This window comes from Carassius auratus, unplaced genomic scaffold (assembly GCF_003368295.1).
Source record: "Carassius auratus strain Wakin unplaced genomic scaffold, ASM336829v1 scaf_tig00216614, whole genome shotgun sequence".
NCBI lineage: Eukaryota > Metazoa > Chordata > Actinopteri > Cypriniformes > Cyprinidae > Carassius > Carassius auratus.
The window spans coordinates 1-233,728 of record NW_020528662.1 but is presented as its reverse complement, the minus strand read 5'-3'; the positions used below and the strand labels follow the sequence as shown (position 1 = coordinate 233,728).

The window sequence follows — 233,728 nt, the reverse complement described above, 5'->3', positions numbered from 1 at the left end:
AATGGTTAACAATTACGATACTACAATCAACTTATGTATGACTATTATTATAATAATATAAATAATGCATATTAATGAATGAATAATATTATTATCAATACATTAATTAATAATTAAATTTGATAAAATTAGATTGTAAAACTTCAGACACTAAACCATCATTTGAGTCTAAAATGAAACTGCATTGAGTAAAGCTTTGCCTCTATTTTATGCCCATCTCAAAAGTATATTAACTAACACTTGCCTACTCTGCAGACCTTCAAACACACAAAAGCTATCAGGAAGCTCAACAGCCAATTAGGGAATACCCTTTCACTTCAGCACACTTTAATAAAACACACACACAGAGATTTTATGAGCCAACAGTGTGAACAAAAAATGCAGTGTGAGAACCCATTATTCCTTCAGCATTTCACAATATCAGATAGGCCACGGTTAGCCCAAAATTTTGCATAAGAGACACATGAGGAAATGAAAACGCAGTACCCATAGTGCACTTAATAAAGCAACAAAAGCACTGTGCACAATGCTTACATATCAATCAGTCCTACCAAACCAAGTTCTCAGTGAGATCCAATTGCAAATTTGACTTATATAATTTAAGATTTAATTTATTTGTGGAGAATCAGAGCAGGTCTTTCTTTCTCATTCAATATCTAAATGGGTTCTGGTATGCAGGAGAAGTGTATAAATAGTTATGCAGTTGACCTTTTGGGATGTGATGGGAGCAAACCAGCCCTCAAGTCATTCTACCTACTATCAAGCTCTTTACAAAATAAAACACTCTCTTAATTACTCATAGAATTCTAAATGATCTAATTTGTATCTTCCACTGTATTTCTTAGAAACAAAGCACTGTAGCTGTGCCAAGGAAAACATAAAAGCTCTTTAAAAAAAGGTTCCTCAAAGTTAATGGATTAAAAAGCCTGTAAATTGCCAAATTTGGATGCCAATCAGAAAGCTTGAGCTCCTCAGAAAATACTAATGTGTTAAAAGTGTTTCATCAAATGTGATGCCAGATGTAGATTAAGAAGGCATTACCAATATTATGCTTAGCTGGGCTTTAATTAGACAGAGTGAGAGAATGAAAAAAAAACAAGAAGAAGTGGGGAAGAAGAAATAGGGAAGGCTGGAAGAATCGAGCAAGAGGGAGAGAGAGAAACAGTGGGAGAGCTGCATACTCTACAGTGTGCCAATTTGCTATGACATATTTTCTCTACAGCTCTGGGTTTTGACAGTTATGAAAGCAGCATGATGCATTGCAGGCCAAATTAAAACAGGAGAGTGAAGGAAAACATCTCATTAGATAACTTTCATTTTAGTCAGTTGATTGCATGGAAACGCACAGAAAATCTTATCATCTGAAGTGTCTCTTTAAGCTCAGAGCTCTTCTCAGTTTAAGAAAAATCCCTTTGATATTCTCAGTGGTTTGAGGGATTAGTATTTATAATTGCATGCAAATTGTCAGTTGTGACAAAGGTGAGCATTTGGAAATTGCTCGGTACCACAAACCAGCATGTTTTCATCACCACCAACTATAGATATTCCCTAAAATAAGACCTGTGCCAAACAGCCAAAACACTAGATGGCACAGGAGCTCTAGGAGGGGATGCAAAATGCACTTGAAAGCAGAAGGGAGGGGGTGACCTAACAAATTGCATTACATGTCTGCAGGGATCCGAAAACACAATCTGCACGATAAAGCACAAAGATAATGAACATTGCTTCCCCTTTTCTCATGTTTCTGACAAGTATGGAAAAGGATGAAACATCAAAATCGAAAGTCATGAATTGCTCTGCATGTAACTAAAATCTTGAGCGTTCAGTCAATATCAGGACGTTTAAGCACCCCAGTCAAGCAATTTAGATATGTTGCAATGCATCTAGGCTCATATTTGAACATTTTAGCAAAGCCTTGACAAGCTACTCTCACAAGAAAGATGTTGCATGATGATTATCACACAGTCCTTATTCAAGCACCTGCTTTGTTTGGAGTGTATGTGGATTGAGTTTTAAAATATCCAATCACAGGGAGCTCAATGCTAGTCCACAATAACAGGTAAATACTCTTCCAGCTTCTTTCCTCTTTCTCTCTCCATCTCACTTCTCTCACCTCAGCTTTTCAATCTTCCTTGTGTTTATTTCATTCAACCGGTTTAAACATGCAGCTTCTGGTCTTCAGTGACATGCCCCTCTGTCTCTTAATAAAAGATGGCCAGGGTGGTACAGGTGAGAGCGACTGGGTTTATTTACCTGTGATTGGACCTGCCTGCAGACACAAAGAGCAGTGACATCTTGTTTGTGAGGTCCGAGGGCTAAACTAATTCATCTGTTGGCACGGTGTAGCTGGTAACAATCCCCGGGACCTCGCTCTTCAATCCTACCTGACCTGCTAGGCTGAGGGACTTGGATCTGAAGCAATTTGCAACAGATTCCAAAATGCCTCACATAGAACCGACTGGGGGCTTTATTTTTATTCTCATCCAAGAACGATGAGGCTTACTGCATATCTAAGCCATATTCCACGGTAATTGTCACAATGTGCAATACAGGACACTGTTTTTGAGCTTTAACTCCAAGGGGGAGAGACTGACAGGCAACAATTAAGGGGTTGTTTTTTGGTGATAAAACTAGGTGAGAATGAGTCACATCAAAAAGGTGGTGATTGTGCAAACATTGTTAATGGGAACTAAGTACCAGTAATGTAATTTGTTTTGTGCACTACACAAAATACTGTAAACTTATTTAAGGAGTTTTTATATTTTAATTTTATTTTATTTTATTTATTTCACAGCTGGATGTCTTTAAATGTAGTCAATATTTTGTCATACCATTAATTTCAGAATGATATGAGTGCAAAATGCCTTTTTTGTTTTTATTTCTAGATTTTTCCTTCCTCAGAAAAAAAATGCATGGTTAATATCTTGCAGTGCAATTTTTCCTTATATTTTCAAAATGTATTTTTAATAAAAAATAAAAATAAAAATCAAATGTATCAACATTTAACCACACATGAAAACTGTCCTTGATGTGACCAATAATATTATAAAAAAAAGAGCATTGTAAATATCTTGCAGGATTTTTTCTAATTATATTTTCATCAACATGTTTTTTTTTTTTTAATTCTGTAAAAAAAAAAAAAAAATAATAATAATAATAAAAAAATAAAAATAAATAAATAAATAATAATAATAATAAAGAGCTTTTAATAGGATTTAATTAATGAGATTAACACTCCATTTCAATTTCTAGTTGTAGCTGCAAGTTTAAGAGAGCGGACCACTGGAACCCCTGCAGCCACAGTGCAATAATCAAATATTTGCAGTCTGCTGTAAGTATCCCTTGGAGTTAGAGGACGATCTCAGCAACAGGGATTCCCATGCCAGCCAGATGCAGTTTCCCAGGTCTTATCTGTCAGTGCACGGCAAGCAGCTGGCATGCTTTTCACGAGCGGATTACATGCTTACGGTGCTGTTCGCTCATACTATCATTCCACTTTCCGGGGGACATGCCGACCTTCAAGCGCAGCTCAGAACTTCACCCCTTTTAATTGATGGATGATTTAGAGGGTGTGTGAAAGACTTCTGAAAGACGACGAAGACACAAGATTAAATGCGAAACTACATATGCATTAATCTGAGATTAGAGTTATTAGCCTGGGTAGCATTAGATTGTATAGTGGGGGGAAATCTGAGACAGAGATGGATTCTGCCATTTGCTTATTTCACTTCTCTGTCCAAGGCTAAACTATTGTCTTTATACAAAAAGAAAGAAGAAAAATTGTCAAGAGTGTTGAAATATGAATTATACCTTTTATCCTCACAGTGTAGAATGATCCAAGCTATCTCTGGTAAAGAAAAGGTGTAAAAATATTTTGGATGTGAAAGAAAAACTAATTTCACAGAAAGATTGAATTTTGCAGTTCGGATAAGAAACAGAGTGGTTTTCTGTATGCGTATGTTACAGATAATGTTTGAAAGACAGGTTGTTTCCAGAGGGTTTATTTTTTTATTTGTATTTTTCTTTTTAATTTTTTTGTACATTTAAACATATTATAACCATTAAATGTGCCCTGGACCACAAAACCATTCTTAAGTCGCTTGGATATATTTGTAGCAATTGCAAAAATACATTATGTCAACATTATCGATTCTGAATCTTCGCAAATAGTCTTCTTTTATGTCAAAAATCATAAGAGTATTAAGTAAAGATCATGTTCCATGAAGATAAATATATTTTTTATTTCCTACCATACAGTAAATATATAAAAACTTAATTTTTGATTAGTAATATGCATTGCTAAGAACTTAATTTAGACAGCTTTAAAGACAATTTTCTCGATATTTAAATTCTTTATTCTTGCAACCTCAGATACCAGATTTTCAAGTAGTTGTATTTTAGCCAAATATTCTCCTATCTTAATAAACCATACATCAATAGAAAGATTATTTATTCAGCTTTCATATGGTGTATATATCTACATTTCGTAAAATTGACACTTAAAGGGACACTCCACTATTTAAAAAAAAAAAAAAAAAAAAAAAAAAAGACTCATTTTCCTTAAACAGAATGTGTTTTACCTTTTTTGAATCTATTCAACAAATCTCCAGGTTTGGCGGTAGCACTTTTAGCTTAGCTTAGCATAGATCATTCAATCTGATTAGACCATTAGCATCTCACTCAAAATGACCAAAGAGTTTAGATATTTTCCTTTTTAAAAGTTGGCTCTTCTGTAGTTACATCTTGTAGGTACTAAGACCGACGTAAAAATTTGAAGTTGCGATTTTCTAGGCTGATCTCGCTTTTGAGGGAGATGCTTACAGTCAATAGTAATCAGATTCAATGATCTATGCTAAGTTAAGCTAAGTGCTACCGCTAGACCCGGAGATCGTCTACATGGATTCAAAAACGGTAAAACACAACTGTTTAACTCTAAGGGGAGTTGAAAAAAATTGCCTATTTTCAAAAATAGTGGATTGTTCCTTTAAGACTGGTTTTGTGGTCCAGGGTCACAAATGTTTAAAGAGACACTTGGACATTGTTTTACAGAATAGAAGTCAATGGGTCCAAAAAAGGAAGTCATACAAAAAAAAAAAAAATGTCTCCAAAATTAAACTTCTGTTATCACTTACTCACCTTCAAGTCAAATGGGCCTCATAAACCTCATAAAAAAATAAATAAATAAAAAAATAAAAAAACAGTCATTACAAGTTTGTGGCAAGTTAATGAACAATGAACAAGATAATGGCAAGTAAAAATTACAATTTTTTTGGGGGGGGTGAACTATTCCTTAAAGTAGAACTTGACATGCAAATGAACAGCAACACAATGAAGGAACAACCAGCTGGTTTGCAGACAGTCGTCAACCAACTAGTAAGAATAAGAGACATCAACTACAGTAACCAACCAACAGCAAAGAGACCACGGTGAGCTCCAGAAATGCAGGTCATTCTTTTTAGCACTTTTCCTGTCAACTAAACACATGAATTGCTAAAAAATTCCAAATATTTTCCTCAAAACATTTTAAATTCTACTTGGTATGTCATCAAAATTGATGCACTACCCAGCACACACAGTGCAGCAAGAGGCCAGTATTATTCAAGTGTGTCTGTGTTGCCGGTGTGAGAAGACGGTTCAACAGTGACTGGTCAAAAGATTCATTAAGAAGAGAAGTCACTAAGGTCCGGTTTGTCCTGACCTCTAAAATGAGTAATCAGGGCCAGGAGATGACTTCTCCAGCAGGTTCCTGTCTCAAGCCCTCATTCTGTCACACAAACACAGGTCACCCCGTGTTGACACCATTGTACTGGCTACATTCAGCTCCCTTGGCTTCAGCTGTCAGAGACACTGAGACCCTATAAAATGAATGTCGTAGATGAAGTTTAAACTCAATAAAAACCTTGGAATGATTAAAAACCTACACAATTTAGAACAAAATACATAAATAATAGAAATAGCTTTGGGCCTTTGCAAAGAGAAGTGTAGTTAAGATTTGGAAGGAATCCAGACCTTTTGCTGAACCCAGCATAGTGATATGACACTGATGACTGGACTCATATATAATACAGAACAATAACATGCTGAAAGCATACATACTGTATGCAGCATAGCCAAGGAAAGTATTTTCAAGGTGGACTATGTCAGTAATACAAAGTCAGCTTGTCTATTTACTTTGTTAATACACAATCCTGGTCATATTGAGTTATTCACAATACTACAGTTCAGAGGCAACTATCTATCACGCTGTATTACATAGCAGAAGTAAAATGAGGTTTTAGATGGAATTAAGACTTTAATTGCTGTCCAGCAAGTGCTTTGTTAAATGTGAAGGAAGAACAACAGCAACGACAGATTAATGTGTACAAGCAGAAAGTGAGGATGTGCTAAATGAAGTGTGAAGTTGGAATGATACATCCATCATGGACTCTAACCAATGAAGCCTGCATATGGTTTGAGTTCTACACCAGTGGTTCTTTGAGCAAGAGAACAAGACAAATGGATTGTATTATCAGGTTTTAATTGTCATTACTGCACAATGATTAACCTAGTTGTCAGATGTCCAGTCAGGTATAATTAATTATTAGTATAAGAAATTATTCACCTGTAATATAAACATGATTATCAAATTCCATTGTATTATTGTGCATACTACTCTACTGTAACTATAAAGTGTGATTTGACTGGACCATGGCATAGTTAGGCATATTTTAACATGGAAATAATTTCTTTGAGCATAATGATTAGATGAATGTAATAAAGCCAAGGTCATGGGTTCAATTATCACAATGCAAAATTACTCAATAACTGCTGGATAAAGCAAAGTTTCACACGTGTTTTTTTTGTGGCGACCCTGAATTGCGGTTCTAAAGGTTTAGAGTGTGAAATAATGTTGTTTTAGCAGCAGACAACCAATCATGCTTGCTTAATTAAATAGATGAGCTCATGAGCTCTGTTCAGCAAAATACTGCAAGACAAGGGTCATGTTTTACTGTGTGAGAGAGACAAACGAAATGAACAATGTTAACCTTGGGTTTGCAATACTACAGTGTTAAAGCAGGGTAAAATGAACAGTATAAAAAAATAAAATAAACCGGGTTTAGAATGGTGAAAAGCCTTAAATGAATTTGATAATTTCAGGCATTTATATTTTTGGATGCTTTCATTATATATATTTTTTTTCCAAAGTAGCACACAGTATACAAATAAGACTCTTAATATGGAGACAATTTGAAATAATTTTAGAATCATAATTTGAGATGTTTCAAACTCTCCCTAAACAACCACCATTTGTTCTGAGAATTAATGATGCTGGTGTACTTTCATTATTCAGTATGCACACCCACCATAAATCAGTCTCTCTGCAGCATCTGTAAGTAGGTACAACTAATCAAGCTGAAAAATACCACTGTCATGCTCCAGTAATTGCTTTGTGTCTGTTAGGGATGTTATACTTCAATTTTCATTACAGGGCTCCACTTAGTAACAATGTTTTTACTGAAGAACATTGCTGTTAGGATTGTTTGGATCCAAATATTATTTGGATTAAAATACACCTTTACAGTTTGTATCCTGGCAAAAGCATTATATATATATAAACTCCTAATGGGAGACTGATGTGTCAAAAAAAATTCACAAGCATCCACAAAGAAAGCTGTTCAAAGTCATTCCTCCATCCGACAGGTTCAGAACAGCAACATTTCAGACTTTAAATGCAGCCATATCCACAAATGCTAATTTACTCATGCATCTGGTGTTTGTGTCTAAAACTGACACTGGCATTGTAAGCATCACCAGTTGAGCTACAGAAACACCTTTATTTGCAATAATTATAAATAATAAAAATAAATTATACAATAACTATTAATTCAATAAATAATAAAATGTGCATGTACTGTATAGTGTATACAATAATTATTAATAAAATAAATATATCTTTAAATAAATAAAATAAAAACTAAATACTAATACTAATAATAATAATATTAATAAATTATGCATTTTATTCCGACACTAGCAATGCAAATGTCATGGATTTGATTCCTAGGGAATACATGAACTGTTAAAATGTATTCCTTAATTAAAATATTTGATAAAATATCTGCCAAATAAATAAATGTTAATGGTAAATACTACTACTACTACTACTACTACTACTACTAATGTTAAAAATAATAATAACAACAAAGAGCACTAGGACAGCTCAAAGTCAATAGCTGTCATCAGAGAGCTCAGCATCTGTTCAGTAGTCTTGTTAGGAACAGCATGGTTATTTTGCCATTTAATTTCTAGTTCCACAGGAGGCAAACTGAAAAAAAAAAAAATATATATATTAAATAAATAAATTCTGCAGTTTCCTGATGAGTCACACAACAGCGTCTTTTATGTTGCACAATTTAAATATCAAATTGATCAGCACGAAACAGCACCCTGAACAGTTCATACACAGATGTCTTACTTGAACCTAAAATACTTTTTCTGGATTCCTCCTGGAGTCTCCTGCAGTGAGAGTTGGTTTATGCCGGTTGCTGTCTGATTTCTATGTTCAGTATCTCTCATCTCCCAAACATCAGATCACTGCCTAATGTGTGTCTGTGCTTCATGAGGATGTCTTTGCATTTTGATGGTTTGCATCAAATAAATGTAAAATATGCTAAAAAAAAAAAAGACCAATGATGTCCTGCTCACTGTTGAGCTCATCAATGTCTTTATGCAAGAATAGAATTGGATTATTATGGAGAATAGAACTGAGACTGAATAAGTATTTCTTTCAATAAAGAGTCCTAGCACCAGTCTTAATTCAAGATGTGTCATTATGTGAAGTTATAATTATAAGGTTCTGTTTAATGATATATTTAAAGTCTCCACTGACCTGCTGCATTCCTCCGAAATTAAGTTTCAGTCTATTACACCTCTGATTGATATATATATATATCAAGTGCAAGTGCAAGTGTTATAAAAAACAACAACAACAACGAAAAAACAAAACAAAAAAACATCTAATTTACAAGCAGTACCTTGAACATTTCAAAATACAACTATATATTTGGGGTGCACATAAGTGGGATGCATGTGCGCATGTGCAACCAAAATAAAAAATCCACCGCTCATTTGCATACCGACATTGTTGACAGGTTTTAATGCACAAGATTTAGATAAACTAACTGTAATACTGTTGTCACAGTGCGAGGAGAATGGAATTCAAACATATAGATTTTAATCATATCCAGGGAACAAGGAAAGCATACGTAGCAAGGGTAGACATATACAATTCCTGACCAGGGAGAACAGAACGGGCTAGAACTCAAACGAGGGGCAGACAGAGAATGACTACTAACAAGGAACACCTGCACAAATAAAACTAAATGGGGACATGAACTGAAAGGACCAAAAAAGGGCAAGGAAGGCATATGGGGAGCAAAACACAAACAAAACAAGGACAACTGTATAAGATTTCCACTCAAACTGACAGCATAAATGTAGTCTACGCATAAATCTAGCCGTATTCAGAGCAAAATGAAAAACTGACATTTCATCCGCTGATGCGCTTCACTCGGCAGCGCTAAACCCCAGTAGTGCATGTACTTCAACTCACAAAAATAAACATTTGCTGATTCTGAAAAATATGTAAATTCATGATGATTTTTGAAAAAATATAAAGTTCAAAAGATTTGAAATAAAAATATTTTGTAATTATATAAATGACTTAATGTCACATTAAATAAATTGTATGTGTCCTTGCCCAGTAGAATTATTATTATTATTATTAATAATAATAATAATAATAATAATAATAATAATAATAATAATAATAATAATTATTATTATTATTATTATTATTATTATTTTTATTTATTTATTTATTTATTTATTTATTTTAAAATCTTAACTACCCACAACTTTTGAATGGTATTGAATCATGGTTTCTACACAAAATATTAAGTAGCAATAACTGTCTTCAACATTGATAATATTAAGAAATGCTTCTTGAGCACCAAAACAGCATACTACAATGATTTCTGAAGGATCATATGACACTATAAGGCTGGAGTAATGGCTGCTGAAACTTCAGCTTTGCATCACAGGAATAATAGACATTTTACAATATATTAAAATAGCTTTTTATTTTAAGTTATTTTAAATTGAAACAATATTTCACAAGATAACTATTTTACTGCATTCATGATCAATTAAATGTAGCTTTGTTGCGCATAAGAGACTTATGATAAAAAATTAAAAAAAAAAAAAATCAATTAATCTTACCGACACCAAAGCTCTGAATGGTAGTGTAAGCAAATATAAACTTCATTACTTTATGATTGTCCATAGGAAACTGTAGCTAATAGGGATAGAAACTGGTGAAATAACAGTCCTCTGTATTCCTCCTGAACCAGAGAAGCTCTCAGCGTTACAGCAGAGTATGATGTGTGCAGGCTTTCCACTCATGTCTGGAGCTGGTGTGCGCTGCAGTGTTGTGCCGTGTTGTTGTTGCAGTCAAATTTCCCTCAGTTGATGTGAGAGGAATGTGTTGGTGGTCATGCAGAAAAGCAGCCCAGGGGGTTCAGTCATGGGTCGGTGCACCCTTGAGACATCCAGGACTCTGGCCCTGCTTGATACCAGCCAGGTCTAGATGTCAGATAAAATACATTGGCCTTTCCTAGCCCTTTCCCTATTTCCTGCAACAGTTGCAGTGACCCCAGCTTTATAGAAATCCCTCTAAAATTATGCAAACATGTGCTGAAACTCCCTTTAGCAACAAAGCCCAAAAGTCTGAGACCACTGGAAAATCTGGGATTTTTATTTTACTTTATATATTTATTGATTTATTTACTTTTTAAATGTAAACCTAGAAATAAACAGAAACGCTGTTGTTTAAAGCTATGCATGTATTTACAATTTAATAATTTTCTCTGCATTTCTTCTCTTTACTAATGTTTGCTTTCGAATCTAGTTGTCTAATAAGCCTGGCATTATGTCTTATAAAATTATGACTATTGTTGGCTCTTTAACAAATTGCTCTCTTCCTCTTTTGTACATTGCTTTGGATAACAGTGTCTGCTAAATGCACACACACACACTTGGAGTCCACTTCATTTTAAATGATAGACAATGAACTCCCAGCACTTCCACTGCCGGAAGTTGAGAGTGTTTACAGATTACCAGTCCATTCAAGTGATAAATCAGACTGGAGTGTCTGCTGAGATGAGCCTGATAAGTGAGTATGTGTGTGTCCTCAAAAGTGGGGCAAAGGAATGAGGAATCACAGCATGGAAGATGGCTTGAGGATATATGTGTGCCACAGTTGGGGAGCTCGTTACTGCAGAGACTCACACCTTCTGTACTGAAAGCAGACTAGTGTGTAAGTGTTCCAGTTTAGCAACCGTATAACCCCCTCACCCTCATCTGTTAAACCCACACTGGCACACACTGCCCTCAGCGTTTGCGAGCCTCTTTCTTCCATCCGTTCCTCCCATGAGATGTAATTAACAAAGAAATGACAGTGAAACACACTGCCGATGGGTCTCTCTGTCTCCAGCAAGGCTAAAATGTGTTAATCCCTTTAGCCTGTCATGAGCAACGGAGAAAACCAGCGACTGTGGCAAAATGTGTGACATTTCCCCCCTAAAATTAAGTGAAAATTAGATGCGCAATAATTGTATTGTAAACGAAAGTCTGCAGCATGCTCAGGTAGTTTCTTGTTCCCCCACAACATGAACCCTCTGAAGTCCTCATTAGTCTTTATTAAAATGCATTTCTAATTTAGCCAGACCCATTTCACTAATGCATCTCAATGACAAGGATCATTTTGAAAGATGGCAGCATGGGATACTGGCACTCGTATGTCTGTTTCAACCCTTGGACTAAACTAATATGTGTAAAACACTGATGTAGAGGGACATCATCAATTATTATTATTATATTTTTTTTTTTGTTGTTGCTGTTTTTGGAAAGACATCTCTTATGCTCAACAAAAGCTGTATTCATTTGATCAAAAATATAGTAAAAACAACAATATTCTGAAATATTATTACAATTTACAATACCTTATATTATATTGTAACTTTTATTATTCTGTTTTAATTTATTTTTAAATGAATTTTTTTCCTGTGATGGTAAATTTTCAATTCAATTTTCAGTGTCACATGATCCTTCAGACATCATTATTAATATGCTTATTAGTTGCTCAAACATGTCAAACTGAAAACAGTTTTACTTCTTAACATTTTTGTGGAAATTGAAACCAAAATAATGAACAAAAAATACTCTCAAGCATTATAATTTTGTGGAACTAAATTGACAATTGATCTTCAGTATGACATTAAAATTAATTAATTTTTACAACAGACATTGACACAAAGCCACGTTATTAAGACAATTAAGCAGTTACTTTTTTATACACATACTTGTGCTTCATGCATACACTGACTGTCTAGGTGTTTTTTTTTTTTGTCAACAACTGTCATCTGCACCAATGGTTTACTGAAATCTCAAATGACTTATGTTGCAATAAGAATTGGAGAGAGCCCTTTATTTTCCTAAAGTTGGCAACCACACACAGTTCATCCAGATGGCACACGAGGAAGTGGGATGGATATAACACTTCTATTCCTAGGTTTTCTTTTATCAGAGCACAGTTCAAATCCACATCTCTCCAGCATAAGTGTTGTGTTGCTGGCAGATGGAAGCTGAAGGCTACGTGATCGGATGTACGCTGAGGCAACAGAGTTTGACTGAACACCTAAGGGACTAAAGGCAGGGTAGAAATCTCTCCCTGCACAGAATTAAATTTGGTTTCCTATCCAGGACAAACAAACCTTGCCCTCTAGTAAGTAGCTGTCCTTGACCGTGCCGGCACTGGATGGTGAGAAAATATAAATCGTAAGCCAAGTCTGAGAAGACTGAATGATGTTTACTAAGTAATTCTGCTTTCCTCAAACTGCTCTCTTGATTTCACTGTGTTCAGACTGGCACTTTACTGCCAATTCCTCATTCATCATCAATTCATCTCCACTTATGCAGCTGCTAATTTAGATTGACTTTTCAGTACAAAGAATCGACGACATCATGAAATTTCTGATTAATATGCATCACCCTAACAAACCGTAGAGTGCAAAAATGTCAAATGACAAACAATTAAAGCAGCTAGAGAGAAAATCTGTTTAATGCCTCTGCTTAGCAGCTGATACCTACTTCACACGTCATGAGTGCTCTCCGGGGAGATAATCGATAACAGAATTAACGTATAGCATGGTGGTTTAACAAGATGTTTCCGTGAAAACTTTTTAGATGCTGGCATGTTCACTCCAGCAACCAATTTCAAGTGTCTGCTAGGAAATCTGCTGAGACTGATGGGAAATTATACAATTATACAGTTGAGCCAAAGTTCTGGTCAAAGTTTGACTTTGTACAATTGGTTTCCAAATGTGTTCATGTGTCAAGTCAAAAAGAAAAACAGGAATGGCAAAGATGGATTCTAGGGATTGAGTAAGAATATAGTACTATCACTGATCAAACATTAAAGAGCATTTACCAAACACTCTTGACAGTTGACTTTGTAGAACAATCTGTATAGCAAGAAAGCAAAACACCACACAGATAGGAGACTAGAAAAGAACAAATCTGTGAACAGCTGTAGTCTAAAGTGTATATGGAACTGGAGCCTCATGCATAAAATCACAGTTTGGGTGTCGGAAATGTATTCTGGAGCACATGCAATAAATAAAGAAACAAATCCCATATGTTCTGTTAGAATTGACAAATATATCCCAGTGACATACATTAAATTAAATGTTAATTACATTTTCCAAGTTTAATAGCTGGAGTATCTGGACCTTAAAACTCCCAGCATAGGAGATGCATAATGATGTACGAAGCATGTTATCAAACAAAACATGGAGGAATAAAAAATTCAAATGATGTAGTCTGTAAACTCTGGACCTCAAATACATGTTTTTAGATAAACAAACATTTAACACACGAGGCCTTTGATCTTTATTATGAGCCTTGCATCATATCCAAACCATACTATAACATTCAGTGTAAAAAAAAAAAAAAAACACAACAACAAAAAAAAAAAAAACTTGTACATGACACATATACACAAATAAATAAATAAAATAAATCCTATTAGAATTTATATAGAAGACCTTTTTATACTCCCACTCAAACACATCTCCTACTCTTTTTCCATTCACTTTTATTTATTTATTTTTTTATCTCCAATGTCCGTTTCTTTATTGTCTTGGTTGATCTTCATCAAAGTAGCTAATGAGTTCCATTGGAACTCATTTGAAGTGATGAGTATATTGCAGTAATTTATTATGTGTACTCAGCACGATATTATCCTCCAATGGCTGCTCTGAATGTAGCAACACTACCAAGATCTCAGAATGTCATCTTCATTACCAGGCCTGAATTTCACTCAGCAAGGGTACATTAAACTGATCCAAAGTTACAATAAAGATATTCACAAAAAAAAAAAAAAAAAAAAAAAAAAAAAAAAAAAAATCATGTTTTTATTTCTTTTTTTTCTTTTTACAAAAGTACTAAGCAGCACAAATGTTTGTTTAGCACCAAATAGCATGTTTGAATGATTTATGGCTTCTGAAAATTCAGCTTTGAGAAATAAATAGCGTTTTTAAATACAGTATATTAACATATAAACCTGTTATTTTACATTAGAATATTATTTCACAATATTACACAATATCACCAAAAAATAAACAAATAATAATAATAATAATAATAATAATAATAATAATAATAATAATAATAATACTAATAATAATAATAAATATTGCATATTTTAACTACCGCAAGCTCAGAATTAAAAAAATTGTTACCACAACAATACAAAGTTAATGTATACCCTGAAATGTTTTCGAAGACAAAATACAAAACCATCCACTTAAGGAATAGATGGTAGTGAGTGTCTCATTATATCTCTCCTTCCTCAGCATTAGCTCTCTGGTATCATTAAGCTAATCCGATGCCCATGATAGAAGCAGCTGGGTGGTGTGTGTGCCCCTGCAGTCGGGTGTGGACCAGCACAGTTTGAATTCGTTCGACAGCAAGAAATGGGCTCCTGAGCAGTGATGCATATCATGGCATAGCACACTTCCCTCTTCCTGTCCATTACCTCCCCATGATTTCCTCACATGCTGCCCATCAAACTGAATATTGTATGTGTTCTGCATAATATCCATTACAAAAATAAACATCAGAGGGATGAGCTATACGAGCACGGATGACATAGTGTAGAGATGCAACTAGCTAAAAGCACTGGATCATCTGCAGAAACCCCTAATTTCCAACTTCCTACTTGGGGACAAAGCATGTGAACATCATTTGAAGGAGAACTTCTACTGTAACTTGGAAAATATGCGCAGAGTTCTTGAGAAGCAAAATGCAGAAGTATTTCACATCTTTGCATAACTCTGAATGGAATGCAACATAATTCAGAAACAGTTTCTCCTCAAATATGGGCGCAGATAAGATTTACTGCTTGGTTTGATGCCCCTTGTGTGGTGGAATTGGAGAACGAAATTCATAATTAGAGGAGATTGACAGTTTCCTTTAGGTAATTAGATGTAAACTGATGAAATTCCCAGGTGAAAATGAGAGATAGGAGTGGCAACATGTCCTGCTTGTTGAAACCTGATTATCTTGTGGAGGGTGTAAACAGGGAGAAGTGTCTTCCTTACTTGTTTGTGAATCTGTTTGTCTCTGCGTTGCTGCTTTTAATGTGACCAAACAAGCAATTTTGCTCTAATGGGCTTCTGTATATGACTCAGTAATTGTAGGACTGACAATATGCATCCAATTACTGTCATTATGCTATTAGTAAGTCATGCATTCATCTTGCCATACTTGATTTATTACCCTGTAGTCCTTCCAGTCCTTCCCAAGATTCCTAATGACCCAAATATCCTTTAAAGACATGATTATAACTTAGATTAGGGTTTCAAATAAGCATTATTAGTTCCTCACATGAATCAAACGCATTTTCTAAATGTATCTTTTCAATGCATCATCAACTTTGAGCATGATCATTAAGCTGAAAACATAGGAAACGAAAATAGAAAAATTAGTTCACTTGAAAAAAATAGAAAATACAATCAGTATTTCCAGTAAAAATTGGCGACATATGAAAATCTGACTTTTCCAGGTTTTAAGTGCTTTAACCCTTTGACGCGTATGATCACACCGGTGTGATCAGTCTTGGCTGGTCCCTGTAGCGTACGATCACACCGGTGTGATTAAAACTTTCAGTGCGTCAAGTCATCAACTGCTGAATATAAATCCACTTTCGCGCTTTGACTGGCGCAAAGCCAAATCAGACGCGCTGAGGGCTTGTCATATTATCACACATATTTCGGTATTTTCAACCATTTAATGCTTATTTAAAGTTTCAGACATTTAAATACACATGAGTACCATCAAAAATATATATTTAGAGTTTGTAAAATATACGCTGATGTCTGTGGAACGACAATAATGATCCTTACAGATATAATCTGACGACATGTTTTTATTGATATCATATACAGATTGTGTAGGTAACTACAGTTTACTCTGCTCTTCTCCCAGTTTACCAGAGACTTTTATGTGTTTTCGGGAGAAGAGGATGAATGTGCGTGTTGTAAATCCCACAGCACGGATTCAGCGTGAACTAACACGGCGCTGCACCCATCACCGGGTAAAGATCAACTAACACAGTCGATATAAAAGTGTTTAAGTTACCAAATATATTTACTTACTTCACATATTTCAGAATCGGATTATCAGATATTTCATAATTTAGTTTTGGGAACATTTTGAATAAGACAGGAAAAACTAAATAAAAGCGATCCATGTGTCATATAGATCTATTGTGGCTGTGTTGTGTCACATGACAAGCATGATGTGTCACCATGGAAACAATAAGGCGATACATTCTAAAATAATGGTCGTCTAAAACATCTCACGCCGGGGTCTCAAATAGAACATTTTAAACTCACGTGCGAAAGGGTTAATCAGGTCCCCAGTGCATCTACTAACTAAATTTTTTTTAAAAAGATTGACTTTTGTTAACTTTGTTTTGGTAAGCCTTTTTCTGCAATCATCTGAGAAAACGAGCGCGTCTAATTTTTCTCCCTTGGTGGCATGGCAAAGGGATCTCATTATAATATTAGCCCCCTTAATCTGTAAGTTTATACAAACCCGATTCCAAAAAATGTGGGAGACTGTACAAATATAGAGTAAAAAGGGGAATGGAATAATTAAATTTAAATCTCATAAACTTATATTAAGGGTATACTAAAACTCTATAGTTCAAAAAAGAAGCCATATCTAAACATGATCCAGAAGTGTAGGTGTTTTCTCTGGGCAAAGGGTATAATTTAAAAGGGACTGTGGCAAAGTGGAAAACTGTTCTGTGGTCAGATTAATCAAAATTTGAAGTTCTTTTTGGAAAATTGGGACACCATGTCATCTGGACTAAAGAGGACAAGGACAACTTGAGGACAACGCTCAGTTCAGAAGCCTGCATCTCTTATGGTATAAGGTTGCATGAATGTGTGTGGCATGGGCAGCTTACATATATGGAAAGGAACCATGAATGCTGAAAGGTATTTCCAATTTCTAAAACAACATATGCTCCCATCCAGATGTCGTCTATTTCAGGGAAGACCTTGCATTTTCCAACATGACAATGCTAGACTACATACTGCATCAATTACAACATCATGGCTGCGTAGAAGAAGGATCTGGGTACTGAAATGGTCAGCCTGCAGTCCAGATCTTTCACCCATAGAACACATTTGGCGCATCATAAAGAGGAAGATGCGACAAAGAAGACCTAAGACAGTTGCACAGCTAGAAGCCTGTATTAGACAAGAATGGGACAACATTCCTATTCCTAAACTTGAGCAACTTGTCTCCTCAGTCCCCAGACGTTTGCAGACTGTTATAAAAAGAAGAGGGGATGCCACACAGTGGTAAACATGGCCTTGTCCCAACTTTTTGAGATGCAATGAAATTTAAAATCAGTTCATTTTTCCCTTAAAATGAAACATTTTTTTTTTTTTTTTGTTTAAACATTTGATATGTCATCTATGTTATATTCTGAATAAAATATTGAAATTTGAAACTTCCACATCATTGCATTCTGTTTTTATTCACAATTTGTACAGTGTCCCAACTTTTTTGGAATCAGGTTTGTACCCACGATGCCATCATTTCGATCATAGATCAACTTTGATGAGGGACAATGGTGTACCAGCTCTAATGCCATGGCAAAAGTTTGAGCAAAACATGCTAACTTTTCTGTCTTTGGCTGCACAGATGAGAACAGAACACTATTTAGAGTCCCAGCCTCAGAGGAGACAAGAGAGCAGTGGAATTATTGATTTATTTACTGCATATTGCTGCTTCCAAACAGATCTAAAATAAACATGCATTTCTTTTACCCCAGCAGTTAACCTTCACACACATAACTGACTGTTTTTTTAAATCATGTGTGTTTTTAGTTCTTAGTTTAGTACTCACATGTTTTCTGTCCGTGTGCTTCGGATGTGTGCTCTCAGATAACCGTATATCAGAAGTTTAAACTCTTATGGTTTAAAATGCATGATTTCAGCACTATAAACATGATAATCAGAACCTAAACAGATGTTTTTAGCAGGCAGGCAATGGCATTAGGGAATGCATTTTAACCTTTCACTGTTATCTAAATCAGCTTACAATGCATCCGAGAGACTGTCCCCTAAAGGATCCTAGAGTAAATGGTTTACAGATCACCTCTTTTGGGATTTTCTCGTACAATCTATCAGTTACCAGTCCAAATATTAAGTGACTACTCTATCCCACCACCTAACTACATATGTGGAGCATTAAATGGGTCCTATTATGTTCTTTTACAAAATCTTGATTTTGTTTTGGGGGTGTACTAGAATAGGCTCTCATACTAGATTGTTCGAAAAACATTATTTTTCACATATTTTACACTATTACAACACATCTCTGCCCATTGAACATAAACGACTCAAATAGGTCCTGTATCAAATGAAGGCCCATCTACATCTACTTTAGTGTTGTCAAAAGACCCGGTACTTTGGTACCAACTCGGTACTAAAAAAATGAAAACGTCACAGTACCAGGTATCTTTAAGTACCGGTGGTACCGAGGTCCCGTTCAAACCCGGTTCTTGATGCATACATCGCTATGATTTCCGTGAAGCAGAGAACGCAGACGGAATCTCAAAATCCAGTCATGAAAATTAAAATTAGATTTTAATATGGACAGTCAGGGAATTAGTCAAAGTCAGCATAAATTAATCAAATCAAATCTCCATATGGACGAGTATCTGTAAATGATAAGATGCAAAAAAGAAAAAGTCCTGCATGTTTTGCGTGTCTCTGTGTGAATGAATGAATGGTTTGTTTACTACATTGACTGAGGCGCATGACGCTTGCAGTAATTTCTGCATCTGCCTTCTCAGTGAGGACATAAATACATCAACAAAATCATCAGTTCTGTTCTGGGTCACTTCACAAGAATTTGACCGTTTCATTTGAGGAAAACCAGTGTCAATTTAAAGGTATTCAACTTTATTTTTTAAAGAAATAAATCATACAATATTCTTCCATGTTTTTAAATTTAATAGGAAATCCCCTTTATTTACCAAAAAAAATTTAATGTGTTTAAATTTCATAAATTAAAAGACAAATTAAACTTTGGTGAAACTTGTTTACTGTTTTTCATAATTATATAACGTTTAGAAAAACTTTATACAATTGTAAATAAGTATAAAAATGGCATTGGTTTTATTTTAAGTGATAAAAAGTTTTTTTAACTGGATTTTCACTGGTATCGGTACCGAATACTGAAATTTTGGTAATGTGACAACACTAATCTACTGAAATACGAAACGTGCTGTGATTGGCTAGCTAGGCCAGTGTGTGTTGTGATTGGCAGCACTCAGCACAAGATCAGTAAATGTCATGCCCCTTACCATACCCCTTGATGCACTTTGAAGCCGCAGCGCCACTCGCGGTGGTAGAAAGTACATCCTGGTTGGCCACCTACTGTGGCTGCCGCCTGCCAGCTTCAGTGTAAATATTGCGTCAAAATCAAATCAATGTAAATGCCCTTAAAACCCAGATGATTGTAAATCTAAGTTCTTCTGCCCTGGGAAATCTAGCGTGTCTCCGACACAGTGCAGCTCAACCAGGTCTCGTCCCATTCGTTGATATTTGTGATATCACAATTCCCGGAAAAATATGTTGTTCACTGTAGTTTTTTTAAAAACTGATTTGTGTTAAATAAAATATCTCCTTTTGAATTGGACTTTGAGCTTTGTAACTTTGCAGATCTTTTTTATGCCCAAACAGCAACATTACAGACTAACTAAAGTTAAAAGTGTTAAAGTGAAAGGCATAATAGGACCCCTTTTAGAATTCTGAGGTGGGTATTAATGAGAAGAGCTCCTGAATAGATGCTGGTGTTCATTCCTCAACTGTATTGCACACAGGTCATCTAATCAATGCACAGACAGGCCCAGGGGATGAGAAGAGGAAAGAAAAACATCTCAGGGCAAGGTCAGCATGTTCTTGCCCAGTGGAAAGCCCAGTATCCTGGGCTAGTACAGCACCATGCATGCTGCCCCTGGAGGAGCTGCTGGATATGTAAGTGCTGACCCTTCACTACTGTTCCCAAAGGGACTGGACGTTCCATCCAAAACACAGCATGAACAACCAACTGCTAAAAATTCATTTGTCTCCCTGCTTGTTTTCTCACATACCATCAATTTCTGAAGTTGCTCAAGTCATACATTTCCTCCATGGTCGTGCACTTTCCATATACACGCATGCACACGCACGCACAAACAATCACATATAGTATAATGCTACGTATACGTATCTCGCTAGTGCTTTCTCCTTTGGTACAGATCACACCAGGCTTACTGTTTGAATTGCTATCCAGAGAATGATCCCTAATGGTTCTCTGACAAAAGTAGAGAGCAAAGAAGGTTGAGGAATCCAGAGGAAGATCAATACTCTTGGATAGTGAGTTTTCCTATGGTAAAGGCCAAGTCTTTCTCAGACTCCCGAGGGTCAGATATGAGATGTTTACAAGAACAGAACATCATTGGTATCCCAGCATAAAGGGGGAAAAAAATGCCTTCACTGAACCAAATGTACCTTAACACAGTCAAATTCAGACTAACCTCAATGTGTCAATGCTAAAAAAAGAAAGCAGTTATAAAACATATTCATAAAAAGAGTTAAACAAACAGGGCTGCGGGAAGATGTTTTAGATTGGGGGTGCTGTATGCGTGGTGGTGATGTGTGTGTGTATGTGTGTGCGTGTGTGTGTGTGTCTGGGGGGGTGCTATAGATTCTATTTATACTATGAACCATGAACCAAATAGCTATAGATTCTATTTATACAATGTTAAAATAGCAGTTTGTTCTGCTAATTACTTATTGCAATTATCTGCACCTCAGCATTGTAATACATTATAAACAGTATGCAATAATAACTAATTGAGTGTAAATTATATTTTTTTTATTCAAATTATTTAATGGATAAAAACGGGATACAACATCCCTCCCTACACCTAACCTAACCCTACTAGATACTTTATTTACAAAAATAAATAATTTTCTGATGTGATTTGAAAAGGGTGAAAAAAGCTTGAAAAGGGTGAACAAATTGTGTGACACACAATTTACCATCTGTGCCTCTGAATCTGATTACTGATGATCGTCTTTTTTTAATGTTGACTATCCCAATCTCACGTTGGTGGAGTTAATGTAAATATCATCTGCCAACAAGATGGGCTATTTACTCTTAGTGTAAACAAACACTATGTTTTTTTTTTTGTTTTTGTTTTTTATACCCATCAGTTGGCCAAAAACTTCCTTACACTTCTATGTAAACAAATATTTTGGAGAAAAAAACAACAACTGTATCCGTACATCGTAGTATAAAATTGCTACATAACGTAACATATTTAAATTAACTTTGCCATCATCTAACATTTAATCTTTAAAAAGAGTAGTACATTTAATAATATAATAAATGTTATCTTCAGCAAATCAAATTATAATTATACACCATACTGTAAATAAGGTGTGGGAATCTTTAGGCACTTCACGACCCGATTCGATTCTGATTCTGGGAGTCACGATCCGATTCCAAAACGATTCTTGATCTACTTACCTAATTAATTCTTCCTCTGTGCAAATACATCTTTACAACTTTACATTTGAACCAGAATTGCAGTTTCTATGCTTTTTTATTTATAGTTGAGATCTCTGAATGTCAGTCCTGCCATCTTAAAAATAGGGTTGTGTATCTTCACTGGTTTCATGATTCAGTTCAAATATGATTATCATTATCAACTCAATTTCACATTGCATCACATTCTCAGTTTTCAATATTACTGCAAATGGCTACATTTTCATATAAATTTTATAGCAAATTTAATTTGTGCAAAATTTACTTTTATTATTATTATTATATAAGCAGACCACTTTTTAAAACAATTACTTCTTTAAATTAAGAGTTCTTTAAGTATCCGGAAGTTTACAGACAATAGGTTAGTTATGGGGTTTTCTTTTTTCCTCAACATTGTTGCCATTTGACTGTTATTGATGAGATCGCAGACAGTGGCAGATTTAACAGGCTGCAGTTACACTAATGCTCTGATCGATTTCAATATATCAGATATTCTGTCCTGCTCTGAAAAAAGAACTGATTGTATTTACATTAATTTCATATAAAAGTATTCAGAAATGCAATTGCATTTAACCGCAGCAGCAATCGAGCTTCAGGACAACAAACACAAAGTGCATGTGAAAGTCTGTCAGTGCGTAAGTTTTGTGCATCTAATAGTACTGCATTCCAAATGGCATAAATTAATGCATATCTTAATGTATCTAAAGTAAAACACAGTGGGTCCAAGCACACACTGTCAAACAATGTGCAACTGTAGCACACTCACGTGCCATTTGCGGGGGAAAAAAACAAACTAATATTTCAGAATCGATTTTGAGCTTGTTTTTTTTTCCCCGCAAATGGCATGTGTTGACGAGAGAATCGCGATGCATCTGAGAATCATTTTTTTCACCCACCCTTATTGTGAATTATAATTTTGTGATGCCTAAATTCACTAATAGCAATTAAAATCTCAAATTTTTGTTTGTTTTAATTTTCATTTATGGAAACTAGTATATAATTAAATTTCATTATTAAATTATTTAAATCACTGAAAAATCAAAAACAAAACTATATTTCATGCAACATTTGGAAATTGAATTTCTTGCAAAAAAAAAAAAAAAAAAAAAAAAACATTTCATACACCATATAATAAAATCACTACTAACAATCACTTATCCACAACCAGACTGAAAACCAGATTGTTGTGTTTGCTATTTGGTTGGTGTATCCATAAATGAGAGAGTCCTTTACAATGCTGTGGTATTGAAAATGGTATGTTTCTCCAGTGTGTGGCTTTGTCCCTGGTGTGATATTAATCTTGCATAAAGAAGCACCAAAAATAACATTTCATGTTTGTTGTGTTCAATAGAGTTGAATATTGTGACTGACACAGTGTCAACCTAATGAGCAATTCTCAGATGATATCTTTATAAGACTGAATGTGGGGCACTGCATTAGTTCTCACAAATCCTGCTGAGTAAAATCAGCAATTACAGAGAACAAGATGCACCTATAGCATACAAATAATAAAACAAACAGGCGGTAACCCTCTGAGGTATTAACATAGGAAATAATATGCCAGAAGGTGCACATATTCTGTAACAATGCATTTCAAATAAGCTGTTACACCAGCTCTGATCTTTTTTTTTCTTACTTTTCAAAGATGAAAAGGCAGCGCTGTTATCTCATCTGCCAAACACTGACCTTGACACTCAACCCAACATGGCTATGTTTTGTGTGTGTGTGCGTGTGTGTGTTAAAATAGATTACATTGATCACAATTTAAGGGGAATAAATGGACAAAGTACTGATACAGTTTTAAATCTTTGACAAGTTCTGCAGGTTTTCTGACTGTGAGACTATCAATCCAATTTGTCGGAGGTTTTTTTTCTTCTTTTTTTTCAGTGATCTTATCTTAAAGGTTTATTTCTTGTAAGTGCTTGAGTTTTCTAAAATGTCAAAAAATGCCATTGGTTAATTTTAGCTTCAGTACTATGTTTTTAATTAGCCGCTTTTCCACTGTCTGGCCAGTGCTTTAAACGGACCGGGCAGGGCTAATAGCCTTGGACCTGTAGCACCGAGGCCAAAATTGCACCATGTTTCCACCGTTGGGCCAGAAGCTCCACTGCGTTTCATTAAAACCTGCCCTTAACACGCCTCTCAGGAACAACGTCACACAACCCTATAATTTCACCGCAAGGAGAAGTATCAGAAAACTAATAAGAAATAAGTCACTGGAACTAGCGCGAACACAAAACAAACATGATAAAAGCGGCCGTTTTTTTGCATGCTTTGTTAAAAATTTAAATCCAAAAGCATCAATGTTTTACTAGAATAAGTGATACACTGATCATAATGAAATAAAATATGTTACTAAATAAATACACGATTGTGACAGAGAATAAGAAGCTGACATCTGATTTCTTCAAGCGGTCATATTTACCATGTTTACTATGGTAACGTTAATGCCTAGCGTGCATAGAAATATAAATATTTCTGCCTTTTATGCTGATTTGAGCTCAACTTACTTAAAAAAAAAAAAAGTTGTTAATGCTGGTGTTATAGCTGTTGGTTGATCCACGGCGTTGACGCTCTCCAGACGCAGAGAAACTCCACATTTGTACATAAACACTACTCTAAAACCAGCTGGCCATCTTTGGCCCAAGGTTTTTATTGGGCCAAAATACCCTGGCCGTTATATAAAGGTGAGGCACAATCAAGCAACTGAAGTGACAGTGGAAACGCGACTGGCCCTTGCATGCACTAGCAAGCCCGCTTTTGGCCCAATACTGGAAATGCGGCTATTGACATGTTTGTCATTCTAGAAGTCCACCAAATGGGAAGATTGACTGCCAACTTTCAAACCATGGTGTTCTTTACATAGTTTCAGCCTCCAAAGCATGGCCCACCAACTACTGCAAAAAGCTCACACTGCTGGAATGAACTTTCTGTCAAGCTCTAATTTGACTGGATGACATTATACAACCTTCAGGAGTAAAACCACACAATGTTTTTAGTCAGTCTACTGAAAAGTTTTGTTTACAAGGTACCAGGTTGATAGTAAGAGCCATGAGGCTAATCACAGAATTTGCCAAAATTCACTAGACTAGAGACATCAAATGTTTGAATGATACTCAGACTTTAATTTGAGGAGCTTATTAGGAAGTCAAATACATGCCGTGCAAATGCAAAAGAACGTAAATTATTATTATTTTTTTTACTTAAAGTTATTGATATTTTTAAGAGATTCAAGGCATCCTTTATCATGTACATTAAGTATCTTGAATCAATTTTGTTGCTTTTAAAGGGGGGGTGAAATGCTATTTCATGCATACTGAGTTTTTTACACTGTTAAAGAGTTGGATTCCCATGCTAAACATGGACAAAGTTTCAAAAATTAAGTTGTACGTTTGAAGGAGTATTTCTGTTCCAAAAATACTCCTTCCGGTTTGTCACAAGTTTCGGAAAGTTTTTTTCAAGTATGGCTCTGTGTGACGTTAAATGGAGCGGAATTTCCTTATATGGGTCCTAAGGGCACTACTGCCGGAAGAGCGCGCACTCCCATATAGCAGAGCACTGAGAGCACAACAGACATTCACTGATCAGAGCGAGAGCATCGCGAAATATCACAAAAGAAATGTGTTTTTGGTTTACCCTGCACAAATTACCAAAAAAAAAAAAATAAAATCTGATCAGCAACCGAATACTGATAATGTGGAACCTACTGCCTTTTGCCTTGGTGTGACTTCTCTCGTTTTGCAGACGATGCAAAGGCAGAGTACATTAACTCCAAAATAGGGGTAAAAATCTAGTTTGAGCTTACAATTTTTTTTCTTTTAATGTAGATCATTTTCATTACTAAAACATTTAATCATTAAATTTCCAGTGTCCTACCTATTATTAATTTGGCTGGACAAGTAAAAAACTTTCAAATCATTTTTCTTAGTTTCACACTCTTGCAAGTTAATGTCTTTTGCCTTTGTAAGGAAGCATACTGCAGATATTCACAAACAGAACTGAATATATTGCTTTGTTTTCGGAGTTGTCTGTGAAGTAGACTGCATTTATCATGCTACTTTTGAATAGACAGAAATTCAGTTTCTAAGCACATTTTCTGATATATTTTCCCATTATTTAAATAATTTTGATGTCTTTTCTGGTGGTATAATCTATTTTAGATGAATCTACTTAAAAATGGCATGTTTCTAAGATAACTCTGCTCTATTGTTTGTGTAAAAAATGTTATTTACTTATTTACAGCCAAAACTTTCTGTATCTATAACAAAAGAGTTCCTATTCTGGGAACTGAACCAAGATCATAGGTTTTACCCTATAAACAATTCCATGTAATGGCAATACAGTCATCTTGCAGACATGTCTCCATGGGTTGTTATAGCAATGGTATGCCAAATGTCAGCACAAACCTTCAAGGAGCATACTAGAAGTATGAAGAGCTGGAAATTCATCCTGAGGTGCTCAGCTCACACGGTGCCTCAGATGGTGTATAATGTCCTTTATCTTCACGCTGCATACTGTGCAGTGTAGGGTATAGAATTGGTGCACATGTAGTTCTCAGCATTTGATGACAGCAGTTCTCTTGCCGAAACATCTTTTTATTGTCCTATTCCTACCTGAGATGTGCATGTCATTACAAAAGTGTCATGTCCTGAATGAAAAAAAAACAAAACAAAAACCCCACAAGATTTCAAATCTGACTGAAACAATGCTGAAAATCTGGAATAGTGTTCCATAAAAAAATATTATGATTATTTCTGTTTTGCCTGTTTTGATGTACACTGATTTTTTTATTATAAATAAATACATTTCTAAATAATTATTCTGGTATTTTAGACTTTACAATGTGACATTAAATGTAATAGTACAAGTACTTTCTGAGTGAAAACTGTAAATGATTGAAAATGTAAAAAAAAAAAATAATAATAATAATAAGTAAACTAATTCATTTAAAGTATGAGCAATACAGTTGTGCTGTTCCCATCATTATGATTTCATAATTCCTATTCTATTTACTTTTTTCTATTCACTACGCAGTTTCCTGAGTTTTTGTCCATCGAACAAAAAGTATACAAATCAGATATGCCCTCAGAATTGTGACATATATATATACAGATGTCCACAGCATTGAGTGACAGATGATCAGCTTTTCGTTAAAATGAATATATATTTTGGGGTGTAAAAATAAATTCTCTCAGCTTGCCCTAGAGAGAAAACAGCATGATTTTCACATTTTGTCACATCTAAGTCATGCTAACAATATTCAGAGCCAAACCCCTTGGCTGTTTGAGACATTACAGGCGGTCCAATGCTTACAGCAACACCTGCTGTTCTTGCTGCTTACACAGCAGAAAGCATAGCTACAGCTTGTGGGAAACGTATAGCAAAATGACTGCCTACTTTACTTAATCATCATCCCGAAGTACTCTGTGGAGTGTAATAATAATATGTAAGATGTTATATATCACATCACCTGCTGGACTCTTTACTGCATGTGTTTTCTGTCCCACCCCCAGGCTCTGCACTATTGAACACACAGGGTGAATGAAGAGAGTGAGCGGGCATATATACATTATTTAACAGTCCCTTTCCATAGTCCCTGTGTTCTAATGATTCCAAAGTATATCCATGAGTGTCCTTACCTTCCTTAGGCCCTTGCTGAACTGACACCACACTTTTTTTTGTGTTTGTGTGAGTGTGTGTGGGGGGGTTAATGCATTAATTATGCTATGAAGAGTGATGCACACACACACACACACACAAATCACCTAGAGATCAGAGACAAAATGAAAAAGATTTCACATCTCAAATTATGCTAGTAGTAACCCAATCACAATATCAATAGGATGCTTGGATTTCTCTTTTGAATAATTAGAATAATTGTCAACTATGTATGACAACTCAGGTTATGAACTAATCCTCAACACTTCTACTGAAATGTTGCAAAACTGTACAAAAAAAAATCTAATCCAAAAAGCCATTTAGCTTTATTATAATTGCTGCCTTGCATAGAAGAAATTACTGTTAACAAACAGATCCTCTATGGCAACACTTCCAGGCAAAAAGTGCAGTGTGAGTGGTTGAAACACCACATGTAAAAAAGAATTAACTTTTTCTCAGACAACTACAATTTCAGCTGTTTTTAATTTCTGAAGCGCAACCGCTTTGGCAAACAAATGGCAGATTTAATCTAATTGTGATAATATATGTAGACCACTAACAACTATAAATATGCATTCACTCTAAATTTATAAATCAGTATAAAAAAATGTATCAAACATAAAAATAAACAAAACAAAAAAAAGTGCTTAGCAGATTTAAACTACAGTATATAAAAGGTCCATAAAAGGTATATAAAAGACAACAGATAACCCTGTTTAATCCATAATTATTTTCACTTTTATATGTAAACCCCCCTATGAATCACCACCTTACTTTCAGAAAAAGTTTAAGACAAGACAACAAAATCACAGCACTAGGATTTTGACAAACTGATCAATCAGCGTAAAAGCCTTCAGACTCACTTTAATGTTTACTCGTGCCCTTCAAAGGAAAGCCCAGCAGACTGACTTTCAGCAAGACACTGCAAAATATCTTTCATTGAACAGAGCTTAGAACAGACAAAGACTGACTGATCACGATGTCACAAACAATAAAATGTCACAACAAGACAACAAGACAACACTCTGAACAGCACACAGGGAGACAGGAACCATTGCTAGCATTAGCACCGTTGTGAAGCAACGGGACTAGACTATTTTGATTTTAGCAATGTAGGACTGGCGCAGAGAACATTTAAAATTCAAAACTGCAGCAGAGATGTCAAACATCTCCTCAGTGAATTATGCTGCCTTCTGAATATAAAAGTACACTCTAAATAAATAAATTGAAGATAACTAACACTGGAAATAGTTCAATTGTTCTGTGGGGAGAAAAACATGGCTAATATCTGAGAATGTAAGAGCTTGAGGCCAATAATAATAATAATAAAAATATATTTATGTTATGGATACAACTATACTGTGCTTTTAAATGGATAGTATACTCAAATATGATAATTTTTGATTATCATCATGTTGTTCCAAACTCTTGGCTGTATTTCTTCTTTTAAACCCAAAAGGAGAAACAATGTTTGGGCTGCTTTCCAAAAGAAAGTCAAAGATGACCAGGAAGAATAGAGCTAATAATATTTGTTTATGACATTGATCATAATATGACATGATTTTTGAGCACCACATTAGCATATTAGAATGATTTTTAAAGGATCATTTGACATTAAAGACTGGCTGCTGAAAATGTTACTTTGCCACCAAAGTATTAAATGACACTTTTATTCAATTTATTAAAGGGGTCATAAAATGGAGAATCAAAATGTTTGTGATACTGACACATATGAGAGGTCACTCTATATTAAAAGCATCCTGCAAGTTTCAGATCCCAAAACTAACTTTATTATTTTCTACCCTTTTTTGAAACACCTGGATCTGAAATCAGGAGAATCTTGACATCACAACTGTCCTCAGAGTGCCCCTTTACATGCTTTAGAATATTTTGTAATATTATACAATAATACCAGTAGACTTGCCATGTAGTAATTAGGAGAGTGAAAAACACATTCAGCTAAACATCATTTCTCCTCCAAATATGAAAGTCATATAGTTTTGCAACAACATTAGGGTTAGTAAATAATGAACTATTTTCAGTGAACTATCCCTCTGAGCAAACAAAATACACATCACAGCCTTCAAATATCAGATTTGCATGCATGCAATTTGCATTTTTGCATAACACATAATTAGGTAATCAGCTGAGTCACAGTGACATCAAAGACCCAGCCGGTTTTTCGCAGCTGACTGCTATCTGTCAAAGCAGAGATTGGCAGTGAAAGTGATGGGAGCGCTCTATCACTAGATCTAATGAAATCAGCTGGCACCACCCTGCGCTCTGAAATATGACACCCACTCTTGCCGGGCCATTAACACCAGCTGTGTGTTGGCTGGACTGGAGATGATCAACGCTGTGACACATGCACATCCCACACACACACACAAATGCTCACAGGTATGCAAATGCAGGAGTTATTGGGACGGAGGCACCTAGTCTGCAGGGAATTATGGACTAGAGCAACTGCACTGTAGAATGGGAGGCCATTTTCGATCACATTGTTTTAAATTCCAAGTATAGTTTCTTAATAAATTACAGTTCTACTTGCAATAATCATGTTCTATTCTGACCCCACTATGCTAACAGAGGCTGCAAAAATGGGATGTAGGGGCTGTGTCACCTGAAGCGCAACTTTCCGAACACTAAATGAGGCTGCAGTAACTACAATGAACAGAAGAGGGCAATTTAGCTGCATCCAAGCCCAACATGAAGGTAAGGGAGTTGAGTAACTTTCTTGAGCTTTCATTTCTTCCACTTTTCCCCCCTCTTTCTGCTCAGCGACTAGCGCTCACTGCCAATTGCAGTCCTGTTTTTATTGCTCTGTATAATTAGGACATCCTTTAGATGACTTAAGTCAGACACAAAGATATAAATCCCCTTGTTAATTTGGAAAGAAGAATCAGCGGCGCTCATTATGATTAAATTAGCAGAGATCTGCCGGGTGGCTGAACCTTTCTGGCATGATTGTGATCATGAGCTCCAAACATTGGACTGCACTTTTCCTTTAACCACCATTAGCATTCTGTACCTAATCTCAGATTTATCACTGGTTTAAAAGGTCTCCCTTTAAATAATCAGCTATTTAATCATGATCATAATGCTATATAATTTACACAAATTGTTTTATACAATATTTCAAATATTTTGCACTGTGAAAACACCCTACATTGTAAATCATATTCTGAATTTGAAGGTGTTGGACTGCATTCTGGATTTGATTAAACAACTCATAAACTTGAATGGGTGCATATTTCTTTAAATATGGGACCACAAAATGAGAATGCAGTTTGGAGCTTGCACATTGTTCCTTCAGATGACCTTTAGTGTTGCCATTATACCATACAGCCATGCAAACCAATCACTTGAGCTGGCTGGTGATACCATTAATAGATCCCCTGTAACAGTTGGTAATTATGGGCATTTTTTGGCTTCCTCCACACACAAATAAGTCCAGATGTTGGGAAGCATGTGAAAGATGACCTATCAAGACCATATTACATTTTCCATTTGGATCCAGGTTTCGAGACAGGTTATACGATTTTGTGACTCGGGTCTCAGAGTCAAGACGTTTCTGAATAGCAGCACTGCCATAAATTGTAGATCACAAATAGTTTTTGTTAAAACAAGGTCACAAAGTTGCTGATTGAATTCTAAGAAATTCTGTGAGGCTACGGTGACATTTTACAACTTTCCTGTGTGGTGTCCTATTCAATTCAGCAAGAGTCATCTCACAACCACAGGTCTTATTTCCCAATCCACTTCATGTGTTTGGCATATGATGCGATTGCTTTTTGTGACCGTTCTTTATAAATCCGATGAACTCAAATAGTGGTGCTCGTCTCTGCTATTTAAAGCTGCTGATTTGCTAATCAAGCCAATATTACTTGCCTTTGCAGCTGCATTTGTGATGGTAAATTACATACTTCAAAGTTATTTTTGTCTGCCCTCTTCTTAGTACAGTATTTGTACAACACTTCTTTTATGATGTGAAAGGACTTCAGGAAAACAAAGTTAAAGTTTGACTTCTTTCTCAACATAACAGAAATTTAGCTGTACTCATAGAATTATGTTATAAAAGCCCATTTCCGCTACATCATGCTTTGGTGAATCATAATTATGATATAAATAGTAATATTTATGAGATGAAAAATGAAATGACACGAAAAGTCAAAATTAAGATATAAAAGGTCAAAACTATGATACAAAGTCTTTCATCAATTAGCTGAGTAGCAATGGCTTAAATAAATGATTTGTTTTGTTCAGTCTCTGGCTCTTTAATTTAACCTTTCAATACTGTCTTATTTTACAAATTTTAAGGCATCTTTTTGCCTACAGGAGCAGAGGAATGACAATGGAAATCCATTTTCACAGTGCAATGGTTGAACCAGTGAACTATAGCTCAATGACAGCCAGTCACAGCACTGGATTGTGTTGATAAGACACACTTCAAAGTACTAGTAGCCTTGATGAAAAGTCTTGCACACTTTGCTCATCGCTCTTCATTTAGCACAGCAGATCAGACATCCTGACATAAACACATACAGGATCACACAGGATCACACACACACACACACACACACACACACACACAAAACCTATTCATGTGCAAAGTCCATAATGCATATCCATTTGAAATATATACACACTCAGTAGACCTTTTCTAGATCAGAAACTGCAGTTCTAAATAGTTCATATACTATTAAGAAACTATAAAAAAATATTAATTTATTCCTCCTTTGATCTGATATAAAATAAGAATGTTTTTCCATACCACATTGTGGTGGAGATTAATATTAAAGCTCAAACTATTTGACATCTAATTAAAATAATTGCTGCTAGAATAAATAAATAAATAAATAAATAATGAGTAAATATGTCTTAAATACATTCACACAATTTCTGTATGCACCCAAAGGCAAGTAAAAACCAAACATGACTTGCAGCCAGTTAAAATCTAAAGGAAATGCAAGGTAATTGCTGTGTGATTGTAATAAAAGTTTAGTAAAAGGTGGTGGTAGTGGGGGGGGGGGGGGTCAATATGTGACTGCTGAAATGTCTACCCATTAAGCATAAAATAAATCTCAAAAAAAGAAGAAAAATGTACAATGAAGAATGCTATGTTTTTCTGACAATTTGTGATGTTCGCATTATTAATTTATTATGCAGAGTCATCCTAAGGTTCAGGGAGTCTTTTTAAATGAAAAATTCTTAAAAGTGTGATTTGGAGTGAAGCCCATATGCCATTCGTGGTCTTACAGTCAAAACAAGGCTGGCATTTAAATGCAAGGACAAATCTGTTCTTTGCACGTTTAGAGAAAGATCCAGAAGGCTCTAGATGGCTTTGCTATTCAGTTGAAGGACAATCCAAATGATCTCCGGCCAAAGGTTAGGACCTCTAACTAATGCTCCTTCACCAAACCTCAGTCTACTTCTCTCCGCTCTTCAGGAGCACTAACAAGATCATCGGGGAAATAGCGGATGTCCAAAAAATTAAAAATAAATAAAAAAATCCATGGCTTGGAATAAAATGACTAAAGTTTTCTTATGGGAATGACCTCTAGGCTTTTAAACTCTTCATTCAGAAACTCTGAGCTTTACTTGTGGTTTAAATCTTATCAAATGTCATACTGTCACTGGTCTTTACAGATGAAAAACAGATTTTCCATCAATGTTTTTCTTAAAAAGGCCCAAAAAGTTGACAAATATCAGACTGAGCTGGAATGAGTGGAGATTTAAGATGGTTGGATTCTTTAAGCCTGAAGCTAGACTGATCTCAGCCATGAGATCATCACAAGTCATCGGGCAGATTTATTTTTAGCTTTAGTGTAGCTCTTTGTGCTTTCGTTCCCAGATACGAGCAAAATATTAAGATTGACTGTTGACTGACACACAGAAATATGACTTACAATGTGAGTCCTGAAGCCTAAGGAGCTGAAGAACTGAGGAAAAATATGCCTGCTTTGTGGTTCTCATAAGGGTCCACACTCCACAGCTAGTGACATTTACTGATCTCTCTCCCTCCTTCTCTCATCATTGACCATTTCCTGTCCTTTCTCTATTCTTCTCTCCATAAAAAAATGCTTCTTCATAACTTAACTGAAAACGTGAAGCCTAAAAAATATTATTTATATAAATCTATCCACAAACACAGCTTGGATTTATGGGGTTTTGGGGGCAGCAACTGTCAAGACTCAAACATGCATCACCTGTGCAAGTTCCTGAAGGGTCAACGTGCCAGGAGCATGTACACTAACCTAGAAAACTGGACATGACTAGAATGCCTTTTTTTTTGACACGGAAAAATTTTGGTTTATTCATGAAACATGATCCCAAAATAATCATCTCGGCAAGTATTCTCGTAAAACCCAGTTGATTATGTCTTAAGTGAACTAAAACAGTGGAGAAATAAATCTCATGTGCATCATAATATTGGATCATGCATCTGGTCTTATGAATACCTGCTGTTCCATAGGCGCCACCTGCTGTCAGAGAGTGACATTAGCATCTCATTTGCAGGGGTATTGAAGTAAAGCGTTCTTTAAATAATGTGTAAATTAATAAAATTTTAAAGACCCATTTTTTTTCTTTTGCTTATTTGAGAAATGATTCAGTCTGTCACTCAAAATTATTATGATCTTATTACTTATTATGATCTGAGCCATGAATTGTGTGATCCGTTGCACACCTTTATTCTTGACTCCATTACATTTTTGATTATGCTGATTTTTCAGCATTGAAGTTCATCCAATGTCCTTGTGTGTGTGTGTGTGTGTGTGTGTGTGTGTGTGCGTGTAATTCGGGCTACTTAAATTAATTTTAGACTACAAGGAATTTTGAAATTTTGCAAGCCCTGCAGGCTTACCGTTTTGTATGATAAGCCCAGATTTTTTTTTTTTTGAATGTAATATTCTATCGTCAAATCTGTAACCCCCAATGAAGATATTCAGTGAGTTAAGACATCTGCTTCCCTTTGATTTTAATTGTTTTACAGCAGAGCACCCAGAGCTCATTCATCAAGCTCCTGCAGGCACTGAGCTCCTGCTCTGCAGATGTGCAGCTCCAGGGAGCTCTTCTATGGCATCTCAGGCCAAGAGAGCATCTTTACACCCTTTCAATCTTTTAATTAGCTTGCCGACTCTCTCACCCTCTATGTGTACAGTTCTGGCCATAAATGGACAGACCCCTTGAAAAATCTGTAATAATATTTTTTCTTTTTTTTCGTTAATAGTTGTAATACGTTTTTTTTTTTTATGTTTTTGAAAAATGATCTTATACTTACCAAGGATGTTTTTATTTGATCAAAAATACAGAATATTAAATGCAGTTTATAATAAATAACGGTAATAAATGTAATTTGTTTATCTGATGGCAAAGCTAAATTTCCATCTGCCATCTTTCAGTCACATGATTCTTTAGAAATTATTTGAACATGCTGATTTGCTAATTATTCATTATAATTGATGCTGAATGAATAATAATGGCTCTTATTACTAATGGGTATTACCGTATTTTTCGGACTATAAGTCGCATCAGTCCAAAAATACGTCACGGTGATGAAAAAAACATATATAAGTCGCACTGGACTATAAGTCACATTTATTTAGAACCAAGAACCAAGAGAAAACATTACCGTCTACAGCCGCGAGGGGGCACTCTATGTTGCTCAGTGTAGACTACAGGAGCACTGAGCAGCATAGAGCACCCTCTGGCGGCTGTAGATGGTAAAGTTTTATCTTGGTTCATTTCTCTCAGTTCATGTAAAATTAATTTTGATAAAATAAGTTGCACCTGACTATAAGTCGCAGGAAATACGGTCCGGAATTATAGTCGGGAAAATACGGTAATTTATTATTCATTTTGGTGCTTAATATTTTTTTTAGTAAACTGTGAAACAAGTTTCTGTAAATTATGTATATATTTCACAATATTACTTCACAATATGTACAATACACAATACCGAGTGCTAGAAATTTGTATCAAAACATAAAACCCGTTGTATGCACACATATATTACATAATGCAAAAAAATTGTTTCTCCTCCTTGCACACATCCTGAAACATCCTCAGACAGTGAGTAAGAATCACTTTCTTACACTGGTTTCCTGATCCTTTTCTTCCCTCTCTATGTTTTTCACCCTCAGGCACTAGTGCCCAATGCAGTGGTGGGTCGTCCTTGGCCGTTACCCTCCCACCTCGCTGTCATACAGGGCATGTAATGGTAGAAGGATGAGAGCGAGCGAAAGAGAGAGAACATGTTGGGTTTGCCGAGAGGCAAGAAAGAGCAAACATTATGAATCGTGTAGACAGTGGTTCCCAACCACATTCTTGGAGGCCTGCATGCATGTTTGCCATGTCACCATAATCAAACACCTGATTCAGATCATCAGTTCATTAGTAGATACTCCAAGACATGAATTGGGTGTGTCAGACAAAGGAGAGATGCAAAATGTACAGTGTCTGGGGGCCTCCAAGAACGTGGTTGGGAACCACTGGTGTAGGAGATGGAGGAGGCAGGAACATGGCTGTGGCTGCCCAGTTTTCAGCATAGCTTGTCTGTAAAATCTATATTTCATCTCTTGAATTCAGGATTTTATGATGTTGAGTTGGCCCTGCTATCAATAATGTATTGATCATCAAGTCAAATGTAATAAGATTAGTATTGCTGATCCCCCAAAAGCCATTTTTTCAGGTATATCACAGTGAATCTTACAAGAGTATTAGAGGAGACTCAAATAAAGTTTAAATACCTATTCAACAAAAGCTCTGAGGGAATCAATGTGATCTGTACTGTAACTGTTTAAAGCTTTGTAGCCTTGCTCTCTTTTATTTAAAGTTTCAAAACCAAAGACGCGTTAAAAACATACAAATTTGTTTCTAAATGAGTCTTTTAATCTGCTCTTGAGCAATGCTGCAGTCCAGAGTCTATCTACACTGATAATAAAGAAAGATCCTCTGACATTCTTTCAGTGCGGACACTATACAATATACAGGGAGTGCTTCTATCATTCGAGTGCACAAGAAGGGTATCTAATTCAAAAAAGTGGAAGTCATAATCTAAAGGACTTATTGTTCATTAAAAATGACATTTAGAACTGGATAGATGTTCCAATTTCTGCAATCATTCACAGATGTCAGTTTTGTCTCTTCAAATTCAAAGCAAAATGTATTCTAACACTACACAAACACTCTTTCTCACACACAAGAGGGAAAGAATATATATTATTCCCCTCTTATAAATATATATATAAGCTGTATATCTTAAAAGTTACAAAATAACAATAATAATATAAAAATATAGATCAAAACATACTAAAATTAATATAATAAAATCTAAAATAATAAAAACTCATATAAGTAACACATTTTATACAAGTTATCACATCATTTATTTATTTTAGCTGAGGCAACATTCCAGTATTTTTTTTTTCATTCTGCCAGTGTGTGAATATTCATAAGCTGTGTGGTCGCCTTTTTCCCCCAAACGTTCAAAAATGATTAGGTGGCAAACTTCAGCTCTGGAAGCTTTGTGCTATTTGGGGCAAGGGTACAAGTATGGTTTACCAGCCGAGTCTCCTGAGAGCTCATTACCCATACCCAAAGAGCAGGACCTTTAGCTGAGTCACAGGGGGTATTAAACCCTGCCCTGCGTCTGTTCTCCTCCTCACATCAGTCCACAAGCACCTGCCTAACACTCAGCATCTGCATTCACAGAGTCTGTTTCTGGACTCAAGGGGTCATGATCACAGATTGCCATTCATTTATGGCACCCAAGTGTAAGTGGAATTGAATGATATACATTTTTAAAAGGAAGGGTTTCAAAAAACAATGAATATAAAAAAAAAATAAATAAATAAATAAAAATGCTGGTTTCAGCATTTGCTGCTGCGGTAGTGTTCGTGGTCATGTCAGAGGCTAGCAAAGCAAAGCTAGTTTTTAGGTAGGCAGGAAAACTGATTTAAAGCCATCCGTCAGAAGAGCTAACGTTCTGGTGAAGTGCAAGGTTCTTGGGAAGAAGGCAACATGGCCGATTCAACCAAGGGAAACCATGGTGTTGGAGTTATTAGACTGAAACAGCTGTGAGAGGAGGGCCATTATTTATCTGACTTTATCTAAGACACCAAAACTACCACTGTGAGGAAGGATGACTTGACTGCCCGTTTCAACAAACTATAGGCATTTAAAAAGTTATTACATTTATTTTAGAAAGCGTTGGGCTGCTTGCAAATTGAGAAAAGCCTGAGGTGGTGTAGAATTTGCTTTTATACAGTGCATCTTCACCCAGCACTCATTAACATGCAAATATTATTTACCTTTAACCACTAATATATATATATATATATATATATATATATATATATATATATATATATATATATATATATATATATATTTTTTTTTTTTTTTTATTCTGCTATAAAAGCTGTTACATACATACATCACAACAAACTTAATTATTTACATAATTCACTGTGCAACACAGAAGAAACTAAAGTACATTCAAACAATACTGGACCCCATTTTGACATCTTTCTCAAAATATCTTCTTTTGAGATCCTAAAAAAAAAAAAAAAAAAAAAAAAAAAAAAATGGAAACTCATACTGGTTGGGATCAACTATCTCTTTAAAAGGACTGTGTCTGAATACAGAAGGCTCGCTCTCATTTTTGTATATACTGCCTCAAAGTTCTGTGATTTGTGTTTTTAAAGTACATTGCGTCCACAAGGACTTTTTAACATACAGATGAGATAACGCAGGGATCTTTGATCTTAAACACTTTACCTGAGTGTGGATGACAGAATGAATTATATTTTGAGGTTAAGTTACATTGAGGGCATTGACCGCACCTATGATTACTGGATGGGATAGAAGACAGAAAGTGAATAGATTAGTTCTAAAGATAAATCAGCTATCACAACAAGGTCATGAAGATTAGGAGGGTGCATGAATATAATTCAGTGGAGACATTATGATATTGAGTTGAAGATGTGCCAGTGATAAGGGTCAAGTTATTTCACATTTAGCAAAGTTTATTATGTTATGTTATGTTAATATAAAAAAAAAAAAAAAATTAAATACAGTTTGCTGGCTTCCAGTGTGTAAAGTTTGAAAACTTCTTTGAGTTTGTTATGATGGATGGTTTGGACATGTAGAGTACGTGGTCTTCATTGCCAGTGTAACACTCATAAACAGGAAGTGTAGCTAATTGGCACTTGTCTTTTAAATGACAGCCTAATTAGTGGTTTAAAAATATTTAATAGAATGTTGGTGTGTTAATGTGTGTCTCGTGAAGGTCAAAATGATTTGCAAAATAAATAGGAATATCATAAAGTGTGCATTTTCTTTATTATTATTCATATTAACAAATCCTACAATGGGTGATCCCTTGAGCAACATACTTAACCTCAGCAGGTAACCTCTACTTAACCTCTAAGGTACTACCCAATGTTGCTTTGCATAAATTTTCAGCTAAATGATAAATTAGTGCAACACTAATGCACGATATTTCCCCCGCTGAAAAGACATGCATATCTTTTTTTTTTTTCTGTGCTTGTGAGTGTGGCGCTGGTGAGTAAACAAATTTTAAAATAACCAAGTTAGAACTGATGGTTAAGATAATATATGTATATGTATATGTATATATATATATATATATATATATATATATATATATATATATATATATATATATATATATATACACACACACACACACACACACACACACACACACACACAGTATATACTGTATAGTAATTGTTTCTGCATATTACAATACACAATATACTTTAATGCACTTCTCATATGTTTCTCCCAAAACTATTAATAAATAAATAAACACATTAATGAAAAATTATACTGTTAATATGAATAAAGAAAAAATATGCACCTAACATTAAAATGTGAAAATGTACATATTTGTACTTTAAGGGTTTTGAAAAGGTACAACCCCAGTGACAGCTTTTGTACTTTTGTTTCTGAGAGTGAATCATAAAAATATATTTTCACACTGAATCTCTGAATTAATGTAGAAATTACAAAGATAGTATATTTTAAATATGTTTAATTACTATGTGCTCTGAATGAAGGCAAGTATGGGTTAGGATATTATTTAGTATAGGTTTCTGAGCATAAAATGAAGAAATCTATTCATCCAATATTACAATAAAATTTGTGTCATACAGGTGCGTCTCAATAAATTAGAATGTTGTGGAAAAGTTCATTACAGTAATTCAACTCAAATTGTGCAACTTGTGTATTAAATTAAATGCACACAGACGGAAGTAGTCGAAGTCCTTGGTTCTTTTAATTGTGATGATTTTGGCTCACATTTAACAAAACCCCACCAATTCACTACCTCAACAAATTAAAATATTTCATAAGACCAATACAAAATAAATAAAAACATTTTAGTGAATTATTGGCCTTCTGGAAAGTATATTCATGTACTGTATATGTACTCAATACTTGGTAGGGGCTCCTTTTGCTCTTATTACTGCCTCAATTCGGCGTGGCATGGAGGTGATCAGTTTGTGGCACTGCAGAGGTGGTATGGAAGCCCAGCTTTCTTTGACAGTGGCCTTCAGATCATCTGCACTGTTTGGTTTCTTGTTTCTAATTTTCCTCTTGACAATACCCCATAGATTGTCTATGGGGTTCAGGTCTGGTGAGTTTGCTGGCCAGGTAAGCACACCAACGTTTAGTGCTTTTAGCAGTGCGGGCAGGTGCCAAATCCTGCTGGAAAATTAAATCAGCATCTACAAAAAGCTGGTCAGCAGAAAGAAGCATGAACTTCTCCAAAATTTATTGGTAAAGGGGTGCAGTGACTTTGGTTTTCAAAAAAACACAATGGACCAACACCAGCAGATGACATTGCACCCCAAATCATCACAGACTGTTTAAACTTAACACTGGACTTCAAGCAACTTGGGCTATGAGCTTCTCCACCCTTTCTCCAGACTCTAGGACATTGGTTTCCAAATGATATACAAAACTTGCTATCATCTGAAAAGAGGATTTTGGACCGCCGGGCAACAGTCCAGTTCTTCTTTCCCTTAGCCCAGGTAAGACACCTCTGACATTGTCTGTGGTTCAGCAAATTCCTTGACACATCTGTGTGTGGTGGCTCTTGATGCCTTGACCCCAGCCTCAGTCCATTCCTTATGAAGTTCATTCAAATTCTTGAATCGATTGTGCTTGACAATCCTCAGAAGGCTGTGGTTCTCTGGGTTGGTTGTGTATCTTTTTCTTCCACATGTTTTCCTTCCACTCAACTTTCTGTTAACATGCACAGCACTATGTGAACAGCCAGTTTTTGTTGTTGTTGTTTTTTGGCAATTAATCTTTGTGGCTCATTGTAAAGGGTGTCAATGATTGTCTTCTGGACAACTGTCAGACCAGCAGTTCTCCCCAGGATTGTGTAGCATATTGAACCAAACTGAGAGACAATTTAGAAGGCTCAGGAAACCTTTCCAGGTGTTTTGAGTTGATTAGCTGATTGGCATGTCACCATATTCTAATTTGTTGAGGTAGTGAATTGGTGGGTTTTTGTTAAATGAGAGCCAAAATCATCACAATTAAAATAACCAAAGACTTAAACTACTTCATTATGTGTGCACTGAATTTATTTAATACAAAAGTTTCACAATTTGAGTTGAATTACTGAAATAAATGTATTTTCCCACAACATTCTAATTTAATGACATGCACCTGTAATCTTTAACATTTAATAGGATTACACTTTTACAGAGCATAAAAATATTATAACTTTTAATTTAAGTAAACATCTTCACATAAACCCATTATTATTACAAAAATAATATTTTTACTTTCAGCGATGGAAATTGCTATGTTAAGTGCTTGAAATAATTTCAATGCATTAAACAAACAAAACATTATACACACAAACACACACACACACACACACACACACACAAGTTATATATGACAGTGTTAAAATAAACACTTTAATTAATGTATATGGCAAATCTCACATTATTTGGTTTTGGAAGAATTTATTGAAAAATCTCCTCTTCTGGGTGATCGTTTGACCGGACAAATTTGATTAAATATGTTGGTCTTTCCAGCAGGATTAATACTGCTGCCACATGGCCATTAGCACAAAATGCTTTTAGCAGAACATGGTGTACTCACAGACACCCCAAATATAGATTTTCTAAACCCAACAAAAGCCACTTCCACAAATGAGTGTTGGATTATCAAACTGCAGAGCACCCACAGCTTTCATTTTGCTTTCATTTGCCTTGCAATCGCTTTTACCGTAAGTTCTCTTTCAAAAAGGGAACTCAGTCTGTGTCTTCAAGAGGGAAATGTGGAATGCCTACGGATGACCTGTGTCTGAAACATGAGTCTAAGCATGAAAATGAACAGGGCTCAATCCGAAATTGCCCCATATACCCTCATTCACTGTTCCCTATATTAGTCCCCTAATACAGTTCACTTAAAGCATTATATGAAAATTAGTGAATTTGCATGCTTTTGCATAGTTTGTGCTTGCTGTTTAATAATCATTAGAAACTGGCAGCTCTAGTAGTACAAAGGATTTATCTGGAACTATGTCATGGAACTTGCGTATAAACACTAATTAAACAATTTAATAATCAATTTACATTGAATTTATACCTGTATTGTATGACACCGTACCATGGACAAACATTTGTAAAATGAAAATATGGATGAATGAATCTGCTGCGGATGCCATCTTCTGGTGAGATACAGTAATTAATTCGCACAGTGCATTATGGGTTTTCTCTAGTTATTGAGCATACAAAAGTTGGACACTCGTTATTGCTGTACATAGTGGGACTGAATGAGCACATTAAATAATGTCCACTAAGGTTTTGGACACTACTAAAAATGGCTGTACCCTCATATAGTGGACTATTTAAGAGTATGGGGTGATTTAAGACACAGGGCTTGACATTGGTAGGTGGCAGCCTTTGCCAGTGAGCCTCCTTACAAGATATCTTGAGCATGGGGCGTTGTTGGCTCTCCTCTCGATTTGAAGAGTCCTCCACTCTTGGAGCTCGGCTAGGCAGTAGAGTAGTATGTTAAGTTATGGGCTCTCTGGGATCCTCCTTGGCTACTGACCTTAGTGTGGAGTGTTGCTAGCCCACCTCTCATTAAAGATCTCATGTATTTTGCCCTCCATTCTGCAGAGTTTCGTGGGCCAGTTAGCTCTGAGTGTTAGGCTCTCTGTGAGCCTCCTTGGATGCTGCCCTGAATAAGAACATATAGGCTTCCTCTCCCCGTTGAGACCCCCACTGTTGAGAGGCTCAAGTCTATGATCGCATTGCTGGTGCAGGGGTGAGGACCTCTATGAGTCTTTGACTTAGCTCAGCCAATAAGGCTCTCATCCCTTCAGCATGCAGTGTGGGTATAAAGTTCCACATAGTGCTCTCTAGGAGACTTGGCGCAAGTTCCCTTTCGAAAAGGAAATGTCTCCGTTTTCACATGTAACCACCCTTAGGATATGGAATAACAGACTGCATCCCTTTGCCATTCTTTAGGCATTTCTGCATACATCTCCTTCAGACAAAAAAGTGGATGATATATTTCACAGATTTATTTTTCATTTATATTCTTGTCTTGGCCACACCAGTTGTGATGTCATAGGCTGCTGCCTGCCAATGTCAAGTTCATTTCCGTGTTTAGCCTCATGCTTCAGACACCGGTTATATCAGAAGCATTTCCCATAGTGCCCTCTAGGGGACAAAGCGTCTTGTTCCCTAACGTCTGGGAACCATGGTTACATGTATAACATGAGACATTATAATTGAATACAGAAGAGTACAGACTAAGCCTTGTCGTATAACCTTGGTGCCTATTTCTAAAAGAAGAGCTTGCTTGGATCACAAAGCACTTAATTCATGTTCACGGCACTGCTATTTCATGAATGCCTAAGGATGCATTGTTAATAAACTAACCATAAGCAGAGAAACCCAAACCATCCTTGGCTGAATCACTCTATGGACTATCTAGCCCATCTCTAGTGATTCTTTATCTGTTAATGTCACACTTTTGTTTTCTTTCCAAATAAGTTCCATCCTAACTGACCTTGTTCATACTGTATATATGGGCTCAGCTGAGTGGAGCTGAAGCATAAAAACTAGGTGAGCCTGCCCAGGAGCCTTCCAAGTACGGAGCAGCGCTGGCCTGCATTCAGCTTTAGCCAGTCAGCCATCTCACATCTGCCCTTGCCTCCTTTTATTGGCTGAACAGATGTGACCAACCTCCCGAGGGCTGTGTTGAGTTTTACTTCCTCAGCTCCTGTCAACATCCTTTCCCAAATGGACTTTATATTATGACAAAACCAAACCTTGGGCGCCATGGGTTAAACTTCTATCTGCATGTCTAGACAATTATTTCTTTTTTTAAATCGATGCCTTATTATTATTTATTTAGACCTGTATAAATATTAAATTAACATTTACAAAACATCTGCATAATTTCTGGACAGATAAAATAGTTTAGCTTTGTTTATCTCCTCAGAAACTGTCAAGGTTTATCTACTCATAAAATAAAGTAAAACGGTGCACCCTAAAGCATAAAAACAATGGTTCTCATTTACTAACCATGGGTAAAACCAGTGCATCTTCATACAGAAAAAAATGATTTATAAGTCACATCTGTCCTATTTTTAGGATAATACTAACAACTTGAATTACTTAAAATAATAATACAAAGAATTTAGGAAATATTGTATGGTTACTTTTTTTTCTACTGCTGCTAGTGCTACTACTACAACTACTACTACTATTGCATAAACAAGCAGCCTTTGCACAAGTCAAATTATTATTAATAGTATTATTATTATAAATTAAATAAGCAGTTTTAAAATAAGTCTTATTATTTACAAAACAAACAAACATACATCTGTGCACAGTATGCAACTTTTATGCGCTTTTTAGTGAACAAGATCCAATAACCAGCAAATTTAATCTTTTAAATTCATATATTTATACAGCTTACCTTTGCTGATGTCCTGATACTCCAACCACAGCTGCCGTTGGACTTGCTTGTTGGGATACCATATGGTACAGGATTCCTCAAAGCCATACGCTGCCTCCTGGATAAAATGGTTGCCAAACTCTTTTAAAATGGACACAAAGTCACTACGCAGGGTGGCCCCATCCAGTGAATGAACTGCTGAACTGAAGGCTGAAGAAGAATGTGATGTGTGAATTTAGATGTGTGAGAGGTTTTAGAGTATTGCATCAAACTTCAATTTCATCTCAATCAAAAACAGAAGCTGCATTATAGATCAAACAAAAGAGAAAATTTAAAATTATGTGGATCTATGAGAATTACAAAGCTTTATTATTGCATGCTGGTTTTCAGTGCAGCTACAATACGCATGAAGGATTCAAAACTTTATTGTCAAAGATTTATTACTGTCTTTACTTTCCATATTCAACCCAGTTCCACATACTGCAGTACACATAACAAAGCAAAGAGTGAAAACATGATTTGTCAGTGCTCTGTGTGACATGTTATCTGGGGAAACAAAGGAAGGATAAACAACAAGGTCTCACAAAGCTTTTGAGTGGGCTGATGTCTGAGATTTTAAAAACGTTTTATCTTTCTTTTTTCTAACAGAATATCCATAATAAAACTTAAATGTAAACTTTTAGTCACATAATTTAAATTTCCCTGCAGTACTTTAGAATATAAATTACTTGTTTACATGCACTGAAGACCTCTGAAACTTTTGTCAGACAACATAATTCAATTTGTTTGCATGTTAACAAAACATTGTTCATTTAATAAAAACATTTAATCTGTACCAGCTTTACCACACTATAAAGCTTTTGAACAGTAAGATTTTCTTTTTTAAGAATTCTCTTATGCTCATCAAGCCTGCATTTATTTGATCCAAAATACAGCAAAAGCTGCAATATTGTGAAATATTTTTACTATTTAAAATAACTTTTTTCATACATTTGTAAAATATATTTTGAAATGTTATTTATTCCCTTCTATTTTAAAGATGAATTTTTTGAATCATTTTTCCAGTCACATGATGCTTCAGAAACTATAACTTTTTCAATTTTTTTTGATGAATAGAGAGTTTAGAAGAACAGCTTTTATCCTAAATATATATTTGTAACATTATAAATGTCTTTATCATCACTTCAATTTAAAGCATCCTTGCTAAATAAAAGTATTAAATTCTATCAAGAAAAACATTCTGTCGGCCCCTTAAGTGTGTCGGCCCACCGGGAAAATGCCTGGTATGCCTGATTAGCAATCCAGCCTTGGGTACATGATCAGAAGTATGGTATCATATTTCAAAACAACGTTTTTATAACTTGCACAAACAGGAAAAAAAGTTATTATTAATAATAATTAATAATCAATGAATAATAATAATAATAATAATAATAATTTCACATTATTCCACTTCCTTTGTGTTTGGGTTTGCAAATTGACCTCCAGTGAGTAAATAAAAATAAAATAAAAAATAAAATCTGAAATGAAAATGTAAAAACTCTTTTAAGTAATGTGAAAAAAAATAATAATTTAATGGTAATGGGATTTTTTTTTTTTTTTTTTGAAGAAAACAAATATAAATAAAGTAATGTTTTGATAGCACCGCTGAGTTTACAAAGACATCAACCTACAGGTGGCTTAGTTATAGTTGTCTCTGAATATTAAGTTGGGATAGTACAAAAAGGTATAAACTTCATCTTTAAATCCCCCAGTTTTAAACAGTCTGAGATCAACAGAGCACTGAGAACTGCCTCCTTCACATCAGGCAGCTATATTTGTTGGTATTGAGTTTTTGCTTCACTACCCACCAGCACAACTGACCGTCACAGTGTGGGCTCTTCAGTGAGCTCATTCCAGACAATCAGACCAAATGTGACCCTGGACCACAAAACCAGTCTTACTTGTAAGTCGCTGGGGTATATTTGTAGCAATAGTCAAAAAACAAAAATCAACAATAACAACATTGTATAGGTCAAAACTATAATTTTTTAATTCATGCCAAAAATCATTAGGATGTTAAATAAAGAAAATGTTCCATGAATATATTTATTCAATTTCTTATAAATCATTTTCAAATAGTTGTATCTGGGCCAAATTTTGTCATATCCTAACAAACAACACATCAATGAATGACTATTAGCAGCTTTCAGATGATGTATTAATCTCAATTTCAGAAATCTGACCCTTATGACTGGTTTTGTGGTCAAAAGGGTGACAAATAAGGTACTGCTGGCCTGAAACATCTTCCTAACCGCCGTATATGCTGTACTCTTAGTGAAACATATTTGTTGTAAATACTTGCTCAATACATCCATGTTAACGGAAGGAAATTGAGTGTTTTACCTTGGGAGAGGGTCCACTGATTGAGCTTTACATGGTACATAATGGACCGCAGCTTCCAGTGCTGAACCAATGGGTAACCAGTGACCTCACTGTAGTTTACCATACCTAAATAAACAGAAGATGAGAAAATTTCACAATTAATTACAAAGACAACATGATTAAGCATAAAATATTTAAGTAAATAATAATAATAATAATACATCAAACTTGTATAGCGCTTTTTTGGACACTCAAAGACGCTTCACATGGGGAAACAAAATAAAACAAAACAAAACAAAACAACAAGGGTTTAGGGAAAAGCTAGTTTGAACAGGTGGGTTTTGAGTACTGATTTGAAGTTTGGCAGTGAGTCCGAGTTTCTGATGGATGTAGGGAGTGAGTTCCAGAGGGTGGGGGCAGTGATAGCGAAGGCTCGATCCCCCAAAGTCCGTCGGTTAGTGCGGACGATCAGAGCAAGGCGGTTTGTGCCAGCTGAACGGAGGTGGCGGGTGGGTTGGTGCTGTTCCAGGAGCTCAGTGAGGTAGAGTGGGGCCAGGTTATGGAGGGACTTATAGGTGAGGAGAAGGAGCTTATATTGAATGCGATAGTGAACAGGTAGCCAATGGAGCTGACGGAGAACGGGGGTGATGTGTTCTCTTGACCGGGTGTGGGTTAGGAGGCGGGCAGCTGAGTTTTGGATGTATTGCAGTTTTTGTAGTTGATTGGTAGGAAGTCCGTATAGAAGGCTATTGCAATAGTCAAGTCTTGAAGTTATGAATGCATGAATGAGAATTTCAGCTGTTGCCAAGGTAAGGGAGGGGCGAAAGCGGGCAATATTGCGGAGGTGGAAAAAGGATAGTTTAGTGATATGGTTGATGTGTGTTCGGTATGAGAGGGTGGGGTCCATTATGATGCCAAGGTTTCGGACAGAGAGGGAGGGGTGACAATATGTCCGTCGATAAGGAGAGTAAAGTTCTGAATAGAGGAGAGGAGAGATTTTGGACCCGTGATAAGGAGTTCTGTTTTACTGCTGTTGAGTTTAAGAAAATTATTGTCCATCCAGGCTTTAATGTCAGAAATGCAATCGGTGATGGTAGAGAGAATAGCCGGGGAGATGGATTTGGTGGAAAAGTAGATTTGGGTATCATCTGCGTAGCAGTGAAAATGGAGTCCATGGTTGCGGATGATCTGACCGAGGGGAAGCATGTAGATGGTGAAGAGGAGGGGGCCGAGAACGGAACCTTGGGGGACGCCATGGGTGACAGGGGAGGTGTGGGAGTTGCAGTTATTAACAGAGACAAAATGGTGACGATCAGAGAGGTAAGATGTGAGCCAGCGAAGTGCTGTACCAGAGATGCCAATAGATTGAAGACGATGGAGAAGGACAGTATGGTCAATAGTGTCAAATGCAGCGGAGAGGTCGAGGAGAAGGAGGATGGATATGAAACCAAAGTCGGCAGCAATGAGGAGATCATTTGTGACTTTAAGAAGGGCTGTTTCTGTGCTGTGGTGTGGACGGAATCCGGATTGAAATGTTTCGAAGAGTTGAGAGGAGTGGAGATATTGATGGAGTTGTGTGTTTACGGCGCGTTCCAGGATTTTTGAAAGTAACGGAATATTGGAGATGGGTCTGAAGTTATCCAGATTGTCAGGGTTGAGGCCAGGTTTTTTCAGGAGGGGTGTGATGGATGCAAGTTTTAGCGGGGATGGAACAGATCCAGACGTAAGGGAAGTGTTGATGATGATGGTGATGAGAGGAATAAGGGTTTCTTGACAGCTTTTGAAGAGAGGAGAAGGGATCGGGTCAAGCTGGCAGTTTGAGAATTTCATGGTCGAAAGGAGTTTGGAGGTGTCAGAGGGAGACAGTGGAGAGAAAGAGGAAAAGCTGTGGTGTGTGAGCGGAGGGAGTTGATATTCAGAAGGAGGAGAAGCGGAGGAAGTGGAAGCTAGTGAACAGTGTATTGTATGGATTTTGGTATGGTAGGATGACAGAAAGTTATTGCATTTGTCTATAGTGAATGTGGAGGTTATATTGTCCTTGGGTTTGGTCAGTTTTGCAAATGTGGAGAATAATGTGCGGGGGTTAGAAGAATTTGAGTGAATGAGTTGTGAGTAGAAATTGGACCGGGCAGTTTTGAGAGCAGAATTGTATGTGGTTATGGCGTGTTTGTAGGCTTGTGCATGGACAGTGAGACCGGATTTTTTATGGATCCTTTCAAGTTGTCTTTTTTGTCTTTTGAGAATGTGAAGATCTGGGGTGTACCAAGGAGCAGAGGTGGAGAAGGAGACTGAGGCAGTTTTAAGAGGGGCTATTTGATTGAGGCAGGTGGAGAGTGTGTGGTTGTAGAAATTGACTAGATCAGAGGCAATCGGATCGGAGGGAAGTGAAGAAGTAGAGATGGCATGGGATATGGATGAGTTGAGAGAGATGGGACTAATAGATTTCAGGTTTCGAAATGTAATTGTTCTTGTGTGTTTGATGGTAGGAGAGGGGGTAATGACATCCAAGGTGATGGCCAGATGATCAGAAATTGTGAGGTCAGTCAATGAAAGGTTATGTATAGTGAGGGAGGGTGTGGAACAGACCAGGTCCAAGATATGTCCATGATTATGTGTGGGTGAGGTGACATGCTGGGTAAGGTTGAGGCAGTTTAAAATGTCCAAAAAGTCAGATGTGAATTTTGCTGTCGGAGAGTCGATATGAATGTTGAAGTCACCAATGAGGAGAACGGACGGAGAAATGGAAGACAGCTGAGTTACGAAGTCTGTGAAATCAGAAAGAAATGATGGACAAAATTTGGGAGGGCGGTAGATGACTGCAGCAGTGAGTGATTGGGAACCAGGAAGTCTGAAAGCCAAGTGTTCAAATGAGGATACAGCCGGGATGGGGATGGGGCGGATGGAGATATCGCTGCGGTGAATAACTGCGATGCCACCACCTCGCCGGTCCAGACGAGGGTTGTCAATGAAGGAGTATCCAGGTGGGGTGGTCTGATTTAATGCAAAATAATCCATAGGTTTATGCCAGGTTTCGGTAAGACAGAGAAAATCCAGTTTATTGTCAGTAATGAATTCACAGAGGAGCAGGCTTTTATTGTTGAGTGATCTTGTATTGAATAGCGCTGTCTTAAGAGGCTTTTGTTTTGAAATCCAAATGGCGGAAGTTGAGACGGGCAGGAGGTTAGATGAAGTCGCGTGAAGAGTGCGCGGATGACGTATGCGGATGTTGTTGTTGCGCCAGTTTCCAGGCTGGAGTGAACTTCGGCCGGACCAGAAAGATGGAATACTGTTTTCGGCACTGAAGTAGTAGTGAAGATTACGACGGGAGCCTCGGTGGATATAAGGGCGACGACGAAGAAGACAGTGTTGTTGCAGAGTAGAGATGATGTCCAGTGAAGGAGGTGCGCGGTGGTTAAATCTGAGAAGCTGCAAGGACGTGTATCGAAGTGCCATGGTCAGAGCCGTAGATGACAGAAAGGCCAGCAGGAAAGTCATAAACAGTAGTAGCCGCATAGCTGACAGGCTGCTCCGGAGTGCAGGCCGGCCAGTAACCGGGCTGTAATCCACTGCTCGAGCAGAAAATAGCGGGGATGGGCCGAAGGCAACCCCGGGGGCTAGCTTGTTGATGGTCACAGCAGAATCACAACGTGACGGGCAGCAGATGCGGCGACCAGGCAAAGACACAATCCAGATCTTGAGGTAGGAACAGATACCACCGGTACTAAACAAAGTCAGTAGGTAAAACCGTTTTTGTTACAAACAAACTTTTTCGTCCGGAGTGAGAAGCGGCAGCCAAAACGCGCCAATGTCCTCTCAGCGTCCGGACGTGACCTAAAAAGACTGAAATTGTATTTTCTTGTAAAATGTACTCCATTAAATTTATTTAAAATATTCATCAATATTTTTGGCCCATTTCCCTGGAAGAGAAAGATTGTAAATCTTATATTACTTCATTTCTTTAAATTTTTCTTGGCTTTTTAAGAGCATGCTAGCATACAGATAATCTCAAAGGTAACACATGTGGACTAAAAGCAAACTAACTTTAATTATGATTACACTGGGTCTTTAAAAATAAATCTAAGTTTATGAAACTAACAGGTTCTGCTTTGTGCCTAAGGTGGATCCCTTACTGACAATCCCAGTATTAAATGATTTTTGGAATAATGTTTGCTAATCCTAACCTTGCTGAATTGGGTACATTCTCTGCTCTTCATTAGCACATGACTGCATTGCTGCAAAATGCACCCTGATCTGCTATTGCTCCAAAATCACAGAATGTGGATTACACAAAATGAAATGAGAGACAATAAACAAAGTCAATTCCAAAATGAGTCCTGGAAATGAAAGCACTGACTTGAAACAAAAAAAATAATAATACAATATTTCTGATATGTTTCTACACATTGACAATAAATTACAATTAAAAGTACAAAAAATTGTTTTTTTTGTGTCAGAAGATAACAGTGTTTTATAGAAAATTCTTGCCTTAGAGGATTATTATTAATAGAAGACGCAGAGTAGCTCAGCAGATTTGTGTGAAAGAAATCCATTGCAGCATTTTTCCATTTATCATTCCAACTCTCTTTAACATATGAGCTGTCGCTTTTTTACCCACTGTTACCCTATGAGCTAAAATCTCACATATCACCATATGTTGAGCTGGCTGCGTAATCAATCATCTCGTCTCCTACAGCGACTATCAGCCATGCCTTGCCATCTAGGGAATACACATCCATGTTTCAATTTAACCCCGCCTTAATTCATGGCAAATCTGGTTGATCACACAAATTTAAAGCATATCCCATATGCAACATGCTGGCTAGGCATTAGCGCATATTGCTTTCTAAACTTGACCTGACATGTCTTAAAACTAAACCCATTCTATTCTGTCTGTAAAAAAATAATTCCTCTTGACATTATCATGAATCACTTAAGACCAGCTCTAACATACCAATGACTGATTTGCAGAAATAATAAATTCATAACATCTGTAAGCTGTTGATAGGAGGAATACCATTATAAACAGAACACAGGTGCAAGAGACAAGAGCACTATATCAACAGCTCAAAGCATTTTGTCTTATTAAGCAGGACATTCTCAGACTGTTAATGAGAAAGACAGACAGTGAGTGTGTTTACAAGTACATGCTGATACACTCAATAACCAGACAATGTGTAAGGTCATATTAACATCTTAAACTGTTCTTTTATCAGAGACTTACATGGTTAAAGCAAAACCCAATTGGCATACATTTTTGCCTTTTTTCATGAGCCAGGCAAAGTAAAAAAAAAAAAAAAAAAAAACTATACTAATCTATTAGCATTATGCTAATCAATATTTACATTTGTATAAAAAATTTAAATTTAAATTTGTATAAAAAAGTAGTAACAGTAATGACGTTTACATTGTTAAAAAAATATACTACTACTTCTAATAATAATTTTAAAATTTAAATAAAAAAATAAAAATCCCAAAAACAGTAAAAAGTTTGGAATAATTAACTTTTTTTTTTTTTTTTTTTTTTTTTATGCTCACCAAGGCTGTATTTATTTGACCGAAAACATAGTAAAACCAGTAATATTCTAATGTATTCCTGTGATTACAAAGATCATTCGTGATCATTCAGAAATCATTCTAACATGCTGATTTGATGCTCAGTATATATATATATATATATATATATATATATATATATATATATATATATATATATATATATATATATATATATATATATACACACACACACTTTTATTCAGCAAGGATGCATTAAATTGGTCAAAAGTGACAGTAAAGTTCTAAACATTATATATTAATGATTTGAGTTATCCAGCTTCTTTTTCCTAGTTATTAGTATTTTGTACATGTGAACACACTCTAACACAATTGAACAAAGAGTCCAATTCGTTTGAAGCACAACACCTCCAAATCCATACGCTCCCGCGCTCTCTGGGGCAGACGGCTTTCTGACACAAGCACAAATGTGATGAATAAGCTTCTTAATGTGCTGCTTTTGCACTATCCTCACCTTGTGCAGTTCCCACTTAAAACCATCTAAAAGAGAACACGCATGTGCCCCTGTAGAGTGCGGTGGTGTGAGTGCGGTGCACGTCAGAGTTTGGATAAATAATAACAAGTGCCCCTCTTTTCTTTTTACTTTACTAAATCCCTCTGCTTCAGAGGGCCATGTCTCCTTTTTACCCCTTTGGTGCCTAGCTCTCATTGTCTGACAGAATGATTAATATGACAGAACTTCACATCACAAACACAAGTTCAGAGGTTGCAGTCATCTTTGCCTTTCTGCCGCATGCCTTCGGGTGGTGGCATCATTAGCAAGGAATGATCAAGCATGCAGGCAAACAATCAAGGCCCACACTACTATTTAAATCTGAAAGTGAGCACAAAAAAATAAAAATAAAAATAAATAATAAATAAAGAACAATCCTTAAATAAACATACATCCTTATGCATCAGTTAGCAAGGTCTTGAATGTACACACACATAAATGTACACATTGTCAGACATATATCAAAATGACAAGACGAGAGAAAATCTAAATATGAAATGGCACACACTCTATGCATTGAACAGTCGGGACGACAGCCCATAACTCATGAAGGTTAAAATTTTGTTTAAACAACCAGTGGTAGTAGACATCGTATGACTCCACATTAAAGGTGCCATAGAATGCAAAAATCACTTTTATAATGTGTTTGAACACAGTTGTGTGGATGCAGTGTGTGAAAACAACCAGCCTATAATTGTAAAAAATCAACTCACTCATTGTTTTATAATTCCAAAAAATCATAAACAGTCTCTCTACACAAACGGTTCCAGACTATAAGTCCCGCCCATTTTGACACTGTCTGCCCTATTAGCATATACACAGCCCTGAGTGAGAGGCTGCGGTCCACCATTACTGTTCTCTTGCTGTAGCCAGTAAAAGTGTTGTGTGTTGGAATGCACCAACAGACATAGGAGTCTCGATAGACCACTGAGGACACTGGTTAAATTTTATTTTCGAAGGAAATGTAAAAAAAAAAAAAAAAAATCCTATACTTTGTGCTAACATATTACACCAGACTGTCTCACAAATGAGGGTCAGTTCAGTACTGGAGTTAGAGGGATAGATACCAATGCTTCGTGCACAAACGTCCAGACTCCAGACAAAGCAAGCATCACGTATTTTGAGATAAAACTTTGCATACATACTCTGGGGACATTATAGAATAATTTAAAATATTGTATCAATGCATTCTATGGCACCTTTAACAGCTGCACCCTGAGTTCACTCTTGGACGAGTGAAGGAATGGGTGACTACAGCAGAAATAATTTAACATTGGAATGTACTTCAGATCACAGCAGGCTTATCTGATAGAGGGCAAATGGTGAAAATGTGAAATCGACTCTAACTCAGCACACTGATAAGAAAAATGGGGTTAAAAAAAAATGGGAAAAGTTTCATGTGGTAACATAAAAAAATGTATTTTACTATGGTGTTTAATTAAGTTAAAACAGAAGTGAATCAACCGCATAAATTAAGTCACATGTAAAGTATTTTTTAAACGTATAACGCTGTAAAAAAAAAATAATAATAATAATACAAATAAAAAAAAAAAAATCTGCACTACAAGTATCAAAACTGTACATTATACCAAAACAATATCATTTTTACACAATAGCGAGAGTGGAGTGTTGGAGTTTTTTAAATGGGTTCACAGCCAGACATACACACATGCCAAAACATGGAATAAAAAAATCAACAACAGTTTCCATCAACCAATATATCTTTAAACAATTTAAACTTTCAGAAAACCTAAACATTTTGCCAAAAAAAAAAAAAAAAAAAAAACTGTGCACAACACTATTACAGTTAGAATTAATTGCTTACACTGTAGTTGTCTCTGCAGGATAGGACACAGTATTTTAAACTGAACTTGAATACTTGACCTTTAACACCTGTGTGTAAACAAATGTATTATCCAGTTAAGGCAACTCATTAAACCAGTCATCTGAGAAACTGGCAGAACTTCTTTTAGAACTTTCTTTCAAATTAATTAGATATCAGATTTTCGGCAGCTCAAACACACATGTAAAATGAAATGACAGTTTACAGGCTGTGTTCTTGTGTGCTGTCAGTGATGCTGCGAGGTGTAAATATGTGAAAACACAAGTATATTCTAATGTTTCTGGTTATTAAAGTTTCTTAGTGACATTTAAGCGTCATATTTTGCCTGACTGACATTTACATCCCTACAAATTAGCATAAATGAATGATGCATTACCTTTGAGTGCATCCTGTAATAGAATAAAAAAATCATGCTTGCAAATTAACACCGTAAACAATTTGGCCAAAAGGACACTATCCGTCAAGAGGATCTATCTGTTCCTAATATAGACGTTCGAGGAGAAGCGGACACTTCTTAACAGATCAAGGTGACACACTTTCCCTCTCAGCCACACCGAGGGACCTCTCTATCAGAATCTCCAGACATCAGAGCAGATAGCTGCCTCTGTGCTTTACTGGTCAATGGGCCATATGCTGCCATTCTAATTGAGAGGGAGTTTGGGAGAGGGACTTTGTGCTCCAGAATCCAGAATGAATCACTGCCATTCTGACTGATTTCAGTGATCAACAAGGGTTCGCCAAACCAGCAAGAGCACAGGGAGAATGGATGTTGACACCACCACTGCTGTCAGTTTCCTTAACTAGACATGAACATGCACATAAGTCTCTTTCATTCAACTCATCACCCCACAACTTCCAGATCCCAGTCGATGTCAAAATTGGGATGTTTGCATCGACCACAGGCATCTGAAGGGCAACCCGTGAAGGATCCCGGGCCCATGCTGTGGCACACAATGTATTAATTATCACATTTAATGTTGGCGGCTAATTAATTGATGTTTATATCAGAAAATGGCTCCAGCAATTCTATGCAATTAATCAGTGTCAAAGAATAAATTACTGTAAACCCCAAATGTGATTACCATTGAGGACTGTGCCCAAAACTGAATTTTAATGGGGTTTCCTTTTTCTTTCTCTCTGTGTATGCCACATCAAAATCTTTTTAAGTTTTGAACTGAAATTATGAATTTATTCCGCACTGTTGTCAAAATATATATGAGTGAATATAGTAGAACAACAGAAGTTGTTGAGATGATGGATGAAATGTAATGTCTATATACTCTTAATTCCATCCACATAAATTGGCAAAACTTATAAATTAGGAGATGCAATTAGCAGCAGAAAGGTTTAAGCTACTACATTCTGCAAAATGTTCACGCACAACTGGATTCCAGTTTGCACAATTATAAAATAAAATATCAGTGACGTTTGTGAACTGCTCAACTCAGTTTGTAACACAAGCTGGTGTAAAACAAGGGACAACACTATCACACTGCCTTAGTAACTGTGTTCGGGCATGTAAGGTTAAGAACAAATAAAAATATGAAAAACAATTTCAATTATAGCGGAACAAGCAAAGCTATTTTTATCCTTCAATTCATTTTGAACTGAACTGAACAATTAGAGGAGGGTTTAATTTTCTTGGCATTCGACAAGTGCAGCGTTACGGTAGACAGAAATTCCACATTTGTATATTAATAAGTGACAGATGCAGCAGACTAAACAAACTGCAAAAGCACAACATGCTGTCTCTGAAAAGCATGAACCATAAATAAACAAAGATGACAAGGAAATGTGATGTATTCTGATATCATATATATATATCAATTAAACATGAACTTCACAAATCATCCATAGGCTCTGTAATACATCTTCTGGTTGCACTTTATTTTACAGTATGTGTACTTACATGCACTTATAGTATACTTACAGTGTATTTATTTAAGAAAGTTCTGGTAATACAAGGTAACTACAGAGGGTAGGGGTAGGTTTAGGGGTAGGTTCAGGGTTAGTACCTAGTTATTACATAGTTATTGCAATTACTAGAATAAGTACATAGTATGTAAATCGGGAACAGGACTGTAAAATAAAGTGCTACCCATCTTATTGAGAATTAAACATCCAAAATGCAGGACAAATGCACGAATGCAACTTAAGTCATATGTTTCCAATAAACTGAGAAAACAAATGGATAGACTCATTAAAGTTGCACAAAATGGAATTATGAGTGGTCCGAGCCTCTCAGTATTTTACAGATGTTTTATATTCTATGGAAGTAATGTATGGTAGATATTAAGAACTGAAACGGGTTTCAATGTTCACCTGGGAGCAAGTACTGGGAAAATAACAACAACTTCATAATACAAACACAGAGATGACATACATGTTAATAAAACAAAAACACAAGCCATGATGGTACTATAAATAAGACTATTGAGTGGCTACGTTAATGTATAAAAAGATTGTTTTGCTGATGCCACAGGCTGCCTTGGGAAATGACTGGAAAGGATCCCCTGGAACTGTGACCTCCTCTTCCAATTCCAATTACTGACAGGTCTAATAAAGTATAGATAGCATGTGAAGTTTCCAATGTGAAGAAAACATCCTAAAGGAGCACCTGTCATAACAAGAATAAACATGAACTGTGTTCTGTATTCTGAGACTGCAACAAACTAATCCTCAAGTGGAAAGTCATTAGAGTTAAAAGTCATTAAGGTTTTATTATTAGTAGTAGTATTTTATTTAAACTAGGATTAATTTTGTATTGTGGTTTTTGGGAAAAATCACAGACTTTATAGCAATTAAGCTAATAAACTCCTGGGTCGACATGCTAATTTGTTTGATGTACTGTAAGTTTGCTTCTCATTTAAAGAAGTCTGAATCGTTATTTATAAAAAATCTGCTTTCTGCTCAAAATCCAGATGTGGTCGGATCAAAGAGCCTTTTGGGACAATACCCTTAAAGTGGCAATTTCAAGAAGCATAAAAAATTATCCGCGGGTTATTTTGAGATAAAACTTTGCACACACACTATGGGAACACCAGAGAACAATTTTAAATATTGTTTCAAAGCATTTGTATTTGTATTTCTTCTTCCCCCGTCTCTCTTGGCTTTTGTGGACCCTTATGCCTGTTTCACACTGCAAGCGTGAGTGGTGTAAGCACCGTGCATTTTTTTCAGTGTGCATTCACACCGGCAGCAGGAGCAGCACGTGAGCGTCAAGCAGGAGTGTGACGTGAGCAGCAGTAAAGCGGGGGTTTTGGCACCGAGTCTATTTTTGATGCGCTGCTGATGCTCAATTAGATAGAGTGACAGCACACTTTTGATGGACAAAATAAACACGAACACAAAACATGCTAAAAAATGCACATAATAAGTATGTATGATGTATGTCATGCATGAAAATTAAGAATCAAAAATATGTATTGAAGATTTACCCATTTTAACTTCTTTAATTGCCATATAGGATATTATAAATTTAAATATTTTATCAAACACAACAAACAATTCATTTTGCTCAGGATCTTAAAATGACAATGGAGAATATGAATAAGAATTTCATTATTCTTACATTATTGACAGCTTCAGTAAATATTGTACATGTGTGCACTTACGACTGACGTGACTCAAACTCTTCCAGTGTGAATACTCTGGTGCATTTGCAGCTCATGCTCCGCTTATGCTTGCAGTGTGAAACAGGCGTTACATACAAATGTGGCAATTGACCTATGCATGCCTATTTGATCTTGAACTTAAATTTAAATCTTAATGCAAGGAAGCAAAATTAAAATAATAAAAAAATCGGACAGACAGATAGATAGACAGACAGAGCAAGAAACAGCAATAGCAGCACATTGGATTAAACTAATTTATTTTATGTAGAATTACTTAAATTGTTTCCTCATAAAATATACTCCAATAATGTTTTTTTTTTTTTTAAGTGTGTATAATTACTTTGTATATTAACAAAATAATAGCACCTCATTTCCCACAAAGCATGCATTGCTCTTGTATTTAATTGTTATTAATTATTTTGAATTACAATTCAATAAATTCTTCTTCTTGACATTCCAATTCAAATTCCAACTCATGAATTGAAAGGAAGCCAACTCTTCAACTCAGAATTGTGCACAACCTTGTAAACCACTACAGATATACTAGAGATGAAAGATAACAGATTAAAAATAGCAAGCACACAAAGTAATAAATCACAGACAAAGACACAGACAAAGTTTTACAATTCACACCAAGGTCACCTATCAACTGACAACACCACCTGCTAGACAGCAAAACTGTCCATGTCAGAACTCAAGCAGAAATAACACACAGCCAAGTAATAATAGCACGGTAGATACTCATCGGCTCCACTTCTTTCTGTGCAGCAACTATGAAACCTAGACTGAAACTGCAAGGTGGTATCTGCATACATGAGCGGTGATGAAAGAAGATCCAAACATGAAACAGGAAGTCTCCTGCTCATCGATCCTGCCAGGCCATTCTTTGGGATTACAGGAACTCCCACTGCAGAGCATCCACAAAAGCCTAACTTGATTGGATACATCCGATTAAATCTGCAACTTGTCACTTCCGTGCCGTCTTCAAGAGCTGCTTTCGGGAGATTGCCCAAGCACAGCTAATTCTTAAGAAACAGTGAGAAATCCATGTGTCAGCCATTTCACTCTCTTTGCAGCCTCCTTTGGGTTTGATGATCAGTGGCATCTATTCAGCCTCCACTCACCACCCGGTACCTGCCCAGCAGGCTATGTATTTTGAAGTAATTTCTTCTAGTATTTTCATTTCAGTTGCCATGAAATCGGGCTGACAGGCAAATTGTATGTCACAAAGACAAGCAGTGCCATTTCTAGGCATAGCTGAAGGGGCACCAGCTGACGGGGCTCCAGTGAGTGCTCATACTGGAACTACATCGCTACATTTTAGCAGGGTTGTGATAAAGAGTGGCATGGTCACACTTAAATATGACTCCCGCCTCCACTGGTTCCCCCAACATCACTGGGCTAGAGTATTGTTGCATGCAAAGTTTGCATTTGGTGTGCTCATCAATGCCATTAGATCAATGGGCTCTGTCAGTGCTTTGGCAAGACAAGTATTTTATATATTTTTTACATTTTTTGCCATGCAATAAAGTTCAAAGGCCGATTTAAAATATGTATATAATATATATATATATATATATATATATATATATATATATATATATATATATATATTAGTGCTGTCAATCGATTAAAAAAAATTAACTAATTAATCGCACAATTTTTTTAAATTAATCGCGATTAATCGCAATTAAAAGACTGAAACTTTTTGGATATGTAAATGTAAAATGTAAATATTTAATGTAAACTCAAGACAAAGAAACTATTTAAATTCAAAATATGATTGTTTATTGGAATTTTTGTTTAACTTGTAACACAGATTTTCTCATGTAAACAACATACCTGCAATAAACCATCAATATCCTCCAAATTAACTGTTGGCTTGAAAGCCATATTTATTACAGAAATAAAAACACAGGCATGTAAGTACCATTTGAATTTCAAAACAATCAATGCCAATAAAAAACAAAAATGATTTCCATGTTGAATTCTAAGTGGACTGCAAAAAAAATTCCAAAGTATAGTCATTGCCAGTGCTTTAAGTGGGCCAGTATGCACCAGTACTCAGTACCGCCACTTCCAAATATAGCTCTTGAGCGTACCGCCACCTCTCCGTGCGCCCAGAACGTGCTTGTAGCGTACCGGTACGCTCATTTGGACATCTGTTTTAATAGAGGTTTTAATCTTTTACCTGCACTGCCGATTTTCAGAGCGCCCTTCACAATGCAAGCTTCCTAATTCATCCCACCCAGCAGAAACTACATTACCCATTCACCCTTAAGTTATACAAGTGAATAGCGCATGTGTCGCTTTTCCCACTGTTAAGTGTCAACAACTCAACGTGGCCGGAGAAGGTGTGTGAAACTCGTTGTGAGTTATACTAAAGCAAAATCTTGAGTATTTATTGTCTGATAAACATTAAAAACTGTCTGCGGAGGTTGAGTCGTCCTGCAGCCCCCGCTGGCTGTTCATTGGCTGCAGCATCTTTTTTCTAAGTTCTAAAAAATACCGTAGACGGCAAGGCACAAATTTAGATATTAATTTATCTAATTAATCTATAGCCTATGCACAAAGACAATATGATCTTTTTGTCCCCTTTTTGTTTTAAAGCTTGATGAAGAGAGAGAGCGCAAGTTGCTGCAGCTGAGGAGGACAGTGATGCACGCGTACAGGAGTGATTGACAGTTCGCGGCACTGTGTACAAAAAATACTCCGCTACACAATTATTTCGTTATTTTCGTTTAAGCTTATTAACGTTAGCGTTACAGAAAGGTCTGATTTACGCACTGTTACAGTCATTGTTTTTTTTTTTTAAACAATGACATTTGAGTTCATGATTTTAATGTTGCTGTTTCTTGTGGCAGACTGAATGAACAGTAATGTTTTTTGTGGCAGACTGAAGAGTAATCCGGCAGAGTTTTATACTGAAACTTTCCGTCTAAAAGTCCTTCCTTGGTCTTATCCATATTTCTTTGCACGTTGAACACACATAGGCCACAACTGGAAATAAAAAAACTGCAACCGCGTTAATTGCGTTATTTTTTTTTAACGCGTTAAATATTTCAAATTAATCGAATGCGTTAACGCGCTAATTTTGACAGCACTAATATATATATATATATATATATATATATATATATATATATATAATCAGCCCTGATCAGTGGTATCTATTCATCCTCCGTTCACCACCCAGTGCTGTAGGCTGTAACACCTATGTTATTCATGTATTCATGCATCATGTAATGTGTGTTTTGAAGTCATTTCTTCTAGTATTTTCCGATTGCCACGAAACCGTGCTGGCATGTGCATGCCTTTGCATGAAACCCCAGGCGAATTGTATGTCACAAAGACAAGCATTGCTTAACCCGGACACCCCCACCCTCAAAGAATCCCTATCTGTGGCCGTGAATGTGAGTCACCACGTGCATCAGGAGGCAGAGATGATTTCCCTCCTTTCTTCCAGCAGGAAATCTGCTTGGTGCCAATGTGCTTTCTACCTGCATTCCAATTAATTCAAGATGTATTTGCCTTTCAAAGCTTCTCGGCCTTCTTCCTTTCCCATTGGAATAATTGATGGAGTCCTCTGGTCCTATGATGAATGACTTCCAGCCCAGAGATGAATAGAAAGATGAATGCATTGCCCTGAGAGTGTTGGGAGGAACGACTCCGGGAGTGCTGACATAGTGACAAATACACTGACCGTTGCACCAACTTGCCCAAATCAGCAAGGGAGGGTGGCAGAGGCCTGACAACTTCAAAGAACGCTCGGGTATGTGCCACTTGCCCGTACCATACCCAATTACTTGAGCTAGTAGCTAATTTAACCTCAGGTGAGTTTCAGAACTGACAGCTTGAGACAGTCAAGGGAAAAACACAGTGATGATGTATTAAGGGCATGGGCGAGAAACAAAAGCTTATCTTAAAACAGCAGCTTAAACATTTTTTATCCTACTTCTTAAATGCTGCCTAAAAGAATTTTGCAACAAGGTTACAAGCAGCAACAAGAAGGAAAATTCATTTAAAACTTTACCGTTACTTAAAAGGACAATAATCCAAACAAAACAAGGAAAAATGAATCCTGTAATTTTCCCTGCAAATCAAATTGATTATGGTTGAAAGTTTGGGGTCGACAGCATGTTTTCATGCTTTTGAAAGAAGTCTATTATGCTCTCCTTTTGTTTAATCAAAAATAAAAACATTAAAATATTATTAAAATTTAAAACAACTGTTTTCTGTTCAATATACTTTAAAATGTGATTTAGTCCTGTGATGGTAAAGCTGGTGTTGTGTATCAGCCAATCAGAAACATCCATTTACATGCTCAAGACAACTGTCATTAGTAGATCAAAGGGATAATTCACCCCAAAATTTACATAATATAATCCTTTATTCACCCATCTCAAACCTGTATGACTTAAAAAAGAAAAAAAAAGAAAAAAAAAGTCACACAGGTTTGAAACGACATGTATCTTATTTTATGTTTCTGTTTAATTCCCTTTTTCTATACATTTAAATTGACCATGATGACCTCTAAAATAATCTTGTAACACAAATAGCTTGACTTGAATCAAAGTGTTCTGCTGGTGAAAGGACAGAAGAAGTGCATGCCAAAGAGCTTTCAATGCATGCAATTACAAGTCAGAATAGCGTACATGTGTCTAATATGACTAATGAGTCATGTATTATGCATAATTTGCAGTTCCCGCAATAGAGAAGCTTGGCAAGTATCAGGTGCAGAAGTGATAAGTCTGAAGGGCTGGAGAGCTCCGCACTGAACCACCTGCCTCATATGCCTCCCTCCCAGGCCTGCAGCACATCACACTGCAATAGATAAATAACCTCTGTCTTCACAGCCAAGGCCTTAAGCATGACTGACAGAGGATGACTCTTCAAGATTACCCATTTTAATCTTTCCGCAAGTATCCAATATGACCTCTCATAAATCTCATCTGATGCCATGACTATTATGTCTGAAGACCAGCAATGTCAACCATTGTTTCATTGAGCGAATGCACCTGCACTCCCCAGAAGCTCAAGCAATATTACAGACCCACACCAGACCATTTCATACACTTATGACCTTTAGACTGGATTACAAATTGGAGTTGAATGGTGGTTAGGGAATCAAGTTAGCCATAATAAAACTGCTGTAAAATGTGATAAATGTCAACTTTTCCTTCTCTAAATTTAGCACTGGGCAAAACTAGCAGTCCAACAACTGGGGCTGGCAATTGTGTGAAGTGTTCGTTTGCTACAATTAATAATAATAATAATAATAATAATAATAATAATAAATAAATAAAAATATTTAGTAATGCACTGCTAATAATAATAATAATAATAATAATAAACTTAATTGTTGCAAAATAACATACCAAAACTTTACATGAGAAGGCCATTTGTGTGAGGTATTAAGGCTTATTTTTTGTGTACAATCATACACCTCACTAATTTACATTTTTATCTTAATTTACATTAAAATAATTTACAAATAAAATAAAATAAATCAATATAAATACAATAAATTCTAATAAACATTGACTTATGAAGTCTCATCTGTGCATGTCTATTCAGTGCTTTACTGTCTTTGAAAATTGTATATTAATTTGTGTTTTATATATATATATATATATATATATATATATATATATATGTGTGTGTGTGTGTGTGTGTGTGTATGTAACACACACACACACACACATACACACATATTGAGTTAATTGATTGATACCCTGGTAGCAACTCCAGATTATATGCATCCTAAGTAAAAAATTCAGACTAGATTTTTTAGCAATGCATAAAGTCTGTTCAAGGACTTATGACAAAATACACATGAAAAGATGCAATATATAAAGAAACACAAAGATATGCAAATTACATAACATGCTGTAGCTGGCAATAGCTGCCGGACCAAGAAAACAAACAAGCACAGAAGATTTAGATTTTGTTTGGCTTTTCCTGCTGTTTATTTTACACCAGACCTTAAGGACTGTAATCCTTCATTCTTTGGCAGTATGATATGGGTGGCCGAAGCCAGAGGGGAAAAGAATGATGAAAGACGCCGCATTCTGAAGCCTCATTTGACGGTACAGAATTTCCATGCTCTCCCCTTTTCTTTCTCATTAACAGGAGCATAAAAGTTTATATAGGGTAAGGGGCTGCCACACAGAATACCTGTACCACGGTAAACTCTAGAGGGGAGTCAGATTGGTCAGCTAATGAGTCCTGACAGAGGCAGCAGCATCCAGAAGCTCCTGAAAAATGATTTAGTGAATACCCTCTGTTTTCTGCCTCTTCATCATCCACATGATTTGGCAGGAGATAATGTGAACCAGTCGAATGATTGTGAGTTTTAAGGAAATTTATAGCATATTAGAACAAACACAAACACTGAAAATGGATGTGGACCGACATGACCTGAAATACTTCGCTTTGAATATTATTTCCTTCTTAAAAAACAATTAAATAATCCCGAGAGTACTAGAGGCTGTACTGTATTATGATGTGCAACTATATGTGCTGTGCACTGAAGACAGGACCTGAACTGTTATATACCATATTTTTCAGACTAAAGTCGCACCTGAGTATAAGTCGCATCAGTCCAAAAATAGGTCATGATGAGGAAAAAAAAACATATATAAGTCGCACTGGACTATTAGTCGCATTTATTTAGAACCAAACATTCTAAATCGTCTTAAACATTACCGTCTACAGCCACGAGAGGGCGCTCTATGTCTTCAGTGTAGATTACAGGAGCATCGAGCACCCTCTCGTGGCTGTAGACGGTAATGTTTTCTCTTGGTTCATGTCAAATTAATTTTGATGAATAAGTCGCAGCCAAACTATGAAAAAAAGTGTGACTTATAGTCCGGAAAATACGGTATATAACAGTTCAGGTCCTGGCTTCAGTGCACAGCATCTTTTTTTTATTATAAAAATGTCCATACGTTAAAAAAAAAAAAAAAAATCATATTTGTCTTATTCAAAGGGGCACACTTACTTTCACTTTTGTTAATATTTTCACAAAGTTTTTATTCTTTTTGGTCTTCTATTGAAATATACACAGTATGACTCAGTACTCTGAGCCAACAGAAGACAACGCCAAGCCCTTCTAAGCATGAGTCATTAACTGACAAGATAAAGCCTTTTAGCCTGCTATTTCATGAGGTGGCCTCAGTGAAGCAGTTATAATATTTATCATAAGATATTGTCACTCATCTTATGTAACACTGCTAGCGCTAACACAATCAAACAGCACTGCTCCTCAAATGACTAAAGTAACAGATTACACAATTCATCAATTTGAACTGTTTTTAAACCTTGTAATACAGATCTGTGTGATCTGATCTGATCAGATCTGAGGGAGTGGGAGTGTGTGTGTGTGTGTGTATAATCTAGACCTATATACATACACACACACACACACACACACACACACACACACACACACACACACACACACACACACACATTTATCTAGCCACTGAGACACTCAGTGATTGATCAGGAAGTTCTTACCAGTCAGGTACTCTGGATCAGGCACTGGGTCAGACAGCTCCTCATGACATTGGGCTTCATTCGGCACAGATGCAACCACCATGCCATCCGGGAGCTGCTGCTCGATGCCACGGGCAAAGTTCTTCTGCCTAGACAGCAGAAGATAAAGGAGACAATCTACTTAAAGCACAGTCTCATGTTCACCTGTCAATCACACAAATCCTACATTTCTGGCATATCATTGTAGCAAAATCTACAGAAAAAAACATATGAAAATGCCTTTCTTCATTGATCATTTAGCATTATTGTTTAAATGGATTTCATTTTATTGATCAAATTGCCATGAAACACCACCTTTTTTGCGATTAGCGAGTCATTTAAATAAAAATGTATATAAACAGTGTACAAAATATGTTGCTATATTAGCAAAGGCTTAAAGTGTTTGAATGTTAAGTGCACTAATCGCAAATAGCTTTAGATGCTATTTCCACAGTGAAAATAGTATTTTCTTTGCACTACGTGTAAATGTTGTTAGATTCAATTTATGTAATTATACTTAATACAAATAGTGGCAAACACTGTTTTCACCTCAGCATATTAATGTATATTGAATAACAGTATGCCTCATATTCAATGTATATGATTTTATTTATTAAAATCATAAATTGCTGGCTAATTGGGAACTTGAGGTAGATTTGAACTCATGCAAGTCACTATTTGCACTTAGTGGAAATAGACATTCTATTTATTTGTTACTATTTGATTTGGATAGAATATGATTACAAAGCAAGGAGTGAAAGTGTAAGTGGATAGGATACATTTAAAATGGTATTAAGAGATTATTTTCCATAATGTGGCATACATATCATGGGGAAGCATTAAAAGAAGGTAGAGGAGCTCAAAGAGAAAAAGAAAAAGCAAACTGAAAAAAGCAGTGCACAAAAGACTGACTATATATCTAAATTAGATCTGACGAAGTACTATAGTCTTGAGGAAAGTAAAGTTTGACTTTAAACAAGGAAAAAGGAAAGATAGGTTAAACTACATATAGTTTAGTTTCAGAGTGATGTGACTAATAATAAGTGTCCATTGGAGAGAAGGACTGATGGAAGGGGATAAACTGACACAACAGCGAAAAACGCAAATATGCACAAACTCTGCATTCTGCATAGAAGATCTGACTCAATATCTCTCAATGTATCTTAAGTTAGATCAAGGTTAAAGTATTCTGGGACCGAGTGTATACATGTATAGAAACTGAACAATGCGATATAAAAAAATGTCAAAGAAAAGCATGAATAAAAGGAGAATAGGAAAATATAGAATAAACTCTTTCCTTTTCAAAGCAAAATAAGCACCTAGAAGGCACACAAGGGAAATACATAGAATGCAACAAAATGCTAGAATGATGCCTACAAGATCATCTAGCAAATGAGCGAGCATTCAGAAAATTGTAACAGGCAACGTTATACAGTCTAAATCTTTCTTCAAGCATTACTGTCATATCTAATTTATAAAATGGACTTGGATGAAAGAATTATATTATCTTGGAATAAACAGAGCACTGTATAAATAATTGGGCTTAAACGGGGGAGGAAAAAAAAAGCCAGAGGCTTGCAATATGTGCTTCATCTTAATATGAGAATGAAAAGTGGCTGAAGTGGAACCGACTGTCATTTATATTCGACATATAGTTATATACGTGGAGGTCTACAGTGCTAAATACCCCCGCTTTCTGGATGACTCAAAATGTTGAGCTAATTATAAAGAAAACAGCCATTTACTTGGCTAAATAATAGTAATATCTGCTATTCTTTGTAACAGAGAACATTACAAATCATATTCATTGTAGGTTTTCCAGGGCAAATTAAACCTCAAAAAACTGTTTCCAAATACGACCTTTTGGGTGTGCTGGAAGGTTCAGTGAATCACATTCTACCGAAATTCTTTTGAGCACCAGGGGGAATTTCCTCCTCACATCTAATAGAAATGTAAAAAAGTTGTTTCTCTTGTCAAACTTGAAGCTCACGGTTCAATGGATACTTGCATATTGAAATATTAAAAGCTCTGCATTGCTTGTCAAAGTCATATCTGATAAAAGGTTCATTTCCCCACAGAGCTGGTCCAGCTAAATAGAAATGTGCAATAAATTAAGGAGCCAATAAATTAAATAAAAATGATGCATATTGCTCTAAAGTTTATATATATATATATATTTTTTTTTTTTTTTTTTTTACAGGGCAACAATTGCTGCTTATAACCCCTGTGAATTAAAACAGAATTTTGGTGCATAGCAATAACATCAACAACAATAAAGCAATATAAAATTTAAATGCATTACAAAAAGAAACTATTAAACAGATAAACTTGCATGTTGTCTAATGCTTTTAATGCTTGTTACTTTTCCCAAGTAATCTAAAATCTAAAAATATAGACTGCATACAGAAAAGTCTCCTGAGAAAAACCTCAGTCGCGACGTGACTTCATTAATCATGTGCACAGACAAAGAACGGACATACAAGAGGGAGATTTCAGCAATAACATCTAGCAGTAAGGTAATTATAGACAACATGCAAGTTTTATAAGATGCTCTAGGCATCACAGTTGGGATTATCTATCAAATGAGAAAAAAAAAAAAAATTCAAAATGGACAATAGAAAAATTTCAAATGTAAAACTAGGTGAACTGCTTTTGTCCAGCAACAGATTATAATAGAGTATAATACTGATAGAAGACGTCTTTAAAAAACACCTGGGAAATGGAACATTTTAATAAGTAAACTGTGTGAAGTTGATATCCCATTTCAGGCAAGATAATGAGATATCCAGTTATAAATTAAAGTAATTAAGAGATGATTTCACACATAATTAATCATAATATGTGGGCTGAAAAAAATAAAACTAAAAATACTTGCTCAAATTTCACACATTCTAGATTAAGGCAGAATTGTGCAATTTCTGTGCCACTAAACAGAACTGTCTGTCCAAACACTCCCGACCTGCTGCTGGTCAGTCAAACAGATGGTGAAGATGCTTAAACAGAAAAGAAAAAAATAAATAAATCATAATAATTCTACATACATAAATTATTTTGTTTTACATTAAAGTTGTCCTAATATCACATCATACTGAATACCTGAAATAAACATTCCATTTATAAGAGAAAATTATAATTCTAATTGAAAGCAACAAGAACATTAAAAAAGAGAGACATTTGAAAATAGCTCAGACTTCAGGCTTTTAAAAATAATCAGACTGTTCACAGCCTGTGTGTGATGTTTTAATTTAGTGCTGGGAGAAAGGTAGTACTTTGAGTTTCTTGCTGTGGATAGAAACACCCAACTGGGAGATTTTAAGAGAGGTAGTCCTGATCACGACTCTGCAAAGTCTTAATGAGAACAAAGGCCACTGAAAAATTCATTAAACCCAGCTCAAAACACACTGGGAAGGAATGGAAGTGAAACTGGTTAAGGCTGGAACCCAGAGGAGAGGGAAAGCAATTAGGAAAGGGCACATGTTTTTAAGTGGAAAGTCTCATGATGTTAAGACAGAAATCTAAATAAAATCCTGCCTGGCAATGCACACAAGATATGGAGGAGGAAGTAGGCATGTGTATTTTGAATGATCTCTAAAAGCCTGTATATAGTACTGTATATTTAATTAAGGTGTCAATAAAATGTTTGCATAATTTACTTAATTTTCTTAATTTCTTTGCACTCTGGTCTACAAACACTATGGTACACAGATACGGGCTGCTGCTCAACAAGCTAGAGAGTTTGGCAGCAATGCCATAGGAAGTTAATGGTGTCCTCAGATAGAGGAGCAGGCCATTTTGAAAGCCCTGTACTGCAGCGAGGGTGTGCAGCTGGATGTTTCCTTTCTCTGTAATGTAACTTTTATGAAGAAATGTAGAGGGCAGTCATGAAACCGGGAACATAGAGGACAGATATGAAATAACAAACACCCTAGAAATGTCACAGCAAGTATTCAATCCATCCACCCAGCTACGAACAGTAAATACTTTTACAAGCAGTAAGCTTTTAGAATGATTTTAAACTTAAAACAGCAAGCTAAAATCCAGGTTTGTTTTGACAAACTTTACCTGTCATCTTAATTTGTACTTTTCCAATAACACCGAATGGAGGTGCTTAAAATTTAAAGCTGAGAATACTAAAAGAATGTTCACACATGTAGCAAGTTTCTCTTATTATTAGACAGACAGAAAGAGAGAATATACAGATACATTTGTGTGGCAATCATAAAATTGGCACAAAAATAGCACTAATGTATTTTTGTAAATGGCACTGTAACATGTCAATTACTGCTTTGGGGAGGTGCCGATTTGGCTTGCAACATGCCAGATGCTACATTTCAAAAGACTACGTATAATTAAAATGATGAGCATGGACATGCAGTTGGCTTCCAGATACGCAGTACCAAACTAGGATGAATTAAAAGCTAAATTATGCTGACAACTGACAAGCACAACATACTGGTATTTTGAGATTGAACTGACTGAAATCAACAAATTCTTTCACTGTCATAATATCTGTGTGTTTAACAGATATGGAGGTATGCATTAGCATTAAATAAGGAAACATGGGGGAGAAAAATATTCAAATACAAGCTAGAAGACAGCGGAAGGTAAAAAAAAGAGGTTTTATTTTTGGGAAGGTGTTAATATTGTCTCTGTCTGTGCTCCAAACAATACTGGACCTGACTGACTTTCATCGTTTCAAAAAAACACTGATCAAAAAAAAAACACTGAAATATGAGTAAATAATAATATAATATTTATGATTGCATGAAGTGTGCTTTATACCAAACTGAGACTTTTGCCAAAATACTAAATATAACTGAATTGATAATCAGAATTTTCAATATGATCTCAAATGGTTTACCTCAAACACTTCCATGTTTAGATAAGCTGGACTTTAGAAAAGCAAGCTCAATAAATCTGTCCTCTATGTTCCCAGTTTCATGACTGTCCTCTACATTTTTTTTTTTTTTTTACTTTACAATTACTTTACATTCAAGTTACTTTACAGAGAAAGGAAACATCCAGCTGCACACCATCGCTGCAATGCAGGACTTTCAAAATGGCATGCTCATCTATCTGAGAACACCATAAACCTTAAAAAAAATGTAATAATAATCAAACAGGAGCTAATACATGCATTGTCTTTTGGGCAGGTTGTCACAGGAAATATGTTGCACCTCACATTCACGATTAAACAGCATGAAAATGTAACCATGCCTTTCAGATATGAGTCAGATTGTAAAAGCAGCTGCTGTGTGACAACCCAGAATTTTGGGCAGTAATTTTTGGTGAAGTGCCAAAGGAAACACACGGCCTTGTGTAAGTTTAAAACAGAATAATGAACAACTTCAAATCCTCTGGATGAGTTTTATCTGGCAGTTGTTGTTTTTTTTTTTTTTTTAATCTGGCAAAATATATGTTTGTTTAATTCCTCCTGAATTTATTGAGTGTACACTGCATGCAGTTGATGTAATACGATTATATAATATATATAAATTATTTGCAATGTTACATCTCACATTTTCTTTGACAGACGACCCTGGGTGAATTAAAGATTTTGCATGTAATATTTTTGTACAAAAAAATAAATTAAAAAAAAAAAAAAATAATAATAATGTTTTGGCATGTTTAATAATGTAATAATGTTTTTTACTATTCAAAATTTAGGATCGGAAATATTTGTTTTTCTAATGTTTTTGAAAGAAGCCTCGTGTTCACCAAGGTTGCATTTATTTGATCAAAAAAGCAGTAACAGCAGAAATAATGTGAAATATTATTACAACCTAAAAAACAGTTTTCTGTTTTTAATGTATTTTGAAATGTAATTTATTCCTGCAAAGTTAATGCTGAATTTAGGGTCTTAAAACATTTCTTTGTATAATCACAGTCTAAAACAGTTGTACACCTTAATATTTTTTGTGGAAACAATGATACATTTCAGTTTCATTGATGAGTATTTATTTGAAAGTTTATTTAAGTTTTTCGTAAAATTGTAAATGCCTTTACTGTCACTTTTGACCAACTGAATGTTTCCAAGATGAATAAATGTATTAATCACTTAAAACAACTGAAAAAATAAATAATAATAATAATAACGTACTGAACTCAAACTTAATTCATAATCAGGAAATCACACCAGATGGTAGAAGTCTGCTTAATTCCCCATATCGGAAAAATTCACAACCAACTTGTGTGCAAATTGTGTTAAGGTGTTCAGCTCATGTTATGTGTGTATTGTGCAATTTTAACAGATTTGATATTTTCTTTAGTAAATCAGGACCTAAAACAACAGAAACACTGCATACAAATAAATGGAAATATTACTGAATACTATTTATTCGTATTGAATTATCCAAACAACAGTGAATTCATCAAAAAAAAAAAAAAAATCATTCCTTGCCGCTGCTCCTCCCGAGCACCACAAGTTCGACTCTTTCCTCAGGTCTGAAATTTATTGTCGTAACCCTGCAATACTTTACAAAGGATTAATGAGCTTGCCGTGTCCTCCTTTTGTTCAACTTAAGATCTAGTAGCTTTAGCTAGCCAAATTAAGCCCTATTAAACCAAACTTGCTTATGGTCATCTTTAATTTGCTCCTCGCCATTCCACATAATTAGAGCTCACATTAGTGCCTCTCAAAAGGTGGAGGGAACTGCACAGAGAGTAAATCCTGAAGCATGGTCAGTGGTGCTGTTCAAAGGCTGTCTAAACCCAGTGTCTCTCCGGGTGCCTACAGATGAGATCAGAGCTTTTGAGATTTGGCTTCTTGATAATATTAACTCTCCTCCCACCATTTCTCCATCAGTCAGGCCTCCCACCTCCCATACCGCACCAATCAAATCATGTGGAGTAAACAGAACTGCTGCAGGATCCTGCATCTGTAAGTGTCCGTGTTCAATTTCAGGGCAGTCAATGACTTTGCATGGTGACCTTTAGGTTGAACAAAGTGCTCTTTTAATTACGGGAATCTTCAAAGTGTCTTTGTGCAACTAGATAGAAATTCTGCTGTACATGAATTGCGCTTTTATTAAATTGGGCAAAGGAACTTCTGATTTTACCACATTTCACATTATCAGCACAATATTGCTATTAAAAATGGATGGAAATAAGTCATCTTTGACCCTTAGCACTGGTAAAATCAAGCACATAGTACATGTTCACCTGAAGGAAGCCTTAAGGATCTGTCCTGATGTAATCTCTTTGGTGTGGTTATTGTAGCCGTAGAAGAGGTCCCCGAACACAGTCTGGTTGGCCGGGATGTCAACTGTGTCCCCGCAGTCCACTCCCTCGGTGCAGACTTCTGACAGCGGCTGACATGACCGACCGTCTGCTCCTCTCTTATAATCTTCAATACATCTAGAAACAATGCAACGAGGAAAAGATATGAGCTAAAGGAAGAGAAGAAAGAAGAGCAGATGTCTGCCAAAGTAAGATAATGCTTGCCTCTATCAGTCAAATGTTCAGATACGACAAATGATTCCTTATGATACGTTTCTTTATTTATCATTTTAGAATAATAGTAAAGTCTTGAAAGACTATTAAATCATTCAAGTGATGATGTGGGAATTGTGCAATGACCAACAAATGATGCACCATTGTTTTGTTTAAAAGTAGAAAAACAATAAAAGAAGAAATAAAAATGAGATCATGTTTATTTATGCCGTTTATATGTACTATATTGGACACTACATTTAAAGAATTCTTGTAATCAGTTCTCAACTGAAATCCGACATAAAAATTGAACAAAAATACTTTTTAAATGAGCAAATATATCTTTAAACATGTAACCATGAATAGGGAACCGTTAAAATGCACACTGTAATGTGAATCTAACATGATTTTGATCATGAAGTTATAAAACTTAAATAAAAATAAAGTAAATAAAACGTAAAATCATAAGAATGTTTTCCTAACTACTTAAGTATTTCTATATTAGAATTTCACATTTTATTCAATGTATTACTTTCCATTTACTTAATTACTTTTGAAATGTACTAGTAATTCCTGAGTAATAATAGTTTCATTGCCAATATATTGATTTATTTATTGTTGTTAATGTATTGCAATTGCAATTAAATGAAAAGACTTTGTTTATCACATTACACAAAATATTATGTAAGGCATCAATGTGTACATTATGAATGCATTAGCACTTAAAGCATTAGGAATTCCTAGTGTGTTATTTGTCCCATACATTAGGTCTATTGTTATTATTTTTATTTTTTTTATTTTTTTTATTGCTTAATGAAACCGAGAAATGTATCAGTTCGCCATTCAAAACTACCTAGCGCCACAGGAAATGATCTCACAGCAAAGCATCTGTCATGAACTTAAGATTGGCAATTATTTTTATTTACTGCTAAACAGTTTCATTCTAATAGTGTGACAGCTCACAGGAGTCATTTATATTTCTGGGACTTATAAAACTAAGCTGTCACATCTGCTCTGTAAAAAAGAGGTGGTGTCGGGGCATAAAAGCTCTGTCTCACTTCTCTTGGTAACACACTACTGTTTTACAGGAAACTGTCATCAGCGTAGATGACACTTATTCTCGTGGTTGCACATCCATAACACTATTTAAGTGGCTTCTGATCGCCTGTCACAATTATGCACATTTGCCAACTTTAGTCGAAGAGACATGACTATAACAGTGAATGATCTCAGAGACTCTGCATAGGTCAGGAAAAATGTTGTGTTAGCAGAAAAGAAGATGGCTATTTATTCTGCATTTTTTTAAAGATAGAAAAACGTAAACCTTTTATTCAGCGAAGATGCATAGAATGTCTCAAAAGTGATAGATAAATAAATTAAATATTTCCATTTCAAATAAATGCAGTTCTTTTGATCTGTCTATTAATTAAAGAATCCTGAAAAAAAAGTATCACAATTCTACAAAACTTTTAAGCAGAACAACTGTTTTAAACATTGATAATAACAGGAAATGTTTTTGGAGAAGCACATCTGCATATTAATAATTATTTACGAATAATCATTTGTAACACTGAAGACTACAGTAATGGCAGCTGAAAATGAATCTTTCCCATCTCAAGAATAAATTAAGTTTTAAAATATCTAAAAAAAGAGAAAAGTTGTTTGAAACCAAAATATTTTACAATACAACTGATTTTACTGTATTTATTTTATTTATTATTTACTGTATTTACTTAAGGCTTGCTGCTGAACCATCTGTTGTATGCTCTGTTGCAAAATTGAAATAAATTGAAAGTGATTAGGCGAGTGCGGAACCCTCACTAGAATATGATGTGTTGATTGATGTATGCACCCAAGACTAAAACTGAGCACAGCGAACATTATTACCTTGGTCAGTGAAAGAGAATAATAATATTAATAATAATAATACAAACTTTATTTTATTTTATTTTATTTTATCATTTCTTTTTTTTGTGTTGATAATATTAGCATGTTTCAACAAGTTCAGATTTGCCAGTTTGTAATTTGAAGTTAATGATGAGTTGAAGTTAACCCTCAATTTAAAGAAACATGACGTGACATAAAGAAATGTGGGAACATAAAAAGTTTGGCAATTCACACACAGACACAAACTTCCACCACAGACTAAAAAAGTAAAAGTAAAGTAAAAATGTAGAAAGAAAAAAAAAGTTACTGTAAGGTGCCGTGAACTGCATGAATAATCAGTTGAACTAACCATAATGCACATACTGTGCAGGATATTATTCAAAAGAAAATAGCAGGTAGCAAAGACTTTTTTTTTTTTTTTTTTTTTTAGCATGACTGTGTTCATGAAAAAAAAGCCTAAAGCCTAAAGGGGCTTAACAAATATCTATTTATCATACAGTCTTTATGTGTATATAAAGTTTAGAATCTCACCCGCAGAACATCAGGATGTTGTAGAGAGTAGGGTCCTCCTCAAGAGGTGCCAGCTGCTGAAGGCACAGCTGTTCACAGCCCCCATTAAAGCCATCAGAGCAGTCAATGCCAATGTGGTGGTCATAGCAACCGGTGCCATCCTTCATTGGGCTCAAACCAGGAGGACACTGAGGAAAACATTTTTTAATAATTAAAAATTACTATTACGCATTCTCTGATCTTTCATAATATCCCTTTATCTTAGGTATGTGGCAATTTCAGCATACATGACTGTATCACAGCCATAAGCAATAATAAATAAGCTGCTTCTGAGTTGCCATGTGTTGTATGATTGTATTTATGTGTGTAACATAAAATTGCTTAACACTGAAGTCACTCGACCTTCCCAACTTCATGGTTGTTTTTCTCTGTCTTTTCCCCAAGCTAGCGATGCCAAGTTCACACAATGTTTTCTGTCAGTTATTGGCTTCAAGGGGGATTTGACAGGTTGATTTTTACCTGCCTGGAAAATGGGATAAAATGTGCCTTCCCAACTTAAGTTATAAGCTTTATATCATCTTTCTTGCGGCAGATAACCTACAGTGGATTCAAGATGCTTACATGAAATAGCCTGCAACAGTTGAGAAAGATTTTCCTGCAAAAGAACTGCTTCCTAGGAAGGCATGTTTTAGAATGGCAGAGCAAAACAATTTAATTTCTCCAGTTTTTTTTGGTTAGAGTGAAACTTTTACAAAGATTAGTCTTTCTGAAAATCATTAGAATGAGTTGTTGAAACGGCATAATTTTCAACACAGTGGGCATTGATTTAATAATTAAGCAACTTTTATAGTAAAATGCATTAAGGGAGAGTAAAATTGTATAGCTCCTTAACAAAATGAAACTAAATACTTTTTTCCCCCTATCTTATAATTAAATTGTTAATACATTTGGGCTATTAATACAATTGGTTCTTGAGGGGGTAAAAAGGAAATGACAAATAAGTCCATCACAACATGAGATAAACCTTGCCATTCCGCTTTCTTCAGTGGCAGGTTGGGTGTAAAACACACATTTTCTGACCGCCAACTTTTCATTTGACCTCATTCGTATTAGGGATCAAAGCCCAGATGCTGGTAATGCATCTTAGTAGCACATCTTGTCCCTGGATGCATCTGTATTGATTATGTCAGTTAGCTACAGCTGACAAGACACCTGATTTATTACCAGAAATGTAGAGAGCGCAGGGCAGAGAGTCTCTTAACTCATCTGTGGCAGAATCCTTAAATCACAAAGTCCCAGTTTGATCAGCTGAACAGAGGACATTATAGAGGAAAGGGGAGGGTTGTTAAACAGAAAGCAAATTTTTCACATCATTTACCATCCTCATTTGGGATTATGACAGACCATTAAAGGTGCGCTACGCAAGATTTTTTTAAATAAAAATGAATAATTATTGATTAGTTTTTACATTCAATTTCAATGTATTACTTTACATTTATGTATGTATTTATTTATTTATATTTAATTTTTGCTTCTAGGCAAAACAGTAAAGTAAAAAACAAAAACAAAGCAATGCCACAAATCTTGACAATTTTTTTTTACACATTTCTAAATAGTTTTTTTTTTTCTTTCTGCACTCTTTTTTGTGGGCTAAAATGTGAAATGCCTCAGTGCCAACTGAGGTCAAATACATATTTACAGTAATTGATTCGGCCTTCTGTTCCAGTTTTTTCTTTGTGACCATAGATTTTAAAAGAATGGATGAGTCAAAGCATTAGTGTGAGGAAATGGACTATTTATTATAATTATTTAAAATGCACTGCTCAGAATTGAAGAGAATGAGTTTCCAAGGAAAACGTACATGAAAATGGCTTGAATATAGCTAGTCCAAAGCACAAAAAAAAAAAAAAAAAACACAACAACATTTGTTCTGGAATGCCCTTGCATCCATCTCGCAGTGAATAATGCAATTCCTAGTTCAATGTTATTACAGTCTTCTATCTGAGCCCAAAGCATCCTTGATTGAAAAGCACTTTGCAGCACAGAGGACATGGTGAAACAGTTAATGTTGCCAGAGAAGTCATGAAGGTTTTAAATTCAAGATAAACTGAAAAAGCCCTGAACTACTGAGCCCTTTAATCTCATTTCCAAATGGGGATCTAGTCCCACAGCTTTCCGAAGCTTAAGAGAATTGCCTATGCGATTTTGTCATATAGAAACAAATCCCTTTCAGACTGTCGGATATGCTATGCAAATCTAAAAATTGCAAAAGAGCCAGAAAAGAGGGATAGAACAAAGGAGACAGAACAATTGGCATATGTGTATATCAGCGGTTCTCAATTCAAGTCCTCGCGCCCCCCAGCTCTGCATATTTTGCATGTCTCTCTTTGTTAACACACCTGATTCAGATAATCACCTCATTGGAAGTAAGCTCCGTGCATGAACTGTGTTCCCATTGACATGGTCCCTACACAGTGTTCACTGATCCCTATTCCCTGAGCCGGGGAAATCTGTTGAAGTTTACCTCAATTCGAAACATTCATTCATGGATTTGCGCTGCAAAGTCTTCACACATGGACATGAAGTGTGACATCATATACCTCTGTAAATAAAAACAATTTAAATGTACATCTCGCACACTTCAGTGCACTTTGAATGGAACATATATGTTCACTTCGACCTGGAATCATGGTGGAATATCCAGTGATGTCCACTTCGCAGGGCACATATGTTCAAATAGAACAAATGTCTGAAGCGAAAAGAGAAACATACAATGTACAGAGCAGGGGGGCATGAGGAATGGAATCGAGAACTACTGGCATATATATATATATATATATATATATATATATATATATATATATATATATATATATATATATATATATATATATATTCATGTAATTAAGAGTAAATCCCCCCGAAATGTCATTGTTGCAGAGAAAAACAGCTGTAATATTGTTATAACATGAAACCACAGACATATTGTTAATTTTATATAACACAGAAAGACTTGCATTGCATCTGTAAATCTGAAAACTGCCATGAACAGTTGCTATAGAAACATTAGATCACACACGCACAGCCACACACGCACACACACACACGCTCATGCCTGGCTTAATCCTTGTGGGGACTCTCCATAGGCATAATAGCTTTTATACTGTATAAACCATATATTCTATTGCCCTACCCCAACTGTACACATAAATCTACCCCACACAGAAAACTTTCAGCATTTTTACATTCTTAAAAAAAAACTCATTCTGTATGATTTATAAGCTTGTTTCCTCATGGGGACCTCAGTTTGGGTCCCCACGGTAGCATGAGTCCCCATGAGTCAGTGTGTATTCTAGTTTGAGCGCCCAGCGGGATAGAAAAACACACATTCACTCACACACTTACCCACCCACACACACACACACACACACACACACAGAGGGAGAGAAAGAGAGAGAGAGAGAGAGAAATCAGCATTAACTGGGCTAGATTGTGCCAGTGTGGAAGACTGGCAAGTGCTTTGTTTCTTACCACATAAACCCATGCAGAAAACCACATGGAATCGGATTTAATGACATACTTTAAAACGTCCATTAGAATTTGTTATTGTCAAGTGTTCTTTTCACCCTGATAGTAAAACAACAGATTTCCATTATTATAAACAGTTTTGCACTGCATGCTGACTGTTATAGCAATCAACAAATGAGTGTAATTACAATTTATAATGCTTAAATTGAACAAATTTAAATCAAACCAGTTTTCAGACTGCCACAACTACTGCAACAATTAATTGTACTAGTAACACTACAATAAACAAATTACAAAGTTAACACATTTTTTAGCAAATTAGTGTTGCCTTCCTAATGAGGTTTCTGCAAATAGAATATTTTTCTTCTTATTCACTATGCCAGTGGTCAGCCTGACAGTCTAGTCTGCTACATTAGTATGGCCAAGTATTTCTGTTGGTCTAGACTGTCCTTATATAGCAGATTGTCACAGAGATGGATACAGTCCTTTAAACCCACCTTTTGATCCTGGGAGGAAAAAACTAAATAAAAAATAGAACAGTGGTGTTTCCTCCCTGCTGTGCATCTGGACCACTCATGTTTTGAACTCAGGAGACCTTTGCCAAGTACTGACTAGGAACTCAGAAGTGCTTAACAGCCAGAACATGATAGAAGACAGAACAGCTTTTGGGGAGATTGTGAGCAGGCTATCAAAGAGAGATGGAATGCATCAGTAAGAAATGGAAAACTCTACCTCCAGTGGATGACCTCAACTTATACATGCTCTCAGCAGGCAGGCTTGGAACGTGTCTGTGGGTTTCTGTTTTCTTTGCTTGAAAGTTTGTAAACCATTTAGAGTCTTCTATATTTCTGCATAAATATAACCCAAAAGATCATCACATTTTCTCACAATTCCTAAAAGTTAACAAAGAGAACCCAATCAAACAAATGAGATGAAAATCCACCAAGACGAGAGAACAAAAACCACTCCAAAAATAAGACGTGTAATAGTCTGAGCGGATGCAAAAGTCCCCAGGGTAACTTCTAAGCAAGAAAAAGCCCTTCTCACATTGGCTAATGTTAATGTTCCTGAGTCCATCTTCAGGAGAACACTAAACAACCACAGTGTGCATGGCAGAGTTGCAAGGAGAAAACCACAGCTCTCCAAAAAAATAAAAAATTTCTGCCCGCCTGCAGTTTGCCAAAGATCATGTGAACAAGCCAGAGGGCTATCAGAAAAAAAATGTTTTGTGGACAGATGAGACCAAAATAGAACTTTTTGATTTAAATGATAAGCATTATGTTTGGAGAAATTAAAAAACATTGCATTCCAGCATAAGAACCTTATCCTATCTGTGAAACATGGTGGTGGTAGTATCATGGTTTGGGCCTGTTCTGCTCTATATGGCCCAGGGTGGATTGCCATTATTGATGAAACAATGAATTCTGAATTAGACCAGCAAATTACAAAGGAAAACGTCAGGACATGTGTCCAAAAACTGAATCTCAAGATAAACTAGGAAATGCAACAAGTCGTTCTACCAAAGAATGGAGAAAGAAGAACAAAGTTAATGTTTTAAGATGGCGGAGCCAAAGATGGGACCTTAATCCAATAGGAAATGTTGTGGAAGGATCTGAAGAAAGCAGGTGATAGGAGTAAACCCACCAACATCACAAAGTTCTAATAATATAATAATAATCCATCCCTCCATTCTCCAGGTTGTTTAATTTAAAACACAGAGCCGTTGCTCACTGACAAGCTGTGCATGTGATTTATCGTGCAGCCCTTATATTATAAATACATATTCAAAATATTTGGTGAGAAACAAATAATCATATGGTAGTTTTAAAAATGTTATTATTATTGTTATTATTATTATTATTATTATTATTATTATTATTATTAATGAAGAGTTTGACATTAAATCGAGCATAGAGCATATATGTTGAAATTCATTGCCATTTTATACACTACTAACACATACAATCACATAATTCATTACATACTGTACCAGCATCTGCCAGCATCATCAAAAAGTCTGTTCAACATGACCGGCTGGCTCGCTCAGATCTAAAGAGGAGCACATTTGTTTTTCATGCGGACGGCTGGATGGACGGTGGGCACCCCTCTGTGTCCCACAAAAGCACTCAACGCCTAGTGTGCTGGAGGGAAAGGAACTAATTAATCACATCATCATTTAGTGATTATCAGAGTGTTTCCAAACTAGCGCACTGTTCCTCTTCCCAGGAGTGCCACACATCAGCTAGACAGAGCAGATCGGAATGAGCCCGCTCACGCAGACTGCGATATTAAAACACAGATGCAGCAGTGGCACTGCCGTCCTCAGACAAGGTGTTAATTGATTGGGAGGGGGGGCTCTCTGGGGGGCCCGTAGCGAGCACTTATGATTGGACAGATTGAAGCATCATTTTTATAGCTTTAGTAATCTGTTAATTACAAAACATCAAGCTACCGGCTCAACAGAAGGGTTTGTTATGATTAAAAAGAACAGGATGAATTTAGAGATGCGAAAAATACTGGGAAGGCCATAACATCTGTTTCATTATCAGCAGGTTCGGTGCTGTCTGTCAAGCTTTACCTGAAGGAAATATCAATGCTTGCAAGGTAGCAAAAGAATATATGAAAATAAATGCAAGACATAAGTGATCAATTAATTTCAATTCAGTATGCAAATGCATGTGAGAAACAAGGCACAGCAGAATTTTGTGCTGCAATGACCTCATCTTACAGTCATTTCCTGACTCCTCCCACTCATCCTTTCTTGTCAGTCTACACTGACCTATGAATACCTCCCCAAATTATGTTTTGGTTTTAATTCATGCTTGCAAATACTATTAGAAAACATGCTAATGTAATTCTTTTGATTTTGCAGTTACATCGCTGTGGGGGCATAAATTTGTCTTTATTTACTTTAGGCTCTCATGAGTATAACAAGACAGAATCAACAGAATCTCATTAAATTACAGTGTAATGTTTAAAATAATCTACAAATATGATTGGAGGGTCATTTTATTCTTGCATTAAAACAACAACAACAAAGAACTAAGATATTTCCGAATACATTTGCATAAGATCTCTATTTATTAAGTCAAAATAAAATCTAAATTGATATGCGCACCATTTGCACATAAAAACATGCATATGCAATATGCAATAAGCATGACAGCCATTGTATTCAGAAAATCCAACCAATGCAAATATTTCTCAAATGAAACAACACTATGGACAGGAACAGGAACAGTTATCTAATAAGGCTCATGTTGGAGACGTACCTGCATAAACCCTGATTCGCATGTTCATAAACATGAGCAGGAGATCGTGAATGAAGTGAGTGTCAGAAAGATGGATGAGTCACAGCACTTTTCATAAACCCTGGCTGAAACAATCCTCCCATCAGCAGTGTCAGCCAAACACACTAATCATGGTACATGCCAGAGTGAGAAATCAAACACTTTAAGCGTACCTCAACCAGATGGTGAGTGAAATCAGAGCTCCTGGCTCATTTCATGGCTGCTTAACAGCCACAAGTGAGAACAAGAGAGTGAGTGTGATGTAAAAGAAAAAGAAATGGAAGAAACAAACATGATTTTTCATGGTAAGTGAAATCAACTCTTCGGGCAGACAAGGAAGGCCTAACTTATAAAAGTAGATGCTTTTTATAGAAGTGGAGTACAAAAGAGTGTTCTTTCTTCAAATTTGCATAAACTTTGTAAAGTTTATGACGATACAGGTTGTTAGATCGAGAAGAAATTGCTTTTTTATCTCTTTTTTTGAGTCTATAACAATGTAAACAAGTAAATAGAGAAGTCTGTATCAAACAAGAGATCACAAGACAGCTGGAAGAGGTAAAAAAAATAGATGGATTCCAAAGGGTGACAAACATGCAATAAAAAATGAAATAAAACTGGAGCTTTCAGATTAATATATATGTATATGAGATTTCTACCATTGGAGCAATTGTAGTATGAATAGAAAAATATTAATATATGGACTTCTAAAGACCTTTTGTAATGTTTATTACATGTCTATTTTGGGGGCTTTGTTCATCTTGTATTTATATATGCGATTAATTTAATCAACATAATATCATTCATTTGATTTTTTTTTTTTTTTTACAGCCCCAAAACAATAAGACAGGCAATGACAACTCACCACACAGCCAGTGGAGTCCAGTTTGCGATCAGAGATGCAACGGAAATTTCGGCTGCAGCCTCCATTGTCTTTTGAACAGTCGCGCACTGGGCCGAAAGAGTCGAGCAGCACTTCCAGACTGTCGAAGGATGAAGAAATCATCAGCTCCTCCCTAATGAACAATGACGCATACAAAACTCAGTTAGTCATGGCAGGTCAATATTGCAAATGACCTCTAGCATCTTTAGTCATTATTAGGACGATGCAGTCTGCTTGATTACTATAATATATTTACTTTATCCAAAACAAATTACATAAATATATCAATAACCCAATATCAAAGAGGAAAGTAATGTGAAGTTAAAAATGAATATTGTGTTTTCCCTTAGCTACTATAAATCCAGCTAAAGGGAAAAGCTTTCCAAAGCAGCAAAAGTAAGCAACAGCACTGATAGCTAAACCTTGAACAGATGAACTCCATTGCTCTGACCTTGGTTTAAGCTGTGCTGGAAAATTGTATTGGGTGATATTTATTTTTTTTCTGTTCTGAATCACTTGAAACATCCAAATATTTATCATTACTATGAAATATGAATGGGCAGTGGTGAAGATAAAGGAGCAAACCAGTGACCTTTTATTGTCATATATATTTTAAGAGTGTGAAATCACCAGGCTGCGGGAGAAGGGGAGTGCTGTGATAAATGGACTCACAGTAGTTCTGCTACTGTGATTTCGGTTTCAAGACAGAAATACTGCCTTTACGTTCCAAGTTTTGTTTTTCTGTTATGAAGTGGAAGATTATTATTTTCTAAAAGCCAAGCGAAGACATGGTCTGTCAGTGTTGAATAAAATATGCCAATCAAATAAGTGCATGACTTAATATAAAAAAGCGAGACAGAGAAAAAAGCAATTAGAGGCTAAACTTTCAGATCGTGCATTCTGGAATGTCCTGAAACCTTAAACTGGTAATAAGAATTATACGGTGGAAGAAGTGGAAAAACTCAGAGTTTGCACGCCAAGTTTGGTGCACACAGGAGAGCTGTGCAAACACCAAACCGAGCTCTTCTTCGTTTCCTCCCATGCCTGAACGAACTAATACACCTCGCCAGTTTAAACATACAAGCACAAAAAGACATTAAAAGCTTAATTCAGCACCCATGCGCTGTGCTGTCTCTTCTTGCTCTTCAAACAACAAACACATACAAAATTGTCACCTTGAAAGTATCCTCGAAGAAGTGGTCAGTTATGTCTTAAGTGAAAGTAAACAGTTGTGAAAGAAATGGAATGTGTATCATATTGGACGTATTCTCTTAAAGTGACCGTGCCTAATTTACTAGCTGCTGTCAGTTGTCTTAATGTTAATCCAAGAAATGCAATGGGAGAAAACCACTCACTGCTCTTCACAGAATTACTTTGTAGAATTTCTTTAAATTTATATTCAATTTATACAGTAAAGACTATGCAATGCTATTTACATTCGATTATTCAGTTTCTGTACCTGGACACCTACAAACTTGAAAAAAACTTAAACATTGTTTAATTTGTATGTGTTTATTTGTGCTATTTACACAATTTCAAACAGGGCCCATCGGTAAAACCTGCACCAGAGCCCTGCAAACCCCATCTACGGCCCTGTACACCAATTGGTCTGCTTCAAGTCAAACACACAGCTGCTGCTGACACCTTATGACAATAGATTTATACTTCAAATTAAGTAGTGTCTGTCATCAATGACAGTAGCTCTTTGGAGAAGGTTTGAAAATGCCCTTCATTTTGTTTGCACTAATAAATGCTGCTGCCTGCCATTGCAATCACCAATAAAATGTTCCTTTTTTTTTTCCTCGCAAATATTCTTCAAATATTGTGAATTTTGAGGCTGTATTACCCACCCCTACTGAACCACTCACCTTCAGTTTCCACTCTCACCAGTCAACAGCAAAATACTAGGAGTATAAGAGAAGGGAGACCTTTTAAAGCCGTGATGTAATGGTCGTTGGGGGAAGATGTTATCGTAATAAGGCAGAATATATAATGACTCCCGTTCCACGGTAATGAGGGCACTTTGAACAAATTGAGACAAATCTACCTCTGCGAACAAAGCATCTCAATTGGCAGGGCTTAGAACAGAAAGTCTGTGGAAGCTCTAATTAGTAGCTTAACTCCCAATACAAAGCAAGCATTTTCAGACTAGACACTGCAAAAGTGCAGCCTGTTCTTTTCAACACCAGCAAGAAGTAATTAAAATGAACCTTCACTTAAGATTCTAATAAAGAAGGCCATCCAACTAATAGAAGAGTCATTCTGTGACAAACGTGATACATAATACTTTTTAAACAAAATCTAAGACACTAATCTGTCATTATCTCTGATACTGTTCTAAAGCCTACATTGTAACTGAAGATGTTGCACTCAGCTTTGCATAATAATAATAATAATACATTTCGCTTTTGTACAACAGCTCAATAATAATAAAAAAAAGTTATTCTTCAGAAAGAATCAGTTGATGCGCATTACTTCAACTGTACATTAGTCTGTCAGTTGTATCATTGTACATTACATTGTACATTTTAATAAATATATTTTAATCTATGAGACACAATGAAACTTCCGAACTTTAACTTTATTGTATTTTTGTTTTAGACATTTTCAATTTCAAACGATATTTGGCAGGCCCCCTATGATCTTGCTTGCTACGATTGTGGGCCCCTGGTGAACAATCCTGCTGTAACAAATGCAATGACGTTCCAAACATCTCCTTTATAGACCAATACAGAGCCTATACTGTATTCTCTCTAAACTGATTGTTCTGTGCAGTTCCAAGATTGCTTTTCCCTGGATCAGACTATGCTGCTGGGAGTAGAAGTGGTGTACTGGTTCACTTGCACAACAGTAGTGAAATGTGTTTTCTGTGCTTGAAATGAACAAATATTTACTGTGCGATGTACAAAGTCGACAGCTATGGTGATTTTCCAAACAAGCAGGCTCTGACTAGTGCAGAGAATTGTGGTCCACAGACATTCAAATAATCATAAAAACATGTTATTATGCTAATATTTAATTCTCAAAGGAATAATTACAGCTTTAACAGTGTCCAAAGATGATCAGTGCAAGTAATGGCACTTAAATGTATAATTTCCCTATGCCAAGTCAATAAATTCTAGACTAAATTCCAACCAGTGAGCCAGCCAAATTTTGTAATAGCTCATATTAACTTTGTTGGAGTTAAAAATGTGTGTGTGCAGGTGTTTTTTTTTTTTTTTTTTACACTTCAGTATGTTTAATGGTACCCCTATAGGTTTTTAATACTACGACTCAATTAAAGAGCCCTTAAATGGCATAGTTCACCTAGACAATATAATTTCATCATTTACTTTCATAACTTTATCTCATGTTACAATGTTAGACATGTAGGGACACTTCTTGTGTATCATGCAGAAGAAATGTATGCCATTTTCATATTTGGGTGTATTGGCCTTTTAAAGATCAGGCAGTAAATTATCTTTTTGACGAATGTTTATTAACATGATGTGGGTTACTTCAAAATATTCCAGTGCTCTGAAAAACACTTGGAATTGAGGCAATGTTCAGCAAGCCCAGGGCCAAGGGACCACATGGCCTGCCAAATTCTGTACGATGGACCCTGTGAAGCTAGACACTCTGCAGGAGATCAGTAGGACACACTTAGACCTTTCAAAGGAATAAAAACTAATACTTTCCTCCACATATATATTGGTATTTATGCATGTAGCTAAGTAACACCTCCATGAACATGTCTTCAAAAACAAATATGATGAAAGACAATAACAGCTAAAAGAACAAAAAATGGAAACAAACAAGTTATGGTTGTACAGTACTGTATGTAAGTGAGTGTGTTCTATATGGTTTAGGAGGACACAAATGTGTGTATTGACATAGGTACTACAATGAAACATGGTTTATGAGGACACTTCCTATTTCCCCATAAACCAAAAGGCTTTAAAAAAAATAGTAACAAAAAATAAAACATACTAAATGGTGTTTTATGAAATAAAAAAAAAATAATAATAATTGCAAGTAGTTGCAAGTAGCATGCTGTATAGGTAATTTCCAAATGTATTATTTATGATGAACAAAACCATATCTATAATTGAATTTCTAAAAGTAACTTCATGTTACTGCCTTTAAGGCCCTGATCACTGAAATGTTTAAAAGTTCCTTTAAGCAGCAGCTATCGTGATAATTTAGTGTGAGATTAATCAACAGATTAATCAATTTTATGATAAAAACAAATTAATCAAATCAGTATGTGCCCTTTGGCAATGCATTCAAAGCCCCTCTGAGGTCTGGATAAATGTCAAGCCACATCTATTTTGAGCCTTTGCAAAAAATAAAAATAAATAAATAAATACAAATCCTTTGCTAGTAAATCATCCTCATTTGACAACTCACAAGAGGTGTCATTCAAGCAATAATGTCAGGTATAGTGACATTAGTATAGTAATGTCAGGTATAGTGGCTAAATTAAATCAATAGATTATACGCTATTATATTCAGCAGAGAAATCTCAAAAGGATTTCTGAAGAAAGACATGGTTAGGATGAAATAACTGACACAACTGGATCTTGAAACCAGTGTTTTAGAGACTTATTTAACTCACAAAGCCTTTAAATGTATCCACATAATGGCTTTAGTAAAAGACACTGAACACACAGAAGCTATTTATAAGTCTGGAACCATAGACACGTTGCTGTACTTTTCCGTAATTATCTAGTCAACTTAAAGACACCCAATATATCCAAGATAAGTAATCTTTAATTTGTCAAGCTCAGTTGCCTTTGAGGATTTTCCATAGTGTTAAGAATTTCTTTTTTCTGGTCTTTTTTTTTTTTTTTTTTTTTTAAAGTTTAGTCAAACTTTATATATAGTGAAGTGTTTTCTATCACGTGCATGTAATGCCTGTCAGAAACCTACATTTTATAATTATCTTTGACAGTTCCTTGTGAAATATGGCATTAATGAATAATAAAAAAAGGAAAATGCATAAGGTTCAACTTTAATTAAAGCATTGATTTTGGTCAATTGCATCCAAAAAGGAACCCTTTGCTAGGCTCTGCCCACCATGGTTACTGTTACTCTCTCAAATAAGCTTTAAGGCACATCCCATATAAAAAAACAAAAACAAAAAAAAACAGATTTACATAAACAGTGCAGTTTTAAAAGAGGTTAAAAAAATGTAATTAATATTGTGACAATGCAGTTTTTCTTTAAATACATTGTCAAATTGCACAGTGAAAATGATTCCTAATGTTTATACAACATAAATATACAGTATGTATAAAATGTATATATGTGGTAGCAACAGAATTAACTCTTCAGCCCTATTTTGACCTGAAGCAAATGCAGGTGTTGTTATGATGTTATGCTTGTTCAATTAGGAATGGAAGCTAACAGATCCACAGCATGCCCTTCTTAAGATTTATTTAAAGATCTGGGAAAATTATAAACTTCTATAAAATGCAGTTTAAAACTTTCACCCTGGACATTCAAAATATTTACATAAATAAATAAATAAATAAATAAATAAATAAATGTAAAAAAATATATATATATATATATATATATATATATATATTGCAAGTTAAAATAGTGGATGGCAACAGTTGGGTACATACAGGTAACATTTTTTTAAACCAGAACTTTGTGAGGGATCCATTATCATACATTAATCTGACAACTGGAAGGCTGCTAAAGGATTGGTCCAAACGGTTTTAAAATAAGTCCTAGTTTTTTTGTTTTGTTTTTTTTTTGTTTTGCCTTTTCAGGCAGACTATCCACTAATGCATCTCAGTATGTCATGGTGTTCAGCTATTCTTCTTTGAAACATGCTTGAAACAAGATTGAAAATGTCATCTCCTACCTGACATCCACTGCGTCCTCCATGACAGTCATATCTGTCTTGCACTTAGCAGAGGGGTTGATGGCCAGCTCAGCTGGAGGAATGACAAAGCTTTTGCTAAGTGGCAGCCACATGCCTTCTCCAAGAGTGTATGTGAATCTGCAACACAAAAAGGTAAACTGAATATTTGAGGAACAAAATAAAAATAAATGTTCCATCATTCAGCCTGTTTCAGTCTGCTACACTGTGAGACAAGAAAATTGGCATTTGGTTGACAGTACTTGTACAATTAAAAATTTTTTTTTTTAAATGTCCATGAGTGAAACTGAAATGCTGGGAAGGAATATAACAACAGTGATGTCTTGGGTAACAATGAATGACACATTTTCACATTTAAAAAGAGACATGTTAGTGTTCATAATCGCTGAGTGATTTCTGACCAGAAAAGCAATTCCATATATCCTCGTGAGAGACTCCCACATGTATGTAAATACTTTTATGCATTTGGTTTATTGTATCCGCCTCTGCACAGTTAAGCAAGGATTTAACAAATAATGTATTTTCTAACTGATCCATCTGAAGGTTCAAACTGATTTAAAAAAAAAAAAAAAGCTTTTTCACTTCTGCTCTTCTCTTCTGCAAAATCAAATATAACTGCATTTTCTGTTTGACCCTCACTCTGGAACAGTAGCACATTTTATAACTGGAGTCATACTGGAATGCTTATCTGACCTTGAAAACTCCCCCCACCCCCTGGTTTTAGACGTCCAGGCAGATAAGATCAACTTGTGGGTGGATGTCCATAGAGGACTACAAAAACAAAGCAAATGAGCATTGTAAAATAATGCCTAGAACAGAAGGTCCAAAGAGTTTGTAGGAATAATCGAAAACTGGCAGATCTACAAGCTAGCTCTGTTTAACTGCACTTAATTTCAGTTAGTTTCATAACACATCAATAAATGCAGTCCTGTCCAGTACTGACTTGTATAAAAATGGACGTTTGGACAAAGGAACCATAGAACAGACAACACTTTAAATACTAAACTAAAGGAGGGTAATAGACAAGACACACCTGAATCAAATGATAACAATCAAACAAGGGAGAAACTGGGACCCTGTTTACACACGCACATGGTTATTTTTAAAAACTAAGACATTTCCCTTCATTTGCGCCCTTCGTTTACACGCAAATGGAGAATGTGCCTCTGAAACCAATTCTGAACCAATTCTGATTGACTTACGTGGGCTTGAGCTTCTCGTTACACCGCCACCAACAGGTTTGGCTTGCTCTTGATGGCATATATACATGGGTATGTCTAAATTAACACTTTTCGGAAAACTGACATGTGCGCACAATGTTATTTTTGAAACCAGAGAGGTTGAAATGTCCGTTTATGAAAATAGCCGCCCACGTGTAAACATAGCCTGGGTGACATGAAAGACATTGGGAGCAAAACACACAGACAGACAATCTATAGTCCTGACAAAATGAGTATGAGCAAAACATTTTTTGTTTTGTTTTGTGCTTGTTTTTTATGTGAAAAATAGCCAGGATGCACTTGATGCAGTCACTCACTGATCCATTCATTCATTTACTTTTTTTCCCAGTAACTCAACTATCATTTTATTCCTACATCCATGCATTTCAAAAAGGCAGCATGCATATGAGCTAAACAATCACCTCAGTAATTCTATTTGCATAAGATGCATTATGCAAACAAAAGACCATCTGATTACATTATTGGAAGCATTTTTATTTTTCCAGCATGTGAAGATGTGATTTAAACCTACACTGTTAAAATAAAATGCCATTTTATCATTAGTCTCACACAGCCAACAAAATCAGTGAATCGTGTTGAATCTACATTAAAACGCTTGCTAGACTGTCAATATTCATCCAAATGTTGTCCAAACTAGGATAACTGAGGCAAACTGTTTTATAATTAACAATGTTGCTTTTTGGTAAGGGTTTATGAGGACCCTGTATGAATTATGGCATGAATAAATTATGCAGTTAATGTTATAGGAATATTGTTTTACTGTTTCCTGACATTATTACTGCTGTTGTTGTTATGCACACTTTCATTCAAAAGTTTAGGATCAATAAGATTTTGTATGCTTTTAAAATAAGTAATTTATGCTCACCAAGGCTGCATTTATTAAAAAATAAAAATAAATAACCCTCAGCTATAACCTTCAGATTACCCTTCTCTTGTGTACTATAAATGGAACTCTCCATCTGCTGCTGTTTAATACAGTGCAATGAATTTATTTTCTTGATTACAGTTAAGTCTATTAAACTTGCATCTTTTCCTGTGTGTTTGAATAAATAAACCACTACCAACGTCCTAATTTATTTATTTTCTTAAAGTAGTTTCAAATGCAGGTTCTTCAATTAGAGTTGTGCTCTCACTGTGCTCTCAATGTTATCAATATTAAAATATGTAGAGAAATTATACTATGTTCATCTCTAAATTAGAACATCTAGAATAAAAAATATATTATGCATATTAAAATAAATGTGTTATTTTTCAGGAAAGATGGCATATTTTCATAAAAAGAGGAACTTCTCTTCAAATTAATTCCTATTAACACACGTTACATGAGATGTATTAAATACCCCATGTACTAGTGGATAGCATTTAACATTAACATTTAGTCATTTAGCAGACGCTTTTATCCAAAGCAACTTCCAATGAGTATTATTAGTATTAATATTAGTATTCGAAGAACAAAACAAAACACGCACACACTAACAAGCGCAAAACACTCACAGGATAGACAAGCAACTTTGAACAATTGCATTAATGACAACATTATTAATGATTAAAGATAACAAGAGCATTGTGACTTCTAAGAAAAATGCAATAGCAAATATGGGTTTAATGCATAAATTTTGCACTACTGGAAAATTCAAATGCAATTGCATCTGATTTCTGACCACAATATGCTGTAATACACAGTAAGCTTGTTTTTCAGTTGCGCTCATCAGTCTGGATTTCTCTACATGAATCTCATTACACCTAGGTAGTGTGTGCCTCATCAGCTGTAACCACAAGCTCATTTATGTCAATATATCATCCATCATCAGCTACCGTTTACATTAAATCCAATTAAACCTGGATCATTTCATGTGCACAGCGTTTTTTTTTTTTTTTTTTTTTTTCTTTCTTGTAAAATATGCTGTTAAAGGTAAACTGATCTATTAAAGTAATAGATTACTGTCAAATTTTGGAGGCAGAAATTTCAGTACAATCAATACTCACATGTTTCATAATTTCCTTGAAAGCTCAAAAAATATATCTGAACACCACAAATTTGCTGAAACCTAACCCAAGCGTTTTTTAATATGCAGATTCAAGAAAAAGGGGGAGTGACATGAAGTATTGCATATCTGAATATTGTTGCCTGATAGTGTGAAACGGCTTCAGTTGAGTTTTGCAGAAAATGTTTGTAAATGGATTATCTAACAAAATGCTGAGGCAGGGATAAAACTCCCTCCTCACATGTGGAAGTTCAAAGGAAAAAAAACATCTATCAAAAAAGTAAGGGTACCTTTTAAAATATCTCAGCACACTGACTCAATAACAAACAAAGATGGAACCTCAGAACAGGATGGAAAGAAATAACTATGAAAAGCAGTTCTCAACATATTGATGTGGGTACCATAGTTTGCACTGGATGTTTACAGACACAGTAACGCATGATTAAAATCTAAAAGGTTCTTAATTTCTATTTTTGAATTGTCTGCAGACTGGAAAGCAAATCAGATTAGAGAGTGTAAAAAAAAAATTCTCCAAATTAAAAAACACAGACGGTTAACATCTCTCCAACATCTCTCCGTCTCTCACTATTGAACTTTATAGTTCCACTTTTAAAAATCAGTCGCATTATTTCTGATATTGAAAGCTATATATATATATATATATATATATATATATATATATATATATATATATATATATATATATATATATATATATATATATATGAATAAGCGAAGCATTCAAAATAGATTATGGACTTTCCTATTCATCCATGGCACAGATCAATGATGTATGAAAAAAAGATCTGTGAAATTGAAAAAAAAAAAATCTTTCATTCAAGTCATCTCAAACATTCATGTCTGTGCAGGTTTGTTTGGAAATAAAACATTTAATTGTTCCAATGAAATGTATTTGTTTGGGGGCCCAAAGCCAAGGGATATGAGATTTTACACCTTTTGAGGTTATAACACAGATTCCAATTACAAGATGCCCTCCCGTGTTGTTTTCAAATGAGAAAGAAACTGGTTCTTAAGATTTGTCATATAAATAGCTTATGATTTTTGCAGATGAATTAGATTTGAACAATCAAAGGGCTTCAAAATGTCATGGATGAGATCTATGAATAATTCAGAACATGAAGATTATGCATGGCAACTGAAGGTAACCATATGTTGCTACAATTGGATTAGCACTGCTAAATATTCCAAAACATACACCTCACAGATTGAAACATAAAGCAGTGCACTGATTAGTCTTGAGTCTCCAGTTACACTCAGAGGTAAACATCATCTAAATCCCCGCCTTTGTACATGGATGATTTTTTTTTTTTTATTCACGAAGAATCACATTCAGTGGGCATGTATTAAAAGTAATTACAGCATTTTTCTATTTTCATGGTTTTTCTGAACTGTGAATAGAGCTCTTTGAAGTTGAATAAAGACATGTGAGCTTAGCCAAAATGACAAAATAAGTGTACTCTATTTCACAAGCTACTCTGTCTCAACAGAAACCTATTACATTCTTGTCAGCACCTTTTTTTATTTTTTTTTTCAAAGCATATTTTCTGTAGTCATATAAAAAAGAATGTTCTATTTATTTAGTAACTGGTCCCATTTTATGTATATATTTTTCATCGCACTACTTCTAATATTCCTAATATTTTCAATATGTTTACTCCCCATTTTAAACCTGGTCATAAGCTTTATTGTACAAATAAAGTGATAATTTTTCTTACCTAAAAATGCGATCAGATGGCTGCTCTCCCATCACCAAGTCAAAACCACGTTGGAAAATTGTGTAGGGCCATGGGCTGCAAAACAGAAAGGGCAGAAAATCAAAAAAAAAAAAATATATATATATAATAATAATGAACACCTTACAAACTGTACGTCACACTATAGACTCTTCATTCATTGTTAAACAGCTCCAGTCTTCACTAAAGCCATGTGACCTTTGAGATGACTTTATGATGAAAACATAACCATCTTATAAAAGGGAGTTCCTTTGTGAACTCGCATCAGACCAATTATGTCCCCAATATGAATATCACAGAAACTCCTCCAGCAGATGTTGTTTGTAAAAACTGTGACCCGACAGTAGCATCTCCGTTAGTCAGTGTCATACAGACGTGAGCGTGACTTCAAGTGTGTGTTTATCCAAAGCTCTATGTGAACTGATGGAGATTCAGGGAGGCAGCTGTGGGGACAGAGTCTGTCACTGCAGTATAAGAGAAAATACAAGAAGCTGATGCCTCTCTAAATAAGTACTAACAGCAAAAGAGCAGTCACAGCCTGGTTAGACCACTTCACACCACAGATCACCTACTGCTGTTTATCCATCAACATCTGTCCTGCAGAATTCACAATCCACCAAAAGAGAACCCAAAGCAGGAGCATTCTGAGAATCTATTACACAGAAAGGTTAAAATATATATATTTTTTAAATTTCAGTTTCTACTACAACATCTACATTTTGTGTCAGTATCACACAGCAAATCATGGGGTCAGTTATATAGCCACTATGTAAGACAACCTTAAATAAATGCTACTTCTGCAATTTATTCAACATGATGTTTGATAGTATAATTCACTTTGACAAGGTAAAGCATAAGTTATTATTTTGGGGGTGAAATATTCCCTTAATATACTGTGAAAAATAGGGAATAAGTAGCTATATATGAACATTTGCAGGAAAGTGTTTAGGAAAGATCTTGGCACCTTGAAACTTTAAAAAGCAATGGACTTTCTTTCTCCACCACTAAGTGTTAGAGTCAATAAAAAACTGTTCACACCTTCACAGTAAGCACATTCAGCACTATTCCACTCCCTTAAGGCAATCTTCCTGATTGTTATAATTTGATTTCTAATTATCGGATCCATCTCGCCAACTATCATCACTTCTATCTCTCTCCTAAATTAAAATGCCAAGGATTTCCTCACCTCCAATTCTTAATCAAACCAGAGCGACAGCCTCAAACCCAGATGAGCATGTGAAAATCTCCTCAGGGAGGGTCTAATTAACTTCAAACATCTTAAATACAAGTTTAGGGACTCCTAACATTTAAGTGTTTTGACTATATCTAGACACCCTTTTATTTTGTGCCATTCTCTAGTAGTATTTGTGCTTCAACTATCGGTTGACTTAAGAAGCAGCAGCTTAGTTAAGTGCACTGACAATTTTACCTCAGATTAAAGATACCATCTGTTCAGATGCAGTTAAAAATATATTAAATCTTCCGCTAAAATATGAAGGTAACAACACAAGTTTTGAAACTAAAAGAATTTCAGCAGAATTTCAAAATAGTTATTTCTCTTTGATCATTTTAGCAGCAGCACTTGGATACGAGGCATGCAAGACACATACTTTCTTAAGCATGTAACGCAATATACTGAAATGTAAATCACTGTCACGCAAATCTAAAATGACCCAGAGCTTCACTGTGCTAATCTCTTTTCCAATTCCAGAGCAAAAGCATCATGCAAAAAAGCTAATTAATTCAAACAAGCCAATTTTATTTCCCTACAGTGCATAACACCTGGCTGGCTATCGGCACTGGATACATTTTTACTACAGATAAGAAGCATGGCCAACTTCAAGGTGACAGATCCATGTTTGTATGGTATGGTACTCACCCCTGATTTGGGCCCCATTCATTGCGAATACATAGATGCTTATGAACAGGGTCCTTCATGTAGCCATCGAAACAGAGACATTCTCCTGCAAGCAGACAAAGTACATCATCACTGATAATGAGAGAAAAGCATTATTAGTATCATACAGCTGTGCTGAGCAGTGATTGACATGTGTCCCTGCAGGAAATCAGTTAGGATGGTACCAGCTTTCTGCCAAAACACTATTGTTACTATGTAAAATCATCATACATTACTTAAGGACTACCTTCAGATGCTGCAAATAACTTTTCAAAAAAAGAAAAGAAAAAAAGATGTGTCTAACTGTGCTGTTTTTAATTAGTTTTTCTTATACGTAAAAGTGCTAGATGGAGTCTCACTTTTTTCCAGCAACTTGCTGACTCCTTGTCAATTAAAGAACTGAAGAAAGACGTTTATTTAACTTTAAAAAATGTGCCTAGAGACACTTCGGATTTTTCTTCATTCTATTGTGATCAATCTAGTTTTAATCCAACATCTAGTTTTTAAATGTAGAGAAATACCTTTCATGAAGCTTTCAGAATAGTTCTTATTTTCATTTTTATGACAATTGTGGCTAATATTCTCTCTATAATAATTTAGTTTTATTTAAACAACAGTTACGGTAGCAGTCACTTTTCTTTTTTCCTCAAAAAAAAAAAAAAAAAAAAAAATGCAGTTACCATTGTCATTTTTGGTGAAGGGATTTTATTGAATCACATCCCTAGAAAGTAAATAATAAAATCTATTTTGCATTTTTATTCATTTTTGAGAACATTCACAACCCCAGATGTTTTATTAATAATTGATCATACTACATTATACTGTGTCCAGACAGTTTTGATTGTTTTAGGCTATTTCAAGGTCATTTAAATGCAGGAACTAATGTTTCCTGAACTACTGACTTGTTTACTTTTAGTCCATTTTCACCAGTTTAACCCATTCAGACTAATGTGTGAAGCAGCTGTGAACATGACATACTGATTTTACCCAACTATGGAGTTGCATGACTTCTCCTGTACTTTGCAATTACCTCCTTACATTGTCACCATACCCCGATCTGTAGTCTAATCATCTCTCTGTGTAACAGATATTCATTCACCCCCTTCAGGGTCAAGTGAAAATGACCTCATTGTCATGTTAATGTTAATGTGGTGATTCTCCAGATGTGCAGTGCTATAAATGGGTGCTGTTGTGTGTGTGTGTTGAAGCATATATGCAGGCACAGCAGATTCCCTGTGTCAGCCCTCTTCAGTACTTATCCTTGTCTTATACTTTATCATTTATAGCCTACTATTGATTAAGCATTGTGCATTTCTTGGGGGGTATTCTCTTGGGTATAGTTGCAAATGTTGCTAATTAGGAACCCAATAAAAAGTGAAAACACTAAATAAATAAATAAAATCAAATAAAATCAATTTAAGCCATTAAAATTTTATGTGGACTTACTCCAATGTTCAAACATTTATTTCCTGGGGTGTGACATGGCAGAAAGAGATTTGCAGTATTAATAAGCATAAAATAAGTCAAAGCTCGTCAAACAATAACATGCCAAAATCACTTAATACCTTGAAATTGTACGAAGGTGCAAAATAAGTTTCTTGCAGTGTTACGTGCTGTACTCCATCTGAACTGTACAAATCTTTCTAATTGTATTACAGTTAATTAATGTGCATGCTGATTCCAAAACCTCAAATGATGATATATATATATATATATATATATATATATATATATATATATATATATATATATATATATATATTACCAGAATTAATAATTTCAACACATTTTTACCAGTCAATTTAACATCAACCTATCATGAGATAAAGGTGAACAAGGTGCAGTAGGGATGTGCGGGTCGTCTCATAACCCGCGGGTCGGGTCGCGGCAGGTTACGAAATTGGCACTTAATTTGCGGGGTGGCGGATTACTAAAAACTAAATTTTTCAAAATCCATTTATGTTGCGTGGAATTTAATGGTGGAAATGTTTATTCTTTCACAAGATTCTTTGATTTTCAGTTCGTTCACCAAAATGATTCGTTCACTGATTTGTTCAGTGAGCATTTCTTCATATCACACAAATACACCACAGCAGGTGGCACAAAAAAAAAGTGTCTTGTGTTATGTCTTAAGTCAACCAACGTATTTACTTGTGACAAAAAACTGATTTGGCTTTATTAAAGTGTGTATGATTTACATTTCAGCATGTAACAACCAAAACTAATTATTTCAACAACTTTGTCCAATTTATCGAATACTAACTGACCTATTATGTGAAAAGGCAAACAAGGTATAATATGTTGGATTTTAGTGCTGACTTCTCCAGTTTATATATTTGTGTGTGTGTGTGCTCTTGTTTTTGTGACATATCAGGACACAACTCTGTATAATGAAATGGGAATGACACATGTATTACAAGGAGAGGGTGACTTATGAGGACATAACCCATGTCCCCATTTTTCAAAACGCTTATAAATCATAGAGAATGCGTTTTTTTTTTTTTTTTTGAGAAAGTAAAAAATGCACAAAGTTTCCTGTGAGGGTTAGGGTTGGTGTAGGGATATAGAATATATAGTTTGTACAGTATAAAAACCATTACATCTATGGGATGTCCCCACTTTTCACAAAAACAAACATTGTGTGTGTGTGTGTGTGTAAAAAAAATCACTACTATTGGATTTAGACAGAGAAAGTGACTATGTAGAATTACTTATTAATGAAGTTTTTAAGTCCCAAATAATTCATCTGTTTCCGTGACCACTGAGAGTGTATGTAGGGTATCTATTATTCAGTCAAATTAATGAAATGAAAGTGCAAGGATCAGGTAGCCCGAGACACAACATTGCGTGTTCTTGTTTAATAAATGTCCACTAAAGTCTGATGGGAATGAGGGAAGTGAAAAGGGTCTCCCAGAGGCTTGTTATCAGTCCGATTCTCATCTCGGCTTTTACACATCCTCTGCGCCTCTGATACACAATCTTTTTTAAAGTGCACACAGCTCCAGTTATTGTCACTCCACATCCTAGCTTTCATCAGTATCTCCCTCTCCTGTTTTATTGAGACAGTCTTACAGTTTTCCGTGAATATCCTCCAACCACGTAGTCTATCCCCCCATCCCCCACACACCGACAGCACAATGCAATTATTGAACCGTGGCAGAACCAAGGTCTCATCCTTTTAGATTTCATTTGGAGGAAAGCAAGGCGAGTTCCCAACGGTCCAACTTTGATTCATTTAGTGTTGGAAGATTCACTTTTCAAAGGCCAGTAGAGCTTCTCTTTTGAATTATGGATGCAAACAGGAGGAACTTGTCGACAAATGATAACAATGTTGGACTGATTCCTGCTGCAGATTACTGGGAAAATAGCTATAATGTGAATTTATTGCTATTCATTTTGATGTTACTGTGTGTCTGTTGACTATGTTTTGCCTGACTGGAACAACTATAAAAATGGAAAAGATCAATATCAGCTAACAATTTTGCAGTCTTTTGTGGTAAAATGCAGATTCATGATGCATACAGAAAACAATTCCGCCCACTGCCTGAGATTATTCATCAATATTCTAATAAATTTCATAGGTATAGTGTGTACTGACATTTAAAAAATAATAAGATTAAACCGAACAAAAAGCAATTGGAAAATGGTGTTAATTAAGCTAAGGACCTCCAAATATGACGACAAGGCCTTCCTATACTGCAAAGGCTGCTATCTGTTTTATATTATCATTGAACTACAACTATAATTAAAGATATAATTAAAATGTCTGGAAAATACTTACTTTGCATTTATTTGATGCATGTATTGATTTTTCTACCTAATAGGTTAATACTGTATGTACTGCATAAATATGGTGATAAAAGGAAAACTGCCCACATACTGTATTAGAGTAAGTCCATGACATTAGCTTTATATAGTGAAATGTAACAGCTAAATACATTTGAAATTATTCGAAAGTGAAGACAAAGTGAAACCTGACAACTTTGCATTCAAACTGCTAAAATCTTAGATGGTATAAGTTCATCTGGAGTGTTAACATACAACTGAACTAGGGCTGTAGCTATTGAATATTTTAATCGAGTATTCTACCAAAAATTCCATCGATAAATCGAGTAATCGGATAAAATGTGTTTTTGCTTAATTAAAGTGCAATATTAATTATGAAAGAGAAAATAAGACTCCTGGGTCTCTTAAAATGAACAACTAAGTTTCCCTTTTTAGAATTTGTTTTATTTTATTTTATAAATGCATAGAATGCAATGCATACATCAAAAATAAACATTTAATTATTTTATACCTAAAAAAAAAAAATGTTTGATTTATATATATATATATATATATATATATATATATATATATTTTTTTTTTTTTTTTGAAGTAGGCTATGCACATTCTGCTGAACAATAGTCTTAAACCGGACTTAATTTTGATGGGTTGACCGACTTACCTTTGCATTTCTGTGTATGTGATATGATGCTAGTTTTACTCAAATAAAACGGTCAAATGCTCATGAAGTGACTCTCAGAACAGTTCTGGAGATGTTGTTCATGTGTTCACGTCCTTATTTAGTGAGACAGCAGACGCTGAAATCACCGCGAGCATCACGCGCACTTCAGTGTGTTTGATAAAGGAAGACGCGCTTCTGCTCCATTCATTAACAGTGACACGCAGAACATGCAGGATTCATATTTAAATAGACTGTAAATTCCGTTTTTATGACTGGATTATATATATTTATATTTTTGATATATCTTGTAATGGACACATGCCACGACGTTCTCTTTACATTTGCCTGCGTCCTCAAATCAAAACACTGCTGACTCCGTGCATTATGTGATTTTGGACACAGCGCTTGTGTCTCCTGCCGCTTTGTAGGTGACGTAAACGCTTTGTGTCACATTAAAAAAATCATTGCGAAAGAACCTGACGTGAGATTTAAAATAAATTAAAAGAGGCTTCGAGGCAGAGAAATTTGCCTCGATCATTTTTTGTAATCGAGTTAACTCGAGGAATCGTTTCAGCCCTAAACTCAACATTTTTGAATAAATGTCATCTAGAATATTAATGCATTCCTGGCTCAGAATATCCTGAAGTTAAGGCATTCCATTTAATCTGTGCTTTGCCTAATTTACGTCCCAACAAAGGAAGAAAAAAAATTCTAATCCAGGTCACTCAAGCTGTATAAGCCCAAGTTTTACATTACAAAGATTCATTGCCAAGAATTATTGTCCTCACAGCTCTTGCTCAATTAAGCTTTCATTACTTAATACTGTTCACTCAAGAGAGACACCTTCAGAGAAATCTGCAAATGAACAGACAGATGAATCAGAGCTAAGCCTCTCTCTCTTGTCCCTTCTGCTCTTTAAAGGAAGCTGTATTACAACTGCAGTTTGGTGAACACATTGATTTTACACAGTGAAGGGGATGGGCATTCATTCACTAGGGCGAAAGGGTGGGGAAAAAATATTTTATGATTAATAGGCAAAGACACAGACTAATGAATTCAAGGCAAAAATAAATAAATAAATAAATAAATCTCCAATGTGCAGATTGACAGTTCACTCAAAAATGAAACTCTCATGTCAAGTTAAACCAGTATGACTTACTTTCTTAAATGGATCATAAAATAAGAATGTGAAGAATGTTCAGTGGGGTCCAAAACAACATTATTGGACTGATTTTCATTATATGGACAACATTTTTTTCCAACACTAAGACATTTTACAAAATATCTTCTCTTGAATTTCACAAAAAGGGGAAAGTTTAGAAGACATGAAGGTGACTTTAGTGATGATTTTGAAATGACTTTTCAGATTCTCAGATGAACTATCCTAAGTATGTCCCTCAGAGTGTGTGTTGCTCCTGGTGTCAGACTTTCTACATGAGCTGTGTGAAGTACATAATCATGTCAGGGTGGTGTTGTACCTGTATCTGGGTCACATTGGTGCTCACAGGGGTCCAAGAGACGGCGACCACATAGATCATTGACCCAGGGGCCACTGGCATTCTGCTGGTAGTACAGCAGCACTTGGGCTGGGTTCAGCCAATCAGATGCGTCCAACTGGCTGCCCTGAAGCAGAACGAATCTAGAGCCTAAAAAGAGAAGAATCAGAGACGACATCTGTTAAAAGTTCAATTAAATAAATTTGTGGACTCTATTAATGAACTCTGAAATGACCACAGTAACATAAACAGCCATTTTTTTTGTTGGAACCATAAACTGGAAGCTACAAATAGACTCCTTATGTAACTGTGGTACAAAAATGTTGAGATTCATTCACTGATTGGCTAAAGTGACTGTTTCAACAAGTTTTTATCTTTTTGTGTGTTATATGTGAGTCACTGATTCATTTATTCAACAGATTCTTAAATGGAAACCTCTCTAATTGTTTGTTATATGATTTGTGTGTCAAATCAACAGTACCACCACTCCCTATACACAGAGTACACAGTCTGCGTAGGGCACCAACTTCCAGAGGGATGTGTGCTGATGCGTCCCATCCACGCTTGTGACCGCTCACACCTCATGCTTGCGGCTGAATGTTCATAATTAATGGATGGAAATCTATGCCGGGTACAGGACATAAGCAATCCGGCACATAGAAAAGAAAACTAAACAAAGTAAAAAAAACGTTCAAGAGTCTCACATTTAGGGACCGTCTCTAAAGTTACATGCGATATTGGCATACACTTGTCTAATGTCAGTAGCATTTGAGGAGAATGACTTACAGTCATAAAAACAGCTGTAATTGTTCATGTAGTTGTCGGCTATAATGCACAATTGAATTGAATGTTTGATATTTATTACAATAAACTGTAAATCATATGTTATTATGATACTTTTTCACATGGGCTCAAACGCAAATTTGAAGCTCAATAGTATTTGAGGAGAAAGACTTGCAGTCATAAAACAATTGTAATGTGTTAATTTAGGTGTCAGCTACAATGCACATCTTATACTGTACATATAAGGTGAATACTTTATATACAATACTGTATATTTTTGATATATATATTAAAATAAATTATAAATCATTTAGGTAAAAACAAGGCCCGTTTATCACTTTCAGGCACATTCCTGTGGAAGTTGCTGGTGTTACACTTACAGGACAATCAAATCCTTGTTTAGGATACTGACCAAACATTTAATTCAAATATTCACTTAATCTTTCATTTTTGGCTACCTTTTTGCTATAGATGACACAGCCTTTATAAATTATTCAACAAAAAAACATGCATATCACAACCCTTACAAAAAGAAACCATGGTTTTATCATAGTAAAACTGCTTAATTTCCTTTTGCGTGATTTCTGAATGCTTGAGACTATAAAATAAAAATGTCAAGAGCTACAATTGTAATTTGTAAATAATACAATTTATTCATGTACTTATTTATTTGATTAAAGTTCTATTTTCACCCCTATAGTAGGTGTTTTTTTCATCATCATATTTGAGGAAGGGGGGCACAGCCATACAATCCTGCTTAGGGCACCAATTTGGCCAGCAGTGGCCCTGTACCTAAGAGACTCAAGAAAGTTGTGTTTAAGCAACATGATTGTTTTTCCCTCATAACTGTTATGAATAAAACGGTTTTAGACTTTTTAAAGAAAAGCAAAATCCTTATAGCTGAAATTCTATGCATTATATACATTTTTCTATGTTTATTATTTCATGCACAGCTGTAAGATAGAAAAGTACAGATAAAACATCTGAACTGAAAGTGTGATGTTTTCTGAATTTTCCCTCTAAATATTTCCAAACCATGAAAGCCATATAGAACGGAATTTATTCTGCAAAGATCAAGTTTTATCAGATCTGCTTTGACATCAAGTTTTACCCTGTAATACTGTTAGACAGTTATAGACACATCTTTAATCTGATTTGTCCAATTCAAAGGCGAACTGTGAATCATTCAAGTCTTCTCTTTTCAGATTTCTTCCACTTAGACATCTATGGGAATGTTAATCTACCCTAAAGCACCAGACCCCATAGAAAAGTGTGCTGCATGAAAGACAAAATGACAGATGAGCAAAGCCAGTCACAATCCATCATATCGTCTAAACTATAGAACTGACAGCTAAAATGCCAAAGAGCTGAAAGAGAGAGAATGGAAGAGCAAGAGAAAATAGAGAGGGTAAGAGAGAGAGAGGCCTGTAGTCTTGGACTGCAGGTGCAACATTGAAATTCAATAAGCTCATCCAACACAAACACAACTTAGGTCCAACGCACAAACAGATGACCCTTGCGGAAAGCAGGAGTGCATTTTTAGGGATTAACTAACAAAAAGGAGTACTACTAACTTAAATAAACTTAAAAAAGTTTTTATAGCGTGACAACAGCTCTGTTGTTTTCAAAATAAAGTTGCTTTTTCCAGTCACTAACTACTTTTTTTTCCAACAAATAGCAGCTTGACAAAATGCTGCTGTACATCACAGTTCCCTTTCAAGGGAACTTCGAATGCCTCGTCGTGACCCGTGTCTGAAGCATACATTGAAAAACACCAACAACACGTTGGCTGGTGACAGCCCATGACGTCACTACTGGTGCGACTACAGTATAAAAGGTGCCATGAGAACATGTCATCCACTTCTTTGTCTTCACTGACTGTTCAATCAGGTCCACTTCCGTCAAGTATATTTATGACAATTATAATTGCATACAGTTAGTGTTGGCGGTATGGTTATGTTCTGGGCAACACTCCACACGCCTGTCCATGCAGCCATGCTTGGACAGGGTGGGGAGAGCAGCAAGACAAACCCCCCTGGGGTACAGAACAGAACCATTATAAGCATATATAATTACAATTCACAATTACATGAGTTGTAAACAAAATGTGATAGAGAATGCTTCCAATGAAGACACTGTAAAGAAAGAACAAGTTAGATTGGATTACAGGTTCAGTTGGTGGAGTTGGGGTTGGAGGAGGGAGTTAATTGCACGCAGCAATGCGATGGAAGAGACACTGAATAATGGGAATTTAAATAGACCGCAGGTGATAGGTGTCAAGACTGGATTGGTACACGTCAGGAACAGCTGACTGTCAGCTGATGCAAGCGTGACTAACATGACCTGACTGAACGAACGCGATGCTCAATTTTTGTCTGAAGCATACATTTTGAATGTGGTAAGAGTGATCTTTATTACATCATCATGGTGAGCACTAGTAAAACGTTTAGAAGATGTGTGCATCTGTGTCGTCATTATTTGACACCTGATAACACACGCAATCTCTGCATTTTTTGTTTCGGTGAAGAGCACGCAACGTCCTTGAGGGGGCAATTTGCATGCATTGTGACCGTTTTCCAATGAAAAAGCTCAGTTTTCATTTGTCTCTCTTTTCAATGAAAGAGGGGCAGCCATCTGCCTCCAACATTTCAGGACCCACCGCTGCTGAGCTATGTAAGACTAGTCCTTTGTCCGTAAGGGGTAATGTCATGGACAGCTGTCAAACTCCCAGGGGAACTCCTAGGGGAACTCCTATGGAAATGGTAGGGTTGGTACTTAGTGCTCATTATGGTTCTGGCCTGCACTCCCCTCAGCATGATGTATACTATTCCCTATAGTGAGCCCTAGAGGATGCAGTTCGAAGTTCCCTTGAAAGGGAATATCTCAGGTTATGTAACCATGGTTCCCTGAGTAGGGAACGAGACACCACGTCCTCTAGCTTCTTGCCATGCTTTGGACACAAGCTTCAGACAAAGAAGTGGATGACATGTTCTCCTGGTGCCTATACTATAGTCGCACCTGTAGTGACGTCATGGGCTGTTGCCGGCCAATGAGTTGTTGGTGTCTTTCAATGCATGCTTTAGACATGGATTACGACGAGACGTTTCCCCATAGCAACCCCTACAGGACGCAGTGTCTCGTTCCCTACTCAGGGAACCATGGTTACATACGTAACCTGAGACGTTTTCTCATCACACACACACAGCCAAGCAGGCTAAGGAATTTATCAATCAATAGTCTTTTCTCCCATTCAAAATCTTAGTTGAATTAGTCTGTTCGGATTCAGTGATTCACATACTGATTTTCAAAGATTCATTTTGATTCGAGTCTCTGTGCATTTACTTTTGAAGCAACATTTTTATTTAAACTCTAGTTTTAGTGAACATGTTTCATGTATTTTGTTAGATTGTTTATAGTTGTATTTTACCTAAAAAAAAAATATTAATTGTAGGGTTAAAGGTTGTTTGAATAAGTACAATTATTTTGTTTTATTCAAAAGATAGATACACTATCATTAAAATACATTCATTTTAAAAAGAGAGAACATTTTCATACAAAAAAAAAAAAAAAAAACACTGCTTACACTGCTTAAAGGAGTTCCCATATTATTTAACGTAAACTAACTTGACTTATAGCCCCATTAATAGAGGAAATGTTTATCATCAGTAACAATGTCTCCACAATGGTTTAAAATATATTTGATTATTTTAACAATTCTTATTTAATACATTAACTTACAACATAAAAAAAAAAAAACATTAAATATCAGATCAACTTAGTGCAGAATCGAATTTGTGTTGCTGATCGCAATCACTTCAAGGATCAGATAAATTTCCAAGTGCATAATGAAAAGATGAGTTTTTGTGTCATTCTAATGGTTTAGAGAGAAATAAAATCAAATGTGCCTTTTGCTCCAGTGCCTTGTTGCACCCTATAATCTAATATTTTTATATCTTCAATTATATTGCATCCTTTAATGTATTTTTTATAGTATCTTTCATAATAAAATAATCTCACATTAGCTAATATGCTAAAGCTAGCAGCAACACCAAATGAGGTCAAATTGTCTGAAAATCTTCTGTGTCAAAATTAAAAAAATAAACGTTAGTCTTTCATTTGAGACTCTTTAAAAATTAATTCTCTAGATGGTACATAGTGTACAGTGCAAGAACATGGTGTATAGCCCAGTACATGATTTGAAATTCAACTAGAGGCTATGCATTCGCTTCCGATTGTTCTTTGATGCTTTCAGCACACATCTGTTTGGCTTTTCACTAGAGACACAGCGAAAGTCGGCATGGCATTTGCTTTAATACAGTAGAAATTGTGAGGGATAGACGGGGGGGCCGAGGAATCCTGCTGCTCAGGGGCCAGACGGGAAGCAGAGCAGGTGGTGAGATTACCGTCTGCAATGAGGTGCTCTGGAACGTGGAGTATGACTCTGACGTTGATGCTACAGGAAAGGTGAGACGCGCAGACCAGGCCGATCAGACAACTCACCACGCTGATCAAAGTCAGGGTGGTCTTGTTGATAGGGCTCCGTGGGGAACCTAGGGAAAAAAGAAAGAGAAAGCAATAAAAGAGAGATGCTATAAGACTGGAAAGTTCACATTGTTTATGTGTACCTTGGAAAGGCACAAGGGAAGCAGTTAAAAAACAGCCCACATCAGGGTTGGTGGTCCATGAAAGGAGCACTGGATCAAACCAGCCAGCCAAACTCTGGGAGCAGCGGCAGCTTTGGCACAAATAGAGCAGCAGATAGATAATGCTTTACCTTTTGAAGCCTGTTGTTTTTATTCTAAATACTGCAAATGGCAAATCTGAAAAAGAGTTGTTTTTGACCATGTCTTTTGTAATACAGCCATACTGGTTTGGTGTAGTGCTGCCCTGTACATCTGTTACATGTAAAATGAAGGCACAAGACACTGTACTATATCAACATACAAGATGACATAAACACATCCATTCACAATGTATGAGGACACAACATTATGATCAGTCTGGTTATCTACAGTAGCTCATTAACACAAGTGACGTTTAAAACTCTGTTAATAACATCTCAGGATAAACATGGACAATAGCATGCAGCAACAGGAAACAGAAACAAAATACATATGAGAGGAAATTAGATGATACATACAGTATATGATGACAAAAGTCCAACAACGACAACAACATATTTAACTGATTATATACAGCATATGAAAACTGAGTTGCAAATGACATCCGTGTGATTGCTTAGCATTGCAGCACGTCAACTACAAAAGAACAATATTAAAGCTTAGATACTTAAAATATCATCTTCTTAGATAAGGATGTTATCTGAAACCATAAGGCTGACTTTTGAAGAAATGAAAGACACGTGATCAAAAGAAAATGGAAAGCATTGATTCAAACATTTGCATGCATCTGCCAGAAATACATATACAAATGCCTACGAAAGACTGTGGGCAGATCTTGAAATCTAAAAACTGCTTTATGTTTTTTATGTTATTGAGTATTCATCAGTCATGCACTGACTTATACTGTAGGTGAAACATACTGGACTTGGTCCTCTACTGAGGACCACATTTTCAAAGACTAATTAAAGCAAAACGATTTTAAAATTATTCATTTTAGATAACAATATAATCAGATTTTTTGTACCCTGGCCTGCATCCTTTCTGTAAGTATTACGAAAGCTCAAATTTTTCAACTATAAAGAGATAAATGACAGCATTTAGTATTTAGGTAGGGGTTAGAAGCGTAAGTATGTATATGTTTATATCAATATAGCACTTAAAATAAAAGTAATATTATACTTTTATTTTGAATCATTACTACTTATATTATTATAAAATAGAGATCTATAAATTATAAAAATATTTTTATAATAAGTGCAAACATGTCTATCAAAATCATCAAACTGTTCTCACCCAATCATAAGTTTCCTGCAGCAATCTAGGGAAAAAATGTGACAAGCCATGTCTATTATTAACTTAAGTCCAATTAAAGGTGTTGTTGCTACAGCTGACTAGTAGTGTTTTTGACAAGTACAGGGTTTAAGCGTTTGTTAATTAGAGGGAGAAAGTATTAAAGCAAAGTGATTGTCTGTTAGTTGCCTTTCAAGTGGCAGCTCCTCAAGAGTTTAGGGAGCTTTGCATTCAGTCTGGACTCTTCAGAACACAATGCAGCGCTCCTCAGGGGACAATATAAGAGTTTTAGGCAGACTCTAGCCATTAGTGTCTGACAGTACTGTCCAACCGGTTTGTCACTCGCTCTCTTAGCGCTTAACATACAGACATTTACCGTGCTTAATGTTGAATAGTGGTCTACAGATAAAGCTGCTAAGCTTAAAGTGCTTAAATACTTGTAAGCGTTCATTTAGTCATCATTTGTTTCAGAGAAGGTCCATGTAGTCTTCAAAGAGGCTCTGAAGAATTCACTTAACAAACTCAAAAATTGCTCAGGGACCCTCAGTCCACTTTGGAGGACAGTAAAAATAAATAAATAAATAAATAAGTTAAGCATTTATGCTTTCCTGCAAGTTGTTTTAACACCGTGTTCAACTGCAATGGCAAACCAATGGCAAATCTCACTCGTAACGACATGCCTCAATCGGTGAGATAGTTGAAAGGCAAGCCATTTCACAACTAACACTTTGCTTGGTTTCTGAACAAAGTGTGACACGAACACCAAATGGCCACAATCAGGCGGTGCAGGTTGAAACCATGCGTTGGTGTGGAAGTCCTCCTTACCCCCAGAGCCCCACGCGGTGTTGACGTTACCGTTTCTCATACCTCGACTGCGACGGCGGCTGCGGTTTGGGTCAGTGTAGAAGGTCAGCTGCGGCTCACTGTCCGCCTCCGTCCCAGAGTCCCCATCCGGGTTCAGGAAAGTTGAACCCGCTGTAGAATTCACATAAAAATCATCCATCAACCAATTCATCAAACCAAACTGAAAATGTGTAGGCCCACTATAAAGGTTTTAGACAAACCTACAAGTCAATCTGTATGAAAAATAATAACCTTAAACAGTGTAGACAGAAATTAAGCTAATCCCCAAAATAAAAACCATCAACATTAATTACTGATTATCCAATAAAATATTAGATTATTTAAAAGTCTCTTAAAAATAAATAAATAATGATTTTACCTAAGACATACAAGAACATTTCCAAACACAATGTCATTTCGAGGTTTTGAAATTAAACAAATGTGACAGCAGATTTTTTTTTTGTGTGTGTTTGTTTGTGTGAGTATGTAATTACCAATCCATTTGTTTACTTAAATAGCATTATTGATTAATACAGAAAGTAATTATAAAGAGCTACAAACAACATATTCATTAGAAATATCAAATTGGAAAGCAATTTGAGTCTTGTAATGAGGGGAAATGTTACAGATAATGCAGCAAAACCACAGCAAAAAATGTGTGCTATTTAAGTTTTAATTGCTAAGGCATTATACATTATAGTTCAAAATCAAAAATTTGGGGACAGTAAGAAATTTTACTGAAAAAAAGTAACTTATGCTCACCAATAATTTTTTATGTACTATTTATTAATTGTATTGTTATTATTATGGATAAAAAAAAATGCTAAATAAAAGTAGCACTTTCTTGAAAGAAAAAAAAATAATAATTATATATATATATATATATAACAATATATAACAATAGTCCATGTAAAGAAATGTTAGATATGAATCAAAATTTGTTTATATACAAAAATGGGAATTAAATGATGCAATGAATGACAGACAATCATAATTCAAAATACAACAGGGGGAAATATTTACATAATATTATAAATATAATACTGTTTTGACACAAAAAAATCTTATACTGTAAAAAGGTTTACAATGCACTTAAATAAATTATATATAAAACACATTAGAAACCGTATAATAACAATGTGACATACAGAGAATAAGCCAGTACCCATACAGTAACTGTCGTTCTGTGAGATGTGATTCTCCTCTCAGAAGAGTATTGGGTAAATATAAGTAAAGAACAGGAGGTAAGGAGTGTGACAGAGATAACAAATGCACACTTCCTTGGGCTCTTTTTTCGCTGTGCACAAAAGACACAATTTACGCATCAGAGCAAGACAAATGCTTTCATTATGCAGCGCGTGAAGAAGAGATGCATGAGCGCACTGACCCGTAGATTAGACCGACTCGTGATGATGAGAAATAATGTTTGAGTTACTCCATATTCACACAACAGTGTGGCTATCCATTAGAAACATCTTCTCTGGTACAGAAGTGAATCAAACAATTATAATTTATACATGAGCCATCTGTATGGAATGAACCAAACAATGCTTATTTTTACAATATCATTTCATGCCGCCACAAACAACACATGAAATATTCAAAGCTGTGATGCAAACAAGACACAGGCGGGTCATGAGAACAGCAGGAGTTGTTTGGCCCTACAGTGAAATCAAAAGTCTTAAAAGAGCACAGCTCTGAAAGTAATTATTATTATTTTAGCACATCACCGCATTACAGTGATATTGAATAACAAATCAAATGTTTCATAAATGAAAGTGTAACGATGGATGAAAAAATAACAAAAACTATTTGAAAAGCCACTTGTCCTCAAAATGTCTTCTTAAAACATCTACGCTGTCAAAATTATTTTACAGTAAACATTTTTGGAATTACGGAGTTTATTTATATGCGCTGTGCTTTTGCAACCCTATTTAGAAAAAATTATTATGAAAATAAGGTAACATTATGCTTATATAATTATAAATATTCTTATTTTTTACTGATAACTGTTACCACGATCAAAATAAAAAAATGTGTTTACACTAAAGAAACACTAATGGTCACCAAGTGATAAAACATTGTTAAATAGTATTACAGTCTAAAATAACTGTTTTCTATTTAAATATATTTTAAAATGTTATTTATTCCAATGAATAAAAATAATAATTTCTTTCTTTATTGTGAAATCAATTTTTTATTTTATTTATTTATTTATTTATTCATTCAACTCTTTTTTTCATTCAAATCAACTTTTTTTTTTACACTAAAACTTTTAAATACTAGACAACTGTTTTCAAGCTTCGTTGTTCCAAAATTTGACTGCCAATATAGATATTTTTATATTTAAATGCATTTAGTGCCTGGTTAAACTGAAAGCTGGATTAATAGACTGGATTAATAGGCTTTTGTGCTTAAATACCATGCAACAGTTTACTGAATTCGACCCTTTTGTTTTGAAATGCCTTAAGAGCACAACAGTAAAAATGGCTTGATTATACAATAAAAAATCTAACAAAAAGCTGATGAAACACCTGGCATTTAAGACTTCAAACGCTAACAACCATTTCGAAATGACACACGCCAGCATACCAATGCGTCTTCGTAACAAATGAGAACAAAAGAAGCACCTTCAAAGGAATTAGCCGTAAACCTCGCAGAGCAGGTGAGGATTGTGCGCTAGCCTCCACAATTAGGCAGGGGCCAAAGGTGCAAAGACCCATGGAGGGGAATAAAAGATGAGCTTGTTTAAATATTCAACACAGAGCACCAACAGCTTCTCGGCATGCAGTGCAGGTGCACATGCCTCCTACAACAAAAAAGTTATTTTGTACAGACAATCAGGGTGGTAGAACTCAATCATTTGCAAGGTCTTGGAATCAGTTACAACAGAATGATGAGTAAAGGTGAAGTACGAACACCTATGCTTATACCGTTGACCTAGAGATAGCAGAAAAACGTCAAATGCAGAGAGCAACAGTTTTAATTTGTCTAATGAGAAATGAGGGTTATAAATAGATGAGGTGACATAGGTAGGTGTGACTGAGAAAAAAAGGAAAAAAGAAGAAGAACTTGAGAGAATCTGTGCACTCACACACGTTCTCCTCCAGGGATGTGAACGGGTGTCTAAATATTGCTTTCATGTTCATGGATTGCTCTGATACAAGGTTCATTAGAGAAAAGACAGACAAGAGGAACCTTCTCAAAGGGAACAGACATTTTGTCTGAATCACACAATAAATAATCAAAATAATAATTCAAACAGGGCAATATCAGTATGAATATGAAAAGCTATGGAAATCTGGAGTTGCTATTTTGGAGTTGTCAGAAAGAACTTTAGGAGGCCAATAACCCAAAGTCAGATTCAAACCCTTAGAGACAAAATCATGCATGGTGGAATTAGTGGATTGGCAATATACAATCCGCCTACATATATAACGATTAAAAAAGTTGAGATATTTAGAAGATTATTTTTTTCATAATAGTCTGTACACCCACAACTCTATGGCATTGTTAAAAGAAAAAGAAAAAAGAAGTCTCAGTTAACAATACTGCTATTACTTAAAGAGCAACTATACACAGAAGCAGACAGTATGTTTTGTTGTGTTGACAGATATGCCATTCTTGATTTTTGAAGGAAATTAATAATTTTAATCAGCAAAGATGCATTAAATTGATAAACAGTGAGATAGGGACATTGATAATGTTACAAAAACTCTCACTCTATCTCTCTTTTTTTTTTTTTTTTTTTTTTTTTTACATTGAAGAATCTTAAATAAAAAATGCAACACAGTTTCTACAAAAATATTGGTAAAACTTTATTTTAAAGGACCCAATTTGAACTATTAATGATTTGCTTATTAGCATGCATACAGTATTACTAGTATATTGGCTGTTTAATAGTACTTATAAAGCACATATTAATCCCTTATTCTGCATGACCATATTTTAGAACCCCTTAATCCACCCTATACCTAAATTTAACAACTACCTTATTAAATATTATGAATATTTATTATTTAATATAATTATTATTATACTATTATTATTGTGTTCCTGTAGCTCAACTGGTAGAGCACTGCGCTAGCAAGCAAGCAAGCGCAAGGTTGGGGGTTCGATTCCCCCGGGAACACATGATATGTAAAAATTGATAGCCTGAATGCACTGTAAGTCGCTTTGGATAAAAGTGTCTGCTAAATGCATGAATTTAATTTAATTTAAATATTAATAAGCAGCAAATTGGGAGTTTGTTAAGGAAAACATCTTAGTGATATACGTGTTCCCTATTCCAAAATACATATAATATATATATATATATGCACACACATTTCTGTAAAGCTTTTTAATGAGGCAAAAATTCCTGACTGCACCTTTAAATTTTTATATTCATATGCAGTAAATGCACAATCCAAGTGCATTGGGTATTAAAAAATGCTGGTCTGAAGGTCAGAGAGAGACCGTACGTCTGCTGGACTGAGGTAATGAAGTATTACAGCATGAGCAGAGAGTCAAGGAAAACGCTTCACTGGACATCTGCTATTAGTGGTCAATATAAATGTAAGAGAAAGGAATTTGAATTTTATAGTAGATATCTATAGGCATGTTTCCCTAAAAACCAACACCAACAACCAATATCAAAAGCACATCATGAAAGCATATGAACACCTCATCAAATTATAGTTTTTGGTGGACTGATCAAACCAGCAATAAGATAGCAAAGAGAGTGGAAGACAAATATTTGTGTGTTGTTATGATTACAGGGATAGACCTGGTTGGAATGAGATATGTGTAGATAGAAGGGGATATTCAGCTCAGGTGTAATGGCTCAGATTTATCACAGTTCGGTCTTTATTATGGTTCTGTGGTCACGGTTTATGTGCAGTTGGATTAATGCCAATAACCACAAAAATTTAAATGTGTGTGTCTCTGTGTATGATGTCCAAACATGTAATACAATTCTAAGGCTTGGGTGCAATGCAATTTTTTTTTTTAAGAAATGAATAATTTTGTTCTTCAAGAATGTCTGAAAATGCAAAAGTGACAGTACAGATATTTATATTAAAAAACAATCTATTTCAAATAAATGCTGCGTGCTCTGTAGGTTTTCATCAAAGATATTTCACTATATTACAGAATTTGGTTTACTGGTCCTTTTTGATTGTTTTACTGTATTTTTACAAAAATGGTAGTGTAATTGCAATAAAGATTGCTGCAATTATGTGTAATATAAGTGACTTGAATTATATAAAGGCTAAGCTAGCAGGCTAATCAGCTAGTTTAGTACACTGAAATTAAAGACATGACATAAAAGAACAGAACAACAACAACATACCGAACCGTGGATGGCAAACCGGTTACAGGAATAGTTTCACCCCTGATACCCAGACTCACCGTGCATTTTGCTGGACAGACGCTTGCGCTGGTTGGTGGAGGTGTTGTGTGGGAGGAGCGTGTTTTGCTGGTGGTTGCTGTTGACAGGACTGGTAGCTATGATGTTATCCTTGTACTTGCTCATTAGGGACAGTTTCGTACTATCGTTTCCTGATGGAAAAAGGTTACAATTAGGAATAAAGAGAGGCAGACAGATGATTGGCAAATAACAGTCCACCAAGGACATGTGGAGACAATTTTATGTAAACGCATTTCATTCAGAGGGGCAACACTAAGTGGTCTATGTGAAGTATTTTCAGGGTTATGTTAACTAAGAGCCTTCACAGCCCAGTGATTCAGGATATGACATTCCGTCATTCACCATTATGCAATATCGCCATCCCCTGTAGTTAGTATGCCCCTTCATAATGAGTAAATTGCACAACAAAGACAACTGGCACTGCAGGGTTTTTATTGTATTAGGCAAATTACTGTGACAGCATTGCATCGCTCCTTTCCTGAAAAGCTTTTTAGGGGTCTTTATAATGGGCTACTCTTCAAGGCAAACATCAACATCATTTCACATTTGATAAGGGCCGGCCATTACAAATTCTGTGTGTCCAATATACAAGGCCAATCTGGCACAGACTCAGGTCTGGTTATGTGACTTGCCTCTATTCTTGACTATAGCAGAGCCTAAATGGGTGCCATGGGTGCTGTTAGCCCACGGCCAAATAAGCAGTTTTGCTTAGCAGGAATATATAGCGTTATTACTTTGATATTATTCTGGGAAAAATGGCTTTAGCTAGCTAAATAAATGAATATATCATGTTGCTTTCCTCTCTGCAGCTGTTTTGATATAGGCTTTATCCAATTTTTAGAGCTCGCATTTAACCCAGGCTTTTTCACTCGCAGCCACATATCGAAAAGGCGAGCTCTGCTGCTGACTCCTGAGCTCTCGAGGTGAAATAAATATTTTCAGGGCCGGCAATGTGCAAATGATGAGCTTAGCACATGCAATTTAAATCTCACAGGTTTGTGGAAATAAAAACAGATTTGGTGTCACGTTGTGCATAAATCAACGCACATGACACATTGAAAAAAAAAAAAAAAAAAAAATATATATATATATATATATATATATATATATATTTTTTTTTTATAGCTATTATTTCATTATATTAATATTTAAATGAAATGTAGAAAGTACTTCAACATGCTTTGATCATATTCATTCGCTTTTTCATTCAGGGCCTGGTTACCAAGTACCAAGAAATTAGGCACTAAATCAAAACACTGAATTAGGAGTCTGAATTAATTAAGTGAATGATTAAAGAATGCTATTAAATGATTAAGGTTACTGTCTGAGGCTTTATTGACAATTTTAAAGTCCAAATAAGTTTGGCATGTTTAAAAGGGTATGTCGCTCAAAAACTTTTCTTCATCTCATGTCATTCCAAAGTTGTATGGCTTTCTTACATCCATATAACACAGCAAAAGGATGATCTTTGCTGGTTGTTCTTTTACATGCAATTACAACAATCGGACACTGAAGTATTCAAGAGGATATAAAAGCACCATAAGAGTTATTATGAAAGTGGTTTATATACTTGTGTGATATATTCCAAGTCCTCTGAAGCCATAGCATTGTGTGAGAAAAAACTTGAAAGATAATTTCCTATGATGTTATTGAAAATCATGACATCCATTTGGCATGTCCACAAGTAATTTCAGTGAATCGGGTGATCCAGTTTACTAAACCATGAATGCTCATGTGAATGATTTATTAAAGCATATTGAGATTTTCTAATGAGATATGATGAATAACTAAATCAATAACTTTATTCAGTATGTAACAATAAAGACATGCATAATGTTACAAAATATTTCTATTTCAGATAAATGCTATTCTTTTGAACTTTCTATAAAATAAAATAAAAACATCTATCATGGTTTCCACAAACATATTGATCAGCACAGATGTTTAAAAAATGTTTATTAATGTTTCTTGAGCAATCAGCATATAAGAATGACTCATGTGACACTGAAGACTGGAATAAAAGCTGCTGAAAATGCAGCTTTTTCTTCACAAAAATAAGTATAATAATTAAAATCAAAAGTATTATAATTATATAATTATTATATATTAACAATATTATTTTTTATTATAAATAATAAAAAAGAAAAAAGGTATATATATATATATATATATATATATATATATATAATTATTTTAAATAATAATATTTTACAGTATAAATGCTTCACTGCATTTTTGACCAAATAAAGACTCAAAAATAAATAAAACATCTTTCAAACACTAGTGTGTCATCTAATGAAATATAATCAATCTGAATAAATCACTGGTGAAGATTTACCTCACTGGTGAATGAATTTACATTGAAAACAACAGCCAGTGCATAATCACACATTTGAAACAACATTATGGTGAGAAAATATATTACAGTTTATTGTGTTATTATTATTATTACTATAATAATTAATTAATTTATTTATTTATTTTTTGGTGAATTATCCTTTTGTGCTGTGGACTCACATACCTGGAGTGAGATCCATGCCAGCTTTGTCATTGCACCCTTGAAGTGAGTCCAGCGTACGTGTCACCTGACTGGTGTAGTCCTCACCCCCATTCATGCACTCCCGCTGCAGGTGGTGGCGTAGGTCTGTAATGTCATATTCATACCCATCCAGGATCGGAGTCTCACGGATGCTGAGGGTGCCACTTGAATTGTGACCCTGCCCCCGCGAATTTCTCAAACTTTCCCGGGCCTGTCCACCCATCAGCACAGAGGGGATGTAGTGAATCTCATTGGCTGCTTCAGCACTAGCGCTCTTTTGAGGCTGAGGTACACGCCGACGTTTACACCAGCGTCTACGAGTGTACAGGATCAACACCAAGCACAGGATGGACAACAGAAGAGCAATCATACCACCCTACAGAGACAGAGAAAATGGGAGGGAGGATGGAAAATGGAAGAGAGGTACATTTATAAAGAGAATAATAAGATACTCCACTAACATTTTTGGTACAAAAAGATAAGTTTAAGTAAACAGAGGATTGAAGAAGAACATTGTGCATTTGCCCAGATTACTCCATTCAATTAAATACTGCTCAAATTATTCTATCCAAAACGATATATGAGGATTGATAATGTGTGTAAATCTGATTCAGGTGTAGAGTGCTGCAGGGTTGATGAATTATTATTTATTTTTTTAATGCCAAAACCCAGAAATTAGTTCATATTTTAGCACTTCCAACTTCATCGTCCTGAAGTCAATGGGTTTTTTGAATAATTAAATGCCTGGTTGTTAGGTCTGTGGTTAACAAGCTCAGTATATTTTCTTGTTTTATTCTATGACATAAAATACATCAGTAATACCCCCTTGTGTGTTTTTTTTTTTTTAAAGCTTTTACTTGATAAGGGTAGGTGGCTAAATGGCACTAAAGAGGTTGTCAGGATCAATAAATGTCATCACACTGAATCGGTAAATACATCTACTCACCAGAACGCTTTTACAGCCTCATTGTGTTTATAATAATGTTATTTAGAAACTATTTTAACTCAAACTTTTAGGGAATTTTCTGTGTAATTTTCTTTCTTTTTTTTTTTTTTGGAAGCTTAGTGATTGTGACAATCTAGTCATGCAACCATGGTGCAGTGGTGTAAATTATTTGAGAAAACTAGTTACTGTATACATTTTTGAACAAGTATATAAAATACGCTTTATTCCTCTACATTTGAGATGATTAATGAAATTACTTGTTACATTTCACATGGTGCCTAACTTTTTCTGCAAAAGAAGCAATATCACCATCTACAGAACGTCTTGCCCTTACTCACCCAAACTTTTCAACAAGGCTACTGTACACAAATTAGCAGGAATGTGACTCGCAGGTTTTTCATATATGGGATGAGGACATGGCTGAGACCTTTTTGAAGGATATTGGTTTCATTAAGTTTTGTAGACTTATGTTGATTAAGCATACATTCAGTATGAGTAAAATACTTAAGTACTGTTCAAATCGGATACTCGAAGACTTTAACTCCAGTTGTATTGGAATTGGTGGCTTGTAACTTGTAATGGAATATTTTTTGCTGTAACATATCTACTGTACTTTTACTCACATATGGTTTTAGGGTACGCTTTAAACTTCTGCCGTTGAATAATTCCTTTATAGCCTAACGATAGTTTTTTTTTTTACTACTGACAATCACATTTAGTTTTCAAAATTATGAAAAGATTTTCATGTGTTTCCATTTCTGCAATAATCTAAAAGCCGATTGAAAAACCTTTGGGTTTTTGTCAAGGGAACCAGCTTTGGGTTTGGCCTACAAAATAAGTCAAGAATACTGACTCAAACACCGGAGACATTATGTCTCTAATATTCAAACTGAAGACCCAAGTTGCAGTATGTTCCTTCCGCTGTGCCTCTAAGGAACAACAACACAAACAAAAAAGATTATATTCAAGAATACCATTGAAACGAACTTGAAGTAAATATGCAATGCAATGTCTACATCTAATAATTTAGTTCAGTATAATTACATTTTACTTGGAATTTGTATATTTACAAAGATTCTTTGAGTAAATATCAAAGGTATGATGCGGGTGTTCCCATCACACACTGGGACATGAATAATTAATACGGTTGACATTTTCACTGTATTTGAGTTGTAATGACACTGTTTTATGGCTGTTTTTATTGTTAAGTTTAGTAACTTGCTGTTTTCTAACATCTGGGGTTTCTTCTTTCTGCTCAAAATGACCCATTCCTACTCAAACACTATACACTTGATGGATTTACTTAGATGTCTCTGAGTAAACCATGTTTTGTTTTTTTCTTCAGAGCAAATTTTTTTGAATAAAGTTTACAAACAATGATTGAGTAAGATGTACTGTAGTATTTCAGAGTAAACTTTAAATAATTCAGTAGAAATTACTCAACAAACTGTAATTTGCCAAGTTAAGTGTACTTATTCTCTTTCATAATTTTACATAACTTAAGTAAATTTGACTAAAATTCATGCTTAAATTTACTTAAAGACATTTGTGTGCAAAAACTTGCAAAAGAAAAATTAAGCAAATTTTACTTTTTTTTCAATTATTAATTTTACATATTTCACATGTAAAAAAATAAATAAATAAATTATCATGTCAATGTCAGAAATTAGTTGCATGTTAACTATTAGTATTTCAGTTAATTTTGTATGGAGCCAAAAGAGTATCAATAAAGATAAATGCACACACTACATTCACATATGCACACATAGGATTCATACATGCACACACATAATCCATAAATACACACACAGGATACACAAATGTGCACAAAATTCACAAATGCACACACAAAATTTAAAAAGCACAGAAGATTCACAAATGCATACAAAATTCAGAAATGCACACAAAATTCAGAAATACACACACAATTCAGAAATGCAAACAACATTTACAAATGCACTCAAGATTCACAAATGCACAGGACATGATTCAGAAATGTATTTCTGATGCACACACACGTATCTTGATTTACAAACTGCTTGCGTTCTGTGAACTTCACTGCATTTGTGTGTGAATTTTGAGACTCCCTTGACTTGGCTCCACACACAAATGTCTTTATTTAAACAGGGAATGATCTGCAACCAATCAGATATCTCCCTTGTTTTAGCCAATCACAAGAATGCACCCCACGTGGGGGATTGTTTACTTATAAGCCAATCAGCAAACGACTCACTTTCTCAGCGAACAACTCACTTTCCTCACGCAGCGAAGTTGAGCGAACGATTCACTCTCCTCAGCGAATGACTCACTTTCCTCACGCAGCGAAGTTGAGCGATGGATTCACTTTCCTCAGCGAACGACTCACTTTCCTCTCGCAGCGGACCATTGACTCTCTCTTCATGTAGGGACCGAATATTATAATTAAAGTGACTTCTATATTGCATCCAAAATAATATTTAGATATATTTAAATATTCAAAAAGGTGTAACATTTTTTTTTTACTTACATTAAAATATTTCAAATTTATGAATCCATAGTTAACATTTTTTTCTGCAGTCACAGGACTATATGTATTGAGACATTTTTTAATTTATATTTTGTAAAAAATAATAAAAAATAAACCTGAATTGTAATCTAAACATCTGTATCTTCATACAATTTCATAAATAAGTAGGCTATAATATGCCCAGGCATATCGGCTCTGTGAACGCGTTCATGTGATTGGCTTATAAGTAAACAATCCCCCACGTGGAGTGCGTTCATTTCTGAATTTTGTATGCATTTGTGAATCTTCTGTGCTTTTTAAATGTTGTGTGTGCATTTGTGAATTTTGTGCACATTTGTGTATCCTGTGTGTGTATTTATGGATTATGTGTGTGCATGTATGAATCCTATGTGTGCATATGTGAATGTAGTGTGTGCATTTGTAAATTTTGTGCGCATTTGTGTATCCTGTGTGTGTATTTATGAATCATGTGTGTGCATGTATGAATCCTGTGTGTTCATATGTGAATGTAGTGTGTGCATTTATCTTTATTGAGACTCTTTTGGCTCCATAATTTTGCTGTACCACAAAAACTGAGCCCAAATTGAAAGAACTTTAGAAAGAACTGGAACTGCAATAAACTTTTAGTCACTGATTACAAATTCTCAGCACTTTCAAAGGTATTACATCAGCTTTCTGGTAGTGCAGATATGTAAATGGCCAATTAAAGAAAAAAAAAAAGTCATTATGACTTCAAAGTGATATGCAATGTGGAGTACTAGTTGTCTGTGCATTTTACAAATGTGACAATGATTATAACTAATTGGGGGGTAAACAAGTTCCTCTTTAGTTGCTACAAGACAGTGTGATTATAATCTACATGTGCTGCTAAAGACTGCTGGATAAAAACCGTACCAAGATTGCGGTCACATACAAACAACAGACCTTATAGATAATTTGTTTTGTCTAATTTGATTTACTTTGGGTCCATCACTTCGAATTAGCCAGACAAGCAAAATGTAACTTCACTGTGGAGCAAATTATGAAAGGCTGCATGTTACAGATGGTTTAAAATTAGACCAGATGGGATATCTCTTTATAAAGGGGGAACTATTAAGACCAAATAAAACATCACAGTCTAGCAGCACGCGGAGACCTAATCGAATTAGCCAACGGATACAAGTGATGCTTTTATGGGTTTGTCACATTCTTTAGCAACTTTAAGCAGATGTCTTGTAAATCATCAGTTTCAAAAACTGATTATATTTTGGAGCATTTAGTCATTTTTCTTGGCAAAAATAAAATAATAATAACAATAATAATCATAAAATATATATAAGTAGCATGGTGCCAAGTGAAATACAGTTTGTTCATTCAAATGAACTTAGATTAATACAGAATGTGGTTGTAAACATAACACAATGTAGTAGAATTTCTTTCTTTTTTTAATAATTTATATCTGTTTGAAATTATATTATTAATGAATAATTTAAAAAGTGTCAGTTGTTTAAAATAATTGTATGCCTTTGATGTAGTTTACTAAACTGAACATTCTGCAAAACTATCTGACGAAAAGGCACAATTTTGTCAAGAGTATTGAAGAAAAACTATGCAGAGGATGATGGTTCTGCATTTCTTCATGATAAATCACCTCCTGCTCCGCTGGTAAAATCAATGCAAAATGTGCGTCACAATCTTTTGTTTAAGAATCTCATTGACTTTTCATCCCTCTGAAAGTAGGAGGATGATAAATAATTGTGATTTCTTTAGACATAAGTTCTGTTTTCCTTGTTTATTTCTGCATGAGCGTGTGTTTTGTGAAACCAAGGGACCCGGCCAATATTAATGACTGGGTCATTGTAGGACAGTTTTGCAGATGGGACTTGCAGAATAAATGAGAAGGGCAAGAGGAAATGTCCTTTCCGTTCAAGGGTGAATGTGGCCATAAAACAAGGTATTATCAAGCACTTAAACTCGTAAGTGCGTGTAGTGAAGAAGAACCCACAGGGATAAAAAAGGGATTTACTAAACTGGTCAAGACTCCCATGTTTTATATGTCTTGTTTATTACACTTCCTCCATTAAATGCTATCTGGTGCCAATTTCCTCCAACTTTGACATCCATGTACAAGCATGGACAGTATCCAGAGCAAAAATAAATAAATAAAAAAGAATAAAAAAAAGTATTTGTATATTCCCTGCTTCTATTTGTGTTTCTTTTTTTCTTCTTTGTAAAATATGTCTACATATACTTTTCTTCAGTTTATATAGTTGAAATTAGTATTATTAGTTTTACAAATCTTATTTTTATTGACTTTAAAAATAAGAAATGTTGCCATGGCAACTAGCTGAAGATTCTCTCTCTCTCAAAAAAAAATTGGTTGAAAAACTGAAATTGGTTTTAATGGTTTTAGTTTTAGTTAATGTAAATAGCCCTGGTGTATATACATTAAGCCATTTTAAAGTTTTAATTTAGACAGCAATAATACTAATAATAATGATAATTAATTGACTGACAGACCTAATAATATAATATAATTTAATATAATATAATATAATATAATATACAAATATTAGTGCACATATGATTAAACCATGATCATCATCATCCTTCCTTCATTGCATCACTGAAGTGAAGACCACCAAGTGCACTCTCAGGGGGTTGTGCATTTAAGAGGATGCATATGTTGTACTCAGTAAGTCCATATTCATAGACTTTTCATCTTAATGTCCATGTAAACTGCATTAAAAATCCAGATCTTGGCGAGTTTCGAGCTGCAGTGTAACCTGAAATAACTATTCCAGGAGCGTCATCCTCGTGATTCATCTTTCACCACTTTTAACATTGAACATTTCTTGCCCTTCTTGCCAGCTATTTTAGCCATTGGTTATATTCATGCAGCCTAGGGCCCTTGGGAAGAAGCTCAACGGAAAGATATATCACTTTCCTCTTATGGCTGCTAACAGGGCAGAAACTCAAATCTCCAGCAGGCCTGTTTTATAAAAATGGAGTTGAGATTTCAGGATGTTTACATCTTTGCATCCTGGTCTTGCTTTGCAGGTGCATATAAAGATGCACAGTTGGGATGGGACTGGGAAAACAAGAGCATTTAATGTCTGAAACTATTTCAGAAAGGTCAGCATGTTGGGTCTTAGTGCAGCTGTTGAGTTCAGGAAGCAACTTTTTCAAAATGCCTACTGTCAATTCTGTCTAGGTAAATAAATCAGCAATGAAGTAGCGTGTGTTTCCTTTTACATACCTTCAGCTCACAGGGTGTTTGTCAAGTAACTATTTTATTGGGAGTTAGCCAATGCGAACAAAATTGATTTCTGCTTTGTTGCTTTAGCTCTTCTTCATATCCAATTCCATATCCACCTTAATGACACCCCGCCAGTTTCCTCAGAAACACAATCTTCGAATATTCCCAGAAGAGAGGGAAATTATACATACATACTTAAGATTGAAAAAAAAAAAGAAAATAAACTGTTTATGCTGTTATGTGGTATTTTATGGAAGATGGGGGAGTAGGGAACAAAGAAAAACTTTAATCACATCGTAAATTCTGGATTTATTAGCTCAGACCAACCCACACACACACACACACACAACTGTCTGAGAAATTAATCTAAGTGCCAGGTTATTGCCGCAGCGACAAGGGAAGAAAACCAAAATAATCAACATTAATCCAAGAGGTCACTTAGGGTGTGTTTTTGCTGAAAATTACATGTGAAATGACAGATGAAGTAATATTGTAGGATTGCTTGATGAAATAACACAGGAAGCTGAGAATCTTTAAGGATGCATTAGTTGAATCAATACTGTAATTATGTTAGCCTCATATATCTTTTAACCACCATTCAATAGATGGCATCTATGGCTTATCAACACACTGAGAGTGAATGCAAGTTCACCTCAATAAGATGCAGACTGTCTTTGTTTTTACAAGTACACAAAGACACGTCACACCAAAAAAAAAAAAAAAAAAAGAATGAATGAATGAATGTCAATAAATAGATACAAAATAACAAACCATAAGGAATAACTTTTCGAACTTGTAAATAAAACAAATATTAATGGAGTCTTAAATAGAATTTAATTATTCAAATTTTTGTATCGAGGTTCATATTAAATAATGGCAATATTAAAAAATATAGCATAAAAATGCAATGACGGTTGTATTTATGTCTTAAAGGGACAGATAATAAACAAAACATACTATATAAAAACCATGATATTAACAGTTTATTCTCCTAAAAACAGAATTCTACTTATACAGTACTTACACAATAACTGCACTGTCACACACACACACACACACACACACACACACACACACACACACACACACACACATATATATATATATATATATATATATATATATATATATATATATATATATATATATATATATACACACACACTCTGTATATTTTTTTTCTTCCCCTAGCTCTATAAGACAAATAAAATATAAATTAAAAAAGTAAATAAATAAATAATATTGTGCTAAATTCAGGACAAAAGACCATCTGCTTCTGTTGCCAATTTGAGGATGGCTGTCAGGTGCTGTGATATAAATGCAATGAGAACTGTGTTGCAGGAGCTGCCCGTCTTTTCACCCAGCATGTGTAAATCACTGCAAGGGCATGGCACAGCTAAGCTAGCCATCCGCAGAGAGATAAACCACTGGGGAACAAGCTTCAGGCTGGCAAATGGGAGAAACTGGGGTCAGGAGCAGCCTATGGATGTTCAGGCTTGCTGAGTAGTGCAAATTGCTGCTTGTAAAATGGCTAGCTGAATGGAGGGGGAGGTGTACCTCAAAAAAGCTCCCTGTTGAGAATACCTCAGAGAACATATTAGTACGAAGTGGCTGCAGAAAAAGGTGGAAAAATTGCTCACTAAATAGCAGTCCCTCAAGTGGCAGTGGAATGCAGTATTTGATTGTAGGTGGGATCTGGTGACTGGTTCATTTGTGGAGACCCCCCTGTTGACTCAATTGCTTGTCTATTACAGAAGCCCTATGACAGTAGCAGGGAAAAGCCAGGTTGCTCTTCGACAGCATGGGTAAGCAAGCCACTGCTGTTTTCAATAGGTTACACATTACCCCCTAACGAGAAGAAAAATAAGCTGAAATGGAAAAGAAAAAAAACATTTTCAATTTACAGCATGGCCTTTGTGATAGCAGCTGGAGATATGATACAGAGAATAAATGACCAAATAAAAGAAGAGAAAATGCCTCATCAAAGTCAAAATGAAAGCACAGCTGGGCTTTCATCAAGGCACATTTGATGAGTGCTTATCTATCCACAAACCCTCAAAAAAATCACAGTGAGACAGCAAGCCTGGCGCTGAACGACCACCGCGCACCACTGAGCTGAGCAAAAGCCCCAGCTGGCCTGAAGACCGCCACGTATGGCTCACAATAGACATGGACGGGTGACAGGTGTCTACACTGGCGGCTCACTCTCTTTGGGACTGGCATCATTGCCAAGCATTCAAGAAAGTGACATGATTTTAGGGGGTACAAGGTTTAGAAGCTTGCCCTCCGGCCGAGACAAGTCAGAGCCAGAAGGGGATGCGGCGTAGGTACCATCTGTCGCAGAGGCTGTCTGTCACACCACCAATAAAAAAAAAACTCCCACTCTTCCCCCACCTTGCAATAACACAGTTTGAGCGCTAAAGGCTAAGAAGCATAAAATGGCAAAATCAGATGGGTTAGATGTGTGCAAAATGTTTTGGGAAAGAAATTTAAGTCAATTTTTATTTATTTTTTTTATTATTTTTTTTTGTGGTAAATTTAAAAACCTTCAATTTGGTTTGTTTCAAGACTCAAGGTCATCTGATAATTTCACAAGCCATGTACAGCAATGCAGCTACCACCTGTTTTGCTCAGATTTTAAAATAGAAATGATCAATCGCTTTTCTGCCTTAGAACTACACCTTGAGAAAACACAATATCAGAGGGCAATAGAAGCAAATGGTTGACTTTTTAAAAAAATAACTAGGCAAAGATCTCTGTCTGAAAATGTTCAAGTGCAACTCAGTCACAAGCTGTAACACATCTAAAATATTCACTGAAAATTAATTTGGTCAACAAACGTTTATGAGCTTCTTCATCATTTCACCCTACACAACCTTAATGGGGGTGGTGTCTCAATCGTGCAGTGATCACACAATAAATCTTGTGGGTACATCTGTACTCTAAATAATTAAGTCATTAATAACTGCCACCCAATCTTTCAGCTGTTTACAGTTCATGGACATCAAAATACAATATATTTCTCCTTAAAAATGGTGCTGTCCTTAATAATACAAGCATAATGCCCTGAGAAGAGAAAACTGTTTGGATCCCATTGCCTTCCTCAATTAGGTTAAATCATCTGGCTTCCTGTGTCTTGCCCTTAGAATACTAATAAATATCTTTGATGGGATATCAACGTCAGAGTCTGTGTTTGAGATAGGCGGCATGCAATATTCTTCAGCTTTTGAGGGATCAAGCAGAGTTCGTTCAATAGAGGAGGTTTCCCGGAACTCAGAGGAATCATATTCCGACAGGGATCTGTCAGTAATCAGTGGCTTTGCACAGAGAATCAGCTAACCATACAAAACAGCTACCTTACTGCTCTGATGTGCAATTACAGGATTTGAAATTCAAGCAGCAAAGGAAATCCAGCAAAGCCTGGAGCCGCCATATGTTCCTTTTACTTTATATAGAAATAATGAGCCATTTGTGCATTTCCTATTAAAACATTTGCATACCAAACACTTGACTTGAATTCTGACTTGAACAGCCCATTCATCCAACCTGTGTTCAGAACTCTCCATTCATCTGAGCTACACAGCTAGTCACCGCTAACTCTGCCCCCATACAAACCCCACTGCTGTTCAGCATGACAATTTACAAATATGGATTTTCCACTAATTATACTGAGTGTGCTTAAAAGCTTTTAAAATTATTATGCCCTGAAGAGTCTTCGCTCCAATTGTTGTGAGGGTAACTTCTTCTGGGGAATTCAGTAGCATAATGATCTGAGAGAGGAGAACAATGAGGTGTAACCACTAATTGACTGAATCTGAACAAATGCTATCTTCCTTTCTTTTCTCACATGCAACTCAAACTTTTCTTATCTACATAATGCTTTCTCTCCTGGCTCAGTCAAATCTTACAGAACTGCAGATTTTGGAAATTATGGAAGCTTGTTTCTGCCACTGAGTAAAAAATAAAACAGTAATTAACTTCTTATCTCATAGTTCTGTCAATTTCTAGAGTTTGCATCCCACAGTTCAGTTCAGTTAAGTTCTGTTTTTTAATTGCATGATGCAAACTAACAATCGTGACTTTCAATGTCAGAATTGTGTGATATAAACTTGCAAATGTTTTACAGTTATAAGAAATAAACAGGAAAGACAGGCAGAATTCTGAGTTTATATCTCACAATTCAAAACCAAAAGTTAGTATACTTGGTTACCATGGAGACAGCAGCGCCAGGAAAGCAAATTCATATGAAGAATTATGATAGATGTGATGTGTGAAAAAAAAAAAAAAAAAAATCCTGAACAAACTTTGTTTTTGTTGTGTGTCTCCAATCAGTCTGTGATTTCCTCAAATTACGCAAAAGTGTGATATTACTATTTAATTGTCAGTATTTAGGATAGAAAAAATACTAACTATGAAATTAGCCTTTCAAAGACAATGGAGACTGACGTATTAATCCAAAATACTTAAATGTCATTTTCATCACAAAACAAAAGTGAGAGTTTGATTTAAATTGTTTTGGCCCCACAATTCACAGGGCCAAAAGTGTCCAGTTGAAGCAACACCTTTACCCATATCTGGAAGTTAAATGTTTTTGGAATTCATTTTGTTCAAATATAAGGTAGGATTTGATTTTCCTTATTTTACATTTTTAATAAATCAGAATAATTAGTGCAGAAAACATCAAATACTCAGAAATACTTGCATACCATGACAGAGATGTGCAGGATACGCAGCTCCTCCACGGCGGAATCACTAGCGGGGTAAGACGTGGCGGCCGGGCCAGGCAGGTTCTGACTGCCGTCCTGATGGTGGATGTGGAAGAGCAAAGTACCATTTTCCAACCACTGCTGCCTCCAGCGCACCAATGGGATGTCTTCAGAGTTCCCAGAGATCTCTGCAAATATAAACGAACGAAAATCAGGTTCAGTAAATATTTTGTGTTGCACAGTGGCACAAAAATGGGGTATGCAGTACAGTATATGCAGTTCATAGGGGCACTATTTTGCCGAAATCTTTCTGTGAAAATCATTTTAATTTTTATTCATTTATAAATAATCATAACATGTTAAACATAATTTAATGTTTATTATTATTATTATTATTATTATTATTATTATTATTATTATTATTATTATTTAATCATTGTTTAGCATTTAATGAGTTCAAAAATGTATTTACATATCAATACATATCAATGCATATCAATATCAAACTTCCAACACATTGCTGTAACACGGTCACATGACCAAAATGAACAGAGGGGAGAAACGTTCTGGGGCGGAGAAAAGAAAAGACAAAGGGGAAAAGAAAACAATGCATTAAACTGAGGACAGCAATGTACAAGTGAATTAAGAGAGATTGGTACACTTACCCTATAATTTATTTTCATTGTAAGTCATTCAACAGGCAACAAAGATGATTAAGTGATAAGTGTAAAGTGATTAACATTAATATCAGTTCATTTCTGGAGTATCTTTGTAGCTCTTACTACTTCATTCTTCACTACAAAACAATGCTGAAATTTGACAAAAAGTGATTACAAATGTTTTTTTTTTTTTATAATGTTTAATGTTATCATTTTATATAACTATATATACAAATATGAATAACTTTGTATCCCTATTATTTACTTGTCATTTATACATATACTATACTATATTTGTTTGTATCCTTCCATGCACAAGCTAGTTATTAGGCTTTTATTCAGAGATTTACAGACATTTTTCTGTGAGGGTTAGTGTTAGGGGCACCCACACTGATCTTGCATACCCCTGGTGTTGCATTGAGAAGTGTGTGATGGTTTGCAGGATAAATCAGAAATGCTCCTGTCATGCAATTATACGCAGTATACTGTGACTATACATTATTCATATCAATACAGACATTTTAGGAACAGCAAAGCAATGCCTACAACATTCAAACTTCACTTTAGAAATAAACATGAAACAGCCTTCATTCTGGTTAATGGATGAAAAGACAGATGACTTCAGCTTGTCAGAACAAATACACATCAATAGGAATAGTGCTACTCTACGTCACATTAACCAATGATTTAGGCGGAGAAATTATATATAGGCTTTTCTTTTACTCACAGCTCAAAGCAAACTGAACTTATGTTCTTGAAATTGCATTTAGTCTGTTTAATAAGTAAGGTCAGATGATTTGGATAAGCCTTTGACAATGAGTAATGTGTCATTTTATAGCTTATTGAACTATATGGGTGGGGTCATACACTGAATACGTGTTTAGAATCCTTTATGTCCTTTATGTCCTTTTTTCTTTTTGTTTTTGTTTTGGTTGTTCTTATGCACTGATGTGATGCTGAAAGAAATGAAAAACAAAGCTTTTGACCTGTGCTGGCTATTATACATTAGTAATATTTTACACAAAGGGGAGGCAGACATCCCCTTTCAAAATGGTGCTTGCAGACTGCAGAACGAGGAGAACCCCTGACCCACTTTATGAGTTGTATATGCACAGGCACAAGCCAAAGTGACTCTGCACTTCATCACTAGACGTCATACACAGTCTCAAGGGTCCGGTGTGGTAAGGCACTTTTATTAATGAAACAACACGCATGACACAACAAACAAAAGACTAATATAGGAATAAATTCCTGCTGTTTGCTGGTTTCTTTAATCATGAGAAATTGTGCCCCTGTGGATCTTTAGAAAATAAACTCTCTTAAAAAACACTTACAAGTTCTTAATACTTTATTTCTCTAATAAAATGTTTTTTTTTTTTTTTTTTTTTTCATGAACACTTCCAGAACAACGTCATGTTATTTCCACAACTATGTATTTCGTTTAATAGCATTCTGTGATGGACACAATTTCTTTTGTTTTGTTAGGTCTAATTTCATTATAGTATTTGGCGTATCCTATTAAAACAGGTTTCCAATTTCCAAAAGGCTTCCAATACAATTCAACAGCCATACGTCAAAAAGATAAAGCTGTGATCTTTGACAATTTTTTTTTTTTTTTTTTTTTTTTAATTCAGCTGCTGGGACGAAAAGTAAAAAAAATAAAAAAAATAAAAGTTTTCTTCATTTCTACATTCAGCAGGATGCGCTTTTGATTTGAAATCACTTTAATTTGACATTAAATTATTACTTTTATATTTATTTTATTTATTTACTTTTTTGCTGGAAATTATTATTTCATAAAAATTTGCATAAACAATACAAAATCAAGAATCCAATAGATACTTTGAGAGAGGCGGGGCATAGAGGACCTCCAATAATGTTGAGCATTTGAAAAATAATGTCAACATATTCTGTTACACCAAATACACCAAATAATGATCTTTCAACATCATATGACCCCTTTAAATGTAATTAAATGTATTTTTTAAAAAAATATAAGTTTTTGTTCAACAAAAGAAAAGGAAAATAATAATAGGGGTTATTAATTTTGGCTAAATTATCTTTTTAATTATGATGTCAAATTACCCATCCATCCTGAGCTGCCCTCTTTTCTCTAATTGTTGTTTGTTCTGCTTAATTTAGTTTTGTATGTACTTTAGTAATGCCACCCATGGATTAATTCATTTTTGTCATGCAGTCCAAAACGTGAGTCAACTTTTATAGGGAGCCAGACTTTGGAACTGCCTTCACAATCTGAAGGCTGATTGTATGAATTCTCTTTTAAATGCATATTGGGTAATAGTTACCTCGAAATGCCTGTTTGAATGCAGGAAAGCACAAACCAAAGGGAGAGATAGAAGAGAAGAGAGGGCAGAGGTAAAAAGCTAGTACTATTCATCTCACATCCTGATGCAGTGTTAGAACCTGCCCTCCCCTCTCTTTCACTGTGTCCGTGCTTACAGAGAGCCACAGACTCAAATATACAATCTGGCCTTTGGCTAAATACAGCCTTTTACAAAGGCTGCCTCTGAGGAAGAACCTTTCCAGAACTGGCCAGGGTGTTTGGCATAATCTAAATATTCATAATGCAGACAGAACAAAGGCTAACATCTCAGAAAGCAGAGAGTGGTGGCCTGCCATTATGTGGGATTCATATTTTGATTTAAGAATGATTATCTTTAAACAATTTTAAAATAAACTTTTTGTTTTGCTATTAAATAGATGCATAAAGGTAGGATGACTAAGGTTATAATCAGCTTTTGTTCTCCACAGATCGAGGCATTAGTCTTATGGCCATATAATGCATGCAAGGGATTATAATAAGCAATTATTGTCACTGCATCATTCAGTTTGGACTTTGCTTTCCCTTTGCACCATTTCCATTCCCTGAGTTAATTGGGTCATTCTGTTCCGGTGTGTGTCATTTATTTAGTCTCTAATTGGTCTAATTCATGTTAGATTCACAGATGTGTTCTGCACACTGCACAACAGCGCCTACACTTGCTCCACCATCTGAAAAGAGCAAGTCTCCCTCCACCCATCCTCACCACATTCTACAGAGGAACCATAGAGAGCATGCTGATCAGCTGCATAACTGTCTGGTACAGAAACTGTAGTGCAGTAGACAGCAAGACACTCCAGCGGACAATGAACACAGCTGCAAAGATCATCGGTGCCCTTCTCCACTCCATCCTGGACATTTTCCTCACACGATGCTCCAGCAAAGCAAACAGTATCATGGAGGACCCCACTCATTCCTCCCCCAGTCTTTTCCAGATCCTACCATCAGGAAGACGGTACTGGAGCATCAGAGCCCCCTCCACCAGACTGCTCAACAGCTTTTTTCCTCAGACTATGAGAGCCTGAACTCAAATCACCCCAGCCTTCTCTGAAACCCCCCACAAGCCCCCTACCTCCTAAAACATAAACCGTGTCACCTCCTCCACCCCACAAACACCCGCAATTCAAATCATTATTTTTTTATGCAATTCTCCTCTATGCACACTAGACACTTTTCACACACACTGCTGTATGTACATAATCCCACAAAGACTCCATAATATGTCTTTACATGCTCATGCACTACAAATCATCTTGCACTGTTCCCCAGCCAGCTGCTTGACTTACGATGTTTCTCTTTGCACATGTACAGTATTACGTGGAGTCTATAGTCTATATATTTTTATTTTTCAGTCTATGTATGAGTAGGTTAATTGTGTATAGGTATAGTATTATGTGAAGCATTCACATAGTCTGTTTTTTTTTGCTTATTATATATTTATATAGTATATTTATATTCAAATCTGTCAGTAGGTTTGTTGTGTTTTACTTCATTGTTATATGTCTATATTCATGTAGCACCTGTAAGGCACGACATTTCGTTCAACTGTATGTCCACACATGTAGCTGAATGACAATAAAGCTCAACTTGAACTTGAACTTGAACTTATCACAGCATTAGAGAAACAAGAATCATGAGCGAGGAACATGACCACTCAACTCATGAGATGTTTTGTTCAGGGTAGATCATAGTTTACATTCACAAGCCTGTTCCAAGGTCTGTTTCCTCTGATAGTGCAATTTTCCCCCCTGAATAAGAATTCAGGGCTAAGCAATCAGTCAAAGTCAGTTTTATTTTGCAAACCTATGCAACACCCTGAACATTAAGCGCAATGGCTAGTAAATAGTAATTTGTTAATGATTCAAAGCCATGTTTAATATTTCATGTTGGACAATTAGCCTTAAGCACAACGTACAAAATGTGTTCCTTCAAGATCTTGTATTTATGTGTGTATATACAGTGTATATATATATATATATATATATATATATATATATATATATATATATATATATATATATATATATATATATATACACACACATACACACACACACACACACACGCACACACATACACACATACACACATACACACACACACACACATATATATATATAAAATCATTCACACCCATATATATATATAGGCCTCTACATTATCAAAACATACATGTCATATATGTATCTTCTGCAGTTGAAAACTTTACAGTAAAACCAATTTTTAAATTGTTAGTAATATATTAAGATGAAAACTTAGATTGCAGTAACTTAGGTTCATTTATTTATCCATGAATATTTTTTTGCAAAATATGTTAAAATGTATCAAATATGATACATTAAGCTTTTGAGGAATGTTTATTTGTACATTTCTCAATCATAATTGTATTGGATTCCATTATATTTTCTGGCACCACAATAAATCCTAGTGCTCTGATTATAAAACCACATCAGGTCAGATGCAACTGACATAATAATACTATGCTATACACCTCAAGGTAAATTGAAGCACAACTTTAAAGTGACCTGATTTGATATTGTAGCAGACCAAATACAATAAAACGACTCAATGAATCAATCTTCACAGAATGAACTACTTTTGGTCCAAATAAATCTGGTTTATGTGAAATAAATTGGGATTTACTTTCTATCAGGGGTTATTCTAGGGGGCTTTACACCAGATTAATTCTACAATAGGTTGTTCTGAAACTTGCAGACCAAACAAATATTATTTTTTTTTAAATAAACCATCCATATAAAATCAATTTGTTTGTTTGTTTGTTTGTTTGTTTGTTTTTTAACCTGGTGTACTCTTTTCAATTTTCTGTAACCTTTATGATTTTTTATTTTTTATTTTTAATGATTGAATGATATGATTCCTTTGACAACAGTACAATGTACAGTATGTCATATGCAATATATCATAAGTCACAACTGACAGCGTTGACTGTTCATTTTACATCATTAATCATGTCACCTTCTGATGTCCTTGTTTGCATACAAAAATGAAATGGTATTACTAAAACCAAGCAAGCAATGTTTTACATTCATGTAATGGAAAAGTTAATATATATAAAAATACCTGCGCACAAACATACACACACACGTTTGTTTTTGTGAAAAGTGCGGACATCCCATAGGCGCAATGGTTTTTATTCTGTACAAACTGTATATTATATGGCCCTACACCAAACCTACACCTAACCCTAACCCTCAGAGGAAACATTGTGCATTTTTACTTTCTCAAAAAAACTCATTCTGTATGATTTATAAGCGTTTTGAAAAATGAGGACATGGGTTATGTGCTCATACGTCACCCTCTCCTTGTAATACCTGTGTCATACCCATGCTATTATACAGAGTTGTGTCCTGATATGTCACAAAAATAAGAGCACACACACACACACACACACATACGCATACAGGTGCTTCTCAAATTAGAATGCCCTGAAAAAGTTCATTTATTTCAGTAATTCAGCACAAATTGTGAAAATTGTGTACTAGATAAATTTCAGTGCACACAGACTGAAGTAGTTTAAGTCTTTTGTTCTTTTCATTGTAATGATTTAGGTTCATGTTTAACAAAAACCCACCAAATTACAATCTCAACAAATTAGAATACTTCATAAAACCAATAAAAAAATGTTTAGTGAATTGTTGGCCTTCTGGAAAGTATGTTCATTTACTGTACATGTACTCAATACTTGGTAGGGGCTCCTTTTGGTTTAATTACTGCCTCAATTTGGCGTGGCATGGAGGTGATCAATTTGTGGCACTGCTGAGGTGGTATGGAAGCCCAGGTTTCTTTAACAGTGGCCTTCAGCTCATCTGCATTGTTTGGTTTCTTGTTTCTCATTTTCCTCTTGACAATACAGGTCTGGTGAGTTTGCTGGCCAGTCAAGCACACCAACACCATGGTCATTTAACCAACTTGGTGCTTTTAGCAGTGCGGGCAGGTGCCAAATCCTGCTGGAAAATGAAATCAGCATCTTCAAAAAGCTGGTCAGCAGAAAGAAGCATGAAGTGCTCCAAAATGTATTGGTAAATGGGTGCAGTGACTTTGGTTTAAAAAAAAAAAAAAACACAATAGACCTACAATAGCAGATGACATTGTACCCCAAACTATCACAGACTGTGGAAACGTAGGTCATTGGGCTAGAGTTTCTCCACCCTTCCTCCAGACTCTAGGACCTTGGTGTCCAAATGAAATACAAAACTTGCTCTCATCTGAAAAGACGACTTTGGACCACTGGGCAACAGTCCAGTTCTTCTTCTCCTTAGCCAGGTAAGACGCCTGAGGAGAGGCTTAACTAGAGGAATACGACAACTGTATCCAAATTCCTTGACACATATGTGTGTGGTAGCTTTTGATGCCTTGACTCCAGCCGCAGTCTATTCCTTGTGAAGTTCACTCAAATTCTTGATATCGATGCTTGACAATCCTCATAAGGCTGCGGTTCTCTAGGTTGGTTGTGCATCATTTTCTTAAAAACTTTTTTCCTTCCACTCAACTTTCTGTTAACATGCTTGTATACAGCACTCTGAACTGCCAGCTTCTTTGGCAATGTATGTTTGTGGCTCCTTCTAAAGGGTGTCAATGATTGTCTTCTGGACAACTTTCAGATCAGCAGTCTTCGCCATGATTGTATAGACTAATAAAACAAACTGAGAGACCATTTTGATGGTTCAGGAAACCTTTGCAGGTGTTTTGAGTTGATTTGCTGATTGACATGTCACCATATTCTAATTTGTTGAGATTGAATTGGTGGGTTTTTGGCTTTTGTGAGCCAAATCATAATTAAAAGAACCAAATACTTAAACTACTTCAGTATGTGTGCAATGAATTTATTTAATACACAAGTTTCACAATTTGAGTTTAATTACTGAAATAAATTAACTTTTTCACAACATTCTAATTTGTTGTTAATCACAATTAATCACATTGTTATGCACAAAACTAACAATGCATTCAAAAGTAGTGTGTTAAAACTAGCAGTGTATTAGACTGCGTGGGTGCCTTAAAAAGTGATTTGAGTTCATAAATGAAATCAACAACTGTAGAGTCACTACAACGACTGCTAGATTCATACACTCTATAAATAAGCACCACCAACTAACCAATGTCACCTGCAACTTTGAGAGCTGAATAATGCACAAAACAGGGATGAAAACACATACACACTTGAGAATCCACTGAGCATAGAATCCTTCACTTTTAATGTTGGCACTATACTTGAGCCTCTTAATGCATTACAGTTGACATGGGAAATGAGTGGAAAATGACTAGATATAAAACCATACACAATATAGTGTGGTTAGGTCACATGCTGTGGCTTTAATTAAATGTGAAATTTGATTTTGTCTAAGATTCTCTATAGCATAAACCATCAACTTTTCAAATATTTGACTCTCTTAAATCATGTCATATTGTCCTAATCTGTCATAATACAGTTCAATTATGAAAATCCATTGTAAAAAAATATGAAATATTAAATGTAAAATTATGAAAATATACTGATAATAACAAGTGAAATAATATAACTATATATGTATAAATAGAAAATACTCTGCACCATTTTCTATCACACCGTAATTTTGTCAATTTAAGCAAGAAGAATGAAAATATTACTTATTAATTGTGTGTATTTAGGAAGCATAAAATGGTAGAAGGTAGCTGTGGAACTAGCCATAGCAAAACAAACCAGGCAATTTAAAAATAAAATTATTATTTATTTAATTTCTAACATTATTAGAAGACAATACTCTTTTAAAACACATTTAAACATTTTCAGGGTAAAAGGTGGCCAACACACGAATGCCTTGGATATTAATAACAAAACCTACATGCACACCCACTAAAAAACAACAACAAGTCAAACAGGAAAGAATCAAAAGGCCAACGTGAAGCAGTGCATTTTCAGCAAATATGCACCAAATATTTAACATGACAGAGTAAAACGAAACTGTTTTAAATCACAAGTAAGGTGACAATTGCAGTTCAATGAGGCTCATCAGCTAGGCACAACCCTGCTATTGCACTACAGCACAGAGCTCCGTTACTGAGTCTTATCACAAATATTCAGGGGGAGCCACAATAGAACTATCACTAGTCTCAGCCTCGGTGGGATGTCGGTGCAGTGTCTGAAAATTTAGGCAACTGCACGTAGGTTCTTTCCATTGATCACCTACACCGAGAGACTAATCTGGGGACACCGCTTTAAACTCTGAGCTCTGCCGAAAAAGCTGAGTTTTTCAGCAAGATATTTATAAATATAACCACATGCATGACAAAGACACCTCTGCCTCCCTAAAACCAGCAGGAGGCAAACAAAGCAAGTCCCTCAGCAATCACTCTCCATTTGCGACACAGCGGGAGGATTTCAAAAGACATTTTCAGGGCAGTCAGGCTGAAGCATGGGCATGCCAGTGTTGATCACAGACACTTAACTGGAATACATATGCATTAATGCTATCAATAACACTTTGTTCAAATTAGTGGCTAATAACATACATGTCCAGATTTCAGGCATGAGCTTGCTTTTTTTTTTTTTTTTTTTTTTTTTGCATATCATGCCTTCCCGAGTTCCTTAGACTTTTTGAAATGAACATTTTGTATATGCATATACTGTACCACAAAGAGGTGTTGCTGTTAGAGCATAAACCATGTCTGCAAAGTTACGATGCTCAAAGTTCAATGCAAAGGGAGATATTTTAAATTAAAGAAATCACTGTTTAAGGACTACAAAAATAGGCTGGTAGGGACTACAACCAGCTTCTTCCTTGGTTTGTGACATCACAAACCAGATTCCTGCCCCCGGGGAACCTGCAACTATCCGTAATGGTAAGGGGACACAATCCTTGCCATGGCATCCCCTGCACAACACATTTCATCACCAAGGCTGGTCAACTATGACTGATTACGGTGAGGGTTACAGGGCAAAGTCTTAAGCTGTATGCACCCAGAGTTCCCTCACTGGCAGACAGCTCCCCTAAGCTACACCTAAGGCCAGTATGATGTCAAAGCAGGTGCTGATGTGGTAGAAGACAAGAACAAAGGGTTTCTAAAAAAGAATGCACTTTTAAAAAAGGGGAGGGAGGTCTTTGCATTAGTCTATTTATGGTGTTGGACCAAGCCAACGGGGCTTTGGGGACTGGTGGGTTAAAAGAAGCAAGGACCTGCTAATGGAAGTGCTAAAACTGAAACACAGATGAGGACACGTATCTCTTTGCCATTCAACCTCTCATCACGCTACAGATAGAGAAATCAACGTGGTGTGACCGTAATGTTGCACAAATTCTAATACAACTTGTTTTAAGGTTCATTTGAGGCAAACAATAAGCTGTAGCAGAAAAAAAAGGCTCTGTGATGCTCCTCAGTGGGTAACAGAGGAGTATTTTAAAAATACAGACACAGCTTGAAGTGCTTTACTTCTCTACTAAGGCCATAACAGATACCTTCAGCTAATGGCGATGAATAAATTGTATGATTATTGCATAGCATATCCACTAAAACAAAATCATGCATTTTATTCGCTTCCGCAATTTCCACGGTGTGAAAACAATACCAAAGGCACCTGCTCAAAGTCAGTGATCCAAAGAAGGACACTTCATAAAAGAAGACGACTGGTGATCTCTTTTTTTAAGACATTCTTGGCTTAGGGAGAAAATTGGAGGTAATTTTCCTAAATTGATCCAGCAGAAGAAACAAGTGAATCATTACATTCTCGTTTGGCAGACACTGATAGACAGTCACTAGGGAAAAAAGAACAACATGTTTTGTTCCTTTATCATATCTGTAGGTTTTTGATCACTTTGGCATCAAAAGAATAGTACCTGGAAAAAAGCAGAAGGTAGGGAAACATCCTCAAATTAATACAGACAATTTGTGAGCGGCAGTCATCTTAGAGTGCATAAGTAACATAAGTAAAGTTTTAAAGGACGCTGGCATTTGTCTAGCATCTGTATACAGTAGCTAATAAAATGTGAGGGTTTGCTAAAACACATGAAATTATTTATGAGACTTTCTGTTCTTTAGTTCAAAAGAAAGTTTCTTTGCAAATCCAAAAATACTCCAAATTATGCCTTGAAATTAGCAGATAATTGCAAATGAACGAGCAATTGACATGACATCCCAGACTGAAGAGCACTGCATGTCTTGTTACTTGGAAACATTTATATTAATTCTGATCTTCCCTTCACTTCCTTCTCATCCTCTTAAATCCAATTATTCTAGAATTGTTTTTTAAGTTTTTGTTGTTTTTGTTCTGAACTATATCTCTGTAACGAGGAGTCAGTGGCATTCGAATCCATGTGCAGCATTTATTAAACAGAATGGTCAGACAGTCAGAGATCAGGAATGGCATCAGGTGTGCCAGGGATAACCAGAATCATAACCAGAAACAAGCAGAGATCGGGACAGGCAGCAGAGAATCAGAGTTGGAATACACAGTCCAAAAGCGGCAAACACAGGAATACCAAACACAGGGAAAAACACTCGGAAATTTCAGAATGGCTAAAGAATTCACAGCGAGTGAGAGTGATGGTGCTGCTTTTATGTGTGTGTAAATGAGGTGCAGGTGTGGCAAGGAAATGGGCTGATGAATGAGGTGCAGGTGTGGGAAGGTGATTGTGATGCAGTGACTCGTAGGGAATGAAGTTTGGGTGTGGTGCAACAGTATGAGAGGTGCTAGTGTCCAAGTGACATCTGGTGGTTGATGGGTGGAATGGTCCTGAGTGGAGTGCACTCTACTGAAGTTCATGGGCACTCCATCGAATGATCGTGACAATATCATTGTCTTCCTCTTTAGAACTATGATGTGTCTAATTGTGATGCTCGATATTCACCAGTTCTTACATATGGGCACGCATTTGTATCAGTGTTTTTATTTATTTATTTATCTTTTTACTAAAAAGTACTCAAAGGAGCAAATGTAACTGCCCCCCAAAAATGTGTGTTTGTCATATGTCAAGTTTTTATGATCCTTCAGAAATAATTTGAATCGAAGCATTTATATATATATATATATATATATATATATATATATATATATATATATATATGTATGTATTAGGGCTGGGACAACGCATCGAGGTCATCGATGACGTCAATGACACCGACGCAAAAAATACATTGACTCAAAATATGCGCATCGATACGTCGACCTGTTTTTATTTCTCTAAAAAACTCTCTAAAGCAACGTTTACCTTATGTGCGCTGAATATACGCGATGGCCGGATCAACATTCTGTCCAACGTTATATAACCAATCCAGGGGGTTTTCTGCATTGTTTTTTTTTTTTTTGGCGGCTGTCAAAGCCTTATTTGATGGGTGAGTGATGTAGAATAGAATGACTGCTGCCTGACAGGACGCGTACGAGAGAGATCCCCGGCAGCTCACGCACTCACAGTCTTCAAACTACATGAGCGCTGTCTTGCTCTCTCTCTCTCTCTCTCTCTCTCTCTCTCTCTCTCCCTCGTGCATATTAACCAAAATCAGTAGACACGATAGAAAAAGGAGCATTCAGAGATTTTTTTTTTCTCCATAGCCCCTTTCACACTGCACGTCAGACCCGCAATATTCCCGTAACATTGCCTGGTCGCCTTCTGTGTGAAAGCAACCACGTCCCGGAATTGATTACCGAATCGAACCCGGGTCGAGGACATAGTAACATTGCGGTAATCGATCCGGAACGAGCGCTGTGTGAACAAAAGCCAGATCTAATTCCGTATCGAAGTGATGACGCGCGTTATCGCGCGACTCTTTTACCGGCTGTTTTGAAGGAAGATCAACATTCGCGACGAAAACATATGTGCAAGCTGTAATGAAGCAGAGATCAGTTAGTTCCTCACTTTCCGCGCTGAAGCAGAGATCGTTTGCTTGCTTCAGTTAAAGTATAACGTGCCAAGTGTTGTCGACTGGTACATTACACGTCACGCGCTGATGTCACGTGTCGTTACGGGATCTTCACGAGTTGTGTGTGAAAGCATGCACATATACCGGGTCATCACTGGCAGTGTGAAAGTGCCAAATCTAGCGACCAGGGAACAATTACAGGAACACTTTACCCCTGTATTTGCCGGAATGGCAGTGTGAAAGGGGCTCATGACAGGCTGTTGGCTCCCACTGTAATTTTTTTTTTTTTTTTTTGGAAAATCACTCTCTGTATTAGCTTAAAGCCCTCAATTTTACATTGGTTACTGTATTCTTTCAATTGCTCTAAACAAGTATTTTGGGTGACCTTTTTTATTGAATGCTAGACATCAAGTTATTGTTATTTTCATCTGAAAGAATAACTTTTTTTCAGTAAGCTAGGCCCTATATGTTCTGTAAGCTTGTTTCAGTCAATTTTTTTTTTATTTATTTTAGGTTCTTTGATGAAAAATAAGTTTAAAAGAACATCTTTTTGTTTAAATTGATTTGACTGTTTTTACTGTGATTTTACTAACAGTCTTCATAATTGTTGCATTCTTGGTTAAATCAACAGTAGTGTATAAGTCAATATAATTTTAATATATAGGTTATTCCACTGTCAAAAGCTAATATACTGTGACGATCATGTGTTGGGAAAAACACAAGGAGAGGGTGGATCCAATTGCAAGTATGGTTTATTGCACAAAAAGGGAAATACAAAATAAACAGTCTTGGGAGACCAACAAAACAAAACAGGGAACCGGATGTAACGGGAAAAACGAGAAGGTACGGGGAAGTCTCAGGAGACGAGAAACATCGACACACATAGGGTAAGGACTCCATACAGACAACAGAGAAGGACAGCTATATATATGGAGACTAATGACAAAGGATTGTCAGCACCTGTGCGATTTGAGGGAGGTGGAGCGACGGCGGACTAGGGGGAGGAACGGAGGGACAGAAAACAGGGACAGGAGAACCAGATAGAATGGACAGACAGAGACAAACAACCAGGTGGAATGGAGAGACAAAGACAGGACAACCAGGTAAAATGGAAAAACAAAGATGGAACAACCAGGTGAAATGGAAAGGCAGAAGCAGGAGAGGTGGAACACAAAACAAGGAGTCCAGGAGGGTGGTGGAACGGCGGAGGATAAAGGGGAGGGATGTAGGGCAAGGTCCAAAGAAGGAGATACACAGAAAAACAAAAGAAAACAAAAACACAAAAACAAGGGTCCTTGGAGGACATCAAGTCCCCCGTGCGGAGCAGAGGACCATCACCACCATGTGGTCACAGCAGAAACGCCCCCCCAGGGCGGAGCGGAAGACCACCACATCCTCTTGGTCGAGGCCAGAGTCCCCCAGGGCGGAGCGGAAGACCACCAAGTCCTCGTGGCCAGACCCCCGAGAGGATGAAGATCCCCGGTGACTTGACTCAGTCTTTGAAAATCCCCGATGACTTGACTCAGTCCTTGAAGATCACTGGTGACTAAACTTGACTCTGAAAGTTCAGCAGTAACTAGCCTTGTCTCTGGAAATTCCATGGTGGCTAATCCGGACTCTGGCAGTTCAAAGGTGACTAACCCTGACTCAGGAAGGTCGATGGTGACTAACCCTGACTCTGGAGGGTCCACGAGCACCTGACTCGACTCTGAAGGGTCAACGGGAACCTGACTAGACTCTGGAAGGTCGATAGAAATCTTACTTGATTCAGGAGGAACAACTGGAACATGACTCGACTCTGGATGGTCAACAGGAACTAGCCCTGACTCTGGAGGGTCAACGGTAACTAACCCTGACTCTGCAAGGTCGACGGTGACTAACCCTGACTCTGGAGGGTCCATGAACACCTGACTCGACTCTAGAGGGTCAACCGGGAACTGACTCAACTCTGGACAGTCAATGGGCACCTGACTTGACTTTGGACTGCCTGTGGAGACGTGAGACGCCTCTGCTTTGGGCACCACCTCTGGAACGGCCTCGGGCACCGCCTCGGTCACCGCATCGGGAACGGCCTCGGTCACCGCTTTGGCATCCGGAACAGCAGCGGGCACCGCCTCGGCCTCCAGAACAGCAGCGGGCACCGCCTCGGCCTCCGGAACAGCAGCGGGCACCGCCTCGGCCTCCGGAACAGCAGCGGGCACCTCCTCGGGAACGGCCTCGGGCACCGCCTTGGCCTCCGGAACAGCATCGGGCACCACCTTGGCCTCCGGAAAAGCATCGGGGACCGCCTCGGGAAAAGGAGCGACCTGCTCAAGCACCGCCTCGGGGACGGCAGCGGCCCGCTCGGGAACGTCCTCCTTGACGGCAGCGGCCCATTCGGGAATGTCCTCCTGGACTGCAGCGGCCCACTCGGGAACGTCCTCGACGGCAGCGGCCCGCTCGGGAACATCCTCCTTGACGGCAGCGGCCCGCTCAGGAACGTCAGGAACAGCTCTCGGGGTATACTGGGGAAATGGCGGCCCCCAACCGAATCCCGGGTCGACGGGAGCCCACAGTGGAGATCGCTGCCGGACCTCCTCTCGACCGCTTGCTCTGGAGCGACCTCCCCTGGTCCCCCGGAACACCACTAGGCGAGAGCCCTCAAAACCATTTCTCTACCGCTTGCTGGCTGGGGAGGAAATGGTAGTAGACATACTGCTGGATCCTTGTGGATGGAGTCCTTCTGTGACGATCGTGTGTTGGGAAAAAACACAAGGAGAGGGTGGATCCAATTACAAGTATGGTTTATTGCACAAAAAGGCAAATACAAAATAAACAGTCTTGGGAGACCAACAAAACAAAACAGGGAACCGGATGAAACGGGAACTCGGAAAAACGAGAAGGTACGGGGAAGTCTCGGGAGACGAGAAACATCGACACACATAGGGTAAGGACTCCATACAGACAACAGAGAAGGACAGCTATATATATGGAGACTAATGACAAAGGATTGTCAGCACCTATGCGATTTAATTGGAGTGCAATTATTGTGAAGACAGGACCAGACTAGATGAATTAAAGTTCCTATGGTGAAGTCCCTAAGGAGAAGTGAGCTCACTAGGGAACACCCAGGAAAACAGAGACTGACAGCATGACATATACTAGCTAATAACTAATATGGCATAATTTGCTTATTTTATGCTAAACATAACATTCTTAATCCTGACCATTGCCATGTGTTGACCAATCATAAACCACTGGCATAGTATCTCATGGAAATTCTCACACAGTGATTGAAAAATATTAGCTTGACATTTACAAACTAGTGCTCTTGACAAACAGCCAAAGTGATGTCCATGACTCTACAGAACACAATACAGGCAAACAGACTTTCTCAGCTAATCAGTGTATGCATAAGTCACATGTCAAATAGAGGAGATAGAAAAAAAAACAGATCTAGTGCTCTTGTTTATGTCTACATGACAACCATTGTAGATTTCTTTTTCTTGGTCTAATTACATAAAGCCACTCTGAATGTTTCAAACTTCACAACACATTACAGAAACAGTATACATACATTCCCTAACACCAAAATATAGTGTTGTTTGACAGTTAAGCTGCAAACTTCTGCTGTAAGCAGCTTTAACCATTAGAGTAAGTGATAGCTCAAACAAATGCCACTTTCCATAAATCAATTTCCTATGTAATAAAAACTGTTAAGTTTTACCCTATGTGGCAAATAATCAAATTACCTTTAGTTCCCCAGGTAATCAGGGCTTGCATTTTCACAACTTTAAACAACACAGTCTAGCAGATTGGATGGACTTGATTAATAACAACTGGAAAACTTGATTAATCATACTTCATTAAATCACAACTTCATCTTTCAAAACCAAGCGCAAGAGCTCACTCTAATTCATATCCATCTTTCTCAAACTTACACTCAGGATATTGTCTTTATATTACAGAATAAATGGATGGTGTGCACAACAGAGTTGTGTTTGCCTCTGCACATACATAATCAAGATATGAAATAATATAAAGAAATTGCTTTAGATTTAATGAAAACAGAAGAACTGAACAGAACATTTTATTCAGGACATATTTGGCAGGTGAAGCAATCAGCAAAAGAATAATAATAATAAATAAAATGGCCTGGTGTTAACAAAGCACTCCAAGGACACTGTTTACACTGTTGAACGAGCCAAGCAAACAAACTCTCCACAGAAATATCACAGACAAGTGATGCTTCAATTCAGAATCCACAATGTACTCTAAAATCTGTCCTTCATGTTAATTTCTGTCTGGGGTGCTAGGTGGCCTAGAAGTATGGCAATCCATTGTAACTCAGTAGAAGAGTATGTTAAGTTAAGAAGTACCGCATTGCTAATTGCATAAGAGCTCATCCAGGGGTAATTATAATAAACATTCCTCAGATTAAATATTAGCCCACCTAATGTTGTTTACTGCAAACAGTGGGTTCTCTCCAAAAAGTTAAAGCAAGTTCCTCATGAGCACAGTTCGACATCAGCTACCTCATTAACCAAGATTTCTGTGGCACTTCGGAAAAGCACTTCCAGAAAAGTCTTCTGGTTCATCCACCATCTGAATCTAGCTGACGGCTTGTTTAATTATGAGACTCTATATGCCTTCAGGGTCAGTTCCTCATCAGAAGTGCACATATAGATTGCAACGCCATTACTGTCACAACCATCTTCAAACGAAATGTAATAAACCACCAATGATTTTCATTTCAGGTCTTGGGCAACCTCTTTTCTATGATAGCATCCCTCATAAGCCTTAAAAACCCCAACTGTGGCATTACTCATGAAACACTCCCTCAAGATGTTAAATACATACAGAAATATAAAAAGACATGCAAGGTAAAATGTATTAATAGATGAAATGCCTTAATGTATAATTGTATATACTATATTGGTTATGTTCAGAATGGAGTATGAAATGGAGCAGAGTCCTCCGTATGAAAAGGTGGATCTCAAAATCATACAGTCATTGTTAGAAAGGGATAAAATACACAAAAGATGCTAGAAAACCAAAGAATGTGTGGGACCTGGAGGATTTTTCTGAAGAACAGCAAGTAGTGTGACTTTTTAGGACAAACAAGGGACTCATGGACAACTAATAGCATAAAAATAAATAGATTCATGGATCATCCAGGTAACAAAACAGTATTAAGAATCAAGTTCAACTTTTATTTCATCTTGTGGACTACATGTAAACGTCTTTTATGTGAAATATCTAATTCAGGTCAGTATTTAATAAAAAAAATACTTCAAATACTTGTATGTAAGTGTATGTAAATTGTTTACCATCTATCTGTATAATGTTGTATATATTATACACTGTATGATATTGACACATAATACTGTATAATAAATACAATAGTATTTATTACATGGCTCAGTGGAATACTTGATGGTCTGATTGGTCAGTTGCGACATTCGGGGGTGCGTTATCCATCAATAACAACCAGTAAAAGCTGATAACACAGGCTAATTTGGGTAACTGAAGTAAGCGCTGTACTCTTGCTAGGAACATTCTCTCTTCGTGGTAGCTTTGTGTTTGGTTAGCTAATAAAATGTTTAAACTCAATTCAATGTTATGTGTACAATTATTTAATTTGCTCTCTCATTTCATACAAATGCAGCTATGCCATTTTGCAACGTTTGTTTTGTACACTGTAAAGGATTTATAAGATAACTTAACAAACTGGTAAGATTTGAAACATTAAAAAATAAAAAATTAAACAGCTGCTCACTGCTTTTCTTCACTTTTCCTACATTTCTATTCATCAAAGAATTGAATGACTGAATTAATGGCTGCCGAAAAAATACATCTTTAAAAATATATATATAAATTAGAATAGAAAAACGTTATTTTTAAGTAATATTTCACAATATTAATACTTTTACTGCATTTTTGATCAAATAAGTGCAACCTTGCAGTTGCAGGTATTTTTTATTTATTTATTTTTTTTTTTTTGCATTTTAATACATTCTTGTGTAAAAGCATCTAAACTTTTGTCAGTCCTAAAGTACTGTATTATATACCGCATTGGAGGTGAGATGTATGAACTCTGTTCTCTCCCACACACAGAGCAGTGACAAGTCAATTCCTATTGCTTTACCTAGCGGGACTCCCTCTTCCCAAGACTGCAGCGGTGTTCCTAATATATGCAAATAATACGGAATGGCAGCACTGAGCCCTAAGTGCTACTGTAACCGACTCAATTAACCTAATATTTACTGGCTCTGCTCAGCAGAGGTGCCCGCACACATCTTGTCTTCGAATTTCCAGGCAAATATTTTTAGCAAGAGCTAATGAAACAATTATGTAAGTGGGCAATTAAAAAACAAAGAACATTGGAACAGTCTGATAGTGCAAAAGCAAGATGACATGCACTTAGCACTACAGCCCCCCATGGAGAAATGTGTTAAAAGACCATGAGCACATTTACAACGTCAGCTTTCCACGGACAAAGAGGATTAACATTTGATGCAAGTACATTATTGTATATAAAATGCTACAAATTAATTAGTCCTGCTATTTTTATAAGCTGAATTAAAAAGGAATCACATTAAAAGGAAAACACAAATAATAGAGAGAGAACAAGAGAGAATGAACAGCAGATCTGTAGGGACCAATGAATCATTGTCAATGGAAAGCCTAGCATGTGGTATTTGCACAATGAAAAAAATTAAATAAAAAATAGCTGAGTCCAATTGCTTTATTAGCTGTATTATTATTAGACACTAAACTATGTATATTTATGTATATTCTTAAAAAAAAGCGTTTTTTCTTAAGTAGACTATTTAGTAACCTAAATCTGTAAAAGCTTCAATAACGCACATCCAGTGAACACGTTCTCAATAAGATTTGATACAATTCACTTCATTTGTCATAACTATAATAAGCAAGGAAATTGAAAAAGTGTTATTTTTACATAAGTAATTTTACATGGGGAAAGACCTTATGTGACACCGAGGCTCTTCACTGAACTTCAATGCTTCTGAAACTAGACTATCCTTCTTTTATTTAATAATTTATAATATTGCAGAAAATAGCGTGCCCACTGTGCATGACCAATTAGTCCTGATGGCTAAAACTCTGTGGAAGTCAGAAACCATTTCATTGTTATAGCCTAAAATATATCTCCCTCAGTGAAGCAGTGGTAGTAATTAAAGCACAACAGCGACACAATTTATAAGGTATCCGCTTTTTTGACTATGTAGTATGTTTTGTGTCAATCATGATTAATCTTTAGCTTACTGCATTAACATATTTTATGTTTGAACCAGGTATATGCACATATTGACTGCTGCTGATAATTCAGCGAATAATCAATTATCATCAAATTCATATTTAAAGTCTGATGTGATGAACTGCATAAATTATATGGGTAAATGTCTCTATTTCTGAAGCAATAACTTTAGGATCTCTCATTTTGATGAAGTAGCATGTGCTCAAGATTTAAGTAATTAATTTTGTCTAATAAGGGATCCAGATGTGAAGATAAGATCATCTTCTTTCCTCTTTTTATTAATGTAGTTCTGTGCCCAAGGACTCCTGAATGGCCTAATGGTAAATAGAGGGGATTTCTTTCACAAAAATAAAATTAATGATGACTTCCTAAAAATATCTGGAAAGAATCAGGACTGTTTTAATCCACATACATCGTTTGGCTTGCTGAAGCCTCATGTTCAGAAATCTTCAAGTCATTAACCTTGAGATCTTTGAAAAACATACTACTACTACAAGGCTTCTGAGAAGTGCGATGAATGATTCAGTATTGAATTTCAAAATCATGCACAAAAGCAGAGTGAAGACTGTCTGAATCACAAAATTACCGTGCTATGGAGGCCTACCATACATGTCTGCAGGATCCACTAACCACTTTTTAGAAACTTTATATAGAGATTTTCAGGGACACCATGGAGGCCTATGGTGTCCCTGAAAATCTCTATATAAAGTTTCTAAAAAGTGGTTAGTGGATCCTGCAGACATGTATGGTTTCTTGTAAGTTAAAAGTAATCTTAGCCAAACACAAACAAACCTGCAATTAAGTTAGGTAATTTAGAAGAAGCATTTGGACTGAGTGATATAGACTAATTATTGTTACTTGGATAATTTGTTAAAAATTGTAAAATGGATGCACCTGGAAAACACAGAGAGCAACCTGCTGAGATGGGAGAATCAATGGGACCTTTATGAAATTGCCCGAGACTATTCAATTATTATTTTTTTTAAGATGTTCAGTTGCTTTCTCAATAAAAATAAATAAATAAATAAAATCATGTCGCACACCTTTATAATTAAATGACTGTAATCACATTTAAAATTTGAGAACAATGAAAATAACCAGAAGTTGCCAGAACTTTACATTTAATAAATAGTGCTTATTAAAATAAATAAATAAATAAATCTGGCAAAAGTTGACAGAATTTTTCTTAAAAAAATAAATGCCATGTTTGAGACTTTATATGTGGCCTCCGTGTCCAAATACTTAATGTACAGTGCGGAAAATATTTATTTGATCCCCCACTGATTTTGTAAGTTTGCCCGCTTACAAAGAATGAAGGGTCTGTATTTTTATTTTGGTAGGTTTATTTTTTACGGACAGAGACAGAATATCAACCAAAAAATCCAGGAAAAAACACATTATATAAATGTTAGAAATGTATTTGCATTTCAGTGATTGAAATAAGTACTCGATCCCCTACCAACCAACAAGAATTCTGGCTCCCACAGATTGGTTATGTGCCCATGTGGAACACAGATTAGTCCTGCCACTTTAAGAAGTTACTCCTAATGTCAGCTCGTTAGGTGTATAAGACACCTGTCCACACAATCTGTATCTTTCATTCCAACCTCTCCCACCACCATGGGAAACACCACAGAGCTGTCAAAATATGTCAGAGACAAGACTGTAGATCTGCACAAGGCTGGAATAAGGTACAAGACCATCAGCAAGAAGCTTGGTGAGACGGAGACAACTGTTGGTGAGATAATTCCGAAATGGAAGAAATACAAAACAACCATAAATCAGCCTCGGTCTGGAGCTCCGAGCAAAGTCTTGCCTTATGGGGTAAGGATGATCATGAGAAAGGTGAGGGAACAGCCCCAAACTAAACAGGAGGAGCTTGTTAATGATCTTAATGGGACTACAGTCACCAAGCAAAACACCGGTAACACACTACGCCCAAATGGAATGAAATCCTGCAGCACCCGCAAGGTCCCCCTGCTCAATAAGACACATTTACAGGCCGTCCTGGGATGTGTGCAAACCTGGTGAACAAATACAAAACACATCTTTCCTCTGTGCTTGTACTAAATCATGTTCTGCTTGGGGATCATATACTTTTTTCACTCACTGAAATCCAAATCCATTTCTAACCTTTTATAACACATTTTATTTCTGGAATTTTTGGTTGATATTCAGTCTCTATATGTTAAAATAAACCTACCATAAAATTACAGACCCTTCATTTCTTTGTAAGGGGGCAAAGTTACAAAATCAGCAGGGGATCAAATAAATATTTTTTCCCACTGTACTTTCAAATGTTTGGTATATTGCTACTGTTATTTTACTGCATCTGTATTTACTGTCCTACATGTCCCAAAGCCTTGTATCTCTCTTCTGCAGACTAATGATACCTTGCAGAGAAAAAATAAAAAAGAAAAAACATTTCACTGTCAGCATGTTGTGCACGTGGAACTTAAATCTTTTAACTTTGAACAGCATCAATACAGAGGCTGATTCATATTATTCACATTACAATTGTGGCCTCAATCAAAGAAGGCTTTATAAAAAAAAAAAAAAAAACTAAAGATAGAAAAGCTATATTTGAAGGTTTTTATACTGTGCTTTTAAAAAAAAAAAAAAAAAAAAAAAAAAAAAACCTTTGTGGGGATTTTCAAAGTTCTATTTAAAATACTTGTATTTAATATTATAAAACAGTGATATAAAATGGCTTGATGAGAACAGCTCAAACCCAGGCATCACTTGCTGTTCTCATAAAGCTCTCACGACCTTGCCAAACCTTTTCACACAGTTCGTGTACATCAGACTCTCTGGAGCTTTTCCAGAGAAGAATGAATCTTAGATGAAGGACATGTAGAGAATGCAAATGTTCTGTCTGTGTTTCTCCTAAACTTCAATTTCCTAGCTTCAGTTATGTAGACAGGTTGTCTGTCTTCCCCCTCAGAGCTGCTTGATGACATCTGTCGCCACATATGGCGGCCAGAAACAGTGTTTGTTTTAAAATCTAATGATAAGCATGACAGTGGGATCTATTTTGTGGAGAAATGATAATGGTATTGCTGGTCATATTTTAAGAAAACGTTTTATACTGTTAGAGTGCACGTTGCATGTTACGGTGGGGAAAATGCAAGAATGATGAAAAAAGGTTTCAAGTGCCAAAGATGGCAGCCAGGATAAAATTGTTGAAGGAAAATAATCTATGTTTATGGAAAGGGGGAAGCACTTTTATGTGATAGGGGCTATTTTCTCGAACGCGGAACAGTCATCTAAAATGATTGCTTTACAGTGATGATAAACACTGACTTTTGCGAGGTGTAAGTCTTTGGCATATTTCCTGTTGCACTAGCGCTAGGGTCTGAGTGCTGTAATGGCTTCATCTACACAGAAATATGACTGTATATTTAACCTTCTGGCATACTATGATCTCCTGCAAAGGTGTATTTCAAGGATATTAGGGTATGCTTGCATAGTTTTTATGACACCTACTACCTCCATTTGGTTTGATAAACGCTATCCGGGGCTTATTTGATCAGAAAAGGGAAATTTGATCAGCAAAAATAAGTAGATCCAATTGTTATTGGACATGCTGCTGTTTAGACACCTTAAATGGATGGAATAATCTCAAAGCCCCGATCATATTACGGTCACACTTTATTTTAGGGTCCAATTCTCACTATTAACTAACCATTAACTATGACTTTTGCCTCAATTAACTCCTTATTTGCTGCTTATTAATAGTTTATAAGGTAGTTGTTAAGTTTAGGGTATTGGGTAGGATTATGGATGTCTGGATGCATTTTATGTACTTTATAAGCACTAATAAACAGCCAATTTGTTAATAATAGACATGCTAATAAGCAACTAGTTAATAGTGTGAATTGGACCCTATACTAAAGTGTTACCCATATTACTTACACCAGATTGAAGACTTTCTACTTTTTCTCCTCTAAACAGAAACAATATCTACAGTACAAAAATGCTATTGAGAATCAAGGTTGTCACATTATCAAGATTTTAGTCAATACCACGGTGCATACACCTTTGAAATTTCCCAAGGTCAATAGATCAACAATGATTTAAAGAACTACATGTGATATACACAAAATAAGTTTATAACAAATATAATATGTTATAGTAGTATGAATAAACAGATAATAATATACAAAACATATGATATAATGAAACATATGCAATATACATATTTGTAAGAACATTCTTTCCCATAGCTGTCAGTGGAGAAAGAGGTTTTGGTTTTAGATGATTAAAAAAAAGTTAATATTCTAGTGAACACATTCCTCATTTTAAAATATAAATATTAATATAAATATTAACCAATTAAATTAAAACCCTCAAGTCTTTCTTAATTAAATCAAATGTGCATCAAGAAGATATTATTTACAAACACACACACACACACACACACACACACACACACAAACAGTATGCCTTTAGTAAACCAAACTTAAAATAAACAACTTGATATATCAAATAATCTCACGGATGTAAACATAGATCTCATCCGCATCTGTGTCATGGAATATCCCATATCACACCAAAAAAAAAAAAAAAAAAAAAAAATTCTAAAGGATGCAAGCCATTTATTATTGCTCACAGTGGCTGGCCACGAGTTTCAAGATGCAACTTAATAAAATACTTCCCCTGACACTTGTGCTTTAGAAGATAGTTTTGAGACCCTCTATCTTTGACATGGCAAAGCCACCGTCAGCCAATAATAAACACCTAGAAAAAAAAAAAAATGAAGTGTTGGTAAATTCGCAATCTATTGCGTCTAGGGTCTGTCCGTCAACCAGTGCTGGAGACAGAAAACAAACTCAAATGAATGGATGTGTACAGCATAAGTGACCATTTCTGAGGGAAGCCTCCTGAAAAACGTAAAGATTCATTTTGTTTTCTAATATTATATCTGCCCCCCCAAAAAAAGTCTGAAACTCTTGCTCAAGCTTTTTTCTCAAATGTGGCCTGTTTGGATATCGGCCAAGGTGAACCGTAGACACTCTATGTAGCTGGCAAGTCTATTTATCATTCAGCTCGGACAGAAAATTGGTCAGATTTGGCCCACATTGAGCTCATTGCTATCACAAAAAGATTCAGCCTTTTGTCCTTTTTTTATTTCTAGTTTATTAAAACTGTAATATTTATCGTTATTGTAATAGTTATTGTTCTTGGTGTCGACAGGCTTTCACTGTACATTAAAAACTGAAAAGGTCTGTACATAGATTATGTCACAGTAAGATCAATAAAATGCATTTACAAAATAGATGGTGAATTTTCATTTCATGCCACCTTTAATAACTGCTCTATAAGTAAATAAGAAAATAATGCTCATAGGCTTAGATCATCCTCAAAAGCAGCAGATCAAGGCCTTAACAAAGGGCTTTGTATCATGAAGTAAAGATGTCAATGCATTGTGCCTACAGGCAATACACAGACTGACTGCATGTGTTGTAAATCTGCATGATGAGGTCATGCCAAAAAAAGCTCTTAAGCCTTAAAATTCCCTTAAGCTTTGGAAAATGTGTAATGTTTCGTAAAAACCAGACTCTGGAACCCAGATCCCCTTTAAATCACATTATGACACAGAACAAGAGGGAAGATATATATATTTTTTGTTTTCTTTAGTTCTCTCATCACTGTTTGAAGCTGAAAGCTAGCTGGCCGTAACAGGCAGCTTGTAACAGTGTCCAAACTGTCAGAGGCGAGGTGTTTTAATTATAAGGTTTAGGGGTTAAAAACGCAAGGCTGGGTGTCACTGCCACAGTCGATACAGTTCAAGCTTTCTTCTGGCAATTAGCCAACCCGCTGGATTGACAGAGTATCTCAGCCTCACCTGGCAGTTCTTTCCACTGAAGTTAACATGTCAGTCTCTCCTTCCCTGCTAATAACAGATGCTCACTCTTCACTGTGCAATGTCAGGCCCATTCAGTTAACCTCTGTTCAGAGGGGGGTTTAAAGACAGATTTTTCAATGTTATTAAGACCTTTTGGTGTTGTTTACTTTGAGAAGACAGAGACCGGCCTGTCAGTGGCTCATTGCTTTTTCAAGTTAACACTAGTTACATTTCAATACATTTCCAAGAGATCATAAACACATCCTCTATTTTATGTATACATTTAAACACTTCGAACCGAAGATCTACAGAAAGATTTAAAGCAGGTGAGCAGTTGGGGGTTCGGTGCCTTGCTCAAGGGCACCTCAGTCGTGGTATTGAGGGTGGAGAGAGCACTGTACATGCACTCCCCTCTCCTACAATTCCTGCCGGCCCGAGACTCTCTAACCATTAGGCCACGACTTCCCCTCGAATGGATGGGAAACATGGAAACTCCAAAGACGCTTTAAAATGTTGTGCATTTTAATTAACAGAGTAGCATTATAACACAGCTTTCAAATGTATCTAGAATAATAAAACAGCGCTGCTTTTTGTCCCCACACACGCACAACCGGAAGGCTTTCAGCCTCACCCTTCTACATTCTACTACATTAAAAAATCATTAAATCATCCATGAACATGATTTCTGCCCGAGGCCCATCGGATTGCACCAGCTGTGGTGGGGATGAAGACGACAACTCCCATGAGTCCACACTCAGTCAAAGCGTCATCAAACTATGTTACCTGGTCTTTATTTTGAATATGCTCCCTCTAGCATCGAAAAACTATATATTGTGCCTTTAAAATTAACTTCTTGTTAATTGAACTGTTTACCAAATCAGTATCATATTTGCAATCGTGCTGGTATTTGGAGAAAAACGTCATAATATATATATATATATATATATATATATATATATATATATATATATATATATATATATATATATATATATATATATATATATATTGCACATCCCCTACTAACACTCCACAAAGAATCGTAAACTTCCCCTCCAAAGATTTAAGGCTGATGATACACTGGGAAACTTTTTGACCAATGCTGCCGGGCAACTTTGCCCTATGTTTCCGTCAACGGGTAACCAGGGGAGTTACAGGGCCCACGGCAGATCTTAAGTGTCCAGATAGAAATTAGTTACCCATCTTCAATGGGAAAGTGCCAAAGTAACATTGCTAATAAAAAACAAAGTGGCCCAGCAAAATTACTCAATAAGTTGCCGTGTCTCATCAGCCTAAGTCACTATTGGCTCGCTGAGCACCTGTAGGTCTGAGCTTCACAGAAGTTAAAAGGCCTCACATCCGTGACCCATCTCACACTTCACATCTTCTGCTCTGGTCCAACCGATACCCACGGGACCTCACCCACACCAGCTTCTCAGATGAGAGAGAACACCACCCGAACACCACCAAGTCAGAATAACATCTTTGGAGTCAGTCACTCTTCAACCCGGAAGAACGTAATTGCAATTCCATTGCTATCGAACCTTCAAACCGACTTTCACCCGAGAATACATCCAGATGCTCATTCAATGTCCAAGGGAATGCAAGTATTGTACATTTAACTAAAGGAAACATAGGTTTAGTATAAGCTGTAGACCCTGATGTAAAACAATGCTGAGGTTCTGTGCAAATGGTTAACTGACTACTTTTTAATAGCTTCATGCCCTGAATGGTTTCATTCAATCAGTCTCATTTGCCCTTCCCCCTATGTACTGTATGTGTGATTGTGTGTTTGTTTAGACTAGTAATGTGTTTAATGAATAAAACTTTTGTGCATAGATTACACAAGTTTCTGATTCCAAGTTCCAAAAAGGCAGCATACAAGAATCATAGAAGATAGTATAGAAGTAACATGAACTTCTTTTCTGAAGCCATGTAATAGCTCTGTGTGAAGAACAGACTGAAAATAATGGGTTGCAAATCTTGCTTGACATACATTGTAGAAAAAGTAGGAGTTTGGACATTTTCCTTTTGTGCTCAGTGGAAGAAAGAAAGTCATATGGGTTTCTGAAAGATATGTGGGTAAGTAAAGGATACCAGACTTACAATTTTTTGTTGAACCATTCCTTTAAAATAATAATGTGGAGAAAAAATAGGTGTAGGAAGCAGTAGAATTCATAATTAACCTTGATTTTGTGCTTCTTAGCTGACAAATTATATAATGAAATTATTAAAATAGTGTCAATTGTCAAGGGAGTTTAGTAAGTAGTATTTTCTTTCACTGACAATCACTGAGCAAGTTTCCTATAAACAAGTGCAAGGTAATGAAAGTAAGCATCTTTTTTTGTTCCAGTTCTCAGACTACCTCCCAAGGGACCACACTCTTTCAAACAAAGATGCTGAATCATTGCCAAACAGGCATCCAATACTTTGTCAATTATAAAATCCTTAAAGATTTGCAATAATCAAATGATCATATCCACACCCCTCTGCTCTGACATATTATCCTCTGTGTTGCAACCAGCTGTGAAAAATATGTCTTCTAAATAAACGTGATCTAATTATAGACATTACTGTAGAGGCCTTGGGTGCTTAACAAATCTACACACAGTTATACCATGCACAGCAGTGAGTCAACAGCTCAGCCATGCAGATGGGAAGAAAGAAAGGATGCTATTATTAAATATTCCTTACACAAACAAAAGACAGAATTGAGCTGGGAGTGGGTCTACTCTTTCAAACAAAAGTATATCTCATGAACGAAATGAAAAACAATGACCTGACCTTCAAGAGCACTCGCTCACCTCACATGGTCCAACCCTCTTTCTGACAGACAGTGGCAGCAATTCTCCAAGGGCATGTTACCATCTCACTCTGACCTAGGGCAAAACTCTTGTCAACCATTTTGGGAGTCTATTTGCTCACTGCAGACTAGTGAAGGCTAGCTGGCAAAGAAAGAATGTTGGAAATGATACATAAAAACGTGGTTTTATCATTTGGTTTTAGGTAACAGAAATGCAATGTGACAGCAGACTTCTGGAATGACCACACCTATTACAAAAAATATATATATTTTACCCGCATTGTGCTCCATTAAAAGTCTTTGAGCGTGCCCTATGTTATGTGGTTACGCTCAGATATCTAGTTATCACATTTATTCAACACAATCATTGTAATGTGCTGCTATAAGGCATTTGATGTGAATGTAGACTGTGTACTAGGCTTTCTGAATTCTCCCCTGAATACCTGGAAGCACATTTATTACCCAATACAGCTGTACCCTAGTAAAATATTTCACCTTGCAATTCCATTATATTTATGTACAGTACAATCACTATTTAAGTGCATAGAGGTGTTTTTGGGACACCATTGCTAATATGACCATGGACAATGGCAGGAAGTTGGGGGAGAGAAAGAGGAAAATAGAATCACAGCATATCAAGAGAGAACTATTCTGACAACACAATTTATAAAATTAATATTTTTGACTCTTTTTTTTAACAAGATTGAAATTTCTTTAATGATTCTGAAAGAAGTCTCTTATGCTCAACAGAGCTGCGTTCATTTTAATTCGGTGAGATATTATCATATAATAAATGCATTATTTTCTATCTTAATAATTTTTGAATAAAAAGCTTTTTAAAAGCATTTATTTGAAATATAAATGTATTTTAAAATAGAAATTTAATTTATTGTCACTTTATGATCAATTTACACCATCCTAGATGAATAAAAGTATTAATTTATTAAAAATAAAAAAATAAAACTTGATTGACTACAAACTTTTGAACAGTACTAGTGTACATATGCTCTAAAATTCATTCATAAAAAATATAGCACATTCATAAAAAAATACATACATACATAAATGTATCCTATATTAAATTTATTTTTCCATTGCTAATTTGTTTTTGTTTTTCTCTGAGGGTGTTATTTCCCCCGCCCACATATACTCTTGAGTCAACAAGTAAATCATGGTGCTAGGCGAAGTCAAAGGTTCAGTTCTCAGGGAACATCCACACTAGCAAAATGTCTACCTTGAATGGGGTGCAAATCAATATGGATAAAGGCGTCTGCCAAATGCATAAATGTGTCCTGAAAAGATCAAGGATTTCTGAGATACACTGTAGCCTATACAATCTTTGAAATGTATCTTCAAAACAACATTCTTCTTAGGCCATAAATCAAAAAGGTTTATTTATTTATTTTTTTGGAGGTGAGGTAAAGCTAACTCAGCCCAACAGGCTTCAACACAACACACACAGTTTCCCACTCTTTTCCAGTAATCATATTCAAGGACTTCAAGGACTTTTCCAGGACATTTTAATTTTTTTCAAATTTTCCATGTGATTTCCAGGACTGGAAAATTTGTCATCTATTTCCCAGGGTTTCCAGGACTCGTTGGAAGTCTTTTGTGGCTGTAAATCATGTGGCTGTGAATGACCTCACTGTAACATTGTGTTCCTGAAAAGCCCATTACCTTGCACCACAAGCCCCTCTATTCTATATCTGCTCCTGTCTTGATCAGACAAGTATGCAGTCTGTGTCATCTTATTAGCCTGGGCTCTCCATAAGTTGCAGCACAGAGCAGTGGCAACAAAAAGTGAACCCTATACAGAATGTTTCTTTGCTATACAAACGGAAAAGAGATGGAAATGGAAGCAGGAATAGTGCAGCATTTGGAAAGATTACAGGGTACAGGATCACTCTGCTGGAAGTATTAAATGAACACATTTAAGGGTGTTCTCTTTGAAAGTGATTGAGGAGACACCCTGTTCTTGGTTTTCGGCATTAAATAGGGTCACTCCCACACTGCCAAGAGCCAATGTCACTCAAAAGTTCTTACCAAGCTCTTGCTCGCACACTTTTCAATTAAAGATGTCTCATCATGTATAGCAGTTGAAATGTTCTATCAAAAATATGATGTATAGCTGTACTTTTCCAAGTGTCCATATATAACATATTGTGTGAAGTTTCTCATCAAACCACTGATGAGAACCACTGTGTGTGTGTGTGTGTTTGTGTATTTATGTGTTTGTGTGTCTGTGTGTGTGTGTATGAGAGACAGAGGTAGAGAGAGAGCATATATGCATATATTTGATTATTGCCTCGCTCTCTTATTTGAAGGAAATAAGACAGACTGTTCATTAGTAAGCTTTTATTCTAAGTTTATGCAAATGAGCTAACATAAGCCTATTCTTCTTGATTATCTCCTTGAAAGCTGGAAAGTTTGCATAGATTTTGACTTTAATGGCATTTCATGCATTCTTCAAAGCTGTGTGAACAGGGAAAGGATGTCAAGGTTGCCAAGCAAAGATTGTGGCAAATTGACATGATGATGAACTGTGGCTTGTAAAGGAAAAAAAAAAAACGCACACTCAGCTCAAGTACCCAGTGAGTGGAGGTGGGAAGTGTCCATTAGACATCCCCCTTACAATGTGTGGGTCACTTTCCTTTTCTTCCACACTCTGTAAAACATGTTTCACAGCAAATCCACCCCTGACATTTAAGATCTATACAAGCAGATGTTTGGCTATGCTGTTTGATGATTTACAGAGTTCTAAAGTAACACAAGTAAAGCATGGACTTGTATTCTAGCATGTGTTTTAGACTACTATTAGTGTGAATTAAGGCAGAAAAACTGATAATAAGAGGGATTCTACTTCTAATGGTTTATGACAAATGACCATATCTTTCTCAAACACTGTAAAATGTAATTTGTTGACCTGAAAAAAAAAAATGCAAACGATTGCCATTTAAAACTACATTACCATTATTATTATTATGTTTGTTTCTTTGTTTGTTTTTAAGAAATTAACACTTGTATAACTGTAGCAAGGATTCATTAGTGACAGCATAGACATTCATAATGTTACAAAAAAATTTTTTTCAAATAAATGCTTTCTATTCATCAAAGAATGATGGGAAATCACATTTACTATTAAATAGTACAACATAATGAATTCAACACTGATAATAAGAACTGTTACTTAAATGTAAAATAAGCATATAAGAATGATTTCTGTAGGATAATGTGACACTGAAGAACGGAGTAATGGCTGCAAAAAAAATCACCTTTACCATCACAGTAAATAATAAATAACTTTTTATAATATTTTGATAGAAAACTGTTTTTTTTTAATTATAATAAAATTCCCAATATTACAGTTATACAGTTATATATATATATATATACAATTATTATTTATTATTATTAAATAATTGCATTCTCTGTGAACATGAAAACCTTATCTCAAAAACATTTTAAAAATCTTATCAACCCACAAACTTTTGAATGATAGTGTACATAAAAATACACTAAAACACACTCATTGGGTTTAAGTTCATAATGTAGTTTACTCAAAAAGGGTCAAAAACGAGACTAAACTTGTGTAATTAAAAAAAAAAAAAAAAGTATTTCGCTGAAAATGAAAAGTCCTCCCGGAAATTAAAATTCTATCATAATTTATTCAGCCTTGAATGTTTCTTCTGTGGAACACAAAAAAAAAATTCTATTTTCTGCAGTTAATTAATTTAGCTCAAAAATATATAATACAGCACAAGGTAATTAGGACTTGACTGAGTCAATCATTCAACTGATTGAACTGATCCCCCAAATACATCATAGTGAACATAAATCTGAGCTTTTGTAAAATACTGACATTCACATGTAGAGAAATGACTTGAATTCCAAAGTGTTCAAATTCGCCAGAGGAAAACTAATCACTCTAAACATGACTTCACACAAAACAAATTTAGCCAACAACAATACAGTCAAAAGAATTAAACTCTATACTCATTCATAATATTAACCATCATACACCCATATATACCATGCTTTATGCATAAATCATTCACAAATGATTTTTTTCACCGGCTAATTTCCCACAACAATTTAATATCACTCTCAAATAAACAATGGTCTCCCAATAGGTATAGATTAAAGAAAATATACTGCATTTGATTTAAAAACCCTTTAAACCTTTTCAAGAATCAAGGAAACAAATAAAAACAGAGGATTGTAAACAGATCGAACAAACTCCTGATCCTGACAAGACAGGGAATTAATTTGTTAGCCTTTTCAGACAGGCTTTTTTAAACTTCTAGTTGGCTAACATAAGTTATGTTGGATCTGCTAGAGATTTTAGAAACACAAGGGCTTTGACATTGAACTTAAAACAGTCCATCAAGATTCACCTAGACACCTCATTTTATTGAACAAAATGAAAGACTCACAATGAAAATCTCCTTGGAAAAAGCTTTAGAAGTGTACTTTTTCATACAATAATGTCAAATGTGTCTGAGCTGTGGTCCAGCTCATGCATGCTCACTGTGTGATGTCGCAGCGTTGTCTATATGTCTTATACATTAATACTATAAAACATCATGCTAGAAAGTAGAATCTTTCAGAAATTACAACTACAAGTGTGAGCAATTTAATTGACTATGTGCTTAATATGCAAGCTAGTATGAATGCAAGTGTTTGAATTGCTTGAGGGTGTCAAATCATTAGCTACCCTCAAGCTACGCTGCACATTACTGCTGAAAGGGTGCATCTATATACCTGCTAAAACTATTTAATTTAAAGTGAAACCTGTGCAGAATGATAATAATTTTAGCCTCAGGTACTAAACAAGTCATTATGAACAATAAAAGTTATATATAAGTAAATGTCACAGCCATAAACAGTAAATAAAATGAATCAAAAACAAAAGTAACAAGAGTCCTGAGGACCAGTTAAACCTCTCAACATCTGTTATTACATTGCTGAAAAAGTTTTAAAGCTTAAAAGCACGTCTATTTTTTCTTTGTACAAATAACTCTCTACAGGTAGCAACACATGGTGTCTCATCAATTTTGCCAGCAGCCTGTTAATGCAACTGCACTTTCCTTCAAATAAAGTTTGCAGAAGTCAAGCTCCCTCTGTTTGCTTGTCCTGTGCATGGCCCCGCCGACAACACGCGAGCGTGCATAAATATCAGTTCCTCTGGGAATACCTCAAGGTTTGCTTTGCTTTCTTATACAAAGACACGCTAAACACTGTCACCCTTTGGAAAATTCAACATGGCAAAAAAAAAAACACTAAGTGACAGATCAAAATTCATCACCATATCTCCTGGATATTATTATTTAAAAGGATGTAATTAAAAGTCATTGTGAGCGAGTTTCTCTTAAAATCCACAGTATGTGTTGTTCCACATAATCTGAGCCTGTAGTTTGTGTCGCTGAGGCAAACTGAATGGACTCAAAGGCTAAAAGACATTTAGAATCGGATACAGTATATCAAGAACTTTGCTGGAAAGCAAAACTCGACCTCATCCATTTGCTTGATTTAAGATGTTTCTACTTGAATTTCTGTATTTGAATTTGTTAAATCAATCACTTATTGTCAAATACACAACAAGGAATTCCAAGTAATTACATTTTTCCAATTTGTTAAGATTCAGTCAAAACAAATGCATATCCTATGACAACTATAATTGCACTGTGCAAAGACATGGGAGCTGTTTGTTAGAAACAAAAATTTACATATATTGACTGCGATAGAGATGAGACTCAAAGTCAGCGCTTGCGACTGTAAACTAAAAGAGAATTTGCATTTGATTATATCCAGATGTAGTTGGGTAGAACTGCTGTTCCTCCAGAAGAGGAAGCATAATGTCACCACTCTTCAAGGCATCCTTCAAGCACCAGCTCCTGTTACCATGGAAACCGTTCATTGCCACCATCTCCCTGTGCTGTCTCTCAGAACCTTTCTGACAAACACACAGTAAAGCTCACCTCTAAATCCTGGATTTCACTCAGAGAGAGAGAGAGTTGAAACATGGATCATTACATCTTATTGTATTTGCTTTATTTCTGTGCACTCTATAAAAAAAAACATATAAAAGTGGCCAGACAACTTAATCAGTTATAATCTCCTATTAGATTTGTGTGTGTGTGTGTGTGTGTGTGTATCAAAACCTTAAAAAATTATAATATAACTATATACATTACAGTTGAAAAGTTTGTGGTTTATCACAAATCAGCTGCAGCCATGAATTCATTTTTAATCCATTATGCCCTACTTCGCAATACTACAACTAAACAGAAGCCAGCTAAAGAAAATTAACAAACAAACATTTCTATCAAGATAGGTATTCAAATTACAGTATGTCTGCAGGTTTTAAAACAAACCTATGGACTGTCTACACTCATTGAACTCTCAACTCTCAACAAAGCCTGTTCTATCTTTGACACTTAGCAGATAATCAAATAAAGAAATGTGTGAAAGCCAAAAATTAAAGCCAATCTAAAACTAAAACGTTCATTTTAGAGATTCTCCCTTTTGGGTGGGCATCGTCCACACTCGCACACCTATCGTCTGCCCCTGGAATTAATTAAAAGCAATATAAGTCTTTTGTGTGTTCTCATATATCTACCTCAAGTAAATGTGTGTGTGCGAGTAAGAGTGTGTGTGTGTTTGTGAATGCATTTGTAGACTGTACCAATTACCCTAATGTATCCAATTAAAAATAGCTTGCTCAAAGACCAGTGGCGGCTATGTTAAGACTCCATATATAATCAGGAAACAAGATCACAGAGTGAAGGGAGGGACGTGCAAACACCTTAGGCAACATTTATAACACTAACTTGAAATTACTCCCCATGATCATTCCAATCAATCTTATGCAAACAAAGAGCAATAGTGGGAGGCAGAGGCTAAAGGAACAGAGGAGATGATCTAGCAAGAATGAGATTTATGAAGTAAGGTAAGGTGCAGTGTGTCTGAAAGAAATTAAAAAGCACTGAGTCTAATGTTAATTATTAAAGCTAAAGGGACGGCAGAAGGAATCTATTATAGTTTGCAAAAAGGTTTCCACTGATCAGAAACAAATCACCCTAGAAAGTTTTGATCATACTGAAAATAGCTTATTTCTCTGAATATGTCTTATTCATTTCTATTTCTATGTATCCTGGGCTCAATATGTTAGAATGTGAATGTTGACTTTGGCCAATATATAACTGAAAAGATGAAAGGGAAATTGAAACTGGTATTAAACATTAAATCCAATATAATCACAACAAAAAGTTCCAATAAAGTAAAAAAAATAAAATAAAAAAAATAAAAAAAAAAACAGTTTAAATACACTTAAACTTATGTATTTGTTTGTATATTTTGCCAAGGGATTTATATCCCGTGGTAACTAGGATTTACACAAGCTCCAGTCTGGATCCAGAACACCTGAGAAGAGATGATGCTGACCCCTCAGAGGACCCCAGATGATGCTAACCCTGAATCAACAAACAGAACTAACAAATATTGCTACAAGTGTGACTGCATCATATAATAATTGCTGTTAATAATGTTCATTGTCTGGCTGACTGTTAATTAATGTCTTGTATTAATTTTTCTGAAAAATCCTGTCTTACGTGCACAAACTGACAGTCACCACTTATAAGCTACTACTAAATATTGTAGAAACGTAATTTTCTGTAAAGTTGCTTTGTAAAGATTTGTATTGTAAAAAGGGCTATACAAATAAACTTGAATTGAATTGAACTGAATTACACAATTCTTTTTTGGCCTTTTTAAAGGCCAGCCGGTTTCTGCAGAGCACGCACATGCTTTTTATGAGTGTTTTATGTATTCCAAAGTGCTGAGCTTGAATTATATGCGTATTAAAATCCTGATTACTAAGAACATCGTGCTATGAAAAATGCAGTCACATCTGAACATTGTTAACAAACTGAAATCCTGGTTAGCTCTGCATGCTCACATTGTTTTTAGACTCTAAGGATTCAAGTTATAAATATGCAGGTCTTCATGCATTCAATTATGTACATATGCGGATCAAACCATTCTGTTCCCAGGTGTAAGTTTTTAAAAATCTGCTAGTATATTTAAGCATAAATTAAACCATGAAGTAATCATATATGACATACAATAAATAGTGTAACTGGGTTATGTATTATGTATGTATATTCTTATTTTTATGTATATTTGTACAGGCAGTGTTTGTGTTTTTCTCAAGAAAAAAAAAAAGCTAAAATAAAAAGCTTACATCACCTTTAAGGTCACAATTAAGAGAAGACTCTAAAAAGATTTGCTTTTTCACCATGTTACCTTCCTGTTTAACATCTCTTGCCAGACATGCCTAAAGTTAGATACAAAATGACATATTTGACAATGCTACAGCAGTGTGAAAATAAACAGTCAACCCCAACACATCTTCTATGACAGAAACAAATGCTTCACAACATATATCTGATTGGCTGTCCATGACTTATACAACTGTCCACTCCTAATCTGCTTCTTTTTTGGGAGTGTGAGACATGCATGTTGTGTCCAGCACCACGGACAGCAGCCAGTGGGCCACCTCATACAAACTAGCTGCTTGTGACAAATTTTCACAGTATTCAGCTTTTGAAAATATATTTAAACAAATTAAAATCAAATACTTGGAGTTCTGGTTGTCTGGTTATCTTTCAGGGAATTAAATCAAAGCACACGTTTATTTTGTTGTGGTTGTTTGCTCGGTCTATTCTTGAGTTCAAAACAGGTGAAGCTGTGGCAGAAAGTTCACATAAGTTCTCACAAGACTGTAACCCAGTGACCACTTTGTCTCAATGGAATCACATCTGTATATGTCACATATTCATCATAAAAACATCTGTCTGTACTACCCTGCCAAACGAGCATCATGCTTCCTGTAGCTTAAATAACACACATCTGCAGCTTATGACTATTGTTCCGAGAAACCCCAAAAAAATAAAACAAGAACTCACCTAAATGAGTTTCTGGACAAGGCCTGCCATTGATGTTTATATTAATAATCACAATAGCTATCACAATCAAGCATACAATTTTATTTAATATGAAGCTAAACTGATGATAAATAACAACACTCACCCAATACGAAGTACGGAAGCTCGGTATTTTCCAAATCGTCAACGACGACTATCTCGCCCGGAAAATCGTTCCTGACTGAGAATAGCAGCTTGGGCTCGGAGGCCGACGGGCTGTGCATGATACTTATGTCGTTCTCTCGCAAAAACGGCAAAGCGGATACCGTAACGCTTTTCATTTTGCACTCCATGTCTTGAGACTGATCTTCTTCGCCGTTCAGACATTTGACATCAGCAGGACTGAAGATGACAATCCAGAGAACGCCGATAAGCAGACCGGAGTGTGGTAGTAGCATCTTGCCGGTGACTGCAGCTGTTGTCAGGTTGCAGCAGTCGGTAGGCGGCAAACTGGGAGCTGGAGGAAGAAGAGGACCGGGAATGCGCTGGCAATAAGCTAATCGAGCTATTGCGTGGAAATAAACAAAAAAGGCAGGGTTAAAGACTCAGATATTTTCCTTCCCGCGGCTGAATATTCTTGTTGTCATCATAACACGACTCGGCTTAGTGATGACAGCGAGAGAGGCGGAACAGCGCAGCATCGGAGCCCGTTATTGGGCTTCTCCACCTCAAGCCATTTAAAATGATTTTTCTTGTTGCAGTGGGTAACCATTAGCAAGAGCTAAATGTAGTAGTACTGTAAATTGTTTAAAACTTACCATGGTTTTCCATAAGTACTACTTTATAAATTTAAATGTGTTTATATCATGAATGTAACTGTCGTAAAGTGGCCTACACACTCTTTTTCTTCTTTTGTTCTGTTTTAGAACTTTTCATGGCAGAAAACTTTAGTTTGCATATATATATATATATATATATATATATATATATATATATATATATATATATATATATATCATCTGATAAACAAAACAAATTAACATACATTACAAAAATGTATTAATTAATTTGCTAAAATATGTAAAAATATGTAATATACTTGTTTGGCATTGGCTGATTTTAGAGAGGTTTTTATATATTTTTAGCTGGTCAGATCATGTTAAACCAGCTTAGCCCACCATAAACCTTAAACTTAAGCTGTTTTAAGTGTGTGTGTGTGAGCTAAACCTGACAAAATCAGCAAAGACCTCCCTTTGGGGACATCCTCATTTCTAAATCTGGTCTAAAAAATAAAGTAACTAACGATTTATTTTTTATTAGAAAATGTATTGTAAAATTACAGAACGTTTTCTCTTTCTGTTGGTGTTGGGCAATAGAATATATATCATTATATCATTAACCCTATGGAATGTTCTCATTCAGATAACTAAACATGTGTGTGTGTGTGTGTGTGTGTGTGTGTGTGTGTGTGTGTGTGTGTGTGTGTGTGTGTGTGTGTGTGTGTGTGTGTGTGTGCTCTTGTTTTTGTGACATATCAGGACACAACTCTGTATAATGACATGGGTATGACACAGGTATTACAAGGAGAGGGTGACTTATGAGGGCATGTCCTCATTTTTCAAAACGCTTCTATCCATACAGAATGAGTTTTTCTTTGAGAAAGTAAAAATGCACAAAGTTGGGCATATATATATATATATATATATATATATATATATATATATATATATATATATATATATATATATATATATATATATATATATATATATATATATATATATATATATATACTGTAGCAGCAAACATTCAGAATATACTGTATGTATAACTAGCTGAAACTGATACTTTTTTCTGTAGTTTTTTATTTATCATAAGCTGTCAAGATTTCTTACTTTTATTTTGTTTTATCTTATTTATTTATTTATTTTAATTTACTTTTTTACACTGAAAATAAATGCAAGATATGAGGGTTACTAGAAGCCTCCCAGTTAGTTCAGTGACCAGTGTGGAAATAAGTCGAGAAGCCAAGTGCATCTTTCCAAGCAAACAGCAGCTGCAAGCTCAGGGAAGAAAAAAGAAAGAAATGGTGGAAAGAAAGAAGCAGTGCAGTCTGTCCCAAAGAATGATCTCCTTGTGTAATCTTGAGCTTATTCCAACACCGAAGCAAGGCTTTAGCAAAGTGTGAAGCACTTTTGTGATGAAAGGGCACAGTACTCATTTCAGCTTTGACCTGCTCAATAATTGAACTTTGAGGGCGGTGGGGGGAGAGAAGGGTATCGACACACTCGTGGTCCTGTTGCTGTGATATCCTGTTCTCTTTTAGGGTTCTTTCTGCAGAACTCCTTAAGGTATTACTGCTTGTGGTTTACACATCCAAAGGCGATATAATGACTTGGGCATAGTGAACTGTCAAAATAGTATAATCACATAAGTCTGCTGAGGATTTGTCTTTGTCGCTCTCTTTATTACACTATAAAAAGATAGATTATATTATTTAATTAGTTATTATTATTATTATTATCATTATTATTTTTATGCAAGCATTATTATTATTTCTATTGTTAATCTAATGGCAAAATATGCAGCCTCTCAGTTTGTTCAGATTAAATGTATAAATTATGCTAGTTACCAATTTAAGATAAAAACAAAAAACTGGAGCTCTATCATCTCAGCATGTTCTGAGGAATCTAACCAGACTTGACACACATATTGTCCCTTTATCAGAATCAGTGGCAAAGCCAGAAGGCAAATGTGTACACAAATAAATAGAATACCTCTGTAAGCAGAATTACCATTACAAAAAAAAGTCTATTATCAACACACAGCTTTATGTATAAACATAAAACAACACATACAGTGAAATGGCCTTTGCAGTCCAATTAAAATTAAATCTGAGCAAGCAGCTCTTTCGTAAATTTAAATAATTCCTAAACTGCACAAGGAATTGGCAACCAAGATATTTTCAGGACACTTTTTATAATGCTAGTTGTTCAGTCAATCACACTGAAAAGCAATCTCAAACTGCATATGGTGTGGTTTCTGATAGTGTCAGAAAAGGTACTGTAAAAGTCATGTTCATATTGAAGGGAAGATACCACATTATACCATTATATCACTGGAGACCAGTGCTGAGGAACATGAAAAAAAAAAAAAACTATTTCCTGTACAACAGGATACCATGAAAGAAGCCTTCAAAAGATAACAGCCTTTTTGTGACATGAGAAATGATATGATATGCATTGGCAGCTTCTGTGTTATGCATTTGTTTCCATTTGAAGCGGCATTGGCCTTTGTGATAGCCATGGCAACCACATGCAAGTCAGTTGTCAGATTTAGAAAAGGAAATCCACATACAATATCTCCATGTTTTCTGTAAGGCTTAACAGCAGGCTGTAGCATATTGTTCTTATGCTTAATAACATGTCCCTGCATTTTTAAAGCGGTGTGAAGCAGGGTTTAGGCATGCAGTAAGCTTCTTTTCTAAGAAAAATCATACTCGGCAGCATAATGCCACCTCTGATATAACAGCACACCTTTTCCACATTTATACAGATTTCTTAAAAAATGCCAATACAAGCTTCTCATAGGTTATCGAGGTACATGCATGCTCTCCCACATTCTCAAATTTCTGTAAAATGTTTACAAGAAAAGAAACTTGGAAATGGGTTTATGCCAAGCAATTAGAATAAGAATTAGAATTCATAAACGTGTACATGCCTTTTCTCAATTACTACTACAAAATGTTTCCAACTGAGTTCAATAGCACACAAAATTATCTTTAGACAGTATGACTGCACTTTATGAGGACAGACAATAGTTCTGAGAAATAGCACTTGATAAAAGGTTATGCTCAAGTACTGCTGGGAAATTAAAGATCCCCTATTTGGTTGGATTTAGGAATCTCTTAATAATTCCCAAATTTGAAAATCATTATTATATAATAAGAATTTTTTAGATAGACTAACAGCCTTTAAATTATACATGTATGTTCTGTGAAAGGTCTTCTTTATACTAAATTTCTTCTAAAATATATTCTGGTAGCACTTTATATTACAATCCTGTTCCTCATGTACATACTATGTACTTATTATAGTAATTTAAATAACTATGTAATAACTAGGTACTAACCCTGAACCTACCCTCAAACCGAACTCTACCCCATGTAGTTACCTTTTATTCCCAGAACTTTCGTAGATAAATACACTGTAAGTACACTATAAGTACATGTAAGTACACGTACTGTAAAATAAAGTGCAACCAATATTCTATTACAGTCACGTACTCTATAAGGCAGGTAATGTATTTATTGGTAGGTGTCCTTTCAGCAATATTTAAGCATTAATACAGGCCAGATGTTTGAACAAATGAGAGACTAATGAGAGACAAATGAGAGACTACGTACAAGGTGTTACCCCTTTACCAATTAGCTGGAGAAAAACACAAAGCTCTGCACAAGATTTTGCTGAGACAGCACAAACACAAGAAACCAAAGAAGGGTTGCAAAATTCAGGAGGCAAAGATCTGAAATTGCTTTTCCAGAATTGACGAGTTCTAAGAAATGAAAAAATCTATTTATATTTTTTTTTATATGTCGAAATAGTTTATATTAATTTCATTTGAATTTAGTTATGTAATTACATCCAATTAAATTATTTACTATATAAAATGCAATCTGTTTTTTGTGAGTGACATTACATTTGGCTGTTTGACTGTGACTTTAAATTCACAATATGGGTTTGTCAAAAATACTCAACTTCAGATTTTTTTTCTTCATATCAGACCATTGTCTGTACATTTTAACACACAAACACTTATACTACAGTTTTTGCAACAACATTACTTCCATGTGAAAATAAATGATGAGAATGAATGCATGAATGAATGAATGAGCTAGCAAGCAAGCTTGAAGAACGGTCAGTTAAAAATTTGTTTATGTTAATATTCAGTCATATATATATTGAGGCTATTATTCTGTAGGGTTTTGTGGGTTAAATGTCCATTTTTCCTTCCACTCACCCATTTGTATACAGTGCCAGTCTGTTAAGTCAGTCATGATATGCACACAGAACACTTGGAAATGTAAGACTGGGAAATAAATATATGAATAATGTGAGATGTCTAGTCACGGTCATGAATTGCAAGCAGACAGACCTTTCTGACTTCAGATCTAATGCACAGTGTGGGCAATTCTGACATTTTGCATGCTAGCATAAAATAGATCATTCTAAAGTCTAGTATTATTAAATTCAAAATGATTATGAAGAAAATATCATTTTCAGGCTCATATGTTTGTGAACAACAACAATAATGAATATTTGTTCATAGGTTAACAAGAAATTTCAAATTGGATTTATTCCCTATGAGTCAAGGCAATGGTCCTGACATCTGCTGATTGCTTTCATTCAGGTTTTCTGTAGATTGGAGTTATGACATTAGCACAATTAGATTAATCCATATTCATCTAGCGAATTTTCAACCAACATCATTTATCTCACGAATCCTTGAAGTAATGCTCAAGCCAAACAGGTCCTGATAAAAGAGAAACACAGAAAGAGAGAAAAGAAATCAGGAGTTCTTGTGTCCAGACTGATTGTGGTCATTTGCCAAACTTCTCTACTGAGATTGTCCCCTCTGAGTGTTTTTTATATGTCAACGTCACAAGACAAATAGCGATGGGGAGTATCTGCCCCCTCACCCCCAAAGATGAATCACCCTCATTGTCCAGTTTTTCAGTCTCCAAGCATATCCTGGGCCATGATCTCACTGGCAAACGCTGCCATGGACTGACCTTCTACTCAAGGTAATGATTACCCCCTTGAGCATGCAGCAGCTGGCAATGTAATGCATTGTTGGCACGTAAAAGTGATGCTGCAAGAAGCAGAAGGAGAACGGGAGACTCATGTACCCCAGAGTTTGACCATCTGTGGCCTATTGGTCGTCATTAAGGTTTCTAATTTGGGACGACTTGGGAATAAACCAAACCAGGGCTGAAAATGTCATTACCTGACTCCTGGTGAGGTGTCCTCCCATATTTACATATTTATACACCTTAACTGTCTTTGCCTCACTGCCATGACATTGAAGGTGTGAAAAATCCAGGTCCATTAAAGTGACAATATAACCCTGCATGCTGAGATGGACCATTACACTTCAAATAGAAGGGAGTAAAAGCAGAGAATATTATTGTGACTGTTGTTTTGAAGGCCTGGTCACGTTCAACGATCTCTTAATTGCAGCTTTGTTCAAATTGTCAGATGGTGGTGCCTGAAACTGCCACTCAGAAATGGCTTTTTATATCTTCTACTGACCTGTCAAGTAAAGTTTTAAAATACATGTCAAATGCTTTCTGTTAATTAGCATATTCAAAAGATTTTTGAAAATTTTATTTTCAGTAAGAAATTTGTTTTAATATCATGCAAAGTAGCTATTAATACTATAGATATATAATAAATATAACTATACGTTTGGGTTCAGAAATATTTTTTGTTTTTAAAAGAAACTGCAGATTTCTGCAATACGTAAATCACTTTTGACATACTTGTCCCTGATAAATGACACCTAATTGTAAGGTAGAAGCTTTCATTTCCCAAAAAAAAAAAAAAAAAAATAATCAATTTCCACAAAAATTGTGCTGTCAATATTGAGTATAACAAGATTAATAATCACAACATTTAAATTAAAGTAAGAAGTGAAGCAATGCTTTTGTGTAAAAATAAAAATATCAATTTTTTAAAAACTTTATAAACCATAATCTCTAGCTTCCGATAAATGTCGTATGCATGTTCACAAGAGAGTGGCGTTCCAGTGGATGACGTTGGATGTAGGCATATAGCGTTTAAGCACCAGTGAGAATATGCTATTAAATTGGTGAGAACCAATTTTTAGTAGTAGTAGCCCTTTATTGTCACAAAAGCACATAATCACCATAAACACACGACTTTGCAACTGGGGACGGAAATTGGGGGGACGAGGTAATCCAGTACAGACAGCAGCTGTCCTAACCTGCAGCTAAAAAGCGCTGGACACAGATCCGCTTGCCAAACTGGCAGTACAAAGCGGCGAAGGCGAGTGATGGGAGTAGGGAGGTGAGTGCATATCTGTATATTCATTAATAGTGAATATGTGTTCCCCTAATCTATTGTGTTACAAAGCAGCCTGACTGAGCATGAGAGAAATCTTTCAAAAACATAAAACAACCCCAAACCTTTAAATGGTTCTCAAAAATATTTTATGAACTGTATATAAATATCACAAATTCACAGATCAATATTATCCAGTGACAAAAACTGAATTACCTAACCTCAGTTGTTCCTATGAAATGAATCTCATGAATGTTTATGTTGATGAGCATAGCCAAATGTGCTTAAAATGCTGAAATTGCTTACCCTGAATGCTTACCCTATAACTGTCAATAGACTAGCACACTTCAACACTTTAGTTTTAACTTTGCTGTCTTTTCTTTAGACTGAGAGTTGTGCCGCTGCACAAGAGTGGCAAGGTTTACAAAGCAAATAGAAATGCAATGCTTCAGGCACAAACAGAAACCTATGCTTATTTTTTATCACGTCCAGGCAGAGACAAATGATATGCAGAAAATGTTCCAGTTGGAAGCAGGGAAAAGCTCAGTCAGTTGGCATGGATACGATTAGTTGTCAACCATACATAATGTAAGCACTGGTCAAAATAAACTGGACTGGTAACTATCTAGTGTGCAGTGTGAAACATGCTCATGCCACGCTAAATTTTAAGCATGCATCGTTTTATAACGTTTGTATATGACACGAAAAGTTAGATTAATTCTCAAAATACTGATTTTATCTCACAATATAACTGTGCTTAATGTATGTACTGGACTGTAACAATTTTACCTTTTATCTCACAGTTATTATTATTATTATTATTTAACTCTGGGGCAGAAATAGGCTTCTATTCAAATGCATGGCTTTTGTTCTGTGGAGACACAATACTCTGCTTTTGCAGGGAATACTATACATTTATATCTCTCCACATCCCAAGTTTTACATCTGCTGAAGCTTTGGAAAAGCCTTTAAACTGTTACTGCGCGATAAAATAAAATTTCCTGTAGAAAATTATGTCATGTCTTCTTCAGTTGCACTGACATCAAACTGTTTCCACATCAGTATGAGATGTACAAGTTTTAGCATTTTCTTCAGTATTCCCAGGATATCTGGAACTAACAGGGCACTAGGCTGACAAGAAGTGACTTTTGGCTTTATTGTATGAAAAACAAGATACATCTCCCTTAAGATACTAGAGACTTTGTCAGTATGAATTCAGTTTGCCAGGAGTCACAACACATTTGTAGCAGACAAATTTGGCTAAAGCATTGGGAGAAAAGCATTTTCGCTTTCATTAGCCACCCTGTCCCTCCAGGGCTCACAGAGCCTGGTCTATCCTCCCTCCCCCCTCTAAAACTCTCTCTCTCTCTCTCTCTCTCTCTCTCTCTCTCATCCTCTCCCTTTCTTCTTCCCTGTCACATTGCTGCCTGCTGCGGTTCAGCCAATCAGAGATAAGGGGTGTGGCCTCTAGTCTCAGTTGGACAGAGCTTGTTGAAAAGACAGAGATGCTTTCCTGAAAGACTTGGAGTAGCTCTCCTCAGCACGAGGCACACCGTTTTGTGGTTTGGCAGTTAGTGATGACTACAGCACGGGCAGCTCAAGTCTAGCTCTAGCAATCTGGCAAATACAAACTAAAAATCTACCAGAAAGAGAGAGAGAGACAGGTGGCAGGTGCAGATTTTCTGCATGGAAGAGAAGCTGAATAATGCAAATGAGTTGAAAGGAGAGAACAGTTTCATATGGATTTATCTGTCTGATTGTAATCTGATGTGATCCTACTTGTTTTGGAAGATCGCACATTGTTTAAGAGGATCCAAATTGATTCCGTCTTGCTTGGACAAAGATTTAATTTCTGGGACTTTGCATTCTAAAAGAACTGGTTTTAAAGTTTCTAAATCCAGTTTTTAAATCTTCAATCAAGAAAAAGCTAACTAATGGCAATTTGATACATTTAAATTGCATCCAAAAAGGTGCAATTAGCGCACTCTCTTCGGGGCATCAATACAATGCCTGGATTACCCTTTTTATAGTCTTGTGAACCTGCGTGAAATCACCACGGAGGAGGTACGGCGGGGGTGCTGAGCGGCTGGGAGCTGCATTCCTCCACTTGCGACCGAACTGAAAATCCAACATCCTGACTACCGCCACTAACCGATCGGATACAAACGCAGTAGCGACAGGAGTGGAACCACCCTTCACGATCTGGGTGAGTACTCTGTCACAGTTCACTGGACACTCAATCTATACTGTGTTAAACCACTTCACCGTACTCATCTTAGTGTTAGAATCATCTCCTGACATAAAAGTTATAGCTTTTATGTGGTCTTATATTTGGTAACTGGTTTTTCCCATTTGATTATGGATAGCTGCAGTGTGAGTCAACAATGCCGACTTAACACAAGAAGTAGGTTAACTTTGTTCTGGATCCCAAAAAAAAAGGATACAGTTGGTTGCTTTAATTTAGATGTAAACATTAGCTCTATTTGACTTTGATCGACTTACTTTGGTTTTAATTAAAGGATGTATGCAGTTAATTCAGAGAATTTCAGAATGCCAATTGTATATGTGATGATGAGTATAAATATGCTATAAATATTGCCGTCTTGACTAGTGTAGACAGTTCTACAGGGCATTTCTACTACCTCATTAGACCGGAATTAATTTCATCCCACAATGCTTTTTTGAACCACTGTAAATCTAGAGCTTGCCCCAAGAGTTTCCAGTGCCTTGCACAGTGACAATAACCCAGAGGGGTGCTCTCAAAACAAGTAAGAAGTCCTTAACTCCCTTTCCAAACTTTCTCTTCACTTTGAAGATTTTGAGCATAAAAAAAAAAACGTGAACAGACAGCAGCAGAGAGCTAAAACAAAACCGCCCCACAGCGTCAGTGACTCACAGGATGGCTTCCTCACAGTTTGGTTTGGACGTCTGCCTGGAATCCCTAAGGAACCCGGCGAAGAACCAAATTCTTTGTATTTTACACTAGACCAAGGGGTTAAAGCTGGACTGCATTGTCTTACATGTGTACATTAATCCTCTTTTCTCACGTTGGCAGTGGCAGAGCAGAAGCACGCTGACATTTCCACTGTTTTAGGAGAATATTCAATGCCCCTTTCTGTTAAAATACAAAGCAGCTTGCTTTTTAATCTGTTGCAGAAATATTTAAGCTGGCCATGGTCTCTCTCTCCCCCTCAATCCTTCGTTCACTCTCACTTTCTCACTGTCTTAACAGTAGGTTTTAATACAATTTATTTTGGAAAAGCTGATTCCTGGTGTGGTTTTGCTGTGGCTAAACAACAATCCCACCAGGCCATCTTTCTATGGGAAGAATAGCATTTTAATCCACATATTCACCAGTGCCAGTGATTGTATTGTATATTGAATATTTCGTCAAAACAAGCAATCAGAAAACAATAGGCCACCTCCATTCAACAAAAAATTAACTGTTTGGAGACAAGCATATAGGATGACAGCACTTATGCAGCACTTTTCATGCTTAATGTTGCCTATAGAGGGAGCAATTCTCTTGTAACAAGCAACCTGCAACCACACATCCAACAGAATGGCTAGAGAGAATGCAAAAAGAGGAGATGACCACTCTATTATCAGTTACAATATTGATTTGTTATTGGAGAGGTCTATCCATTCAGTCTGACATCCAAACATGATACATTTTCACTGATACTGTCAAGGGAGATTTCATCTATGTGAGGTGAGCAGAAGATGCTGAATATTTCTTCATCTGCAACATGCAGGCCTAAGTTATTGGGATGCAAGTCCATGACGTTTCCCCAGTGGACATTCTCTCCTGCTTACCAAGAAGCCCTCTGAGGTTTTTGATGTGCTAAAGTGGAGGAAGAACACAAAACTCCATTTCCAGTCCCGGAGGGGACGCTGATGTGTGCTGTGTGTGCATATGTGCCGTCACCGCTCTGTGAAGTTATAAAAGAAATATTGATCTGCCCAAGCAATATTTACTATCTCAGAGGAAAAACAGATGTAAAGTGGATTCAAAATATACTGTGTATGTTCACTGAAATGGAAATATAAAAATATAGCAGTAGTCTGAGGCTTTATCACTAAGAAAAGACACTTCACAAAGGCAGAACTGGATGTAAAGGTACATTGTGCGTGCACACACACACACACACACACACACACACACATATAGAAAGTAGTTTCGCTTTCACAACAATATATACAGTCTTGTTCAAAATAATAGCAGTACAATGTGACTAACCAGAATAATCAAGGTTTTTAGTATATTTTTTATTGCTACGTGGCAAACAAGTTACCAGTAGGTTCAGTAGATTGTCAGAAAACAAACAAGACCCAGCATTCATGATATGCACGCTCTTAAGGCTGTGCAATTGGGCAATTAGTTGAAAGGGGTGTGTTCAAAAAAATAGCAGTGTCTACCTTTGACTGTACAAACTCAAAACTATTTTGTACAAACATTTTTTTTTCTGGGATTTAGCAATCCTGTGAATCACTAAACTAATATTTAGTTGTATGACCACAGTTTTTTAAAACTGCTTGACATCTGTGTGGCATGGAGTCAACCAACTTGTGGCACCTCTCAGCTGTTATTCCACTCCATGATTCTTTAACAACATTCCACAATTCATTCACATTTCTTGGTTTTGCTTCAGAAACAGCATTTTTGATATCACCCCACAAGTTCTCAATTGGATTAAGGTCTGGAGATTGGGCTGGCCACTCCATAACATTAATTTTGTTGGTTTGGAACCAAGACTTTGCCCATTTACTAGTGTGTTTTGGGTCATTGTCTTGTTGAAACAACCATTTCAAGGGCATGTCCTCTTCAGCATAGGGCAACATGACCTCTTCAAGTATTTTAACATATGCAAACTGATCCATGATCCCTGGTATGCGATAAATAGGCCCAACACCATAGTAGGAGAAACATGCCCATATCATGATGCTTGCACCTCCATGCTTCACTGTCTTCACTGTGTACTGTGGCTTGAATTCAGAGTTTGGGGGTCCTCTCACAAACTGCCTGTGGCCCTTGGACCCAAAAAGAACAATTTTACTCTCATCAGTCCACAAAATGTTCCTCCATTTCTCTTTAGGCCAGTTGATGTGTTCTTTGGCAAATTGTAACCTCTTCTGCACATGCCTTTTTTTTTAACAGAGGGACTTTGCGGGGGATTCTTGAAAATAGATTAGCTTCACACAGACGTCTTCTAACTGTCACAGTACTTACAGGTAACTCCAGACTGTCTTTGATCATCCTGGAGGTGATCATTGGCTGAGCCTTTGCCATTCTGGTTATTCTTCTATCCATTTTGATGGTTGTCTTCCGTTTTCTTCCGCGTCTCTGGTTTTGCTCTCCATTTTAAGGCATTGGAGATCATTTTAGCTGAACAGCCTATCATTTTTTGCACCTCTTTATAGGTTTTCCCCTCTCTAATCAACTTTTTAATCAAAGTACGCTGTTCTTCTGAACAATGTCTTGAACGACCCATTTTCCTCAGCTTTCAAATGCATGTTCAACAAGTGTTGGCTTCATCCTTAAATAGGGGCCACCTGATTCAAACCTGTTTCTTCACAAAATTGATGACCTCAGTGATTGAATGCCACACTGCTATTTTTTTGAACACACCCCTTTCAACTAATTCAACCAATTGCCCAATTGCACAGCCTTAAGAGCGTGCATATCATGAATGCTGGGTCTCATTTGTTTTCTGAGAATCTACTGAACCTACTGGTAACTTGTTTGCCACATAGCAATAAAAAATATACTAAAAACCTTGATTATTCTGGTTAGTCACATTGTACTGCTATTATTTTGAACAAGTATATATATATATATATATATATATATATATATATATATATATATATATATATATATATATATATACACACACACACGTGGGGCTTGGCAGGGTTGCAGCAGACTAAAATTAAACCTTCCAGTTTATCTGTAAAGCCACTTGCCATTTTTCAGTATGTGCCAGCTTAAAAGGGTCAAATGATGGAATTAAAATGTGTCCTTTCTCTTTGGAGTGTTACAAGCTCTTTGTGCATAAAAAAGATCTATAAAGTTGCAAAGACTGAAATCTCAAATCCACAGAGATTCATTCTAAATGGCATATCCCCATCAAAATGTGTGTTCTGCGCATGTTCTATTCGCAAGGAATCTTGGTCTTTTGAGTCTTTGGATACAGGAAGAAGAATCGGAAATGACGCATATTGCGTATTACGTCCAGACGCTAACCGTGCGTCGCTGTTTACATCGGGATATTGGCGACTGATTATACATTCCATGTATACAGGAGTAACTCTCTCTGCTCACGCATGTAAACGGGTTATCCCGAATGTTTCAGAAACCCAAATAGTGACCTTAACCCGACCATAACCCGAATTTTAACAGCATGTAAACGTAGTCAATGTTCCGGAACAGTTCAACACAAATATTCAGATCTGTGCTGCACATGTTATGGAGGATTGAGGACTGTTTCCTGAAACGGTAGCCTACAGGACGTCTGTGGCACAAAGGCTGTTTCTATAAAATTGGGCAGTTCCAACTTTGCAAGGACAGTCTGGTACTTCTGACTCACAGCCTGTAAGTATGTTTTGCATATGTAAAAAACTTGCCACTAAGAATTTTAAATGTGAGTTTTGAGCAGTGTAGAGTACTGCTTGTTGTTTGTTGTTTCTCCGATCACAAATGCAGATTTGGTTTTATGTTTACGCAGCACAATACACAACACAACACATTAAAAGACAGTATATGTCATTATAATCAGTAATTATGTCCCCACTGGATGCAACAAATGCCTCATTTGTAATGGGTTTTATTGGTTTTGTCTCATCATGGTGGGAGACAGCATCACAGTTTGGTAAGGGCTGTAACATTTCCATTACACGCTTGAGGCATTCGGCCAATCACTATGCACTAGATAGCTGGCCAATCAGCGTATACTGTTTTAGAAGGATGAGCTTTGTAAAAATTGTCATGTTTCAGAAAGGCGGGAAATAGAGGACCAACAATAATGTACATTATATGGAAAATAATGTGATTTTATTTAACCTTAAACTGCATAAACACATTGCAATACACCAAATACACAAAATAATGTTCTTTTTTTCATATGACCCCTTTAACAATACGTTTTCTCTGCTTTTTTCCAAATAGAATTTTTTTTTTTTTTCTTTTTTTTTTTTTTTTGTGCAAACAACTCGTTGAAATCTGCTGCTGAAAAACAAATTGAGAAAAATTAAGACCTTAAGTTGACTGCACTCACACACACATACATACACAAATAGAGATGGGCAAAGTAGAGAACACTAAAGCTTTATGTGAGGTGTACTGCAATTAGCAGATAATCATTTGGGAAATATTCTGGCATGAAAAAATTTAATATTCATACAAGTGCATAATGAAAATGAATTCTGGTGTCTGGTTATCTTGCTCATCACTTCAGTTGCTATCAACTCTGAAAGTGTAATTTGCTTGGCTCATTAGCATGCATAATTACATGCAAAATTCTAAATAACCAAGAAACACCCTAATAAATTCTATAGCCTGAGCTCCTTTGAACTTACTTGTGTGTGTCATGTAGAGATTGTGAATGTCAATCGAAATTCATGGTGCAGAACTGTGAGGAGGATCAAGCTAATTTTTATGCAAAACTCAAGTGAATAAATTGCAATGGAAAAAAGGCATGATATAAAAATTGTTAATATCTTTATCATAATGCCTAAAAGCAAGATGAAAGGATATAAGAAAAAACATAAAAATACATACATATACATACATACATACATACATACAGTATACATACTGTATACTCACTAATAAAAAGATAAGGCAGACACACAAACAGATACATAGTTAGTGTTAAAAAGATATAACTAAAGTCTTTAACTTTTATACTGTGTTCACCATAACTAAAAGTTAGCTCCAGGCCTTAAGCTTATTCTCATTAGTGTCCAGGATGAGTAAATTAAGTCTTTCATGTTGGTTATAATATGGTGTAATAAGTCACTCGTTAGATAAGCTCCAGTAGTTTTCAAATCTAATTTTAAAGGGGATCCCAGGTCCACTCCTTTAATAGAAGGGACATTTAATTTAAATGAATTGGGTAATTCCCTGCCCAGACCAAACTAAAGGCAGTATGATAAAAGAGCATATATTTACAGATATGAAGCTGAGCTGCTTTGATAATAGGGATTCTGATTAATCTCTTTTAGATGAATAATTCACAGTTATGGTAGTCACAGTAGTAGTAGTAGTAGTATCAGTAAAATAAAGCAATTATTATTATTTATTTTTTTAAGATGCAGACTGATTCTTATATTTTCACATTTTTTTTTGTTTTACTTTAAAAGAAATACTTTAAAATACTTTAAATGTCCTTCCGTTTGGATTTGATGGGGTGATTTCACTGCCTGTTAAGCCATCCACGGCATATCCTGTTATGTGGTATGCACAGCCACATTCCCGAGTTAATGGTGAATTTCACCATGACGTGAGGCATCAAAATGGGAATACTCCCTGCCAGCTGGTCAAGGGGCCAAAGGGAAATGATTTATTTGACAAAGAGTCAAAGATCAAAGGCAATGACTAACCAGGAAGCACCAATCTCCTACTGCAGCCGATCGCAGAAGGAGCCTCCGCCAATCAGCCATAGCAGCAGGACCTCTTCTCTAAGTTTTAATTGGTTGCTGTGTGCCGACTGGCCTTCACAGACGTCAAGCTGGAGGACATTACTTGTGGAGGCAGGGTCAGCTATCACATTGCCTTAGATGTTCTCACTGCAAAAACATTCTGTAGTAAAGAGTAATGGGACAATAGAGACAAAACTTCATAATCAGGCTGTCTCATCAGGTTATCTATTTCCAGTTTATTAACTGCTATAGGTAATTGACAAAAGAATAACAAAGTGCAGTATGCATCTACACTACAAACCAGTGTGTTTGTGATTACGATAATAAATTAAAATATGATAACAAATATAACAGACCTGTCTGCGATTGGAAAAACTGAGACAGAAGAACCATTGTATTACACACCACAAGCCTGTCATTGCCTGTACCCCAATCCCCTGGTCTCTGGAAGGCAAGATGGATGGTTACAGTTATGGCCAACTCTCCTGGCATTTCACTCTGCCTCCCCTGACCTTTCCTAGCAGCAATGTGATGCACATAACCTATCGATCAACTCCTGACCACTGTCTCTCTGAGGACAAGTTCTGTACCGGTGTGTTACTGTATTTATGATCACTCAAATCTGCAAATATGAGGATCAATGGTAGATTCATGACCAACCTTTGTTATGACAAATTATTGGAATTATATAAGTATATATATGCTTTGAAATATAACGGTTAGTTGAGACTGATGCTTGGGAATTAGTAGACACCTCAGACAGACAATTAGTAGTACACACTGTGCTGAAAGACTCATTAGCGGCTTACATGAAGTTCATTACTGGCTTTACTTTATGTTGTTTACTGTATGCATTTCACAAGAATCAACCAGAAGAACAGATAAAGTGTTCTGTCTTGCCCCCTTTGTCTTTTTATCTCTTGTATGCACTAAACGCAGATTAGCTACCTCGTTTTTGACTGAACATATAGGCTAAGTTTCTCATTTTGTTTTTGTGGTTTTATTTTTGAAAAGGGTAGACATGACAGCTACATTATGGTCTATTGTATTCAATTTATGTTAAATAACAAAGAGGAGAAAAAGATGAAATGTCACGTTATGCATATTTGATACAACACATTTTTATTTTGCCTCATTTATATTCATAGTTGCCTCAAATGGCTTCTCTAAAAAAAAAAGGTGATGAATTACTTTTTAATTAATTTGAGTATGAAAAAGATTGCAAAAAATATGTGTCAAATTGTATTTCACAATGGTATTAAGATCTTAAAGCAACATGTTAGTAGGTATTGATAATTACTAAACACTAAAGTGATTAACAAATAAAATAGCATTAAAATAAAATAAAATGTATAATAACAACTTGCACTTTTAGTGTGTCTAAAATGCTGCAGCAGAAATGACCCCTTCCATATCTACATTTGGTCAATCTAATTGAGTCACACCTTTACACTGAAAATTCTGACATTATCTACTCATCCGCATTTCGCTCAACACTCATATGACCTTTTTCCCCGAGAAAGATTAAAGGAGTTATACAAGAATGTCAAAACTGCATTTTTGAATACAATGAAGGTGCACATTGATCACTGACTGCCAAGTGACAAATTGTAATTTTACTTGGTTTACAAATATTATATACAACACACACACTACACCCCTGATAGAAAAGGCTGGCACTGGCCATTTAATGTCGCTATAAAAGTCGGAATTGTTAAACCCATATACTTTCTACATGCATATTTCATTTAATCTGGCACTGCATGCTGTGCTGTAATCAATGAAGGTAATCTTTATTGACACTGGATTGAGTTTAGCACTGCTGTGCTCCTCTACGGTGACCTTTTGAAGGACTTAACGAGACTAAGATGTTTCTTGCCACTTTATTTGCTCAATGTGTTGACAGCAAAAATGAGAGACAACCTATTCGTTCCATCCCTGAGAACCGCTTTGCATTTTCTTTCTTTACTTCATGGTCTCTGACCCTCAATAGTTCTTGGTGCTAAAGTCTAAGTTTACTTAGTGCTTTTGAGATGGTTATCAGAATTTCCCTCTCATCCTCAGCACTTCTCATCTAACCAATGAGATTAGAAGAAGGCAGGTATGAAAAACCTCTACTGATTAGATGTCCTTTAGTCCTGACGTCTGCCATCTCTCCATCCATTCAATTCTGTAACTGTTGTTGACACCCCAGCCTACATTTGAAATCTGTATGAGGGCCCAAGGGTTTGAGGATCCTTATCTGAACACAATCCAATTACCTAACTCCATCTATTCCGGTATGTGCCTGAAGTTTTCAAAGATAAGAACAATGGTCTGCTAAAAGAGTCTTTTTGTCATGTATTAATAAAATACATATATACATTCAGTACATATTTGGGATCATTAAAAAATAATAATTCTGCAAGGATGCATTGATCAAAAGTGACACATATAACATATATTGTTACAAAAGATTTATATTTTAATAAAATTCTGTTCTTTTGAACTTTCTATTAATTAAAGAGTCCTGAAAACATTGTATCATGGTTTCCACAAAAAAAGTTTAAGCAAAAACTGTTTTCAATATTGATAATAACAATTTTAAAAAAATACTGAAAAGCAAATAGGCATATTTGAATGATTTCTGAAGGATTGTGATGTGGAACTGGAGTAATGACTGCTAAAAATCCTAAATTTCCCTCACAGGCAGAAAAAGGGATTGTAGGGGTTTTAAACATAGGGCTCCTGTCTTTTTTTCCATTTCTCATGCAGACGGTCACAATGTAGTGGCCTTTGTGAGGATTGACTCTTCTTGAGGAAGTCCTAATCTTTTTTTTTTCATGTTTATTTCATCTGTGGGGCTCATAAGAATGTGCGCTGTCTTCACATCTCCACCATTCCGCCAATGTAGCGCTTGGGCAAAGGACTCACTGTTCCTATCCCCAGATACCTGCAGGCTTAAAACAGCCTCAGTAGGATTAAGCTGAACGTGAGCAAGATTAAACGGCTCTTGCAACTGTCTTCTCACTCATCTTATTGGAATTCACATGGCTCTCTGCATGGTCCAGACTACTTTCATGGACCAGGAGCTTTGCAAAAGGCTGCCGTCTGGCTCTCTTATGGATGTAGTAAGGGGATAGCTCAAGATGTCACATAAAGATCCATATACAAAAGAAGTCAATAGTTTGGAGACACTTTACATAATTTATGAGTTGCACGATATTACAAAGCTTTTGGAAAAACGGAGTGAAACTAAAAGTTGCATATGGTATCATAGACTGTTTCTCTATACTTACAATAATGATGCATTTATTCCATAGACACCTCAAAACACAAAAGGTGTACTCAATATCTGCATGCAGTGGAGATGTATGACAACGCTGTGTGAAATTTTAATCACAGTCTTTGGAAAGGTCACACAATTATGTAAGATAAGCGAAGAGAAAGGTCAGAAAGAATTTACTTTTACCTTCAGATCATACTAAGAATACTTATGACATAGCTTCTTAAAGATTTCTTTGTATGAGAGTGAGACAGAGAGAACATGACAGAGAGGATCTAATGCGGGGACTGCTTAGCACAAAGTATGCTAATGAGAGAAGAGTTCAAGTGGGTCAAGGCAAATGTGTCCTAACGGGGCTCTCAGACATATCACCACTGATGGTTTAAGTATAACACATATATGTTGAAATAAAAGGTAGCAAAGGTACAGTTAGAGACGAGTGTGAAGTTGAGATAAAAGGTTATAGAATAGGGAAGACTGCAACACTGAACTTACTGACTCTGAACAAACACTATTCAATCCCTCTTAACGCACTCTCATCGCTCTAACCTCTCTCTCATGCAAATGGACACTCCATCAGCTGTGTTTCCTGTGAGGCTCATGAGCAGCAAGCAGGGTGAGCCCTCTTGTCCTCAATTCTGTTTGAAATGGAAATCACTTTGTGAAAAATTAAATTAATAAATGCACCCGTCGCTGCATCAGATATTGCATCAATTCCTTAGCTGGTTTTTATCTGTATTTCCTATTTGACACTTAAGAGAAACTATAGTTTTTTTTCCTTTTTCTTTCACCACAGGAACAGTATGGTAGCACAAACACCACTGAGATTTTTTTGTTTATCTGATTTAAAGGAATACCTCCTTTTAGAACCAGTCTTATGGTGTATAAAAATAGCCTACATACTCTTCATAGACTATGCTATAGTTGCGTTGTCCCAAAAGTCCAATTGACAATTGTGTATTAGCTGTCAGTAGGTCAAATACTGATTGAGGTGCGGCGGGATGATGCAGAGATCCAATATTGAGGTATAGACTTCTCCATTGCTCCAGGGCACACTGTCAGCAGCATTATTCTCCTCCTTCCTCGTGCACTTTAGTCGATTCCCTCACCCTGACTGCTGAATATGCTCTTCCACCGCTCATAATTAAAGACCCCAAGTTCAATATACCATTAACCAGGTACAAATTCACTCACTGGTCACAAAGTCTCTTGCAGCAATTTGCTAAACTAGGTGGCGTAGCGATTTGCATGCTTGTCTTATTGGCCATTATTGGATTTTTGTGCAATTTTAAAAACAATTTTTTTAATTCAATTAAATGGGCACTGGTAAAGCAATGGCATATATTTTAATTGAATTAGAAATAACACAGAATAATAATAAATAACTATTAAATGTAATGGTCCATAATAATAATACATAGCGTTGCATGGTATTTTGCAAACTTTCTGATACTATTACTATGATATGGCCACTGTATTTTTTCAAAAGAGGAACTTGAATACTTTGAAAAATAGAGGGGGCAAGAAATAGGAGAAATACACTCATACAGGGGGTCTGGATTTCATTTGTGTTCAGCTCAACCAGTTAGCATCTGCTAGCCTTGGCTTAGCTCACTCTTTGGCAGGCAGTCTGTCAGAACTATGCAAGGCCCCCATGGCACACTGGGCAGAGATGATAAAATGTGTGTTAGAGCCAGTCAGTCCATCAAGTGTAAACGGAAATGCACTTAAGAGGGTGTCAACAGAGTTTCTAAGTGTTCTCTCAACACAAAACAAGACCAAATGTATGCAAATTTAAAAAAAAATAAATAAATAAACACATTTACCTATATTATACCACAAGATTCACTAGTAATTAAATTTTAACAGCATGAAATAAATCCCTGCTTGCTACAAAGATTTCTAATATAGGGTGATCCATAAATGCATCCAGAGTTAATGTTTTATTCATATCCTGTTGGAATGAAAACATATACGATAAATAAATCTGAATTCCTAAATCATTTGAAAACCTTGGAAAAAATGTTGCAGCATAACAAACCAGAATACCGAATACTCTCACATTATGGTACCACTACTTCATAGTGCAAGTCAGGAACTATTTCAGTCAGTTGGGCTGTGTCAGCAAGACTGAAATTGGTCCCTAATGGCTTGCCTATATTAGGGTAAATGCCCACCTCAACTACGTGCCAAAATCAACTACCATGGGCCCTTGGCACCACATTGCTCTGGAATGTTCCAGATGGAAAGTCCAACATTTTCCTCCATTCACAACAGAATGTCTAGTTTGATTGTTTCCCTGTGCAACTTGACATTTCATCTATATTTGCTTGAATGCTGTGAAGCATTCCGTCTTGAAACCACAAAGAAAATAGCACTACATTTTCACAGATGCAATGACAAGTGAACACCACAAAAATGTTTTCTTTCTTATTCTCTTGCTTTGAAATGTGAATGGAGTACATACAGTATACTGTACATATATCAGATTTCATATATATATATATATATATATATGTATGTGTGTGTGTGTGTGTGTGTGTGTCTGTTTCAGTAGTATGGATACGTTTTGACTTTTAAAGCCGTTAATGGTTGCCCATGGGGGCAGAGGGTAAAATGACTTATAATGTATGGAGGCATGAAAGCCAGCTGCCAATATGCAAAATGGGTTGGATATCATTATCTTTTAAGGACTAGTGATGTGAGAACTGCCAGTGTGAGCTGGGAAATGGTCCATCATTCAGCTAAGTGCTCTTCCACCTCCTCAAACATCATTGCATGCTGGTTTCGCCTTTGCATGCAGGGACCTCTTCACTGTTTTGGAACAACACGCAAACAGAGAGTACAGAAACAAAGCTCTGATGAGTGTACCGCCTGTCTGGAGAATTAAATATTCGGAAGGATGCATGGAAAATAACATCCACCAACTGGTGGGTGTAATTGAGAGTTAGCTGATCAGCAAACTGGAGGAGCAAACACTAAAAGACACAACACTATAAACACGACAAACTACATACCACACATTTAGATACACACAGAGGAATAGTGCATTACATTTTTTTTAATTCTGTTATTACTTTCTCACTTTCCATTCAAAACCCATATGCTATCTTTGTTCTACTGAACATGAAAAGAGAAGTTTCACCCTGGTTTTCCTTAGAACAACAGTGTTCACATCTGTCAGGCTCCAAAAAGAACAAAAAAGGAGTGATCCCATGTGACTAGTGTATTAATAATATTGTAGTTTGTGTGATTAACAGACTGAAATCGCTATCATTTGAATTCAGGACTTGAAATACAGTACACAAGTAGTATACACTACTTTAATGGCGCTGTTTTGCTTTCTTGACATGGTAGCTATGGAATAATGTTTTATGAAAAACCAAAGCATGAAGATTCTCTTTCTGTATTTTAGGAAAAATGAAATAACAGCATGTGGAATGATATGATGATGAGTATATGATGACAGAATTATTGCATCAATTATTGTGCATCACCAGTTTGGACTGATGAAAGGTTTTTTAGTGTTTCAGTCTGTGGATCCTGTAGACCAAGCTACACACTGGCAGCAGTCCCTTTGGACTGATGCACTATAACAATGTGTGTGTATTGATCCAACATTCTAATGTTGCAGTTAAAAGGTTTCTCTGCCTGTGAATTGTGAGCTAAAATACATCTTGGTCACATGATTGGAATCAGAAAAGGTGCAAACCCCAAACATCTATACACACTGCATGTGTACACGCAGTGTAACACATGTTGTGAATAAAGCCACATGTATTCACAGCCCAGCCAGTACTTTACATTGGTTTTCCATAGGTGTCAACTGTTTAAAAGAACAGTCTAGGTTCAATATAAATTAGCTTAATTGAAAGGACTTGTTGCATAATGATGACTACAACAAAAGCTAACTTTGATCTTTTCTTTAAAACAAGCAAGACTCTGTGTTACTGTGAGGCACTTACAAGAAAGGGACAAAACCATGAACATTAAAATACTCACTGTTTCATTAGTATAGCCACAAGGCAAAAACATTATTTGTGTTAACATAATTTGAGTTTATATGCAATTTTAAAACATAATGCCTTAAACCCAGAATGAAACACAATCACACACACACACACACACACACACACACACACACACACACACACACACACACACACACACTTATTCATTTATAACTTTTTTGTTATAAATATTGCCAATTGAGATTAACTTGTATTAATTAAACATTGGGTATTCCTTTAAAACCCATTTCAGCGACCAAAAGTGAGAACCTGAAGCCCTAATTTGTTACCCACATACATTAGCCTGCATGTCCACATTAATGGATTACGGTTGATCTACAGTGCGTTCCTGTTTCCTGATCTACAGTCACCAATATCTGTCACGGATTGAAATCTGTGTTAGCAGTTAAAGTGCTGTTCCATGATGCATGCTTCACAGCTCCTCTGGTCATTAATGTCCATTGACCCTGATGGAACGATCCCCATGCAACAAAAAAAGCATTTATCCATAAACCTTCTGAAAGCCGAAAGTGCTACGCCCTCCACTCATTACAGAGCGAGAAGCCAAATAACCACTTTATTCCACTGGTCAGTGTAACGATTTTTCTATGCCAGCACAATTGTTGTTTTATGCTCCAGGATAGCTAGCCAAATGCATACACATGGTCTACTAGATAAAACCGATGTAGATTAAATTCGCCCTTCCAGACTTGCAAATGTATTCACTCATGCTATAACTGCACTCTGCACATTAACTGATGATATCTGAGATGCAAAGTGCTGTTGATAAACCGACCTCTCTTTGATGCTTTTGCCGTTAACCCTGGCATACCTGCGAGGGAGATGGAAGTACAGCATCGTCTAGTCCTCATAAATATCAGTAGACACAACCTCCAGAGGAATTGACTTTCTGCTGCCAGTTTTCCCTTGCGGTTATATAGTGATTTCACTGGAAAGAATGGGTGGAGAGTGGATGCTGTGCTTAGAGTGATCAAAACTGACCCGTTTAATCATTCTGATCCATCTAGGCCTGTCAATCATCTTCTCTGACTTTCATACTTTTGACTTATGCAGTGCGCCTACGGTGCACCCTGTGCTTGGATGTGTGAGAAATGAGATCTGTGGTGATAGAACTTATGATGACAGTGGCTTTAGGCTGCTTTATGGAAACATACCAAAGAACTGGCACAGAAAAGAGTTCAGGTCGCCTTACTTAATACGTAAGACGGACTTTGTGAAGCTCTGCCAAATTTTTATATTCCCACAGCATTGCCGATGATAGTTTGCTCGATAGAAGTATTTCAACCCTGCAGCAGCTGTGCCAACAAATGATCTCAGAATTACATTCAGTGATTTACTCCGAGATGTACCTTGGCAAACTGACTTCTTGGTCTCAGATGGACCGCCCACAGGCCAGTCATCGACCATCTGATGCATAATGACACAAAAATGGAAAGCGTTGACTAAAAGTGTCAGTTACACTCTGAGAAAAACAACTCCTAATTTTAGCTAGTTAAACTACAGTCAAATCTTTAAAACAGTACTTAACTAGAGATTTTAAAACCGGAGTGTATGCAGTAAAACTAATAATAGTAGGCAGAAAAAAAAGTGTTTAACAATAGAATTTGCTTTGCTTTTAGTAATGTTATAATTTTGGGAACAACATAATCAGTATTTAGTATTATTTATATTCTGTCGTATTTATAGATTATATTAATTAACCTGATTTATTTTTATAATGGTATTTATTAATGTTAATATGAGCTTTTATTTGTACATTTTCATTTGAATTTATTTGAATTTTAGTTTAATAATTTAATAGTCTTTTTATATATTTCTTAAATATTTATATGCAGCTTTAATTTATTTTTATTCCAGCTTTAGGTTAAGTAATTTATTAATGCAACTTAAAATTATTGTTCTTCAGTTAGTTGGCCAGGCAAGATTTTCATCTAATATTTTAATTTTATTAATAATTTAATTACATTTCAAACATTATAAATGGGTCTTTAAATTATTTAGCTGTCACTACATTTTAGGAAGTTGATTCCCACACAAGGTATCAAAAAGTTTGAAAAGCAGGATATTATTAATTAGCCAGAATAAAAAGCAATCTGGACCAGATTTTTTCGCTGATGAAAGTTTAGTTGTGTGACACTAACTGCCTCTTAACTTGTTGCATTGCCTGATAAGCAAGGTAACAGATGTAGTCAGCACAGCTGCTCCTACCACCTCGGGCCAATGGAATAGAGCCTCATAGACTAATAACATCAGCTCTTATTAAAGCTCCAAATGTAAATTCACATTTGACACCATACATATCCTGAAGGATTAACACGGCAGAATAAATCTAGAAGTGTGACACAAACTTCAAAACACATATATCAAGAGACAACTTGGCAAGTGATCAGATGCTTTCTGAATTACTTTACTGTACACAAACTGTAGATTCTGTCTATCACTGACTATTTAGCAGCAGTGATTCAAAGAAAGGGATTTTGATAACAGAAAAAACTACATAAGATGTTTAAAATCCTTAAATTAAATACATTTATTAGACTTATAGCTTACATTTGAATATCCCCAGATTCTGAATTGTGACACAAAAAGAGTTTGTATAACAAAAACCTTTTATTCTTGCCCAGTTGATGTCTTAGGTTATTATTATGCGCACAAGGAAGTTTAGACAATAAGACTTGATATTACAGAACTGGCAGGGGAGAGTTGTCTATTGTTTCCTCCAGATGACTGATTCATCAACTGTTTCTCACTTTCATCTCTGAGCAATGTTGGAACTTTGCATTTCAGCAATTCTAATGTATCTGCCTCCTTAGGATAAATTGTTGTTGCAGTCCTCATTTGCAAGTCGCTTTGGATAAAAGTGTCCTCTAAATGTATAAATGCATATATAAATGATTGATGGCTCACAAGTTTCAATCCAAACGCTGGAATCAAACCCCACTGGTCCGAGCTAATGCATCACTGCCAAGAACCAGAACGGCATTGTGAATTCAGATTTAATTCAGTTATGTTTCTAAAAAATATTTACATAAACGCAATCACATTCGAAGTTCAAAAGAATAGTATTAATTCAAAAATCTAAATCCATTATAAATGTCTTTATTACTTTTGATCTAGTTAATTCACTATTGCTAAATAAAAGATTTTCTTTTTAATTTAATAACTATATTTTATTCTATTTCAATTAATTAAAACCACTTTTTTGACAAAATAATTTATACTAACGTATTGCAGTTTTAAAATATCATCATACTTTACTAATAATTTAACTATTTCAAAAAAAAATAATAATTACAGCTAAGCAACACTTGGAGAGTTGGGTTCGGATAACATATAATTCAAATCCACTAACCCTCTAAAATATTTCACAGATTGGTAAACAACATAATATATGAGCTATTACCGATGTATAATTTATAGTCAAATTAAGAGCAGACTGTATGGCGAGCGGTAATTGTGTGTACAAGTAGCATGCTGAACAAACCTGGGATACCAATTTCCTTCATAATTGATTTTAAATTATAATTGCAAAAAATGGTTTGGTTTAATAAAATGCCATGGCTTCTAGTTCAAATAGAAATGCAGAACTGTTTTATTACACATTGGTATATTTTGAGAGTAACCAAGTTTCTAAAAAGCACATCTGTACATTCACATTAGCGACCATTCTATAAACTGTAGTGACTTTGGTTTTTAGCCCTTGGTGATTCTAATTAAATCAGTGAAAGCCCAATAAACAGGGTCATGGGTCAAATTCTATCCAGAACAATCTTTAGGGGAGGTTTTTATCTGCTGTTGGAGGGTAATGGACCTCTTACAGCTCTGTGGTAGATTTATTGACTATCTAAAGACCCCGATGCCCCTGATCAGTCTCTGCACACTACATCTGTCTTCACTCATTATCACACATGCATATGGAGCTATGCAATCACCCTCTGCCTGCCAAAGTCCATTATCCACAAACAAAGTACTCTGGCTCAATCACAAGCGAGATAACAGACAATTCACATATACACACATGATCAATGACATACGTAAGGGATAAGCTGTACGCAGGGCGTGCGCACACACTTGAATGTAGTGTATATTGTTGTGTGTCTGCGTGTGTGTATGTGTGTCAACCCTTATGAAAGGAAAATATATTTACCAATATATTTCTTAAAATATATTGTGGTATATTATAATATATTATTTTCCCTTTTTATTTTCTAATATTTAATATATTTGAATACATTTAATAATATATTGATGATACATATATTATATAATATATTGCAAAATATACAAACGATTGCCGCTTTTAATATATTGCAATATATTGCAAAAATATAAATATATATAAGAATACATGCCTAATATATTACATGATATTTTCCAATATATTGCAATATATTTTTGTTTCATAAGGGAACAGCACAGCTGAAGTTCAGAAGGTGTGCTTGTATTACCGTTTCACATCGATCCCTTCTCTTTCCTTTCATCCTTTCCTCTTTCCATCTCCTCTTCCTACATCGGGTTCAAATGCTACAGAGACCTTTCAAACAAAAAGCAGCATTCTGCATAGCAGAAAAGTGCTGTTTTCAGCTATTCAAGTATATAACAATACACTGAAATTAAAATTATAATGCTTAAATTGAGAGAAACAAGTACACCAATGTTATGACAGTCTCTACCCGAAGACATGACTCCGTTTTAGCAGTGCTTATTTAAATGTGCAAAGCTTTCTAACACATTAGGTTAAATTATGGCTGTGTTATCTGGGTGTGATAAACCAACCTGAATGTTCCCATAACTTGATAAAAAAAGAGGATCCATTTGGAAAGTGTTAAGATACTAATTACATTTGTTACAATTAATAAACCGCTTCAATTTTCTGGTTGGCTGGACACAATTTAGTATTCCTCCATCGGCAGAGGCACTGCTGTGAATTTATGATTACAGTATGTGGAAGATACTTTTGCTTAAATTAAGAATATGAGAACACATCCTCCGGAAAGAACAATGATCTCTGAAAAATGTAACAATTTTCATACCATTGCGATGCATTGTATGATAGAAAATTGTGAGAATTGTATTATCTGCAACAGCAGGGTCCAAAAACATGAGACCACTCGTACATTTATTTATTTATTTGTTTGTTTGTTTACATTTTTAAATAAAATAAAATAAATAAATAAATAATGTAAATTTGAGTGACGTGACAAACTCTCAACTTTTCTTTTTACAGCATAGACCAAAATGTAAACAAAAGAACATTTTAATGTAAAATTAAGAACAATTTCAGATTTAAAACTATTTTTAATTTATTTAACAAATAAGCAAATATCTGATCTTTCTTTTGTTTAAACAGAAGGTTTAAATAAAGTACAATAAACTTTTTGCTCTTAATTTACAATAGATGTTATCAGTTTCTTTTAGGTAACTTTTTTTTCAGTGTAAAGGACTGTTTGCACCAAGGACAATAACTATGATGTTAAAGATTTTAAGTAAAAAAAAAAAAAAAAAAATGTATCAGAGTCCTTGCCACTACGATAATGATAACAGCACAGAGGAACAATATCATTGGAATCACTTTCACAGCTATTTCTTTTCCAGCCGATGATTGATAAAAACATTTAGAGCCAATCAGAATCCATATTGTTTTGAAGAGCTTGAGCATTTAAAGCTGCAGATGACCAAACTGCAGTGTGTGCTTATAATAAACAGAATGTTATCCTGCATTGGTGTGGATGATGATATAATTACCATCATGGTTATCTTTACAGTTATAATTTTTGGTGTGAATAGTCCTTATCTCTTTACATTTTATTTACAGGTTTGAATCAGATTTTAAAGATTTTTCATTGTTGTACCAGTCTTTTGGATCCAACAGTATATTATAGAAAAAGGTTTGGAGCATGTTACGTTGTTCATGTTTCCCATATAATTGACACAGTTGCCATGGTTTCGTGTTCAAATTAGATGAGTTTTGGCATCCAAAATATTGTGACATAAATTGTGTGCCTGCCTTTACAATACAATGAACCTGCTTTTCAGTTAACAGCTAATTTTTCTCCTCCAGGAGGAAGTTTATAATCGCTATTTTTTCAGGAAACATCCAACATAGGCACAAATCTTAATAAGGCCCAGATAAAACGTTGAGATCACACATTTTTTCATAATGCGGTCACTCCTCAAAACACTTGAGGACCTGTGGTGTATATAATCATGATTCGTGCACTTGTGGTAATTGGTTGCCCATATGAGGTGACCATGGCAACGATGCTGGAATGTGTCCTGTGTGAGTTCTCCTCTGTGTGTTCAGTGTTTCTGAAGCTCATCCTCTCATTAGCAGTGAGAGTGGTTTATAGGTGTGTGGGAGGTCTGTTTGCACAGGGACATGCTTTCCCCTCAATTACAAAATGAGTTTGCACAGGCTCTGGCAAGAAAGTCCTGAAGACTCTGTGAGGACCTGTGCAGGACGTATTTAAGGATGAGGCACGCAGCTAATAGCATCAGCGCAATATGCAGATGTGTTTTTATGGAGCGGTGTTAATCTAATAAGAAGGCAGGGTAATTATCTTTAGTGCGAGTAGGCCTGTGTGTGTTTGTGTGTTTATGAATGGTGCTTTTTTTGAAAGTGTGATGTATAAGCAAGTACACCCACTAGAAGGCTGAAATGTGTTTACAATTATACAACAGCTGGACAGTCTGGCATTAAAGGTATAGTATACCCCCAAAATTTAAATTCTACCATCACTTACTCACCCATTAGTTGTACCAGACCTGTATGAGTTTCTTTCTTCTGTTGAACACAAAGGACAATATTTTGAAGAATGTTGGTAACCAGCTGAGCACAAAAAATGATATTTCGAAGAATGTTGGTAACCATACAGTTGACGTCCGTAGTAAGGGCAGAAAAATTCTAGGCTAATGCCAACTGTTTGGTTACCAGTTTCAAAATATCTTCTTTTGTGTTCAACAGAAGAAAGAGACTCATACAATCTTACATTCACACTTGCACATGAACCAGTTGAGCTCTGGAACCCGAGTCTGGTTTGATAGGTATAGCAAATAAGGCATTGATGAGTCTTAATTATCCATACGTTACAGTACTGTGCCTAATTCTGAAATAAATGCTAGTGATTGTGGCTGTTTGCTTTGACTCCTCGTGTGAATGTTTTCCCTCTGTTGCCATTGGAGAACATCTGCTATTTCACAAACAGTGCAATTTATTAGTTTGCCATAATGCCATAATACGTGCTTTAAAAGAAGCTTACAGAATTTGAAAATTACACAGATGTGTGTAAATGTACATGCATATTAGTGCATGAGTTTGTTTGCTAGACCATCACACACGTGCACACAGAGAGACATATATAACCCTTCTGCAACAAGATATTGTTGAAATTGCTTTCACATTAATGCTCTTTCACGCCCGCATAATTGTTTCACTGATTAACTTGCCATGCTTGCATGTTTTAATTAAACACATTTTCAGGATTTATGCCCTTTCATTTATTTATCTCCCATCTTACAAAATGGTCACCTGGGGACATATTTTCTGGTGGAATTAAATGTGGTTAAATTATTTTCACAGGATGAAATTGCCCATAAACAATCACACATGGAGGTGTGTGGAGCTCGACCTTATTAAAAGTTTCTTGCATGCTTCTTTTTTCTTGCTTTGTCTATGACACTCACATTTTTGCAGGCAGATCAAATGCAGTAAACAAGACAGGTGCAATAACTGTAATGCAATTATTGTTTCATAGGTTTGCTCTCTTTCTTTGAAGAAAAACTAATAGAATAATAATAAAATAGAATAAAAAATACACCCTATGGTCTCACTCTTGAATGAGTAGGTGGTTTGGTCAGACAGCCTAGTATGGTTATTGAAGAAGTAAAACTTATTTTAACTTTTGAAAGGTAGTGTACCTACATAATCATATAATGAATATTTTCCTCTCATATAATAAGGCCTGAAATTCACAGTCCTTTTTTTCACTTTTGCTTTTGGATTTCTATAATGGGGCTGCAGACACAAATAATGGTAAGAGTAAGGCAGGTGGTGGGGATTGCTGAGTACTCGAGTTCAATAGGACAGCCGGCTTTATGGTTATGTCAGTGCACCTGCTTGCTCTGCATGCTCATGCTCAGTAAACTTCCACAGCTGGACGGCACAACATTTCTTGCTTTACTTTGAATAATAGATGAGAACACAGAATACTGGAGACCCAACCTAAATCCCCAACAGGTCTTTCGTGTTCTCAGACTTTCTATAAAATTGAAAATATTGGAGTTTTGAGAGCTTTCTCATGTAAACAGATGTTAAATCAACTTTAAATCAGGAAGAGTTTGGAGCGGCTATGTGAATGATTTCATCTGGGCCTTGTTATATGTAAAGTGTAGAACAGCAGCTGAATTTCTGCCATAATAGGCCTCTATTGGCTTTTTGAGAACCGACTGTTGCGCCACTTTTGGATAACTGCCTTCGATGGCTCAGAGGATGATTCCGTACCTGTGGGATCTAAGTGAAATTGAGTGGTTCTCAACAAGAATCTTGTTTCAATGGTCACACACACATACAGAAAGAGTGTGAATGATAGAACTTAGATTGTTTTGGAAGAAACACACACTATTCTTTAGAATTTGATTAGGAATTATGAGATGCAAGTACATTTTGGTGTAGTTTAGTGTCCATTGTGTTAATGAGTTTTGTTTTGTTTTATTCTTCAGAAATTGAAATGGCTACACCACACAAGAATACTGTAGAATTTACATCTGAATCGGAATGACAAGGAGTTTACTATAATAAAAATTCAAAGTAATTCAACACAAGTAGTGCATCCTGGGAAATTAGTGTTCTACCAATTAACACCTACAGTATATATAGCATTCTATCCGTTTATTCTCTCTGTCTGCAAGACACATAAATCTTTAAATTTTCAAATGAGCCTTTGTCAAGCCAACACTTTAACTCTCACTTTCATGTCATTCTAAACATATAAGCCTTAATTTTTTTCTGTGGAACACAAAATAAGATATTCTGAAGAATGCTGATAACCACAGAAGAAAGAAAGTCATACAGTTTTGGAACAACATGAGGGTGAGTAAATAACGACAGAATTTTTAGGTACTTAATAAGGTTGTTTGAAAGAATGTGCCTGTTAGTCCACTTTGGATGAAAATGCCAAATCAATATCTACTTTAAACACATTTTACACACGTTATTTTCCTGAATATAACTGCCATACACAACAAAGCAACAGCCTCGGCGAGCCTCCGAGATGCTTCATAAAGTACACTACATTAAAACCACAGAAGCTGCAGGTGCGTTATTCTATGAAAATAATGAAGTGTGATGAACAAGCATAGCAGGTTACCAAAATACTAGCAGGTGCACAGCGTGAGTCATAGGCTCTTTTATAAACAATGTTAAGAACGCTGAAAAATTCAGAGCAATTTTGAGAGCAATTATCTTGATATTCAAGAGCAGCTATCCCAAATTTCCTGGAGATTTGTTGTGTTGCCAATATCTAACAAACAAATAATGTACTCATATACAGCTGGAATCTCCACCTGCCAAATAGAAAGAAAGAAAAAATGATCAAGACAGTATTAAAGTTGGCTAATCGTCATTGTGATGGGTGGATGGATGTGTTCTTAAATAAAAGACACAGATTTGTTAGAACATGAGGATGAGTACATTTTCATTTTGGGGTGATCTGTTTATAAGGACAAAATATGAATTAAAATTAGAGCCTCCTTGACCAATTCACTGTTCTCAGGGCCCCTCATAATCACAAAAAGCTGTGGTATCAGCATGTCTTTCTAGGCAGTTCCTAATACCACTACATAATCATTATTTGATCAATTAGATCTAAAGCCTTCAGGTGAACCTTAGGCCCTGCAATGCCGGTTTCCTAAAAAGTGTGCTCTGCAGATCATTTGTATGCAAGTGATGTGGACATGAGATGTGTACTCTGTGTCCCTATATTACCCTATCCTAAATTCTTGATACTCGTAGCTAGTGAGTGGGAAGGGTAAATATAAATACACCTAAATTATGCAAGGTGCGCATGAGAATGCCAGGGCTTAATTCAGTATTTCTTCCATTGTCACCCTGGCATTTCAATGTTTTATGCATTTTATAATTAGGTAGAGGCTCCAGAGGGAATGGAGAGCAATAAGACCGTGTATAGCTGTCTGGGGTGTCACTACTCAGACCCTGGGTTTATTTGAAAGGCAAATTTCAAATGTGAAGCCAGTCAAGGTATTTGAGAATAAAAGGTTGACAATTTCTGTGTCCATCTGCTGTTGCTGCTTAAATGTGACAAACAGCAAGCAATTGGTGTATGTAATGTGACTAGCTGAAAGATGGCTAGTGTCAACAGTGGCAATGACAGCATGTGATGGATGGATGGATGATAGATGACCTCAACTCCAATTTAGTAAACTGACTTTATCAAACAAACCACATTTTCACTTGTATCACCTTCAGTATTTGCACGAAGAGCCTAATTATCAATCACAAATATGTTTTAAAAGTTGCGGTCAAAAATGAGCAAAGCATTCTATGAATTACAAAGGCCTGAACAATTTTTACATGAAACTGTTATTCTAATTTTGACAAATGGCATGGCATTTACCTTTCTCAGGAAGCAGTTAAAACTAGATCTGAGAAAAAATGCATGCCATGATGAATGTGTTCTGTGTGCAAATGTCATTCATCATGTACTGCTCTTATTTGCTTGTACGTTTAATTTAATTTATTAAGGTTTGTCTCTTATATTTGCCTACTTGGTTTAGCATTTGCCATTTTTAACATCTATTTAAAGTAAAATGTGGGCATATTATTAGTATTATTTTATTACAGTATATTGTTCTTCTAATGCATTGTACATTTAAGTGCTAATAAAAATAATTTAAGTGTTAAAAAACTATACATATGTATCTCCTTTAATTAATCAAGGTTATCATAGCATAACCTATTTATTTATTTATTTTATTGACAGTCAACCCTTATATATCTATATATAAAATACTTGTATTTTACCTTACAGAAACAGCAAATGTTGGTCACATACTACAGGACTAAGAAGAAGATAAAAAAAGGCAATGGGATAAATTGTTAGAAAGAACAAAGTAATAAAAATGATTAAATATATAAAACAGACCAAAAAGAGATGCAATAGCACAGAATAAGATATCAAGATGAGGCCATGAGATGATTGCGGAGTATAAAACAAAGGAGATGAGAGGGAAAAAGTGAAGAGTAGAAGAAATATTTTGCTGGAGGAATGGGGATGATTACATTTTGAATATTAAAACTATATGACTGAGTGAGGAAATAAGATGTTCTTTTAGGAAGCAATAGGGGGGAAAAACACGGGGAATCATTTCTGGATGACCTGATGGCTGTTTCTAGTTTAATTAAATGTGCTGAAGAAGGCTATGCTGGGTAAATGGAACTTATTACTGTACATACCATGAGGTCCTAGATATGCTTCAACCCTTTTCTTGCAACACAATTCTTGGATAAACTATAGTATTTTCATGTGTTGTTTTACAAGAAAATACTATTTCAGCCTGTCTACTTCAAAATGTCATGTTACCTTTAATATGTTACTTGCGAATTCTTTGCAATTATTAGTGAAAATCTTTCTATAGCACATTTGTTTTTTTTTTGTTTTTTTTGGTGTACAAATACTACATTTTAACAATGTTAGTACAGTATACAGTAATACTATCCTAAGGTTATTATACTTCTCTAAAACTGATTTTTTTTTTTTTTTTTATCTTTACTTGACATGAAATGAACATTAACTGATATATATAGAAACAGATAATATAAAATAAAATGATTTAAAATATAAATAAAAACCAGTGATACTTAAATAACTCTATTCTTTAGGAAAGATGACAGCTGAAAGCCGTGAATGACTAATCAGAATTGAGTATGCCAGACAGCTGTGTTCGCTATACTTCACTGTGAATACTTTTGATTTGATCCTAAATTAAACACACAAAAGAAAATGTATATGTTAATGCTCATCATCAAAGCCTTACCTTCATCTTCTCTTCTGTGTGTTCAGGTCAAAGGGATTGGCAGAAGAATGCTGGCGCCAGGTGCCCAGGGGCAGGATGGCATTGTGTTGGCAGAGAGCAGCGGGTGTTAGATGGTTCCTCTTGATGCTCCTGTGGCACTGGGCACCTCTGGGCCCACTGAGCTGGTTTCTGGCTTTGGCTGAGCGTCTGGACCAGAAGACCTCACCGTTCTCTTCTATCTCTGGCCGGAGCAGTGGCCAGCTGGACTGGCTCCTGTCTGATAAAGGGCCCTTCCATCGTTGTCCAGAATACACCGAGTTCAAAGAACGCTTCCAACAAGGTTTCTCCACACGCTACAAAATCTACAGGTTTGTGCTGTGATGAATATATTATTAATTGAAAATACTGGATATTCAAAACTGACTTGTAAGCACTTCAACTACTGGTGTACTTATGGTTTCTTGGCTTTCTAGGGCAATAGTGAAGAACATCAGTAGAACAGTTCTGTAGTCTTTTACACTACCATTCAAAAGCTCAAAAGCATCAAAGATTCTTTTGATGTTTTTGAACACTGGAATGTCTTAAGCTCGCCATTTATTTAATAATAAATACAGTAAAAAGTAATATTGTGAAATATTATTATAATTTCAAATATGTGTTTTCTTAAAAATAAGATGCCATTTTATTTCTACAAAGAATTAGTTGCAGGGAAAGTATCTGTGTAAATTGCAGCAGTGCTTAAATCATAAACGTACTCATAATCCAGACAATTTCTGACATGGATTCACATTTTCCACGCATTGTTTTCCATTACTTTGCATGTGGGGTGAGAAAATTATGTAAAACGGTAAAATTGCTCATAGTAATGTTAACTTACAGAATCAATTTGCACTTATTTCCACATATTTTTGTGACCTCTGAACAACAGAAACAAATGAAAAGCTTTAAAAAACTAGAAAAAAAACTTTGTGAATGAAGGGTGTGTGGATTTTGCAGCAACCAGTCGAGCTTTCTGCAGGAAAGTTTGGCCGCAGATTTCGTGCAGACAAACTGACCTTTCATCATTTATGACAGATCATATAAACCACAGTGAGAAGTCCTGACAACAACATAACAGGCGAAAATGAAAAAAATACTTATGTTTCAGTTGTGATGAGGCATGGATCTGTTTAATCTGATGCAGCCCATGATGCATTCAATTGCTCAAAAGTGACGGTAAAGGCATTTTAATTTTACAAAAAAAAAAAAAAAAATATATATATATATGTTATATATGCTTCTTTTGTCCCCCGCTGGTGCATAGCTGACTCTGTCCAACTCTCTCCATTCGCCGAATTCAGAACCCAGCGTGCCTCCTGCAGCTGGGCAGAGAAAGGCCTACAGAACTGTGATGGACTCAGTGAGGGGGAGACAAGCCTCTGCCAGCGTGGTTTGAAAGTCTGTCCAGCAAGCCAAAGTCTGTGTGGGTGTTTGGGTGTAGGCGACTCTTCTGTATGTGCCTCACAGTTCAGAGACAGTGTGTAAACAGCATCTCTGACCTCACACTGCAAAGACGGAACTTCAGCTGGTCACTGCATTCACCTTTTGATATGATAACAGAAAGAGAAACTGGGTTGCACATCACAAGAGGAGAACACCAGCAGGCACTGTACCTTTTACTGCTTTCTTGGGCACAGCTCCCCTCTGGGGGTTAACGTTGCACCAAAGGATCCCCGGCAGAGTGAATTCTATGGTCTTTAGTCATACTGCCAGCTCCGATGGGGATTTTTCAGTTGTGAATGGAGAGATATGTGCACTTGCATTAGTTTTCTTTGTTTCAAGGCTTCAGCAGTTGACATTTACATTCAGAAGTTTTTTTTTTTTTTTATATGGAGGCATCTGTGAACATAATAAAATGAAATACACAATCAAAACAGATTTCTGTTTAAAAGAGATAACTTACACAGATTACACTGCACTCCATGACAGAAAAGTAAAAGTTTTCAGTTACAAATGTCATTGTAGAAATTACTCTTAAATGTTTAAATTATGGTAATACTTGACAATTATGTTTGTTAACATTCGTTCATTGATTCTGTATCATGAACAAACAATAAAAATACAGCATCTTAGGTTCATTTCTAAATACACTAATTAATTTTGTATACATAAAAAAAGTTGTATGAATGACTAATAAAGAATATATATATATATATATATATATATATATATATATATATATATATATATATATATATATATATATTAGGGGTGTAACGGTTCACAAAATTCACGGTTCGGTTCGATACGATACACTGATGTCACGGTTCGGTTCGGTTCGGTTCGATACGTTTTAGATACAGCAAAATGTAAAAACATCTCAACTTTTCAGAATGCCGCAAGCGCACCGCGGGTCATGTGACAAGAACCAACCAATCAGCTTCATCCTTTCCCGTAACAACGTTGAGAGCTCAGCCAAGATGAAGGAACAGCTGATCATAGTTGTATATGGATTGCAATTTTGAAATAAATTCAGTAGCAGAGCTACTGCAAGCGATTTTTAGAGCTGCAAATCCATTTATCCTTCGCTGAAATTTCCGCGTCTCATGGAGAGAGCACGTCATTGTTGCTTAGCAAAGACAGACGCCTCAGGAGAAAGACGCGCTTAGCGTTTTCCACGCGTTTTTAGGCACGATATGTGAACGGCCCCTAAGGCGCTCGCTCACTCAGCACGCGCTGAAGGCTCGTTGCAAAATGTCTAATGCATTTAACAGACCAGAAATATAAGATCCTAAAATAACCAACAGGTCTGGTGTTTGGGTTGGATTCCCTGTAAGCTATAGTGTCTAAATGCTGCAGGGATAGTTTGCTGCGTGCATGTTTCTCCTTTTTTTCGTCTTTTCCCAGATAGTACTGACGCATATATCCCTGTCATGTACCCTGTCATGTTGCAGATGCGACATACCGTTGTTTATTTATCCACCACTCTCTTGCCATCACCATTATAGCTTAAAGGGAATCCAAAGTGCACCCAAACACCAGACCTGTTGGTTATTGGAGGATCTTCTCATTTCTAGTCTGTTAAACGCATTGGCTATTTTGCAACGAGCCTTCAGCGTTTACTGAGTGAGCGAGCGCCTGCTGAGTAGCCTAACATAAACATATAAGATGGTGTTTTTTTCTTATTCGGGAGTGTCAGGGGCGTTGCCTGTTACGTTGTTTGGGTTATTGGGCTACCTTGTTGAACGCATATCATTATATTTCTTTCTCTCTCTTTTTTTTTTTTTTTTCAAATATAATTAATTACTCCAACGAACCGTTCGGTATACATAATGCGTACCGCGTACCGAACCGAAAGCGTCGTACCGAACGGTTCAATACGAATACGCGTATCGTTACACCCCTAATATATATATCAATTTAGCTACTGAATGATGTTAAGTTCATATTGCATGTTATCTAATGTTAACAAATTGAACCTATATTGTTCAGTTACCTCATTTATTCTACAAGCATAATTGTCCAGTATGTGGATTGATGAATATTTGGCTTTTCACGTTACATTGTTTCAATAAATTTTCCATAAACTTTTTTTATTAATTGTTTTCATTATTTTATTTATTATATTTTTTAGTTATCATTTATCTATACATTTTCAGCATTATTTATTTATATGTTAAACCTTTTTTAAGAAGGAAACAAAAATTAAATGAACCTTCAAAAAGATATGGAGTCTGGAATAATACAAGAAATATTTATAATTATGGAAGAACCATGGCACACTATCCTACAGTATGTGGAGCCTGGGGATGATGTAGTAGCTCCCATTGGTGCTATTATCTGTAGACCATCATACCATTGGTGCTGCACAAGGTGACGACAGTGACGACCAGCAGGGAGCCGCTCCGTAGAGATTTAGTAACCTGGTAGCAGTTGGTTTCCAAAGACAACGAGTATCTGCAAAAGAAATCAAACACAAAGACCTGTGTAAGCTATAAACAAAATGTAATTTTAATGTTTTCATGGGAAACACATTATGTTATGCAGGTGACACTGGTCCACAATGTAGAATTAATAAGCCAAATGGATGGAAAACTCAGAGATCCTTGTGTGGAATTATAAGGGGGGAAGCCATACAGGGGCTTGAAAAGAATCGCTTTTGTGTTCTGTTGACTTGATGCAATTTACCACTTCAATCACTCACCAAAGGATATTTCATAAGCATTTGATAAGCATTGTCTGATCTTCCATAGATCGAGTCAAATTTCACTCTTTATGTTGATGTTTGCCAGTGCAAAGTTTTTTGCTGAGCAGTTTCATTTAGTTTTTGCTTTGTGTAGTTCTGTTTTTTGCTGAAAGCATGATTTTGTCATTTCTTATTTGCTTAACTTTGGCAACTAATCCTTCTTTAAAAATCTATAGTTAAAGCTGCTTTCACAATACAATGCAGCCCCTGGTGGGATGGTCTCCTAAGCTTATTTTCTTGATGAAAAAAATAAATAAGAATCAGCATGTGCCAATGTTTTAGTTCACTAAGCAGGAGCCTTTCAAGTTTTGCATGAAACAGAGGGGTATAAAGAGAAATATAAAAAAGAGAGAGCAAAGACAGAATGGGACATTCAGACAGATTGTGACATTTTAAGCTTTTGGCTGAATAGGTGAACAAACTGTTCAGAGTGACTCAATCACCATCTGTTGAAAACGTGGCATCTTTTCATTTCAGGTTTATTTTCGGAAGACAAAAATAATTGAGACAGGCTTTGGATATACTTGTGTAAATCCTGTTTCTGATTTGTTTTATGTCAATAAATCTATCACCAAGTATAAATGCATACCTATTGTAGCCTACTTTAAGACAATATTCTAAAATAGACTGTATATTAGTTGACATTATTTCTGTGAGCTATAATTATAATTATCCTCAAATTGGTTCCACATTCCACAGAACACTGAAAAAGTGAAAACTTACCTGACCCTAAATTACTTTCACTTGTGTGTGTAATCTAGTTGTAGCCAGATTGATTAATTCATATTATTAAATAATATTTCTGATTTAAATAAAACTGGTTAATTGAGATTATAAAACAAGAAACATATTTTAGATGACCTGACAAAACATTTTACAAGAAGAAAAAAAAAAACAGCAGCAATGCAATTTGAAGTGAACAAGAGTGGAAGACTGGACATTTCTGTAAAGGGTTCAGTAAATGTCTCAGTGTCTGCAGTTGAGAAGGGAGGTAATATATCATACTTACAGTACTTTAGTTGACAAGAAGTTCCTGTTTTATTTTATAAATACAAAAGTCCAGATGCACCGGGAACAAATATTTCTCAGAAGCTCTGAGAGCCTGATAGTCTGTCACTCCAATCACATTCATGTCAGTTCTGATCTGATTTCATACTGAGGTAAAGTTTGAAGGTCATTAGAGTGAACATGATGTCCATGGAATTGAATGTCCGGCCACTGCAGGCAAAGAAGTACACACATCTTAAAGGGATACAGCCTTACAAATCACTGAAATATTCTGTGAGGAACACAAAAATGGTTCTTCTGCTGCACTGCTGCAAAAACACCCTTTGGAATCTTTTCAGAAATAAATTAACCGAGAAATACTAATTATGTCACTGACTCACCAATGTTGTTTTAAACCAATATGACTTTCTTTGTTCCATGGAGAAAAAGATGAATCTTTAGTGTAATATCCGGGCAACCCTTCCACAAAATGAAAGTGAATGAGGATTATGGCTATACATTTCTTTTATTTCGAAGACTATAATAAAAGTGATCCATACTGCTCTACAGTATATCCCACTACAGTCTTCTGCGGTCATTAGATAGCTTTGTGTGAGTAACAGGCGATTTAAGTTGTTATTCACTGAAAATCTTGACACTGGCTTGTTCATAATCATTAACTAATCAGTTATTTGAAAACTGAATCAATCATCTGATCCCACTGAAGAACTATCAGTGAGTAACAACTAAAATGTCAGTCTGTTCCTCACAAAAAGCAATTGTACAACTTGACACAAGTTGGAATATAAAGCATGAGCCTCATGAGCTATGTCAAATGATGCTTTTCCCCCACTTTTATCAACTGGAAAACAATCATGAGGATATTATCAGGATAAACTCCACAATCCACAAGGAAAACATCTGGAAAAAGTTTTGGAACAACATGAAGATAAGCAAAAGTTATGACAATTTCCATTTTAGAGTGAACCATCCAACATAATTTCATGGCAATTCAAACTATTTTACATTTTGGTGTTTTAATTTTGTCAACTCATTCATTCATTTTCATATGATCTGTTTATGCCTCACTGAGGGTTTAGAGGTGGATCGTCATGCTTAGTTTTTTAACAATCATTCATTTTCATACTAATTCATATGATTTTGCCACCAATGCACCAAAACAAAATTGGTTACTCAAGATCTGTTCGGAACCTAAAGGCACCAAACTAGAAAAATTGAATTAGAGCATTTAGCACGATGGCTCCTGGTGAGTAATCAAGATTCAAGCTAATTTCAGTGTAAATCAGAGCATCTGCCACTTGACTCTGGAAAAAATTAATAAATAAAATAAATAATAAAAATAAGCCATTGGTGCACAACACAATACTTCATCCCATTAAGATCAATTTATAACAAAAAGGGATAAAAATGATTTTAAAACATCACACTAATGGCTACTTGACAAGTGATGTGTATTTTGTTCTAGAAAATAATTTAAAGTTCTCCTGGAAGAAATGTTTAACTGTCTCAAATTAGCTAAGGAGGGTTGTGAAGCACCTATTACTGTGCTGAGCACAAACACGGCTGCAGAATGCACCGCCAGCACAGGTTCACAGGGGAAAAGAAAGAGACACTAATTGCTATTCAAATTTCCCCTCCTTCATTCAACAAACTCTGCATAGCACTAACCACCATCCACAAGGAATTCTAAAGTAGTAGCAATGACTTTGATATTCAGTCCACCATTGAGCAGAGGACAGAGCATTCATTATATGCATCGGATGAAGGTGTATGTCTGTTTTAATGAGTGAAAAGTTTGAGAGGTGAAGATCTATTTTCATAGAGCGAACCCGCCGTCCTCTGCTTGATTGGCAGGCTAATACAAACGGGCCAGAAGACCCAGTTTCAATCCAGCAGAGCGAGGTGTTGCAGATCAGCAGTTTTCTCTTTCGTGCATGTGTGTGTGTGTGTGTGTGTGTGTGTGTGTGTGTGTGTGTGTGCTGCACAGATGCAGCATGCAAGTTAAAACTCGATGCAGAAACCAGCTGAAAAGATTAAAGTTGCCGCTTACAATTGGCTGGCAGGTATGACAGAGACAACAAATACAAGAAGTTAAGTCGATACCCAGGTGCGGTGGCCCCCTAGTAAGGGAGTATTAAAAAGTTGAGCATTTTGGGTGATGGTGTCCCACTCCACAGCAGAGTTCCAGGTGCTATCATCTGGTGCTAAAGCCCTTTAATTAAGATCATCTATCACCATTAGCTTATGGTCGGACAGCAACTGCTTTCGTTAATTAACTCTTAGAGATTCTCACGAACCATATTAAGCCCAGTAGGCGATTCCTTTGGGTAGCATCTTCACAGAAGCACAAGCTTTGTTCTATGAACATACACGTACTGTAACCCCAGGAAAACATTGGGATTGTTATTGGTTTTATGCAACGCATATTCAGAAGATACAGAGAGTATTTTGAAAGATGTATGTGCAGAAATGATGTCAGAGTTAGAAATGCTGTCAAAAGTTGCATCATGTAAACTCTGTTGTGTTTATGGACCAGAATCGCATTCACCCGCATTACGATGACATGCATCAATATTCAGCACCATGCTAAATTTACGCATGCTTAGCCTTATTTTCTGCTATCAGCATTTTCTTTTGCTCTTGTGCCTTACGCATGCTTTATCCATCTGTCTTTACTCAGTACAACTTATAACATCCAAGAGAAAGATATCACCATCAAATCAGAAGAAGAAAAAAAGAGTAGGAGAAAAGATCACCCCTCTCCTAAAATGAGTTGTAGCTAATCACCTTCTCAGTGGAAGACTAAGCCATTTGACTTTCAACTGTGATCAGCTGTGGTCATTTTGATTGGCTCAACATGAAAAGTTCTTTCCTGGAGCATTTCAATCCTTAGTTGTGCAACTGAATTATTTAACCTCAACACAAAACAATATGTCTGACAATAATCCAATAAAGCTCACTATTCCAATAACAAATTCCTACAGTAAAGCATGGAAGTGGTAATACCCTGTTATGGGGTGTTTCTCTGCGGCAGGGACTGGAGCACTTGTCGTGACAGAAGTGAAAATGGATGGGGCGAAATATCATAAAATTCTTGGAAAATCTGCTGTGGTCTGCCAAAAAGTTTTTTGAGGGGAAGAAGGTTTACCCTCCAACATGACAATGACCCAAAGCACAGAGCAAAACTGACCACACAGTGGTTAGAGGAGAAAAGGGTGAATGTCATTGCATGGCCCAGTCAGAGCCCAGACTTAAAGCCCATTGAAAACCTATGGAATCATTTGAAGACTGCAGTCCACAAACCCTCACCATCAAATTTAACTGAACTTGAGCAGTTCTGCAAAGAAGAGTGGGCAAATATTGCAAAGTCTAGATGTGCAAAGTTAGTAGAAACAGACAGATCCCAACAGACTAAATATGGTAATTAAAGAAAAAGTGGTTCAACAAAATACTGACAAGGGGGTAATCCTTTTTCAAACTCATTGATTCTGTTTATTTATTTATTTTTTTATTTTTTTTTTATTTTTTTATTTTTTGGACATGTTGGTGTTATATATTTCACTTGGATGTTATAAGTTGCACTGAATAATTACAGATGGGTAAAAAAAAACTATGACTTTATTTATTTATTTATTTAAATTATTTAATATGGACATAGCAGTAACATTGGATAGACCAGATGCATTGTTTAAAGTGTTGTGCTAATTTTCAACACCTGTCCACTTTTCTATACCCACTGTAATGGTACTAAAATCCACTATTGCATTAAAGCACTGAACTGTTTTTGTTTTGTCTCGCAGGGAGTTTAGTCACTGGAAAGTGAACAGCTTGGTGACAGAGAAAAGAGACTTCTTCAAAGCCCCACTGCCTTTGGCGCCCGAGTTTTTACGCAACCTCAGGCTTCTGGGAAGAAGGCCGAGCCTTCAGCAGATTCATGAAAATCTGATCAAGAAATATGGCACTCATTTCTTGGTATCAGCCACATTGGGAGGTAAGTCAGAATTTAATGATATCTATGCTAATGGTGAAGAGACTTTGGTAACATATTCTGTAAAACTTTTATGTAGTTTATATATAGTTTCACTAATACAGGTTAATGGATCATCTATTTTTGGTTCAAAATATTTCATCAACCCCCAATATACAATTCATTTAATTGTCTTATAAGAAATGTTGTACTTCATTATATTTTCATTTCCATAAAAATTGTGAGCACAGTAATATAATGAATTAATGTATTATAATGCCTATGTAAAAGTTGCACATTTAAAGAATCTTAAAACACAGTATTGCATATTGTGTCTTAAATCGTGTTTTAATGCATTTTACTCTTTAAATGTATAATCATGACTTTTTATGTAATATAATATCCGCAATTTATATGAACATATTGAGATATACTAAAAGTCATGATAACATATTAAGAATTCTGTGCATTATAGGCTTCAGAAAAAGTTTCCAGAATTACCAACAAAATAAAAATAGAAAATAAAAATGCATAGCTATATTACGATCCATACACTGAGTCTCACATCCTTTTCCCTCTCTGGCACCCACATAATAAGTATGGCAGCCCGTCCCAGTGGTGGATTCAAACCTTTCAATGTGTCTCTAGCAGAATGTTGCATGTTACCAACACTAATTATGATGTCATTTATTGGTGGATGTATAAAGTGAAACTGCAGAACTTCCAAGACAGGGAGACGAATGAAGTGGTAAAGCTACAATGAACGCTGGTAATTAACGACTCAAAGCAAAGGAAATGGGGGAACCGTGCTGTTGCATGCATACTAATCAGACTGAAACGAACAACACCATTCAGGCTCCACACTTACGAGTACAGAAGATGCTCCTTAACCCAGACAAGAATATTTATCCGAATTTCAGGCTTATACTCTGATCGAAGATAGCATTTACTATTAAAAAAAAAAACTAAAGATCTTCAGAATAAACTCACTGTCATTTTGCTGAACATTGTCTTCGGAATGTGATGACTTTATATCTTTTATCTCATGGTTTTGTTCTTTGCTTCCTTCCTAAGGAGAGGAGTCACTCACGATCTTCTTGGACAAACAGAAGCTGAGCAAAAAGTCAGAGGGCAATGGGAATAGCTCCGTGGTCTCCCTGGAAATCTTGCACCAGTTGGCGGCGTCATACTTCACAGATAGAGAGAGCACCCTGCGAAGACTCCACCACCTGCAGATCGCTACATCTGCTATTAAGGTAACAGATGACACAGCTTCTTCCTGTTTGATCCAACCTAGACTCATTTGAGAAAAAAAAGTGTGTTTGTGGACACAATTCTGCAAAATGATATGTTGTTTCTTCTTGCTAAAATGTTCAGTTGGTGGCACTGAAAGCACGTTGGATCTTTCATTTGATTTTACTTTGATATATAAATCTGTTTCTTTTTTTAAGTTTTCCAGATATCTGTTTATTTTCTCTATCCACGCTGATTACTGTTTCTCAATGTGATTTGTACGTACACTTACTGTTCTAGGCATTTGAGATGTTTGATTGTTGCCATGGTAAATCTTCAGCGATTAAGGTCGCAATGCCATTTACATGATGTGTCAAGTGGCTCTCGGTCTAACTCACAGCTGCTGAGTGGGAGTAGAAATGCTGCTTACTGCAACATCATGATTCCTTCAGAGGGAGCTCTGCATAAAATCATGCTGCTGAACCGAGACAAATATCATTGACTTTTAAATCAAGATATGCACCAGCTTGCATACAATTACAGTTTTATTTAAGAAATATTTATTTTGGGTAGGAGTTTTTTTCTCTAACTCTCTCAAACCATATTTCCCACTTGCTAAAAGATGATGATACATTTTATATTCATGTACAACCTTTTTTTATACTATTTAAAGACTGCTTCACATCGTAAGCTAATCACATAAATTTCTTCAATCAATCAATCAATCCAAAGCACAATAATCAATGTCACAAAAGCTGATTATGCAATATTTCTGATGCACTATGTGATCGCACCAATACTGGCTAGTCAAAAGGAAGTATGCCATTTATAAGCTCTGTCAAACACTGTCAAAGCCAAACTTTCTACAAACTGCACTCATTCCTGTGAAAAAAGTTTCAGCCTAAAAAAAAAGTGTGTGAAATGAAAGCAAAATGGCATAGGAACTGGAACCGTGGCTCTGTTGGAAGATAATGACTTTCTCTTTGGGCTGCGATGTGCTTTTCATTAGCCTGAGCTTTTCCTACACAATATCAATGGAGAAGTTCAATTTAAAACGTACGATTTCATTTCAATTTGACCATGGACATAGAGAGGCATCTGCATTTATATGCAGCAAATACACACTTGATGTGAAGCTCTTCGGATCGGGATTACAAAATACATCACGTTATGCAAATTAGCATAGATGTACCATTTTGTAAACATGTTATAAAATATCCTGCTTGAGAAAAGTGTCCATGGCAACTACAAAGGGCAGTTTGTGACAGACAGACCTCGTCAAATCATATGAAATGAAATTATTTTGGTGTACACCTCTGAAGTGCTTTCAGAAAGCCCTCTCGCATCGTTTTAAAGAGCGGTCTGTCCTGCCAGGTGTGTTTGTCAGGAGGGAGCTAATTAGACATTGCGGGGCTATAGGGCCCACCTTTGACTGCTTTCTTCCTACACCCTGTGTGCAAATCAGCCTGATGAATTGGGCACTACAGCAGAAGTGGGTTATAGCGGGCTCATCAATAATGCCATAAGGGACGATCAATTACACCCTCTACTCAGAAACGAAGCGCTGAAGCACACCAGGAAGCAGCTTCTGGGGGACATCACTTTGCCTTCATGCAATCAGACACCACTTAAAACCAAAAATAGCCTGAGATCCCAAGGCAGGTTTAGCGGTCATCAGATTTTGCAAGAACAAACAGTCTTGAAATTAGCTGGTCTTCACGGATCAACAAGACTCTGTTGGCTTAACGGTAACATGTACACTGCCTTGGAGATTCAACATCACCATTTCATAAAGTTTACCATATTCAGATCAGATCTACAACTTGACATGAAGGACTCTCGCCCCTCTCTGTAATATATCCATTTGTCATAATGACATACTATTAACAGTCACCTCTGTGTAGGACACAGATCTCAGAGTTACAGCCAAAGCAATGGCAGAGTACATGAGAAGCATATAATTGTAAAGACCATGTTAAAAAACTGGGTACATGTCATTAAAGGTGACACTTCTTTGAACATGTAAGGATGTCTCACTTGTCCAAAGGGTATTTGAGTGAAAATCACAGAGACTATGACATAACACAGAAGAAACGAGTCACACTTGGTTCTGTCAATCTTTCTAACGTGTGTGTTCTTCCACCAATGCAGAAGGAACTAAAATACTCTGACAGTGTTCCTTGTACAACTATTCAGCAATACCACAATGGTGAACACTAAATCTACAGCTTTAAATAAATGTAGAGACCAATGTAAACAAAACAAAAATTATAATTATAATAATGTGTTATGCACAGTGCAACCAATCGGATTCCAGAACAAATGTCTCTTATGAGCAAGAATCTTTTTTTTTTTTTTTTTTTAAATGCATAAATCAATCTACAATGATTTCTATACGATTGACTATTATGAGTAATTTTTTAATATTGAATTAAAACATGCAATGTGCCCACCATTACCAAACAAATGACTCTTGTGAGCAAGTTCTCATTAGTTAATCAAAAACATACATTGTGACCGATTTACTTTGATTGCCAAACAAACAATTCTCATGAACGGTTTCTTTATATCATTTTTTTTTTAAAGTAAATAGAAAACATACAACACAGCCAGTTCACTACAATTACCAAACAAATAACTTTTATGAGATTTTTTGTCTCTCTTAATATTATTACTATTACTATTATTAACAAACAATTGACTCTTACTGCCAATTCTTAATGAAGCAAAAATAGACAGTGTGACCATTTACTACAATTATTAAACAGTCTTCTTCACTTCTTTTTAGTGAAAATCTAAAACATATAGTTGATGTCAGTTGTTGGATTGATTTTACAAGATTAATTTGGAGTGCCATATAAATGCAGTGGTACCCAATTATAGTGATAATTACAGCATACATAATTAAACAATCATATACAGTACAGTTTTAATCATGATAAAACTAACATGGTATTGACTGCTACTGTACTTTTTTGTAAGAGTGAATCCTATATATTTTTTCTGGCTGAGCGCAGACTGTAAATGAGCACCAGTATTTAAGGATGGGAGCTCAGAACCCTGCACCATTTATGTCAAGAGCCTCCTCGAGATAGCTGGCACTGGTCAAGCGACCTGACTGTGCCGTATAATCAACATCAGCTGTCAAAATCAATGAAGCTCAGAATCGGCACTTAAAATCCTGTCACATGTCATGAACTCTTAAACTGCTTTCAGAGCGCATCTGCAGTCTTTAGCCAACTGTGCCTTCCACAGCGGAGGCAGAGGCAATTTTGACAAATGAGACAACTTGATACGCGGTCCTCTAGCATCTCAATTGACAAAGAATGGGCTGCATTCTGTGGTCTGTGGGAGTTTTCAAGGCCTGTGGATGATGCGAGACATTACAGAAAAGTAGAGGAAAGAACTGTACCGCAGGCATTCATTTCCTTTGTTAAGCCCTTAAGAAAAGCATGCACAGGACGCAGTGGAAACACAGCTCCAGTAAATATAACAACAACTAAACATGACACTCTCTGAGGAGGCAGGGTGGAAAATGTGGGTTTTTTAGTGTTATCCGGTTATTTTGTCAGGTATGATATAATTCCTTGAATAGGTGTCAATATTAAGCGCTGCTGATAAAACACAGTAGGGGAGGAAAAACAGCAGGGTGACAGGTAGGCTTGGTTTGAGATTTGGTTAGGTTTAGCATAGAATTGCTAGCTGTACTTGTTTATTCATTCATACTGTGTATCCTACATACAGACAAGACACTGTGTATACCATAGTTCTCTCCCTATGTATATGGTTTAGCATAGAATTGCTAGCTGTACTTGTTTATTCATTCATACTGTGTATCCTACATACAGACAAGACACTGTGTATACCATAGTTCTCTCCCTATGTATATGATAGTCTAAGTATATGAAAACTGCAATCACTGCAACAACAGGAGCTGTTCATGCTTCAGAAAAATCATTGGAATGATTTCTTCATGAAGAATGCAGGTTTCGTGAAGACTTTTCTATTGATGACTGTCTGGTTTTATGCATAAACAGTAAAACAGCATGGAGTCCTATTAGGATGAGAGCAATTGAGCTGCAGTAAGCAATCATAAATGACAAATGATCTAATGAGATACTGCAGTGGGACGGGGTTCGGAGGAGGGCATATGTGCGACAGTAGTTCATAAATGAATTATAAAAGCGTGCATATATGTGTATGTATTACGATAAATATTGATGACTCTCCATGTTTCAAATGTTAGTTTACATTATAAAGATTTTTTAGAGTGCCCCTATTATGCCATTTTGAATATTGCCTTTCATTTCATTTCGTAGATGTATGTGAAGGTTAACGATCTGCAAAGATGCCGAAAATGCACATTAAATAATTTTTTTTTTTTTTTTTTTTTTTTTACTGTACCACAGCAGTCCAACCCCAATCTTTTTTTTTGTTTTGTTTTCCCGTCATTTTACAGACTACTGCTACTGAAATCTCTGGAAGTTCCATGCAGGATTCACAAAATGTTTAAAATTATTGTTAACAAAACAATATCCATCCATCCAAACCAACAAACAAACAGGGAAAGAGGGGAGCAACAGGCACATTATCAATAATGAACCATTTGAAAGGGAGACAAAAAAAGAGAGAAAAAAAATTACGTTAATTCCTTTACATATTCATGTAAGTTTGATAAATAATAGATGTATATTTTTTCTATTGATGTTCAAAATACAGAACTATGGAAATGGGCGTATCGTTCCGACATGCGCTGTGCTCATTAGACCAATCACAACAGACTCGGGTATCTGACCAATCAGAGTAGAGTAGGCTCACGGAAAGGAGGGTTATGAGAGACTGAATTTTAGAATGGCACTGGATGAAACATTGGAGAATCGTTGGAAAATTTGATAAAATTAAATGCAAATATTGAGAAAACGAAAGCGTTTTTTGACCCTACATGCATGTCAACCTATTGTAGGAGACTCCCAAAACAATATTAGGAACCTTAAAAATAGCAGAATTAGGGCAATTTAAAGATATTGATATGTTTAAATTCACGTGATCATGAATAGTGACATAAGAAAGAGAGTTAATGTGGAAAGAAAACATGCTGTCATTAATCAATGAGAGTGTTGGGCAAGTTACTAAAATGCAGTGTGCTACTGTCTTCAACGCTGCATATATAAACAGCCTGGCAACATATCAGAAACCCAAAAATAATTATTCATCATAACATCTACAGAAGAATATGTAAAATTCAATAGAGAGAGATTGACAAAACAAAAAAATTAAAAAAAGATAAATAGAAGTTACTCATTTGAGAAAAAAAAGAAAAAACCTTGAAATGACATATCCAAACTAATGATTATGGCGTTATGAGGACATGGTTCCAAATCCTTTGCATTTGGATTAGTGTTGGATTAGCTACAGCATTTCATTTTGAGACAAAGACCTGACAATGATGTGTAAAATCACACATTTTGTGACAACTAGTGTCAAAACAAAGGCGGCACCAAGCTTGCACAAGCGATGGGACAAAACTTTTACAAAAGAACCTTATTTGTACTGGTAAAATATGAAGATATTTCAGAGCATTTACAGGCTTTAAACAGACCATTTTGTGAATGCAAGAAATACATGCTTTTAGTTTGACCGCATTTTTAGAATTGTTATCCATTAAGGACATATTCAGAACACATAGTTATGGAATTCATAGCTAACTTACCTTTTAAACAGAATTAATTCTGCACTATTAGAGTGCACTACCAATGAATTACCAACTAAATCTTGTTTTTTATTGACAAAAGACATCTAGTTATACAGAGTCTATAGTACACATAAAACAATGATAAAGTGTTTGTAGTACTTTCAGTATGAAATAGCTTAGGTTATGGTATAATATTCTGTTACACTCACAAACATTTTCATTAGCTTCATGTTTTTTATTGGACACAATTCAGTAAGCTTTGCTAAAATTTGTGAAGGGCATCAAATTGTAATTTAACCTTTAATAAGGTAATAGCAAGCACCTTTTTCCACGCCATTTGAAACAAAGAATATGTTGTTGTGACTATTTACAACATTTACTGCTTTTGTGAGCAGTCAGGTTTGTGAATGAGTTGTTCTTTTGAACAGGCTCTTTTCAACAAACTGAATAAAACACACACTTTGAAGTGATTAGTGAGTTTAAATTACCCTACTCAAACTCATTCGATAAATCAAACATTATCAAGTCAAACGTTAATGTATTTATCCACCAATCTACAAGTGTGTCATCCCATTAATTAATTGATTATTGATTAGTCAAGACACACTAATTTTACAAATACAGCCATGCAAAAAAAAAAAAGATATAATAATAATAATAATAATAATAATAATAATAATAATAATAATAATAATAATAATAAATAAATAAAAAAAAGTAATGGAACATCAGCCCAGTATCCCAAGTTGCAATTGAAATGCCAGGTCAGACACACATTATTTTAGAATCATAAAAGTCTCTTTATATTTAACACTAGGGTCTGTTAACAAAACTGCACCACTGCACATGGCTCACTGCTCTCTAGATTTGAAATTAATAATGCATTGGGACCTAACACTGGAGTCAATTTACTATTTCTGCGGCGCTCTGCAAAGTGAGCATTTTTGGACAGCTCTGACATGCTGAAATGGGCTTTGGTGACATTTAGATATTGACTCTGGCTTATTGCACAGACGCTCTGCTTTGTTTTAGACAACGGCATATGCTCAGCACTCCACCGCTTCTGAAGAGGAACAAACAGGTGCATGATTTCAACGATGATAAGGCATTAAAATATCTCCTTGTTTCCTAGGTAACGGAGACCAGAACGGGGCCTCTTGGATGCAGTAACTACGACAGCCTGGATTCCGTCAGCTCCGTCTTAGTGCACAGCCCAGAAAATAAAATCCACCTGAAAGGTATGACAGCTGATGTGGTCTTCAGAAGAACAACACTGCACCTTTGTTAGGTCTTACTTGTAACAACTGCACTGGTGATGTACAGTGAGAAGGGTTTTTGTTGTTGTTGTTTTAAGAATGAGCAGATATACCTATAGACTGAGGCAGTTTCAAGTCTTAAACTGGCAGTACAACAAACAAAACAAAAAATGACTGCAGGCATATACAGTATCAGTAAATGTATGATTGATGCTATACTGGATCCTAATTCAGAATAAACTGAAAATAAATTTAATTGGAAATTTATTTAAAAAAACATGATACATAAATACAAACCAGGTGACAATTTACAAGCATTCCCCATTAATTAATACATTAATTACAGTATCATTACAGTATTTATTATTATATTTAACATTAGTTTTATAAAATACAGTTGTTCATTGTTAGTTTGTGTTAGCTCAGGTCTATTAAAAGATACAACTTTTAATAATGTATTTTTTTTTAATTGTTCATATTAAATAAGATTAATAAATGCTTTCAAATTATGTTTCTTTGTTAGTTCATGTAGTTTGCTAACATTAGCAAATGTTCCTTGCTGTTAAATGTTACAGTACCTCAAACCCTAATTGGCATATTTACATGTCAGTAAAACTCCCTGTGGGCGGTTCTTGGCCAGAATTATTTCCAATAAGGACCAAGCCAAAATTCTGACTATAGCAGACCTGTTAGTAGAAACAAATCACTTGCTAATACTCATACTGTCTACACACTTTCAACAAGCAAGTGAAGAGTCATCAGAAGACAGGCATTTAGACTTGCAATTAATTTGCCTCACACTTTTGTGACAGCAGTGTCACCACAAGTCAGAGGTGGTCGGAGCAACAAAAAGAAGAGAGAAAATAACAGGACTGAAAGGAGCAAAAGGGGAGGTTTAAAGCCTCTAGCCGCTGCTAATTATACATGTGGCCTGTGCCAATTTCCACTGCCTTCTCGACATTGACATTTAAATTGTCACCCCACTTAATACTGCCATCTCCTGAAGCAAGTTCCCTGCTGCCCAGATTCGTGTAACTACTTTAATGAGCTAGCCACAGGGTTCTGCACCACAGCTTATCTTTTGCTGAGTAATTGGGGAAGGAAATGTAGGGGGGGACAGTTGGAGAGAGAGGGATTTGGCCTACATTTGTGTATGTTTGCATCAGCTCTCTTTCTTTCTCTTATTTGGGCTTCCCTGGATATTTTCAATCATAGTGCCATGCCCTTTTAGAGCACAGAATGTAGCCCCTTTAAAATTAGAAAATAAAGCCATCAATACCATAGAGGACTGACATAATCCACAGGAAAATTTCACATTCCTCTCATTCGGTTTAAAAAGAGAAAGTCTGTGGAGGAGGGGGCACAAGAGCAGCTATTTAGCTGTCTCCGGTGTGAAAGCCATCCAAGTCAGTCTCTTTTGTGAGACTCCCCACACTGTTGGCTCTCTACCCAGCAGAAGCCAGAGCTTAAGACGAAGACTGCATCTAATTACGTCTCTTGTTTTTTCACAATCCGATGAATAAATACAGGGGAACACATCATAAATATTCACACTGGGAAGGGAATTCAAAAAGGCTGTATATTGAGGCAAAAGGCATTGATTCTTTCTTGAAGGATGTCAGACCTGGTAAAGCTGCGAAGAGCGTTTTCTCAGATAATATAATTAGCAGGTGTTCAACACCCACTGAATCTTTTACTTGGTAGAATGACTGATGAATTCATGCATTTAGCACTGAATGCTTTCATTAGTAATTCATAGGTGAGTATTGATGGGGAGGCCTTAGGAGATCACATCTAAAAAATTAACACTTTATACATGCTATTATAAAGGTTAGTTGGTAGCTTTATTAGAAATTGCACACATTATCATTAAAAAAATAGTTTTGATGTAAGATGATAGAAATGTTTCTTAAGCACTCTATCTGCATATTAAAATAACATTAGCAGCATCATGTGACACTGAAGACTGGAGTAATGGCTGCTGAAAATTAAGCTTTACCATCACATAAATACATCATATGTTTATATTAAAATGTAAAACAGCTATTTTAAATTGTAATACTAATTTACAATATTACTGTTTTTATTGTATTTTTATCAAATAAATGCTGCCTTAGTGAGCAGTAGAGTCTTCTTTCAAAAACAAGGTGGATATGACATCAATATTTATTTTTTAATGGCAAATGCTAAATTATGAAATTACAAAATAGGACTGTTATTCTGGTAAATTCACCTGCCATTGGCAAGTGTAACAAACAATAAAACATTTTCACCCCATTTACAACTGTTCCATCTTGTTACCGCTTTTTTCCTATTGCTCAAATAATCAATAATTTGTTTCACGGGCAAATGTCAATTCTTCCATTGCCTGCTATCAAAATATCTAATCAGTCAGGAGAATTCCACAACAGCCGTATTGATTCCCTGTCTGCAGTGTGCCTGCAGTCCATGACAGAGGTTTACGGCCGAATGACCTTGCCACGGAGATTGTTGGTCTTTATACATCCCATTACCCCATTACTGTGCTGACATAGCATACCTCACCGTCCCAAATAGGACTCCCATCACTGATGCTGTTAGAGCAGTCAGGCTGCCTGCCTCTCTGACCCACTTTAAATGCTGTCTGTTCCCCAAGTCAGCCTGGCCTGTATAACTGAGCCAAATCAGGGCTGTGAAATCATAGTAATCTGTCTTGATTGCAGCACTGTTTTGAAGAGGTTTTGTAAATATTTGAGAGATATATAATAAACTGAATGTGACAATGCCCGCATACAGTATAATGTTCACAACCAGTCTAGACATCAGTTTCGCCTTAAAGTCAAGTCTTAATTAAAATGCACTTGAAATTACACTGCAAGTTGAACTTTGAAATGGTGATCTGTGAGGGAATCTGTTATTAGATTGCTTAAAATAAAGATGCACCCCCGTGTACCTTTGACCCTCATGACTCCTGAAGTAGACCTGCCGGCTAATGGTCCAAAAATCACTTATTACAATTAGGTTACTATTAATGACAGTTCAACAAAAGTTAGCTGTAATAAATAAAACTACATAAATAATATACATCTTCTGTATATCTATATCTACAGATTCATAGCTGGTAAAAATAGATAGAGAGAGAGAGTGAAACAGGAGAAGGAGGCTTGTTGATAGTGTGAGGTAAAGTGAAAAATATTGAATGGAACTGGAAAATGTCATTTTAACATGCAAAAAGGCCACTTTCTCTTGCCATTTCAAAGCTCCATCTCATGCCACTGCATTACGGTATTGTTCTAAATGGAGACTTAAAATAGAAAACATATTACTTTAGAGAGTTAAGTGGGTAGAGACAGAAGGAGTACGGAGAGAGGAGAGGATAGCCAGAGGACAGATAATGTGTGGGTTCATATTGGTGTCATATGACTCAGGAATTGATTTTTTTCAAGCATCCATACAGGAATGCCAGCCTTATCAGTGATTTGAGATGCTGGCCAAACATATGAAACTTCAGAACATTTAAACATCATTCTGAACTTGTTTACCAACCCAGCAGAAGAAAAACAATTCTATGTAGCTTAGAAAATCTCTTATCTGGTCTTGGAGTCAAATTTCAGTAAACAGATTTTTCTCTCTCTTCCCACACGCACAGGTCTACAGGATGTGCTTCCTGAGTTCCTGCAGAATCGTTTTGTGGAGGCGGCCCTCAGTTACGTGGCGTGTAATTCAGAGGGCGAGCTGCTGTGCCGCAACAATGACTGCTGGTGCCGCTGCTCGGCAAAGTTCCCTGATTGTAACTGCCCCTTCGCAGACATCAAAGCCATGGAGGAGAGTCTGCGTAAGAGCAAAGAGTCCTGGATCAACCTTAACAATGACTTTATGGACTCAGGTAGGTTAATCCAATGGCCACAAAAGTGTTAAAGTCTGCGGTATAATCTCTGGGGTTATGAGACCTTTCCACACACTGGATTAAATGGGAGAGTGGAACTTCTGCAGTTTAAAATGACAGGTAAATCTCACGGTGACAAATGATTCATATACCATCATATTCCCTCAGCAACTCTTTCTTGCACGGTTCTTGTGGTCACTTCAGTGTAAACAGATCCACTTTGTTCATATATATATATATATATATATATATATATATATATACTACGAAAAGCACATCAGAACTGAAAAGGCAATGACCTAGCTTTGATGTCTGTGCCACAGCTCCAGCAAAGTGTATTTTAATTACACAAACATTGATAATGCAAAGGATAATGCAGTAGAAATAGGCAGTTTTGGTTAAGGACCTGTACTGCAAACACAAGAGCTGTAGGTGCAATCCCAGGTGTCCAAGGAAATGCGAGCGTCAATGAGAAAACAATCCCACTCTTATTACACAATATTACCATTGTGCCCACAGGCAAAGCACTTAACCCCAAGGTGCACCTAGGGGATTGTCTCTGCAATTAGTGTTTTATATGAAAAACATCTCAAATGTTAAGTTCAAGAAAAACAACAACAACAACCCCTAAAGAGTTAATATATTAAAAAGACAGTGTTATTCATTAACAATATTAATTGCTCAATCATTTAGAAAAACATTCAGTGGGTTCCATTAAAAAAAAATACAAAGCAACAGGAAAAAGGACACTAAAAGCCATTTTTATTATTATTTAGCCATGCAAAGAAAATAATAATAATAATAATAATAATATATTTCCAATAAAAACCTATTTTAAATATACTGCATTACTAAATGAAGCAGCAAGACTGTTATAAACATAAAAATAAGTTTCTTGAGCAACAAAATGATTTGCGAAGGATCATGTAACACTTAGATCGGCATAAGAGACATCTTTCAAAAACATTTTTATAATTTTAGCTTTAAAATGTGCTTTCTAGTTTGTGTTATTAGTCAATTCTTTTCTGAAAACCTGACCTGCAAGGGTCTACAAGTCAATAACAAATGTAGACTGCTTTGATAAATAGGCCCCACATTTGGGGTTTATTTCTAAGTTCTATAAAGTTCACTGACTATGATACATCTGCACCTTGGAATAGAAACCTAAAACAACAGGAGAGAGGGTTTGTCTATTTTATTGCTCTAGTTCCAAGAAAACAAGACTGATAAAATCTTTGGTTTAAAAAACAGTAAGGTGTGTGTGCGAGAGACAGGGGGAGCAAACCCAAGGTAAAGAAAGCAGAAGAGAAAGAAGCATGGAAAGATGGCTCCTCAGGTTTTTCTCCTAGCTGAGCATTTCCACCTTCAAAGAATGATTCAATCAGCAAGATAACCCCTAGCTGGCTCTAAAAGCTTCTCCTGCTCAGTGATGGAGCATTAATGAAAGCAGCTCAAATCCCTTTAACTATGGCGCTGCACTCATAAGAACGCATATCTCCTTTCAGCAGGTGAAGTGCTGGGCTTGGGAAAAGGGCTCTTTAACCATAGCATAGCTACAGCGTAAGGGTTTTATTTATCCAGCCTCACAGAAACCTGCCCCTTTTGTCAGGAGGCCAGACAGCAGAGAGAGAACATTCGTTCAGATTCAAAATGGAAAACTGATTTGTCATGCAGGATTCTGATACAATATAACAATATTAAAAATAGCTGGGGGAAAAATGCACCAAAATAAAAGCATAAATCAGTTTAACTAAGGTCAGGCACCATGTTGAAGTTTGCATATATAGTGATTTTTTTCCCCTTTTTTTAACAATAAATGTCCTTTTTAAAATGTTTATTAAATTCAAAGGGAAGCAAAAAAAAAAAAAAACAAAAAAAAAAAATCACAGGTGTGATAGCTGAAAGCTATGGAAGCTCATAAGCTTATTTCCAGCATGAATCAAAAATATAAACAAGGTAATTCCAACTTTTTATCTCACTTAGGTTATTTTTAAGAATTGTGAGTTTATATCTTGGAATTGCAAGTTATAAACTTGTAATTGTGAGTTTACATCTCCCAGTATTTTTTTTATTTTTATTTTTTTTTTTTTTTTACATTTCATTTTATTATTATTATTTTCACCACAAAATATACAAAATTCTAATAATAAATAATAATCATTATGTTTTATCTTACAATTCTAACTTCTTGCAATTTCAAGTTTATATCTTAAAATTAATATTTTTTTTTTTCTTATCAGATATAAACAAGTTTTATTAACATCTCATAATTATTATTTTCTTTATAATTGTAAAAAAAAAAAAATGTCCAAATTTAAATAATGAAATAAGTTTCCATAGAAAGCCTTCGGACATTGATCTGTTTTTTTGTTTCAGTCTCTTAATAATAAATAACTTAAGCAAATAACTTTTTTTATAAGTGTGATTTAAGTGTTCAAACACTTTGTATATGAAATTGTCATATGTCAAATATTTCAATGAAAATAAAATTATATATAATACATATGTACATATGCATTCATATTCAACAAGGCAAAACAAAATCCAGTCAGCTTCTTAGAGAGGTGAATGACATGGAACAAAGAGCAAAACCAGTACTCAAATAAAAATAAATAAATAAAAGAACAAAAGTTAAACAAAACAATAACCTTCTTTGGTCTAAGCCTCCTACACTGTGCATCTCAAAAAGGACAGATAAACACAATCACACCCACACACCAATACAAACAGAGATACTTCAGGGATGTGATATCATCTTCCCTCACGATCTGCGCCTCAGTGCACTTTCAACTTTGTTCGAAATCACCACGCATTGATCTCTCCTCAACCAATATCTCCTATTAGATGGCTTTCTAAGGCACAAAATGACCGTAGCTCCGGCCCTGTTAACGCAGAATAATCCCCATGCACAGCCCAAGGCCAGTTTATACATATACTTCCAGCTCTGTCATAAATAATAAAAGTATAAATCAAGTATAATACTTCTGGTGCATATTTCATTAAATTATGCTGACCAGATGTGCATTTAGAGTGGAACCACTTATTTAAGATGCACGTTACATTCACACACACTGTTAGAGCTGAGAATTGTTTCCAAAAAGACTCAGTTCCGACGTGTTTGGAATCGATTCCAAAAGATGGATTTGACTCCATCAAAGGGAATCAGCTCCTATTCATTGCCTTTTCAGTTCAACAGAGCTAATCAATGGGTGCTTCTCAAACAGAAGGACACATCCTAGTGAAGATGTGTCTTTCCTAGTCCAGTCCTGCTTAGGATTCCAGGTTATGAGTGTTTTTAGCAATAAAAGGTAGCATGAGATGGTCTAGTAACTGTGTATGGCTATGTAATAAATGTTTCAGCCCCCGCTGTCATAGCACGAAAATACTATTGAAATTATTATTTGAGGAATACTTTACATTAAATATTTATATATTTGCTGACTTTCTATTAATGCACTACTGTTTATGTCCCACTATTTATATTACTCACAGTTTAGCATTATGTAAGTCTGTTTGATTTACAACCGAACAAAACATAATGGCTTCACCTCAAAAATCCGTTTTTGCCTTGCATACCATAATAAAATTGAACAAGCTCAGTGTCGATTGATTTTCAGCTAATTCATTTTTTTGTGAATTGGAATGTGTGCAAAGGATCGTGGGTGATTGAAGGTACCTGATGTATCCTTCAAAACAGCCTGAAGGATGCAAAACGAAGATATGCCTACTAAAGATCCTTCAAACTGAGACATCATTCGACGGAGCTTTATGAGGTGGTAGCCTAGATATTCAGCCTCACAAGGATATGTCCTTCTGTCTGAGAAACACCCATTAATCCACCTCTCGCTCATTCGCTGATGGGAATAGGAAGTTTGACTCATTTCCACAAACCTGTTCTTTCAGACGGTTTATATCAATAAATCAATGAAAACGTACAAACAAACAAAAACAATTACAGCTGTTCTTTTATGTTGTCGCAATTCAAATTTTGTTAACAAAACTCCATGTGATACAGTGGCAAATAGAGAAGAATGGTGGTGAAAGTTGTGTAAAGGTGCAGAATGAAGGAAAATAATATTGATTTAGGGCATATGTGTGAAATATTTGCAGGATGGAAGCAAGAATCGTGAATGAGCAGTTTGTATCATATCAGACAAGAGGCAATTGAGTGAATGGGAGCTTGTCAGTGTATTTCTTTTGTCCTTTGGGAGTCAAATCCACTCAAAATGAGGTGATTTTAGATAATGATTCAGTTTCAAGTTGGCAAGATTGTTCTCTATTGTGAGGTCTTTTTGAGTGGAATATTTGAATGGGGAAAAAAATGCAGGATGGGACTTGATTTAGTCTGGCAGCATAAAACTCCTGTGCTCCTCTTTCAGTTCACAGTCTGATTAGCTGAACTCTTCCATTAAGATAATTAGAAACTGGCTCAAAGTTCCATGGCGTTATTGGATACATGGTACCACCAACAATCAACCTGGCCAGATTTACACTGGGGTTTTGTCTATTTATGGGCCCAATTAGTTGCTAAAGCTCCAGTGTCTATACTTAGAAAAGGCATATCCACAGGTTGAATGTGACAGATAGCAATAACTACAAATGAAAGTTTTTTTTTTTTCTTCTTCAGAGAATTGATTTTTTGATTCAATAAATGGCACCGACTTTGCTGTATAAAGAGGATTACACTCCGCACACATAATCTGATATATCTTTCGGCCTCACAAAGACTCAACATTTAAAAAGGCTTCCTACATTTCCTACAAGGCCTTACTTTAGAGAAAGTTAGCATTTGTTTCAAACTGTTTGATTAATTACTGTATGTCAAATATAGCATAAACACATACCCCATTTAGCATTTGATTAACATAATACATGTTGTAAATTATTTCACCATGCTTCTCATTACCTCATAAACTGAGTAAATCAAAGGTAGATTAGCATGGTCCTTGTGGTGGATGCTGTTTTTAGGATTAACGAATGGCATATGCAGAGTTCTTCGGTGTGTGCAAGATTTTAAGAGTCCATTCACTTTGGGTTAAATCAGCTAGCAGAACGAATGGATCACCCAGCAACAGTGCTGGTTAGTCTAAGAAGGGATTATACAAAACTGTACTACTTCCATAAACATGATACTTCTCCCCACCAAATCCCACAAGTGCTTCACTTTCGCTAAAGAAGCCAATAAGCAACTCAGCACAGGTTGACCTATCGCAGATTTGCAAATGGCAAAAATACCAGTTTCTTATTTTATATTTGCATGTTGCTTGGGGGAATAATTGCGGCGGATTTAGAAGATGAATTATGCATAGCTTGTCTTTCCCTTATGTTTTGCTGTTTGCTGATGTTTGCTGCCATTAACTAAGCATGTTTAACAGTTTAGATTCGAATGGGATGTTTAAGATGTCAAGCCATTTTTTAAAAAGCAGAACAGCAGGTTCTAAAAAAACTACAGCATAGTTGACTTGCAAAATCTATGCAAATATATCTACTTCTAATAAATACATATATATATATATATAATATATATATATATATATATATATATATATATATATATATATATATATATATATATATATATATATATATATACACTCGTTTTTGCAGGCAATGATTTTGATTTATACTCATCATTGAAGTAAAGAAAAACTTTCATCGTGAATATATGATAACTATGTAAGAAAAAAACAATCTAAGATTACGAGATTAAAGTCAAAATACTTTGAGAATAAAGTCAGATATGATCAGATCGCTGTATTTATGTGAAACAACTCGTTAAATTAAAATTCCAAATTTGTGAAAATTCCAAATAGGCTATGTGAAAATGTATTCTCGTAATATTTCGACTTTCTTCACAAAATATTTAGACTTTAATCTCGTAATATTTTGACTTTATTCTTGAAACATTTAGAATTTATTACTTTAATATTTCGAATTTAATCTCGCAATATTTCGACTTTATTCTCAAAACATTTTACATTTATTTTCGAAACATTTAGACTTTAATTTGTTAATATTTCAACTTTATTCTCGTAATATTTTGACTTTATTCCCGAAATATTGCGACTTCAATCTCATAATCTTAGATTTTTTTTTCTCAGTGTGGCACTAAAACGAAATCATAACTGTGGAAGCTTGCAGTAAATAAATAAATATAACTGTTAGACTTTTTATCTCACAAGTCAGACTATTTTTCTCACAATTTTGTTTATATCAGTTTATATCTTTTTTTTCATATATAGATGTAAACTGTTCTGAGAACGAAGGTCAGAATTGCAAGATGAAAAGTCTGAATTGCTGGAAAGTCAGAATTGTGAGATAAAAAATTTCCAATATTTTATTTATTTATTTATTCATGGTGGAAACAGGTTACCATAGATAACTCTAATTAATTGAGAATTTCTAGATAATTTAACTAACACATCACCACTTTTCCTTGTTCCCCCTTATAGAACAATCACTCAACGAGGGCTTTAGGGAAGATACTCTTGTGCATCTCAGAAAAGTAGAGAGACTTTTGCAAAGGGTTTCTAGAAACTTCAGGAAGTTGCTGTCAGGAAGTTGTTGGTAGAGCAAGGAAAGAGGGTGGACAGTGCAGAGCACAGTCAGGCACATGGTTTCTAGAGAAAGGCATTGTTTGAATCTGCTGTCAGGAGCTCTACTGACCTTCTGTCTCACTGTGGTTCCCATTGGGCCCAGACTGACAGATAGGTTCCGGCTTAAAGACATCATCTTCAGCATGGTCCAATGTTGGATGCTGTAGATGTTTCCAAAGGCCTCTGTGGGTGTGCAGTCAGTTCCTGGTCGTGTAGGACAGCTCTATAACAACATCTCGACACCCACTGACACTAACTTAAACAGCGTAAGCACACTCATACACACACTCAGGATCTGACAGCCTAATGCCATAGGAAAACCTTTTGAAGTTAAACAAAGAGCAATTTTCTCTGTGTTATTGTACAATTAATGTACTGTATAAACCAGTGCTATTATAGAACCAATAGGGGGTTCAAATTTCCCATTTTCCATTTATAAACACAATGTATTAAAACAAGAAAGTATTAAAACATTCGGAAAGAATGTGTAGCAGTAATTTAAATGATCCAATTCATGTACTAATGCCACAATAGTCGAGATTTCAGACCCTTGTGTGTTTATGAAAAAGATAATCCATTTCAGTAATGAAATGAGTGTGTTGGTATAGCTGCACTTTACACTTTAAATATTACAGTTCACAAACCTACTTGCATTTAGACAGACAAGCAAGTAGAGCCTACTATAAAGAATCTTTATCACATAGTGACACTCCCACTGATTGCTGAGAAACCTTGTTCTGCACAACTGCATATATTTTATGCCTTGATAAGCAGCTGTCATTAAATCTGGCAGGTGGCCCAGGCAAAATGAGTATAGATTTGTGCGGAGCAGCGTGTGCAAAATGAGTTTTTCGGCTCGGAGAAAAAATACTGTCATTGTCATCAGCGACGGTATTAGAAGTGTCACTTTCTGACTGCCTGCCACTTAGGCCTGTATGTAGCCCAAGCACTTCCCGGCTCTCCTTCTCCTGACAAATGTGAGAGACAATGGCCGTTCATCTTGTACACGGCCTGATCTATGTGTTCGTGTAAAGGGAAAAGGATCAAATCCACATGGGGTATTTCGAGAAGGGTGAGATGGGCTTCAATTCAGGTCACATTTCTCGCTAAGTTCACCCACTGAGCACCTCTAAATAATGTCATTTGGAGGGACCACACACACACAGCTATAAAAAAAGACATTACTATTCTGTGTCACTATTCACCAAACAGTTTAGGCAACAGTCCATGGAACTGATACTGAGATTCTGATCAGGAGCACTGCTGTCATAGATTGAATTATCCTGAAATAAATGGAGGACAGAAATGAATCTTATATTTGAAGAAATCCAATAGTCTGCTCTAAACATCTACTCTTTTGGGATCCAGAAGCGCTATGTCCTCCAGTATCTTAATACAAAGTCACTGATTTTCTTGATAAATTTGCAGAAAATATTGCAAAATCATATTTTTTGTCCATAAAGCTGTGGCTAATTTCATTGTCTATATTAAAAATAGAATCCACACATATCCAAGAAATTGGAACAGTTGTAATAGTATATAACATATATACTCAGTACCAAACAGTGATTTGTATACTGGTTGTAATGTTAATATATATTCAAGCATTTACAACAATGACACATTTAATAGCGAAATGCATTGAAAGCCTATTGTGTACTCACATATAAAAAGTGTACAAACAGGACAGAAAAACTAGTTTTAAAAGTTTTCATTTTATTTTTTAATTTTTTATCTTAATACTAGATTTTTTAATGCCAAATGCCAAGACTCTGGAGAAGACGTGAGATGCAAGCGAAAAAATGCACATGTAGCATAAAGGGCCATTCACTCAGAACACATTTTTTGTGACAGAAGACGTTACTTTTTATTGATAATTGTGCAAAGTAAGATGGGCTTTACAATTGACTGCTGAGTGAGTAATACTATTTTTGGGGGGGGAGGGGGGGTTTAGTTAAACAAAAAATATAAAAACATATACAAAGATGAAATCAAACTGCCTTGAGTTATTGTGTATTAGGTAACTGTGGCAATGAAAATAGACCGTACACTAAAACATAGTGTCCAACCAGTGGTATTATAATAGTACTGGTGTGTCAATTATGAAAACGTGACAACTCAAATGTTCTCATAACAGCACATACTGTGCCAGTGATACCTTCCCATTTCAACTCTCAATCTCATTCACGTTTCAAAAAGCATGTGCAGTTGTTTTGAAAGCATTTCAAACCCTGCAAAGCGAACAATAGTAGCCTTGTTGTTGTAAGAATCAGCCATGTTCAGATTCACTGCCCTAATTGCTATAAAGTTGGTTGAGAAAGTCATCAGAGAGGCACAATCAATAAATGCATCCATCACTGGAGGATAGGCTTTGATGCATGTTATATAAATTCATCAAAATCAAAAGGCACTTCAGCAGTAGTGGGAAAAGATTGAGTGGTTAATGGTGGGTGAGAACTAGAAGTATAGGCTTCCTGTATGTCAGAGAATACTCAGTAAACAGATACCTGTCATGTCCACACTTCTTTTGTTCTGTCTTTTATGTTAGGAAGCTTTACAATCAAGGTTGGCATATCTTTAAATCATTTTAAGTAATTTCTCTGGTATCGGTCCATGTCATGCTAATGTAGATGTACCATTGTTAGAAAAATCAACTTTTCCATTATGGGGGAAGTATGAAAGGGTTAAGTCTAGCTGGTTAGCAATTTCTAAAGCTGTTTGAAATTAGCAGTGTAGGGGGATACATTGTACCATATTTCAGGCCATAACATTATCATATTTTTGAGATTTTGTATTTATCAGTATTTGTTATTATTGAAGTCAAAAGTTTAACTTTAAGATTAATTTAACTGTTAAATAGGGGGAAATGTACAAATTAATGGCATTTTTATTGTGATGCCTAAATTCACTAGGGCTGGTTATTATTCAGATTAGATATTCACAAGCTCTCAATTTGATTCGATTCTCGAGTTTCCTTATATATAAAAAAAATGTTTTATTACATTGAGTGAATATAGTTTTTATACAAATGCGCGGTGACGCATACAGATCAAAGGAGATACGCGTGGTGACGCTCTGCCAAGATGGCAATGGCTACCTCCGCCCACTTTTGGCTTTAAAAACGCTCTCAGAAACCTATGGGTGACATCACGGACACTTAAGTCCATGTTTTTACACAGTCTAATGGATATGACCAGTAGTTTCCTAAAGAGTGTTTTTGAAAGTTCAAAGTGGGTGGAGCAGGCTGTCTCCATCTTGGCAGCGTGCCACCACATGTCACTCCCGGATAATTGAAAATGGAAAAGGCAGGAGCTGGTTTCTGAAGCTAGTCCCACCTAGCGCGACGGCAGTATCAACAGCGGCAATCCACTTGTCACTCAAGTGGCCGCACCTTTAATTATGCAGAACTTTAAGGCTTAATATAATTTAAATGGATGAGATATAAAAAATAAAAATTTAATTTTCATTTTGCACCAAACGTTGCACACATGTATTGGGAAATTTAAATTCTACAAAATGAATATTGCTACCCATATGCTTCCATACTAATGAAAAGATTCACATTAATCAAATCTTCTTTTAAATGTTTGCTTAAATAAATATCAGAAAAGATCGATTCACAGTTTTTAAGAATCTATATCGAATCGATGTCATTTAAAAAAACGATTAAACGAGAAAAAAAAAAAAAATTGCCCAGACCTAAAAATAACTTATTGCATTTAAAATTCCTATTTTTAGTTACAAGTGCTTTCTTTTTTATTGGTTT

At 35.8% G+C, this 233,728-nt stretch overlaps 2 protein-coding genes across 2 annotated transcripts; one reads left to right on the top strand and one right to left on the bottom strand.

Moving 5' to 3' along the window:
• Nucleotides 1–44,008: 44,008 nt before the first annotated feature.
• Nucleotides 44,009–167,823, bottom strand: LOC113098690 (astrotactin-1-like). The gene is made up of 17 exons (XM_026263720.1): nt 167,236–167,823; nt 129,382–129,569; nt 117,968–118,361; nt 115,428–115,577; nt 110,019–110,168; nt 107,685–107,831; nt 102,481–102,648; nt 96,538–96,622; nt 94,641–94,715; nt 89,661–89,798; nt 83,786–83,936; nt 76,127–76,293; nt 73,439–73,633; nt 66,260–66,387; nt 47,236–47,340; nt 44,872–45,060; nt 44,009–44,169 (listed from the first exon to the last, which is right to left on the bottom strand). The coding sequence occupies exons 1-17, from the start codon at nt 167,525–167,527 to the stop codon at nt 44,009–44,011; spliced, it is 2,883 nt and encodes a 960-aa protein (XP_026119505.1). The 5' UTR covers nt 167,528–167,823.
• A 7,848-nt stretch (nt 167,824–175,671) lies between these two features.
• LOC113098691 (BMP/retinoic acid-inducible neural-specific protein 3-like) lies at nt 175,672–223,527 on the top strand. Its single transcript, XM_026263721.1, has 6 exons — nt 175,672–176,357; nt 202,168–202,488; nt 211,154–211,344; nt 212,395–212,576; nt 219,378–219,483; nt 223,130–223,527. The coding sequence occupies exons 2-6, from the start codon at nt 202,217–202,219 to the stop codon at nt 223,396–223,398; spliced, it is 1,020 nt and encodes a 339-aa protein (XP_026119506.1). The 5' UTR covers nt 175,672–176,357; nt 202,168–202,216; the 3' UTR covers nt 223,399–223,527.
• Nucleotides 223,528–233,728: the final 10,201 nt, after the last annotated feature.

What these genes read in the sequence shown, in the direction of transcription:
- LOC113098690 (XM_026263720.1), bottom strand. Translation starts at nt 167,527, where the DNA reads ATGCTACTACCACACTCCGGTCTGCTTATCGGCGTTCTCTGGATTGTC. An exon ending in TCTGTCCAGCAAAATGCACG is followed by an intron (nt 110,169 to 115,427) that starts GTGAGTCTGGGT and finishes TGAATTCTACAG; the next exon opens with CGGGTTCAACTTTCCTGAAC. An exon ending in AACATCCTGATGTTCTGCGG is followed by an intron (nt 73,634 to 76,126) that starts GTGAGATTCTAA and finishes CATTGTTTCTAG; the next exon opens with ATGTATTGAAGATTATAAGA.
- LOC113098691 (XM_026263721.1), top strand. Translation starts at nt 202,217, where the DNA reads ATGGCATTGTGTTGGCAGAGAGCAGCGGGTGTTAGATGGTTCCTCTTG. An exon ending in ACACGCTACAAAATCTACAG is followed by an intron (nt 202,489 to 211,153) that starts GTTTGTGCTGTG and finishes TTTGTCTCGCAG; the next exon opens with GGAGTTTAGTCACTGGAAAG. An exon ending in GGTATCAGCCACATTGGGAG is followed by an intron (nt 211,345 to 212,394) that starts GTAAGTCAGAAT and finishes TTCCTTCCTAAG; the next exon opens with GAGAGGAGTCACTCACGATC.